The 288,358-nt window shown below is 48.0% G+C and overlaps 2 long non-coding RNA genes across 2 annotated transcripts; one reads left to right on the top strand and one right to left on the bottom strand.

The window, feature by feature from the left end:
- The first annotated feature begins 53,019 nt into the window (after nt 1-53,019).
- Nucleotides 53,020-209,343, top strand: LOC144098943 (uncharacterized). The gene is made up of 3 exons (XR_013307274.1): nt 53,020-53,139; nt 156,843-157,043; nt 209,149-209,343. It is a non-coding gene; the product is annotated as an uncharacterized LOC144098943 (long non-coding RNA).
- LOC144098938 (uncharacterized) lies at nt 164,157-272,638 on the bottom strand. The gene is made up of 3 exons (XR_013307270.1): nt 272,010-272,638; nt 268,402-268,612; nt 164,157-164,442 (listed from the first exon to the last, which is right to left on the bottom strand). It is a non-coding gene; the product is annotated as an uncharacterized LOC144098938 (long non-coding RNA).
- Between the last annotated feature and the right edge of the window lie 15,720 nt (nt 272,639-288,358).

Raw genomic sequence — 288,358 nt, 5'->3', positions numbered from 1 at the left:
AGTGGACAAAGTATGAAAGTAAAGCGCATAGCGTCTGTGAACGTTGAGTGAAAGAAGAACAGAGAAATAGAGAGTGAAACAAAAGCGAAAGAAACCCAGCGTGTCGGTTGGAAGCTGTGAAACCCGCAGACTTCATATTGAGAAGGAGCACTCTGGTGGCTATATGAGCTGATGAAAAGGGAGGCTAACGTTAAATTATTGGCCACCGTGTGGGCACAAAAGTCCAGTCGTCACAGGACTGCCACAAGAGGGACACTCCAGTATCGTAGCGGAGCCACCGGCTGAATAGGTACTCAGGTTTTTCATCATATCGGCACCGGTCGCGCTTTGGCCAGTCAGCCGATCGAGCGCGACCAGAACACACATTTGAGACGGCCACTTCATCCTGTCGCAAACAAGCGACAAGGCTGTCCTAATGGCAGCCTGAGTTTGGAGAAACCTTTCAAGAAAAAGACGTGCTTTGCGGGAGCACACGAAGCGTCCTGGTAGCGTCCCGTCCTTGGGGGAGAATGCAGGTTTTGTTTTGCCCCAAGAGAAATTTATTTACACAAGTACGTACAGAAGGAAAGAAAAATAACTGTAACGTTAAGAGACCGGAAGCAAGCAGAATGGGTGAGGGAACACACGCGTGTTAATGACATCCTAGTCGAAATCAAGAGGAAGAAATGGGCTTGGACAGGGCATGTACTGCGAAGGCCAGATAACCGCTGGTCCTTAAGGATAACGGAGTGGATTCCAAGAGAAGGCAAGCGTAGCAGGGGGCAGCACAAGGTTACGTGGGCGGATGAGATTAAGAAGTTCGCAGGCATAGGGTGGGCGCAGCTGGCAAAGAACAGGGTTAATTGGAGAGAGATGAGAGAGGCTTTTGACCTACAGTGGGTGTATTCAATCTGATGACGATGATGATGATGTACAGCATGCAGCAAAAGTTTTCGGGATGCGTGGGATCGGGCGCATACTGACTGTAGTGTCGCCACGCGACCGAGTGACCTGGCATTGTTACTAGAGGACGGAGCGTGGAGTCTCATACTTACTTGCAGACAGTTTGAGTGATTGTCTTGCGCAACGGCACGGAAACCATTTCTACCGCACACTTGCATGGCGTGAATTTCTGTTGCCGACTGTACAAGAGTGCGTTCTTTGTCAAAAGAGGGAGTGCAGATAAAGAATCGGGTTAATATTCTCATCGCCGTACAAAACCAGGCACAGACGCGGACTTGAAGAAGCGTTCAGGACAAGCCGAACTAGAGAAGGGTATGGAGTTAACAGCGAAGGCCGGCTGGAAATGTTTAGAAAATGTTCACACAACAAATGGTTTAAGGAGATACGAGGAAGGAAAGCGGGTTCTACAGCAGGTCTTCAACCCCCTGCGATGCCGTCCTCAATGGCCGCCCTCTCTCACGGGTGGAACGAGCAGCTGAGTTGATGATGTCCTCGCCGACAGTGCCGCTGTGGCGCGATGAAACTGATTGGTAGCTTTTCTGTGCAAGGGGTAAATTTTGATGAATTCTGATACCGACTGATCGCGAATACTGCAATATCACCGCAATTAAAGTAAACCCACTCACAGCCACGCAGACGCACACAAGCGCCAGTGTCGATTTCAGGCTCTCAGCGTGGGGAGCCTTTTAAGAGAATTTTATTTTTCCGAAAATATCTACAGTGCTAAGGACTCTTTACACAAGTGGTCTGGTTTTCAAGGACACCACAATGAGTCATCATTGTACAGGTGTCACATATATGCAAATGACATTTCACTGGAGAATTCGTGGTTTACACATGAGCTGGCTTAAAGCAGCTTCATTATGAACTTAAGTGGAATACAAGGAAGGAAAAGATGAGCAACACTCGCCAAACTTCCTAATACGGAAGGATGGGCGTGGACACACCTCTATCGCTGACAACAATGAACCTTGTTGACCAGCGGAGGAGGAAGGCATCCTCACCCAACACGACGAGTTCTTCATTCAAGTGTTTCAGCAGCAAAGATCTAAGGCGGTACAGTAAAGGGAACATTGCTTACTGCGGGCATCCCCGCAAGACAGAAAGTCCCCTCCTATTCCAGAGTACATAAGCACCCACACATCTGGCAACCGGGCACGAACACCGGAACCCGCCACCTACATAAGCCGCTGTATTGCTGGGGCCATTTGGGGCACGCCACCGCATCGGAACTCGTCATGCAATCGCCCTTTCTTCACCTACTGCAGGCTATCCTGATATGGCTTCCCGCCACTTCAAGTATCAGCGCCGAAAGCTCAGGCTTTTTCGCGACGCATGACGCTACCGAGTCCTCCTGGCTGCCTGCCGACAACGACTTCTTCGACAACGACCACCCTGACCTGCATCCGCTGCTTGCAGCGGTGGACCAGCCCGTCATCTGGCAACCGGGCACGAACACCGGAACCCGCCACCTACATAAGCCGCTGTATTGCTAGGGCCATTTGGGGCACGCCACAGCATCGGAACTCGTCATGCAATCGCCCTTTCTTCACCTACTGCAGGTTAGTTATCCACCCTGTGCCGCTTCCTGCCGCTCTAGTGACCCGTTCTTGCTAGCGGTGTCGTGCCCCATTGACGCCATTGACTGTTGCAAAAGGTTGCTGTATATTGCTTGCCCCTTCTGCCTCAACGTCCACCTGACTTGTCTTCTGCTCATGTTATCTGGGGACGTCGAATTGAACCCAGGCCCGACCGAAAGCAAAGCTCCGCCGTCTCTAGAATCAATTTCCGAAGCCATATCACGCATTGAATCCTCTCAGAGCACTGTAATTGCAGAGCTTGCCTTGATCCGTTCTGCTCAAACAAACATTGAAGACTCGGTCCGCCGTCTTTCAGCGCGGGTCGAAACACTGGAAAAAACAGTCGAATCTAATCCGGAAAATGTTGCTGCATCTGTAAATAACACCGACTTGGCCAGACTTACTTCAAACGTAAAAGCATTAACAAACAAGTGCGACGACGCTGAAAACCGCTTGCGCCGCTCGAACTTATTGTTTCTCGGTCTTCAGGATGAGCCCAGCGAAAGTTGGGCACAGTCTGAAGCACATATTATTTCTTTCTGCTCCGAACACCTAGACATTACTATTGATAGGCAAGACATCGAACGCGCGCACCGAATGGGCCGTTTCCAAACAGACAAAAACCGCCCAATAATTGTTAAACTGGCACACTTTAAAGATAAATCAAGAATTCTTGTTGCAGGGCATAAACTTAAAGATACCTCATTCTCAGTTCGTGAGGACTACTCCGGAAAAGTTCGACAAGCGAGGAAAAAACTTTTTTCTTACGGCCAACAAAGCAACGCCTCATTTAAGATCCGCTTCGACAAGTTACTTATCGGCAAAAGGCAGTTCACTTTCAACGCTGAAACGGATTCCATTGTAGAACTTAAACCATAGCGATTAGCCAAGGCGCCATGTGTCCCGTTTTTACAGCAGGTTCAACCATCCAAACGCTTGCGTCCTACCACAACTTATCAGAAAGCTTCTGTCCTGATGACCAACATACGCAGTTACCTGCCAAAAAAAGAAATAGTTGAAACCGTCCTTGAAGATCATAACACTGACATTGCGGTATTTACCGAATCTTGGCTAACACCTGATATCCAAGACGCAGAACTGCTGCAAGACAACCGGTCCTTTCATTTCTACAGGCGAGATAGAATAGGTCGCAGGGGAGGGGGCATTCTTGCTCTTGTCAAATCTAACATTCCATCCGCTCTAGTCGAGATTAATTGCCGCAGCGAAATAATATGTCTTAAAATTTGTCTTCCGTCTCGTACCAACCTAGTAATTGCATGCTATCGAGCACCTGACACAGATCAATCTTTCATTACGGACCTTCACTGTGTGCTTCAAGACCTGCATTCTCGACTTCCCCACGCCAATTTTATACTCTGTGGCGATTTCAACTACCCGGATATCGACTGGGAAGCTTTAACAGCATCGTCTCGCCAATCTAAAGACTTCCTTGAACTCGTCCTTACATTCAACCTCTTCCAAGCAGTTCATGAGCCAACACGGGGCTCAAACATCCTTGACCTCATTCTTGTCTCCAGTCCAGAATTAATCCAATCACTTTCGCTATCTAGTGGACTCAGTGATCACAGTGTCTTGTTTTTCGACCTAACCATTGAAATTTCCGCCCACCAACCATCCGTCAAATACATCCGCGATTATCGTAATGCCGACTTAGCGAGTGTGAACTCCGACCTTGATCAATTTTTCGCTGCTTTCCTCCTATCCATGTCTACGAGATCCGTTAATGAAAACTGGTGCCTTTTTAAGCACAAACGTTTGTCGCTCATTGACGCTTACGTACCACTCATATGCATCCGCGGCGACGCCACTAAGCCTTGGTTTTCGAATGCCTTGCGCAAATTATCGCGGAAGAAAAAACGCCTCTTCCGTAATGCCAAAAATTCTACATCATCTGTCAAATGGAACAAATACTTCGCCAGTCTTCGCGAATACACCCAGTTATTACGGTCGTCTAAAAGAAAATTCTACAATCATGATCTCCTAGACATAATGCGCTCTAACCCAAAGAAATTCTGGAATCTGATAACGCCAAACAAAAACAGCTCATACAACATTTCTTTGAGAAGACAAGATGGCACACACGTTCCGCTTTCAGAACGCTCTGATACTATGAATTCCTACTTCACCTCAGTCTTCACCCACGAACCACCGGACAACAGGACTACTTTACCGCAACTTAATTTTGATTCAATGCCACCTGTTACCATCACATCTGAGGGAATTTCTAAGCTCATCGAAAATCTCAAGCCGTCTACTTCCCCAGGACCCGACAACATACCTGCCAAAATCCTCAAAGGAACCAAAGAATTGTCTAGCCAAATCCTACAGCTCATTTTCGACCAATCCCTAAAGACCGGCCAAATTCCGGACGATTGGAAAACAAGCAAAGTTGTGCCCGTTTTTAAGACTGGTGACCGCTCTGACCCCTCGAATTATCGTCCTATTTCATTAACATGCATCTCGTGTAAACTCTTTGAGCATATACTGTACTCCAATATTGCAGATCACCTCGATAAAAACTCTTTTTTCTTTCCCAAACAGCATGGTTTCAGGGCAGGCTTCTCATGTGAAACACAACTCTTCGAATTCACAACTGATCTTCATCTAAGTCTAGATTCTTTATTTCAAACAGACGCCATTTACCTAGATTTCTCTAAAGCATTTGATCGCGTTCCTCACCAACGTCTCATCTGTAAACTCGCATGCCTGTCACTCGACCCTCTAGTCTTTTCCTGGATTCGCTGCTTCTTGACTAATCGCTCGCAGTTCACCGTCATCGCTAATCACGTATCTGCAACTACCGTAGTTATCTCCGGTGTACCCCAGGGTTCCGTCCTTGCTCCGCTGCTCTTCCTAATCTTCATCAACGACCTGCCATCTGGAATCTCGTCATCTGTCCGTCTTTTTGCGGATGATTGCGTCATTTATCGCCGCATATCTGATAACACTGACCAGGAATTATTACAGGACGACCTAAATAAAATACAGAAATGGTGCTCCGACTGGCTCATGCAGCTTAATATTTCGAAATGTAAATGCATGCACATATCACGCAAACGTTCCATTACTAATTTCCAGTACTCCCTGAACTCTGTGGCGCTGTCAGTAACGAATTCTTACAGGTACCTTGGCGTCGAAATAACGAACAAATTAACATGGTCAGATCACATTATCAAACTTTGCGCAAGCACTTCCAGAGCTCTTGGCTTTATCCGAAGATCACTATCAATGTCCCCTGCACCAATCAGACAACAAGCATACGAAACATTCATTCGCGCTAAAATGGAATATGCCTCAGCAATATGGAACCCTCACCAGGTCTACTTAATACAACTGCTCGAAGCTATCCAGAATCGGGCAGCGCGCTTCATAACGTCGCAGTATTCGTCTCGACACAGCGTTACCAACCTAAAATCGTCTCTCCGCCTTGAACCATTAGCATTCCGCAGAAAAGTATCAATTCTTTGTCTTTTCCACAAACTATACTTTAACTTCCCCGCACTACGCCAGACTTTGTTATCCACTCCCTTACGCTCATCTCGCCGCTTATTCAACTCCCTCAGCATTCAGCGGTTGCATGGTTCATCCAACGCTTTCAACAAATCTTTCCTTCCCATCGCCATAGAGGAATGGAACTATCTTCCTGAAACCGTTGTCATCGAAACTAATCCCACCAGATTTAGGCAGCTAATAACAGACCACTTGATCCAACTATAGCTACTTCCCTCGCGATGCTCTGCGTGCAATTTGAACTGCTTGTGTTATTGTGACACCCCCCCCCCCAAGTGTTTTCCCACTTATTTAATTTCCGTACTTTTTAATGTGTAATTTATATACTACTGCTTTGCCATGTATATTCTGTTCTATTTGAATCACCTGACGCTAATTTCACGTCAAACTTGTTATTCTTGTTATGCTTTTTTATGCTTACATGCCTTTGTGTGACCGTTTCACATCACTGTCTTCCCCCCCCCTTATGTAATGTCCCAGACGGGATCTTTAAGGGTTCAATAAATGATGATGATGATGATGATGATGAACAAATAAATCGCGACTGCGACTCTGCCACCGCATGCGTACCTGGAACATGCGCGCTACCAAGCGCCAGAAAGTGCGCGCGACTGGGCATTCAAAAACGGCATGATTCAGAGTTCCAGTTCGACCGCATTGCGGACATGAGGAGGAAGGCGCCACGCCCCAATGAATGAATGAAAAACTTTATTGTATAAGGGTTATTTCTCGCAGCGTAGGTGGAGCCCTCAGTCCAGGGCCCCAGCGGCCTTTGCAGTCTTGCGAGCCCTGTCGATCAGCTTGAGCTGCTCTTCAGGCTTCGAGCTGGACAGCGCAGCCTCCCACTGCTCCGGTGTATGTGTGTTGTTTATCGGCGCTGCCTGCATTTTCTGACAGGCCCATGTAACGTGGTAAAGCGTTGCGTGTTCACCGCATAGCGGGCATTTGTTTTCATAAGTGGATGGATAGATTTTGCTGAGTAAACTCAGATTGGGGTATGTATTAGTCTGTAGTTGTCTCCAGGCAACCGACTGCTGTTTACTAAGGTCTTTGTGGGGAGGCGGGTAGGTCCTCCGGAGGGCTCGTTGGTGTTCTAAGATGGCTCCATACCGTCTAATGACTGCGTCCAGTTCCCCTTCGGTGCGCGCCTCCCGGTTGGCGTATGCTCGGGCATTGGCGTCCGCACATGCCCCAAGCCGCAAGGCGGTCAGCTGTGGGTAAAGCTTCCCATTCGCGAAGCCAGGTAAAATTGGATACATCAGCGGTGAGAGGGAGAGATTCTTTCCTTTCGCCTTTTGCGCACTTTCCTGCGCTGGTCTACATTCAGGGTGCGAAACGCAACATATTCGCAAGTTTCACTCGCGGACAATTCTTTCAAATCAAAATCAGGAAGTGTACCTTCAAGAAAATGTAAGGATCTCACGACATATGCATAGAAAGCTGGCGACTTTTCAGCCGCAGGGCCTTTCCAATTTGATAATTCAAAGAAGCGACGCGATGTTCCCATGAAATATGCGGTGAGTGTTCTTCCTCAGTACGCTGTGTCTGAGATAAGGTCCCACATGGCCCTTAAGGCCAATACGCGACACATAACTTCAAGATCCGGTATGCTGAAGCCACCCGTGTCGGTGGGCAGGCGGACAAAAACTCTTGCCACGCTCTCTGCGTGTCCACCCCAGAAGAAAGATCCACACGCTGTGGCCAGCCTCTGGAGGACGCCACGAGGAGGGCGCGCTATTTTTGCGACGTAGAATAAGGAAGCTATTATGCTTGTTCTGATAAGGTAAGCTCGTTCGGAGAAAGGTAGGTCGATGGAATTTGCGACTTCGATGCGCTGATCAGCTTTGCGTTTTATTTCATTCCAGGTAGCTCGGGCTACGTCACCGGAGGTGAGGAACGTGACACCAAGGACTTTTACCCCACCTACCCTTTGGACACCATCAGGAAATTGATCATTAAAAGGTCAAAAGCGTAATGCCTGGCTTTTAGCTGGATTGAGACGTGCACCTGACAGGCAGCTGTACGTGTGAAAGAGCCTCAGAAATGCTCTATAGCTGTTGATGTTTCTAACAAACAGAGAAAGGTCATCGGCATAAGCTGCTACTTAAACCTCGCCCAAGGCTGGGAGAGGAAAGCCCGGTATCGACTTGCAACTTTGAATTTGTTGCAACTGCGGTTCTATGACAAGGACGAATAGAATTGATGACAGTGGGCAGCCCTGGCATATTCCGCGGCTCACTGGAACGGGGTCGGTTATCTGATCGTTCACTGTGAGGCTTTCTGCTAAGTCGATGTACAACAATCTCAAGACGTCTATCAGACGCCCTGGGAAGCCAAAGCAGTTTAGAACTGTGAAAAGGTAGTCACGATCAAAGGCTTTTTCTTGATCTTGGGAAACAAAAGCTCCTGAAATCTGCGTGCGCGTAGCAAAAGTGAAGAAATCGCGGGTTAAAGCTAGTGACGAAAAAATTGTGCGTCCGGGCACACATGTGTGAGCGTTGCTTATCATGTCAAGAAGAGCTGACGTTATGCGGTGTGTTAATATTGCGGCTAGTATTTCATAATCAGAGTTCAGGAGGGAGATAGGCCTCCATGCTTTTGGGTCGGACGGCACACCACCACTCTTTAGAAGGAGCACTATACGAATCTCGCGAAAAGATTCCGACCGAAACCCGTCTACAAGAAGGTCATTGAGCATGGACAAAAGATGCACAAGAATGTTTTTCAAAAAACAAGTGGCAGCCCGTCTGGACCGGCTGCAGCGGAGGCGTTCATTCCATGGAAAACCAGGCGAAGCTCTTCCAGTGTGACTGGATTACATAGGCTGTCGCGGCGCTCTTCAGGTATGCAGGCTATCTCTGAGAAAAAATTCACGAACAGCTGCTTTTATATCGCTTATGCCTGTGCTTTCAGCTGTAAAGAGGCGAGTAAAATGTTCACTAAAGACAGCCTTGATGTCCTCATTGCTGTCTGACTGTTCACCATGAGGAAGTTCGACAAACGGGATGGTTGCTCGACCCTCTACGGAATCGTAGCGAACGCTGCGGAGTACAGCAGGGTCCGCGACTGGTCTACCTCTAATATAAGTTTGTGCTGCAGTTCGGGCGCTGAGGCGGAGAAGTTTATAGCGCGCTTGTAGCTGGTTGAGGTAATCCTGCATTGTAAAAGTGAGGGGCGTACCACGCTGCACAATGCGTGCCCTTCGAAGGGTGTCGTTAATTTCTGCAGTTAAACGTAACTTTCTATCACGGCCAGCTTTGGTCAGCTTGTCACGCCAACTAGCTTTTAAATCGTCCCAGCTGCGTGGTTGTGCGGTATGACTGCACGTTTCTGCGAGAGCTTCGCGTAGGATGTCCACACTTTCGGGGTCATGCACTAGTGTCATGTCCATTTTACAAAAATTCTTGGATGGGGCGGGCTGATGAAAGTGCAGCCTCACAGATACTGGAAAATGGTCCGTTATGCGCGGAACATCTGGCGGAAAAGCCAGGACTTCGCAACTAGTGAGATGAGTAGCGAGAATTGGCTGAAAGTCGAAACGATCGAGCCTGCTCATGTTCGAGCCGCGTTGCCATGTGGCAGCAAACTCGTTACCATGTAGTTCAAAACATGGGTCTATAAGGTTAAAGTCTATAAGGTTAAAGCTCGCACGCCAGTACACGGCCGGCCTTGTCTGCGACCGCTTGCATCCCTGTAAGACTCCTCGACGCAGTTAAAATACAATACTATAAAAGTTGGATAACTATCTAGCATGAAAGAATCGAGAGAATCAAAGAACTCAGATGTAATAGAATGTTGGGCTGGAGCTTACACTACAAGCGCTCTCACTCGCCTTCCATGAAGGTTAAAATCTACGGCTAGGGTGCGACCATCAAAGCCGTAGGTGCAGTGAGCACCGCGGCGGAAATGTGACTTGAGAAAGAGAACTCTAACGCCAAACATAAAAGAGTCCGTAAGTGTAAAAAAGGCGTCAACACAAAAGCGCGAACAAAAGGACTGAACATCATACGGGGAACTAAAGTTGCATTCTTGTACGAAAAGAATATCCGCGTCGTGGGCTCTGGCAAAGCCCACTATCTCCCTCTGCTTATCCATGTTCCTAAAGCCCCGAGTATTCAGAGAGAGAAAGTGGACCGCCTCCATTGTAAGAATAGCACACACGAATATTCTCGAAACAAGGAAAAAAAGGGAAAACAAAACTAAAGCCATTATTCTAGGGGGATATGTGCCCAGACTGCGTCGGGGCACTAGGGATCTTGCGGGGCTTACTGGTGTTAGGCGAGCTGTCGCTGTCAACAGGACTTGTCGGGCTAGTTGGTTGATCATAATGCAAAAAAGACGAACTGCGCAACAAGAACACGGACGAAAGGGAGGCAGACACACACTAACGCAGACTTACAACTTTACTAAAGGAAGGAATACAAGGCAAATATATATAGCGAACCCAACGCACTTCAAATCTGATCAATATGGCACGTGACAATCTGCCCAGGCGATTTGATTAGTGATCTCAGTTTTGTTTCGGTTCTGTCATGGTTTGAGATGTTTTCCTACGCTTCGGATTTCATTCACCCCTCCCCCTTTTTTAAAACCGTTGTTGTCTTAAACTATTGTCCCGTCTTTCATCTTTTTGTTTTTTAAATGACTTGGTGCCTATTTTCACTGTTTTTGTGACGTAGCTTCTTGAGCTGATTCTTGGTGTTTTTACCCTTTTGACCTGGTGCCTTTTTTCACTGTTTTTTTTATTTTGACGATAACCGATGTGGTTGTTCTTGTTTCCCGTTTTGTTTGCTTTCAAAAGGGGGTGTGCTTCGTCTCTTGGTTTTGGTGTCAGCACCTGCGCTTGTAAGCGCTTCGAGCTTCAGTGGTATCAGATGGCTACAGTGGTGTGGTTTTGTTTTGAATTTTCTTACTTTGGAGAACGCGTAATTCTCAAGAGTGCACTGTCGCTAAGCGTTCCTTTGCTTTTTGTTTTCATAGAAAGGGCCGGACCGGTATAAGATTATCTTGTAAGCGTTGGTTCTTTTGTGGTCTGTTTATCGCCTGGGCAGATTGTCACGTGCCATATTGATCAGATTTGAAGTGCGTTGGGATCGCTATATATATTTGCCTTGTATTCCTTCCTTTAGTAAAGTTGTAAGTCTGCGTTAGTGTGTGTCTGCCTCCCTTTCGTCCGTGTTCTTGTTGCGCAGTTCGTCTTTTTTGCATTATGTCGCTGTCGGTCGTCTCGGGGTGAGCCCGAGTCATGGTTGTACGATCGCAGTCCGTGGCCTCGTTACACGCGGGTGAACCAACGAAGGGGCCGAGTGAATGTTTCGAGTCCGTTTTCCGTGAGTCGGTTAAAAGTCTGCTCATGCGCATGTTCTGTACGATACTACCCGGCATGTCATGCCCGCTGGTCAGGGTGTCGCGTCCTGTTGCCCGGGTGCCACGTTCAGCTGACTGGCGACGTAGCTCGGCGAAGTCCTGACTGCTGTCATCGCTGGAGGTGGCGCTGGCCTCGCTTTTGTCGGCGAAGTTGTAACGGCCGGTTGCGGAGTGCTCCCGCCTGTGTTCTCTCCGCTAGATTCGTCTGATGTGGTTGACTGGAGTGCAGGGAATTCATGTTCTGGTTCATCTGTGTCCTTGGTTGTGTGTGCATCTTCTTCGCCTATCTTCTCATCGATGACCAAATCTTCAGGGCCGGAGGATTTATCTGAATCGCCCCCGGTGGAGTCGCCTGGTGCATGTGTAGCAGGGGTAGATACGACCTGCACTTCAGCAGCCGCGGCTGCCGCGAAAGATCGTGGTCGTACACAGTCAACAGTGGCGTGGGCCCCGGCGCACCTTCCACATGGCTCTTCACACCCCTCGGTGGCGTGCCCGAAAACGCCGCACCTCGAGCAGCGGGGGTTGTGGCAATCTCGTCCGATGTGGCCGGCAAGGCGGCATCTTGAACACAACTTTTGCACACCGCGGTAGTCGCACATAACAGTGTGATCTTGGACGGAGATAAAGTTTGTGATCGGGGTTTTCATTTCAATCTTCGCCACTCTGATGCCTGTGCTGATTCTAGGCCGGCCCTTGAAAACAGGCTGATAGACTTGCTGTACGTTACCGTACTCTGATAAGGCTGCCGCGACTGAAGCGTCAGCCACCCATAAAGGTATTCTAAAGACTGAGACGTGAACAATCTAGGGTCCAACACTTACTACAGGTACCGGAACTCCGTTGAGAAGAATGGCTCTCCTGTTCTTGAACTTTGATGCTGCGCTGTCCGAAGCAGCCGCAACGCCAAACTTTACTCCTCCCGTGTGTTGGAGGGACTTGACCCCTGCTGGGCCGGTAACAACTTCCAAGGCATCGATGATGTCGTCGACAGTCCTGCCTTCAGGTACAGTGAGGAAGAAGCAGTGCGCCTTGGGTGGCGGTTCAGCGAACGCCATCGCGTGGCAGGGCGGAGCCCTGGCTCCCACGGCACGAGGCTGTGGTGCCCGGGCGATTGGAAACTGGGCGGAACTCCTAGACGATCCGGCGGGCGGAATCCGGGGTCCGCCTTGAAGCTGAAGATCGTGGCACAAACGGCAAGAGTAACGGCACTGATCGCCGGCGACCCAACATCAGGTAAGTGCTGGGTCCTTGTTGTTGCTGGGTGCCCCGACCTTGTTGATCGCCGGTGACCCAGCACCAGGTAAGCGGTGCTGGTGACCCACTGGTCACTGGTTACCAGCACCAGTTAAGGCAAGCACCAAGCGTGGGGAGCCGTTTAATCTGGCGTGTTGTTCGTTTTCGAAGTATAAACTTTTTCATGCCTTGCGTAACCAGGCGTATATTGAAGCGCATTCGCGTCAAACACGCCAGAGTCACTTCTTGTAAAATTAGTGGCAGTTGCAGCCAGTACAACACCTTAAAGGGACACCGAGGACAACAAACTCCACCCAATATTTGTGCCTAGTAAAATCTGATTCAAGGACTTTTTCGCGGTATGTTGATATTTGTCCGGCAGGAAAGGAATTTATCGCTGAGTTAACCATATTTTAAAATTTTCCCGCTACTCGATTCAAACTAGTGACGTGTACACAGAAATGGACTCTGTGATCACTGTTTATAAGTGAAAGGCAGTGTATCCTGGCCTCTGGGATGCGCGTCACTCAAAATGTGCCGACGCGCCTGAGTTTACTTGCGCAATCGGCTGTTGGCGGCAAAAAAACCGCGCTCAGTTTGAAGAGTGAACAGCCACAAGATAGCCCTCTCTTTTTCATAAGTTGCATCATCATCAACTTCTTCGGAGGGGATTTTTTTGAGCCCGTGACTGCCATTCTTCCTTGTCATGATCATCCGTACAAAGCTAAACACGTAAACTGTCGTACACTTCTCATTATGCGAGATCATTCATTCCCCGTACGAAAGACGCGGGTTCGATCCCAGCCGCGACGGTCGAATTTCGATGGAGGCGAAATTCTGGAGGCCCGTGTGCTGTGCGATGTCAGTGCACGTTTAAGAACCCCAGAGGGTCGAAGTTTCCGGAGCCCTTCACTACGGCGTCTCTCATAGCCTGAGTCGCTTTGAGACGTTAAGCCCATATAAACCATAAACCATTCCCCGTACTATCAAAGATTGGAACGACTTACATTCACAAATTGCAACCGAAACTAATTTATCTAAATTCCAAGAGCTTTGTCGTTTATTGCCATCTGGGATTTTTATTCTATTTTTTTTCGTCCAAATCATCTTGCCCTGCCTGTAATGCGCCGTACTATTGTTGAGCCATTGATGTATAATATTTCTTCTTGACGTTTTTGATCGCTGCCCTTATTTTGTATTTTTATTTTTGCCCTTTTCGTGTATCATTTCATCCATTTTTTGGTTGTTTCTGCTTATCAGTTTTTTCTTTCGAAAACATCTATTTTATTTCCTTTTTGATTATGCTTCCCCTTTTATTTGTTTTGTGAAATTTTTCCACCATTTCCGTTTGCCTTTTGTATTCCCTATTACGTACTTGTGTTTTACCCCTTATGTAATACCCTCTAACTGTGAACCCTTGAGGGTACCCTAAATAAATAAATAAATAAATAAATAAATAAATAAATAAATAAATAAATGGATAAATAAATAAATAAATAAATAAATAAATAAAATAAATAAATAAATGGATAAATAAATAAATGTCTTTTTTCGTCTTTTCTAGCTGAGTCACTGAGCCTGAGTCGCTTTGGGACTTTAAACACCTATAACCCCATAAACCTATTCTGTTTCCGTCTTTACAGCTGTTTGATGTTTTTGTGCTTGTATGCTTGTGAAAGTTGCCGAACTTTCTGGCTTGAAGCAATGCTTACTGACGAGTAAAGTTGTGTCTGCAAGCACATTTCACGCACGTTTACGTTCATAAAGTAATAGTTCGAAGTTTGCTGGTGGATTTAAGAACTGCACACACGCACTCAACCCGCCCTGCGAAAAAAGCTGGTTCAAATGGGCTCGTGCTGAGCGCGGACGCAGCTCCTTGGCAGAGGAGTTTTTCGGGCGAGATGGCGCAACGGTCCGAGCATTGATCATACTGTCGGCCATTCGTTTTCTATGCCGCGGTTCCTGGAATATCCCCTGTTTGAGACCGAACATGCACTGAATACTCGAAATAAAGAAAAAGTAATAAAAATAAATTAAAGCATTGACACGTTGCACAAGCTCGGAAGGCGCAAGAGGTATACGACCCAGGCTGGTGGGAGCGTTCAGGACGCTTCCTTCTCGAGAGGGGAATATTTTGGAAAAACCAGAAAGCCAGCTGTTTGCTTTTCGGAAACACTTTCGCTAGCCCATGCCCCCCTCGTGATGGTCGTTCATTTGTTTTTATGCATGTCTCTTGTGCATCTTTTAGGCTTCCGCAATGCAACGATATTTATCGCTGTTAAGCCGGCACGACTACGCTGCGTCAAGCGGTATGCATTGTACTGCTTTAAATTCAGAAGCAGAGCAATAACTCTATTCAACTCATACATTGCGCGCAGAGCCCGATTGCATGCTGTTATCTGTTAAAACAGTTGCAGCAAACTTGCAAAGGATGCAGGGCGAAAATACGCGGAGGCGTTTCGAAAGGCACTCATCAGAGGAGGCCCGTGATATTGCACGGCCTGGGTCTTTGAATGCGAAAATACTTTCCTGGAAAAGCTCCATTGTTTTTGAGGCGTGGAGGATGGGACATAGAGCTTTCGCGCGTTTTAGATGGATGGATGCTAAGAGCGTGCCCTTTGAAGCGGGATGGTGGAGAGTTCCACCAGGCTTCTATTTTCTTTCTATCTGCATTTTTTATTTTTAGCTTCAAATATTGCTATTTTTATATTCATCCTTAAACAGATTGAGCTGTCCTCTACGTTATACCGACTTTGAATCTCATATTGCTACATTTAAGCGGGTGCCCTGCTTTTAAGCCATCAATCCTCCAACCGTTTCTCATCAGCTCTTACCGTGAATGCATTCACATTACTTCCGCTGTCCTTGAGCCCTAGGGCCTCGGGCCTGGAAGATAGATATTTAACTACTGGTATCCCCTTTGGATCGGGGCTGTGGCGGGTGCCGGCTTGCCTAATAAATAAAAGTAGCTATTTTATTGTTTTTGTGCTTTTCCTTTCTTCGTTTGCTTTGAATCCCGTTATGTTTATTTTTTCCTCATTTAAAGCTATACCTTACAAGCTACATAGGATGAGTTTGGAAGTATAGTGTCATCTCGCAACGTGCTGTGCCAGTACTCATCGGAAGATCGGAAACACCACCTCATACTCGCTCTTTATATCGCACGTATCTGATTACCACCGGTCCCTTAAGTATGACGATCAGCGTACACTCTGCCAGCGAGACAAGGCCAAATAGATCTTTCAGTCACTGCACGAGAGGTCAATAGAAGTAATTTCACACTAACAATCACTTTAGTGTATCATCGCAAGCGGAAAAGTCCTGAAATCTATGACGTGGGAGCGTACGACAGCTAAGACTTTATTTTATAGCGATAGCTACATTACGCTAGCATTTCGAGCCTTAAGCGTGGCGGCGCCACCACGTAGTCACGTGGTTGGTCACGTGGCTGGTCACGTGGTGCGGAGCAGCTGCCGGCGAAACCGAGTGGGGGGAGTGGAGAGGGGGGAGAGAGTGAATCACGTTCTGGGACGAACATGAAGGAACGCCCAGCGAAAAGCAGCGGCTAAAGACCCGACTCTGCAGTTCGACTGAGCGAGTTCCGCTCGGCCAGCTGTAGCTATCGCGTCACTCCAGGTTTAACCAGAACTAAACCACAGCCATGTTTTCTTGCTTAGGTTGGTCGTTTTTGTACTCGGTAGTCACGGCGTCAACGTCCTACTAGTCCCAGATTCCAGTGCAATCACTTCATAACGCCAAATCAACGTCCTTCAGTGAAACGCACCCTTATGCCCTCCATATCTGTGCCAGGAGACTCGTGCACAATGTTGAGCAGACCGTTACGAATAAGTGAGGTTTATTGATACTTCTCGCTTGGCGTTTGTATTTGCTATTAAAGACGGAAGGAAGTGCTCGTTAATGAATCCTACCAACCCCTTGCCTTGCGTTCTTTACTGCTTCGGATGTCCCTACCCTCTACCCCTCGCCGATTATTTCACCAGCCCTTCACCACACTATGACATTATCTTAGGTGTGAATGCTGCTTAATAAAGGCTGTTAGACTGAGCGCAACTTTCCGCAGTGTTCCTATGAATTTTTTGTCCCTGTATTTGGAGTCCGAATTGAAGTTCTGCTTTTAAGAACAACGCAAACACAGTGGGCGTCGAAACGCCTTCTGTGCCTGTGGCGTCACTAGAGGGTGCGAGGGGGGGGGGGGGGGGGGAGGGGGCTGTTCCGATTTGCACCGAGTGCATACCTCAAGAAGATGCAGCCGCAGTAGAGGAGGAGGAGGGGGTGCGGACGCAGGGGCTTTTTTTTAAAACTCAGAAAGCATTTTTTAACTTGGAATGACCTCTGCGTTTCAACTCCGAAAGTCACAGCGCTATATGACGACTTATCTGAGAGCACAGTTGCCGTCTGAATACTTTGGTTAAGGCGAAACCTCAAAGGAGCAGGCATTGAGCTCGAAGAAGCCAGCACTGATCAGCATTGCATCTCTCCAGACTCATCGCCGAGTGGGATTTTGTTGTCTCATATAACCTATCCACAAGAAATGCAAATTTTCCTGAAAACATCTCAGTCTCTGGGATAATGAGAGCGGGAACGAGGTTCTAATTTGAAGGCGATCAAAAACTCCTTGATAGCTACAGATATTAGATTGGGCAGAAAAAAAAAATAAGGAAAAATAAAGCGCTCGGCCCGCACCGCCAGAAGGCAGAAGGCACCTTGATAGCCACAATGGGATTATCCAGGTTCTCAGCGCTTGCAGTCTCATCGGTTGAAAGCGCATTGGCAGAGAGCGTCGACGATAAGCAGCTTTGCAGCCCGCATGAGCAAATTTTTTTTTTGCTTTATACACACATCGAGTGAGTGAGCACGTCCACAAAGCGCCTACACAGCTCGTACATACGTTAGTTCCCGACGAGAGTAATACGAGGGGGATTCGATAAGTTGTGTACCTGGATATGAAAAGAAAATTTTCGGAGATAATCGGACGTACTACTTCTCAGTGTAATCCTCCTTGACATCGACAGACTAATTCTACTTCGCCTCCTATGGTTGCCTCCACAACAGAGACTTCTTGGTGCTGCAGGAACCCTGGTAGCGCTGGTTGACCGGATTAACATCAGGAAATCACTGCCACGTCGAAATTTTTTTTATCATTAGGAAAGAAAAACTAATCGGCAGTTAGCAGGTGTGAAATCCACGGTGAATTGTTAAGCTCTTTTAAGCCGCGCTCTCAGATAGCAGCATGTGATTTGCGAGACGTGTGAGTTGGCCCATTGTCGTGAAGCAGCAACACACTTGGCGACAACATCCCAGGGCGCCTGGTTTTAATTTCTCACGTAATGCCTTCATTATTGGAGCATAGGCGTCTACTGTAATTGTCTTCTGTGGCATGAATTTTTAGTAATAATACGCCTCCGGCATCATAAAAAAGATGTTGCCGTAGTTCTTCCGCCAAAATTTGCATACGAAATTTTGTTAAAGTTGGTGACGCTGTGGTTACATTGCATGGACCCTTGTTTGAAATCTGGATTGTGGTGATGGGCTCATGTTCCATGACCCGCTACAATTTGAAAAGTCTTCTGGATTTTATAAGCATGTCTAATTTATTTTCGCCTTATTACTGGCGAGTCGCTTTCTGCACAGGCGTCAACATTCCTGGCACCCATCGGGAACATGACCTTTGACACCATCAAAACCTCATGAATGATACTGCAGAATACAACACCGTTGATCTTAAAAAATCATCACCTTCACATTACAGCCGAATTCCTCTACAGATCCACAAACAGCTCAGCCTGAACGAGGGTCGTCTTGAATTGATTCTCTAGCGTGCTTAAACCGCTCGGCCCAAACTTTTACTTAGTAGTAGCAACAAGCTTCATGACCACGTACATACGTCAATGTTTTCATCGATTTTGTTGGTTCATTTTTTGCTTCATAATGTTTGTAATCACGAAATGAACTTCACAATCACTTAATTAATCTTTACCCCAAACTTTACTGCACTTTCCACCCAGTCACTTCCACTGTTTTAACCGGTCTCAACTGCTGCTGTGTGTTGATGTCCACCCAGGTATCAGTCTGCGGGGACAACCTGAGCTGTACAGCGCTTGTAGAACATACTATCGTAAACGACCGACTAGACACCCATCGTATGTGTATCAAGTGATGCTGGGAAAGTGTTCGTTTTACATTACTAAATATTCGTGCCTTGTCAATCTTGCAAGTGCAGTTTAACTGTTCACCGTTATCTGTGTAAAGCTTATTGTTCTCTCTCACTCCTACGACAATAAATAAGTTGTTTTCCGCGTGTACGAGCTGGACTTGTGCTAATCGTCACTTAAGTTGTCCTAGATCATTCCTGCTCACTAGTGCACGCGTTTTCACTTGCTCGGATAGTGATTTTGATGCTCGGATAGTCAATATTCGTTTCTTTCCAGTCATCGCTGCGCATATATAAGTTCAATTTTTCTTTACATTTCCGAATAGTCCTTAACCGGTTGCCGTTCTAACGTCAAAAGTTTGGCGGAAGCCCGTCTGTTTGGGATGGTAAATAAAAAAATAAACGGCACCGTCCAAAAGAAAGATGATATGCTTTTCCGGCTCCCCCACGGGAGCCTTTTTTCACAACAAGGACGAATTGAAGCGGGATCGATTTAAATACGGAGCATGACGTAACCCAGACATATTGCATACACTGGCTGCAAATTTCCGTCACCGCGATTCATTGTATGCGCTGTCGTCTGAATAACCAATAAGATTGAGCTGTGATGCTGCAGTGTGTTCTTTTCATTTGCAAGCCGCGTTTCTGTACCCAGTAGATATTATAACTGGCAGACAACGATCGTTGTACTAACGTGGTGGAATCCACGCGCCGATTCCTCACGTCGTTCTTCCGTCCCCGCAACTTTCTTACAAATTTCCCCGAATTTCCCTGGCACGCGGAGTTGCGTACGCGACCCCTAGGCCCTTAGCTCGCGTGTTGACACATGCGCAGTCTGCAAGCCGTAGCTGACTGCGCATAGCGACATATACAATATCGCCAGAGTTTCACCAGCATATGGAACGTATATATAGGATCTCAGTTCTCTTGTGGGTATACCAGGACTCGGTCGGAGCACCGAATGGGCTAGTCGGTGTTCCACGGAATCAATAAAATGTCCAGGATAGCCGCAAGCTGACGGAGCGCGGCGCATGTGCTTCGGTTCAGCATAATAATAATAATAATAATAATAATAATTGGTTTTTGGGGAAAGGGAATGGCGCAGTATCTGTCTCATATATCTTTGGACACCTGAACCGCGCCGTAAGGGAAGGGATAAAGGAGGGAGTGAAAGAAGAAAGGAAGAATAGGTGCCGTAGTGGAGGGCTCCGGAGTAATTTCGACCACCTGGGGATCTTTAACGTGCACTGACATCGCACAGCACACGGGCGCCTTAGCGTTTTTCCTCCATAAAAACGCAGCCGCCGCGGTCGGGTTCGAACGGTTCAGCATCCCAGTCTTTTCTTTTGGCACGGATTATTGCATTCCGCAGCAGGAGCGATGCAGCCACGGAGCGCTTTTGGGAAGTGCACAGTGAGGGTCGCTGTATTAACTACTCCTATCTATTCGTACCCATATTCTTGAAAACCTCTAAAATGCTGAAGCAAACTTCATAAGTTTTTTATTGTGCTCCACAAGAAAATATATTAGTAAGGCTAGTTTTTCAAGTGTCTGTTTACGGAATTATCTGCCGTGAATGGTATGGGCCGAGCTCAAAATTGAAGCACGATACCGCGATGCAGCCGTGCACTGGAAAGGAAGGGGGGGGGGGGGGGGGGGAGGTGCTGGCCAACGCGCCGGCGGCAGCTGTCGCGTGACACTGTTCTGTGCAATAGAGCGAGGTAGTAGCAACAATCCGCGCCATTTCGCAGCACTGTGTTCATTACATACACGCCGGGGATGCATCTGCGATGATTGATGCGCTAGCTAACGTCACTGAGAAAACCGACGAACAGAAAGTAATAAAAATACGCCCGCGTAGGAGCCGCCTTCTTAGTTTGAGCGATGGCAGGGCTGCAAGGAGCGGTCAGCTGCTGGCTTTCTTTTATATTATATGTGCTCCCGTTCGTCTTTCCGCCTCGGCTCACTTTTTTTGCCCACTTTGAGTGGCATACTATATCTCTTACCGTGATTGGTCCGGCTCTTCGCGCGTAGTTTCGTCTCCTCCTGGTACAAGAATATTTCTGTCTCGCTGTCTGTCTGTCTCTCCTCTCTCTGTTTGTTTGCGTGTGAGTGTCTATCTCTGTGTTTGCGTTGGAGACTGCCGTTTCTTTCCTGGCATTTTCTGGCGCCTTCGTTTGGTCTGCTTTGCGATAAGCTGCGTTTTTTTAGCGACCTCACAGTGTATGCTTAACGATGTTTCCTTTCTTTGGCTGGCCGCCGTCGCGGTGGCTCAGTGGTTATGGCGTTCAGCTGCTGACCCGAAAGACGCGGGTTCGATCCCGGTAGCGGCGGCGGTCGCATTTCGTTGGAAGCGAAATGCTGGAGTACCGTGTGCTGCGCGATGTCAGTGCACGCTAAAGAATCCCAGATGGTCGAAATTTCCGGAACCCCTTCAGTACGGCGTCTCTCACAGCCTGAGTCGCTCTGAGGCGTTAAAGCCCTATAAACCATAAACCAAACCTTCCCATGGCTGCGGTCCTGCATCAGTTATAACTTATCTCATATGAATATGGAATCGAGCATAGACAAAAAAAGGGCAACCGATATTATGAACGCTGGCAGATGGTCTCGTGTTCATTCGCGTTCGGTGAAAAAAGGTGGCCTGTGTGAATAAATAATGCTTGCGTGACTATGATTTTTTAAGCGCATTTAAATACGTGAGTGGTTATTGGGCGTAGACAGCGTTATGTCGGGCGGCGTTTGATTCTCCTCAATAAAGCGCATCATTTAACTATTCGCTGCGCAAAGCGCGAAAGCATCTCTTTTCAATGACTGCCTCCTGCAAGTGATATGTGGTGAACTGCCATCTGTACTATATCCGTTATCCTTATTTCCATCTGCCACGCCTTCGGCTCTATAGTAGCCGTGACACACGATTCATACTAATCAAGAGCTTGCGTACGCGATACAGCCACTTTTCTGTACCTGAAGGAGTAATTTAAACGACGCGCCGCTTACACTGCGGAGTATTGGGACCTCGGTCTTGGCTGTAAACAGCGCTACGTGCATTGGTTGTTTTATTTTTGTCGCCGGCAGATTAGAAAAACGCGCCTACCGGCTTTGGACTCGCTTCGCACCGGATAGACACGCCTGCTCATACGCAAACAGCGACAACGTCTTCTCTCGGAAACTGCACTGCGAGTTTTTACTCACAAAGCAATAACTTTAATCATTTCTTTTTGTCTTCCCATACACTCGACTGTAATAGGCCTGCTGCTTTCTACTTTAACCCTGCATTTTTTCCTTCACCAGTCCTATGTTCTCTCCAGGAGCGTAGCACGGACCAACTAAAGCGTGAACAGATAACGAAAGACCTTTCTCTTTCTTTCTCTCTCTCTCTCTCTCTCTGTTGTGTGCGTGTGTGCTCACGTATCGGACTCTGCGCGTGCTTGCCTTATAGGAGGACGTGATTGATGGAAGACAAACCCAAGTGCTTACTTTGGCTGAGGCCTGCGGCGGCGCTGGCATCCCGGCTTATTGAGCGACACTCGTCGGGAGCTCCAGCTATGACAAGAATGGATTGTCGGTGTAGATCGGCCCTTCACCCTCTCGCCGGGCTTCTGCAAACAGCGTGCGAAGACAACGCTTCTACCTTGCAACACCCCCGCGTTATGCGCCTCTATACGCGGCTTCCCCCCCCCCCCCCTTTTTTTTTTCCAGCTGCCAGCTGTAACGGACCGATACTCGTACTCGACAGTCGAGGGCGTCACTTGGGATGAAGACGGCTCACTCTTCGCGGAAGCAGAGGTGTGGTAAACTTTAGGGACAGTGCATGCATTTAAGGGCTGCTTAAAACAGGATCGATTGTTTCTAAGTGAACCACAGTTGCTGAAAGCGAGCACATTGTCCTTTGACACTGGGTACAAAGAACGACGGAATATGATGAATATGCAAACTATTGGCCGCGTCTGGGGCGAAGAGGTCATAGTGATAAGTGCAATTTATGAGGATCGCTTTTATGGTGATGCTTTTGATATGGAAAGTTCAATGGGGGCGCCTACGCTCCGTCGAAGTACTATACACAGCCATCGCCGCGAAATCCATCTATATAGAAAAACTGCTGCCCTCCCCTAACGCTTTTTAAATCGCTTTTGCGGAGACACATCGGTTTTGTATCAAAGCCATAGCGTGAACTATGCCACTTTTTTACGCGGAAAATACCCAAAATTGTTTCAGTGCACTTGATTTCCTTTGCATCTGTTCATATTTATTTCATTAGATGCGTAATAGCGGCTTTAGTTCGACTGTACAGTTACGTATTATTGCACAACTTGGTTTTTCCAAGCTCTCCCTCTTTAGATAGCTCAAGTAACCGACGAAAAAGAAGTTCTCGTTACATATATTTCTGCATTGTCTGCAGTCATCGGGGAAGTGGGGGAGGTTATTATTGATTTTCTCATCAGTGATTTCCCATCGCGATGCTGCTTTTCAATGGATGGAGGGAGTGTGTGTGTGTGTGTGTGTGTGTGTGGGGGGGGGGGGACTCGTCACGATGTATCTTTTGCAGAATTTTTTACCCTCAGCCTTTTCCATCGCTTTGATGCAAATAAAAGGTAACGTTGCTGCCACTTTCGATTTTCGGGTCGATTTCGATTCGAATCATTGTTTTCGTAAATGCGCTTTACTTTGTAAATTTCATCTGTAGTGCCTATAAACTTTCCGCGGCGCCGCAGAAGCGCAGCTTTCTGAGTCATGCGAAGTGCGGTTTCGGGGAACTTTCTTTTTAAAAGATAATTCCATCATTATGTCTATATAACTTAGGCGGGGCAATATTTTTCATAGTTACTTATAAATGCCTCACTATAAATTGTCTACAACTAGGTAGGCCGGGGTTTCTTATCTTACAATCTTTTTAGAGCAGCTTCAAACTAGAGAATGTGCAACCTATTATTTCAGAAGGTTTGGAGGTAGCAAACCGAGCTCACCGTATTGAAAATGCGCCGGCTTCGAGCTGGAGCTGCTAGGAGCCCTTATATTTAGGAGGGCACGTTCTGGAAAGCTGAACGCTATGGTTGGCGCCAAGGCGGTGGCCCCCTGCTAATGACTTAAGTTCCATGAGCAAAGACCCTGTTCACAAACACGAGTTTTCGAGGATACCTGTGACGTGATAGAAAAGCTCTGCCGCAGCGCTATGTTCAGGCTTTGAAGACACTGGCGCCGTATATTACGCGACGCATTGTGTGACAGTGTACCTGGTGCAGCGCTATAAATATTCAGGAGTGCCCGTTGCAAACGGAAGAAAACACTGTGGTTGCAAGAAGACCTCGAGCACAAGGCTTCCGTCTGCCTGAAGGAATCAGCGTTTACTGAGCGATGGCGTCCCACCGAAATACAAATAGACTCGCCCGGAAGAAGCCTTCTCTTGTAGGATGCACACTGATTGAACTATCACAGCCTATAGTGCCATGTTCGAAAGGAATCCATCGGGTCGTTTGTCGGCTGAGCTCCATTATGTTGGCTGTTGAAGTCCATACTCTGCGAACCTCCCCAGTGTCAGTGTTTGTGCACCGCGTGACTACGTATCGTTTCGTAACTCACCATTAACATCAAGAGTAGTCTTCCAGGCAAATCTCTTCAATGCCCACTAATTTACGCGACCGTTGTGTGGTGCAACTGTCTCTCGGCTAGCGGTTCCGGTTTGTGCAAACAGAATAAATCAAACGAGACAACTGTCGTCAACTGTCGAAAGCACAATGGAACGAAGTTAAAGAGTATACCGTCCTCATGTATGCGAATAGAGAATAGCGTTGAAACCTTCCAATTGTTTACGAAATGATGCCTCCTTTCTAAACTGCAATGAATCAAGCTACGAAAAAAAATCCAGCCGCGATTGTTCTGAACGATATCAAATACTGGCGCTTTAACTTGTCTGTAGACACACGAACAGATAACTTCAGCATAGTTTCTGGTTGTTTTGCTGGCAACTGAGGATGTGTAACAAAGGCAAACATGCAAGTAAGACGCCACTGTGAGCGGTAAGTAACACACAAAAAAAATTCTCCGTCAACACTGCCTCAGTGTTCAACTCAAGAGCGTTAGCTACGGTAGCTTCAAGTGTTTTCATCGGTGTGCTCAGCAAACGTAGAGAAGACCAGATCCAAATATCTGTGGATGTTTTCTTTCCGGAAACATCCCTTCTAAGACACAAGCAGCGCCATCTACCTCATAGATTTTGCAGTAGTTTTGCGATTTACAGCCTCCTTCGCTATATACGGTATGTTACCTTATTGCATCAGTTAATCAATATTATAAACATGTGCATCACAACAGTAAGGATTGTTTGACACCATCCGGAACCACCTGCGACAAACGGTTCGGCCGTAATGGCCGTCTGAAGGTCCTCGAAAGGCATGGTTTGGGGGTGGAAAGATGGTCGGTGAGAATCCCACACATACATTGAGCTTCATCTCAATTAGTAATTTTAACCTCTCAAACATGCAAAGTGATTTGACACTTCTGCGCCATTACGCGCCAAACAGGTGGCCCCCAAATTTTATGCAAATGGTGGTCCCATGGGGGGGGGGGGGTCCACTTCGATGGCCGCTTTACGGGCCCATAAATAACGGATCGAAAGTACGGCCTTTAATTGAGGCGCCCACTGTTGCTATGTGACATAGTGTGGTCTCGTGGTTGCTGTTTTGGTCAATCTGACCATCATTGCAGACGAGCGCGTCCTTGACAAACGTAAGTAGTAAGAGCTAACGCTCTTAAAACGCACCCAATCTTCCGAACTCCGCCGCACTTCAGTCCCTCTCCCAGACTGCCCGGATGACGCTCATAGCACCGCAAGCTGTGCAGTAAGGCGTCTCCCTTCCGCGGACGTGAGCAGCTTGCGTCCAACCTCTAACCGAGGGCGTAGTTGGGCGAGCCACGATCTACTAACAGAAATGAAGCGAGAACGCTCCTAAAAAAACACCAGCTCACGTTCATGAGCGCGTTTTGCGAGCCCCTGATCCTTGGAAGTTGATGTCTCGAGTTTGCTGCACACTTTTTGGTGGCTCTTTCATCGGAGGGAGCACCACATTCGGTTAGAACGGGATGTCTCATGAAATTGTTCGGGAGTTAGTTTGTAGTTAGTGTACCTAAACAAGATAGCAGCTTTGCAAAATCAGCTACGAACTGATTCATAGAGCTCTCTCATAGAGGTTCATGGAGGTTCATAGAGATTTGAACATTTTACGTAGCACTGACTACAGCAGAAAATTTGGAATGTGGATTGTACGGATCACGATTCCCTTTAATTTACAGCATTCCGAGCGAGGCATGTATGCTTCCAACCGTTTTCATCTCTTACAGCAACGTATTGCACGCATGCGGTCCGAAAGCTTTAATTATATTTTTGTTGTGCATTCCCAACGACTCTCTCGGTTCACAGGCGCGCTGTCGTCTCCTGATTTTCAAGAAAGAGCCGAACATCTCAGCAAGGCTAAGCATCTTAGCGACAAAAAAAAAGAAACCTCAGAAACTACATACGCGCTAGCCAACTTGTTAACTTAGCGGGAGTTGATAACGTTTACAAATAAAACGTAAGAACACCTATTTCCATTACGCGTTGTAAATGCGATCTGTTGATGCCTTTGCCGGAAGTGACTGCTGGGGCTTGTGTGACCCACGTTGTTCATTCCGAGCTCTTCCCGTACACCACCTGCCGCCTGCCACGGTTGGCAGGTGGAGGTTTCACAGAGCCTAACCTGGTCTGGTAACGTGACTGCCGGTCTGGTGACGCCACTTCCCCCCAGCCATTCGACATTCTCCTGCCTAGTAACGTCACTGCTGGGCTGGTGACATCACGTACCTCTAGGAAATGGCAATTATCCGCTGTGGAGACGTCACTGATGGTGTCGGTGCCCGCCAGCCAATGAGGATTTTTACGTTGGACGGACGATCGGTGCCGGCTTGTTGCTCCGGCGAGGCTTCTACGCTATCGCGTGATAATCATGATTTCGCCTGGCGCATAACTTCTTTATGAGAGATATGCATTCAGATACTGTATTCTTTGAAGAAATAGTGATTGGGCAAAATGAGTGAACCAAGCTGATTACTGTACATTTTATTCATATCAGGAGAAGGATGCGGAAAATAGTTCTTTTTTTTTTTGCACAGCTGATCCTGCAACTTGAGAGTCCGACGACTACTTTGCTACGTCCGACGGCTACGTCGCTCCAGAAACAGAAGTTTGTATATGCCACTCTGCTTTACTGGCCGTGACGGATGCTGAAAACCTCTTTGGATGGGCGCACGTTTGCGAAGGGGCAAAGCAGTTGACCGAAGGCACCCTCGAAGCTGACATTACTGAGTGCAGTGATGAAGATAGGTACAGCAAATATAGGAGAGTGCATATTGCAACCACGGAAAACGATGTGGGACGAAGAGAAGAATGCACAAGGCACAACGCCCCTCCCCTGTTAACCACCAAGTAGCCCGCCTTTGCCTTTTAAACCGCAAATATAATTGGCGCATGATCGACGCACATTTGTTTCGCCAATCCGCGAGCAGTGCTCTATCGCTCCCGACTCGCGAGCCCCACAGATACACAATTGTCGAACCCACACCTCCTATATTATTCCTTGCAACGGGGGTATTTTTCGACCCGACATCCATTTCAGTAGCCGCGCACTGTCTTCGATTTATTCAGAGATATATGGAATTCCTTGTGTTTGGAAAGACACCGCGATGTTTTCGTGCGACCAATATCTGCCGCGCGACGGCATCTTGCTCGATTCCCACTGCGGTAGACCATTTTTTGCTAATCGAACGTATTTGTTTTCCCCCAGTGCAAATTATTCTCCGCCCGTGGGCGAAGATGTACTATATCCGCTTGTTTTCAAAAGGCCCCTCGAAAAGGTTCCCTTGCAACTAATATCCGCTGTGAATGGGCGCTTTCAGTGGCAATTAACGTGAACAGAAGCATTTTTGCGTCCAAGGCTCTGAAACGCCGTCAGCGGACTGACTAATCTTGGCCATCTGGGGCTCTTCACTGTGCTCCAGAGACGCTGCATGAGGATGATTTAAAATTTCGCCTGGGTCGATTAGTGGTTGCCGCGGCCGTGGAACTCGGCCTGAGTAGACTCAAATCCAGAACGGCCCATCTGCTGAGCGCTCCCAGCGTATGCACATAGTGCTGTTGATCATGCACATTAGGGACCCTTCATTTTCGGCTTTTGCATTTTTCTGAATTGGAGGGGGGGGGTGTAAAATTTATGCGCTGTTTCTTGTTCTGAGAATCCGGAAGGAAACGAGTTTCTCCGTGAAACTGTTTCACAAATCGGGAGTTTACGACTTATGCGTAGAATCAAGTAATGAACAATGGGCTCTCGTTTTGTTGTGAGACATGGAATAATTTAATTTGAGAATCCAGCTGTAAAAGCTGAGTTGCATTAAGGACGGTGTTTACTATTCTACAGTATTTAATTTATCTTCTTTCCGGTAAATTTTACTCGCTTTTATGAATGTCTGCACTCGTAGCACACCCGTACTACTTCCAGACCTACTGGGCTTTTGCCGGTACTCGGAGGGCAAAAACCCCATTTCAATGCCACAGCTGCCACCTGAACGCGCCACAGAATTTAAAACAGCGTAGAATAGCGAGAGGGATTGCATGATGTAACTTTGACAACTTGACTCCTGGGCCCACTGTTCTACGGTACCCACTGTTTGACCATGCACATTGAGACGTACGACCTCGCCTTGAGCGAGAAGGGCTGAAATGGAGTTGAAGGAGAGCGACATGGTAAGCTATATCACTTGATACTAAAGATGAATGCCTTTCCGAAATGGGGTTTTTGGAAAGGGCCAGTTTCAACACGGTACCTACGTTCAGTTCTTTGCAATACCAAAGTACGTTACCGAAATGCAGTTTACCGGCAGATATCGGGCTGAAGCTAATTTCTATGAAACTTGCTCGGGTTGGGGTCATTGAGAAGAACATGGTTTTAGCCGGAAACGAGGGGTGCCATACATGAGGTACGAGGTCTGCACAAAGGGGCAAATTTTTGGTCGGCGCTACACTGCAAACACTAATAGACCTATATGGGAGTAGAAAGGGAGGAAGCTGGCTTCTAGCGCGCTCCCGTTTAGGGGCAGAGTATGCTTCCCGAAGCAAGGGTAGATTTCGATCACTAAACAACTCTTGGAAACGGAGGTGTATTCTCACTGCAATAGAGGAGGCTTTTTTAACGCGTCACCAGGGGTCTTGAGGATAGCAAATGAAGGAGATTGAGATCTCGGTTAAAATCTTCGTAGCTGCCAGAACTGAAATATGGAAATATTCCGAACATTTAGTGATAGAAATCTAATCCAGGGCGTGAGCAGCATACGCTGCCTAAAAGGGATTGCGCTATAGTGGACAGCTTACTCTCTTTTTGCTGCTATATAGACTAATTCGGGTTTATAGTGTAATTGATGCGTGAATACAGGCTGTTTCACCAAAGAGTGTTAGTAATATTTAAAAACAAGTCTCCTAATCTAATAAGGAGTTTTCTTAAGCATCGTATTGCTTCTGGTGGCAAACAACAGAAATCAGCTAGGACGTACTAACTTAGTACAGTGTTTTGGAGAAACCACAATGGTAGAGTAGATTTGAAATAAGGAGCAATTACCCATTAGCACCACACCCAAGCGCAGCCATACGTATACAAAATAAAGCTATACAGCTTTCACACAAACTTCGTAGTTGAGAAAAAAATATTGTGCTCGTCCGCGGAATGAACCGTAGGGATCATCATCGCCTTGGATCATGAGACTAATGCCATTTTCACTTCGAGTTGTTTATCAATTCAGCCTCGCTGTGCGATCTGTTAGCCGTCCTGGTTAGCACAGATGGTATAGCGATGGCCCTGTGTTTGATCCGCGGATGTACCAGAACGTATTTTTTTTTTCAACTACGAAGTTGGACATAATCTGAAAGATCCACTGCATTAATTTTTATTAAGAACAAGAGTTGAACAGGGTTGTCTTCAGGGTCCCGTTAAAGAACAGGAGGTTGTTGTAATTAATCGGGAGCAGCCCTCACCTACGGCGTCTCCGCTCCTTCAGCTTCAGCTCGTAAATATCTGTTAACGCGGACACATTCGTGTACACGGATTGGCATTTGCACGCGAATGAGGTGCCCTGCGAATATACGCGTCCGCTCAGCATCAGACAGCCTGATGTACGCACAACCTTCGTCGAAAGTCTTCAGTCCGCAGCGTTCAGTTGTAGTGGAATGAATGTCCCTTGAATGCTCCATGCAGCGGAGCATCCAAAGTAGACGTCGAGTCGGAGCTTCTCCACTGCGAGAAGAAACTTTCTCTTAGCATTTCAAGGCACTTTGTTCTTTAAAGGGCAACTGCATACGTTTTAGAAATCGACGAGGTCTAATGGGTCGAATCTGTGAAACTTGCAGGCGAAGCATGCAAAGTCGTTTCGGGCTAGCGTGTTTGAAATGGTGGCGTAATCACCCATTGAAATCGCGACGTCCATCAAGCGTCTCCGCAGCGCACAGCTCAAAGTTGGGGGCGGGGGGGGGGGGGCATCATGATGTTATCGAACATACCAGCGCATTTCCAACGCACAAACGCTTGCTTTCAAGGAAAAAAAAAACAACGCCACCGAATGCAAAGGCCTCCGAGTGTTGTTCGGCAGCATCCAACTAGGCACTGCCGAGTTTGGTTGACGGCTGCGGAAATTTGAAATATTACCTTCCGTGACGTCACATCGAGCTTCTCTGCAGTCCTCCGGCGCTGTGAGGAGAATCCTAACATTCAATTGCCGATTACTTCACTCTTTTAAATGCTAGTGCAAAAACACTTAGCATGCTTTACCTGCAGCCTATATAGATTTGAATCCTTCAATAGCGCGGAGTTCTCAAAGTGGTGCAGTTGCCTTTTAATGGTGCCGTGATGGCTCCATTATGCGGCTCAAGTGGAAAGCATTTGGCCTGGAGACTTTTGATCAAGTCTGTCCTTTTGCTTGCCGTTATATATAAGATGGCTAATGTAGGATATTTGCCCTCAAGGGCGTCCGTGCTTGTAAATTAGTAATGGCAATAGCAAAAGAAATTAATGCGACCCCGCGATTTTGTCACATCCAGGCTTAGCCGTAATCCGGCCACCGATAGCCACTGTTTAGCTGGGGATTAAAGCTTTCTCGTACGCAGTGACCCCCGCACGCCGGGAAGTTCGCGGCGATCATGTGGTCGCTGCGCGCAGCGGCAACTTAGCTTAAACCCACTCCTCGGCGTGCCGATCTGGCTGAGCTCGCTAGGCAGCGAAAGACAGCTGTAAAAAAAGAGGCGCACAAACGCGTGACGTACTCGGTTGAGGTCAGCGCGAGAGGGAAAACGTCTAGTCGCGCTGCCCTTCTCGAATGGCATTCGTTCTCGAAGGAGCCGAAAGAAAACAGGCGCTTGACCTGCTCCTACTTTCCGCCCTCCCGGGCTGCTAAGAACAACAAAGAAGAGATTGCTTCCGCTCACGTTCTTTCTTCCTCGAGCGGCCCCGATCAAACAGCGCGCGCGCGTCGGGTGCCAGGCGGCGCTAACGCGGCCCCGCCGGGTTCTTCCTCCCCGAGTTAGCCAACGGGCCGTCAGTTGGGAGCCATGGTCCAGAGCGGGCCTGTTTACTCCCGGATCGATGCGACGGCTTCGCCTCGGAGCCGCCACCCAGCGGCGGGCTTCGGAAGCGTGACCGCGAGGGGGAACAGCAAACGGCGGCTGCGGGCACGTCAGCTCGGAGGGCGTGTGCACCGCGCGCCGGTGTTGGCGGCGGCTGGGGGATGAGAGGAGAGGGCGCGGAGGCTGGGCTCGTGCGTGTGTGTGTGTGTGGACGCCACCCGATGCGGCTGCTTGTCTTGCACGCCAAGAGTGAAGTTTATTTAACGAATGTTCGGGGCTGCTTGGTAGGTCCGTTGATCTAGGACCACTACGAGGTGATCTTGCGTAACTTGCTGAGAGCTGCTGCGGCTGTGCGTGTTATATATTGTTGCAGCTGCATCCCTTTAGGGGCTCGAGATCGGTGCGTTTTGGAAAGTTTGAGCAAATTACGGGAGACCTTCAGGATGCATAATTTACCCGCCCGGAGGACACTATCACCTCCTTCGCTTTTTAACGGCACGTTTTCTGAAGCGGTTGCGTTCGCATCGCTGGTTCTATAATCTCTACACAATAGCTGGAGTCGTGGCAAAAAAAAAAAAAAAAAACAAAAGATATATTAGAGAGGAAATGGACGCCCTTTAAGGTGGAGCGGGGGAGGCTACCCACCCCGCACTTACCTGCGTTAACCCTTTAAGGGGCTATTGCAAAGTTGCAGGTTTTTGTGAGTGTGCTACCCTCAACACTAATTTCTTTCTTGCATTGGAATTTAGAAACATTCACCTGGTAGCTGCGGTGTATTTTACGTTATGTAGTTAGCTCACAATTTTTTTTCTCAGAGAAGTGCCAACCAATAGCTGCACGTGCTTAACTCAGCCTTGAAGGCTGATTTAGGGATTTTATTTAAGGACTAAGTGCACCTTCGGGGAAGAAAAATATCCTTGATTGCACAGACACTGCGCTGCCTGCTCCACAAATCTAAGTGATTAACAGGTAGCGATTATCTCGCACCACCGCTGTTTTGCACATGGCAATTTTATCATCTCACTACCGAAATTTTATACAGCAACGGCCGAAACAACACAACAACGAAACGAGATCAGATGCAGCTACTCTGAGGGGAGGCTTGATTTCTGCCAGATTTCTAGATAGGTTATAAGGACTCGTCTTTACCGGTCTTGGCTTGCAATATTTCAATAAATATAAAAATTTGTTCTTTGCTGTTGTTAAAAAACTATTTAAGTTTATTTCTATTCGTGTAACCGCGCAAAACAACCAATTGTCAGAAGTTCTTGCTTTTTCATCCAATTTTTCGAAACTTCTCCCTGTAATTTGTCGCCATTTTAGCCACTACGAGTGACACGCTGCTTCCTGCTTAGCACCGCATGTCACTCGAGGCGCCGAAGCGCACTCAACTTGCGCTCTTGATTCCCTAAGTGTTATCGTCTAGATTATTTCCTCTGCTACCTTGGTGGTCATTTTGCAAGGATAAAAAAGCTACGTGGTGCGGAAGAGAAGTATGCCCACAAACCAAGACACTTCTTTTTTTTTTGTCTATTAACCGTCGAAGAGCTTTGTAAAACTAATGTTTATCAGCATCTCCGCGAATTCAGACATGAGGGACAAGCGATTCCATGAGCGATATATTTTTTGCTTGTAAATCAACCAGTTACTACGAATTGTTCGGGTCTGGGCAGATTTACTGAAGTGATGAAGAAACGCTTCTAGGTTCTGGTTAAATTGAGCATAGTCGGCTTTGTTATAGCACCGAATGCATTTTAATAATGGCTGGCGGAAGGGATCGCTAAGTACAAATAAAAAAAAGGAGGTTATGATCACTATAGTCACTTGTGCATGAGAATGATTGAAACAACTCGAACTTCGAGACAAATACTAGATCAAGGATGTTGGTACCACGCGTTGGAGACTGAACCAAATTTAAAGTAAGAATTATTTCAAGAAAATTTTTCGACTGAGGAGAAGATGCTGACAACTGCTCCCAGTCGATGTCGGGGTAGTTGAAATCTCCGCAAACGACAAAGTTCGCATGGATAAGGCGAAACTGAAGGTATAGACAGACGTAATACAATTCGCCAACAAAGTAACTGTCAGAACATAACAGGCGATAAGTATATATGGTGCTGCGACTCAGCGGAGGGGTACGAAGTGTGAAAGTATGGTTGAGTTCATCAGAACCAGGTCAGCACCTCCTCTTCGCAAGCTTTGTCAGATCTGTAGGCACTAAACAATTTACTACCCTCGAGCAGTGCTTTGTCTTGAATGTCCGCGGTAAGCCACGACCCGGTAAGGATTGCAACATCCAAGCAGTTTTCTTTGAGAAGGGCTTCCACAGCTTCCTTCTTTGGAGAGGAGCTTCTGACGTTCGTTAATTTAGCAGTCATTTCATAAGAACGGGTTGCATGCAAGCTTTGCAAAGGTTGAGCTGGTTGTTTAAAGACAAGCTTGGAAGCGGGCGGTGATCGTTATGACGAAAGCTCGACTACAGAATCTGTATAGGCCTTATATATATGTGCTGTTTTTTGTCGATGATCAGCTTGTTGTAACGTATTTTAAACATGCCGTCTCTTTCCTTACGAAAATATTTTAACTTTTTTCGGGCTAATTGAACATGCGCCGAATAATCTTCGCGAACACAGAAGTTAGATTCCTTCAGCTTTGGCCCCGCTGCCAGAATTTTTGACTTCACCGTCAAATGTGCCGGTTTCGCAATGATTGGGCGGTTTTTAGATTCATGGAAGCGGCCCATTCGGTGGGCGCGTTCTATATCTCCATTGTTTATCGAGAGCCCAAGGTTCTGTGAGCAGAAAGAGATTACATGCGCCTTTGATTGCTCCCAGGTTTCATCGCTCGCATGCGTGATACCAAAAAAAAAAAGAAAAGAAAGTTTGATCTGCGCAAGCGATCTTCTGTGTCGTCGCACTTTTCCGTGAACATTTTGATTTCACAGAAAAAAACATGGTAATCTCTGCGTTAGAGCTTGGGTCAGAAGTGCGTTCGTTGGCTTGAGCGGCTTGCACAATTTTTTCTAAAGGATGAACTCGCAGGGAGAGGGCGCTGACGCGGTTTTTAGTGCTAGCCGGGCTCCTCGAATAATGGGAAGCTCTGTCAGCACACTACTCCGGGACATTCCAAGACGCAATATCGCCGCAGCGATTGATTCTACGGCTGGCTGAGTGTCGTTATTGTGGGATCCAGGGTTCAATTCAACGTCGCCAGGGAGTATAAGCAAGAGACGAACAAAATAGGCGTTGATGCAATGGAAACATGTTTGGTGCAGTAATTTGCGGCAGGAGCCCTGAACTCAAGTGGGCACGACCCTTCGAATAAGAATGGATCGCTTGTATGGGTGGAGCAAGCATGCGGTAAATAGCTAACCTGCTCAGAGAGCGGTACTGGCATGCTTAAACCTGTACTCGCTTAAAACAACTGGAGGGAGAACACTTCTCCTCATTCCTTCAGTGCCTTGCAGAGCAGCTGCAGACCTCCGCTGCACGGGCCAGCACAAGTCCGATGTACTGAGAACCTGTGAAAAGGACGGGGCGTTGCTTCGGTATACACTTCCCGTTTCAGTGCGCTGGGGTGTCGAGGCTATACCTATAGACAAGCGTCAGGCCGTGACGTCAAGGAGACGCGGCGGCACTGGCGTCAGCAGTGACTGTCGCTGTGTAGTTAAAAGGTGTATACGCCTACAGAGCCTTGGGTATGCCATGTTTGCGTGTTTTTGAACGTTATTCGCGTTATTCCGTCGAGTTGCGAGGCGGTTGGCTGAGCCACAAGGCTGAAGAAATGCAGCGGCAAAAGTTTCCAATAGTTCATCGCAGTCAGATCGGGGCGAAAGTGATGGGCAGCGGGCGTGGGGCGGGACAAGATCATCGACGGATCGGCTGCGCGGCCAGTAGACAGTTTTAGCGCAGCCATACGGCAAATAGGGCAACGCGTTGCCGTTGCTATCGTTGCCAGGCTTGCCTGGGCACATTTGCCGTACGGTAGCAGTTGCCGTAGTTACCATACGGCGGGGCTAAAACTCTCTAGTTTTGCATTTCTGCATCGAGATATGATACTTTGCGTCTGTTAATCCGCAAGGTTGCTCTTCAGTCGCGCAGCGAACAAGAATCAGCGCCTGCAACTCGTTGGCGTTCCGTCTGAGTCTGAATATAAGAAGTTTGGAGGTAATATTTTGTGTGCGTGTGATCAGAAGTTGAACGCAGGGTTGCCCTTTTCAGATGCCAATCACTCGGACCAAGTCCCGGGCATCGCTTCGCACAAAACACACAGTGCTGCAGCCAGTCGCCTTCGGCGTTTATAGCTAGCCGCTAAGCGCGACGTTTGAAGTAGCAATCTGGTAGTAGTACGCACGACGCATAGTTTTATTCATTTTCACTTTCGGGAGCTTGAACGTCTTTTCAACGCCGGTCCTAGATAACGATCAAACGTCGCTCGGATCTCGGCTAAGTCACGCAGTGGTATTTACCAGATTACCTGAATTATCATTGCAGGTTGGTCAGAACCTGGCAAAAACAGCAAATGCTCCACTCTCAAAACCCACTCTCATCAGGCAGAATAAGGCGCGAACTTGAATGCTAATTTTAAAATAAGCAGAATGACTTTAAATATCTTTAGCTCTGCAGAACAAACTTAAATTTAACTGGTAGCTCGAAAAAAACGTGTGTGTATGCGCTTGTGCATCTCTACCTAAGCCAACAATGCCGATGCTCAACAACATTCTACAGCTCTATACAATACCGGTGAAGCGAGACCATGCAGGGAGACCTTGACTCCTGCCATAAATATGTCTATTTCATCAAGCAGAATGAAGCATTTAAACACGCTGTGCTTTCGACGAAGTTCCGAAGAACAGAAAGATCGCATCTGCATGGCTTGCTCAAAGTAATTATATGGCTTAAGTGATATTCAGTGATTCAGTGAGGATGTGCTTGCTGTTTCATCATCATGTGAAAAAAAAAAAATCTTGTAAACACTGCTTCAGTGTTCGACTTCAGAGCGTTGGCTACGGGAGCTTCAAGTGCTTACATCGGTGTGCGCAGCAAACATGGAGCAGACAAAATCCAAACATCCGCGGATGTTTCCTTTTCGGCAACATCCTTTCTAAGACACAAGCAGCGCCATCTACCTCATGGATTTCGCACTACTATTGCGATTTACAGTCATCTTCGCTATGTCCAGTATATTACCTTATTGCATCAGTTAATAAATTTTATAAACGTGCGCATCACAACACTGCGAATCGTTTGACACCATCCGGAACCCCTGCGACAAACGGTTCGGCCGTAATGGCCGTCTGAAGGTCCTCGGGAGGCACGGTTTGGGGCTGAAAGGTTGTCGTTGCGAATCCCACACATATTTTGCGCTTCATCTCAATTAGTAATGTTATCCCCAGGAACATGCCAAATCATTTGACACCACTTCGAACATTCTGCGTGAAACGGGTGGCCCCGAAATTTTATGCAAATGGTGGTCCCGGGGGCGTCCAACTTCGATGGCCGCTAAACTGGCACATATGTAACGGATTCGAAAGAATTGTTATTGGTTGAGGGTCTGCACGCCCACTGTTGATGTGTTATACAGTGTGATCACGCCGTAACTGTTTTGGTCCATTCACCTTCATTGCAGACAGACGCATCCTTGACAGACGTTAGTAGAAAGAGGTAACGCTCTTAAAAGCTGCTTCGCGCCATGAATCTAAAAACCGCCCAATCATTGCGAAACTGGCACATTTGACGGTGAAGTCAAAAATTCTGGCAGCAGGGCCAAAGCGGAAGGAATCTAACTTCTGCGTTCGCGAAGATTATTCGGCGCATGTTCAATTAGCCCGCAAAAAGTTAAAATCTTTTGGTAAGAAAAGAGACGTCATGTTTAAAATACGTTACAACAGGCTGACCATCGACAAAAAACAGCACATATATATATAAGGCCGATACAGATTCTGCAGTCGAGCTTTCGTCATAACGATCACCGCCCGCTTCCAAGGTTCGCTTTAAACAACCAGCTCAACCTTTGCAATGCTTGCATGCAACCCGTTCTTATGAAATGGCTGCTAAGCTAACGAACGTTAGAAGCTTCTTTCCAAAGAAGGAAGCTGTGGAAGCCCTTCTCAAAGAAAACTGCTTGGATGTTGCAGTGCTTACCGGGTCGTGGCTTACCGCGGACATTCAAGACAAAGCTCTGCTCGAGGGTAGTAAATTGTTTAGTGTCTACAGATCTGAAAAAGCTGGCCGAAGAGGAGTTGCTGTCCTGGTTCTGATGAACTCAACCATACTTTCACACTTCGTACCCCTCCGTTGAGTCGCAGCACCATATATAATTATCGCCTGTCACTGTCCGCCAGGTTCTAACAGTTACTTTGTTGGCGAATTGTATTAGGTCGCCCTACTTTCTGCACTTAATAATCGGGTATCCTGTATCAGCCCAGAAGTTGAGACGGTGGACGATTAGTTTCCCTGTATACCCCATACTTTCTATATTTCATTTAATTAGCGCAGTCGCCCGCCGTAGCAGCGCTGTTGCTGGCAACTGGGAGCGGAGAAGGAAGTCGATGCAACGCTCCGCTTGGTAATTCCATCTGAAGAACAGGCTGAAAAGGTGCTGTACTAGTCTACGGGCGTCAGCAACATGTTTCTATTCAGAAGAGACGTGCACGCTTTGCAATATTCGCGTACGTGATTTGATTTCGAAGGCGGCGTCGCTTTGCGCATTGTAGGCATGCTGCTTTTTTGCCGACGCTTTGCCAAGCGACACTGCCTTCGAAACAAACTCGCGTACGCGAATATTTCACGATGTGTGCGTCGCTTGTGCTAGAAACATTTCTGTTGAAGCCTAGAAAGTAGTTCCGCACTTTTTCAACCTGTTCACTAGATGTAATTACCATGCGGAGCGCTGCACCGACATCTTTCTCCGATCCCAGTTGGCAGCAACAGCGTGGCTACATTTACTGATTAAATGAAACAGAGAAAGCTTGAGGTACAGAGAGAAGCTATAGCTGCCCACAGTCCTCAACATATGGGCCAATACAGCATACCCGATTGCTAGTGCAAGAAGTGGGACAATGCGACGAACGACGCGAGGAGGCCTTTTTAATGTGAAACCATTACTAGTCCCATTACGAGAAAACCGGCGGCGTGGGGTAGTTTGTTAGGCTATGTACTCGCAGATCGTGCAGAAAATCCCAGCAATGGCAAGAAAAATAGGCTAACGTCATCAAGCGGCCGTAGGACGCACACAGCAACGCTGGCCCACTGCAAGACGAGCATCGCCATTTCAGACGATCATTTGCATGTTCGTTCCTTTATATGTTCTCCCCACTGGCTGACATCAGTGTGGCGCCAGTTTTGAAGCGAAAAGCTTCACTACGCTAGTCAACACCACGCTTCGCGCGAGCCGGCGTATGTCGGAACACGAGTGACGTCACGCACGGCGCAGGTGGCCGCCGCCGACTCTTTCTCTCTCTCTCTCACACCCCTTAGTGACTATACTGCGCATACGCCACTAGTAGCACCGAGCCACAGGTGTTCCGCCGCTGCGCAGCGCCGCGCCTTTCCTCAAAATCCAACTTTCAATTTTCAGTTTTCGCTTTCCTCTTTCCCTCCCTGCTTTATCCCTTCCTTTACGACGCGCTTCGGGTGTCCACCGAGATATGTGAGACGGTTACTGTGCCATTTCCTTTCCTCAAAAATCAAACAAAACAAGTCAGACGACGGCATTGATAGAGTTCATTGGCGTGGACAACTTTGCAAAGACCATTCATTTTCACGAAACGAAAGGCGCACAACCGGCTCCGTGGGTCAGTGGAGACCTCAATCTCGCTTTCGCTTTGTATATCCTGGATTAGCTGGGCTAATCCACATTAATTTTTTTCCGACTACATTCGTAGCAAAATTGTGAGTAACCGTTTGTCCTACAGAGTTCTGGGTGATGGTATACGATTTCTCGTTTCATATAGCTTACATGTGCTAGTTAAGTTGAGGCTAGCTTGCGACAAGGATTCCATCCGACGGCATATGCACCTTGAATGAAATGCCTTCCCAGACTCTTTACCTCTTTAGTTAAGGTGCGACTTAAGGTGTCCGCTTAGATGTGAGACAGCTACTGCGCCATTTCTTTTCCTAAAAAAAAATCTTCGTATCAAAATTACGACACAACCGTTCGTCGCAGACCGCTGCGGGTGGTGTCATACGATTTGTCGCTGAACATAGCATACGTCTCTTAGCCAGGTTGGAGGCTAGCTGACGAGAGGTACTCGAACGGAGGTAGTGTCCGGGTGTTTCACTCGGAACTTTGTGGATTCAGAGTTTGTGGAATGCGTGCTCGGAGGCGCGTATTCGTTTTATTTCTCAGAGCGCAACCTGCGTCAAGGTCGAACGCTCGCGATGACACATTAATGCTTTCGCCTGCACAGCACGTAAGCAGCCTAAAGTGCCTTCTGGTTTAGTGGTTATGGCGCTCAGCAGCTGACCCGAAAGATGGGGTTCGATCCCGGTCGCAGTGGTTGCATTTCAATGGAGGCGAAATTCTAGAGGCCCGTGTGCTGTGCGATGTCAGTGCACGTTAAAGAACCCCAGGTGGTCGAAAATATCGTGAGCCCTTGACTACGGCATCCCTCATAGCCTGAGTTGCTTTAGGATGTTAAAACCCCATAAACTAAATCAAACCAATCTTTTCGCGCCCTTGGCTTTGGGAGAGCAGCACAAGCGCATACATAGATGTTTTCCTCGAGCTTCAAAAGAAAATTACATTCACCCTGCTGAGCTGAATATTTCAAGTCATTCTGCTTCTCATTTTCAAATTTTAATTAAACTGCGCGTCTTCTACTTGACCAGAGTGGCTTTTGGTGTGGCATTTGCTGTTTTCGCCAGGTTCTGATCGACCTGCAATGGGAAAATTCAGCTAATCTGGGAACTAACACTGCATGACTTTGCCGATATCGACGTTTAATCGCTTCCTAGGACCGGTGTTTAAAAGACGCATGTTGAAGCTTGCGAAAGTGAAAAGAGAGGAAAAAACTACGTGTCATGCGTAGTGGTACCAGAGCCCAATGCTGCTTGAAATGTCGCGTTTTGTGGCTCGCTTTGAAAGCTGAAGGCGACTGGCAGCCGCTGTTTTGTCTTTTTTTTTTCGCGAAGAGAGGGCTGGCACGTAGTGCGGGGGATTGCCATCTGAAAAGGGCTCCCTGCATGCATTTGACTAACGTTCACACGCACACAGATTATCGCGTCTAAACTTTTCATAGTGAGAGGACGACAGAACGCAAACGAGTTGCAGGCATTGATTCTCGCACTGTTCGCCGCGCGGCCGAAGATAAGCTATGCGTATTAAGAGACGCAAACTAATTGATCAGCTTTCGACGCAGAAATGCTATGCCAGCCGCGAAGCCGAGCCGTCGCCGAACTTGACCCGCTGCACGGCCGCTGCCCATTGCTTTTGTTCCTGTGTGACCCTAATAAACCTGTCGAAACTTACGCCGCTTCCTTTATCCTGCATTGCGGTTCAAACAACCGCACCACAAATTGCTCGCGTGTCACGAATTATGTTCAGAAACACGCAAGCGTTTCACACGGAATGCAGAAATGCAGACTGCCCTTTTGCCTACACAGTGAAAGTCACTACCGACGCGAGCGCCACCGCATTTAGGTGACGTCACGGCTTGACGCTTGTATATATCGTCAGTCACAATGCGTGTACGCTGAAACAGATTGCGGCGATTGCAAGACACCCGCCGCGGCGGCTCAGTGGCTAGGGCGCTCGGCTACTGAGCCAGAGTTCCCGGGTTCGAACCCGACCACGGCGGCTGCGTTTTTATGGCGGCAAAACGCTAAGTCGTCCGTGTGCTGTGCGATGTCAGTGCACGTTAAAGATCCCCAGGTGGTCGAAATTATTCCGGAGCCCTCCACTACGGCACCTCTTTCTTCCTTTGTTCTTTCACTTCCTCCTTTATCCGTTCCCTTACGGCCCGGTTCAGGTGTCCGCCGATATATGAGACAGATACTGCGCCATTTCCTTTCCCCAAGAACCAATTATTATTATTATTATTATTATTACTATTATTATTATTATTATTATGACAAGACAAGGAGCGCGCGCGTGTAAAGCGATGCCATGTTCGTTGTTTGATGATGCCGTTTGTGGTAGGTTCGATTGGCTTGCTGGGCGACTGCCTTGTCCCGTCTGGTGCTGAAACAAATTAGGCTGCACAAAATCTCACAAAAGCTGTTTTGCGCGTTCGGTTCATTTCTTAGGAAACTCGGGCTTGCGACAATTGTGCGCAGCGGGCTTGGCGTGCTTACAGATACGCTTCGAGGAACGCCGGACTTTGCCTATAGGCTCCTAACTCGTCGGCATTAGAGTTCAGAACGTGTGCTTAAGTGCTGGGAAACGCGCTAACTCCCTAGATTTCAGGGCCACTCGGCGGGCTAAAAGCATCGAGCTTCATTAGACTGCCAAAGAAAACTGGCGCGTCAATCGTTCAGCCACCACATACTATATGGGAATATTGGGAAGCATGCAATTTGCTTTTGGCTTCGCTATTGTGTCGTTAAGTACGTTGATTTGGTGGTACAATTGTAAAAATTTCCCCGATCGGAATTGTGCATAATTTTTTTTTTGCATTTCCGAAACATAACGAATACTGAATGTTTGCCAGATATATCGAAGAAGGGCAGGAACGTGTTCTTTGCGCGGCATGAGCGTTTAGCTTCTGGCCTTCTTGAATTCATCATCATCATCATCATCATCAGCCTTACTACACCCACTGCAGGGCAAAGGCCTCTCCCATGTCTCTCCAATTAACCCTATCCTTTGCCAGCTGCATCCACCCTTTGCCTGCAAACTTCTTAATCTCATCCGCCCACCTAACCTTCTGCCGCCCCCTGCTACGCTTACTTTCTCTTGGAACCCACTCCGTTACCCTTAAGGACCAGCGGTTATCTTGCCTTCGCATTACATGCCCTGCCCAAGCCCATTTCTTTCTCTTGATTTCGACTAGGATGTCATTAACCCGTGTTTGTTCCCTCACCCACTCTGCCCGCTTCCGATCTCTTAACGTTACACCTATCATTTTTCTTTCCATGGCTCGCTGCGTTGTCCTTAACCTAAGCTGAACTCTTTTCGTTAGCCTCCACGTTTCTGCCCCGTAGGTGAGTACCGGTAAGATTATGCTGTTGTACACTTTCCTCTTGAGGGAAATTGGTAAACTGCCACTCATGATCTGCGAGAATTTGCCATATGCGCTCCAGCCCATTCTTATCCTTCTAGTTATCTCCCTCTCATGATCTGGATCAGCTGTCACTACCTGCCCTAAGTAGACGTATTCCGGCACAATTTCTAGGCTCTCGCTGCCAATTGTGAACTGTTGTTCCCTTGCTAGGCTGTTGAACATTACCTTGGTTTTCTGCATGTTAATTTTTAGACCCATCGATCTGCTCTGCCTGTCTAACTCATTGATCATGATTTGCAGTTCACCTCCTGAGTGACTCAGCAAGGCAATGTCATCAGCAAATCGCAGATTATTTAGGTATTCTCCATTTATTCTTATTCCCAACTGTTCCCAATTCAGGCTTCGAAATACCTCCTGCAAACATGCGGTGAACAGCATTGGCGAGATCGTGTCTCCTTGCCTGACGCCCTTCCTTATTGGAATTTTATTGCTGACTTTATGGAGGACTATAGAAGCTGTGCAGTTGCTATATATATCTTCCAGTATTTTGACATAAGGCTCTTCTACCCCCTGATTACGCAATGCCTGTATGACTGCTGAGGTTTCCACTGAGTCGAATGCTTTCTCGTAATCAATGAAAGCTATATATAGAGGTTGGTTATATTCTGCGCATTTCTCTATCACCTGATTGATAGTGTGAATATGATCTATTGTGGAATATCCTTTACGAAAGCCTGCCTGATCATTTGGTTGATTAAAGTCTAACGTTGCCCTGACTCTATTAGCGATTACCTTAGTAAATACTTTGTAGGCAACGGATAGTAAGCTGATCGGCCTGTAATTTTTCAAGTCCTTGGCGTCTCCCTTCTTATGAATTAAGATAATGTTTGCATTCTTCCAAGCTTCTGGTACAGTTGAGGTCATAAGGCATTGCGTATACAGGGTGGCTAGTTTTTCTAGCACGACGTCCCCTCCATCCTTCAACAGATCTGCTGTTACCTGATCCTCCCCAGCTGCTTTCCCCCTTTTCATTGCTTCTAAGGCTTTCTGTACTTCATCTTTCGTTACTGGTGGGATGACGCATTGCTGTGCACTGCTGTCTTTCTCATTAGCGCTCTGATTACATTGACTACTGTACAGGTCTGTGTAGAACTCTTCGGCTACGTTAACTATCTTATCCATATTGCTAATGACATTGCCCTGCTTGTCTCTTAATGCATACATCTGGTTTTTACCTATGCCTAGTTTCCTCTTCACTGTTTTTAGGCTACCTCCGTTCTTTATAGCATGCTCGATTCTCTCCATATTAAACTTCCTTATATCGGCTACCTTGCGCTTATTTATTAACTTTGATAGCTCCGTTAGTTCTATTCTATCGGTAGTGTTAGATGCCTTCATGTTTTGGCGCTTCTTAATCAGATCTTTCGTCACCTGAGATAGCTTCCCGGTATCTTTTCGAACTGCCCTACCGCCTACTTCTACTGCGCACTCCGTAATTATTGATGTCAGGTTATCGTGCATTGAATGAACATCAAGATCATCTTCTTCAGTTAAAGCCGAATATCTGTTTTGCAGCGCTATCCTAAACTCCTGTGCTTTCCCTCTTACGGCTAACTCGTTAATGGTCTTCTTCTTCGCTAGCTTCTTCCGTTCCCTCTTCAAGTCTAAGCTAATTCTAGACCTTACCATTCTATGGTCGCTGCAACGCACCCTTCCGAGGACGGCCACATCCTGAATGATGCCAGGTTTAGCGCATAGTATGAAGTCGATTTCATTTTTAATCTCACCATTGGGGCTCTTCCAGGTCCACTTCCTGTTTTCTCGTTTGCGGAAGAAGGTATTCATGATCCGTAAATTATTTCTATCCGCGAATTCGACTAATAACTCTCCCCTGCTATTTCTAGAGCCTATCCCATAGTCACCTACCGCGTGGTCGTCTGCCTGCTTCTTGCCCACCTTCGCATTGAAGTCGCCCATCAGTACAGTGTACTGCGATTTTGCTTTATTCATTGCTGATTCTACGTCCTCATAGAAACTTTCAACGGTCTGGTCATCATGGCTGGATGTGGGTGCGTAGGCCTGCACCACTTTCAGCTTGTACCTCCTATTCAGCCTAATTACTATAGCTGCTACCCTCTCGTTAATACTGTAGAACTCCTCTACGTTGCCAGCTATATCCTTATTAATGAGGAAACCCACACCTAGTTCTCGTCTATCCTCTAACCCGCGATAGCACAGTATGTGTCCGTCCTTTAGTACTGTATACGCCTCACCTGTCCTCCTAACTTCGCTAAGCCCTATCACATCCCATTTAATTCCCGCTAGTTCCTCAAACAGCACTGCTAGGCTTGCCTCACTAGCTAAAGTTCTAGCGTTAAACGTTGCCAGGTTCAGATTCCAGTGGCGGCCTGTCCGGCCTGTCTTGAATTCAGAACTGGACCTCGATGGTTCAGAAACTTCGTTGTACCTTTATTTTTGAACTGAAGTTAATTGTACTTAAGGCGACTACACAATACTCGAAGTTCACATGAAATGCCTTACCTGCTATACTGCCCTTTCATTCTAATCATCTGCTACTACCCTGCTTAGTGCTCGGCCAAATGCTCACACAGCTTTGAGTACTCCTCCTTATAACACGTAATGTTGGCTTGCCAACAACACCCAACCTTTCCATTCATATCTCCCCCTTACAGGAGACCTGGGAACGTCTCACAAGACCTTATGTTCCTTTGCCGAAGCCTTTTCGCCCTTAGCCTTTTCTAATTGCCACTCCCTTTTCTCCCTCCCCTTTATATCCCCTTTCCCCCAGTGCGGCATAGCAAACTGGTTTCATCTGACGGTTAACCTCCCCGCCTTTCCTTCTGCTGGGAAGCTGCGCTGCTCAGCTCCGTGAATGTTATCACCACCATCCCACTTCAGCCTTGTCTGTGCTAGTGCTCGCCCTTGCCTCGCGCCGCTGCGAGCGCGTTCCGCAGCCGAAGCCATGCTTTCGGCTCAACGCTAGTCAAAACAAGTGCAAATTTCACATCGGCATTCCTGCTTGGTGGTGGTGGTGGAAAGATTTATTGCCAAATACAGAGGGGGGCAAACCCCCTAACATGGCACGAGGCAACCCTTAGGGAGCTGTCCTTACAGGGCAAAGGACAGCCCTTGAAGGGCTGTCCGTATCACGGCGTTGGAGATTGATGCGCTCGTTCTGAAACTCTCACAGAGAGCGGCGCAACTATTTTCTTCCAGGTAAATGCCGAGAACTCTGTGCTTAAAGGCACAGTGATCATTTGGCGTCTGTTAGGTACGTGACGCACAGTAACGGCAGTATTTAGGCCACCTGCCGCTGTGGCCTCGCATGCAATGCACGGCCGAGTCACGGATTAAGTAAATACAGTGAGAAGCCCCGGCATGAGTTCCTGTTCTTTTCTTGACTCGGCGTGCAAAGAGCCTCCTGTGCTTCGCTGCTGCATTGGTCTGCTTTTCATTCCTCGCAACACTCGCCTGATGAGCCCGAAATGCACACTCAAGAAAAAAAAAAGTACGGTTTTGGGAAGCTGAAGAGAAAGGAAGGAAAATGTATGACGGATGCGGGCGTATGCAAAGGGCCAGCAGAGTGAAGAAATGATACCGAAAGTGAAAATGGACTGAACGAAAAAGAGAGCGACAGACGCAGCGAGCGATCAGGCTACTTGGTCGAGCGTCTCACTCGTGGCGTTAGAGATCGGCGAAGTGCTTTTTCCCCCTTAATATCCATTTGTGACCCACTTGGCCGCCTGTCGTCTGGGCTTATTAAGCTGGGGAATGTCGGCGACAGGCGATGTTGCAGCCGCCGTCACTGCGCACATGCTCAGAGCCCTTGTAGAGAAAAGGCAGTTTCAAATGGGAGCCAAAATGGGGAGTGGTTGTAGGGGGGAATATAAATAGAAAAAAAAGGCATACGCGTGCCGGGTTGTAGGGGAACTTCTCGGAAGTCTTAGCGGGTTTCGTACTCTTGAAAATTTCTTCCCTCCCTCCGTCGCTCTTCGATCGCCTTTCGGAACGCGCAATGCGGAAGAGCCGGCTTGGCCAAAAGCCAGCGCGCGACGGCACCTAAATGCATATCTATAGAGCCCGTCGACACTCCGCGAGGGAGTGTGTTAACAACCCATTAAGGCACGTCTGCGAAAGGCGCCGAGAAAAGATCGTCGCAGTGCAGCGCTTTGCATGGCGTCAACTATTTCATCATACGCAGGGATCACACAGATGATAATGCCGCCGCGTGCAGACGATGGTATATACAGGCAAATTTTTTTTTGGTTGGGAAGGGGGTGAATTGTATTGACGTTTAGGCAGCTTGAATTTTCTGACTCCGGCCGGTCCCGCGTTTCATATGAAGCCCAATTTTGTTTCCATGCTACGGTGGGCTTTGCATTAATTGCGCCGAGTGAAAACCGGGCGGAAGCGGTCGTTTGCGGAAAACTCTCGTCAGGACCTCATTCGCGAAGCGATGGTAACGAGTCCCCTCTGGAATAAGTGCTCGATGTCGCAGATGTTTCCCGCACTGAGGTGGTAACGGAAAGGCGAGTAACTGTCTCACTCGCTGACTGCAGACACCCAAACGACGCCGTGTGGGGAGTGGTGAACGATGGGCCCGAATTGAGGGAGAGAGAAAGAAGTGCTATAGTGTAGGGCTGCGTACTAATTTACACCACCAGGGGTTCTCCAAGGTGAGCTGGCATCGCACAGCTTACGGACACTGTTTGTATTTCACCTCCATCGCAATGCGACTGCAGCGGCTGGTGTTCTATCCTGTGACTTTAAGATCAGGAGACGAACGTCGAAGTCACTGAGCCAGCCCAGCTGCTGCCGCACCGAGGTCGAAGCGTTTGGTAGCAGAAGTGACCTGGAGAGGACTCGGACACTCATGAGGGACTTTCCGATATGTCACCCCGGCACTGGCATTACGCGAATCAAGGCCTTGACCGTGCAGAGCGACCTGAAAAAGTTTCCCAGCCACTTGGAATGCGCCACCGGACGCATTCGATGGAGGGCTTCGACAACCGCTCTTCCCTCCATCCCAAGGAACGCAGCAAGAGCCGCTTACACGGCTCAGCGACTTTTTAGCGAGCACAAAATTTTGAATAACATAGTTAACAGAGCGTCGGTGCGTTACACCATTATTTGTGCGTGCAGCACAAGATGGGTGCAGGGCGCCCTGCATCAAAACTACATAATATTGTGACTCCAAATTCCAGCGACTAAACTTTTTTGCATTGGATGCTACGGCGGAATAATATGCGTGGAAGTTTCCGCCCACATGCATGGATAACAACTGCTGTGCCGCTTTCATAAAAACGTGCTGAACATAAGAAAATAAATAATAAATGCTACATTCTTAAAGGTACCAACAGCTGAGAAAAACGTGTTATGAAGCTTAAGCTGGACGCCCACCGCAGGTTCGCCTGCGCACCGGAAATGATCGTCTTCGGCCCGTTTCACATGCTACGGCTAGAACGAAAGTATTCGGTGCAGTCGGTGACGTCGCAGAGCGATGTTCGGCCAGTGCTTTCACATGCAACGCGCACCCAGCGGATTCGGTCGGAGGCCGAAACTCAAGGTTGCTTGATGTCTTCATAGGCAACTCATAAATAATCGTGACAGAAACGCTACACAGAATGTGTTGATGACGTTTTAACCAGAGTGCATTTAAATGCAAGGCAATATTTCCTATCTCTTGATTAGAATAAACAGTTTTGCTTCTGCCGCAGCAACAGCTCCCAAGAAACCGCACGTCGCACGCCGTCTCGGCGCACCCCATTGGTCAGTCGCAGAGCGAACGCACCGACGCTGCGATTGACTTGCAACCGCACAGAACTCGATCGCAAGCCGTCTGCGGCTAGACCGACGGCCCTCCCCATCCGCAGACGGACAGAATGCGCAGCGTCGCAGGCGAAAATCGCACGCATGTGAAACGGGCCTTCTTCGAGCCAGCATTGCTGCAATGGAAGAGCGTCAGCAATGTACGTTCCCTCTCGGGTACGGCCTCTCAGCAGGGGTCGTGGCGGCGAGACGCACTCGCGTGAGCGAAGCGGTAGCAGCGTTCGGAGAAGGATCATGGCCCGCGCGGCGCTGCACCTGGAGGGCCACCTGCCATGACGCAGCGAAACAATGTGACAAGCACGTGGTGGAGCCGAGGGCTCAGTAGCGCTGTTGCCGCCCGGCCCGGTCACCCTCCGTGTCCCGGGCGGGGGCGCGGATCGAGCTTCATGCGCGAAAGCCGCTGGCTTGGTGGCTGTGCTACTCCCGGGTGGCGACAACAGCACTGACGCCCTTGCGCGGGTGCGATACTCAAAGGTTCGCACCCAACCTTGGAAGGGACGGCAACAGGGCCGACGGCGGGGATGACAGCAGCGGCGGCAAGACGAGCTGTTCCAGGAATCGGAGAACGCACAGATGAGGCCCAGCTGGGCGATGGTGTCACCTGAGTGGCGTGGGTGTGTGTCGAAAGATGATTCGCGGCCATCTCCGATAGGAACAATGCTGGGGGTCGGGCGGTGCCGCCCCGGTGATGAACCTGGGGCCCTATTGGTGGGCATTGTGTATGAATGGTAGCTTACTTACTTGGGGCCCTGTTGGTGGGCATCGGGTCGGAATGGTAGCTTTCTTACTTCGGGCCCAATTGGGGGCATTGCGTGTGAATGGTAACTTACCTACTTCGGGCCCTATTGGTGGGCATTTCGTGTGAATGGTAGCTTACTTACTTCGGGCCCTATTGGTGGGCATTGTGTGGGAATGGTAGCTTACTTGCTTCGGGCCCTATTGGGGGGCATTTCGTGCGAATGGTAGTTTACGTAGCTTACGTCCTAAACTTGATGTGACGAAAGCAATGATGCACACATGTGCAGCTGATATTATTCCTGGCACTGAAACTTGGCTGACAGGAGACGTACCAAATACTGAACTATTGTTCCCAAGTCATTTGTCAATATTTCGCAAAGATAGACTGACTTCGAGAGGAGGGGTCATGATCGCGGTAAGAAGCGACTATCAGCCGTCCCTGCTTCCTCTTGACATGCCTCTTGAACTATTGTTTGTGATGTTACGGTTTAGTGGTAACAGTTAAGTAATTGGTGTTTGCTATCGGCCGCCTGCCTGTGGATCAAATTTTGCTGATTCTTTTCACTGGGCCATTGAGTGCATCTTTAACAGATTCCCGAATTGCATCCTTATTTTAGGAGGAGATTTTAACCACCCTGCTATTGACTGGCGTGCATCATTCGGAGATTCCCAGGGAAGCCTGTCTCACTGTTACAACCTTCGCAGTACTCTTGACTTTTCAATCTTACTCAGCTGGTGCACGAGCCAACACGTGGGAAACATATCTTGGATCTGATCTTCAATAATCAACCTAATAATACAGAAGTGCGCGTGTTAGAATGTGTAAGTGACCATAGCTTTGCACACTGTTTACTCCCGATACAGGGTCACACAAAAACAGCCGCTAAAATATATATATCTTGAACTACGACAGAGTGGACCAAGACAAAATGAGCCGAATGCTGGCGGAGTTCGGAACCGCATTATATCATAACTTCGAGGAACGCAGCACAAATGAAAACTAGATAATGTTTCGCGACAGGATGAAGGAAACTGAAGAAGTCTGCGTACCAAAACTTCAGATCAAGACAAGAGTTGATGCTCCCTGATTCACGAATGAAATCAGGAAGCATCTGAACAGATAGAAAAGGGCACGCAGAGAGGCTACTCATGCTAACGCACCCCGTGATTGGCAAAGGTATAAGGAACTATCATATGTTGCGGAAAAAAGCATAAAAGAAGCAAATGATTACTTTTTAATTATACGCTTCCGTGCCTGTTAAAAAGAGACCTAAAAAATGTGGCGTGTTGTCAATCCTAAAGATTCAAGCGAGTTAATAACACTAAAGGACGTCAATGAAATTCTGGTCCCCATTGAAGCAAGTGCGGAACATCTAAACAATCATTTCAGCAAAGTATTTACAGACGAGGCACCTATTTCCGAGCACATTCAGCTTCCCGTTCCATTCATTGCTTATCATTCTAGTCCTATCACTATCACAATAGATGGGGTTCTTCGTGCGATTGATAGGAATCTATTAAATTCTATCCCCGGTCCTGACGGCATAAGTACTAAACTTCTGAAGCTAACTTCTCATGTGTCCTCATTATTGCTATCACTTTTATTCCAGCAGTCCCTGAGCAGTAGCTGGGTTCCAGACGATTGGCGAACTGCACTCATTATACCAATATTTAAGTCGGGGGATATTACAAATCTCAACAACTATCGACCAATTTCTCTTACTTCAGTGTGCTGCAAGCTACTGGTACACATAATATTTACCCACATTATGGAACACCTTAAAACAAATAACCTGCTACTTGAAAATCAGCATGGTTTTCAGTACCGGCATTCATGTCAAACCCAATTATTTGTTTTAGTAACGGACCTCCATTGTACAATTCACAGCGCCTTGAACAGAGACGCAGTTTTTATAGACTTCTCTAAAGCCTTTGATCGGGTAGCCCACAAGTGCCTCATCAAAAAGGTGTATAATCTGCAACTTGATCATGATATTACAAAGTGGATGGAAGAGTCTTTAGCTAACAGGCAACAATGCGTAGCTGCCAATAATATCATAACTGATACTAAACACGTTAAATCAGGTGTACCGCAAGGATCCGTCTTCGGTCCACTTTTGTTTTCAATTTATATTAATGACATCTCGTCAGACACTAGCTCCTCCATACGTCTTTTCGGTGACGATTGCATAATTTATAGAGAAATAGCTATTCCTAACGACGTTGTTGCCTTGCAAACAGATCTAGATATGTTAAGTACTTGGTGTAATGTTTGGTAGATGGAAATAAACACCGATAAAACCAAACAGATGACCTTCTCTGCACTCCGTAAAACTCCAGTAAACAACTACATTATAAATAATTGTGTCATTGAACGCTCATCAACTTTCAAATATTTAGGCGTTGTTCTTTCTCCGGACGTAAATTGGCATAGCCGCATAGAGTATATCACTAGCAAATCTTTGAAAAAATTAGGCCTTCTTAAACGTCACCTATATCTAGCTAACCTTGATACCAAACTAAAGGACTACACATTTCTAGTTCGCCCCCCCCCCCCCCCCCCAAAAAAAAAAAATAACGAAGTGAAGTGCGTGCTACTTTTCGTAGGGCGTTCTCTCTGTTCGCTTCCTCGCCGAGGATCTGGGTTGCGCTGCAGCTGCGAGAAGCTACACAGAAGAGGGAAAGACTGAACAGTTGTTCCTCAATGTGACCAACTAGCTCCACTTTGGGAATCGCTGTTATCTGCTCTTGCGACAGTCTTTTCATTCAAAAAGACGGCTTTCACCCTCAATAGCTTGTTGCTTGCCCCCTGTAACACATCTCATGGCTAGACTTGGTGAGAGAGGCGCCGTCAAGGTTCTCCGCTGCGCTGATGACATTTCAGTGCTTTATAAAAGGGATCAGGCTGTCACAGACAATTACACTCCTCAGTTCTTGGACAAGTTCCAGTCGGACGCTCCGCATTTGATCAGCGGCGCTTATGTACGACAAAAACAGCGGCAACTGCGTTACAGCATGCCGCCGATACTGTAACATCGCAACGAAATCATATTTTCATCTGAGAAATGTTAAGCGGACCCCCCCCCCCCCCCCCCCTCAGTCCGCCTGAAAAAAAGAAACAAATCTGGAATGTGATTCTGAAACCCGCAATCAATATTTTCTTTGCTAATTTTTTCTTTCAGTGATTTTGAATCGCGAGCGATGGAACTTGGTTGCAAGTCAGCGCTGTGTTTGTCCTTTTCGCTCTGCATCGTCTTTGCGTAACTTTTCTTGCATCGTCTAGAAATCACTCCCGCTACACGAAGAGCATGGTCAGAATGTTCCGAAATAACCTTGCTCTTTTTTTTTTTTTCCCTGGGAGTTCAGGCCTTTACCGTATGGACGCGAAGCCCTTTTTGTCGTCACGATTTGCACTCTCAATGAGCTGCCGGAGCGCTACTCAAATCAAAGTCGAACGGCTGTTGTATGCGAAAGCAGGTCGGCAGCGTGACGCATGCATTCAAGAACTGCGTTATTCAATCGGAGTGACGCGACGAAAAGCTGGCGGCGCCGCGGGGACGCGGTCTGTAATGCCAAACAAAGTTACAGACCGCGACAGAAATAAAACAACGCAGAAAAGAAAAAAAAATGATTTCGTTGCGGCTCGGCGGCGACTGAAATGCGCGTTCTGTGCTTTCGTGCATGACCTCAGCACAGCTCCCAATTCTAGACCACTCTTTCATTCAGGCCGCGAGTGAACTGACTTTCATATTCTTTTTAAGGCTTTACGGCCCGTACACATTTATGCATATACAGCACGCCTGAACGGCCAGGGACATCTACTGGCCGCGAGGTCCTCCGTGTTTTCAAGCAATCGAGGTGGCGCTGCAGTCGCTGGCGGGTTCGCTGCAGGCAAGGAGCTCGGGAGCGACGTGACGACGTAGCGGTGAGTTTTTTGAGTAGTGGTGCATTAAAATAGGTTTCTGGCTTCGAGGAGCAGAAGAGCATGTTTCAATGGGTGATTTGATTCAGATTCCGAGTTCTCATTGGACCGCGACGGGCATCTTGCTTCTTCCCGGTTTCGGAGAGCTGCTCTGAATCGCCGATTGGAATACGCCATAAGGCTTTTGAGGCACTTGCAGTTAGTGAGTCATGCGGTCGGCCGGAGCTTTGAACGTATAGTTTAAAAATTCAGGGGCGCTTTGTGAACATAAAGTGAGGTGAGGCGAAAGACTTTAGCGCGGTGTCTCTGCTTGTGTCACTGATGAGTGGTTAAGGAGTTAATTAAGTAGACAAGTGTTGTGAATCCTAAATGCTGGAGACACAGGAGAACGTTTGGAAGGCATCCGTCTGATTCGACGCCTTTCTGCAAACGCTCTCCAGCGTCCTAGACAAGGAGAACTACACACGCGTTGGCAGGAAGAAGCGTAGTCGTTAGCAAGCTTAGCTGCGGAACGGAAGGATGGTGGATCGAATCCAATCGTGCACATATATTTTTTCTCTTATCGAGTTGGAGCGTAACGGACGGACGGACGGACGGACGGACGCGAGCATGAGCCATTAAAGGCTTTCGCGTTAAAAGAAGTGGGTGCACGTGGGCCAGGTACGAACCGTAGAACTGCGAATATCTCGATGCCGCATGTTGGCTGATGGCGTGCAATGGTGGCCTCGATCACAACTGGAGCCCTCGATTCTGGCGTGGGCGTGTGACGTTCGGTGGTATCCACTCTTTTGGTACGCTGCTTTAGTGTTAGCCGCCTCATTTTGTGGCAGTCAAATGCAGTTAGACTGTTCGGACCACGGCGTGCTGAAGGCGTGATCCTAAGAGAACGGCGCCCTGTGGGACCGCTGGCGTCGGCTCTACAGTTCCGAACTTGGCGCAACACTAGCCGAGCCAAATACGAAATCCCATCTTCTCGGCATTCTCGCTGTGCACGGAGTTCTCTTTGAGATACTTGCACAAGTGGTGGCGCCACTGTTCCATCTCAATACTTTTTAGAAACTCTATGAGAGCCGCACATTGGGGGAGTTGGGTTATTCGCATGAGCAATCGAGAACCGCAGCGTTCCTGCTTGCGACTGGTCCATCGCCGTCTCAGCTTTGTGACATGGAGGAAGCGTACAATTTAGAAGCCCTTATGCTGTTTTTTTGGAAGCCAAAAGTGAGGACTTCACCAAGCTGGTTGGCCACCTCGGCCAGCCCATAAGAAGAGCCGGTCAAGCTTGCTTTGGACCGGGCCGCTTGCATTTTTAAGGAAAATTGTGCTTGTGCTACGAGCTTGCCGAACTCGGTGCCTGTGTGCGTGCCCGCTTAAGAAATCAATCGGGTGCCAAATTATTGCGAAGCCCGCATGTTGTTCGTCTTGGGTACTGGCAGCGCACAGCAGTCAAGGAGCCAGGCGTCACTTTCCATGACCTTATTTGTCAAACACCATAGGTTTTTGCATATATTTCTTGGCACTCGACGCTTTGCTGAGCACATCGGCCAACGTCCTTCTATCGTTAAAAGCGCGGATTGTGTGCTTGTTAAGCTTGCGTTCAACTGTAGTACTGGACAGCGATTTGCGTTGATCGCCGCTTCATGCGAGCGTTGGAAGTGACGGGATGTCGCCGTAAGAGCTGTCAAGATTTTTTTTTTTTTTGACACCAGGTTTGCAGTACTCACGGACACGACCGCACGACGTGAAAAGGGAACCGCGAAGGAACAGAGTTATACTTGATCGAGTTCGCCGAGTCGTTGCCATGACTACGCTCTTACTGGAGCAAGATGTCCCAGTGGCCGTCTCAAATATAAATAAACACGTCACTCCCGCCACACTTTCTCTGACTCCAGCTCGGATATCCGGGAAATTTTCAACTCTCCTTACTCCTTGCTTCGTGATGTCGCGCAGTGTCTGTAGGTGGCACCACCGTCGACCCTCTAGTGGGGAAGTGAAGCTAGTACATGACGGAGGGAAAGGCGAAAGGCAACACCTCGTGCTTCTCGTGTTTTGTAATTCTCAGCAGCGGGCGTATAGAAGATGATCAACCAAATGGCTCCAGTTTTAGTCTTATTAGAAAGCTCGTATGGAGATCACGTTGCAACGCTGCGACACATCTCTACCGAAAAGAAGAAAAGGTGCTGACTGTTGTTGATGAACAGTGTACCGCTGGGAAGTGTTCCTGCTCTGCATAAATAATCGCGGAACCCTCAGGCACTACGTGAAAGAAGTGGAAACAGTAGCATAAACTTGGGATTCGCACGCTGCCACAAAACTTCTATTTCCCCATTTTCTCAGTGTTTTTGCATGTTATTTGCTTGCACATCCTCACTAGACTGATGTTTGTGTGGCGTCCCACTTTCCTAAGTTCACTTCCGCGTTGGTTCGCGTTTTTACCCCAAGTGCATTGAATGCCTTTACTGAAAGTGCATATTCTTTGTCGTCTATTAGCCTGTTGAGGCGTTATTTGAAACACACTGAGAGTTTAGTCATTAGCATATCCTCAGCTGCTTGTTGACCTTTTCTTTATTTTGTAGCACATCTTTGTTTTTATGCTCATTAATGTTTCTCTGTACTTCAAATGAGTTTCATGTCTTGTCTACCGTATCGTGCTGCCAGGTGCGGCGCCCGATAAGTTTTCACGACTTGGGCTGACCCATTCCACCACCTGCATTTCCTTTGTTTAATTATTATTATTATTGAGCAAGTTACTGCCCATCTTCGACGAAGCGATGGTTACACGCCTGTGGTCATGCGCACTTATTTTTAGCGGTTCGTTTATTTAATATTCATTGCATTGAATTCCAGGCTAAATGAGCTACTTTGATGCAAATGACGATGCAAATGACTTTGAAGCACAGAGTTCTTAGAGTACAGATATTTATTTACAGTACTATTATCGACTAGTAACCTAAATAACCCGGTTTTAGTGAAATATGCACGACTGTTTAAACAACTGAAATCTTCATTATCGATCCACCACTAGATACCATTTCAGCTCTCGGTAATCGTGAAACTAATAATACGTAACTATGGTTTCTCGCCCAATTAATGGCGCCACGCAAAGAGCGAACCGACTGGGTTAGACAAGTAAGGTATTAAGCTCTATATATTTTGTCCCGTGTTGACAGACTGACATGTCGCACAGGTTGCAGGATGTCAGAAACAAAGAAATAAGTAGGGGGAAACAGGTACCCGATGACAACGTTACCTGTGAATGAAAGCCCATGTCTGTTTCCGCCGCACAAGATTACCTATGCTCATTCAGGTGCATGCCATAACGAATGCTCAGACGCCATATCGTAATTAGCTCATGCAAAACTTTCCTGCTGAGCCGGCGTCACACATGTGGAAGTCTTCCAGTTTAATAGTGGTGGTGGTAGTGGTTTTTTATTAAAATAATAGTAAAAAAGGAAGGAAAATATTTTTGCTAGCCCCGGCATCTGCCATCGATACTGAAGCACCTGAGCTGGGGCAGCGGAAATAAAGGATAACAGGCAGAATGGAGAAATTAAATGAAAGAGGTGAGAGGACAGGGAGAGAGGATAGGGGGAGAAGTAATATATCCAAACTATTTCCACAATAAGAAATGTGTCCAGGTTGTGCGCGTGACCAGTTTAATAGTAAAAACAAAAAAGAATGTTGTAGACTCAGCTTCGCAAGAGCGGGTCACATTACGACCAGACGACCCTCGCACAACTCGGCCATGCATACCACAGGCCGGATTATAGGCTATTTGATCCCAGTGTTGGATGTGATGGGCGGGAGTTTCAGTACCAATTGAATCTGAATTATTGCGCGCAATAATGGATTGCGAGGGAATCAAGAATACACAGTTGCTTGACGGCTCATTCTGGCAGTGACAAGGTATAGTTCGCAGCGTGAATACCGGTTCACGTTTCATTCGTGGGAAGAGGAGAAGAAACAAATATGCTGAAACCGCGAAATAAACAGCAGCAGTCACCAGGAACGCAGTCATTACTCACACATGTACGCAATGCTGGCCAGTAGACTACGCAAGGAGGGATCTACATACAGAAAACTCATTGCCTCACCCATCACCTCGCGGAAACTCTGCTAGATCTTGCGGACCAGGCCGTACAGAAAGCGTGACCTTGTGACTTGCGTCTGTCCTTTAGTATTTGTGTGCTGATTGGCTCGAGCTTAAACCTACATTATTTGAACAAGACGTGCGCAGGCAGTGATTATCTGAACTATGCGAAAACATATCGTAAAGTGTAGCTTATATATATCAAGGCTGTCTGATGTAACATGAAGGAATTAGTAGCATGCAGTGCCTGGCGACCGGTGGAGTGATCTAGTAATGTCGGGACCAATTTTCGGTCACTGCGAGGGTGGTAATTATTTTAGCGGCGAGCTGAAGGAAACGGATCTCCATCCGTATCAAAGAAACGCTCAAAACTGGTCAGCCACAGTCTGCTGCTAGCTTTCCTACGGGACGGCAAACGTTTCCTTAATAACTAATCTAACAACTTATCTAACAACTTAAAAAGGTTGCTGGTAAGCGTAGATTACAAAAACACAAATAAATTAAAAGGGCAGGAGAATTAAAGAAGTTACGACTGCCTTCGTTGATAGACTTTGTCTGAACTCTGACAGTGACAACCTCAGTTGGCTCTACACGTTTTAACACTGGACTGACGCTTAACTAATTTTCATTGGTAGTAGTTTTAGGCTAGCCATTTATCTATTTTCCCCCCATGTATCGTATAAGTAGGGCCTTTCGTTTTAGGGCAAAACATAGCTTTACCCGATACTTGCACCCCGAGCAAATTTATTAAAAATCAGATTAAACCTGATATCTACAAGAGTTTGCATTCTAGGGAGCACGGTTTTATAGTACGCAAAGCTGACGACACCGCAGGAAAAGTAACGCATATATTGCGCTCACTTCAGAGGACTGTTTGCAGATAAGTGATTATTTTAAACCTCCTTTGACAGTCTTTGATAGTATTGGGGTAGAAAGTCTCCGTGACTGTTCAACGCACGGTGCTTGTTTGTAAAGGGACGTGGAAAGGACAGCAGCCAGCTGGCCGGGGCTGAACCTATCAGCGAAAACATCCGAGGCGGAAAAGATTGGGCTCGCACGGCGATATGGTACGTGCGCAGCGCTCTTGCGGACAACGGAGAGAAGGGGCGCCGCGAAACGCACCGTGCACAGCGTCCGGGCTGCAGTGACCGTGCGGCTGATCCCTGGAGCTGCTGCTGCTGCTGCGGCCATGTGGGCTGCCTTTGATTACCGGCCGTCCATCGCAAATAAAGCGCCGGGATCCCCACCACCCACTGGGACAAGAAAGGAGCGGCCCCTGTCGCATCTCTCCCCGGTAGGCCATCGACGCCTTCCGGTCTTGGCGCGCTTCCGCTATATGCCCGTCAGGCGTTGCGCAGGCTCTTGATCACGGGGCGTATACGCTGCGTCGTCCTTTAATGACGTTCGTTCTGCGTTCGGGACTTGTGTTTTTTGGGCCGCTGTATAGGGCTTCGCCTCCTTTCTTTTTCGGATGGACGATGCTGCTTCCAGGTGGGCACGATTGAAGCCAGCGTGGGAATGCCTCATATATAAGGCGGAATGCTTATTACGCAGGCGCACCAGGGGTCTTCGGCATGCACGAGAAGCTCGCTGCATCATCGCCCAACAAGCGCAAAGTGGGAACGACAAGAAAGTAAACGAGACCAAGGAGGGAGGTCAGAGTAACAAAGGCTTCCGCTTTTATTTTCGGGAAGATTGTTGCTGTCTTTCAGAAAAGGTGCTGATCAAGGTTAGCGTGCACCGCGCGCTACACGGCGGGTAAATCAGCACGCAGGCACGGCGCGCAGCAAGAGTTACGTCAGGAGTAGGAGGAACAGGGACGCGCCCACAGGTGGCGTAAGACGGTCGTGTTACGCCGCAGCAGGTCTTGCACTGAATGACACACTTATGACGTGTTTTATTAATTTATTCGTACACACCTGCGGCACGTGTAGGCATTATTGTAGGGTGAGAGGAATGGGAGACATGGGTAATGCTACGGGCTGGCGCAACACTATTAAACAATGTGGAACAAAAGCACCACGTCGTTGGCGAACGCGAAAGAGGATAACTGTGCATAGCTTTACATGTCTGACAGCAGACCCCGGAGAATTGGTTCAGGTTGGCACGAGAAAACTTGCTGAGGTAATCGATTCCAGTCCTTAACCGTGAGTATAGAAAGAATTCACTTTGAAATGTTTTGTTCCTGAATTCCACTTCTCTAATTTTTCATCCATGATCGCTTCTGTTTGGCATAAAAATCGGCGAAGGCGAATGAGTTCCTTCTTGTATTTTAATTCTTATGACATATTTGATAAAGCATCTGTAACCGAAAGCGCTTTAACTTGAATTTAATTCATCCCATCGCAGAGTACCTTTAGTCTCAGTAGCCCTACTTGTGAGGCTGCAGTCGAGACATACAAATCGAGCAGTACAGGTATGCATTGGTTCTAACATGTCAGATAGCTTTAAAGACGGTTGCAGCCAAATGACCAAGCAGGCTGCAGCATTGCTCGAGAGAAAATGAAATATACAATGTCGTTTACTGTTAACGGAATGTGGTCCTAAAATTGCGATTTACAAATTTCAGCGTTCCAGAAACTTTAGACGCCACATGCTGGGCCAGACTCACGTGAAATTAGATCAAGAACGAACTTTAGCATATTAATATTCATTTTCTTTGTAAAACCGGACCGAACGCTTCACATGTCGTTTGAAAAAATGCGATCTCAATAAGACAAAAGCTGTTCGTTCTTGTGAAGGACTTCTCGCGTGCCCGAGACGAATGTGTTAACGTTATATTACTTGGATCTCTACCCCCGAAGCTTTCAACTAAACAATGTAATAGAGCTTTGGGTCAAGTTCAAAGATATCTGCACTTACTGTGTTCCGGAATTTGTTCCAAACAAGACATTTATTTATTTGTCTGGTTAATCCTTCCAGTCATAGCTAATTTTTGTGTGATGCGAGGAAGCACTCACTTGAAAATAAGATAAAAGAGCATAAAGATACACTCGGGCAACTCCATACAATTTTTATTCTTATCACAAATCTGCTTTATGGCTTTTCCAGGTTACGTCGATGTTCGGCAGCAAGAGACGCGTTTGTAACTGAGGAAATTCGATTTAAAAATCGAACATTGTTTTCCCGCCACTGGATTGAAATTCGTGACGTCAACACCGAAATTCACTCCGTGATCTTCGCCTGGATATGAACGATGACATAGTTTGACCTCATTGATCCACGCGGAACTAAGTCGTAGGAGTTTGCTTGCAGACGCGGCCCATGATGGGGTTACCTGTATTTTATTTCGCGGTATTTTCTGGCTCAGAAAAGCTCCGTTTTCATTTTAAGGTTTCTTTTTTCAACAGAATGCGGTAAAACATCGCCGCGAATCTTTGCAATGTTTGTTCATTCTACAAAGCTGTCGGCACGCGCTTTATAGCTTTGTTTGCGATGCAAGACGCGACCAGATTTATCTTGATTGATTGCATCCAGGCAGAGCTGGTTCTACATTGTTCCAGAACGTTCTAGTAACTTTGTATGCTTTATCTCTAAAGTTCGCTATCAGCTTTAAATCTAGCACGGCCGACAGCGGCGGGAATTCTGTTCGACAACCTCCGATCACGATTGTTGCTACGCCGCCACCGAGTGATTCAGTCCATTGTTGGCTCAAGTCAGCCCAAATAAATAGTTTTGTTTAGGCGCCATTTTTGCTATCGTTCTGCTCCCTGGATGGCAGTCACCACTTCGTGACAATATTGATATAGGCCGACCTTAAATTTTCCTCACTGTTTTATTTATTTATTTATACATGCCGCATCGTCGGCGAGACTTTTGGAGGAGTGGGGTAAAATACAAATTATCAAGCATTCAAAGATATAAGGGAAGCAATGATACAACAATAGCAATTCAGAACGCAGAATATGCATTGAACTCGTCTATTTGGCATGCTAAATGGCAGTGTTTTATTCTTATTTTGGCAATTGTTATTTGTGCCACGCAAAAAAAAAAAAATGGAACATTTCCATAGCAAAAAATTGGAAGTGGCTTAGCTCCGCTATGCCAGGATATACGTAGCGGGAGGTACGTTTCCCTGGCTGAGCTTGTTCTGATAATGCCAAACGCATTTCCATAGCAAAAAATTGGAAGTGGCTTAGCTCCGCTATGCCAGGATATACGTAGCGTGAGGTACGTTTCCCTGGCTGAGCTTGTTCTGGTAATGCCAAACGCAAAGTGTCATACATTGCATTACTCACAGGTGTCAAGTCCTTTTGGTGCCACAGTCTGTCGCACACACGACAAATATGTGCAAACGGATAGTTCATAAAGTCGGCTTCAAAGGTACGGGTCGCAGATGCACTTTCGGAAACTCGAATGGTTTGATCAGTCACACGACGGGCCTTCACATCCTCTTCGGTTGGTTCCCGTTGACTGACGGCTTCCATAGGCTCCATCTCGGCGGCTATGCGGAGTATATTACGCTCGGCAGTCTGGCGTCTCCGTTTGGTAAGCCGTTCCTCTCTCTGTTCGGGCGTCTCCGCTGCTCTCTTCGCCTTCTGACGCTCATTTTCTCTTTGTTGAGTAGCCATCTGCCAGGCGACAACCTCAGGATCAGAAGAGCTAATCTTCTCTTGTCCATACCGCCGTTTAGCAGCGGATGGACTCTCCTTCTGTGCATCCATATTAAGCGTTGCGATAGAGCGTTGCGATTACATCTCCGCATTTATACGCAATGCTCGGTTCGGGTGATAGAGCGGCGTGCGGCGGGGCGGTGGTGACGAACGCGGCGCAAATGTGGGGTTTCTCTAATTACGATAGTATCGGCGCATGAGCACAACAGCTCATCCGCGTGACGTCACATTCACCTTAGACTGTGGAGCGGGCGCGCGGCCGCGGCGACGGCGGCGACGAAACGCGCGGCGCACCCACTGCTCCTCTCCGGTTGCCATGGTAACGGCGCATGCGCACAACTTTCCTCTCCCATGTACCGCGAAATGCTCGACTGATAGCTCGAGTGTAGCTCCCGCTAGAATAAAGTAAAAGCAGTCCCTTCCAGCGCCTCAGAGTTATATTAGCGTTAACACCGCTCACGTTCAGTCCGTTTCGTCAAGCCGGCCAAGTGCAAGAGGGGGAAGCAAGGCCAGCGCATGCTGTTGTTGTTGTTGGTGTCCACATACTATGGCACATGCCCACATAGGAGGATTGGCCAAGAATTGGGAGGCAGAGAGAGTTTTGAGATAAATAATTCCTGGACGAAATTGAAATGAATGGTAAGGACGGAAGAAGTAAACAAAACGGAACAACGAAATGAAACGGGAAATGCAGAACGCACGCAGGAGATCGAGACTGATGTTTATAGCCGAGTAGTTAAATGATAATGATAATTGTAAGAATAAAAATAATATTGAAAAAATTAAAAAAATTAACAAGGTAGCCGTCTTGATTCCATTAAAAAATTTTGCACGGCAGTAAAAAGACTTTTGGCTGTACCCAAGTATGGCAGCTTCAAATGACAGTAAGATTGGGCTGTTCAAGCAAAGGCCAAGCTGTTGTAGAGGTTTCTCTAAAAACCGTCTTCGCATCATGGTGTACCGGCGACAAAACAACAAACAATGGTCTATGGTTTCGTGCTCACCACAAAATACGCAGACGGGATTAAGCGCCAACCCAGAATTGTGCAAATGAAAATTTAAGGGAGGATCCGGCAGCGGAGCCTTGATAGAGATACCTCAACGTTCCGTGAATGGCAAGATTGCCTGCTCCACGAATACCTCAGGTGCATGTAATCATCAGATCTTAAAAGAGATCCAGTTGTCATTCTTAACAAATTTTGTCGCCGGAGCCTCGCTGCTGTAATGTACGCTGTAGTCGGAACGATAGGTAGCACGGGGCCATTGAGGGACGCCTTTTCCAGGCAGTCCGCAACTTCATTGGCTGTCACAGCGCTATGACCTGGCACCCGTATCATGTAAACACGGCTCAAATGCGGAGGGAGTAAGGACTGGAAGGTGTTTAGAATTGGCGAATCCACAGCCGAAGCAAGGGACGAACACAAAGAAACAGATTCTGTAATAACAGCCACCGAAGAGAAAGCTGGCTCTAGTTTGCGAAGAGCAAGCACCACCGCCAGAAACTCCGCTTGGAAGGTGGTGGTGAAAAACATTTATAAGCAATTAAATTTTTTTACAGAAAGGTGATTTGGCTTGGAAAATTGGGGTGTAGTCGGGAAGCCGCACAGAAAAAGACCAATCTAGAAGCGGGCAATATATTCCCTCCTCTGCCTTTTCATCACATTGGGAGGCGTCAGTAACTACCGTTAAGCTTATAGGTAGGCTTTGTAAATGGCCTTCTAATAATCAATTTAAAATGCGGGGTAGTAAATGCTTAGCGTTTTTCGGGAAAATGTCGTCACAGACAATTTCTACAGAGTACCCACTGTTTTTTGTCGGAAGGATGTTATACAAAAGAATATTTAAAGGTTCAAGCAAATTTTGTACCATAACTACCTGCGGGGTGGGAAATCAAGGCCAGCGCACTCCAGAAAAGGAAGTCGGCTGGCAACAAAAAACAGACAAGGAGCGATGTAAGTCTGATTCATATATTTTTAGGTACGTCTGAACAGTTCGGAATTGAAATCTAGATGATAAAGGGGGAATACGGGCTTCAAAATAAAGCACGTTATTGGCCACACATTTGGTAAGGCCTAGGCACAACCGAAGCACTTCCCGCTCCAAATGAACGAGCGGGTGAATTTTGTAAGCAGCCGTATCAGAAAACAGCACAAATCCAAATTCTAAAATTGGTCGGACATAAAAAACATATGTCCGCAAAAGTGCATCTCTCCGCATTCCAGGCCGGGGGTTACTTAAGCTACGCAACATGCCCACAGCACGAGCCCCTTTCGCTGCGGCAGGGTCAATGTGCGAGCGCCATGTGAGGCTGTCGTCATAAATGACACCAAGATATTTTAATGACTAGAGGAATATTTTGTCGCTGGTAACTGGGAGACACATTAACAGGATCTTGCACTTGAAAAACAAGTACAGCGCACTTGTTTACATTTAAGGTGAGGCATAAGTCACACAACTAACTTTCAAGCAAATTCAGGTACGATTGTAGGAGCACATAGAGAGATTGAATGTCAGCTGCAGCAGCGAAAAATGCAATGTCGTCCGCATAGACGAACATGCGAATGTTTTGGTGGCTGGGAATGGAGCTCATTACAATATTAAAGAACACAGGCGACAAGACTGCCCCTTGTGGAACACCTCTGAATTGTTTATATCTTCCAGAATGCACACCATTTAGTATACAAAAAAAACTGTTTTCAAGGAACGCAGCACTCCATCGCTGGTCATTCATAAAAATGAAAGTATATTTTTAGATAAATTTAGAAAGACTTGAGTCACTTTTGTTCCCCCCTCTGTAATAATCTTACCCTCGCACTAGTCATTGACCTGTTGTTTGGTATATTCTTTTGTCCCCTTTCCTCCGCGCCTTCTTCTTGGCTATATATAAGCCATTCTTGACTTGAACAGTTGCAAGTAGCGCCTGTCTCGTGTCCTCCTTTCCTGTGTGCTGTGTTTTTGTGCGCTTCATCTACTCAATCATTCAGGTATGCCTGTAAACACTCGTATAGAGCATGATTATCCTTTGCTGATGCGAAAAAAGATATATCATCTGCGTATACACAAACTGCAATGTTTGGGTGAATGGGTATGTCCCGAACCAATGTGTTGAAGAGCAGTGGAGACAAAACAGATCCTTGCGGCATACCTTTTGATTGAACATAGGTATTAGAACAGAAAGATCCGTCTGCACAGAAGAAAAATCTATCGTTTAAAAATTCGCAAATCCAAGCCTACATGTAGTGCGGTGAATGTATCTGAGCAAGATTGTTAATAAGGACCGTGTGTTCAACGCTGTCATAGGCCTTAGCAACATCAAGTGTCACCAAGGCCGCAACTTCTCTCTTGCGTATTGAGAGACGTATTCTGCTCTAGAGAGCCACGTGCGCGGACCATATGGAACCACCGCGACGAAAGCCAATCTGTGCGGAGCTGAGGCCGTTAACGTGATGAACATGCTCTGTGAGGCGACTGCGTACTACTCTTTCTATTACCTTTATTAAATTTGAGGTTAAAGCAATCGGCCGAATATTGTCTAAATGAAATCCATTTTATGCATTGATGAGGTTCACTGGTCACTGACCAAGGTCAACAAAAAATGACGTTTCGGGAGCGCTACGGCTCCCTTGTTCACAATGAGCAACCAGCTGGACGTCCCGGGCTTTTTGTAGCAGTTACTATCGTTTTGAGGCATTTCGCGTAGATAGGGTGCAACGTGCCGTCATTCTTATTTATTGTGTTGGGCGTAGTCTGGATGATTAATGACTCGAGATTTCGGCGGGCTGATACATTCTTTTCCGTTGTCACTATATCTGCTTCATCCCAGTTAATTTCGTGACCAGTATCTTGCCCATGCTCCGCGATTGCGTTCGTTGTCACTTTTCCTTTTCGTACATCGTACTGATGTTCTTTCAGGCGTCTCTTGAAGTCTTTCGTTTCCCCTATGTAAACTGATGAACAGTCGGCGCAGACAATCTTGTAAACCACGCCGGGAAAACTGGCACGAGGGAGCTGGTCTTTCACGTTTACAAGCTCATTTCTTATCTTGCTTGTTGGGACATGTGCAACATGGACGCCGTGCTTGCGGAACATCCGCGCCAGCGCCTCGCTGATCCCCGGTACATACGGGATAGCGGCTCGTTTCGGTGCGTTAGCTCTTTCGTCTTCCCGGGCAGCAGGCTCACTTGATACAGCCACTCTTTGCGTGTTCCGAATGAAGGAAAGCGGGTAGCCGTTTCTTTTCAAATTTTTTTCCACGGTCTTCATTTCGTGGTTTAGGGCGGCGTCTTCACTGCATACTTCCCTGGCACGGTTGATTAGAGATGCCACCACTGACCGCTTATGACTGACAGGGTGTGCTGAATTGAAATTTAGGTACCTTCCGGAATGCGTCGGTTTCCGGTAGACGCGAAAACTAAGACCTGTTGGAGTACGGGTTCCTCGACACCGTGGTAACCCGTACTCCAACAGGTCTTAGTTTTCGCGTCTACCGGAAACCGACGCATTCCGGAAGGTACCTAAATTTCAATTCAGCACACCCTGTCAGTCATAAGCGGTCAGTGGTGGCATCTCTAATCAACCGTGCCAGGGAAGTATGCAGTGAAGACGCCGCCCTAAACCACGAAATGAAGACCGTGGAAAAAGATTTGAAAAGAAACGGCTACCCGCTTTCCTTCATTCGGAACACGCAAAGAGTGGCTGTATCAAGTGAGCCTGCTGCCCGGGAAGACGAAAGAGCTAACGCACCGAAACGAGCCGCTATCCCGTATGTACCGGGGATCAGCGAGGCGCTGGCGCGGATGTTCCGCAAGCACGGCGTCCATGTTGCACATGTCCCAACAAGCAAGATAAGAAATGAGCTTGTAAACGTGAAAGACCAGCTCCCTCGTGCCAGTTTTCCCGGCGTGGTTTACAAGATTGCCTGCGCCGACTGTTCATCAGTTTACATAGGGGAAACGAAAGACTTCAAGAGACGCCTGAAAGAACATCAGTATGATGTACGAAAAGGAAAAGTGACAACGAACGCAATCGCGGAGCATGGGCAAGATACTGGTCACGAAATTAACTGGGATGAAGCAGATATAGTGACAACAGAAAAGAATGTATCAGCCCGCCGAAATCTCGAGTCATTAATCATCCAGACTACGCCCAACACAATAAATAAGAATGACGGCACGTTGCACCCTATCTACGCGAAATGCCTCAAAACGATAGTAACTGCTACAAAAAGCCCGGGACGTCCAGCTGGTTGCTCATTGTGAACAAGGGAGCCGTAGCGCTCCCGAAACGTCATTTTTTGTTGACCTTGGTCAGTGACCAGTGAACCTCATCAAGCCATGATTCCTGACCAGACGGTATGCCGTCGAACCCTCGACTACATCCATTTTATGCATTTTTCAAAAGTAAAATAATTTTCGCAATTTTTCAACTGTAAGGAATCCAAGTGATTTCCAATGACGCATTTACAATATACAGAAGGTGAGTTGGAAAGTCTTGCGCTAAAATCTTTAACGTGCCCATAGTAACCCCATCAGATCCCGGGGCAGCAGACTGCATCGAGAAAACAATTGGGAGGAGTTCCGACACGTCCACCTCAGGATAGTCCGAGCAGGGGGTGAGAGTGTGCAAAGGTTCCGTTTTCTGCACTTGGAAACGTAAAGCAAGCCCCTGAGCGATACGTTCAAGGTGTTGCTTAGCTTTTTGCAGAGACAATACCAGTGACTTTATGCGGTTGGAGTCCGGAGAGTTGTTATTCTGCGACATGAATCTATACGGAGCCTTCTTATTCTGAAATTTAGAGAGATACGTGTTTAGATTTTGATTGTAATCGTGCTTTGCTTTTTTAACAGTTCTTTGGAAAGATGCAGAGTAGAACTTAAAATTTATCCAATTAGCTGGGCTCTGATTGTGGGTAAGGCTCTTCCATGCTGCTTTTCTAAGGCGGTAAGCTTCCTCACACTCCTTCGTCCATCAAAGAGACGGCTGTCTGGCAGGCAGGGGCAGTAGCGCACACAGAGAATACAGAGCTCTCAGCAGCATCTTGCAGAAAGGAAATTGCCCGCTGAGCTCTTTCTGCTCGACCTGAGCTAACTATGGAGGGAAGCGAGGCAGATATAAATTTTTTATACGTAATGTGATTTACAAATTTTATGATTGCGCCACCTTTTCTGATAGGAGAGGACATAATAGCAAAGGTTACTGAAAAGTGGTCACTAGATGTACCTGAGTCTACTGATGACCATGCAGATACTCCAACCCCACGAGATGCTAATGTTGAATCTATGACTGAACGAGAAACTCCACGCATAAAGGTTACTGCTCCAGAGTTGCAGCAGCGCACTGCATTCATAGACATCCATGACCAGAGAATCTGGCCGCATGAGTCAGAGCGACTACCCCAGACACTGTGGTGCGATTTAAAATCCCCTGCAATGACTGTGTTGATCGCTCCGCTCAGTAAGGTATCCAAACAGTCTGTCCTGTGAACACCTACAGGGAAGTAGACGTTAGCAATAGTTTCTTTGGCGCACTGTGGAAGGGAGATTTCAACCTGCTACAACTCACAGTCAGGGATCATAACTTCCTGCGAGATTGATGCCCGGTGACATATTTTTGTAGAGATCATAGTTATTAAACCACCACCCCTGTCATTAATGCGGTCTACCCTGAAAACACGGAATTTTTTCATTGAAAATGATTTAAGTGAAGAGAGCCACGTTTCTTGCAAAATCACAATGTCTGGATTATGTTTATGAAGAAGTATTTCAAGACCCGTGAGAGAAGAAAGTACGGGACGACAATTCCATTGCAGAACTTTTAGACCCGCCGTTATTATTGACTGATGAAAGAGGCAGCAACAATCTCCTTCAGCACATCAGTCTGTGGGATTACTTTGAGGGGCCCTTGTTTGCTTTGATTTTCGGAACAGCTGACTTCGAGGGTGAGGAAGAAGCTCGACGCTTCTGGGAAGGACAGAGCATTTCAACATCCGTGTTACAGATATCTACGTGAGAGACACTGCCAGGAGCGCTGTAATTGGCAGGCGGGACTTGGGATGTGTCAGGAGGAGATATGGGGTCACTCTTACTAGCAGCACAATTTGGGAGCGATGCAGTCGTCGCCGCCGAAACAGATGATTGATAAGGCAGATACAGGCCTGCAACAAATTGAGATAAAGCCTCGGTGAAGTTGCACAGCATTCGCTCGACCACCACAGAAAGAGCCTGTTCTACTGAGGACACTACCGAAGTAGTCAAACTTGACTCTATACGTGCAACATAGCTTCGCGCACGGCTGGCATATGCATTATTCTTCCGATCCAGAAGTGCATACGCATCTGCTCTCGAGAATCGCTTCGATTAAATTATATCTAGCAGGCTCATTTCGTCAGCTCGCTTCGAGCAGTTGGCATCATCAGCTGAGTGGTTACACTTGCAGAGGCAATACTGGGGCTGATCCCAGGAACAGCTGCCATCCGAATGCCTTTCTCCACAAACACGGCAGCGGGTCGCCGATTTACACGCTTTACCACTGTGACCGAACCGCCAACAGTTCGTGCATTGAAGTGGACGGGGTTGCAAGGATCCACTCGATACACCATTGGGCAGACCTTGAGTTCAGAAGGACAGGAGGAGCCAGCAAAAGTAGTTATAACTGATTCTGTGGCTACACGCACACCATTCAATTCTCTACTGCAGCGGTAGACAGAATGAACCCCCACACCTGCATCCTGAAACTCCTCCAGTATTTCCTGTGGAGAAGATGCTGGGTCCACTCCACGAACATTACCCGTGGAGCATGCGAGATGTTCACGGATGAATGCTTTCACCGCTAATGACTGAAAAATTTTGCACTGGAGCAGGTCAGTGACGCAAGCAATGTCAGAGGTCTTGAAAACAATGCCTCTACGGCCCAACGGTCGCACCTCAGAGATCTGCAGGTAGTGGGTAGTTAGAGACCTTAGCTCCTCCTGAAGAATCTTAGAGGTTTTCATCTTGATCATTCCTTTCCTGATCGGTACAAGCGCCACAGGGATGACGTCAATTCTACTTTTGATAAAAAGGTCCAGCGGCAAGCTTTGGGTGGGCAAGCTTTGGGTGGGCAAGCTGGCAAATGAGGTTGCCGACCCTCCGCCCGGGGAGGTCAGCGACAAACCTGAGCCAAATGCTCCCTCAAGTGCACATTAACCGCGCCTACAGACTTAACCTTAGACCTGGCCATATCCCCGACGCAGAACGGCGGCCTCACCAAAGATGAGCACGCAGGCACCACCAGGAAACCGCAGGCACCACAGGAAACAGCGGTTCAGAACCGTTCAGAAAACCCTTCAGTTCTTCTACTGCACGAAACGTCTCCTTCATTTGGATAACTTCACCGTCCTTTTGTCAAGAAAGGAACTACTCCGGCGGCGCACGCGTGCTCTCATCCCTCCTTGTGCGGAAACGCTCCCCCGCGGTCTTATCCGTGCAGAGGAGGTTGCTCTTAGGAGGATCCTGGTCGGGGTTGCCCTCACACCTGCCGCCACTCGGAAATGGCCTCAGTACCGAGATTTGTTTCCTCGGCTTGGATGTCCGATCTGTAAACACGAGGACATGAAGCCGTACCATCGTTCTCTACTGCACTTCATCAAATCAGCTAACCTTTTTTCTTTAATTTAATTACTACTACCTCTTTCATCACAGCTTCCCCCATCATTTATGCCCTGAAGCAATAAATATCGCTTAAAAAGCATATAATCTGCATTCAGATGACAAAGACGAAAGGCGATCTGCATCGCAGCGCGTGCACGAGGCACGAGTCCCGCAGAACACTGAGCCGACCCGGCCACAGTAGATGACGGCTCCGCAGCGGACCTCGACGGCCTAGGTTCTGGCGGCAGCTGAAATGCCACCCGCAACCTAGGCGGCCACCTCTCACCTGTCTACCTGCTTTGCCGAGCAGCAGCGCGGGGTGGACGAGAGAACGCCTGCTCACAGCTGCGAAGCAACATGGCCCCCGTCGCTGCCATCTTGCCTCTTGCGGCCGCAGCCCGCATGTGGACCTCCCGCGGCGCCCTGCCGTCTCCCGCGGTTCAGCCATTCCCGGGTGAGAACTCTGATATCCTGGCTGTGGACGGAGGCAGCGAAGGACACGCGGCCGTTGCAGCCGTGCTAACGCCCAAGTCCTCGACGCCGGTGACGTCGCGCTACGCCTGTTCCAGCGCCACTGCCTTTGCGATGGCCTCTGACGCTGGCATGACGCCTCTCCCGGTGGCGATCGGCGGGCTCACCTACGACGGCTCCCCGACGACTCCAGCGACGCATTTATTCCCTGCTGAGTGCTCTGGTGACCGTTTCTTGGGCGGAGGATTCGGAAGGGATGCTGCCGCCATGGACATGCGATCTCATCGGCAGAGCGGGCACTGGATTCAGCCTCCATCGAAATCTTCAGCTTCACCCGTCCCCGTAGCGGCTGTGTCTCGACGGAAAATCATCAACCGAGCGTGTGCAGGAACTATTCTCTACACTACGACATCAAGGTCTCTGCGAACATCTGCCGTGAAGCAGGCCGTCCAGAGTATCACTCTTCGTCGCGAACTTACTGCAACGGCATTGGCGGTCCTTCGGTATCGCCGTTCCCCCGTCACCCGGAACTCCGGCCGACATCGCAGATTACCTCGTCGAGAGCACCCTGGACTCGACGACGGATAGCGTAAGGCCTATGGTGCTGTCCAGCCGAGCTGAGCGGCTCCCCTACGCTAGCGGGGCAACAGCCTGGATGGTACGCTGGACAGTCCATAACAGCAACTCAGAGAACCAGAAGCAAGAGAACCAGAAGACTAATTATCTTCGTTTTCACTGCCACGTATTTCTCAACTTGTACCCAGAGTACACAGTCCTTTCAGATGACATAGTATTCACAATTGATGAAGTTGAAATACGTTTTCTGTAGAGAGGCGGCCTGTCTACGACCTTCTTCGGGTCGCTGCATCGTTTCTGGACAAGGTGCCCCTGGTGGCCGACCTCCACATCGACGTCGTCCTCAGCACCCATTCCACCCTAATCGCCGTACAACTTCAGATCGCCTTGTCGCGTTGTGGTGCTGGGCACCCTCATGTCAGCCCACTATCATTCTGCTTTGCTGACCATCACTTTAGCCACGAAGGAGGCTCCTTATGACAACCGCCAACACTACGCCGGATCCACGGACCACGGAATATTTGTTCAAGGCAGCGCAGAAGCGCACTCTCAAGGACACTAAAAACTAAAGCCCAAGCCGTCGCAAGGCGCATTATATCAACCATGGAAATATTCATTTGTTTTGTCTTCATCGGGGTGTCTGTGTGGGTGGGAGGCAATGAGGAAGTGTTCAAAGATCTGCAAGGAATGTGCTGTAAAGGCACACCTGGAAAATAGCTACAAGTCTCAGGTTGAAGGACTGGTAACCCAGAAGAAGCTAAAGCGTTAACTAAAGTAGCCAGTGGACGACAGCGTCTGTTGATCGAGTGTGAGCCCATTTCAAATAAAAGTAGTGGAAAAGAAGTTCCGATGGAACAGAGGTGTATTGCTACTTGCTTCAATGCATTTTCCCACTGTTGTTCTACATGAAGGTTTGTAGTGGCCATTATTTGGAATGATTTGACACAAAAGGTGGGTTCACTTTGGTCGCTTTCCGTGGCGTTGTTTTGTAGCAGTGATCTGGAATGCGCAGAAGTACTCAAATTTATCACAGCGCTTAAATTTCGCGATTCTGAAATTTAGAGAGATACGTGTTTAAATTTTGATTATAATCCTGCTTTGCTTTTTTAACAGTTCTTTTGAAATATGCAGAGTAGAAATTATAATTTATCCAATTAGCTGGGCTCTGATTATAGGGAAGGCTCTTCCATGCTGCTTTTTTAAGGCGATAAGCTTCCTCACACTCCTTCGTCCATCAAAGAGACGGCTGTCTGGCAGGCAGGGGCAGTAGCGCAAACAGAGAATACAGAGCTCTCAGCAGCATCTTACAGAAAGGAACTTGCCCGCTGAGCTCTTTCTGCTCGACTTGAGCTAACTATGGAGGGAAGCGAGGGAGATATAAATTTTTTATACGTAATGTGATTTACAAATTTCATGATTGCGCCACCTTTTCTGATAGGAGAGGACATAATAGCAAAGGTTATTGGAAAGTGGTCACTAGATGTACCTGAGTCGACTGTTGACCATGCAGAAACTCCAACCCCACGAGATGCTAATGTTAAATCTTTGACTGAACGAGAAACTCCACGCATAAAGGTTACTACTCCGGAGTTGCAGCAGCGCACTGCATTCATAGACATCCATGACCAGAGAATCTGGCCGCATGAGTCAGAGCGACTACCCCAGACACTGTGGTGCGAATTAAAATCCCCTGCGATGACTGTGTTGTTCGCTCCGCTCAGTAAGGTATCCAGTCTGTCCTGTGAACACCTACAGGAAAGTAGACGTTAGCAATAGTTTCTTTGGCGCACTGTGGAAGGGAGATTTCAACCTGCTACAACTCACAGTCAGGGATCATAACTTTCTGCGAGATTGATGGCCGGTGACATATTTTTGTAGAGATCATGGTTATTAAACCACCACCACCCCTCTCATTAATGCGGTCTACCCTGAAAACACGGAATTTTTTAATTGAAAATGATTTAAGTGAAGAGAGCCACGTTTCTTGCAAAATCACAATGTCTGGATTATGTTTACGAAGAAGTATTTCAAGATCCGTGAGAGAAGAAAGTACGGGACGACAATTCCATTGCAGAAATTTTTGACCCGCCGTGATTATTGACTGATGAAAGAGGCAGCAACAAACTCCTTCAGCACATCAGTCTGGGGGATTACTTTGAGGGGTCCTTTGTTGGCTTTGATTTTCGGAGCAGCTGACTTCGAGGGTGAGGAAGAAGGTCGACGCTTCTGGTAAAGACAGAGCATTTCAACATCCGTGTTACAGAGTGTGTTACTGTGTGAGCCCATTTCAAATAAAAGTAGTGGAAAAGAAGTTCCGATGGAACAGAGGTGTATTGCTACTTGCCTCAATGCATTTTCCCACTGTTGTTCTACATGAAGGTTTGTAGTGGCCATTATTCGGAATGATTTGACACAAAACGTGGGTTCACTTTGGTCGCTTTCCGTGGCGTTGTTTTGTCGCAGCGATCTGGAATGCGCAAAAGTACACAAATTTATCACAGCGCTTAAATTTCGTGATTTGTTTTTTACTATATCTGAATTCAGCTGACTACTTTTGCGACACCGAGGTTGTGCAAATTATTCACCTTTGAGACCGAGGCTATCGACAACAAGAACAACAACGACCGTAACCTAACGCTGCTAGGTGCTGTTTCCTGGGTGCTGCTTATAAGGGTTGCACTGTAGGCAAGCCGGCTTTCAGTTCTAAAATGGGGCTTTGGCTGTGACAGTTACTTAGCCATTTCGTATTGCCAGAAACCAGTCTTCATATCAAAATTGGGACACAACCGTTCGTCGTACACCGCTTGGGGTAGGATATCAATACAAATGTTTTTTAGGAGGCCGAGAGCGAGTTGAAAATAACAGAAAGTTAGGCGCGTCGGTAATTGTTCATATCTTCTAAGCGCAAAAAGATAAAGGTCAAGAAGCCTGCACAGTCAGCTGAAAGGTATTCAAGAAAAAAAGATTATCTCCTTCTGAGAAGAGCCAGAACACAAATTAAAAACAAATTCGACGCGCGCTGAAGAAGCGTGTTAATTTTCGCGCAAAGATAGCAGTGCACCCTTAAGCAACCTTGTGATAAGTGATTTCGAACTTGTACGGATAGCAATAATGGGTTAACGCTCATTAATGCGGAATCGTACATCCTCGACTTCACATCGATAGACCCCTGGGAGTTCTCATATCACTCCTGGCGCAATGGTGCAGCGGCGAAGCGATGCGCCGCTGTCCTACGATGACTGGTGCGGCCATCGGTGGGGCTTGTGAGGCACAGGTTCCCCTCCCGAGCAAAGTCTTGCGACCGATCATTAACTGAACTGCCATCTGCCATGGTGGCCAAATTGCCAGCTGCACATCGCAAAAGAAAGGGACAGGAAGCCACGGCTCTATTTGGAATCGCTGATTATTCAGACGACAGCGCACACGCTTAATGCAAATGACGAAAACTTGCCCCCAGTCTACGCCAGGGGCCTGGGGTCGCTCATGCGCCGTGTATAAACAAACGATGGAGCTACGTTATGGCTCATTGTGAACTAGGCTCCCGTGGGGGAGCCGAAAAGTCATCCCATCCTTTCTTTTGGTCGGCGCCTGATACTTTCGTCATATACCATCCCGACCAGACGGGTTTCCGTCAGACTCTAGACTTCAAGCATATTCGCCAGGCGTATGGCCAACTCATCATCACTGAGACACGATGCTACGTTTCGTTGACAACCCGGATCATTGCATTCAAAGGGCACCTTCTGTTCAACCTCGCCTGTAAAGCCTAAGGTTTGATTCCCCGTTCCTTACTACTGCATCGTCGGGTTTGCGCAAGGTATGGGTTGATTGTAGTCTCAAAAGCGGAACGACAGCTTCTACAGGCCAGGATCCTGGAATGCAAAGGCAAAATCAGAAAGCTGGAAAATGATGTGTTTTTCGCAAGACGACAGTTAGAATTCAACTGCCTGGAAGAATTCCCTAGCATATAACTGCATGCAAACTTCGAAGCTGGCCTTCGGACGCGACATGCTAAGCTTGCTCACGAGAACAAGTTGGAGAGGCTGAGGCGGAACCGAACCGAGGAGACAGCTCTTCGGATGCCCCGAAAGCGTTTGTGCGTAACCTTTCGTCCTACCAGCCGAACAGGGCGGAGATGTCTGTCTTGAGCCTTGGCCTGGATTTCAACACTGGCCCCGCTCCCGACACCAGGAAGATTATATGTGCTGGAGAGAATGTTTTGAACTAGGTTGACCCGTCGCGCTGAGACGAAGCCCACACACACGTGGTGAGCGTCCTTTCCAAGCTACGTTTGCATTCTTCGGTCTCGCCCCTTACGCGCCAAGAAAAAGAAGCTATTACAAGCCTCTACACCAATCCAGACATTGCGATACTTCCGCCCGACAAGGGGAATGCCACTGTACTTTTAGATAAGCTCGATTACAAAAAGAAAATGTTGACCCTCTTGGAAGACGGTAACACTTACGCTCGTCTCGTTCGTGATCCGACGGTCAAGGTGCAGAGAGAACTACAGAAATTGCTGGCCGACGTCTTTCGAGTAGTGCCCCCGCAGCAGAGGTCGCTGTATTTCTACCTGTTATGCCACAATGGTTCAGTCCCGGCGATCTACGGCCTACCAAAGATTCACAAGCCGGACGTCCCTCTGCGCCTTATAGTGAATTTTCTTCAGAATCTGTCCAAGTTTCTGCACAGAGTTATCTCGCCTCTCGTCGGCAGGAGCCCTGCGCACTTACGCAACACTCAGCACTTCATCGAAAAGGTTCAATACCTTAAAATCAAAGCCGGAGAAATCATGGTTTAATTCGACATAAAGTCACTCTTCACAAGTGTGCCGATTGACCTTGCAGTTGAAGTATGCACCGCCACCCTTGAATCAGACCCATCACTACCAGAAAGAACTCCGATAGATGTGCATGACCTGACCAGCCTTCTAAGATTCTGCCTGTCAAACACGTACTTCACTTTTGAGGATGTCCCGTCCAGGCAGATTCAAGGAGCCGCCATGGGTGCCTCCATTTCCGTGACAGTCGCTAACGTGGCTATGGAGGAAATCGAAGGCCGTGGTCATGAGTCATTCACGCCTGCCCCAAAAGTGTTAATGAGGTGCGTGCATGACTTCTTTTGCATCCTGATGAAAGAAGCATTACATGACTTTACTATTCACCTCAACAGTTTGGAGCCTAGCATACAGTTCACTGTTGAAGAGGATACAGATGAACGATGTGCGCAAAACATTCGACGAACCACATACACGGGATAAATATAAGGACTGGCGCAACGGTGAAATTCAGACGTGAGGACTGTCTGGAAACGAGTATATCTAAAAACCGTGTTTCTCCCCCGTGTTTCTCCCGTGTATGTGGTTCGCCGAATGTTTTGCGCACATCGTTCATCTGTATCACCATGCACCAACTAGGCCCAACTGAAGTTTTGTTGAAGAGGAAATCGACGGCCGCCTCGCGTTTATAGATATACTCGTTTCCAGACAGTCCTCATGTCTGAATTTCACCGTTTACCGAAAACCCAGGCACACCGACCGGTACCTCCATTTTAAGTCTGTTCACCCTGACTGCCAGAAAAGTTCTGTAGTGTCATCGCTCCTCGGAGGAAAAGAGATGCGTTCCAAAGAAGACCGGATTGCTGAAGATGTGCGCGTACGGCGTGACTTGTCCACCTGTGGCTATCCTGTACACGTCATGGACTCTGTACAGCGCCGAATGGAACGTCCAAGGCTGCAAGCTAATCCCGGTACCCAGAAATGATCCGTGATTTCCTATGTTCCTGGCATCAGCCAACCTTTGGCGCGCATATTACGGTCTTACGAAGTTAAGACCACGCATGTGTCAGCTCAGAAACTGAGGAGTCAGCTTGTGCACGTCAAAGACAAGCTGAAGAAGGAAAAGTTCCCAGGTGTTGTGTATTCGATACCATGTGTGGACTGCCAGTGTCTGTATATCGGGGAGTCGAGTGACATTGAGCGAAGAATACGCGATCAACAGGGTGACTTCATGCGAAATGCGCTTGCCGAGCGCTCGGTGTCCGCGGTACACAACATAAACTGGGCAGAGGTACGTGTTATCGCAAAAGAAAGGGACAGGAAGCCACGGCTCTATCTGGAATCGCTGATTACTCAGACGACAGCGCACACGCCTAATGCAAATGACGGAAACTTGCCCCCAATCTACGCCAGGGGCCTGGGTTCACTCATGGGCCGTGTATAAATAAACGACGAAGCTACGTTATGCCTCATTGTGAACAAGGTTCTCGTGGGGGAGCCGAAACGTCATCCCATCCTTTCTTTTGGTCGGCGCCTTCTACTTTCGTCGTGTATATACACCTTGGCAGGGTGGCCACGACCTAGTGGGCAGCCTGCTACAAAGCAGGCTTCAAACAAACAGACCAACAAAGTTGGGTTGTGTTGTGTTTTATAAAACGTAGGCAACTTGTGCCATCATGCGCCAAGCTAACACAAACAAACAAACAAACAAACAAACAAACAAACAAACAAACAAACAAACAAACAAACAAACAAACAAACAAACAAACAAACAAACAAGCAAGCAAGCAAACAAACAAACAAACAAACAAACAAACAAACAAACAAACAAACACACATACAAACAAACAAACAAAAACAAGCAAACAAACAAACAAAGGCTAAATGCGCACCATTCCCACTTTAAGTGCTAGCGCACTAAATAACGCAAATACACCTTCAGAATGCTGCGGTCGGGCGGTTATGGCGTACACTTGCAGCGGCAATCTTCGTCGACGGATTTATTTTTAGAGGGTTAGCTCTTATCACGTTTCCAGATTTTGTGGGCTCTGCTACCGATGGATGTACGGATGGATGGATACTGCTGAACCCTTAAAATCGGGCGGTGGCTCAAGCCACCTAGCCATGACTTATGAAATTTTACTCTTCTTTTAATTTTAGCCACCAATCAGATAACCTTCGGTTGGTTACTTCTACCCCCTTAAAATCTACTGTCCGTTCACTCTCTTTAAACCCCAATGCCTTGGATAAATCAGCCCCGCTGCTTTCCACTGTAGGGTTAAGCCCTTTACAGAAAAGTATCAAGTCTTCAGCCGTTTCCTCCTCCTCTCCGCACGCAACGCACAACGTGTCTATCTCGTGGTACCTGACTCTATATGTCTTAGTCCGCAAAACTCCCGTCCTGGCGTCAAACAACAAAGAGCTCCCGCTACAATTAACATAGATATTTTCATTGGCAATTTCCTGATTAGAAATCCTGTATGTTCCCAGTGCTGATTTCGTCAGCATCCCTGTTTTCCACAGAGCTCTATCTGTTTCTTTAGCCTTTTTCCTAACCGATAACTGCTGATTTGCCCCCTACTGCTGACCATATATTTGCTTGTCAATTTCCTAGTTCGCTTTCTCTATTTCGTTTCTCAATTTCGCTTTCTCTGAGATCACTGCGCCATTGTGGCCGCAGCTAGAAAACAGCACATCTTACATTGATGCTTGTAGCGCCATATACAACAGCATTGTAGAAAACACCACCTGCCGCGTGCCAATGATGACGTCACGGTCCAATATGGTGGATAGAGGTGGAACTATGCGAGTATGACGTCAGGGGACGAAATGGCGGCACAGTTTCGCTTTCTCGAATCAAAGATGGCGGCCATTAAAAATGGTTGTGCCCTCCAATCCCTTTCCCTCCTCACCCTTTCCGCCCATAAAGTATCCTATAACGGGTGGCAAAACTGTCCTGTTATGGGAAGCTCGTTATACTTAGTAGTACGGGCAGGGACACTTTATTTTTCGTTTTTTTATCATTCCTCAAGAATTTTTGTCCTGTTACCGGACCACCATGCATTATTTCCGCTATATATACTCCGACAACAACGTGCAGCACCCATCCGGGCACAGTTGTTTACCTAATTTTGTAGGCAAATAAAACCGTATGGGTTGTGGTATAGAAAAAAAACACAATTAAATAATGGGTAAACATCGTATACATGCAATTACCAATTGAAGCGTTACCATATCACACTGCAAGCCGAATTCTAGGCCCTCCTTGACCCCCCAAACAAATGAAATTGCGAAAGAATGAAACTAAAATATTGCAGAGAGTATTTGTGAGATGACGATTCATATTGGATGTAAAGTTAGGATTACAACATTATTACAGGTAAATAATCACTCATAAACAAGCATCCGGTATGAGATAAGATCTGTGTACAAAAGAGAACCGTGATACGCAACCGTGGGAAGGGCGGACATACACGCTTCCAACTCGGTTGGTCTGAATGGCCCCCCAGTGGCAAACGTGATACGATCATGTTTGTGTTGGTGTTAGGACAGACGTGATAGAGGCTATCGCGACCGAACATACTTCGGAAGCGACTCACTAATGGCATAAACTATTCGCATCAGTAAAGCACATCAGCGGCGGTCGTCCAACCTACGGCGCCACGCCGCCGTGTGCATTTCCTTACGGTGGGTGAACAGCGCAACAAATGCGGGACATAGGCACACCCCGTGCACCCGGTCAGCATCCGAACTGAGGCGGCAATTAAGCCGCGAGTGGCAGTATTGTGCACAGAACGTGCACAAGGGAACGTGAAGGTCCTCCGCAGAAGGATCCGTGGACCAACCGTTGTTCAACCGTCCTCTCGCATTGAGTCGGGAAAGGCGTCCGGCGCCACCGACAGCACGTGCGTCTTTGTGCCGTCTCTGGCCCGGAACGTGTATCGCTACTTATGGTAGAGGGACTTAAATCAATGCTCGTTTTTTTTCTGATTTATCGTCCTCCACGTCCGGATCGAAGCCCCACAAGCGAACGTGGGACTGATGGCGTTCAGCTACGCGTAGTCTGATCATATCGCTTGTGATAGCGTTCTTCTGGACCGCAGAGCGTAAATTGGTAACTGTGTCGCGGTCCTTAACGAAAACCGTTACACCATTAGCTAATGAGTGGATAACGACGGGGCATATGCCGGCGTCCTCCGGGCAATGTTTTCCTTCGGTTTTCTCGTTAACTGGGCATGCGTAGTGTTCGCAAGATGATGTGGACGTAATAAAGCCCACGTAGCTCAGAGTTTGCTGACTTCGGATGATGTTCGTCGACCTAGAGTAAGTTGGCCGAAAGGGATCGCACGCAGAAGTTGTTGTCTCAGTCGTGGGTTCACCGCGGAGAACCTCCGCAAAGATGGGGACCGCAGCCAGCGGAGGTCTCGCCTGCAGCCTGTACTCCACCAAGATTGCCCGACTCCGATTCTCCGCAGAGGAGCACGATCGAACGGGTCGGACGCGTGGGCCCGATAGTCAGCGCAGCGGAGAACGGGCTCGCCGAACATGGTCGCAATATGCAGGCACGTCAGCACGTGAATCTTGCTCTCCGCAGAGCACAGTAAAGCCGTGAGGCGCTCCTGAATTGCGTGACCTCGGCAAAATCAGACATCGCAGCGAACGCCAGGTCCAGCCTGGCGTCGGTGTCCGCAGGCGGAGCGTCAGCGGCGCCTGCACCGAAGTCCGGCGGCACGAGGTCGGCGGCGTCTGCGCTCGGGGCCTCGAAAGGACAAGGGCCGCCGAGGAGCGGTCCGCCGTCAGCATGAGCCCCAGGCTCCTGGCGGCGGCAGCATCGTCAGCGACCGGAGGCAAAGCCCCGTTCGGTCGCAGTTTGTCGTCGGCGATGGCCACAAGGACCGCGTCTCCGCCGTCCGAGAACGGGGAGCGGGCAGAGCGGTTACGAGCGCCCGAATGCGTCGACACCGAGGTCGCGGCCGGGGAGAAGCGGTGTACCGTCTGAAAGCGCAGAGCCGCCTCAGAAGGCGACCTAGAAGATGGCGAGCGCAACCCGTTCATCTGCGCGGCCGCGTGCTACCGCCTGCCCGGCCACAAGCGCTACAGGGGGGGGAAGGCGGGGGGGGGGGGCGCTGTACAAAGCCCTTCTAGGGCCGAGCCTCAGCGCGAGGCTCACAGTCCCTGCGCCGCCCGCAGTGTTGAAAAAATCACCTGCAGGCCGCGAGGACCGCCAGAGAAAACCGCGACCACGACCGGGCGCGGAACAGGAATAGAAAGCCCACCTCTGCCGTATAGCCCAACAGGCCGGGCGAGGTAGCCGATTCCCTCGGAAAGGAAGGTGCCGCTGCAGGCCGCGCAAGGGCAGCCGCCGCCTAAGTCCAGAGCCGCGAGCGTCTCGCGGTGGTCTCAGCGACGCCCGGGACTCGATCCTGCAGCCCAAAAAGCGGCTCAATAAGTGCCAGAATCCGCAGGGAGACCCTGAAACGCAGTAGGAAGAACTCGTGATCTGGCCCGATCCAGAGGAAGCACCGGGAGGCACGACCACCTTCTTTCGAGCACTCGAAAGAGACTTCCACCAACCTGATTGTGGGCAACCTTGTGAGGTGGGCAACCTGCCCACCATGGCAGTCGCACTTGACCAACTTGCCAAACGTTTTACCGTTTATGGGCAGCATCCCTAAGAACGCGGAATGCACTGGAGAGTGTCGGAATGGTTGCCAAGGAATCAAAGAACAAATGCCGATATTTTGGTTAGGGGGCACCCCTGGAAACCTGTGGACAGCCTCAAGGTTCTCTCAGGAAGGTTAGTATGGCCGCTCAGATTCACACTGTCACTTCCTTCGAGTTCACGCAATCAGTAGAGATGCGTATTTTCAGGGTGCCTTCGAATGAGAACATAAATTCGGACAAGAGTGAAATGCACGCACGGCAAGGACTTCATAGGATCTGAGAACCGCTTCGTGGACACCGACAAAGATGCGGAGGGACGGCGGCCAGGGTCAACGCTTTCTTACGCCCATCCTGACGTCTCCTTACAGGACAGGGCGCATGGACTCTCCTGCCAGCTGTCTCAACGGCGATTGAAAATTTGACAACAGCTATTCGCTTCCCTTGCAGGACCAAAATTCGGTGCCTGCAGGGCATCGCTAACATCCTCGCCTGCCTGCGGCTAATTAGAATGTTGATAGTGACCGAGGCTAATAGACACCAGGGTGCGTTTATGTGAATTGGCTCGTACATTCTGTTTGTCACTTCCGAAGAAAACCTCGATATCCAAACTCCGTCAGGACACTCGCGCACTCTCACTGACCATTCCTCCTTGAAACCACTGAAGGCGAAAGCGGACGACGAGTCTTCACTGTGGTCTCCGTCCAGCCCGATATAGTGCCCTACCGAATTCTTTGATCAGGTGCGATAAATGTGGCATGACTAGATCAACTGTTGCCGGCTGTTCACATGTACAGGAATCACATCTCAGCGACGCCATGAAAGAGCCACCGTTGGTCTTAGTCAACGTACGCGCCGTCCTCCGCAATGAGGCTGGCGTACCAAGTCAGCATTCATTACATGTAGAATGTCACCAAGATGGTACGGCGGCGCCTTAGCTCTCCTTATGAGCTCCAGCGAGATTCTGTGGCTCACATTGTTCCTGGCAAGGAGCCTAGCGAAAATCAACCGAAAGCTGCTTACTTGTCGTTAGCTACATTGTCCCCACCCATGATATAAGAGGCTCAAGATGAAAAAAGTCAACTGAGCTCCACCGGTGAGTTCGACGTGATCACCACACACAAATTTTCTGAAATCACTGCGCATGCCTTTATACTTGGGGTGTGCGATTAGTTCTTTTTTTCCAAACTGTATCGAGCCTGTGTTGTGTAGTTAAAAACCGAATTGCATTCGAATCAAGTAATACAAGAACCCAATCGAGTACGAATCGGATATGTGTGTGATTATTCGCTGCTTGAGCGAATGTTCGTTTAAAAGCAATGTTTATTCCAAACAGCGCAACGCTAGCGGCGCGCTATAAGTCATGAGTTAATGCTATAGCTGCCGAAAGACACAACACCGGTCTCCACTACAGGACAAGGAAAAAAGTAACTATGAGACCCTTTTAAACAAACTAACATAAAAAAGCTTGAACGGGTGCAGACAAAGGCGTTTCACTTTGTCTGCAATAATGTCTCCCGCGCGTCAGTCACAAAACTTCTAAAAGGAGCCAACTTGCCGCAACTAACCGAGCGTAATCGAGTTTCCCGTCTAAAATTTATGTATTAGATTGTAAATAGACACTACAACGTTAACAACTCTAATATAATTACATTTTCTTCCGGATATGCCACAAGGCAGAGGCATAAACTTACCATGAGACCATTTTCTGCAAAAAATTATTGTTTTAAATATTCTTTTTCCCCCGGACAGTAAGTGACTAGAATAACCTAAATAATACGACAGTGACTCAGCCTTCCCTTTCTTTGTTTACCGGCAGTCTGTGGTGAAGGTACAAAAGCTCATATACGCCCATTTTGCTTTTTTGCAGGTTTTTTTTGGCTATTGTACAGTGCATTGCATTGAAAAAATACGTTTGCTGTAGTGACCAGGCAGTGTGCTTCGTTCTTCACTTTGTTCTGCTGCCTGGGATTTTTTTTCTACGCTGTTATGTTCACACCCTGCTAAAATCCCTTGTGGATTGCAGTATCTGTGAATATGGATCCATACAGTGTAAACAATCCCTTTTATCTCACAGAGATCCCAGCAACGGTGGCATCAGATGAAGAGCCCCTCTTGGAAACCGCAAATTTCGGCGCCTGTGCTCCGCTGGAAATCGCAAGCCACGACGACATGCCCCAGGATGTTCGATCACTGCCGCAAAAGAGCTTCAAATTTCCAAGCAACCAGATCGGATGGTCCTGTAAATATGCAATGTTTGATAAATTCACGTGGCTGTCGTACGACTACAAACGTGACGTCGTGTTTTGCCACTTCTGCCAAATAGCCTTCAAGGAAAGAGGAGGAAATTGTGCAGCAGTAGAACTGTGCTTTATTCACAACGGGTTCAGTAACTGGAAAAAGGCTATTGAAAAATTTTTCAGTGCCATGAAAAGAGCTACTACGCAAGCCTCCAACTGTCGAGAGAAAACGGAATGCGCGTATTGCAACTGTTATCTCAACACAGCAGTGGACAGCAGGAAGAATCTAGGGAGGCACTGTGCGGAATAGTGAGTTCGGTGCGCTAAATATGCCGCACAGGTCAAGCCTTGCAAGGCCGAACGAAGGATGAAAGAAACCTTCTTGATCTGCTGGATGAACGATTGCAAGACGTGCCTGCTTTGAAGAAATGGCTGAAGCAGCGAGATAGGTGGCTGAGCAGCGATATACAAAACGACCTCATAAAAATTATGCCGCACAGCGTTCAGTGGAGCATCACCAATGGCGTCAGATGCAGTCCATTTTATGGAATAATCGCTGGCGGTACTACCGACGTAACAGGCAATGAGAAATTCACATTTTGTGTGCATTAGGCAGACAGGATAGCACTGGAAGTTCGTGAGGAATTTCCTGGCATGTACAATGCACCAGACAGCAGAGCTGAGACCTTGTATAAAGCCGTGAGGGACATGATTTTGCGCCTGGGCCGGGACATTTACAACCTAAGGGGCATTATTTCTACGGGGCCGCGAACATGACAGGCAGATTCACTGGCGTGCAGAAAAGGATTACAGACTCTGAACCACGGTCAATATTTGTGCACTGCAGTAACCAATGCCTAGACTTGGCACTCCAGGAGGTTGCAGAGAAGTGCAATGTCGTCGGCGACGCTCTGAACATTGTAAAGGATGTTTCGAATGCAATCCTCGAATCGAAGAACATGAAGGTTGTTTATTCGAGCGTTGTAGTTCCTCCTGGTAATGATGCCGGAGAGCAGCATTATCAGCATTATTCCTGGCCGAACACCCTACTGCTACCACTCTGTCCGACGAAGTGGACAGTAAGAGTAAAATGAATGGAAAAGTTTGTTGAAAACTATGAAAGGATTCTGGCGACTTTGCAGGAACTGGTAGCAGTTCAAGGCTATCTTAGTGGCACCAGCGAGGCAGCCATAAAAGAAAATCATGAAGTAATAAAGAAGTTCGAAACTTTATTGGGCATAAACCTTTCTATAGCCCTGTTTGGCCCCTGCAAAAAATTAGCGAGGATGCTTGAACGCCCAGTTTACCGCGCTGCAGGAACAGAAAAGGCATCAGAGGCTCTATGTGACCGCTTACCAAGGCTACGGTCTGACGCCTCATTCGACGTCCTATGGCAGCGGACGAACTCAAGAGGAACAGAGTTAGGTCTAAAGGAACCTTGTGTACCCAGTTTCGCAGCCACCCAGAAGGCTTCAATTCACGGACGAGCCTGAGGAGCATTTGAGGGCAAGTCATCGCAGAGAAAAGAATTTTTTGTCGCTATCGATCGTAACTACGAGATCCGACGGCGATTCGAACAGCCTGGCATGGAGCAGCTGATTGGCCTCGAGGGCATTTTGACTGACGCTGCTGAAGGTCGAAACTTCGCGGCAAATGACCTAAATGAGCTTTTAGGCGCACACGGGGCAGATTTTGACATCAGCAGGCTTTCAGCGCAACTCGTGCTTCTCCCAACGCTACTGCGTGACGAGGGCCCGGCCGCAAGTGAACGCCTTCTGCAGATTCTGCAGGGGAAGTCTGCAGCCATGCGTGAGATGATGGACCAGATTGTCCGGTACTTTTCAACACTTGTTCCCTGTGCCTGCGTCAGCTGCTTCAGGAGAGCGATCTTTCAGACCTCTAAGACGAGTGAAACCATTTCTGAGCAATCGAATTACGCAGAGGAGGCTGACTCACCTTGTCCTCCGCCAAGTTTACAAGAAGAGTGCTTCGGACCTCAACTAGGATGCCGTTATGAAGAAGGCTGAACGAATACCAACCTTCAGGCTCTTTTGAAAACCAGTCCTGCCTAACGCCCTCGTGTCATGCCCGCCATCAAGCTCGTCAATCTGCAATAATAGCTTTGTACCTAGTGCTTACGTGTATATATATATATATATATATATATATATATATATTCATAATGTCTTGTCTGCTTGTATTACCATATCACATCACACTTGCTTCACTGCGGGAGTGAATGCAGAAATATTAAAAATGATTTTTCGCAGCTTTCGAACCCGTTTTGTTATTTGGGCGGTCCGCGCTGGCTCTCACTACTTCTGAGCTTTCCAACCATTTTAAAGTGTGTGCCAGTGCAGAATAAGTGAAGTTGCAAATAAGTAAAATTTAATACGTCTAAAATGAGCCAAACATTATTATTGCTGTCATTCCAATTGCACTGATTAATTTAATAAAAAGTGATGTAAAAAATGAGAATTCACAAATACTAAAAATAACTAATAAACACAGCATACAAAGACAACGATACTTGCCCCCCCCCCCCCCCCCCCCCAGCCCACCCAATCTCAAAATCGTTCCGGGGTTCTGGCGCGTCTCTTCACTGTATCAGAACCACTAGTACGGGCCGAGGTCCAGGATCAGTCTTCCACGTCCCAGCGTCGCAATCCTGCGGGCCAGGCGGGCGTCGGCGTCTCCCAATAGCCCTGGCACGTCACTGCCGCCGGTCAAGACGCTGTGCACTAACGGGGGGCCTCTGGACAGAGTTCTTCCTTGGAGTTGCTGCGACGGGGGGACTTCAGAGATTGGCTGGGCTGACGCGCTCGTAGTCCCTAGCTGGAACTTGTGTCCGACTCCCGAAACGTGAGGGATAACGGGTCGATGCGGATTCTTGCCACTAGGGGCACTGACGTTCTCACGTCGGCGAGGCTTGGTCATACTGGCGTTCGCCGTTGTAGCCACATCAGAGGCACCTCTATGATTCCAGAACGACTGCGTCTGGGCTGTGCGGCTTGCCGTCTTTTGGATACTCATTTTTGTAGTGTCCGATACTATGTTGGTGTTAGCTCCAAACATTTCAGAGGCCTGGTCGACTTGTGCGTCGCCCGATGGTGTACTGAGCATCGGCTTCGGCTGCTCCGGGAAGACTCGGAGATGCTATTGGAGTTCTCCAGCAGGCACAAAGTGCGACGCGGAGACCGGACAGGGCTTGTTAACGGGGTTGATGAGCTGGAATTTGGACATGTGAATACAAAGCCTGCTCATCAATACCTTATGGCGCGGATTGAGTGGCCAGCTCACAATCTCATCCCTGCCTGAGCTGTAGGTCGCCATTGTAGCTGTTTCCTCAAATGCGATGGCACATACACACGGTGGTGGATTAGACAGGTATTGGTGCATATCAAAACCTACCGGCAGGCGCTATCAACGTCTTTGTTTTGCGGCTCACTCAGCAGGTGGGCTCGAGGCTATAGTAGTACTGTATCGATGTTAGTACGTGCAGTGCCGACAAACTCACAAGTCGACAAACCGTAGGTCTCAAACACCTAGAGACGTAAATTATTTACAGTCACGCATAATAGGCAGAACAGGCAGAATATGCTTAAAATGTTGATTGAAGCTTTCCAAGTGAGATAGGCAATTAGAGACGACGAAGAACTGGAAGAAGCGCTAGCTCGCGCGGGTTTCGAACAATACGACTATTATCTGCATAATTTTCATCATTGCGTAAGGAAGACTCCTTTTTTACTTACAATTTACAATTTTAAAGCAAGGAATTCCACCTAGACAACCTGAAATAAGTCAATGTTTCACAACTGTTTGGCTTTAGAGGCACCCTGGCTAATCCCCCACTCCAACAGAGGACAACAACCATGACTACAGACTGATACGGCACTGAGATAGCTTCTTCAGGTGGTGCCATTGGTATGTTGAATTCTGTCACGTATGCGGCGTACAGAGCTCGGTTTTCTTAGTTTGAACGAGTTACGACGTGGAGCAGGACGAGAGCGCCTGAAACGCCACGTTGTCATCTGACCGGTATCGCCATCTGGGGATAGGAAAATTAAGTACATGCGAGCCCCTTTTTTACTTCAGAATAGTAGTTCTCGCAAATCCGAAAGGGGACGACGACATAGAAGCAAGCACGAGACCCGAAGCTAGTGTCTTCAGACACTCGCGCTCAGACAAGTGCCGAAAGCAAGGCTGCACATCTATGTTCAGTACTGGACCATGCAAGGCAAAAGTCTGAATTTTTGGTTAAGAGAACAAAGGGTGCAATCGCGAACAATTGGTGGACTGCTGAGTGCACGCGTGCATATAGACGACGTAAAGCAGCTTGGAAGAAACTTCTCATCAATCAATTCCCAAAAAATTGGCTGGATTATAAGTATGTTGCAGCAACATTTAAGCGCACTGTCGCCCGTGCAAAGGAGGAGTATAATAGAAATCATTATGATTTCCTTTCCCAATCAGGAAATAAACGAGCTTTGTTTAATTTCATGAGGCGCAACAAGGTGATTCCTCCGGCTGCCAACGCTGAATCCCTCGTTCAGTCCCCTGCTGACATCGCAAAGGCCTTAGAGGATATTGCGTGTGGCCTAGAGCTTCGCTTTACATCTGCTTTACCTTCTCCTACTATATTCCCATGCACCTCAAGTGATTTCACTGAGGTCTCTATGCCTGAGCTGTCGCAAATTGTTCTGCGCTTATCCCTAGATGCTCCTGGCCCCGATAAGGTCACTTCATCTATGATCAAAATTTTGTTCAATGAATCTTCTGCAGACCTGTTGGCTCTAATTAACCATTCTATTGAAGGTCCTTGGATACCGCATGAGTGGCCTCTTGCTGAAATAGTTCCATTGCTTAAAAAGCAAGGGGAGGGCTTAACTTTAGACAATATACGCCCTATTTCGTTAACATCGAACCTAGTGAAATTGGTGGAAAGGGTCCTTCTCAGCCGTGTCACGTCATTCATTTCAGAAAATTCTGTATTGAATCCATGTCAAATTGGTTTCAGGCCGGGTTGTTCAATTTGGTGTGCTCATACTGACCTTGAGAGTCGTATTAAATTAGCTCGCAATAGAAAAAAGTTTGCTGCGCTTGTCACCTTGGATGTCAGTAAAGCATACGACAGCGTGGAGAACTCGACTCTATTACTAAGATTACAGGAACTCAACTTCTCAAGCTATTTTGTAGCCTGGATTTCTGTTTTTTTTTGGAAAATAGAGAGTTTTACTGCTTCCAAAGTGGTGTTTTCTCAAGGAGATTTCCACAGACAAGAGGTGTTCCGCAAGGATCAGTTCTCTCACCTGTTCTTTTTAACATTTTTCTAGGCTCAATTCCATGCATTCAAAATGTGAAAACTTATGTGTACGCCGACGATATTGCATTTTTTGCATCAGCAGGTGACATTCACACTCTTTATTGAACCCTGCAAAATTACCTCAATGTTCTTGACAACTGGCTAGGAAGAATTCATCTGTCCCTTAATGTGAAGAAATGCGCAATGTTAGTATTTCCAGTTTCTGTTCCTGCAAATATCTGCCTGGTCTATAGAAATAACATAATACCTCAAGTTCAGACGGTGAAGTATCTCGGTGTAATATACGACTCTACTCTCTCCTGGCGGCCACACATTGAGCAAGTTTCTGCAAAAGGAGTTCGGGCCATTGGCATCTTGCGCAGGCTTTGTAGTGCTAGGTCAGGCATGAGAAGGCATACGCTTCTGATGATTTATAAAATGCACGTCCGCCCAATTTTGGAGTTCGGGTGTGTTTTATTCTCAGGAGCTCCTGCCTATAAACTTCGCCCTCTTGTGCTTTTGGAGCGTGAGGGGTTGCGCCTTTGTCTGGGGCTTCCAGAATATGTCGCCAATGCTGTTCTGCACCTTGAGGCGCGAATGCCTTCGTTATCAGCTAGGTTTCGCCTTTTAACAGTTCAAACATTTTTAAAATTGTGCGACACACCTCTTCACGCTTCCAGTATAATATTTCTTAGTCAGCCTTCCGCCTTTTTTAGTGCTGCCTGGTCTCGATTTCATACCCCGCAGATATGTTACGTGCACTACCTCCTTGATCGTATAAAAATTCATTTCACAGATGTCCGCCAAATATATAACAACTCCTCATCTGTCTCCATTGAATTCGATGACATTTTCCCATCGAATGCTAAGCTGCAGCCCTACCCGCTTCTTCAGGGTCTATTGCAGGACCACCTAAGGTCCTTTCCCTCTCATGTTCTTATTGCTACCGATGCCTCGCAGGATCGCGAAAAGGCAGGTGTGGGAATTTTTTCGCCTTCACTGGACTGGTCTTTTTCTCTCCGTCTTCCTGACTTCACTCCAAGTTTTTTGGCTGAATTATTAGCAGTAATCTTAGCCTTACGAAAATTAGAATCTGCCGTTTCACAGGTCGTGGTTATGACAGACTCTCTGTCCATTTGCTCTTCCTTATCCTCACCCACTGACTCTCGGCCATTACGCCTCTTTAAGTTCCTGATACCGCTCCATCTAAATTCGGTAAGGTTGCTTTGGGTACCAGGTCACATGGGGTTTCACTTATATGAGGTTGCAGATTCCTTAGCAAGAGCCTCTCTCAGCGGCCCAATTGTTGCTGTCCTGCCATTGTGTGCATATACAGCTGCGGTGAGGTTTCGCAGCTACACAATATTTCCGGAATTTGCTGCCTCGGCTCTTACATCATCTCCCGAATATCAGCATCTTCTGCATCCTTGGAGTATCAAAGACTGGCGCTCACGCAGACTAGAGGTCTCTTTCACGCGCTTGCGTTGCCGGGTTCCCCTTCTAAATTTCTACCTTCACAGATCTGGCCTGGAAGCTTCCCCACTGTGCCCTTTTTGTGCCGAACCTGAGACAATAGATCACTTCTTGCTGTTCTGCCTCCGCTTTTCTCATTTGAGGAAGCGTCTTTTGCAAATTTTATTTCATCAACTGGGCTTGCCTGTGTCTTCCGCGGTTGTTCTTTCCATTGGCGCTTCTTTGCTTGGACGAAGCGACAGGAGTGTGCGCTCTGCTGTGCAAAATTTTTTTCAAGAAACGCAGCGCCCCCCATTCTAATTTCTTCTTCCCGCTCTCAGTCAGTACGACATTGAAACATTACAGGCATTGTATACTAATATGCACATTAAGCAATTGTCCCGTCTTCGATCTCCAAGTTAACAGGACCCCTTTCCTTCCCTCTTCCAATCTATCAGACTACATACTATTGCCACTCCTTTTCCCGTCAAAACTTTCCCGTATTCAGTAATTAACCGCCTGTGCCTTGGCCACTCCCCCGTAGTGGGTATGTGCCAGCAACGTCTGAGGCCTTCCTTCCTTCCTTCTTTTGTGCATTGTGCTTGTTATGTGACACCAGCATAATGTGTCGGCTTTTACGTAAAGTATAAAACATGCGCTTTCTGGAATTCTGTGAATTTCTCAAGGACAAGGTTTGTAGCACTACCCTGGATTGGCGCACGAAGACTTTGATCAGCGGGATGTTAGAGCAACCACGCTGGCCTGGAAACTGGCTGATGGCGGAAATGCTTTCTTTTGTTTTTATGAGGATGGCATATACCCAAAATACTGGACAAAAATATTTCTGAATGTAAACAGAGTTTGTGAACGCATTTTGTTTTTCATATATTGCATAATTTCACTATAACGGTTAATATATACGCAGATCTCCCCTCAAGAGGCTTGCATTTTTGTTGCTATTAATGTTTGTGCTATCGTCAAGAACGGTCGCCATTGGTTTTCTATGGCAGTCTTAACCGCTCCATGCAAGCGATTGTAAAATTTAAAAGGAAGATTGCGCTGCGCGTCGGAAGAATGGACAATTATCTTCAATATTTGCATAACAGTACATTACAGTGTTCCAATATTCAAAATCTTTAGTCCCAGAATGATGAACGTGAAGAGCAAAATGTTATCGCACTCCAGCTGATCTCCTGAACCACGCTTGAGGGGAAGGAATGGTTCTGTGTGTGCAAGGAGATAGAAACAGGTGCTGTAGTGTGGGGCTCTGGATTAATTTCGTTTCAGGGGGTTGTTTAGCGTGATCTAACATCGGACAGGGAGCGGGCGTCTTTTGAGTTTTGCCTCCATCGAAACGGGGCCGCTGCGGTCGGGATTGAACCCGGGTACTCCGACTAAGTAGCCGGGCGCCCTAACCACTGAGCCACCGCAAACTCGCGCACACGGCGCAGAAGGGGACTAGTAAATCTTTAAAGGTCGAAAACTTTACTTGCCTGATGAGTCCACCGGAAGTGTCTGTTCGGAGGAAGTGTTTGCCTCACCTGTCAATCAAATTACGTTATCAGAACTATGATAAATGATATAAGAATAAAACAGAATGAAAGCAAAAAGCGTTAAAATTAATCAGAAAAATAGGAACAATAAAATAAAAAGCAACCAAAACTAAAAATAAACAAAATTTAAAAATAGAATAAAAATAAATTAAATATTAAAAAGCTTACAACAGAAAAACTTAAAAAACAACGCGTTCTGTCGTCGCGGAAAAACCCGCGTTCTAGATAGTTCTGTGCTTTCATATTCCGGCACGTAAGCAGACTTAAGTGCCCTCAGAAATTTTGCCTTAAACATGAAAAATGCAGGTGGTGGTGGTAAAAATATTATTTCACTACGAGTGCGGATAAACACTCCTATAGGTCCATGATTTGGTTTACTTTGTTCGTTTAGTAATTCGCTTCAATACCGAATTTAAGAATAAGTTCGTATTCTGTCGACCACTTATTCCAATTCGTCATATCCCTTTTCATCGCGTAGATGCACTAAGCATGCATTTCGTAAAAATACATGAAATACGGTTACTTGATGCTGCAGGAATTTTCTAAGAAAACTAGAAAAAAACTGCTGTAATATGGAGTTTGAACTTTTACCCAGGGCCGAGCTTTATAGAACAGCGTAGTCAAGGGGAAAATTGATAGTTCACCTACGACCGAGCGGAACGAGTCAGGTATTTCAAACTCTGCGTCCCTGACACTATAATATGCACACGTCTCAATCTTTCTCCTTTTGCAGTTTACTTACAACAAAGTCATATATCGTAGTAATATCGATAGTAATGTTGAAGTGAATCGGCAGAAAGTTTGGTGGGCGGATGAGATTAAGTATGCTGGGATACGGTGGCCGCAGCTGGCAAATGACAGGGTTAATATGAAAGACATGAGAGAGGCCTTTGCCCTGCAGTGGGCGTAGTCAGGCTGATGATGATGATGAATCAGCTTCATACATGCTTAGCAAAGGCTGGAGGCAGCCGGTGCGAACCGGGCTTTCGACGGTTGCGCCACCACTGCATCATGAAAAAGGTCGCGTGCTTCCTTCGCCTGTCGACACGCCTAATCATGCTGTTCTGCACCTTGAGGCGCGAATGCCATCGTTATCAGCTAGGTTTCGCCTTTTAACAGTTCAAACATTTTTAAAATTGTGCGACCCACCTCTTCACGCTTCCAGTATAATAATTCTTAGTCAACCTTCCACATTTTTTAATGCTGCCTGGTCTCGTTTTCATACCCCGCAGATATTTTACGTGCAGTCCCTCCTTGATCCCATAAATATTCATTTCACACATGTCCGCCAATTGTATAACAACTCATCATCTGTTAAGATTGAATTCAATGACATTTTCCCATCGAATGCAAAAGCTGCAGCCCTTCCCGCTTCTTCAGGGTCTGTTGCAGGAGCACCTAAGGTGCTTTCCCTCTCATGTTCTTATTGCTACCGATGCCTCGCAGGATCGCGAGAAGGCAGGTGTGAGAATTTTTTCGCCTTCACTGGATTGGTCTTCTTCTCTCCGTCTTCCTGACTTCACTCTCATTTTTCTGGCTGAATTATTAGCAGTAATCTTAGCCTTACGAAAATTAGAAACTACCGTTTCCCAGGTCGTGGTTATGACAGACTCTTTGTCCATTTGCTCTTCCTTATCCTCACCCACAGAGTCTCGGGCATTACGCCTCTTTAAGTTCCTGATTCCGCTCCATCTAAATTCGGTAAGGTTCCTTTGGGTACCAGGTCACATGGGGTTTCACTTAAATGAGGTTGCAGATTCCTTAGCAAGAGCCTCTCTCTGCGGCCCAATTGTTGCTGTCCTGCCAACGTGTGTTATACAGTTGCGGTGAGGTTTCACAGCTACACAATATTTCCGGAATTTGCTGCCTCGGCTCTTACATCATCTCCCGAATATCAGAATCTTCTGCATCCTTGGAGTAGCAAAGACTGGCGCTCAGGCACACTAGAGGTCTCTTTCACGCGCTTGCGTTGCCGGGTTCCCCTTCTAAATTTCTAACTTTACAGATCTGGCCTGGCGGCTTCCCCACTGTGTCCTTTTTGTGCCTAACCTGAGACAATAGATCACTTCCTGCTGTTCTGCCGCCGCTTCTCTCATTTGAGGAAGCGTCTTTGCAAATTTCATTTCATCAACTGGGCTTGCCTATATCCTCCGCGGTTGTTCTTTCCATTGGCGCTTCTTTGCTTGGACGAAGCGACAGGAGTGTGCGCTCTGCTGTGCAAAATTTTCTTCAAGAAACGCAGCGCCTCCCATTCTAATTTCTTCTTCCCGCTCTCAGTCAGTACGACATTGAAACATTACAGGCATTGTATACTATTATGCACATTAAGCCATTGTCCCGTCTTCGGTCTCCAAGTTAACAGGACCCCTATCCTTCCGTCTTCCAATCTATGAGACTACATCTTATTACCACTCCTTTTCCCGTCAAAACTTTCCTGGATCCAGCAATTAACCGCTTGTGTCTTGGCCACTCCCCTGTAGTGGGTATGTGCCAGCAACATCTGAGGCCTTCCTTCCTTCCTTCCTTCCTTCCTTCCTTCCTTCCTTCCTTCCTTCCTTCCTTCCTTCCTTCCTTCCTTCCTTCCTTCCTTCCTTTCTTCCTTCCTTCCTTCCTTCCTTCCTTCCATCCATCCATCCATCCATCCATCCATCCATCCACCCACGCACCCACGCAGACACGATACTTTCGTCTTAAAAGAGCCTTCATTGTAGGACGTGTGGCGGAATGGCCGGAGCAGTCTGCGGCAATTTCTCGCGTCTCTTAGCCGTTTCAGAAGTACTACTTTGGGCCGATGTCCATGATTCGTCTTCCACGTCCCAGCGCCGCAATTCTGCCGGCGAGGTGGGCGTCGGCGTCGCCCGATGACCCTGCAACGTCACTGCCTCCGGCCAAGATGCTGCGCACTACCGGAGGGCACATGGTCCCCGTGCTTTGTTAAAACTCCTGCGACGCGGACACCGCCGGGAGCGGCTGGGCTGACACCCTCGTAATCCCTGGCTTGAACCTGCCTTGTTTAAGGCCCAGTCCAACGACCCAGACGTGTGGGATGCCGGGTCGATGTGGATCCTTGTCACTAGCGGCGCTGATGTCCTCACGTCGGCGCGGCTCGGTCATACTGGCATTCGCCTTTTTGGGCACTTCAGAGGCACCGTTATGGTTCCAGAACGTGTGCGTCTGGGCAGTGCGGCCTGCCGTCTTTTGGATACTTATTTTTTTGTAGTGCAGGATGCTATGCTGGTGATAGCTCCATATGTTTCAGAGGGCTGGGCGACTTGCGCGTCACTCGCTGGGGTAGTCAGCATCGGCTGTAGACGCTCTGGGCGGACGACTAGGCGCTGCTGGAATTCTCTAGCCGGCACAAAATGCTTCGACGAAACCCCATTTTTTTCAACCACATTGAAATTTTTTAAACAGAAAATTCGACTTCGACTACCTGAAATGTCTCACAACTTGAGGATTCATAGCGCACAGAATACACAGGACACAACACAAGCGCTTACTTCCACTGAATGGTCTTTATTTGGCGCTGACAGCCTTATAAAGGTCAGGTATTGCGCACGTACAAACAACTAACAATGATTATCTTGTCAAGGTCATAATGTGTCAAGGAAAGAAAAAACCAATACAATAAAAACATTAAAAAAGTAAAAATAAAAAATACAAAACAATAAAAACCTACCAAACAGTGCACAAGTTTCACACTTTCGCCCTCTGCCTTGCACCTAAGAAAGCTAAGTCTTTCATTGATAAAAACACCGAAGGATCACTGATACAATTTCCCAGTCCCTCTTTTTCCATCTCTGCCGCTTCAATTATTTCCCTCGTTTTTTGATTGCTATTTTTTCCTAATACTGAACACTCCTTGAAGTTAGGCGTGCACTTGTAACTACGGCAGTGACGAGCCAGATTACCTGGTCCCTGATCTCTAACACTTCTGCGGTGCTCGCTGAGTCGCTTGTTCAGGCACCGGCCTGTCTGCCCGATGTACAACTTGCCACATGAAAGTGGCAACCTGTATATAACGTTATCGGCACAAGTTACAAATGGGTTCTGATGCCTTACAGAGCAGGCGTTCTTATCCTGCTTGTCTGGACATGTGTTCTTACACATGCGGGACAGTTTTTCTGGGGCTGACATGCAAATTTTTACACCTATTTTCTCTCCAATCTTTTTGAGGCCGTGGGAAATCCTGTGAATATAAGGTATTACTTCAATTTTGCGGGTACCTTCTTTATCTGTCAACGTTGTGTTTTTCTTTTGTCTGCGCATGCTTTCTGCTACTGCTACTACAAGGTACCTCGGGTAACCCGCTTCCTGAAGGCGATGAACCTGATTATTGAAACTTGTTGTCATTAGGCAGGTGCACGACTTATTGACTGCATTGGACAGGCATGTTTTTACTACTCCTCTCTTGACTAACTTCGTATGTGCGGAGGTAAACGGTAAGAGAGCCTTATTCCCTCTAGGCTCATACATCCAGCAAACCCGACTAACAGAAACTAATTTTAAATCAAGAAAACGGATCATTCCTTCAACAGGAAGCTCGTGAGTAATGGACAGTGGCTCAAGACACTTCGCGAAGGTAGATATAGTGCTTTCTGCTACCTGAAGAAGGCTTCCATTGCTCTTCTGAAGAACAACCAAGTGATCATCTACAAACCGGAACGTTTTTATCACCACTTTACTATCTAGATTACTCTGTATCCTCCTATCTGCGCTCGCAAGAAACAAGTCACTAAGGGCAGGCGCTATGCACGAACCTATACACACTCCCTTTTTTTGTAGATATACTTCCTCATTCCACTTAACGAAGGTTGACGAGAGGTACAGGGACACTAAATTAAAAAAACTATCAACTGAAATACCAGCTTCATTTTGAAACGATACGGCGCCATATTTATGAATGCAGTCTTCAATGCATTCTAAAAGCTGCTGATGAGGCAAAGAGTATTAAAGGTCCTTTATATCTATTGAAAGAAATCCTACATCTACACCCTGAAGCCCTCTTAGGTAGTCAACAACTTGTTCTGAGCTTCTGATCATAAATGAGTCGTCAGGTTTCAACAGCTTCAGCTTAGTCTGCGAAAACAGGCCTACTTCCTTCTGCCAAGAATCACGTTCGGAGACGATGACTCTAAAAGGCGCCTCTGGCTTGTGGGTCTTGACTGAGAAAAACATCTCAAGTGCATATTTTCCTGAATTCGTGATTGCGAGCAAAAGCCTGGACAGATCCAGCTGCTTACACAATTTCTTCGCTTGTGCTTTTGCCTTTTGCACTAAGAAAGGTTGGTGCCGATCAAACACTGAATTAACAGCTTCATGTGCTTTCTTACGATACAAATCTATCGGAAGCACTGCAAAGCCTCCCTCCTTATCTGACTGTAGTATACACAAGCCATTGTCCTTCAAGTACCTGTCTTTCTCACCGAAACACACGTGCTGGACGGCTTCCAATTGTTTAGAAGATGCAGGCCTTCTACGTTGAACCATTCTTTCTCTGCGGACGGGGCACGACTCGAGACTTGTTTGACAAAGGATAAGAGTTCAGGCGCTGATTTCTTCGGTGGCACCGCATACTTCGGTCCCAGCTGAACAGTCCGCTGCACAAAGTCCGGAAACCTGACGTTGCCGAAAACGTGGACCCTTGAACCTTGACCAGGTTTCCTATCCCTCTTCAATAAGCGAAGCCTCCACAAGCTGGATTGCCATAGGTTATCTGCGGTGCTGTCTATCAGGCTGCAGTATTCTTTCCATTTTCGTCGCTTGGACGCTGGCGGTGAACGTTGCCGGAAAACTTCAGCATGCAGGGCATCCTTGTAAAGGCGACCTTGTCTTTGCCATTCAGACACGGTACTTTCGCCTTAAAAGGACCTTCATATTATGATATGCGGCGGAATGGCCGGATTGGTCTACGGCACTTCCTCGCGCGTCCTCATTGTATCAGAACCACTAGCCCGGGACGAGGTCCAGGATCCGTCTTCCACGTCCCAGCGTCGCCGTCCTGCGGGCTAGGTGTACGTCGGCGTCTCCCGATGACCCTGGCACGTAACTGACGCCGGCCATGACGCTGTGCACTAAAGGCGGGCCTCTGGACAGAGTGCTTAATTGGAGATGCTGCGAGAGGGGTACTGCACGGACCGACTGGGCTGACGCGCTCGTAGACTCATGGTCACGGAACACGCCTTGGTTAAGGACAAGTCCGACGCCCGAGACGGGAGGGACGACGGGTCTATGCGGATCCTTGCCGCCAGGGGCACTGACGTTCTCACGTCGGTGAGGCTTGGTCCTACTGGCATTCGCTGTTGGTAGGTCTTCCGAGTGGCCAGGTCTGGATGTGTCTCGGCAGTTGGGGGCGTCCTTGCTGACACGATGTTTTTCTCCAGACATTTCAGAGGGCTGGCTGACTTGCGCGTCGCCCGATGGGGCAGTGAACATCGGCTTCGCCGCTCCGGGCAGACTTGGAGATTCTGGCTCACTTCTCCAGCAGGCACGATGAGAGTTGCCGAGAACGGGCAGGGCTTGTCAACGGGATTGCTGAGCCAGCACTTGGACATGTGAATGCTAATACGGATCATCAATACCTTATGGCGTGGGCTCAGTGGGCAGGTAACCATCTCATCCTTGTCGGAGCGGTATGTTTCCATGGCCTCAGTTATTCTCATCAGGCGTTCGCATCGCCTTCTTTTTGTGGCTCGCTGAGGAGGTTACATCAAGGCTATGGTGGCACGCGTTCGACGTCAGTACGTGTAGTGTCCTAAAATTCACAATTCGACAAACCGTAGGTCTTCAACACCTGGGAACGTAAATTAATTGTTGCACGCGTGTGACAGGCAGAAAAGGAAGAATATGTTTAAAAATTTTAGGACGCCTAAGCTTCGCCTTTTAAGAGTGGGACGCGACAGCTTGTTGCAGCGCTGCTAGAGAGTCCACGGAACACCATCGCCCGTTCGGCGCGATGTCATGCCCGTTAGAAAAATCGCTCTACTGCGCATGGTGAAACAGACGCGCGGAGCTGCACACCACGAAGAAGAGCTGCCAGGCGCTTTGCCGAAACGGGCGGGACTCATATTGCAGTCGTAGTTCGCCGGCATATCGTTCACGACAAACCCGATGCCAAGAAAGCCAGCATAGCTTCAGCGCCGAACGAACGCGCAGCAAGTCGCAAGCTTAGTGGTGAACGCGCTTTGGATGTGCGCTGCGTTGTTTTTGAGTTTTCTTTTTGAGATGTTTCTTTTGAGTTTTATTTTTTCCAAACTGTATCGAGCACGAATAGTGTAGTTAAAAATTGAATTGCATTCGAATCGAAAAACATAAGAACCCCATAGAATACGAATCGGATATGTGTGTGATCATTCGCTGCTTGTGCGAATATTCGTTTAAACGCATTGTTTATGCCAAACAGCGAAACGCTAGCGGCGGCGCTATAAGTCATAAGTTAACACTATAGCTGCCGAAAGACGCAAAAGCGGTCTCCACTACAGGACGCCCAACAACAAATAGTATATCAAATCTATGACCTTTGCTGAAATATCGGGCAGTCAGGCTTCTGCCTCCCCCCCCCCCCCCCCCCCTCACTCCCACTCCGCGGAATCAGCGTTCCCGCTTGCTAACCGCGGAGGGGTTCGTGCTCGAGGGATACAAAGGGAGGGGACGACAAAGGGTTAACACTCATATGCTATTTATTACACTTGCAATCAATAGACAGAGCGGGCCAGCTAGCTACAAAACATCAGCGAGGCATTCCTCGGAAATAGAAGGCTACCTAAGAAGGGCTTTCGACTTACCGGCTGGGGCAGGGGCGCGACTTCGGAAGTATCTGCGGCGAACATTTGTATGCGCCGACAATAGCGGCCGGGTTTCCCCGTGCGCGCCGCATTCTTAGGGCAAGGCCCAGAGAATTTGCCGGGGAAGGCGACCAGAGCGCGCGTTTACTGCGCCGACTTCGATGCCTGGAACCAGAAGTCCAGCGGCAAGGCAGAACGGATCCCCGTGCGCCTGCCGCGGAATGTGACGAGAGCTTGCGGCTGCAACCGCTCGAGACGCTAGCCGGATCCGGAAGAGAACCCTCCCCGCTTCCGTAGAATTCTGCGTAATCTACGAGGTGGCGCTCCTGTCGCTGTTTACGCTTCCCCCATGAGGGAGACTTCCCTCCTTGCCCAACCGGTGCGGTCCTGACGCCCGACGATGGAGATGGTCGGCCGCGTCGAAACAGAGGGGCGAACAGGTTTTCCACACCTTCACGTCACACGAATAGGAAAATTGCCATTAGCTATTCATTACGAGAGCAGACAAACTCCCCAAATGTCATTTGATAGGAAGGACAAGGGTTTGATCCTTGTCCTCCCATATGAAGAATCAAGGCAAGGCTTGCTAATCCTGTCTGAAATGTCCCGCGTCGCTCAATCTTGAAGGTCGTATTTATAAACATTATCTACTACCAAGGAGAAAAGTTTGCGGGAATCGAGTTCAAGGAAAAACGTTTATGGCAGCTGCATCTCGGTACCATTCGCCTGGTATTGTATGAAGGCATTAAAGGCATAAATGCTCCTTCCTCTCTTCGCAATATCAGGAGACTGGGTAGCGAGGTGGAGCTGCAATAAACGATTTTCCTAGAACTAGCTTCCAGGAAACTTCTGTCCCCAGCAGTACAAGCGACACCAATGGACCGCGTTACGCGCTGTGCCCTGTTTCCCACTGCAACACTACTCCCTGCGCCGACTGATTCCGGCAGCAAGTAAACCGCCTTCAGTGCGGGCCATTTTTCAAGCAGTCCTCATGGAGAAAAAAAATAAGATGTGTATATACCGACTTCGCGCTAATTATTCAATAAAATGTTCGAAAACTTCAGCAAAGTTTTTGATTTGTTGTAATCATTTTCAGCGGCAACTATTTATTTTGTTCAGCCTATCGAATTGACGAATATTCGCTAAACAAAAATGTCGTATAAACGACACTCCTACTGTGCGCTCCGAGCATATAATCTGCCTTCAGATGACAAAGACGAAAAGCGATCTGCCTCGCAGCATGTGCACGAGGCACGAGTCTCTCAGAACACAGAGCCGACCCAGCCACATCAGATGACGGCTCCGCAGCGGACCTCGATAGCCACGGTTCTGTCGACGACCGAAATGCCAGCCGCAACTTAGGCGCCCACCTCTCACCTGTTCACCTGGTTTGCCGAGCAGCAGCGCTGGGTGGACAAGAGAACGCCTGCTCACAGCTGCGAAGCAACCATGGCCCCTGTCGCCGCCATCTTGCCTCTTGCGGCCGCAGCCCGCATGTGGACTTCCAGCGGTGCCCCGTCGTATCCCATGCCTCAGACATCCCCGGGTGAGGACTCTCGCGTCCTTGCTGTGCACGGAGGCAGCGAAGGAGACGCGGTCACTGCAGCCGGGCTAACCGCCACGTCCTCGACGCCGCTGACGTCGCGCTTTGCCTGTTCCTGGGCCACTGCCTTTGCGGTGGCCTCTGACGCCGCCATGACGCCTCTCCCGGTGGCGATCGACGGGCTCACCAACGACGGGTCCCCGACGACTCTGGCGACGTATTTATTCCTTGCTGTGGGCTCTGGTGAACGTTTCTTGAGCGGAGGATTCGGAGTGGATGCGGCCGCCACCGACATGCGATCTTATCGGCAGAGCGGGCACTGGATTCAGCCTCCGCCGAAATCTTCAGCCTCACCCGTCGCCGTAGCGGCTGTGTCTCGACGGGAAATCAACAACCGAGCGCAGTGCAGGAAATATTCTCTACACTACGACATCAAGGTCTCTGTCAACATCGGCCGTGAAGCAGGCCGTCCAGAGTATCACTCTTCGTCGCGAACTTACTGCAACGGAATTGGCGGCACTTCGGTATCGCCGTTCCCCCGTCACCCGGAACTCCGGCCGACATCGCAGATTACCTCGTCGAGAGCACCCTGGACTCGACGACACATAGCGTAAGGCCTATGGTGCTGTCCAGCCGAGCTGAGCGGCTCCCCTACGCTAGCGGGGACAACAGCCTGGATGGTATGCTGGACAGTCCAGAACAGCAACTCAAAGAACCAGAAGTCAGAGAACCAGGAGAGTAAATAACTTTGTTTTCACTGCCAGATATTTCTCAAATTGTACCCAGAGTATCCAGTCCTTTCAGAGTAGTCTCACTTGATGAAGTTGCCATACCTTTTGTGTGGAGAAGCGGTCTGCCTACGACCTATTTCCTTCGGGTCGCTGCATCGTTGCTCGACAAGTTGCCCCCTGTGGGCGACCTCCACATCGACGTCGTCCTTACCACCCATTCCCCTCTAATCGCCGTCCAACTTGAGATCGCTCTTTCGCGTGTGGTGCTGGGCACCCTCATGGCAGCCCACTATCGTTCTGCTTTGCTGACCATCACTTTAGCCACGGGCAGGAGGCTCCTTATGACAACCGCCAACACGACGCCGGAGCCATGGACCACGGACTATTGGTCCAAGGAAGCGCAGAAGCGCACTCTCAAGAACACTGAAAACTAAAAACCAAGCCGTCGCGAAGAGTGGTACATCATCCATGGTAACATTTATTTGTTTTGTCTTCATCGAGCTGACTTTGCTTTGGTGGGAGGCACTGGTGAAGTGTTGAAAGAACTGCAAGGAATATTCTGTAAAAGGCTCACCTGGCAAATAGCTACAAGTCTCAGGTTGAAGGACTCGTAACACAGAAGCAGCTAAAGCCTTAAGCAGCCAGTGGATAACAGCGACTGGTGATCGTGTGTGAGTCCATTTGAAAATAAAAAATGAAAAAGAGGTGTATTGCTACGTGCCTCAATGCATTTCCCACCATTGTTTTACATGAAGATTAGCGACCGTTATTTCGAATGATTTGACACAAAATGCGCGTTCACTTTCGTCGCTTTCTGGGACGTTGTTTTATCGCAGCGAACTGGTACGCATGTTCATCATATCGCTGAAATTTAGCATATTTTTACTCTATCTGAATTCAGCTCCCTACCTTTGCGACACGGAGGTTGTGCAACTTATTATTCCCTTTCGAGACCGAGGCTAACGACAACAACAACGACCATAGCCTAACGCTGCTGGGTGCTGTTTATAAGGGTTGGAATGTAGGCAAGTCTGCTATCAATTATAAAATGGGGATTTGATTGTGAGACAGTTACTTAGCGATTTCCTTTCGTCAGAAACCAACCTTAATATCAAAATTGTGACACAACCGTTAGTCGTACACCGCTGTGGCTGGTGTCATACAATTTCTAAGTGCATACAGCATTCGTCTCTTAGTCAGGTTGGTGACTAACGCGCAACAGGTAATCGAACCGAGTGTCTAAACATTTGAACTCGGACCTATGTAAATTCGGCGTTCGGAGGCGCGTCGTTACTTTCCTCAGAGAAAACCTGTGTCGAGGTCGAACACTCACGAGGACACACTAACGCTTTCGCCTTCGCAGCACGTAAGCAGTCTTAAGCGAATTTTTATTTCACTTTTTCATGTTGTTCCTGTCTTGTTTTTTGTTGCAGTGAAACTGAACCGGTTTTTAATAAACTCACTACTGCTAGAGTCACGAAAAGACAATCAGCAGGGTAGGCAGGCTAGGTTTGGAAGTAGCGAATAGAAAACAAATGAAATCGATATCTCTATTTGGAAATGTATGCAACTTCGTGGCAGGCGCTGTTTTTGGCGATAGTAGCGGCACCATTCTATGCCGTAGTCGCTGCGCATCGCGGATATCTGTCTGCCGGTATGCGCGGCCGTAACGATGTGGGCGTTTACCATCCGACAAATTCATTCATTGCGCGAAATCTCACGATCTGGGTGATTTCTTAACAGCCTAGTTTTTTACAAAGGTTAATAAAATGTTACGTGAGTGGCTCTGGGCAGTTTGTTCTAAAGATTCCAAACGGTGAGGCATTGGAGAAGAAGTCCCAGACTTTTTTCTTACTGCACTTTTTGAGAAGATGATCGCAGTAAATTCCTTTGAGCGTGCTCTCTTCGTTACAACAGGTAGCTTTTTAATCCACCCAGTAAAACAAATTTTAGAACAGCACAACAAAATCCTAAGCTCGGCTACGTGACCGGAGGCGGTGCTTCGTCAGTCATTTTTTCTGACAGCTACTGATGGCACCACAATTGTCGTAGAGAAATAGAACTCATATGCTGGTTTAATGGATGAAATGTCGATCCTAAACGATGACTGCGGGCATAAAATATCTTAAATCACCCAGTACAGACCGTTAAAGCGTGCAATACTACTACACTCCACATGCGAACACTAAAGACTCATTCTAATATCAATACAAGTTTGTTTAAGAGGCGCAGATCGAGTTGAAAATTACAAAACTTGGCGCGTCGGTATTTGTTCATATACTCAAAGCACAAAAATATAAAGGTTATGAAGATTGCACAATCAGCTGAAAATTATTCAGGGAAAAAGATAACCTCTTTTTTATAGGAGCCAGAAGACAAATTAAAAACAAATTCGACGCGCGCTGAAGAGTGTTTATTTTCGCGCAAAGATAGCAGCGCACCCTTAAGCAATCTTGTGATAACTGATTTCGAACTTGTACGGATAGCAACAATGGGTCAACACTCATAAATGCGGAATCGTACATCCTCGACTTCACATCGATAGACCCCTGGGAGTTCTCATACCACTCCTGGCGCAATGGTGCAGCGGTGAAGCGATGCGCCACTGTCCTACGATGACTGATGCTGCCATCGGTGGGGCTTGTGAGGCTCAGGTTTCTCCTCCTGAGCAAGGTCTTGCGACCGATCAATAACTGAACTGCCACCGAGATTCCCAGGTGTATATACACGGCAGGGTGGCAAAATATAGTGGGCAGCCTGCTACAAAACAGGCGTCAAACAAACAAACAAACAAACAAACAAACAAACAGAGTTGGGTAGTGTTGCGTTTCATGACACTTAGGCAACGTATGCACTTATGCGCCAACTTCAAACAAACAAACAAACAAACAAACAAACAAACAAACAAACAAACAAGGCCTAAATGCGCGCCAATCCCACTGTAAGTGCTAGCGCACTAAAAAAGGCAAATGCACCTTCACAATGCTGCGGTCGGGCGCTTATGGTGTCCGTTTGCGGCGGAAATCTCCGTCGACCGATTTAGCTTAAGCTTTAGCTCTTACTCATCACGTTTCGAGATTTCAGGGAGTCTGTTACCAGTCTGAGATCATAGCGGGATCTGTGGCAGCAACAAGAAAACAGCACATCTCGCAGGAGACGTGTAGCGCCATCTACAATAGCATTGTAGAAACAACCGCCTGCCATATGCCAACGGTGAGGTCGCGGTCCAATATGGTGGATAGAGGTGTAAGTATGTGAGTATGACAGCAGTGGACGAAATGGCGGTACAGTTTCGGTTTCTCGAATCCAAGATGGCGGCCAATAAAATTGGTTGGGCCTTCCCATTTCTTTCCCTCTCACGCCCTCCAAATAAAAAGTATCCTATAACGGTATTAAGAGAAATTTATTTGGACACAGATCTGATAAGGGAGAGACTACTGTAGCTCGACATACAGGCAGGCACACAAGAAGCAAAAGTAAAAAAATCAGTTCAAGAAGGTCTATATGCGCGAGGGAAGCACGCGGGAGGGAACGGCACACAAACACCGCGCACAAACTGCGCGCATCAGCTGCGCGCACCACTCAATACGGCAGGAGCCGCACCGTCAAACGGCCCCCGCTTGCAATGATAAAGCGAGTGCTCTACCGTCGCAGGAACCCTTCTTCCTGCAGCGTCCCCTTGTCTAAGCATGCCTGCTCAAACAGGCGCGCTCGGACACGTTGCAGCACCGGAAACATGGCCCGTTGTGGTCGTCCCTGTCAGGAAGGGACGCCTCTCTGGCGCCACAAAACAAAAGCACCAACACATAACAACAGCCGCAGAAATGTGGCGGGCGGCCTTGTGCGCAAGTGAATAGACAGACAGAACATACACAGCATAAGTCGCCAAAAAGTGTGCGTCAATGTGCAATCTAATAGCGCGTGCTCAAAAGATCCCGTTCCGTCGCACTGTGGACCGCGCGAAGAAGGAGCGATGCCCCACGCTGCTATGCGGACTCTCGTGGGCAAGAGCGTCCAGCCTCGCAGCAAGCCGAAGTCGCCGACGTCTGGTTGAACGGAGAAAGACGTCGAGTCTCGCCACCTCACCCGCCTGCCCTGCTCTAGCTGTTCTGGTGTAGCCTCCTGGATAGCAAGGACTAGAAAACACGGGAGGCCTGCGTCTGAGTCACGTCGACCCCGGACAGGGTAGCAGTGAGAGACGCGGCCGTCCGACATAGAGACCGAAAGAGCCTCGGCTGCTGTTCCGCTGAAGGACCTACAACGTGACTAAAAAAGAGGCGCCGCGACGTCCTGAGTAGGTAGGTGAGAAATCCCCTCCCCGGGAAGTCGTGGCGAACTAAGTCGTGGACAGCTCAGACAACGAGGACGCTGCACATTGTTCGCAAATCGGGCAGGCTGAACGCACCCATGTGTGTGGGAAGGTGGAGGAGCCCGCGTGCGACGCTTACCGTCTTTCCCGCCCAGAAAAAAGCCTGAAAAGTGTTGCCAAGTGACGCGTGAATGTGCGCAGCGGACAGGCGACGCGAGCGACGTAGTACAGCGACGCGCACACAGATGATCTGATAATAAAGGTGCGCTCAGAGAGCGATAGGCGAAAACGCGCTGCCACTGCCAGACGTTGCTCTGCGGTTGCTCTCAGCTGCGACCACGACTCGCGGGCTGCCTGCCCCAAGGACAGGAACACGACGGCGAACACCTGAACCGCGGAGACCCACTCCACATCGCCTAGTAGGCCTGACGCAAAAGCGCCGAAGCGCAGAGCTTTGCTCTTGCCCCTGTTAAGCAGGGAGGCGGAAAGCTAGCTGTGACTTGCAAAAAGCCGTAAAAACGCTACGTAGCTGTCCTCGTACCGCAAGAACAGGGACACGTCGTCAGCTTACGCGGACACCTTCACCTGACCTTGACCAGGCATAGGTAACTGGTGCACCGATGGACACTCTGCTATGCGACGATGGAGTGGGTCTAACCACAACACGAATAACATAGCTAGGTGATTGGAACAGCCCTGTCTGATGCCGCGCTCTATATCGAAACGGTCGCTCAACAACCCTAAAGGAGCAGCCTAGCTGTAAGGCCGGAATACAGCCGCTCTAAACGCTCCACGAACACCGGCGGAAAGCCGAAAGCCCCGAGAACACCAAAAAGGTGGTGGTGCTCTACTCGATCGAGGGCTTTCGCCTGATCGAGTGAGACGAAAATCCCGGATTTCCCGTTCCCGAGGTGAATGTGAACAAGTCACGCGTTAGTGCGAGATACGAGAACACCGAGGGCGGATGACCACCGATAATACCTTGCTCAACCTTTTCGCCAGCTTTGACGCCACGAGCATGTAATCTGCGTTAAGCAAAGTGATCGGGCGCCACGCCTGCGGGTCAGATGGACACCCGCCAAGCTTCAGGATGAGCACAACGCGGCTCTCTCTAAAGGACTCTCTCTCTAAAGGACAAAAGCGTTCACCATCCTGAGAAGGTGTTCACCAGGACGGTGTAGAACCTAGCTTAAAAGCTGTTGGGAATGCCGTCAGGGCCAGGAGCTGAAGCAGCGTTCATGCTCTTAACGGTTGCGAACAGCCCGTCAGGCTAACTGGGGCGCTAAGCTGTGTGCCAAGATCGCTCGGCACTTGCGACAACTGGCCACAAAAACTACGTAATGGGTCCGTGAAAGAGGCGGAGTCCCACCGTCCGGCCCCAGAAACAAACAGCTGCGAAATGTGACGCGTAAAAGCGTCAGTGATGACAGCCGTGCTGCTGCTCCTGGTACCGTCCGGCAAAACCACTTCCTCCACGCGGACCTGTCGCGTCTCGTCGAGACTGCCTGCCCGCACCTAACGCAATACAGTGGGGTCTGACACCGGTCTACCCTGCATAAGCGTCTGATGTGCTGCCGCGAGGACTGGCTCAATAGCGTGCGGAGAGTGCATTCAACAAGCCGAGAAAATCGCGCATAGCGAAAGTGAGCGGCGCGCTGCGAGGCACGGCGCGAGTACGGTCGAGGGTGGTGTTTATCTCGTCGGAGATACGCTTCCTGCGCCGGCGCCCTTCGCGGACTACAAGCGTGCGCCATGCGCTCGTCCCAAGAGTTGGCACTTTCGACGCCTCGACCCGGGCTTCCCAGCGCGCATTGAATGGCTGTCACGCTCGACCAATCTGTCAGCAGATACGGATCTGTACGCCGAGCGTCTAAACGTGGGGCACCCTCGCCCATGTCCAGTGCTGCTGACAGAGCTCGATGATCGCTAATGCGTGGGGTGTCCGGGGTAAACACGAGCACACTACACGCTACCACAAAACACTCCAGCTGGCGCGGAAAGAGGAACTTGTCGAGACGACTAGCTGATCTGCCCCGTTCCCAGGTACCATCAAAACTCTCATCGTGTAGCTTTACCCACGCGTCGATCAAGAAAATTTGAGTACAAATATCTCGTAGAGACCGGGCCGCGAAGTAGGGTAGCCCCTGGCCTGGACCGCGAACATCTGCTACGGGATCCAAATCCCAATTAAAATCGCCAACAAGAGAACGAGGATAACAATCTAGCAAAGAATCTAACTAATAAAAGAAGCTAGACGAAACAGAACGGTGGGTTGGTGTGAACGCTACCACCGATCTGACGCGCCTGCTGCCCAAATAAATATCGACCGCGAGTGTGCGACCGCCTATGCCGTAAACGCAGTGTGCGCCAGAGCGAGAAGAGCATTTAACAAAAAACAACACCAAGACCGCACGAAACAGAAGAAGCTAACAAGAAAAAAGCATCAACAAAAAAACCTGTACTTAAAATCGGGGACCTCGCGTGGGCAACTTAAGTTTGTTGCCTGTAAAAACTGGATGTCGACGCCCTGTGCTTGGGCTAGGCGCATCGCCTCTCTCTGCTTCTCCGGCGACCTAAATCACTGAACATTCAGGGAGAGGAGGTGCACTAACGCCATGATGGTAATACAGAGCGTCGACGTTATCACTACATGTTTGATGAACCCCACCATGAGCTGATCTTGGGGTAGACGCTTTTACTTGGAACGGGGCAGTGCCGTCTGAATTATCATCCGCGTCCTGCCTCGCGTGCTTCCCCGCAAATTTGCCAGTGTCCATATCATCCGCCGCCTGCGCTCGTAAATCGAGCGGCTGGCTCACCGGCTCACAATGACACGATGTTCCACTCGCCGCCGCCTGTGTAGCGCCGGGTGTTGCCGATAAGCTGCCGCTGGCTTTGCGCTGCTCCTTCTCCTCGTCTGGTTTGCGGCGGGGCGCAGGCTGGGGCAGGCCTTGGGTGTCCCAGGTGGTGAGGGTCTGGCGCTGCGCGCAAGGTCAGGTCGCCCGTCAGGCGCAGTACGGAGCCGCTGTCGGAAGGCCGCCCTCCTCCGTCAGGGACGAGGTGGACTCGAGTCCCAGTACGCCTCGTCCGCAGATCCGAAATGCGGCAGCGGATCGGGGAAGAATGCTCCCGTCGTGCCGGAGACGGCCGGCGACATTGGTGGCCTGAAAGCGGCGGCGGCCGCGTTCTCTCGGTTGGGGGGGGGGGGGGGGGGGAAGGTCAGCCGGTGGGTTGATGGCTTGGTCCTTACTGGGTGTGTCGACCGGGGGCTTAGCGTCTTGGCCCTCCCGGGGAGTGTCGGCCGGGCGGTACTCGGCCGGGGGCTGCGGGTGGTCGTCTCCAGCGCCCAAGGCCGGCTCGGGTCCGGGCGCCTCGGGCTTCTGGCGACGGCCGCATCTGCATACGAGCGCGGACGCAGGCAATCCACCGTTGCGTGCGGCCCCCCGAAACGCCTGCATGCTGCTTGGATTCCGAACGTGTCGTGGCCGAAGGCCTCGCTGCACGGGTACCGCGGCGTGCGGCACGTTGCGCCCACGTGGCCTTCCTGTCCGCTGCGGGAGCACACCTTTCGAACGCCGCGGTAGTCGCACATAGCGCGGCAGCCCATCACGGTGACGAAGTTGGGCACCGCCTTTCGCATCTCCATGCTCACCAGCCGCTGCCTGTTTTCGATGTTCCGGCGCCTTTTCAGGAATGGCCGGGTGACCTCAGCACCTTGCCGTAAGGGCTCCGCGCCGAGGCCAACGAAGCGTCGTCCACGTAGGGGGCCAGCCGAAATACCGTGAGCTTTCCTTTGTGGAGAACTAGATTTAGATGGTGACGAGGAAGCACGGCGCTTCTGCGTAGGCCACGACATTTCGGCAGCTGTTGTGCACATGTCAGTGCGACATGCACTGCTAGGAACATAGATGTTAGCTGGGACCTGGGGATCATCAGGAGGTGATGTTGAGCGGATAGCACTAGCTGCACAAGCTGAAACAGACGCAGACGTTGCTGCCAGAGCGGATGTAGATGGTGACCCAGATTAAACAGCAACAAACTGAGCCAACGCACCAGAAAAAGTGTTTAGCATTCGCTCAACCACATTATTAAGGGCTTTTTCTACTGTGATCACAATTGAGGCAGTCATGTTGGACTCAATGTCCCCAACAGAAGCACGCGCACGACTAGCGTATGAGTTTTTTTTTCCTCTTAAGAACAGCGTAAGCATTGGCTCCTGAGTACCGCTTCTCTTTAATAGTGTCCAGCAAGCTACACTATTCACTATGTTTTGCACAGTCGGCATCATCATCTCACTGAATGTTGCTGCAGAGGCAAGAACGAGTCTGCTATGAGGTGCAGTTATGAGCAGAATGACCTTCTTCACATAAACGGCAGCGGGTCTCTGGCTTGCAAGCTTTGAAGCTATGCCCGAACCGCCAGCAGTTGGTGCATTGAAGAGGGCAGGGTTACAGAATGTCCACATGGTATACAACGTTTAATTCAGCATGGCAAGAAGAAGCAGCAAAAGTTGTTATTACAGACTCAGGAGCAACCTCCGAGCCATTTACCTCTCTACTACAGCGGTAGACTGAAATGACCCCATCTACTGCATCCTCAAATTCTTATAGAATTTATTGCGGGAATGAATCTGGGTCGACACCACGTACGACTCCCTTGACACATGCAAGCTGTGAATGATTTCACCGGCAGTGAGCTGAAAATTTTGCACTGAATCAAGTCTGCAACACAAGCGATGTCTGAGGACTTGCAGACAACGCCTCTACGGCCAAATGGACGCACTTCAGAGATCTGCAGATGGTGGTCTGTCAATGGTCGCTTCTGTTGAATTAGTTTGAGGATTTTCATTCTGATCGCACCCTCACTGATTTCGACGAGAGCTGCGGGAATTGCATGAATGCCATTTTTTTTTGCAAGGATTCAAGCGGCAGGCTTTGGGCTGGCAAGCTTGCAAACCAAGCTTTCAACCCTCCACCTGTGGAGGTCAACGACGTCTCTCAGTAAAACGCACCCTCAGGTTCACATGAACTGCGTCTTAACCTACGCCTTGGCCAAAACCCCCGCAATGTATTACGGGCTCACCAATCATGAACAAGCCGGAACCACCAGAAGCAGAGAAGTGCAGCAGCCAGCAGTTACACGTCATCGAACCCCCACAGCACGCACGCAGCTTTTGTTGTTGGTGGTGTTGTTGTTTTTGTAGTTGTTGTTTGGTTTGTTCTTACCTTCATACGATGGTACATGCCCACATAGGGGGATTATCCATGAATTGGAGGGCACAGGGAGTTTTTCAGGTAAATATTTCCTGCACGAAAATGAAATGAATTATAAGGAAGGAAGAACTAAACAAAAATGAACAACAGAATGAAACGGGAAATGCATAACGCAGGCAGAAGATCGAGACTGATATTTATAGCCGAGTTGTTAAATGATAATGATAATTGTAAGAATAAAAATTATTGAAAAAATATAAAACAAATTACCAAGGTAGCCGATTTTATTCCATAAAAATTTTGGACGGCGATAAAAACAGACTTTTGGCTGTACCCAAGTATGGTGGCTCCAAACGATAATATGATTGGGCTGCTCAAACAGTCAAAGCTGTTGTCGGGGTTTCTCTAAAAACCGTCTTCTCATCATTGTGTATCGGTGACAAAACAACAAAAAATGGTCTATCGTTTCGTGCTCACCACAGAATACACATTCCCAAGTAATATGGTATAGGGTGGGTGCTGCACCACATCATGGGCAGATGTCCCTGTATTGGTTCGGGAACATTTTGCTAAGGACGTGTAAATTGGGAAGGTTCCGGTTTGCAGCTTCCTCCAGTAAGCTGCTTCTTGTTGATTTAAATTGTTGTGGGGAGGAGGATACTTTCGTCTCGTCCCTCTGTAATAATTTAGAATGTCGGAGTACGTAGGGAGTACGTAGGGATTACGCTCAAGAAGTGCTCCGGGTCTTCGTTCAAGAATGCTCGGTTAGTGTACTCGCCGACGAGGTAAACACCTCCCTCGCCCGTACTCGCGGCGTGCAGCACGGGATGCCGCTCACTTTCGCCATGCGCGATTTTCTCGGCTTGTTGAAGGCACGCTCCACACGCTACTGCGCCAGTCCTCGCCGGCAGCAACCTAGACGCTTGTACAGGGTAGACCGGTTTCAGACGCCACCGTATTACGTCAGATGATGTCAGGCAGCCTCGACGAGACGCGACAGGTCCGCGTGGAGGAAGTGGTTTGGCCGGACGGTACCAGGAGCAGCAGCATGGCTGTCATCTCTGACGCTTTTACGCGTTACATTTCGCAGCTGTTTGTTTCTGGGGCCGGACGGTGGGACTCGGCCTCTTTCACGGACCCATTACGTAGTTTTTGTGGCCATTTGCCGCAAATGTCTAGCGATCTAGGCACACAGCTTAGCGCCACGGTTAGGCCGATGGGCTGTTCGCAACCGTTAAGAGCATGAACGCCGCTTCAGCTCCTGGCCCTGACGGCATTCCCAACAGCTTTTAAGCTAGGTTCTACACCGTCCTGGTGAACACCTTCTCAGGATGGTGAACGCTTTTGTCCTTTAGAGAGAGAGTCCTTTAGAGAGAGCCGCGTTGTGCGCATTCTGAAGCTTGGCGGGTGTCCATCTGATCCGCAGGCGTGGCGCCCGACCACTTTGCTTAACGCAGATTACAAGCTCGTGGCGTCAATGCTAGTGAAAAGGTTGAGCAAGGTTTTAGCGGTGCTCATCAGCCCTCGGTGTTCTCGCATCTCGCACTAAGGCGTGACTTGTTCACATTCACCTCGGGAACCGGAATTCCGGGTTTTTCGTCTGACTCGACCAGGCGAAAGCCTTCGATCCAGTTGAGCATCACCACCTTTTTGGCGTTCTCGGGGCTTTTGGCTTTCCGCCGGTGTTCGTGGAGCGTTTACAGCGGCTTTATTCCGGCCGTACAGCTCGGCTGGTCTTTAACGGGTGTTGAGCGACCATTTCGATCAGAGCGCGGCATTAGACAGGGCTGTTCCAATCACCTAGCTATGTTATTCGTGTTGTGGTTAGACCCACTCCTTCGTCGCATAGCAGAGTGTCCATCGGTGCGCCGATTTCCTTTGCCTGGTCAAGGTCAGGTGAAGATGTCCGCGTACGCTGACGACATGTCCCTGTTCTTGCGGGACGAGGACCGCTACGTAGCGTTTTTATGGCTTTTTGCGAGTTACAGCGAGCTCTCCGCCTCCCTGCTTAACAGGGGCAAGAGCAAAGCTCTGCGCTTCGGCGCTTTTGCGTCTAAACCTGCTAGGCGATGTGGAGTGGGTCTCCGCGGTTCAGGTGCTCGGCGTCGTGTTCCTGCCCTTGGGGCAGGCAGCCCGTGAGTCGTGGTCGCAGATTAGAGCAACCGCATAGCAACGTCTGGCAGCGGCAGCGCGTTTTCGTCTATCGCTGTCGAAGCGCACCTTTATCATCAGATCATCTGTGTGCGCGTCGCTGTACTACGTCGCTCGCGTCGCCTGTCCACTGCGCACATTCACGCGGCGCTTGGCCACACTTTGCAGCGCTTTTTTCTGGGTGGGAAAGACGGAGACCGTCGCACGCGGGCTTCTCCACTTTCCCACACACATGGGTGCGTTCAGCCTGCCCGATTTGCGCACAATGTACAGCGTCCTCGTTGTCCGAGGTGTCCACGACCTAGTCAACGCCACGACTGCCCGGGGAGGGGATGTCTCGCCTATCTGCTCGGAACGTCGCGGCTATCTTTTTTAGTCACGTTGTAGGTCCTTCAGCGGAACAGCAGCCGAGGCTCTTTCGGTCTCTATGTCGGACGGACGAGTCTCTCACTGCTACCCTGTCCGGGGTCGACGTGACTCAGACGTAGGCCTCCCGTGTTTTCTAGTCCTTGCTATCCAGGAGGCTACACCAGAACAGCTAGAGCAGGGCAGGCGGGTGAGGTGGCGAGACTCGACGTCTTTCTCCGTTCAACCAGACGTCGCCGACTTCGGCTGGCTACGAGGCTGGAGGGTCTTGCCCACGAGAGTCCGCATCGCAGCGTGGGGCATCGCTCCTTCTTCGCGCGGTCTGCAGTGCGACGGAACGGAATCCTTTGATCACGCGCTACTCGATTGCACATTGAGGCGCACTTTTCGGCGACTGATGTTGCGTATGTTCTGTCTATCGATTCACTCGGACACTAGGCCGCCCGACACATTTCTGCGGCTGTTGTTATGTGTTGGTGCTTTTGTTTTGTGGCGCCAGAGAGGCGTCCCTTCCTGACAGGGACGACCACAACGGGTCATGTTTCCGGTGCTGCAACGTGTCCGAGCGCGCCTGTTTGAGCAGGCGTGCTTAGCCAAGGTGACGCAGCAGAAAGAAGAGTTCCTGCGACGGTGGAGCACTCTCTTTATCATCGCAAGCGGGGGCCGTGTGACGGTGCGGCTCCTGCCGTATTGAATGGTACGCGCAGCTGATGTGCGCGATGTTTGTGCGCGGTGTTTGTGTGCCGTTCCCTCCCGCTTGCTTCCCTCGCTCATGTGGACCTTCTTGAAATGTTTTTTGGACACTTTTGCTCGTTGTGTGCCTGTGTGTGTGTCGTCGGGCGACATTAGTCTGTCCCTTATCAGATCTGTGTCCAATGAACTTCCCTTAATACCGCTATAGGATACTGTTTTGTGCGGAAGGGGTGAGGGGGGAAAGGAATGGGAAGACAACCAATTTTCATTTGAGCCATCTTGGATTGGAGAAACCGAAACTGTTCCGCCATTTCGACCCCTGCCGTCATACTCATACTTGCACTTCTATCCATCATATTTGACCGCGACGTCATCATTGGCACGCGGCAGGTGGTTGTTTGTACAATGCTATTGTAGAGGGTGCTACAAGTATCAATGTGAGATGTGCTGTTTTCTAGTTGCTGCCGCAGATTGCGCTGTGATCAAGGGTGTAGCAGGCCCCCCGAAATCTCGAAACGTGATGAGTGAGAGCTAACGCTCTTAAACTAAATCGGTCGACGAAGATTGCCGCCGCAAGCGAACGCCATAAGCGCCCGACCGCAACATTGTGAAAATGCGTTTGCCTTTTTTAGTGCGCGAGCACTTACATAGGGAATGGCGCGCATTTAGGCTTTGTTTGTTTGTTTGAGCTTGGCACGTAATGGCATAAGTTGCCTAAGTGTCATGAAACCCAAAGCAACCCATCTCTGTTGGTTTGTTTGTTTGAAGCCTGCTTTGTAGCAGGCTGCCCACTGGGTTGTGGCCACCCTGCCGAGGTGTATATACACCTGACATTCTGGCCACCGTGGCAGATGGATGTTCATTTACTGGTCGGTCGCAAGACTTTGCTCGGGAGGAGTAACCTGTGTCTCACAAGCCTCACCGATGGCAGCACCAGTCATCGTAGGACAACGGCGCATCACTTCACGGCTGCACCATTGCGCCAGGAGTGATATGAGAACTCCCAGGGGTCTATCGATGTGAAGTCGAGGATGTACGATTCCCCATTTATGAGCGTTAACCCATTATTGCTATCCGCACAAGTTCGAAATCATTTAGCACAAGATTGTTTAAGTGTGCACTGCTGTCTTTTCCGGAAAATAAACAAGCTCGAAAATAACCCCGTGTCGAATTTGTTTTTAATTTTTCTTCTGGCTTCCCTCAAAAGGAGATTATATTTTTCCCTCAATAATTTCAATCCTTTTGTGCAGGCTTCCTGACCTTCATCTTTTTGAGCTTTGAGTATGTGAACAATTACCGACGCGCCTAGTTTTGTTATTTTCAACTGGCTCTGCTCCTCCTAAAAAAACTTGTATTGACATTAGAATGTATCTTTATTATTCACATGAGGAATGGGGTAGTACGGCATGCTGTAAAGGCCTGTACTCGGTGATTTAAGATATTTTATGCACGGAGTCATCGTATAGGATCGACATTTCATCCATTAAACGAGCGTATGAGTTCTACTTTGCTATTACATTTGTGATGCCATCAGTAGCTGTCAGAAAAAATGAGTGACGAAGCACCGCCTCCGGCCACGTAGCCAAGTTTAGGGTTTTGTTGTGCTGTTTTAGAATTTGCTTCACCGGGTGAATTAAAAAACTACCTGTTCTAACGAAGAAAGCATGCTCAAAGGAATATACTGCGATCATCTGCTGAAATAGTGCAGAAAGAAAAAAAGTCTGGGACTTCTTCTCCAAAGCCTCACCGTTTGAAATCTGTAGAACAAACTGCCCAGAGCCACTCACGTAGCATTTTATTTACCTTTATATAATAATAGGTTGTTAAGAAATCACCCAGATCTCGAGATTTCGCGTAATGGATGAATTTGTGGGATGGTAAAATCCCACTCCGTTACGGCCGCACATGCCGACAGATAGACATCCGCGATGCGCAGGAACTGCGGTTAAGACAAATTGTGCCGCTACTTTCGCCAAAAACAGCGCCTGCCATGAAGTGGCATACGTTTCAAAATCGTGATACCGATTTAATTTGTTTTCTCTTCGTTAATCTCTAACCTAGAATGTCTACTGTGGCGGTTCTCTATTAGTGACTCTGGCTGTAGTGAGTATTTTAAAAACCGGTTGAGTTGCACTGCAATGAAAAAAAAGACAGAAAAAAAACGAATAAGTGAAAGAAAAATTCAAAAGGCGCTTAAGACTGCTTACATGCTGCGAAGGCGAAAGCATTTGTGTGTCATCGTGAGTGTTCGACCTCGACACAGGTTTTTCACTGAGGAATGAAACTACGCGCCTCTGAACGCTCAGTCCATAAAGGTCCGAGTGAAAAATTTAGACACTCGGTTCGAATACCTGTCGCGAGTTAGCCTCTAATCTGACTAAGAGACTAATGCTATATGCACAGAGAAATTTTGTGGCACTACCCCCAGCGATGTACGGATAACGGTTGTGTCACAATTTTAATATGAAGATTGGTTTTTGACGACTCGAAATGGCAAAGTAACTGTCTCACAAAGTTACTGTTCTCGCTCCACATTATTAATGTGGCTTTTATTCCTCTTGTTAGAGCCCTAGAGACCATCCCTTCTATCCGTGTGTTTGCGTATGCCGATAATATAATCCCGTGGTGCTGTCATCCAGAGGCGTCTATCCATTAGTCGGTCCTTCAGCACGCGCTGGATGTATTGACATCTCGCCTCCCACCTCTGTGTCTAACACTCTGTCCTACTAAATCATGTTTCATTCGCATTGGAAATAAAGCCGGCTTACGGAAAGCTCCCCCTTTAAATTTTACGATACATAGATCTCCGATTCCTCAGGTAGAAACTGTTCGTATTCTTGGTCTTCTCCTCCATACATCTGGGGCTGGCACCCGGTGGCTGACAGCCACCCGTAAATCGGCTCACGCTACTCTAGGTCTGATTCGTCGCATAGCTGTGCGCTCTGGTGGCCCACGCGCTCATACGGCCAGCCAGCTTGTGCGCCATATCCTTCAGCCACGGATAGTATATCAGGCACAATTTCAACGTCTCACCCGCAGACAGTGGGACTCTCTTGAAGCTATCTATCGTTAGGCTATGCGCGTCATAACATATCTGTCTCATTTAATACCCATACCTGTGCTACAGAAGTTCGCCCGACTTATTATACTCAGTGAACTCATCGACCAACGGGTGGCAAACAGAGCTCGAAAACAGTCTCTCCAACTTCATCATTTAAAGACACTTCCTCCGCGGTCATATTGCCAGCTCACAGATAATCGCCCCACTGCTTCCCCGTCGGTATCAGCCGCGTACAAGCCTGACGGGTGCACATTGTACACGGATGCATCACATACAGCAGAGAGGCTAGTTACTGCTGTGTATAGTCCATCTCATCCGCATCTCAACTTTTGCGCGACGTATACCACGGATACGTGCACTCCTATGGAATTGGAGCTTCAAGCCATTTATAATCCCATTGCTTCTCTTCCGCTCGTTCCAACATTCAATACAGTCCATATTTACAATGACTGCTGCGCCGCCCTTAATCAGCTTAAGGCTGTTCGACGCGCATTCCAAATTTCACAATCAATTCACGTGCCCTGCGCAAAGTATCCATGTCCTATGCGCATACACTGGATTCGCGGCCATGCCCAGGATCCACATAAAATTCAAGCGGATGCTATGACTCATTTTCACAAATCAGAAGACCCGCCACCTTCCCCTCTTCCCCCAGATCCGTTCCTGTCCCATGTTTCCGATTCCGAAGTTCTGCGCCAGCGAACACGCGCTCTAATACCTCCGTGTTCGCACCCTCTCCCCCATATTCTTACTCGGCAGGAGGAGGTATCCGTGCGCCGGATTCGGGCAGGGGCGACTCTGACACCATCTGTCCGTCATCGGTGGCGTGCAAAAGATCTGCCAGCAACTGACTAGTGCCCTCACTGTAGCGCTGCACCGGACATTTTTGATTTGCGGCCCTGGTTGTGGACGTGCCCAGCGACGGCTGCTATGAGAAAACGGCTCCTCAGGGAGGTGGGCCTGCGGTGGAACCGCGAACGTGACTATGTAAAGTGGACTATCAACAATCATTTCATCAGCAACTTCTGCGACTACCTCAACGCAACGGCTCTTCACTCCTCCTTTTAACTTTCTATGTCCCACATTCCTTCCCCTTTTTGCAACTTATGCCTCATGGCACACTTTTCGAATAAAAGAAAAAACTGTCTCACAGCCAAAGCCCCATTTTAGAATTGGCAGCCGGCTTGCCTATAGTGCAACCCTTAAAAGCAGCACCCAGGAATCAGCACCGAGCAGCGTTAGGCTACGGTCATTGTAGTTGTGGTCGTGAGCCTCGGTCTCCAAGGTGAATAATAATTTGCACCTCGGTGTCGCAAAAGTAGTGACCTGAATACACATATAGTAAAAATACGCGAAATGTCACCGCTGTGATGAATTTGTGTACTTTTGTGCAAACACGTTCGCTGCGATAAAACAACCGCGCGGAAAGCGACTAAAGTGAACCCGCATTTTTGTCAAATTATTCGAAATAATGACCACTACAAACCTTCATGTAGAACAAAGCGGGAAAATGCGTTGAGGCAAATAGCAATACACCTCTATTCCATTGGAACTTCTTTTCACTACTTTTTATTTGAAATGGACTCGCACTCCATCACCAGACGCTGTCGTGCACTGGCCACTTGAGTTAAGGTTTTATCTGCTTCTGCGTTAACAGACCTTAAACCTGAGACTTCTGCCTGTTTGCCAGGTGAGCCTTTTACGGCACATTCCTTGAAGATCTTTGAACACTTCACCAGTGCCTCCCACAAACAGAATGTCAGCTTGATGAAAATAAAACAACTGAATATTCCCATGATTGGTATAATACACCTTGCGACGGCTGGGTTTTGTTTTCAGTGTTCTTGAGAGTGCGCTTCTGTGCTGCCTTGGACAAATAGTTCGTGGTCCGTGAATCCGGCGGCGTGTTGGCGGTTGTCATAAGGAGCATCCTGCCCGGGGCTAAAGTGATGGTCTGTAAAGCAGAATGATATTGGGCTGCCATCAAGGCGCCCATCACCACACGCGAAAGGGCGATTTCAAGTTGGACGGCGATTAGGTGGGAATGGGTGGTGAGGACGAAGTCATGTGGAGGCCGGCCACCAGGGGCACCTTGTCGAGCAACAATGCAGCGCCCCGTAGAAGGCAGGTAGTAGAAAAACCGCCTCTCCACTGAAAAGGTCTGTCAACTTCATCAATTGAGGCTACCATGTCATCTGAAAGGACTGTGTACTATGGGTACAATTTTGAGAAATATCTGGCAGTGAAAATGAAGATATTTGCTCTTTTGGTTCGCTGGCTTCTGGTTTTCAGAGTTGCTGGTCTGGACTGTCCAGCATACCTTCCAGGCTGTTGTCCCCGCTAGCGTAAGGGAGCCGCTCAGCTCGGATGGACAGCACCATAGGCCTTACGCTATGTGTCGTCGAGTCCAGGGGTCTCTCAACGAGGTAATCTGCGATGTCGGCCGGAGTGTCGGGTGACGGGGGGAACGGCGACACCGAAGGGCTGCCACTGGCGTTGCGGTATGGTTGCGACGAAGACTCATACTCTGGACGGCCTGCTTCACAGCAGATGAGGACGGCGACCTTGAAGTCGTGCTTTTGAAAACAGTGCCTGAACTGCGCTCGGTTGTTAATTTTCCGCCGAGGCACAGTCGCTACGGTGACAGAGGAGGCTGAAGATTTCGGCGGAGGCTGAATCAAGTTCCCGCACTGCCGATTAGATCGCATGCTGGTGGCGGCAGCATCCACTCCGAATCCTCCGCCCAGGAAACGATCACCAGAGTCCTCAGCAGAGAATGAATGCGTCGCCGCAGTCGTTGGGGAGCCGTGGTAGGTGAGCCCGTCGATCGCCACCGTTGGAGGCGTCATGGCGGCGTCAGAAGCCACTGCAAAGGCAGTGGCCCAGGAACAGGCATAGCGCGACGTCACCGGCGTCGAGGACGTGGCCGTTAGCCCGGCTGCAGTGACCGCGTCTCCTTCGCTGGCTCCGTGCACAGCCAGGACACGAGAGTCCTCACCCGGGGATGTCTGAGGCACGGGATACGACGGGGCACCGCTGGAAGTCCACATGCGGGCTGCGGCCGCAAGAGGCAAGATGGCGGTGACAGTGGCCATGGTTGCTTCGCAGCTGTGAGCAGGCGTTCTCTCGTCCACCCCACGCTGCTGCTCGGCAAAGCAGGTAGACAGGTGAGAAGGGGGCGCCTAGGTTGCGGCTGGCATTTGGGCCCCTTCCAGAACCGTGGCCATCGAGGTCCGCTGCGGAGCCGTCATCTGATGCGGCTGTGTCGGCTAAGTGTTCTGCGAGACTCGTGTCTCGTGCACATGCTGCCAGGCAGATCGCTTTTCGTCTTTGTCATCTGAATGCTGATTATATGCTCGGAGCATAGAGTAGTAGTGTCGATTATTAAAACTTTTTGATAGCGAATATCCGTCAATTGAATAGGCTGAACGGATTAAATAGTGTGCGCTGAAAAGGAGTACAAACAAATCAAATATGCTGCTGAAGTTTTCAAACATATTCTCGAATAAATAGCGCGAAGTTGGTATAGGGGACATTATTTTTTTTGTCGATCAGGAGTGCTTGGAAAATGGCCCACACCGAAGCCGGATTACGTGCGGCCGGGATCAGTCTGCGCAGGGAGCTCTGTTGCAGTGGGAAAGAGAGCACAGCACCGCGACGCGGTCCATGGGTGTCGCTTGTACATAATATGCATAAATATGTCCTCTAATATTGAGCGACACGAGAGATTTCAGATAGAATTAACAACCCTTGCCTTCATTCTTGATATGGGAGGATATGGATCAAACTCTTGACCTGATTATGAAATGAGATGTGCGGAGTTTGTTCGCTGTCCTAACGAGTAGCTAATGGCAATTTTCCTGTTCGTGTGACTTGAAGGTCATCGAGTTGATATACTTACTTGTTGTTGCGTGTCGTGCAGTGGAGATCACTGTTGCGTCTTTCGGCAGCTATAGCGTCAACCATGACGTTTAGCGCCGCTGATAGCTTTTCTCTGTTTGGTATAAACATTGATTTTAGACGATCATTCGCACAAGCAGCGAATAATCACGCACATATCCGATCCGAATTCGATAGGGTTCTTCTACTATTCGGTTCGAAAGCAATTCGGTTTGTGACTACACAATTCCTGTTCGACACATTTTGGAAAAGAAAAACGACCAATCGCACACCCCAAGTATAAAGGCGTGCGCAGTTACTTTAGCAATTGTGTGTGTTGTGATCACGTGGAACTCACGGATGGAGCTCAGTTCCCTTTTTTCATCTTGAGCCTCTCATATGTTGGGTGGCGGCAGTGTAGCTGACGATACGTAAGCAGCTTGCGGCTGATTTTCGTTAGGGTTCTTGCCAGGAGCAGTGTGAGCTACGAGATCTCGCTGGAGCTCTTGAGAAGAGCTGTGGCGCCGCCATACCATCTTGGCGACATTGTACATGCAATGAAAGCTGGCTTTGTACGCCAACCTGGTTGCGGAGGACGGCCCGGACGTTGACTAAGACGCTTGATGATTCTTTCGTGGCGACGCTGAGCTGTGATGCCTGTACATGTGACCAGCCGGGAACAGTTGCTCTAGTCATGTTACATTTAGCGCATCCGCTCAAAGAATTAAGAAGTGCACTATTTTGGGCTGGACGGAGACCACAGAGACGACTCGTTGTCCACTTTCGCCCTCAGTTGTTTCAAGGACGGAGAGTGCGCGACTGTCCTGATGGAGGGATTTCGATGTTTTCTTCGGAAGTGAGAAACAGAATGTATGAGCTAATTTACATAAACGCACCCTGGCGACTATTAGCCTCGGTCACTATCAACATTATAATGAGCCACAGGCTGACGAAGATGATAGCGGTACCCAAGAGCAGCTGAATCTTGGTCTTGCAGGGAAGCGAATAGGTGTCGTCAAATTTTCGGTCGCTCTTCAGACCCCTGGCAGCACAACATGCTCCCTGTCCTGGAAGGAGAGGTCAGGATGTGCGTAAGAAAGCGTTCCCTCTGGACTCCATCCCACCGCACCTTTAACTTCACGAAGAGGTTCTGAGATCCTACGAAGTCCTTTCCGTTCGTGCATTCCGCTTTTACTCGAATTTATGCTCTCATTCGATGGCACCACGTACATACGCCTCTCTAGCGATTGCTTGAACTCGAAGAAAATGACAGTCTGAATCACGGCAGCCATAGGAATCTCCCTGAGAGAGACTTGAGGTTGTGCAGGGTTTTCATGAGTACCTCTTCCCAAATTATTGGCTTTTTTTCTTTGAATCCTTGGCAACCAACCTCGACGCTCTGTAGTGCGTTCAAAATTCTTAGGCACGCTGCCTATGAACGACCTGATGTTTGGCAAGTTGGTCAAGTGAGACTGCCATGGTGGGCAGGTTTCCCATCTCAAAAGGTTGCTCACAATCAGGTGTGTGGCAGTCTCTTCCGAGCGCTCAGAAGAGTCTGGTCGTCCCTGCCGCTGCTCCCGCTGGCTCGGATTCCGGGACCTCTTGAGCCGCCCGTTGAGCTGCGGGATCGAGTCGCGGGACACTCCGACCATCGCACAACTGGGCGACAAAAAAGCGCCGCTCGGCTGCTGACCATGCTTGAGTGAAATCGTCGACGCCGGCGCGGGCGTCGGGGCGCGACACGATTTCGCGAGTAATACACGCTTCATGCGGGCCAGGCTTAAGAGGCTCGCTAGCGGTTTCTGGCGCCTTTTTTCTGCCCGGGATTTATAAGCTGCGGCTTTCCTTTGAGTTCCTGCTATATTGCGGAGCTTGCTTGGCTGACGTGTTTTTTGCTGACTCGTTCTCCTGGTGGTTCCGGCTTGTTCTTCATTGGTGAGCCTGTACTACGCTGGAGGGTTTTGGCCGAGGCGTAGGTTAAGACGCAGGTGATGTGAACATGAGGGTGCGTTTTGCTCAGAGATGTCGTGGACCTCCCCAGTTGAATGTTTGTCAGCTTGATTTGCCAGCTTGCCGCTTGAGTCGTTCCAAAAAATGGCATTGATGCAATTCACGTGGCTATCGTGCCAGTCGGTGAGGGTGCGATCAAAATGAAAACCCCCAAACTTATTCAACAGGAGCTAAGATCATTGACAGCCTATTATCTCAAGATCTATGAAGTGCGTCCATTTGGCCGTCGAGGCATTGTGTGCAAGTCCTCAGACATTGCTTGTGTTGCTGACTTGCTTCAGTGCAAAATTTTCAGCTCACTGCCAGTGAGAACATTAATTCCCAAACAACTCGCATATGTCAAGGGTATCTTACGGGGTGTCGCCCCAGCATCGTCCCGACAAGAAATTCTAGAAGAATTTCAGGAAGCCAGACTTGGGGTCCTTCCAGTATACTGCTGCAGTAGAGAGGTAAACGGCTCGTGTGTTGCTACTGAGTTTGTAATAACAAATTTTGCTGGCTCTTCCTGCCCTGATGAACTAAACATTCGGCCGTTTGCTTACCGTGTGCACCCTCTAGCACCCCGCCGTCTTCAATGCACCAAGTGCTGGCGGTTCGGGCTTAGCTGCGAAGCATGCTGCCGTTTGTTTATGTGATGACCCGCTGCCGCTGCCGTGGAGAAGGTCATTGTGCTGATAACTGCACCTCATAGCAGCCTCGTTGTTGCCTCTGCAGCAACATTCAGTCAGCTGATGATGCCGAGTGTGCAAAATGTAGTGGAGAGCGTAGCTTGCTGGACATTATTATAGAGAAGCGGGGCTCAAGAGCCGATGCTTACGCTGCTCTTAATAGGAAAAAAAAACTCATACGCTAGTCGTGCGTGTGCTTCTGTTGGGGACATTGAGTCCAACTTGACTGCCTCAGTTGTGACCGCAGTAGGAAAAGCCCTTAATAATATGGTTGAGCGAATGCTAAACACTTTTTCTGAGGCGTTGGTTCAGTTTGTTGCAATTCAATCTGTGTCACCATCAACATCTGTCCTGGCAGCAACGCCTGCGTCTGTTTCAACTTGTGCAGCTAGTGCTGGCAGCTCTACATCACCTCCTGATGCTCCTCAGGTTCAAGCTAACATCTTTGTTCCTAGTATTGCATGTCGCACTCACATCTGCACAACAGATGTCAAAATGCCTTGCCCTACGCAGAAATGCCGTGCTTCCTCGTCACCGCCTAAATCTAGTTCTCCACGGATCAAAGCTGAAAAAGAACCACCGAAAATTCTTCCCCATGTTGATATCCTTAAAGAGGCGGTTTCTGCCTCTACAATTGGTCAATAATCATGGCTGGTCCCAAAGTGTTACAATGAATTGTCGATCCGTATTGTCTTCTGATCCAGATATAGAAATACTCATTGAGAAACATAAACCTGATATTGTGCTTTTACAAGAAACTAGGTTATCGCCTTATAAATCCTTTTCAAAGAGAAACTTTCGAGTTTTCAGGTCAGATCGCAATGTTGGTAGGGGAGGTAGTTTGGTAACCATGTCATCTCAACATTTATGTCATCAGGCATCTGTCTCTAAGAAAATCCTTCTCCCTGAGTGTGAGGTTTTAGCAATGGAAATTTCATTTCCGTATTGTGCCGATATTACAATTGCTAATGTCTATTCTCCTTTAGGTGTACACAGGACAGTCTGTTTAGACACCTTGGTGACTGGAAGAAGCAGTGGAGTCATCGCAGGAGATTTAACTCTCACCATAGTGGCTGGGAAAGTCGTAGTGATTCATGCGGTCACCTTGTCTGGTGGTGGCTGTCTGCAAATGCTGTACGCTGCAGCATTTCCAGAGAAATCACCTTTATGCGAGGGGTTGCTCGCTCAGCCATTGTTTTAACATTATCAGCAGGTAGGCTTGAGGTGAGAGATTGGTCGACAGAAGATTCGGGTACATGTAGTGACCCCTTTCCTATAACTTTCTCTATCTGGTTATCTCCGCTCAAAACTAGTTGTGTAACTCTTAAATTTGTCAACCACAATATTTATAAAAATCTGATGTCCACCTCACTTGCGTCTATAGTTAGTACAAGCCCGGTTGACAGAGCTCAGCAGACAGTTTCATTTTTGCAAAATGCAGTACACCACTCAATATTCACACTACCTGCAGCAGCCTCTAAGAAACAGCCGTCTCCTTCGTGGAGAGAAGAATGTGAGAAAGCCCATCGTCGCAAAAAATCGGCCTGGAAGAGGATATCCTGCAACCAGAGTTCAGCTAAATGGTTAAATTACATATTCTTCTCTGCATCTGTCAAAAGAACAAGTGCAAAAGCCAAGGAGGAGTATAAATAAACTTTAAACACATATCTTTAAAATCCTCGGAATCGGTAGGCCCTGTATAGATTCATGGAACCTAACCAGCGGTCTGCAATCAATATTCTCACTTGTTCAAAAGTGTTATCAGTCTCAACGGTCTAACGGTAAGTGTCAACTGTCTAACGGCTTTCGTCGCGGATGCTGTATATGGTCCGCGCATGTGGATCTCCAAGAACATCCAAATGTACTTGCAGAATCTGCTAAACAGAATTCATATCCCTGGCCGAGGCGTAAAAAGCTATGTCATCTGCATACACAAAAACTTATATCAGGACGAATGGGGATGCCACTGACGAAAATGTTAAAAAGCATCGGAGCTCACTTCAAATTGCGCTAACTTAAAATTTAGTCCAATTAATAGAAATAATAGTGCACAGTCGCCTCACAACACATGTTCATGATGTCAACGGTCTACTGGCTTTTGTCGCGGATGCTCTATATGGTCTGTGCAAGTGGATCTCCAAGCGCATGTGGAGAGCAGAATCCGGCTCTCGCTACGCAGAAGGAAAGTTTCAGCTTTGACCACTCTTCATGTAGCAAATGCCTATAACAGTGTAGAACATACTATATTACTTAACAAATTTGCTCAGTTACATCCTCCAACCTATATTTATGTGTGGATATACGAATTTCGGAAGGAAAGACTCTTTTACTGTACATAGGAAACGCTATGTTCTAATACATATTATCAATCAAGAGGTGTGCCTCAAGGATCACTGCAATCCCCGATGCTTTTTAATATTTTGGTCAGTGGCATCCCCATTCGTCCTGATATAACAGTTTTTGTGTATGCAGACGACACAGCTTTTTTTCGCCACGGCCAGGGATATGAATTCTGTTTACCGAATTCTGCAGGGATATTTGGATGTTCTTGGAGTATGGTTGCACGGTAATAATTTACCTCGTAATGTTGACAAATGCGGAGTTTTGGTATTTCCTCCAGACATGCCTTTGCACATGCCATTAGTCGATCGCAGGCTTCGATGGGTAGGGAACTATCAGTGTTTGCTCAGGCTCAAGTCTGCAACATTTTTTATTTGCAAAACTTGCCTATGTGTTGCAGGTTCTCCACTATGCGAGGAAGAAAGTGCAGGTGATTCACAGAATATTTGCTACATTCGTATGGCGTTCCCAATAGGAACCCATGCGTCGCGATAACCTATTTCGTTCTCTAGAGTCTGGTGGATTCGGCCTTTATCACTTACTCGTGCATCAGCTTGTCTCGCGTTTTTTTCTTTTTCAAATCGCCAAACCGTCCTTTCTTTAGTAGCTGTGCTTATTAGGCACCTCAGTGCTCATTTTCCTTTTATATTCGCACCGACGGAACACACTTTTGGGGGGCCTTAATGGGGATTCCTTAAGGAAGTTGCCGACACCTTCAATTTCCTCACTGTGCGCTTTTCTTTAGACTACCTGTATAGCCTCTCTAGAAGTCAGATGACACAGGCACTTAAATAGTATTTGTTCCCTGTACCGTTGCATCGGCAATCATTTCTGGAGTTCCTTGACGCCAGTGTTTTAAAACGTGTTAGGCGAATGTGCATTTCTTCTGCCGCGAAAACATCCTTTTTTATGCTGCACACGTCAACGGTTCGTGTGAAGGTATGGATTCATGCTAAGGAGATGCTTCCCCATGGACGGTGAATTGACGTCTGTGCAATGCACCTTAAGCAACTGACCATTGTTTAATTCAGTGCATTGATGCTCTATCATTCTGGGATATTTTACAACGAATAATTAAGAAGGACGTTGACATCACATCATACAGTATTAGTTTTTTGCCTGTGGAGAAAAACAGTGCTGTGCCATATGATCTATTTATGTTGCAGGGACTACTTAGCCCCTGGAAGAGCCGCATGATGGTCCGCCACGCCGGGTCACCACGGTCGTCGAAATCTTTGTTTCGTGCGCAATGCGCTTTGACGCGGGGTGTATACGCTGCCCTGCAAGAGCCGCCTATAGCTGGCTTCCCTATATCTGGATGCATGTGTGTGCCTCCCATACTTATGATGTTTTGGAAGGAGGGGTCATGCAGGGGTAAGGTAGCCTGCTGTTTTGTGGAGTAAGCGTGCTTAGACTTTTTTTTTCGGCACTATTCCCTTGCAATAAAAAAAGCCGCCGTGGCGGAGTAGTAGCGCCTCCGCCTCAAACGCCAAAGGCCCTGGTTCTATTCCCTGCTTCGACACAGGGTTTTTTTTTTTATTCACTTTTGTGACGTCACTGCTCCTCGCGCATGCGCAGCACGGCTCTCCAGGATGCACGCGAAACTGGTCAACCTCGGACAGTGTAACCTACGCTACAAAACCGAATTGCTTTCGAATCGAATATTATAGGAACACAATCGAATCCCAATCGGATATGTGTTTCATTATTCGCTGCTTGTGAGAATCGTCTAAAGCCAGTGTTTACGCCAAACAGCGAAACGCTAGCGGCGGCGCTATAATTCATGAATTAAGGCTATAGCTGCCGAAAGACGCAACAGCGTTCTTTACTACAGGAGACGCAACAACAAGTAGGTATATCCACTCTATGACCTTCACGTTACATGAATAGGAAAATTGCCATTAGCTACTCATTACGACGGCGAACAGACTCCCCAAATCTCATTTGTTAGGGAGGACAAGGGTTTGATCTATATCCTCCCATATGAAGAATCAAGGGAAGGCTTGGTAATTCTATCTGAACTCTCTCGGGTCGCTCAATCTTGAAGGTCGTATTTATGAACATCATGAACTAGTGGGGACAAAAGTATTTGGGACGCGAGTTCTAGGAAAGATGTTTATTGTAGCTCTACTTCGCTACCCAGTCCCCTGATATTGTCTGAAGGCATTAAAGGCATAAATGCTGCTTCCTCTCTTTGCATCACCAGGCGGCTGGGTTGTGAGGTGGAGCTGCAATAAATGTTTTGTCCTAGAACTCGCATCCCGGAAACTTCTGTCCCCAGTAGTACAAGCGACACCAATGGACCGCGGGGCGACGCTGTGCTCTCTTTCCCACTGAAACACTACTCTCTGCGCAGACTGATTCCGGCAGCAAGTAATCCGGCTTCAGAGTGGGCCATTTTCTAAGCAATCCTGATAGAGAAAAAAAAAATGATGTGCCCTATACCAACTTCGCGCTAAATATTTGAGAACATATACGAAAATTTTAGCAGCGTAATTGATATGTTTGTAATCTTTTTCAGCGCCAACTATTTAATCCGTTCAGCTTATCGAATGGACGGATATTCGCTGTCCAAAAATTTCTAATAATCGGAACTCCTAGTCTATGCTCCAAGCGTATGGATGAAGTGTGTCCCTGCTAAGGTGGCTGCACATCGTTCTTCAGAAAAAAACCCGCCATCCACTTAAATCGGCGGCCTATTTGAAGAGAATTGCATCCTCGCCTTCTGAAGAAGCTCCAGACGTCCTCTCAGCGTCTGAGGCGTCCTGGGAATCATGCATAATTGCAGCTGAGCTGGGCACTGACGCTAGGCTTAGTGCCTCCGCTGCCACGCTGGCGGAGGTAGCTCTCTCCGTGTCTCTCGTGGCAGCAGCTGCCACGCAGTCGACACCTGATCCATGGCGCCAGGTCGAACTTTCTGCCAATGGCCATCCATTCTACACTTCCGGATGGGCCTCAAACCGCACGACATGATGAACCGAGCATACCAATGGACTTATCGGCACCTCTACCCGTGCAAAAGTGCCCTCGTGCATCTCACAAGCGTCGTTCAAAGGACAGTGAAGCGATTCTACCTTCGGCAAGTGATGGCGCCCAAGGCAGGCGCACTTGTCTTACGATGGAGAACTCGGTAGAGCCGACACACGGATCGTCTTCTTACAAAGTGACCATTAAATCACTGGCGAACAACAGCTTTATGGATATACCGAACAAGATTTTACAAGCTAACTTGGACGCGTGGCTCGGAACCAAAGGTTTTCGGGGCTTCACAGCCAGGACAAAGTCCAACACGTTTGCAGTGTGACTTCCGACTCTGACTGCCGTAGAACGGTTGCAAACGCTCACCAGTATTTCACTGACAAGCGAAATCTCAGTGCCAGTACAAGTGTATTTAGTTGAAGGCTCTCACTCTCAGCGCTGCGTCGTCTACAACGTCGATATCACTAAGGATCAAACTGCACTCCACCGTGAGCTGTACTGTCCCACGCACCGTGTCATCCAGGCCCGAAGCATGGGAAAAGGGCGCTCTTGCATAGTCACCTTGCAAGGCCCTCTGACACTACCAGCCCGTCTGTACTATTACGTGTGTATTTTACCGCCTCGGCCATATAAACCGAGTGCGGTATATTGCTATAAGTGCTTCCGTACGGGGAATATGCGCAAATTGGACCCCTTTACTGCGGCCAGTGAAGGTACATCGTAAGGGAAAGTGACTTATCGATGCGGCCTTTGTAAATCCAACGACCACGAGAGAATATCTCCAAGCTGTCCGTCAAAAGAAAAGGCAACACAAAAGGCTCTTCGTCGAATGACTAAGCATTGGCCAATACATGACAGTATAACTTCATAGCAGATATCAAACCGGTTCGCTGCTCAACAGTGGGATAACGACGAGTGGCCGTAGCTTCCTGAGCCCACCTCGCATGGTCCTTCAGCTCAGCAGCCTTCTAATGATACTGTGCGAAAAAAACGCCTCTGAAAACAGCCGATAAAACAGCGCAGTATGCCTGAACTACCGCAGGACGATATGGCCGCAGTCGACGAACAAGTCGCACGTCTTTTAGCGGAGGTCACGATGCTCCAGCAAAACCGTGAACTGCTCGCTTGACGTAGACGGGCAGCGGAATCATCCGCCGCATCTCTCATTGGCGCAGCAACATCGCCTTCCTGCCACCAACCAGTGTCATTTCCTGCCGCCTCTTCCCAGATTACCGCAATGCCACTGGACAACTCTGCGATTTCTTTGCCCCGGTTTATGGTCAAACAGTTGTCGAACCTGACGTCCGTGATACTACAGCGCTTGGGCTAGTAACTGGAAATGGCAAGTTCCAGTCGTGCTGGTGTGCTGCAGTGGAACTGCAGAGGCATTTCCACGAAGGTGGGAGAGCTCAAGGCCCGACTACAAATTCACAAGCTCCAGGTATGGGCCATGTTGCGACGGGAAAAATAACGCGTTGCCATCGATTCCAGGCTTCAGTGCCTACATGTCAACTTCAATGATAGACCGCCGTGTACAAACTGCTGCTCCCCCGGGAAAGGAGGCGGTGTACGTGAACTCACGTTTTCCCCATGTACGCCTAGCTCTCGAAAACTGGTGCACGTGGTATCAAGAGGTAGTGGCAGTGGCTGGGAATTTTAAGAAGAGAACCGTTGTGGTCGTTTCACTTTACGTTAGACCAGCCGGTGGCGCTTCCTCCCGTATTAATCTTGGCTGGTTAATACGTGTCTGTCGGCAATATCCTGGGTGTCCGAGTTTAGCCGGAGGCGACTTTAACGCCCCTCACCAGGATTGGAGGCACCCCACTTCGAGCCCTCGTGGCAGGCGTGGGCGGGACGCCTTCACGGATGCCCAGTTTGTGCTGCTCAACTATCCCATTACAGCAACACGGCCAGTGCGTCAAACTCGCAGTGCTTGCTGTGCTCCTGACTTGACGTGGTGGTCGTGTCCAGATACTCCATCTTGGCACATGGATCCACGCTGCTGGGAAAGTGATCATTACCCTATCATCATCGGTCTTCACACTTCACATTTGCGACCTTTACGCTACAAATGTTCTGTGATCAACTGGGACAGTTTTCGCTCCGGTCTGGACAATCTCTCTTCAGATTCTTCGCCAAACGTTGTTGAGCGCATATAAAGAGCGCTCAACAGTGCTGCAACTACCACCTGGACTGATGTTCGTCGACCGGCAGCAGACCTCGGCCTTCTTGCCTTGTGGGCGGCACGCCGTCAAGCCGAGCTGGATGCTACGAGAGACCCTACTGCGTCGCAGGCACGTATGCGATTGCACTATCTTACAGCCAAGGCACGGGTATATGAACACGACCTCTCTCGACGGCCGTGGCATGCGTGGTGCGAACAACTTTCTGCAAAATCCTCGAAATCCTCTCTCTGGCGGACGTTCCGTACAATAAACACGGTCGCCATTTTACTATCGGAGCAGCAACCACAAGCTCCGCGCCTAATTTGTCGCCAGATGATTTCGCCAAAGAAGCAGCGCCGATGTTTTAAGCGAAATACGATGTTGTGCCTTCTTCAGCCGCTAGTTTGAATATGGCAGGTATCCCAGCGGAAGTATATCAAATGCCGTCTGATGTCGACGGAGATAGAATTGCGTGTACGTTCTCTGCTGCAATAGATGATGCGAAACGGAAAACAGCGCCCGGCCCGGACAATATTCAGTACGAGGTGTACAAGAACCTGAGTAGCGCTGCACTCTCTCAACAACTAGACACCATAAACAATGCATGGCTGGATGGCGTCGTGCCTGAGAGCTGGAAAGTAGCTGTCGTGATTTATATCCCGAAACCATGAAGAGAGGTCGCGTTCATATACCCGTGCCTTGGCTGTAAGATAGTGCAATCGCATACGTGCCTGCGATGCAGTAGGGTCTCTCGTAGCAGCCAGCTCGGCTTGACGGCGTGCCGCCCTCAAGGCAAGAAGGCCGAGGTCTGCTGCCGGTCGACCAACATCAGTCCAGGTGGTAGTTGTAGCACTGTCGAGCGCTGTTTGTATGCGCTCAACAAGGATTGGCGAAGAATCTGAGGAGAGATGGTCCATACAGGACCGGAAACTGTCCCAGTTGATCAAATAACATTTGTAGCGTAAAGGTCGCAAATGTGAAGTGTGAAGACCGATGATGATAGGGTGATGATCACTTTCCCAGCAGCCTGGATCCATGTGCCAAGATGGATTATCTGGACACGACCACCACGTCAAGTCAGGAGCACAGCAAGCACTGCGAGTTTGACGCACTGGCCGTGTTGCTGTAATGGGATAGTTGAGCAGCACAAACTGGGCATCCGTGAAGGCGTCCCGCCCACGCCTGCCACGAGTGCTCGAAGTGGGGTGCCTCCAATCCTGGTGAGGGGCGTTAAAGTCGCCTCCGGCTAAACTCGGACACCCCGGTTATTGCCGGCGGACACGTATTAACCAGCCAAGATTAATACGGGAGGAAGCGCCACCGGCTGGTCTAATGTAAAGTGAAACGACCACAACGGTTCTCTTAAATTTCGCAGCAACTACCACTACCTCTTGATACGAAGTGCACCAGTTTTCGAGAGCAAGGCGTACATGGGGAAAACGTGAGTCCACATACACCACCGCCTTTCCCGGGGGAGCAGCAGTTTGTACACGGCGGTCTATCTTTGAAGGTGACATGTAGGCACTGAAGCCTGGAATCGATGGCAAGGCGTTTCTTTCCTGTCGCAACATGGCCCATACCTGGAGCTTGTGAATTTAATTCGGGCCTTGAGCTCTCCCACCTTCGTGGAAATGCCTCTGCAGTTCCACAGCAGCACACCAGTACGACTGGAACTTGCCATTTCCAGTTACTAGCCCTAGCGCTGTAGTATCACGGACGTCAGGTTGGACAACTGGTTGACCATAAACCGGAGCATAGAAGTCGCAGAGTTGTCCAGTGGCATTGCGGTAATCTGGAAAGAGGCGGCAGGAAATGACACTGGTGGGCGGCAGGAAGGCTGTGTTGCTGCGCCATTGATAGATGCGGAGGATGATTACGCGGGCCGTCTACGTCGAGCGAGCAGTTCACGGTGTTGCCGGAGCTTGGTGACCTCCGCTAGAAGACTTGCGATTTATTCGTCGACTGCGGCCATATCGTCCTGTGGCAGTTCAGGCACATTGCGCTGCTTTTCTGGCTGTTTTCGGATCCATTCTTTTCACACAGTACCGTTAGAAGACTGCTGAGCTGAAGGACCATGCGAGGTGTGCTCAAATAGCTCCGGGCACTCGTCGTCATCCCACTGGAGAGCTGCGAACCGATTGGATGTCTCCAATGAAGTTATACTGTCTTCTATTGGCCAATGCTTAGTCACTCGACGACGAGCATGTTGTGTGGCTTTTGTTTTGTCGGACAACTTGGAGATGTTATCTCGTGGTCATCGGATTTGCAAAGGCCGCATCGATAAGCCACTTTCCCTTCCGATGTACTTTCCCCGGCAGCAGTGAAGGGGCAGGATTTGCGCATACCTCCAGTACGGAAGCAGTTATAGCAATATACTGCCCTCGGTTTATATGGCCCAGGCTGTAAAATACAGCCATAATTGTACAGACGGGCTTGTAGTGTCAGAGGGCCTTGAAAAGTGACTATGCAAGAGCGCCCCTTACCCATGCGTCGGGCCAGGATGACACGGTGCGTGGGACAGTACAGCTCACGCTGGAGGACGGCGCGTGTCCGTGTTTCTTCTCTTTCTTGTCCTTCGTGTTAGTTGCGCTGTTTCGTACCTTAAGAGGGCAGTTTGATCCTCAGTGATATCGACGTTGTAGACGACGCAGCGCTGCAAGTCGGAGCCTTCAACTGAATACACTCGTACTGGCACTGAAATTTCGCTTGTCAGTGAAATACTGGTGAGTGTTTGCAGTCGTTCTACGGCAGTCAGAGTCAGAAGTCACACTGCAATGACGTTGGACTTTGTCCTGGCTGTGAAGCCCTGAAAAACTTTGATTCCGAGGCACACGTCCAAGTTACCTTGTAAAATCTTGTTCGGTATATCCGTGAGGCTTTTGTTGGCCAGTGATTTAATGGTCACTTTGTAAGAAGACGATCCGTGTGTCGGCTCTACCGAGTTCTCGATCGTAAGACAAGTGCGCCTGCTTTGAGCACCATCACTTGCCGAAGGTAGAATCGCTTCACTGTCGTTTGAACGACGCTTGTGAGATGCACGAGGGCACTTTTGCACGAGTAGAGGTGCCGATAAGTCCATTGGAATGCCCTGTTCATCATGCCGTGCGGTTTGAGGCCCATCCGGTGGTGTAGAGTTGATGGCCATGTGCCCTGTTGGCAGATCACTCACGAGCAGTCTGGCATTTCGGGAAAGCAGGAGGGGTGCATCTGCCAATGAACCAGGAGCACAAAGCTGGACCTGGCGCCGCGGATCAGGTGTCGACTGCGTGGCACGTGATGCCGCGAGAGATGCCGACAGAGCTACCCCCGCCAGCGTGACAGCGGAGGCACTAAGCCTAGCGTCAGTGCCCAGCTCAGCTGCACTCATGCATGGTTCCCAGGAGGCCGCAGACGGTGGGAGGACGTCCGGAGCTTCTTCAGAAGACGAGGATGCAGTTCTCTTCAAATAGGGCACATATTTACGTGGATGGCGAGGTTTTTCTGAAGAGCGCTGTCCAAACACTTTAGCAGATACACACTTCTTCTTCTCCCGAAAAAGTAATTATATTAAGAATTTGAACGTTGTAGTGTGTATGTACAATCAGGTACATAAAGTTGATTCGAGAAACTCGATTACGCTGGGTTAGTTTCAGCAAGTTGACTCGTTTTAAAAGTTCTGCGACTGGCGTGCGGGAGAGATAATTGCATATAAAATGAAACGTCTTTGTGTGCACCCGTTCAGGCTTTTTTATGTTTGTTTGTTTGAAAGGGTCTTATACTTGCTTTTTGTTGCGTGTCTTGTAGTAGAGACCGTTCTTGTGTCTTTCCGCAGCTATAGCGTTAACTCATGACGTATAGCGCCGCCGCTAGCGTTTCGCTGCTTGGAATAAACATTGCTTTTAAACGACGAACATTCGCACAAGCAGCGAATAATCACACGCATATCAGGTTCGTATTCGATTGGGTTATTATATTATCCGATTCGAATGCAATTCGGTTTTTAACTACACTACTTGTGCTCGATACAGTTTGGAAAAAAGAAACGAACTAATCACACACCCCAAGTATAAAGACATGCACAGTTACCTGAGCAGATGTGTGTGTCGTGATCACGTGGAACTCGTGGGTGTAGCTCAGTTCGCTTTGTTTCATCTTCAGCCTCTTATATCATGGGTGGGGACAATGTACCTGACAACACGTAAGCAGCTTGCGGCTGATTTTCATTACGGTCTTTGCCAGGAGCAGTGCGAGCCACGAAATCTCGCTAGAGCTCTTCAGAAGACCTGAGGAGGCGCTGTACCTTCTAGGCTGCCTTGGTGCTCCAACCTCATTGCGGAGGACGCCGCGGACGTTGACTAAGACCGATGGTGACTCTTTCGTGGCGTCGCTGAGATGCGATCCCTGTATTTGTGACCAGGCGGGAACAGTTGCGCTAATCACGCCACATTTATCGCACCCGCTCCAAGAATTCGGCAGGGCGCTTTTTCCGGCTGTACTGACACCATGCAGATGACTATCCGTCCACTTCCGCCATCAGTGGTTTCAAGGACGAAGGGTGAGCGAGGGTGCGCGAGCGTCCTGACGGAGTTTGTATTTCGATGTTTTTTTTTCGAATGTGACAAAACCAAGTTATATAAAGCCACCCTGGCGACTATTAGCCTCGGTCACGATCAATATAACAATCAGCCACAGGCTGGCAAGGATGTTAGCGGTGCCCTTCAGGCACCCAATTTTGGTAACGCAGCGAAGCGAATCGCTGGTTTCAAATTTCCGGCCGCCGTTGATACCCCTGGCAGGAGAATCCGTGCGCCCTGGCCAGGAAGGAGACGTCATGATGGGCGTAAGAAAGCGTTGACTCTGAACGCCATCCCGACGCAAGTTTAAGTCCACGAAGCGGTTCTCAGATTTATCCGAAGTCTTTGCCGCGCGTACATTCCGTTCTTGGCCAAATTTATGCTCTCATTCGATGGCACCATGAATGTACTGCTCTCTACTGATTGCGTGAACTCGAAGAAAATGAGGGTGTGGATCTGTGTGGCCATACTAATCTCCCTGATAGAGACTTGAGGCTGTCCAGGGTTTCCAGCTGTGCCCCCCTCCCAAAATATTGGCATTTGTTGTTTGGTTCCTTGGCAACCATTTCGACGCTCTCCAGGGCGTTCCACGTTTTTAGGGACGCCGCCTATTAACGGTCAAATGTTTCGCAAGTTGGTCAAATGCGACAGCCATAGAGGGCAGGTTGCCCACCTCACAAGGTTGCTCACAATCAGCTTGGTGGGAGTCTCTTTCGAGCGCAAGAAAGAGACTGGTCGTACATCTCGCTGCTCCATCTGGCTCGACCCAGAGCACGAGCTGTTCCTGGTGCGTTTCATTGTCTGTCTGCGGATTCCGGGACCTCTTGAGTCGCCTTTGGAGCTGCAGGATCGAGTCCTATAGGCATCGCTGTGACCACCGGTTCCTACCTGAGAGGTTCACTAGCGGTTTCTGGCCGATTTCTCCTTCCCGATACTTAGGCGGCGGCTTTCCTTTTCGCGGCGGGCCGCACGCGGGGACGAAGTTCCTGCTGTATTCTGGGGCCTGTCTGGGGCTTCTTGGACTTCACAGGCCGCTTTTTGGGCTGCAGGATCGAGTCTCGGGCATCGCTGCGACCACAGCGAGACGCTCGCGGCTCTTGACGTTTTCGGACGGCGGAGACGCAGTGCTTGCGGGCATCCCCAACGACAAACTGCGACCGAACGGGGCTCGCCTCTGGTCACTGAGGACGCCGCCGCCACTCAGGAGTCTGGGGCTCGCGCTGACGGCGGACCGCTCCCCGGCGGCCCTTGTCCTTTCGAGGCCCCGAGCGCAGACGCCGCCGACCTCGTGCCGCAGGACTTCGGTGCCGGCGCCGCTGACGTTCCGCCTGCGGACACCGAGGCCAGGCTGGACCCGGCGTTCGCTGCGATGCCTGATTTTGCCGAGGTCACGCTAATTCAGGAGCGCCTCACGGCTTTACTCTGCTCTGCGGAGAGCAAGATTCACGTGCTGACGTGCCTGAATATTGCGGCCATGTTCAGCGAGCCCGTTCTCCGCTGCGCTGACTACCGGGCCCACGCGTCCGACCCGTTCGATTGTGCTCCTCTGCGGAGATTCGGAGTCGGGCAATCTTGGTGGAGTCCAGGCTTCAGGCAAGACCTCCGCTGGCTGCGGTCCCCATCTTTGCGGAGGTTCTCCGCGGTGAACCCACGACTGAGACAACACCTTCTGCGTGCGATCCCTCTCGGCCAACTTACTCTAGGTCGACGAATATCATCCAAAGCCAGCAAACTGTGAGCCACGTGGGTTTTATTACGTCCACATCTCCTTGCGAACACTACGCCTGCGCAGTTAACGCAAACACCGAAAGCAAACGTTGTCCCGGAGGACACCGGCATAGGCCCCGTCGTTATCCACTCAACAACAAATGGTGTAACGGTCATCGCTAAGGACCCCGACACGTTTACCAATTTACGCTCTGCGGTCCAGAGTAACGCTGTCACAAGCAATATCATATATCATAAGAGTACGCGTAGCTGAACGCCGTCGGCCCCACGTTCGCGTGCGGGCTTCGATCCCGATGTGGCGGACGATAAATCAGCAATAAAAAACGGGCATTGATTTAAGTCCCTTTACCATAAGTAGCGATACACGTTCCGGGCCAGAGGCGGCACAAAGACGCACATGCTGTCGGTGGCGCCGGACGCCTTTCCCGATTCAATGTGAGAGGACGGTTGAACAACGGTTGGTCCACGGATCCTTCTGCGGAGGACCTTCACGTGCCCTTGTGCACGTTCTGCGCACAATACGGCCACTCGCGGCGTAATTGCCGCCTCAGTTCCGATGCTGACCGGGTGCACGGGGTGTGCCTATGTCCCGCCTTTGTTGCCCTGTTCACCCACCGTAAGGAAACGCACACGGCGGCGTGGCGCCTTTTGGTTGGACGAGCGCCACTGTTGTGCTTTACTCGTGCGAACAGTCTATGCCATCAGTGAGTCGCTTCCGAACTATGTTCGGTCGCGATAGCCTATATCACTTCTGTCCTAACACAAACACAAATATGACCGTGTCACGTTTGCCGCTGGGGGCCATTCAGACCAACAGAGGTGGAAGCGTGTATGTCCGCCCTTCCCACGGTTGCGTATCACGGTTCTCTTTTGTACACAGATCTCCTCTCATACCGGATGCTTGTGTATGAATGATAATTCACCTGTAAGAATGTTGTAATCCTCACTTTACTTTCAACATTAGTCGTGATCTCACAAATACTCTTTGCAATATTATTCATTCATTATTTCGCAATTTCATTCCTTTTGGAGGGTCAAGGAGGGCCTAGAATTCGGCTTGCGGTGCGATATGGTAACGCTGCAATTAGTGATTGCATGATTAAACTTTTTGCCTATTATTTAATTGTGGTTGCATTTTTATACCACAATCCATACGGTTTTTTTTTTGCCCCGGATTGGTGCTGCCCCTTGTTGTCGGAGTATATGTAGCAGAACGAATTTATAGCGGTCCCGTAACAGGACAAAAATGCCTGTGGGACAATAAAAAGAACTAAAAATAAAGTATCTCTTCCCGTACCAGTTCTAACAGCGCTTGTAACATGCGCTGCTCCATTCGCCTTTCTCGTCAATCGTTTCTCTCGTGCTGTGTAGATGAAACGTGGCTGTGCTATAAAGTTAGATAAAAAGCACGTCTGGAAGTTAAATGACACACTAAAGCGATAAACATCACCTGCCACTGATGAGGAGCGACATCGTCCGCCAAAAACCGAAACTGAAGCAGCGGTAGCTGTATAACGAATCGAGTGTCAGGATTTCCGCGCCATTGCCTTTTTTAAGATGACCTAGACTCATCGTCATTTCACTACTTGTCCTAATTACGCTCGGAACACAAGAAACAGATCAGAAAATAGTGTTCAATGTATGTACCCCTTTGCCGCGGCATGGTGAGACCTGCATGCCTGTTTTTTCGGTTTCTCTAAAATTACAGGGTTTCCCAAACAATGCACACATTTCTCGCGTTGAGCTCGCTTATTACTTTGATATTACAGTAGAAGTTACACAAAAACAAAGCGAAAAACTGAGAACGGAAGGGCGAAAGATGCGACTTTTTGCATCGAATTGCGCAGCAGACGCCGAACTTCCGGGACATGCCTCCGAACTTCCGGTGGCTTCACTTGCGCCCACTTCGGAAAGTGGGAATGCGGCATCCAGCCACCTAGTAGAGATCAGTGTGGGTAACATGATGGTATCCTAGGAGTACGCCGCTAGAACGCGTGCTGGAGTACGAAGATGAAGAATCTGTGCCATACCTGAGTATGCCACGACAGCACCGCTGATAAATCTGTTCTATGCCGCATACCATACCTCATGCTGTCGCAGTCAGCGCAACAACATTTGAAGGCTGAGTTCCCACTCTAGTTATTTTATTTTAGCCTGGCTGCAAGAAAATCATTTTTGGCCCATCGGCAGCACTGCACTTCATGTCTTGCATCAAGCTGTTAAGAATTCGCCAACAGCAGACGGGCGCCTTAGCGTTTCGCCTCCATCGGCGCAAACGCTAAGGCGCCCGTGTGCCGTGTGATGTCAGCCCTCCACTAGGACACCTCTTTCTACCTTTCTTCTTTCACTCCCTCCTTTATCCCTTCCCTTACGGCGCCATTCAGGAGTCGGCCGATATGTGAGACAGATACTGTGCTGTTTATTTTGGTTGGCTGGTTTTTGGGGAAAGGAAATGGCGCAGTATCTGTCCCATATATTGTTGGACACATGAACCGCGCCGCAAGGTAAGGGATAAAGGAGGGAGTGAAAGAAAAAAGGGAGAAAGAGGTGCCGTAGTGAAGGGCTCCGGCATAATTTAGAATACCTGGGGATCTTTAACGTGCACTGACATCTATTTACTTTCCTCAAAAGCCAATTTTCAACACGAAACCCTGACCCACGTGGTGGCTTAGTGGTTAGGGCGCTCGACTACTGATCCGGAGTTCCCGGGTTCGAACCCGACCGTGGCGGCTGCGTTTTTATGGAGGAAAAACGCTAAGGCGCCCGTGTGCTGTGCGATGTCAGTGCACGTTAAAGATCCCCAGGTGGTCGAAATTATTCCGGAGCCCTCCACTACGGCACCTATTCCTTTCTTCTTTCACTCCCTCCTTTATTCCTTCCCTTACGGCGCGGTTCAGGTGTCCAACGATATATGAGACAGATACTGCGCCATTTCCTTTCCCCCCAAAAAAACCAGTTATTAATTATTATTAGTTCCCGGGTTCGAACACGACCGCGGCGGCCGCGTTTCTATGGAGGCGAAACGCAAAGGCGCCCGTGTGCTGTGCGATGTCAATGCCTGTTCAAGATCACTAGGTGGTCAAAATTATTCCGTAAGCCTTCACTAGGGCACCTCTTTCTCTCTTCTTTCACTCCCTCTTTCCTCCCTTTTCTTACGGCGCGGTTCGGGTGTCCGCCAATATATGAGACAGATATTGCGCCCTTTCTTTTCCTTCAAAAACCAACCAACCACCCAACCTCTTGTTATGAGGAAAGTGGCAGTAGCGGTCTCACTTCTCGATGGACGCCTCAACCGCGCCGTAAAAGGAAGGGATGGAGGAGAGAATGAAAGAAGGAAGAGGTGCTGTAGTGGAGGTCGCCGAAAAATTGCTGATGGCCTAGCTCTTTTAGGCAAGGATATACATAGCGAAAGCACGGAGACTTCTGCATCGGAAGTGTGCATTCACTAGATGCGCCTTTATTAAGGTTTAAAGCTTGAGCCGTCGTGGCGGAGTGGTAGCGTCTCTGCCTCAGACGCCAAATGCCCTGGTTCGATTGCGAGCCTTGGCACAGGTTTTTTTTATTCAGTGAGTGTGCAGGGGGCTTCCGTAGCTCCCTTAGATGCCGCCACCGAATACGTTGGTTAGGGGTTAAGCGCTGGCTCTGTTAAGGTGCGCTTGTACTCTGGCGTAACGCGCGCCCGCGCGCGCGCGCGCTGCACGGCGTCGTCACGTCGGCCAAAGCGAGATACTTTATACTCCAACCACACTTGACCGCCGACGCGTTCGGCGGCTTCGGCGCACTCTGACCGCACTGGCGGGGACTTCGAGCACGTCTCTATTTCGCGCCGAGTGCGCCAGCCGCTGCCGGCCCGGCCAGACCGGTTCGGCTCCGCGGCGAGGCAAGCGTTGTGACCTCATGTGCCTCCTCGGAGCACCGCCTCGGCGAAATCGCAGGTTCGCGGCCAGTAAAGGTTTCCCTTTAAAAGAGATTTGGAACCAGCAGGCACCGTGACTCCACTCTCTTCCAACTCGTTTGTTTGCGGCTCAATTCAATAGCTTCGGTAGTTGGTCGGAGCTGTTCTCTTCGAGCTCTCGGCTAATTTAATCCATTCACAGTACACATCTGAAGGTACATGCAAGTGGGCGAGAGAACCCGATCCAGTGAACCCCGTAACTTCGGAAACGCGGAGCCCGTTGAACCGTCGCGCGTCGGTTTTACTTTCAAGCCGCCAACTTTAAACGCGAGCGCCCTTGAGCGCCCATCCGTTTTTTTGTGGCAAAAAATAACCTGGACCTTTCAACCGTGAGAAACTTCCTCGACGCCGCCTGTTGCACCGTGCAACAGCGCCTTTCAAGGAATCACAATCCATTGGCCCCAAAGCCTCGGCGAGCCTCCGATGGGCGCGACGTGCCGACCTTGTCGGGCCTAACCTAGCCGTGCTCCCTCAAAAGCATCGCACTCTCTGTGGGGCTGAGGTCACTGAAATGCAGGCCGGAGTTTTTGCGAGAACTTTGTTGGCGGGTTCGGGAATGGGATTCATCGTAGCGCTGGCAAGACGCCGGTTCAAACGTGAACGAAGCGGCGATAGCGACCCCCGATAGATGTCTTCAACGTGCGGCGGCGGTGACTTTCATTTGGGCTGCTGCTAGACCACACCGTTAGCCGCCGAAATCACGGCGTCTGCGTTTACGTCACGTTCACGTCACTCCATGTTGTGACGTCATAAGAGGACGCCGGGACGTCATTAGTGTGGTCGAGTTTAAATCGGAGGGCGGGAAAAACTATTTCAACTTCGAATTCAAATTTCTTTGAAATAAATGCATCTTTTGCTCCCGGACAAGCGGCAACAAAGCCATGAAACGCCGAACTATCAGTTTTGCTAACAGAAAAAAAAATTGATCAAGTTCTCCTCACTGTACCTTTAACTCTCCTACTATCAGCACGCGGCAAAGAGCGTGGCTCGGCTTGAGCAAGTAGGCAGGCCCGTGCACTTTCTTTTTCTTTCTTCCTATCAGCAACAGCAGCAGTAGCAATGCGGAAGCGCAACGTTCAGTGCTAGCAGACGACGCTTGCTTAACAGTCGACCGCAGCGCCGTGGTGGCAGGAAGAGCGGCAGGCCGGATCCTCCCCATGGACGCGACGAGGAGTTTCGAAACTGGAGTATATCTATAAACGTTGGCTGCTGCAGTTGGAATTGCACGCAGTTGAAATCGAGCACGCAGCCGAAATCGCCCAACATCACAACGTTTCGTCCTGCAAGAAAATACACACCTAGATTTTTAAAGAATGAGTTTACCAAATTAGAATGCGCAGGTGCATAGATGCAAAGAAGTCTCGGGCGGGTGCGCTAAACATGCAGTCGAACTCCAGCACGCGTCCAAGCGCATCGTTGGTAACCACTGATCTCCACGGGGGCCTGGATGCCGCAACGGGCGCCCGAAAGGGAAGCCACCAGAAGTTGGGCGGCATGTCCCGGACGTCAGCCCTTGGCAGTGCACGAAATCGAACCCCACCACGATTTTTGTGTTTTAGTTTTCTTTTTCCACTTAGCACCTTGTATTTTCGACATTCTCTTCTTTTTTCTTGACAATGCCAACCTTTGCTGCTCTACTGCATGAGGAGAGCAGCAAAGTCCTCGGGAAAGACGTTTCGAAAATAAGGATCCATTGCATCGCTATGGGACGACACTAGCAGACGACAGAACGTCTCTACACACAGTACGTACGGAGCCTCGTCTGCTCAGCTCTGTGTCGTCCCGTTGCTCTAGCGTCGTCAACTCTGCTCTTTGTTGTGATGAGCGTTGTCGCGCTCTAAGCCCAAGTTGTACCATCAATGCAGGATAAATTTACGAAAGAATAGATGGAAACCTTCATTAGGCAGCCAAATTTGCACTGGCCATTTTACCGAATTGTGTTTAGACCGAACCGGAGAGAGGACGAGGCCACAATCTGGTGAGGTGCCGCCAGAGTTCTGGTGATTCACATTAGCGCGCCCAAAAAGTATATAGGTACTGGTTTTCCCACAGAGTGCATCAAGTACTGTTTTGTACTGTAGCAAATTATGCCTGAATGGGCTTTAATTCGGGATGCTTGGTGCAGTTGACTTCTAAGTTACCACTAAATATAATGGGCTTCCCGTAACGGGACAGTTTCCCTACCCGCTATAGGATACATTCTGGGCGGAGGGAGCGAGGGGGAAAAGGGATGGGAGGGCACAAGCAATTTTATTGGCCGCCCACTTGGATTGGAGAAAACGAAACTATGCCGCAAGTTCGTCCCCTGACGTCATACACACATAGTTCCACACATATACACCATACTGGACCGTGTAGCCTTCATTGGCACGCGGCAGGTGGTTGTTTCTACAATGCTATTGTAGAGGGTGCCACAAGTATCAATGTGAGATGTGCTGTTTTCTAGTTCCTGCCGCAGATTGCGCTGTGATCAAGGGTGTAGCAGGCCCCCCGAAATCTCGAAACGTGATGAGTGAGAGCTAACGCTCTTAAACTAAATCGGTCGACGAAGATTGCCGCCGCAAGCGAACGCCATAAGCGCCCGACCGCAACATTGTGAAAATGCGTTTGCCTTTTTTAGTGCGCGAGCACTTACATAGGGAATGGCGCGCATTTAGGCTTTGTTTGTTTGTTTGAGCTTGGCACGTAATGGCATAACTTGCCTAAGCGTCATGAAACCCAAAGCAACCCATCTCTGTTGGTTTGTTTGTTTGAAGCCTGCTTTGTACACTCTAAGAAAAAAGGGTGTGAGAAAGGGGTAAAAAGGACTTTTACCCCCTTTAGAGGACTCTAGGAATAACTTTGCACCCGTTAAAAGCACGCTACTGATCACTTACCCCCTTTTAGAAAACTTACACCCTACTTACGCTCTCTACCAGTGTTGATGACTGCGCGTCCTTTCTTGCCCCCAAAACAGCGGGGTGATTATACTTTGCTCGCATGCCGCGATGGGGCGCTCGTGGAGAATTTTGTGTGAAGTGCCTCGATGCGCATGCTTCATAGAGGGGCGGGAAAGAATTTATATAATGGTTGATTTCTCTTGTGTGGCAAATACATCAAGTAAAAAGATTAAGCTTAGCAGCCTACGCTCAAAACGGAATTCAAATGCTTACATCTTTTTTCCATATAGACTGTTTCTAGTACGACTAAAAACATTCCATGCTTTAATTTGACATGATGCGGCGATCAGCTCCAACGGTCACGTTCTATGCGCATTTAATCTGTGTCCGTTTCAAGCAGTGCATATTTCCTCCTCGCGCTCAGCTGCACGTAATGGCAACATCGGCGGGCCCTGATGTAGTGTCATGATTAAACTTGCACCATATGCTCACGCTCGTCTGTAGGACATTCGTGCTTTACATAATACTTCAGTTTATGTTACGAGCGATAACGCAAATGCAATTTGCCCTTGACAGCCTTGCCGTTAACAGGGCTGGGGGTGAGCCCAAGGTAATCTTTTACAAATGAGCAGAAAGAAATAGGGAAATGCTGAGTGGCGCACACGCGGATGAACCTACTGATTTGTGGCAAGGAGTCTTGGGTCCTCTGACGCTTTTTCCTCCTCCCTGGCAATTGATTTTTTTTGTTTATTTCTGCATTAAATTTGAAAATGACTTCTGAATGTTCTACGCCAAGTTAAAAACAGAAAGCAGAAAACGTGCTTGTCATAAATATTTATGGTGTAATCAATAAAAGAGTGCTCAAACTTTGTTATAGCTCACATTTCTCATGGCACACTCGCAAATTCATGTAGCAAGGGCGGGGCAGGAAAGGGGAAAAGGAAGGCGCCTTTGGCCACGTGTCACTGCAGCAATTAGTCCAAAAAGTGTTTGTCGCGAGTCCGCTTCTCCAGATTTTTAATCCACTTTGTGCTGCTTCATTCTTTCGGCGAAGTTCCTGGTCTCGCCGATGTACGACGCCGAGCACTATTGTGCTCCTGCGCAGAAAGCTCTGACTTGAATCATCATTCAGACGCGGGGCAATGTTAACACTTCCTAGGAATACTTGTCCCCTCAGGGTCTACGTTCAGTGACCCGGCGGATGACTAACCGAAGGCGGGCTAGAGAAGCGGACGCGCAGCTCGGAAGCCACGCTAACCCCTCACCATGCTGTCCTTGCTGTCTATGCACAGCGCTGACTTCCTGCTCACAGGAGTACACTCAAGGGTTTGAAGTTACCCCGCATTAGAAGCTTTTCGACTGATTTGCTAATGCGAGCGCAAGTGAGCGTGAATCCTAGACACAGGTGTGAACACTGCAAGAGCGTTGTGAAACTTATTTTTTATTAAGTATGCTTTTTGACTGAGCAAATTTTACTACGTTAAGGTCAGCGCACAAATCTGTGTCCCACATCTTGTGGACCATCTCTACATGCACATTTTATTGATTATATATGTGTGTGTGTGCCTAAGTATTTTTAGTATACATTGGCTTGATTTGCTCTCCTGTGACAACTACAAGCTGACATTTGCTTGATTTTGATATCTGGCACATATTCTTGGCCGTTATTTAATAATAACGCTTGGAAGATCTTTCAAAGTATGGATGGTTCATGGTTTATGAGGGTTTAGCATCCCGAAGCGACTCAGGCTGTGAAGGATGCCGTAGTGAAGTGCTCCGGAAATTTCGACCACCTGGGGATCCTAAAGTCCACTGACAGCGCACAGTACATGGGCCTCTGGAACTTCGCATCCACACAAATTCGACCGCCGCGGCCGGGATCGAACCCGCGTCTTTCGGGTCATCAGCTGAGCGCCATAACGACTGAGCCACCGCGGCGGCTTCAAAGTATAGAAGATATGACGATACGTACCAGAGTTGTACGTAACGCATTACATGTAATTGATTACTTGTAATCAGCTGCACTTTCTTGCAATTTTGTGATTAATTTATTACTTTTTTTTCAAACGGCAAAGTTCCAGGCAATTCAATTACTTTTTCTGTAGTTGATAACAGGTAACCAGTTCCTTCTTTCCAAAAAAAAAAAGCTGGAACCAAAGGTACAGCTTTCCTGACGGCAAGCAGTTTTCTTTGTGACCGAGCGACAACAGACCGGTTGCCGAGAAGCATCGCGCACGATCATGTCCGCACCACAACCGGGTGAACGCCGTCTTCTATGGGAGTTCTCCTCCCGAGAGGTATCACGTGACCGCTCTGTAGCGCCCCCCCCCCCCCCCCCCGCGGTCTTGTCAGATGGCGCCGCAGCTCACCTCTCATTACACCCAAAATCGACGCAAGGTGTTCTAAAAATGATCAGTGCAGCCGCTGATCGCTTCGCGAGTAAACGTAGGAATGTTTTTGACCGCAGCTTCGAAAAACAATTGCCCTCGGAAATTAATAGCGTAAAACAAATCAGTGCAAACTAAACATTTTGACAGATTTGTCTGTCTGGTTGGGTTTGAAGACTTGTAATAAACTGCACTTCTCCAAACAAAAATTTTAATTTTTGGTTGGAACATTCCGAGGACTCTGACCATAGAAACAACTTCGAGGGAACGCGCATCCTGGGAACCGAAACAAATTACCACAAAAGGCTCCTTCTGGAATCCTGGCACATTCAAACCACCCCGAACAACATCAACCGCACAAAAGGAAAACTGCCCCCAGTATATGCCCAGGGACTTCGCTCTTCAACTCAAAAAAAAAAAAACGTCGCCATTGACCGCATCCCCACAGTGCGACAACGTGACTAACAGCCTTAACGCCCTCTCTCCCTCCACCATGCCTTTCGCATCACAGCTGTCATTCCTTTGACCCCCTCCTCCCCTCTATACTTAAAAGACACTAGCTACAACCCTCAGTCACCCCTGATGAAGGAGCCGAGTCAGCCAGGAAACGTTGGGTTAAAATTAAAAATTTTGGTTGGAGATGTGCAGTTTATTAAAAGAACAAATCATCAAGCAAGCTGCTGCAGTTCACTGCAGTCTGAGTAAATTTGTGTCATGGAGCTATAATTGTTGGGAGGAAAGTAACGAAAGAGTAACAGCCTAGTTTTCTGTAATTGTTACGTTACTTTCCTGAGACTGTAATTCACCCCGGTATTCATATACATTTCTGATGGAGTCATTTCAATTGTACTCGGTTACTTATTTTCGGTAAGGTGTTGAAGAATGATATATAACGGAGCTTTGTCAACTTTTAGTTTTCTTTCTAGCAATAGTAGTAGCAATTTGTCATACATGTAAGAATTAGCAGGAACAGAATCCGAAAACAGGCTTTTTCCGCACAAGTGCGTGCACTTGCTCATTTCCTAACTTATACGCAATATTTCAAATAACTTATATTAAAGCACGCTTGCACCACCTTCATAGTGGCTGCCATTTTAGAGGCGAGAAGCGCAGAGCTTATGTACATTCGGCATATCTCCTACCGCACACTTTTTTTTTTCAGTATTCAGCCGTCAAGAAAACAGGCGACTTTTTATGCCGACAGTTAACCAAGGAATTTTTTTTTACATATGCGCAGAAGCAAGCACCCGGCCGGGAAGGGCCACCGCACGTGCACAACAGGCGTACCTAAAACCGGTAGTATGTCTCCGGTATGCTAAATCCCAACACCAAGAAAGCACACGCGGGGGACACGCGGAATCCGGAACGAAAAGAGGAAAAGAAATATCTGCCCACAAAAGGAGGAAAGGGTGAGGGGCGGGAAAGAAAGGGTGCAGAGGACGGGTGGGTTCGCTCATTCGCCCTTCCGCGAATACAGCGCTACCGGTCGTGTCACTGCCTAGTACTGGAAGCTGCGGCAGGGCGCAGTTTGCACTTTGCGTCTCTGGACAGTGCCTGTCTAGCTATCTGTACCTGTGGTGTGCAGTCGCCGAGCGAATAACGCGTCTCGATAGCCTGCCAACAGGCTAACTTTGCGATGACGCCATATCAGTCCTGGTAAGTACGGTCGAATGTTTATCTGCTTGTATTTTGCAGAGGGCGGGTGGTGGTGGGGAATTACTTACGCTCATGTTCACTTTTAGTAAAACAACTCAATTGCGCCCTCGCCAGTTCATGGATCTTAGAATAGATATTAATTGTCATGGTACAAATTGTGCAATTCACCGTTGAATCTCCATTAATAAGTTTTAGATACGAAGCAATTAGCTGTTTTCGACACAGTCGCCTTTCTTGAACTCTTGGCGGCGGGTGTACGTTGCAAAATGCATGCAACCTCAAGCATGAGTGCAGCTAATGTGGTTTTTAGCTTCAGAGGGTGAGTCCTACTTTCTTTCAGAACCTTGATGATTGCTCTGAGTGGTTGAAGTTTAAACATTGATTAAACTGGAGTACAAACGTTTTTTATGATGAGGCACAAAGCCATATTTCATCTTTTTTTCCAGATGCAGCTGAGTGGCGCGGTCAGGATTTTCTCTTCTTTTTAATGCAGAAAAAGGGCCTGTTTTTTCCCCCCGAACTCGAGCATTAGCTCCCTGCTGCTATGGCCCTGCTTAACCTTCACCCGCAAACATTTTTCTATCGCTATTTCAAGTCACTTAATCCTCACGAGAGTTGACAACTTGCAAAATAGACATTTGCAGAAATGTGTAAGTCAGCTTCTCCGCAAGGCTTGTTTTCCAACCAAAAGGTCTCGTTCCCGGACGACACTCTCGCATTTTTTTGTGGAAACGAGAAGAGTGAAGTTTCCTCTTCTTAGTAAACTCAGGAATGTCGCCAGTTTACTTCAAAGTGGCCTGGAGAGAGCCATCAAGAGTACAATTGTACTCATGCAGTCAACCTTCGGTAGCACTGCAGTAGAGGATAGGCAGGGAATAGAAGGCAATGGGCCTTTGTTCCTGTGCGCCGGAAGTAGTGAGCTACTTCACGCTTAACTTTCTAAAACTTTTCTACTGAACAACACCGTCGCGCTAACTTCCTTCCCTTCGCCCCTCCCCCGCGCACTCCTAGCCAGAACAAGGAACAACCCACTCACCACTGCTCTGTGAAGAAAGACGGTATCCCTCTTTTTTTCTGCCTACACTCTGCTGCAGGCAGTGGGCGGCCATCCGGAGTTTTCATTCGCTCGAAGAATGTGAGTGTCCTCTGGGTTCGAGACATTTACCACCGTCTTCGTTATCACTCCCTGTTCTTGCCACGAAAGGGGAGATGGGTTAGTCGGTCCCGAAATAAATTAAGGGGAATCCACCCTTTTTCTGAAAATGCGAGACTGCTGTCTGTAAGCGAGTACTTTTGGTCGGAAGACATCCTTTTGAAGAAGCTGACTTATATAATATTGCAAGTTGTTGCAGAAAGAAACGCACTATCTCAGTGCACATACGCTTTTGTTGCGCGCAGGCGGCAAAAATTCAGCCACAATTTTGCTAGCTAGCGCCAAAAGCATAACTGGACAACAGCTGAACAAGAGCTCACTTCAGGTCATTTTTGTTTGTAAAAAATGTTCCATGGTCATACACTGACTCTAACTAGATGGTAGCACCACTGCATGCACGATAGCAACGGGGTGAGTGAAGACGCCCTGCTTATCATTTTACAAGCGTCAAATATACTGCGGTATGGTTTCTTATGTCTTGCAGATTTCAGCTGCAAAATTGGGCCCCTTTGAATCAACGCCGAAAGAACGCTGTAATTAAAAAAAAACTAGGCCATTTACGGAAGTGGGAGCTGCGCTCTATACTTCCACTGCATGTGAGATATGTGTACTGCACACCAAATGTAGGAGCCTTCTTGTTTGGTCTAGCTGGTGGGGCATGCATGTTCTTCAATCAGTATCATGATTTGGTATCCAGAGCTCGTGTTGTTCATTCTTTTACTTATTTCTTGGCCTGTACAGCATGCTCGCTTGGAAAACACCACACATACGCCTTCGCGCTTCAGACCAAATTGTCGCAGATTAAATTTTGATCTTATAATTACAATTTATGCGTTAAATGTGTGTACTGCCCGTCATGTTTCAAGGATTTCTTTTTGTCACACAGGTTCGCTTGGAGAATGGATGCCATCATGACGTTGACAGAAGACTGCTGAGTTATGTTGCCATTTTAAATTCAGTAAGAAATAAACCCTGTCGTGCATACTGGTGTACAATCACTGGAGTCCGAAACTGCACTCTGAAGTGCAGCACGGCACGCCACAATCTTATCACACTAACACGAACATAACTAGGAATGTGGAAGAGAAAAACATCTGTGAACTTGATGGCAGTGAGGTGCTTATCATGCCTTTTCAGCAAGCAGCTTTGTTCTGAAGGTGTATTGTAATGCTGCGTTTGGTTTCGATGTGTGCAATACATTAAAGTAAATGCACCATTACCGACACCTACAAAGTGAAGTGGTTTGCTTTACAGGCCCAAAAACGATCTTACTTTAATAACAATGGATGCATAGTATCACAGCGAAAGTGCCTGTGCCCTACATTCGAGGTAACAATACACTGCAATATGGGATACATTCCTCTGGACGGTGACGTTACCCGTCCAAAAGAGACGTAAGGATGCACCTAAAAGAGCAAAACACACACTTTCAGAGCAATGTTATGCCCACTGACGTGGTGCAAAGTTGCACCATAGAAGCGTTGTAAAAAACTCATTAGGTAACTATAGCCCCTGCGAGGGTAAGCTTACGCTTACGTTACCCTTCCTAACATGGCGTAAAGGTGCACCTAAAAGAGGAACCCATATGCTCTTGCAGAGCAATTTTACGCCCATTGATAAGGTGCAAAGTTGCTCTGTAGGAGGGTTGTAGTAAGCTCATTAGACAGGATTAACTGTAGCCCTTGCAAATATAAGTTTGCACCCTGGGATTGAGCATAAGCTTATTCCGAGTGGGCGCAAACATGCACCAGAAAGTGAAGCATATGTTTACACTTTCATGGCCTAAGCGTTAGTCTTTCTGAGGAGGGGTAAAGTTAGTCATCAAGGGGTTATACTTACACTTGGCCAGACGGAATAACATTACCCCGATAAGAGCCTAAACGTTACACTGTGCGCACTTAGTCCCCCGACGAAGGTGTAACGTTACACCAAAAGGGGGTCGCCACAGCGTCAGTGGATTTACCCCCTCAAAGGACTAAGACCACTCCTTTTTTTCTTAGAGTGTAGCAGGCTGCCCACTGGGTTGTGGCCACCCTGCCGAGGTGTATATACACCTGACATTCTGGCCACCATGGCAGATGGATGTTCAGTTACTGGTCGGTCGCAAGACTTTGCTCGGGAGGAGTAACCTGTGTCTCACAAGCCTCACCGATGGCAGCACCAGTCATCGTAGGACAACGGCGCATCACTTCACGGCTGCACCATTGCGCCACGAGTGATATGAGAACTCCCAGGGGTCTATCGATGTGAAGTCGAGGATGTACGATTCCCCATTTATGAGCGTTAACCCATTATTGCTATCCGCACAAGTTCAAAATCATTTAGCACAAGATTGCATAAGTGTGCACTGCTCTGTTTACCGGAAAATAAACAAGCTCGAAAATAACCCCGCGTCGAATTTGTTTTTAATTTTTATTCTGGCTTCTCTCAAAAGGAGATTATATTTTTCCCTCAATAATTTTAATCTGATTGTGCAGGGTTCTTGACCTTCATCTTTTTGAGCTTTGAGTATGTGAACAATTACCGACGTGCCTAGTTTTATTATTTTCAACTCGCTATGCGCCTCCTAAAAAAACATGTATTGATATTAGATTGAGTCTTTAGTATTGGCATGTGGAATGGAGTAGTACGGCTTGCTGTAAATGCCTGTAATCGGTGATTTAAGATATTTTATGCACGCAGCCATCGTATAGGATCGACATTTCATCCATTAAACGAGCGTATGAGTTCTGCTTTGCTATTACATTTGTGATGCCATCAGTAGCTGTCAGAAAAAATGAGTGACGAAGCACCGCCTCCGGCCACGTAGCCAAGTTTAGGGTTTTGTTGTGCTGTTTTAGAATTTGCTTCACCGTGTGATTTAAAAAACTACCTGTTCTAACGTAGAAAGCATGCTCAAAGGAATTTACTGCGATCATCTGCTGAAATAGTGCAGAAAGAAAAAAGTCTGGGACTTCTTCTCCAAAGCCGCACCGTTTGAAATCTTTAGAACAAACTGCCCGGAACCAGCCCGGAACCACGATGCATTTTATGAACGTTTATAAAAAAAGGCTGTTAAGAACTCACCCACATCGCGAAATTTCGCGTAATGGATGAATTGGTCGGATGGTAAACACCCACTCCATTACGGCCGCAATACAGACAGATAGACATCAGCGATGCGCCGCGTCTATGGTATAGATGAATTGTGCCACTACATTTACCAAAAACAGCGCCTGCCACGAAGTGGGATACATTTCCAAATCGAGATATCAATTTCATTTGTTTTCTATTCGTTAATCTCTAACCTAGCCTGCCTACCCTGGCGGCTCCCTTTCCGTGACTCTGGCAGTAGTGAGTGTATTAAAAACTGGTTGTTTCACTGCAATGAAAAATAAGACCGGAATAACATGAAAAATTGAAATAAAAAAATCGCTTAAGACTGCTTACGTGCTGCGAAGGCGAACGCATTAGTGTGTCATCGTGAGTGTTCGACCTCGACACAGGTTTTGCCTGAGAAATGAAACAATGCGCCTCCGAACGCCGAGTGCATAAAGGTCCGAGTGAAACATTTCGACACTCGGTTCGATTACCTGTCGCTAGTAAGCCTCCAACCTGACTAAGAGACAAATGCTATATGCACAGATGAATTGCATGACACCACCCCCAGAAGTGTACGACCCTTATTTTCGAAACGTCTTTCCCGAGGACTTTGCTGCTCTCCTCATACAGTAGAGCAGCAAAGGTTGGCATTGTCAAGAAAAAAGACGAGAATGTCGAAAATATAAGGTGCTAAGTGGAAAAAGAAAACTAAAACAGAAAAACCGTGGTGGGGTCCGATTTCGTGCACTGCCAAGGGCTGACGTCCGGGACATGCCGCCCAACTTCTGGTGGCTTCCCTTTCGGGCGCCCGTTGCGGCATCCAGGCCCCCGTGGAGATGAGTGGTTACCAACGATGCGCTTGGACGCGTGCTGGAGTTCGACTGCATGTTTAGCGCACCCGCCCGAGACTTCTTTGCATCTATGCACCTGCGCATTCTAATTTGGTAAACTCATTCTTTAAAGATCTAGATGTGTATTTTCTTGCAGGACGAAACGTTGTGATGTTGGGCGATTTCGGAAGCGTGCTCGATTTCAACTGCGTGCAATTCCAACTGCGGCAGCCAACGTTTATAGATATACTTCAGTTTCGAAACTCCTCGTCGCGTCCATGGGGAGGAGCCGGCCTGCCGCTCTTCCTGCCACCACGGCGCTGCGGTCGACGGTTAAGCAAGCGTCGTCTGCTAGCACTGAACGTTGCGCTTGCGCATTGCTACTGCTGCTGTTGCTGATAGGAAGAAAGAAAAGGAAAGTGCACGGGCCTGCCTACTTGCTCAAGCCGAGCCACGCTCGTTGCCGCGTGCTGATAGTAGGAGAGTTAAAGGTACAGTGAGGAGAACTTGATCAATTTTTTTTCTGTTTTCAAAACTGATATTTCGGTGTTTCATGGCTTTGTTGCCGCTTGTCCGGGAGCAAAAGATGCATTTATTTCAAAGAAATTTTGATTCGAAGTCGAAAACGTTTTTCCCGCTCTCTGATTCAAACTCGGCCACTGCAAAACATGTGGCGTGCTAGGGAATATAGAATATGTTTTAGAGGCGTGTCCAGCATATGCACGTGAAAGACTCATGCTCGCATCTGCTTTGAAGTCTATAGACGCAAGGCCCCTCATCTGAACCGCATAAAAGCACTTGCGCTAGAGCTGGCTAAAGTTATCCTATCCTATCCTGCTTATCATCGGTGCTTGGCCAGATAGTTTGGAAACTGTACAGGTAACGCGAGTGCTCTCACGCTTTTTAAGCGACACGGACCTTGCCTCGCGTTTGCGATGTTAGAAAGTGTGCCTTGTTTTTTATATATTTTTTCATCTGCCACCTCCCATCATCATCATCCCCCGTCGTGACCCTGTTTTTTTCTCCTCTTCGCATTCCCCAGGGCAGTGTAGAAGACCAGATATTTATTTTTCAGGCCACCCTCTTTGCCTTTCCCGTCAATAACCCCCCTCTCTCTCTTATGCGTGTTGATGATGATGACGATGGCCTCTGGTTGAATGGCACGTACCCATGGTGGGGGATTGGCCAGGGTACATTGTTGATACAAATACACACATTAAGCGCCCGCACTTCTTTCTCTTCTCTAATACGCCTTTCCTCTCCTCCTAACCTCATTCTCGTGAACAGAACTGGCGCCGCGCTGCTTTGGGCGCTTTCACTTGTCTTTTCTGTCCTAGTGCCCAGATCAGACATTGTTTCTAGCTTAATAAGTAATTTCCGAAGAATGCTGAAGACGACCACGAGTAGAAAAAGCGCTTCCAAAAAGGACACCGGCGTAGAATTGAATTGCAGCGATGAAACATCTCGCTAGCGTGAAAAGCAGGTTTTCTTAACGATGAGTCTTCGGGAGCAGTAATGTTAGTAACTTTTTTTTCTAATCTAATCAGGCGTTGTTAGAACTGGTCTCATTCTTCTGATACCTAAAATCAGTGCTTCCTCTTGATTGCCTGGAGATTGCCTCCCCATCACTTTGTGATATTGTGATTACAAGGCTCGGTTTTCATGAAATCAACGCTATGATTCGGCAGCGCCACTAAATTTTTTAGTGTATTTATACAGCGGTGTCGTCATCGGTCACGCATGCATTGCGTAATCAGGACGAGAAAGAGGCATTTTTATAGAAGCTAGAAAATGTCGGCGGAGACCCCACAGAATGATCATAGCCCTGAAGAGGAAACGTTATAAAATTATAATCAGGAGGGGTGTCACGCACGGTGGCACGGGCTCTTGATTATTAGCCGTCGCATAATTACGGCAGGTATTCAGGCGGTTCAATTGGAAGGTTTGGGGTGAAAGTTAGGAATTGATACCTCTGTTATTTCCTATTTGTTCGTTCCAGTGCCCTGCCAAACAATTTAGCGGAATAGTGGCAGCGCGGCTACAGTTAAAACTTGACGAAGCATCAATGATTTAGAATTCTAGATAAACTAGAACAATCCAGAGGAGGAAGACGAGGGATTGGCTAAGTATTGGGTGGCTGGTACTGTTTTTCTTTTCCCCGTGTGCCTTTGCACCCTTTTTGTGTGGATAACGCACGCGGTGAGTTTCTAAATCACAGGTAATGTCTACGCAGTCTCCTGGCCAGGGGAGGTCCACTTGGTCGGCTTCCCTACCACCTCATGAGATGCCTCTGGAAGCTTTTCAACGCTCCGGCGTGCGCAGCATTCCTGTGGCGCTGGTGCCAAAGGATGGTGGTTCTATCAAACTTAACAATCCAGGGCCTGTTCGAGCTGCTCTCCAGGCAGCCACTTCCCTTTATGAGGCAACCTCTGAGGTAAGGCAGTTTGGACGTGGCGGGATTCTGTGCCGTTCACCAGACCTTTAGTGCGTAAAGGATCTTCTAAACTGCTCATATTTTGGGTATCTTTCTGTAAAGTTTCATTCCGTCTCATCTGGCCTGTACAAAAGGTTCTGTTCGCGGTGTGGACTCTTGCTTTTCTCCAGTTGAGACCCTCGACCTTCTCTCTGCAGCGCTTGTTGTTGCTGTGTATCGCTGTAGCCGGGAGGTGAACAATAAGCGGCTGCCAGCGGAAACGGTTATCGCCACATTTGCGGGTACTGCCTGCCCCTCAGAAATAAAAGCATGGCCTCTAATCTTCTGTGTAGATCCCCTTCCGTCTAAGCCACTGCACTGCAGCAATTGCTGGCGATATGGCCATAGTGCTCGTGGGTGCAAGTCCACCTTGCGCTGTTGCAAATGCGGCAATGACCATCCAGCAAATTTATGCTCTGATCAAAACGAGAAGTGTTCATTTTGTGGTGGATCTCACGCTGCAAATTCTATGGATTGTCCTTCTCGGGATCATGAATTGGAAATTCTAGACATCACGGACCGCAAACCCTGTTCGCGGCGCGAGGCAATATCAGAAATTAAAGAGAGAGCTCACGGCTATGCAGGTGTGTCAGCCCGTTCAGGAGAGACACTAGATTCGTCTATCTCTCAGGCAATAGCGACTGCTGTGGAAGCCTCTATGGCTAAGATGGTTGACAGGATAGTGTTCACTGTCACAGTGTGCATATCTAATGCTCTGACAACACAGATTACCCAGGCCATGCAAATTGGAATGACTTCTGCTATGTCAACCATGCCTTCGTTAATGACCCAAAACTCCTTGCCTGAGCAGTCTCAGCCCCAAGAACGAGTAACTGCTGTTTCTCCACTTCATCTGTCCATTAATTCAGATAATGCTCAAATTATTCATGATGAAGAGATGGTGGATTCGGATACGCGAATCCTCCAACGCAGAGGATGCCCCATGCCTAACTCTTCTTCTTCACACCCTCAGCCGAAATCAAAGAAGCAACAGATTGGCTCTAAGCCGAAAGAAACTATTTTAGGGCAGGCAGTTGCTGCTACCCGGATTTCTCAACCGTAGGGGTGTTAAGTGTTCTCCAGTGGAAATGTCGGTTCTTCTTTCAGCTTCAACAGATTAGCTGTACCTTATATCTCAACATTATCCAGACATAAATATTTTACAAGAAACTTGGCTCACATCAGAAAAACATTTCCATTTGCGAAATTATTCTTCATTTCGACAAGATCGTCAGTCAAGAGGAGGAGGCTTACTCATACTAGTTTCTTCTAAATTTTGTCACAGGGCTAAGGTTACTTTTCATTCCTCTACTATAGACTGTGAGTTATTGGCGTTAGACTTTGAAATTCCAGGGTGTTATTCGGTTTCATTAGTAAATGCTTCTTTTCTTGCGGTGTGCAGGATACCAGGCAGCTAGATATCCTGCTCCTTAATTGTCAGAAGTCAATTCTCTTGGCCGGTGACTTTAATTCTCATCATGTGCCGTGGGGCTTTAGGACAGATTTCTGTGGTAAGCGCCTTTGGGATTGGGTTACTGATAACAACCGTTCCTGTATGAATTCAGGTTCAGCCACATTTGTCCGCGCAAAAATACGATCTGTGCTGAGATTTCACTTTCACCAGCCCTAGCGTTCCTGTGCTCAATTGGTCGACTGTGGATTTTAAAACAGCTACCGATCACATACCTATCGTTTATGATGTTAATTGCCTCGTCAACTCCGGCGTGCTCTCAGCTGAGGTCACATATAAAATATGACCAGTTTCAGTCCCGTTTGCGCTCCACTCTTGCTTCAGCGGTTAATTCTGCTGAAGAACATACAGCAAAAGGCATATGCTTGGCCATTGAGGAATGCCGAGAGAAGTCCGTATTTTTGGTATGTACATTAAGAGGAAACACTTCAGCTAGATGGTGGAATGCAGATTGCTCGCGGGATTTCAGATGCAGAAAGGCTGCATGGAAGAAGCTCCTAGACAATCAGTGCCCAAAAAAATGGCATGATTATAAGTTAATTGCGGCTAGTTTTAAACGCACAGTCTCACAAGGGAAAGAAAATTATGAGTCCAAGCATTTTGATTTCCTATCAAAATCAGGAAATCGTTGCGCACGTTTCGTTTCCTTAAGATCACGGAAAAAGATTCCGGTTTCAGAAAATGCATCCTCATGTGTTTTGACCCCGCAGGAAGCAATAGAAACAGTTGAGACAATTGCCAAAGGATTAGAGCAGCGTTTCGCCTCGTACTTCCTTTGCGCTCCGCGTTTGTGGCGTCAGTGGACCAGTTTCAGCATTTCCCCCTATTGCCCTTCCCGAGCTTTCCCCGATATTGTTGAGGTTACCAACTGCTGCTCCTGGCCCTGGTAGGGTAACATCAAAAATGTTAAGGATCCACTTTGAGGAGTCCCCTACATCCTTATTGCAGCTGGTTAATTTTTCAAACAAACATGCATGGATTCCTCCTGAGTGGAAAATCGCAAAAGTGATCCCTTTACCTAAAAACAATGGTGGTGACTCTTCTCTGAATAGTATTAGACCCATTTCATTGACATCAAACGTGGTTAAGTTAATTGAAAGGGTCATACTGCTACGTGTTCCGGAGTTTGTGAACCATAATAATATCCTTAGTCCCTGTCAAATTGGTTTCCGTCAAAAATGTTCCATATGGAATGCTCACACCAATCTTGAGAGTCGTATTCGTCTTGAGCGGCACCAAAAATGCACGCTGCGTTGGTCACATTAGATGTATCCAAAGCTTATGACAGCGTAGAACACTACATATTATTGCAAAGATTATATACTCTGCATTTGCGAATTACCTGCGTGGATATCTGCGTTCCTTGAAAACAGGTTTTTTTTGTATACTAAATGGTGTGAATTCTGGGAGTTATAAACAATCCAAAGGTGTTCCACAAGGGGCAGTCTTGTCGCCTGTGTTTTTTAATATTCTAATTAGCTCCATTCCCAGCCACCAAAACATTCGCACGTTCGTCTATGCGGACGACATTGCATTTTTCGCTGCTGCAGCTTACATTCAATCTCTCTATGTGCACCTACAATCGTACCTGAATTTGCTTGAAAGTTGGTTGGGTGACTTAAGTCTCACCTTAAATGTAAGCAAGTGCGCGGTACTTGTGTTTCAAATGATAGATCATGTTTATCTGGCTCTCAGTTACCAGCGACAAAATATTCCTCAAATTAAGTCATTAGAATATCTTGGCGTCATTTATGACGACAGCCTCACATGACGCTCCCACATTGACCATGCCGCAGGGAAAGGGGCTTGTGCTCTGGACATGTTGCGTAGATTAAGTAATCCCCGGTCTGGAATGTGGAGAGATGCACTTTTGCTGGTATATGTTTTGTATGTCCGACCAATTTTAGAATTTGGATCTGTGCTGTTTTCTAGTACGACTGCTTACAAAATTCGCCCGCTCGTTCTTTTGGAAGGGGAAGCGCTTCGGTTGTGCCTTGGCCTCCCCAACTGTGTGGCCAATAACGTGCTTTATCTTGAAGCCCGTATTCCTGCTTTATCATCTAGATTTCAATTCCTAACTGTTGAGACCTACTTAAGGATATATGAATCAGATTTACACCGCTCCTTGTCTGTTTTTTGTTGCCAACCGACTTCCTTTTATGGAGTCCACTGGCCAAGATTTCATACTCCGCAGGTAGTTATGGTACAAAATTTGCTTGAACCTTTAAATGTTTTTTTGTCTAACATCCTTCCGACAAAAAACAGTAGATACTGTGTAGAAATTGTCTTTGATGACATTTTCCCGAAAAACGCTTAACATTTACCACCTCGCATTATAAATGGATTATAAGAAGACCATTTACAAAGCCTACCTGTTAGCTTAACGATAGCTACTGACGCCTCCCAGTGTGATGAAAAGGCAGGGGCGGGAATATATTGCCCGCTTCTAGATCGGTCTTTTTCTGTGCGGCTTCCCGACTACACCTTAATTTTCCAAGCAGAGTTTCTGGCGGTGGTGCTTGCTCTTCGCAAACTAGAGCCAGCTTTCTCTTCAGTGGCTGTTATTACAGAATCTCTTTCTTTGTGTTCGTCCCTTGCTTCAGCTGTAGATTCGCCAATTCTAAACACCTTCCAGTCCTTACTCCCTCCGCATTTGAGCCGTGTTCACATATGGGTGCCAGGTCATAGCGGCGTGACAGCCATTGAAGTTGCGGACTGTCTGGCAAAGGCGTCCCTCAATGGCCCCGTGCTACCTATCGTTCCGGCTGCAGCGTACATTACAGCAGCGAGGTTCCGGTGACAAAATTTGTTAAGAGTGACTACTGAATCTCTTTTAAGATCTGATGATTACCAGCACCTGAGGTATTCGTGGAGCAGGCAATCATGCCATTCACGGCAGGTTAAGGTATCTCTATCAAGGTTCCGCTGCCGGATCCCTCCCTTAAATTTTTATTTGCACAGGTCTAAGTAGGCGCTTAATCCCGTCTGCGTATTTTGTGGTGAGAACGAAACCATAGACCATTTTTTGTTGTTTTGCCGCCGGTACACCATGATGCGAAGATGGTTTTTAGAGAAACCTCTACAACAGCTTGGCCTCTGTTTGAACAGCCCAGTCTTATTGTTGTTTGGAGCCACCATACTTGGGTACAGCCACAAGTGTTTTTGCTGCCGTGCAAATTTTTTTAATGGAATCAAGACGGCTACCTTGTAATTTTTTTAAATTTCTTCAATAATATTTTTATTCTTACAATTATCATTATCATTTAACTACTCCGCTATAAACATCAGTCTCGATCTCCTGCGTGCGTGATGTATTTCCCGTTTCATTTCGTTGTTTCTTTTTGTTTACTTCTTCCGTCCTTACCATTCATTTTAAATTCTTCTAGGCAATATTTATCTCAAAAAGCCTCTCTGTGCCCCCCAATTCTTGGCCAATCCCCCGATGTGGGCATGTGCCATATTATGTGGGCAACAACAACAACTACGATCACTTTCCAAAAAGGGTTTCGCCGCCCATTCACGGCAACAGCCAAGTTGGTCGCAACGAAGACGTTCTTTTTTTTCCACACGTACTTAATAATTTCGGACACGTGCTTTAGGAATTGTCCCTTTGTCAGTGTCTAACTATCAGCAGTCGCTGTTCCAACTGGCGCCGTTGTCCCAGCGCTTATCCTGTGGGCCCTACCATGGTTCCTTCATGCAAAGCCAGTCTTTGCGGACGGAAAATTGTCACTAATTTCGCGAATTTTTAGCAGCCAATCAATAATTAAACATGTCAACATTCACAATGTCATGGAATCTAAAGAGTGCCTCTTCATTGGTAGCGTGCGAAGCTTGCTGGCACTGCTGGTGCAATGCCGTTACAGTGGTAACATCCAGATATTGCGTTACAATGTGGACATGTGCTCACTGTTCGAACATTGTACGACCATACCTCCGCATTCCTCTCAGGTGCAGTGAAAAGGAAAGATCGGCTCAAATGCAGCGCAGTCTTGGAAAACAAAGAGTCTATAGGAGATTCATTTTGAGATGCAACGCAAATAAAGACGATATTCAACACAAAATAACAGCATGAATGTTGTTAGAATTACGGGCCTGTTGAACGCTCGGAGCGTAAACTAAAGGCCGCAACCCGTCATGGATGCTCATGCAGTGAGGAGCGATCGGAGTACTTCATGGCTTTGACAAATTCTACTCCGTGAGCTGTTGATCGGAGCCCTTCGACAGCCGGTCCCGTATCTCGCGCTAACCGAAGCGATTTCTTGTGGTAAAACATCCGCCTCGCATTCAGGTGTGAGTTCGATCCCCTGTGCCGCCGGCTACCCATTGGCTTTACAGTGGGTACAAGATTTCCCCCGGCATGGTTCTCGGCTTTTGGAAAAGGGTCTTGGACCAAACCGTCGCGTTGACGGGCTAGTGATTCGTTCCGCTGTCAAGTAACGCTGAAACCCGCTCATGCGGTTAAACACCACTTGTTGTGGGTTGGGTGGGGCACAGTGTAAAAAAGATGCACTGAAAAAACTCGAAAAGTGATCACGTGACTATGCTGTGCGTATAGCCTTTCCCTCGCGGACTTCGTCAAAAAAGCAAAAAAAGGTTTGACAAGGTTCTCATGAAAACATGCTGCAGCAAAGGCGGCCGCGTTTTGGTGAAAGCAAAACAGGCGCGTTAGAGTGCGCGTCAAAGTGCCCCAAGTGGCCGAAAAAAATCCGGAGCCCCCCACTGTGGAACCTTTCTTCTTTCACTCCCACCTTCCCGACTTCCCTCACGGCGAAGTTCAGATGTCGACCATTAAGTGAGATACTTACTGTGCCTTTTGCTTTCCTAAAAGCAAATTTCAAATTTGTTTCAATTAATGGAAGTGGCGACATCCTGCACGCCTGAGTTGTAGCAGCCACCGCATTTATAAAAGAGCCGCCAGCGAAGATGCGGAATGTAATTGGCTTTAAGGAAAGGAAAGGAGCAGTTCATGTCTCAGTGTCGTTGCATGCCTCACCTCTGCTGTAAGGGAAGAGATGAACGAAGGACTCAAAGAAGGCAGAGAGCTGGAATGTGAATCAGTGGAGACGGGTTCATAGATGCAGCAGAGGCGGATTGCTGTACATTCTTTACGTTGTCCGGTGTTCTAGGAAAAAAAAAAAAAGCCAACGAGCCCTTACAAAAATTGGTGTGTTGTTTTAGTGATCGTTTCGTGGACTTCCGTCAACACAGTGAATAAAATGGCAACAAAATGGCCATACACCTAATTGTTGCCGAATTCTTAAATAGTGGCGCACTTTTTTGTTGACGACCTGTTGAAATCTGTTGAGCGGAGAAGTTGTACTTTTGATGAGGCAAGCAGAAAGATAATCTTGTTGATCCCCTGTTCAACCATTGTTGAGTTGAGAAGTTGTAGTCATTTTGTTTACACACACATAGAGTCAATCAATCCTGCTGAAGGACATATATGCAAATGCACTTTGTGGCACACGTACCTGCATGTACTTCAAGACGCACAGGAAAAAAATGTTAAAATTTGTTTTATTCGCAAAACATCACAGGTGCGTGACTAGAGCCGACAAAAGTGAAAATTAAAAAAATAAACTAATTAACATATATATTTTCCAGCAGGTGAATGTTGCTGCCGGCCCATTACAGTAGAACCCCGTTGTTACGTTACTTACTGCTGCATTTTCCCGGCTGTTACGTTTTTCTTTCCCGGTCCGGTGAAAAACGTGTGAACGGGGTTCCATGTAATAACACGTGTCAGGTAGGGTAGGAGGCTATTTTTCACATGGCCCGCTCTGGCGTTGCTGGGGCCGGCCTATTGTTGAGGGCGAGCCAGGTAGCTCGCCAGGTTAATCTTGATGGGGCCTGCACTAGAATCCAGAAACTTCCTGCATGTAAAGCCTGAAAACAAATATCGCAAATTAATGTTGAACATGTAAAAAATGTGCGAAAGCACTTTACGTGTGGTATCACTGTCACATTTCTGCAACATTCATATATGCCTTTGCCAAATCGACTCGTCCTTTCCTTATCTTAAGTACAGTAACTCTAGTTTGCTCCATAAAACTATTAGCAAAGATATAATGAATCCAGGCATATCCCTCTCAACTGTGCAATGTGAAGCTATTGCTAATAAGTGCAGATAAAAATAAGTTACCTCAGGCAGTCTTAATTGATATGTGTCACAATAGTGGGAGCAGTATTTTCGTATGCGTACATGCAATCTGCAATTTCAAGGCATTCAGCAGCTGCTTTGTTTCAGCATGCATGACATTTCTCATTCTTTCGTATTCTTTTCTCTTTTTACATACCATTTGGTTTGCGGGAGTTTAACGTCCCAAAGCGAGAGAGGCAATGAAAGACGCCGCAGTGAAGGAATCCGGAAATTTCGACCACCTGAAGTTATTTAATGTGCATTGACATCGCACAGTTTATGTGCACGGGGTTTTAGAATTTCGTCTCCACCGAAATTCTACCGCTGCGGCCAGGATCAAATCATCGTCTTTCAGGCCAGCAGCCGAGCGCCGTAACCAGTCAGCCACCGCGGCGGCCACATACCATTTGGAGAGGTCTTGGTATAAGGTTTGTGTTAGGTGTGCACGAATGTTAGAAAATTGGTTTGATTTGGTTTATGGGGTTTAATGTCCCAAAGGGAGTAAGGCTATGAGAGAGGACGCATTGAAGGTATCCGAAAATTTCGACCACATGGGGTTGTTTAAAATGCATTGACATCGCACTGTACACGGTCGTCAAGAATTTGAGCTCCATCAAAATTAGACCGCCACAGCCAGGATCGAGCCCGCGTCTTTCGGATCAGCAGCCGACCACCATAACCACTGAGCCGTTGCCGTGAACCTATGAGAAAATCTCGAACGAGTCAAATAGTGTGTTTTAGAAATTATTCGAACCAAATCGAATTGGTTATGAACTTTTGAACACTTATCGAACAATTGGCATAATGTTCAAATAAGGCTAGGCATGGTATATTTCTTCGATGACTGTTCTTTCAAAGAACAGGGCACACACTGGTGCTGCATGCCATCCTGCGATGATCAACACCTGCACAGTGAAGGGTGCAGTGCCACTACATGGTCGCTTCGTGCGGCAGCATTTGTAATATTCATACATGGCCTCCAAGACGCGAAAACGCAGCAAGGCTTCGGCAACTTAAGCAGCCATGGAGGCCATGGCTCATATATGTTTTCGCCGCTCTCATGCCCTTAGCTGTGGCTCTAATTGATTCTGTATCGTTTCCACTAAGAAAATAATTTCTGTACATGCATAACTTGATGTTCACACAGTTAACATAATGAATTCGTGTTTCGGCCTCTTAGTGGCGATCAGTGTTACGTAATTTAACAGCTATAGCTTTTACTCCGTTAGTTAGCATCGTACAGCAGCGCCGCCACTATCACATCAATGTTTAACGCCATTCTTCCATTTTGTGTGATTATTTGCAACAGTAGCAAATATTGGCACAAATATTCTTTTTGCATTCAACTCAGTACACCAGTTACACTACTCATGTTCAATTAAAGAAGTACTATCCGTACACCTCTAGTTTGCATTCCCGTCTTATTTGCAAAAAAAATCTCAAGCGCTTTCAACCTGACACTGATTTTTTTTACTCTCAGCAATAGGAGTTCTAAATTCTAAATGAGCAGTTTGGATTTGTAGAAAGTATTTTAGATGGCTAGCTACATAAAGATATGTCTAAAAAAGGACACTTACCAATTACTGCCTAGACGTTTTCTTGGTCCAGAGCCCCGCGTATAGAGTGTGTACATGTGTTCTGCTGCCCGAAAAGAGAGCTGCCCTGCAGCTCCTCAGGAGAAAACAGATGGCAGAGCAGTGCACAGGCATATTTCCCTGGCCCTCTGTTCGAATGATTGAACAGCTCCAGCACCGATTTGTCAACCAGCACACCACCACCAATATAAGCCTGAAAAGACAAAGTATGTTACACCTTTGTAACAAAAGCATTCTGAAGACAGCAAAGAGAAGAGAACAATGTTTTATAGAAGGTCATCTTTTACAGTGACCACACAAACTGCTACCTAACGAAACATGCTCCTGCTTTGGGGTAGTGCCATAAGAGACAGTATAATTGATTTATTTACTAAAAATACTGCTAGTCTCAATACGAGACCGTAGGAGGTGAGCAATCAGTACAATACAAAGTTCAAAACAATAACAAGAAATTACTTCCTGCGGATCAACAGAGTGGAAAATTTGAAAATAAATGTTATATAACTACCAGTATTGGAAGCACAAGAAACATACACTCGCCAAAGAAAAAATATTTTACACATGACGTTTCGAGACCCGTACAGGTCCCTTGTTCACAATGAGGATGGGCGGAATGGGCCGCTACTTATAAGCGGACTTGACTGCACAGTGAGTGGGCGTAGATATCGGGGAGATTCCCTCTCGTCCTGTTGATAGCATTCTTGGTCGTCTGTATGTAAAATGATTCGAGAAGTAATCGTGAAGATAAAGGTTACTTCGTGTCCAAGATTGTGGCGTTCTCCCAGTCAGTGGAGTGCTGCATCATTTGTGCATGCTCTGCAAATGCGTTGGAGGAAGTGCGACATTTCTTGACGTCATTCTTGTGTTCTTTTATTCTTCTTTTAAAATCGCCTAACTCGCAAATGTATGATGCATCGCAATCCATGCAGGGGATCTTGTATACAACGCCGGGGTAACATGTGCGCTCTAGGCGGTCCTTCAGGTGACACAGCTGCTGTTTCAGCTTGCTGGACGGTACGTGCGCAATTCGAACGCCGTATTTGGCAAATATTCGCGCCAGAGCCTCACTTGTACCCCGGGAATACGGGACAGTCACGCGTTTCTGTTGCCCAACAAACTGGGGCTGAGCAGGTTCCTTACAGCGGCGTTCTTGATTGTTTAGCATCTGACGGGTGTAGCCATTATTTTCTTCTTCCATTGTGAACTGATGACGAAGAAGCCGCTGGAAGTATTGCTTTTCTCTATGTTCTTGTTCTCCGCACTCCCGATGGGCTCACCACTCCCGTATACCGAAAGCCCACACATACCGGCAAGTACCTCGGTTTTAAATCTGCCCATCCCATAGGCCACAAACGCTCCGTCGCGTCCGCTCTGTTCAAGCGAGCTGGTCGTCTATGTTCTAGTCCTCGACTTCTCTCTTCCGAGCAGCAGAAAGTTCGCACGACAATCTGCTCGTGAGACTGCATACAGCGACCTCCGAGCAGCGAACGCGCGGCTCGCTATACGACGCGGCAAGAGGCATTTACAAATGACGGCTCTACCTCTGATTGAGCTTGAGGCTCTGCACCGTCGATGCTGTTCTGAGCAGGTGGGTCACTCACATCTCAACCGTGTTCCTGAGAGATATTCATGGAAGTATTGACAACAAGTATTCTGAAGGGAGTTTCATTATACCACGCACACGAGCGACCGGACGGCACATCACATGGCCATGCAAAAAGAAAAGCTTCGAAGGCCACTGAATTCCAAACCATTACTGTCGCTGCACTGAATGAGTTTACGGCCCGTTTCGATCAAGGAACCCTTTGCTAATCCGCAAGAACTGAACGGACGAAAGGAGCCTCAAATATATGGTATGCTCGTTTAATTTAATGCGCGGCACCATTTAAACAGGTGCCGCGCAACAGCTGCACACAGCCGACTATGCCGTGTCTTACTGGAGTGGTAACGCTGTCGCCTTTCTCGGGGACTGTTTCGAGGATTTTCCCACACACAGATGGTATCTCTAAACCGAGTTCAAGGGAAATTACATTTATGCCTACGCAAGGAAAAACGCGAAGAGGTTAGGCAGACAGCAACGCAATGACAGGACAAGTATTCTACTCGCCGCCAGCCTGCAGAAGCAATCAGTGATATCGCCCCTCTATCGAATGCATCGCAGTGAACTTGTACGGGAGTAGTAGTACAATGTCCGCAAAACACTGGATGAAAGACCAAAATGGCAGGGTGCCGTGCCTGGTATTTTTTTGGTCTTGCAAGTGTGGCTGATCGGGCTAGTTAGCAATTCATGACAGCTAAAAAACACAGCGCAAATCTGTGACAGGCACATAGAAAAGACGGACACAACAGCCTGTGTCATAGTTTTACCTGTCACTTTTTTTATCCTTCTTTAGCGCTGTTTGCTCATAACGCAAACGCACAGTCTCCACCCAAAAGCCCCACTTGAACGATCGCTATAAATAACGAAGTGAGGCAATAGTGAAGTAGGCATCCTTAGAGTATTGGTAGCGCCTTGACTAACGCCCAAGTAGATAAAAATGCCGCCGCATAGGAGATCCCTACGCCTCGTACGAGGTACGTAAAAGACATATCTGTGCCGATCGTGATGCCACTCAAGGCCAAAAAGAAAGCTGCACTGCAGTCGCATGCAAGCACGGTTATATTTCTGCACCGACAATTAGATACGGCCCCCATTGAAACGTAGTGCAAATGAGATAAATGGTCACACGAATGCATAACAGTCGTGCGTCGCGCGACGCGCAGCAGTGATACTTAACGTGTCAGCGCACTTGAAGCCATGCAAGCTATACTAGGCGCCTGAAATCACCCCTCCAGGTATGCCAGACGTTGCGCCTCGAGACCTACTCAGATAAACCTCTACCGCCTAATAATTGCGCCATGCCACTTCAAGGAGGACTCCTTCGCAAAGCGTTCAACTCAGAAACTCACAACACGAACGCAACCGCGCTGGGTCAAACAAATTTGCGAAAAATCGTGGTCAAGAGACGCCAACGTCGCTAATATCAGTGTCCCTATTAAAACACACACAGATTCAAATGCATGCTCACACGCACACACGAAAGTTCTCATCTGTGATATCTTCGCAGGTCCATTCATTACGGACCGCACCAAGAATGTCGCGAGCCTATGTAGAAGCGTCCCACGAACAGAGCCCGCGGCGAGGCCATGTTTACAAATGGTCGGCGCGGAGATGCGTGGGCGAGGCACGCGCGCACACTCCGGTCATGTGGGACGTGCGCGCAAGCCCTTTCAGTTTCTACAAAAATGAAAGCGCGCGTGCCTCAACCTCCTCCGTCGATACCACAGGCTTTCGAAACACGACCAAATTTCGCACGCCGAAATGAAGCAGAGCGAAACCGGGAACTCGTTTCTGAAAGCCGTATACCTTGCTAGAGGGAAATCGTGCATCCCTCAAACAATGGAGACAAACACAATCTTCGGTTCGCTTCAGCTTCCAAACCTTGTTTTCAACCTTCATAATATAGATTTACACCTCTGCGTTAAAACCTGCTGCGGCTGGTTCGCAAATGCGGAGAGGGGAAATAGGCGGACTTACATTTCGCGAACTTAAACGCCGAACAACATCTTCCCTCTCAAAACCGTGCCCTCCACGACGTCGATGTTAGAACCCTTCAGCATCCATTTGCGCGACGTTACCCCGCAAAATGCTTCCATTTGGGGCCCTGAAATTTAAATGAAGGCGAGGAATTATTTTGAGGGATGTCGGATAGTCAGCTATATATAGCGGGGCTGCAGTGACCTCTCAATAGTACGTCTTTCTGGGACCCACGGGGGAGCGCGGGGGCAGGGAGGGCGAAGCAATCCTGCACGTCGGGCTGTCGGTCCTGATGATGCTCGAGCCCAAGGGGCTCATAGGCCTCAGGCTGAGGCTACGCATTCGGCGCCGCTCAGCGTCGAAGAGCTCTTGGAGGCTCTTGCGTGTGCGCACTGCGTTCATGCTCGCTGGTCGGAACTCTCAACGGCGACAGACGAGAAGTGGTCTTCTGGAGGTGTCTTCCGCACTCCTGCTCCACCCTAGAAGAGTTAGGAATAGGAACGTCAGGATCGCAATGCAAATATGCGCAATGGGCAAGGGTCAGCACAAGGCACCCTAATCTTGCAGACAACCTCCCAATGGACCGCGGCCTTGTAGCACAAGTGAATCCAGGGAGAACCAAAAACCCCCAAAGCAGAAGTGGTGCTCACGCCGAGGCTAGGTAGTTAAATTTTCTTCCCAAGGGCAGTGACAGCTGACGGCGCAGTTCTTACATCACGCGTCCCTAGACAGGTTCCAGAGGACAAGGAGCACGAGTCAAGTATCAGTATCGGCCGCTGCTGCAGGGGGGATACCAGGAGCAACCACTGAAGACTCGTGCACGTCTCAGCAAAGCGCACATTCACCAGGACCTTCCGGGACCGATACCGGGACAAAGCACACTCGTATACATCAACAACTGCCGTCTCCCGTACGTGTGGGGAACGCCCTGAGCGCCGACACTCTAGTGGCACGTCTCACGTCGGCCGTTCATGGTGCCACTGCTTCCACGACCGCCAGCAAGCGGGCAGAGGTGGTACTCCTTGTTGACCGTCTTTGAGCACGCTGCGTCACTCGAGGACAGCACGAGTGGGGGACCGGCGTTGGCGGCGGCGGCGAAGGCATGCACGTACACAGTGTCAGCGGGCCGCGCGAAACGGATCCTGGAAAGGAGCGCTCAAGGACTGCTGCTGCTGCCACCGTCACTACGAACGCGTTTCGCAATCAGCTACGCGCACGCACACCTTTTTGCAGCACCGCAGAGAAAAAAAGTCGTTCGAGGCGGCCGCGCGCTCACAGACAAAAGATGCAGGGCGGCACTCAGCTGAGCGTTCTTCGAGGCACGCTCGCCACGTCCTTGCCTTGCGCAGGTCTCCACCGCCAACGACGTCGCGCTGAGAGGCCCGGCCGCGTCGCTTGACGATGCCGTTTCTTGTTCGCTTTTGCTGCCGATGATGCTACCTGCGTTCGAAACAAGCAATAAAAAATGCAGAAAAAGAGACTGGAAGGAGGGAGGAGGAGCGCGACAGGAAGTATCAAGAGCCAGTCTCTGAGCAATTCTGAAATCCCGGCGGTGTGTCAAGTTTCTCGTGACTCACACTCAAGATTCCGAACTAGGCGTGCCCGCGTTAAAAGCAGCCAGCCCGGCTGGCGTTCTGGTCGCCGCGTCTATGTCAGCAGCAGGATGCACCGTCTCCGCAGGCATAACGCCAGGCTCTTTAGGACTTCGGTCTTCAGAAGAAACTCACTCCACCAATGACCGTAGTCTAATGGCCACGCGGTAGAGGCCGCGAGCAATTCCTGGCGTCGTAAACGACGGCGAACAAAGCGTACGTACAAAATAGCGGGAGCCTTTTGGCAGGAAAAAGGCTACGCGACTTATGTATGCTGCACACATGATCTATGTAATAGTGACGTTTGGAAATGAAGCGCCCCTCAGGAGAAACAAGGAAGAAAGGGAACGGCAAAATAAATATAGATGAAGACGCGAGTCGAACGCGGGAACGTGCTACGCGTTAATAACGTCAAAAACCAAGCAGACTTCGCCGACTACAGCGAAGCCTAACCACTTCGGCTGCCAGAAAAGCGAGCGTTAAAAAAAAAAAAACGGGGGAAAAGCCAACGACTCGGGCGTCAATGAAGTGGACGCCATCGTATCGACAGGGCGAGAAGTCGCGGGCCTGTGGTGCGAAAAGAAGACGCTCGGCCTACTCGCACACGAAAAACCAAGACGGCGACAATGTGCTGCAAAACGGTGGTATACATCGTCTATAAATCTATGCGTGAACGCGCGGTGCGAGATGTCTGTCACTGTGTCGCTGCCGCCTTGCTCAGCGTTCGCACGAGCCCGCGCGGAATATCGGCTGGGCTGGGCTGATATTTAAGCAATATCAACGCCACAAGCCACCACCCATGACCGCCCCTACATGCATACTTCGTGGGCGCCTGAGATGCTGCAGTGCACACCCTTCCCACACGGCCGGCTCCACAAGGTACGATAGTCAGATTGGTTGTATGAGCCGAGAAGCAATCTGCAGTTTCTTGGTTGTGACAGGAAGCTACAGAAAGTTGGAAAGACAAAACTGCTTGGGTAAAGGGAAACTCGGATAGCGCGGAGAAGAGCTGAAAGGCATGCAATAAAAATGTCCCATGAAATCCCGAGGCCATGCACCAAGTTGGACACAGCGTGCACGCGCACATCAACAGTGCTTTGGACGAATTCGTTCCTTTCTTGGTGGTTCCGATTGTCCCACAACAGCTCTTTCTTTTTTCTTCGCCGATAGTTAAGTACGAGCCAAGTGGTTTGGGGACATGAGGACGCGCGGTGCAACATGTGGAAAACGAAAGGTGGGCTGTGCTTGAACAATAAAAACGAATCACTTTTGAGGCGTAGCGATGGCAAGCTTTTCCATGGCTTGAACTGCCCCGTAAAACAAATATATTTATCGCGTATACGCTGCACGGCAGGTACCGTCTAAAAGAAATCATTGCTACACAGGGGTGTGCGAATAGCACTTTTAGCAAAACCGTATCGAATACGAATGTCTTTACGAATATTCGTTACATGCATGAACGGTCGTGCAAAGAGAATAATCGCGCCAAGCCGCTAAGTGCTAGCGGAAGGTGCTGCGGTAAGAAGCTACAACTTCTGTAATTATAGCAATGAATGTCAAAAGACGCAATACTGATCTTCACTGATGGGTACGCAACACAAAGTCAGTGTGTTCTCTCTGTGACCCTCATGTCATACGTATGAGAAAGTGACCTTTTTTGCTACTGGTGACGGTAGCGAATAAACTACAGCACCACATCTCAGTAGATAAGAGGGGGCGAGAGCTATATGTATGGGTAATGCATGTCGAGATGGGGCATCAAGGCAGGGTTTGCTCAATCTGCCCCAGCTCTGCCGCACCGCCAAATATCGGATGCCATGCTTGAGTGTATGAGCATCATGAACGACACCACATGAATGGACCGTGCATGTGATGCCGAACCTTCCCCTTGCCGCGAAGCCGATCTGGGAAGCATGCTGTGTGGCGTCGGAATAGGCCTGCTTTTTGGGACAGTCGGAGAAGAAAACTAAACGTCGTGACTTATCCAACTTTCTTTTCAATTATTCGAAGGAACTTGAGGCCATGTTCGATTCGTTTCAAATAATTTTGAAATTTCGAATGTTTGCAGTTTTGCATACAAGAGTCGCAAAACGAAATCACAATTTGTGTGAGCGCCAAAGCGTTCCCCGCGTCAAATTATACAAGAGTATGAAGAAAACGACCCGCTTCAGAGTGATTTATTTCGAAATCAAAAGGAAGCAAAGAAGCTTTGTTCCAGGATCGAGTGCCACTGAACTAAAATTGCGTAGTTGCGCTGAATGAACAAGACTGGAAGCTTAAGTTTAATGTACAGGGAGAGCCACAATGAGCACGAAAAGTGACGACAGTGAGGTTATACAGTACTGTATATCGTTACATAAATCAGCCGTTCAAAAGCGTACCGATCCACTTACCACCGCCAATAACTACAGCGCTGCCACATTTGTGCATTGAAGATAAATGTATACGGAAGCAAACATAAGGAGACCCGTGCGGTCGAAGCTCGACCACCGAAGTCCCCAATTATTCTGTCTCTGAGCACCTCGTTATTATGGGCACATTGGCTATTCTGCCATGCGTCAATAGGACCGACCACAGATAAGCCCACGATGGTCATTTTTAAGGACGACAGATTCCTACCAAATCGATTTCTTCCAAAGGGCAACAAAACGATTTGTCCACTGATTTGTCCCGAGCACTGCCACTATATACACTGCCGGCAAGTGCAGTCTGTTTCAGCGGATGCTTAGCAACACTTACGGCTGGACGGGATAAATAAAGAGCTCGAGACACAACTGCAAACCTCCGGGAAAGGCAACTCTGTCGATGACCTTCCGTTTCATTTGGTTTAGCAAAGTACAACACAATGGTCAGATTTTCTAAGGGTATAACAGTTCGGAATATCTTACAACGCACGCGGCTCAAATTCGGCCCTTGTTAAAAGGTTTTCACATATCTAAGCATGTTTAGTGGTGAATCAGCGATGAATATACATAGCCCGGTTTCCACGCGGTCTATCACAGTCTCCGCACGAGCGGCGAATGCGCAGCGAATGTGGTGAAGTTGGATCTATTCTCGAAACTGGCAGCTTCATGTAACAGCCTCCTGACGTCAATTTCTCAGCTTGCCCAGCCGGAGCTGCATGCGCAGTGTCTCGACGCCAATCTCGAGCCGTGTGACAAGAAACGAGGGACGTTCACTCCTCGAACATCAGAAAGTGCCACCTCCACGCGCGCTGACGAAAACACCGCTTCGCATATGCGTTTCCCGTCCGTGGCACGAAGACCGCACCGTTGCTGCGCATACGCTTTGCCCCGTGCGACACAGCGCCGAGTCATCACGGCTGCGAGAGCTATGGGGGTCTAGAAGAAGCCATAGCATCGGATACGCATGCAACGTATATGTTGGCGGCCAACATTTCCCACATTGGAAGGCCCTCGGGAAACGGGCAAGCATGTGGCGCATGTAGCTAATAATGCGGAGACAACTAATGCGCCTTGCACATTCTTCCCATTCTACGGCACAGAAGAAGCCCTTGCTCCGTGAATGTTTCCACGCGTGAGGGGCGCCCGCTCTGAGCGCGAAAGACAAGGCCTGCCAGACACGCGCAGCGTGCGTGCATTAATTCTTGGGGCGACAAGAAAAACCTCATCACGATGTAGACCTAGCATGATGATGAGAGAGAGAGAGAGAGACGCAATGGTACCCAATCCACATGGTGCGACAGAATTTACATATCCACTTTTCTGCCCCCAAAGGCTGTGTGAATTATGCGTTGACGCTGCAGTGCCCGTGCGTTCTCAGCCACTAACGATTGATCGATCAGAAGGACAGCGATGTCTTTGGAGCACGAAAGCGCAATATCGGAGCTCTACAGGAAAAAGTGCAAAAAAGTAAAAAAAAAGACGGCGAAATTTTTCAAAATTAAACTGAGTTGCGTACATGGCTAAGAGATGAAGGCTTTAGACATTAGATCAGCCGGCTGCAGTGTGGAACGAGGTCTTGCTGCCGCATCCAATCTACACAAGAAGCTGCCCATATACGGCCGTAGGAGCAAACACGAGCCAGGCAAAAAAGAAAAAAAAAACTTACGCACGAGTCGAGGAAGATATCCAAAAAGCTAAAATCACAGCAAATTGTGAAGAAGAAATGAATAGCTTATTTTTTTTCCGTAACAGATCTGAATTACAAACGAATGCTGCATTGCCCAATTTTCAACAGACACAAGCAATCGACCGTAGCTGCTTTAATGGGACTTCGAAGCTGGTGATACACACAAACAAACGCCACTGTTATTCCTTCCCTTCACGCCTCCACGCAGCAAGCAGGCTCACGGCGCCGCACACGTCACGGGCATGCGAAATAAACACACGCAAAAGCGCTGTTCCTTCGCAAAAAGCATCCCGTAGTAGATTCCAGCGCCAGCCATGCTCACGCTTCGCTAGAGTACACCACGAAATCGAAAAACCCGAACCATCGTCGGTCGCACAATTTTGGGGACGCAGCGAGGCGTACAGCCCGCGGATTGCTCGCGTGGCGACTACTCGTGCAGTCAGTCACCCGTCAGTGCCAAGGCATGCTCCGGTCTCAACAGAACACGCTCCCTTCGCACTCGAGACTAAGGAAAGAGAGAGAGATGATGAAGACAGGCCTAAGAAGGTGTTCCAAGCGGGCATGAATGTGCGATGACAGGTGAGGAGAGCAGAAACGATTGATTCTAATACATTTACATTTACATTTAGAATTTTATTTACATCACCATACATGATGTAGGAGGCCTGCAGAAAAATCTGCCAGTAGCCAGCTTGACAGGGCCGCAGGCCCCTTTGCATTGGCAGTACTCAGTGGAGATAAATAGCACCTATGTCATAACAAAAGAAATCGCGGGAACAGTGCATGAAAGAATATGAGGTGCATACATGATTACTGAAAAGTGGCATTACATACAACTACATTTCTCATGCAAAAAAAAAAGAAAAGTGTACTACAATTTGAAAAACTCGTGCAATGTCTTGAACGTAATTTTCTCAATTTGTATATTTCGAGCTTCTACACTGTTCAGTATACTTGGAAGTTTGTTCTGCAACATTTGAAGGCCATATGTTGTTCTGCTTGTTTTAAGCTTCCATGGCTCGAAATGGCGTGTATTGTAAGTCTCTAGATTTCTTTGTAGTTTAGCTATTTCCTGAATAAAACCATTATTATATTTAGTATCTTGTTTGAAGAGTTTGCAAAGCCGGTATTCGTAATAGTTTGCAGCTGAAATAACGTTATACTTTGTGAATAACGCACGCATATGAGAGTGCACTGGAACATTTTCTACAGCTCTTAAAAATTTCTTTTTCAAAATGAGTAAGCTTTCAATGTTAGATTTAGTAGTTGATGCCTATACCAAATGACAATAGTTCAGTCTAGAGGAGAAAAGGCTATTGTAAATTAACATTAAAATGTGGCGAGGGAATACATAAAAATTTCGAGAAACTATACCGACTATTTGTGACAAATTTTTTTTGCAATGGAATCAACGTGCACATCCCATGACATTGTGTCTTGAAAAATGACGCCCAAAGTCTTAAAGCTAGGCACAATCTCTATGACAGTTGAGCGTAGTAAAATTTCATTTTTTGTATCGATGATTTTTTTATTATGAAACAGAACCGCTTTTGTTTTATCAGCGTTTATCCTCAGGATATTTTTGTTGTCCATTCATCAAGCTTCATTAGCACTACATTGGCTGCAGCTGTTATCTGATTGCTCGATTCTCCTGTAAAAAATATACTTGTGTCATCTGCATAGTTTATAAATACAGCGGATGGGGCTATGTTGTCCACATTGTTTACATACAAGTTAAAAAGAAAGGGGCCCAGAATGCTCCTTTGTGGTACGCCGTAGAAAACTTGAAGTGGGTCGGACAAAGAATCATCTATGGCTACTGTTTGGGTAGGATGTTTTAGGTAACAATACATAAGGGCACTGGCTTTTCCACGAAAGCCGAATTGTTCCAGCTTCCTTATCAGCACTGCATGATTGATAGTGTTGGAAGATTTAGAGAAGTCGACATACAAGCCCAAAACTAGCTTTCTTTCTTCCAGCCTGCTTAAGATGTATTCTTTTTGGGTCACAAGTGCAAGTTCTGTGCTGAATCCTTTGCGAAAACCGAACTGGGAGTTGGCTAGCAGCTTATGTTTTCCTTCAAAAGTTGTCATTCGGTTTCAAATGGCCTTTTCTAAAGCTTTGGAAAAGATGGGAAGTATTGATATGGGAAGGTAATTTCCCGTATCACTCTTGTCACCTTTTTTATACAGTACACTTACTCGAGCAACCTGCATTCTATGCTGAAATATGGCCTGCTCAAAACATGGATTAAATATATGCACTAGACATGGAGCAAGAAGGTGGGCAACGAATTTTATTGGTTTTATTTGAAAACCCTAAACGTCTTTGGCACCACTATTTCATAGGTTTAAAATTATAATTGTAATCTTTGTTTCATTGACCGGAGTCAGAAACACAGAACTTGAATTGCGCGGACAATTCAGAAGCTCATTATAAGTCGCGGTTCTGTTGACGTTTGTAAAATATTTATTGAAAGCATCTGCAAGAGGTTTTCCGGTGAGCTCTGTGTCATTTACCTTTATTTTACAGAATTTATCAGGTGCTATTTTGTTGTTCAGTATCGAGTTAAGCCTGCGCCAAGTTACCGCCATCCGACCTGCTGCAGGGCAAAATATGCTGTCTAAATATTCACGTCTCGCTTTCTTTATATCTTTATCTAAGCGATTACAATAGGCTTTAAACTCTAGCAGTACTTTTTATCTTTGCTGTGGATAAACTGGTGATATAAATTATTTTTTTTCGGTAATTCTCGCGGAAAGCTCTGCAGTAACCCATGGTTTTCGAATCTTCCTACCCTTTTTTAATGCGACTAGAGGAAAACTCTGCTCATAAATTGGCTTGAATATTTCCAGAAAAATATCATATGCAGTGTTTACATTTTTGCTAAAATACATTCGGAAAGCGCCTCCCCTCGTCGCGCGGATGCACACATGACCGCACGCTGAAGTACCGCGATACTCCGCAAACTGGCAGCGGTCTTTCGGGCGCGAAAACGCTTTTCCGATGGGTAAACCCAGAGCAAGATCTTGCGATGTGTGTGAGTTTGCCTCCAATGTTAGTGTGTTTGTGCCAAGCGACAGAAAGAAATCAAATAAATACTCACGACTGGGATTGCAACCCCCGGCGACGCGAAGAGCTCAGCTTCGCTGGCCACGGCGCGAGAACACTAGGCTATATCGCCGCAGCCGAACACGCCTCGTGTTTAAACTGCGACACACTGTCATTCTGTGCATTGCACAGCGTCTTCTTCATCAACTAATGCTACTATCAAACTAGTATTCGCGCTCTGAGTGACAGAGAGATGTGCGCTGCATGCGTTGGCGAGGGAGGAACAACGAAGACACGAGAGCGCAACAAAGAGAGAGAGAGAACGACAGGAGGAGAGGGAAAGAAAGAAAACAGCGCGAAAATAGGGAACCGAAAACGGCAGGCGGAGAAAACAAGCGACCTAGGGTGCCTCGATGCCCGCTCGCCTCGCCTTCGCTTTCAGGGTTAGGGCACCCTTTGTATCAGGGTCACCGAATGCTGTTGGATTATGCTACATTTGCTGTTCTAACGTAAAAACTGTCTACTAGATCCCAAGTTTCTCAGGTACGCCAGCAGCGCGGAGGATGATCTGCCGAACATAACTATTTTTTGCGTGGTTAACACCCGCTTGTCCCACATTAACTGGGATGACTTTGTCTAACTATTCCACCATATGTAAAGGATTCCAAGCAGTAATAGAAAATTTCTTTTCCAAACGGTCTGTCGCCACACCCTTCTGCGTCGGACTACTGAGGGCATGTCTGAAACAATACGTTCATATTTTCTCGTTTGCTAAAGGCTTGTTCCGCAAAAAAATTATGCACATGGTCGGAGTTTCCATCTGAATAGTGTTGAATAGACGTTGATTGATAGTACGATGCGACACCTTGCTGATTATTCAGCAAGACATCTGTCGTTTTTATTGGTTTTTCTTGAAAAGAATTAAAAATTAAAAACTCTTTCAGCCGAAAGAATTTGTACAAGGTGGGAAAAATTTAACTTACGCAAGCCAAGAAGTTCTGCAAATTGTTGGGCAGTGCAAAAGGAAATTTAATTTTTTTCTGAAACAAGGGATATTAGTCGTGTCAGAAGCCAATGAAGACACCAAGACAAATGATTATCAGTAGTGTGGCCCTCCAACAAGTTTCGTGCACACAGCACACAGAAATTTTTTCCAGAAACTTGTTGACCGTTTTGTCCCTTAGGCTTCATATTTTCGCACGATGACTGAACACACCTGAACTTCCTGATCGATCCTATGGAAGCAAAACAGTAGCAAGCGCAGGCCTTCAGTGAATACAAGTTGCCTTTTGTTTTAGAACGGAATGTGTACCTTCAGTATCATGTATATTGTAAATAAATGGATTATTCTTTGCTGTTCTGATTTTAACTTGCTGTGTTTCACTCAGGAACACCGACTCCTATAGTCCGTGCATTTCATGTCCTCCGTATTCCAATGGCGAAAAGTGCAGAAGCTTGGAGTAGCGACACACAAAATATATCTTTTAATTTGGTTTTGTTGAAGTGGACAGGCTGGTCATTACGAGCTGGCATTGCCTTGAACCTACCCAAAACTGAAGTCAAAATTTCATGGCGAATAAGCAGTGGTTATGGCTATTATGCTGTTGTGCAAAGTGAATCATACACATGAACAAGTTACTTGTAGACTACGAAAGAAAACCACGCAGTAGCAGATTCAACAAAGGTGACCGTTTGACACATTTCTTGAAAGCAAGACAAATTATAAAATTATGTGAGTCAATTTTGTGCTACCATTAAACAGTGAGCCTCCTGCACAATTCACTGGTCTGTTTCAACACCCCAAACACGAGGTGAGCAGTGTATGTCAAAATCTTCAGACAGTTCTTATCCTTTCATATATTTATCTCTAATATACTGCCACTGCTTTGTCGCAGAGCAACAGAGGAGCAAGTCAATGACAAACATCCTCAAAACTGTCGTTGACAGGAAAGCTTGATATTCTCATTAGAACTGCCCAAGTGGCAGTGTTTCGAGATTATGAAACTGCAGCTCTAAATAAGCAATTCTGACTGTTGGAAAAGCAATCGAGATGTACAGTATACAGGTGTGCAGGTAGCGCTGGAAATGTTACAACCGCTGTGAGAATGTAACGAATGTTCGCAAGGCGCCCAATTTCGCAGCAGATGAGCTGCGAAACATCACATATTTTAGTTTAACTAACTCAAGTTCGCTGTTTGAAACATATCTGGTACCACCCTTTCTTGTTAGAACACCAGGTTTACGGATTTTCACGCGGTGGTGGCAGTTTTGTCTTCCAAACAGACCGCCGCCGCATTGCGCTCTATGCCGCTGAACGAGAGAGTGTGACCCAACATGTTGCCGTCGCGGGCAGTGTTCTCACCCTGAAAGCGGAGGCGAGCAGTCATCGAGGCACCCTACCGTGGCAGCACTACACAAGGGGGAATGAAGAAGGGGAGCTCGCGCCCTCACACCATGGTCAGTTCAGAACTGGCCGCACAGCTGCAAGGCTACAAAACAACAATGAGCACTTTGGTAGAGCGAGGAGGCAGTTTGTTTCAGGTCTCTGACATAAACTGAGCAAACTACGACCTTTAAAGATCACTTCTCATCTTTTTAAATACCATATGTAAAACAGGCCAGAAGTTGCTATCTCTCTCTCCCTTTCCACCTGTGCTCAGATCACTCGAGGCCCCTTCAACGCAGCTGGACTTTAAACACTACTTATGATGAAAGCAACTTTTGGCCCCAACTTCTGAATATGTTAGACAACGGTGCCGATGTGAAGGCTGCACATTTAAAAGCCACGAAATACCGAATTTTCCTCCGCCTGTCGTCACAGAATGACTGCTTTTATCTGTTTTATAAGTCATGAACTACAGAATAATTCCCAGAAGCGTATATTCTGACAGCTAAACATTTATTCATGTCTAACGATCAGTTAGAAAAGGCAAGCAAATGTAGCAGTGTTTACGTTCATGGATCAGGTTTAATGCGCTATGTCGACAAATGTGGACGTGAATAAAATGTGCTTAAATATGAATATTTTTGCATAATTGCACATCACTTTTGCTTAGTCAACTTATGGTCATCTATACAAAAGATGATTTTTCCTTTCACCAGATTTAATTAGCGCCTGAAAGGAATATCTTGCACTCTGCTGCGCCAGAACACCAGCAACTACGTGACTGCGTGCAAGGCAGGCTGGGGAAGATCGGCGCGGCCGAGTCACTATGTGCAGTTTGCAAAAGGTGCGAGCGGTGAGGGCACGAATTATGCGCCATTTATCCGGCTCATTTGAGCTGGCAGTCGCTTTCCCGAAACTACCGAGCCATTTGCTTTTCGGTTTGCCGCTAGTCAGCCAGGCCGCACACGAGGGCGCAGTTTTATCATCCATTATCTCCTTTGCCTCCCACTGCTGGCTCCGCAATTGTATCGCTGCGCATTTGTTGCTTTGAAAAACGCAGGCGCCGGCATGCCGCCCTGCAGGGAGCTACATAACGTGGGGCGGGTGAGAGGGGAGTGGGTCCTATATTTGGAGTGAACTTTTTTTGGGGCAAGCAAGAATTTTTTGGGCGAGCGAGACATTTCTTGGGCCAGTGTGGAATTTCTTGGGCCAGCGAGGTCTACGTATAGGCAGCAATACACAGTATTATTGCGCTCTATGAAAATTGTAGAGGTTTTTAGGACATGTTCAAAATATTTTCGCATAATCTGCCCACCCCCTTTTGGAAGCCGTAACTTTTTTTTAAATTAGTGCCCAAATTATGCGAGTAAATAAGATACGGTACATCGCCTTTGAAATGACGTTTCACTCTTTTACAACCTGTTCTAGCATGAACTTGGTTTTGATTCACGAAGAGACGACATTATAGGTGCAATGTAAAATCACAAAACTGGCTTGAAAACATTTGCTTTCTTTATCTGTATTGGCGCTGAGCTCACTTTTCACCCCAGTCAAATCCGGCTGCTGTGAGCCGCCCCTCTGTTTGTAAAGACTGTGTGGGTCTTTCAATTTAAATTTATGTGGTGGTCTTTAAGATTTATTTTAAATAAATTTATGTGGTGGTTCTCAGTCCTCCGTCTGTTTGCGCTGTTTCTACACAAAATGGAGTTTACAACATCTCAAATTTGCACACGGGCCATGAGAGAAGCCATAATGGAGAGGGCTCCAGATTAATTAGAACCATCTAGAGGTCTTTGAGGCACATTGACACTGTGCAGCACGTGCGTGTTTGTGCACTTCGCTTCCAGTGAAATGCAGCCACCATGGCCAGAATTCCATCCCACATCATTGAGCTCAACTCAAAAAACAAACACAATGGCCCAAGAGCCACTGCAGCAGGTCAGTGCACGTATTTAAAAAGCAAATAAAAGTAGTCATGTATAGCCATAATTACTTCAAACTGTTTCCCTTGAAAAAAAATGCTCCAACAACTTTGTAAAAATGTACTAATGCTTCATTAAGCCCTGATATGATGGTTCACAGAACATACCTTGGGAATTTAAGCACCGAATGCCAGGCAGAAAAAAAGGGTATCTTAGCTATCGTAGGGTATCGTAGGTAAATATATACATGCGAGCAGGGGCAACATATTCTTGACTTGGCAATCAATGCTGCCAGTCTCAGCCACAGAATGTGTTAGCCGCAATTGTTGCAAACAGTGCTTTTAAGTATAAATATACCACATTTTTTTTTGCACAGCTTGATTTTTCACACTATCATTACAGGCTAAAATTTTCGGAATAATCAATGAACACAACATTCCGTGACTTGTCCAAATTTCAAAACACAACAGTAGCTCCTGCAGAATCTGGCCACCAGCAACCAAGTATTGATCTGATGGGACTCACAATTGACACATGACCACAGCATCAAAAGCACGCTCCCAAACAACATGATGAAACTTTTTTTAACCGACACAATGCATGTATGGCAAGAGGGAATAGAGAAGTGGAGCAGAGCCATTGTGAAGGTGGACTTATAATGCAATGAAGCGTGTGCATACAACACACCTTACAGAGGTGTACATGGGTCTAGAGGCTTGTAATGAAGCAATTAAAATGGGCTACACTTCATAAGGTATCATACGAATATGACCAAGAAGGCCTCGACGTAAAAATTAATTATAAATTTTGCAGTAATTTCTGCGTGTTGATGACAGGCCAGTTTTCCACACTGCAAGAAACTTCACTTACATGTTTTACAGAATTCAGACTGATGCCAAAAAAGGCCCGTAAGTTACATATTCACAATATTCACAATTCACACCCTTATCAATCCTATGGAATAACCAAATTAGAAGCACTGCAAAACAAAGCTGCACACTTTATTTCATGTAACCATTTCCTGTATTCCATCATTTCAATGATTAAGCGCGTCTTAAATCATCAGCTGTTGGAAACAAGGTGCAAATTTTATCGCTTTATGTTTTTCCACAAGCTTTTTCCACCCTTCTGTCTATACCACTGAGAAAATTAAACCTGCCACTCGTATTTTTTTACCATAATTATAAAGTGGAGCCTCTATATGCTAGAACAGATTTATTACGATTATCATTTCTTCATCTTGGGAATAATTACTGGAAGGACCTTCCAGAAGACATTGTCTACATCACGAGCAACGAAAAATTTGGAGACAGTTTGTTAACGCAACTATGTGATTAGGCAGAATTACTGACCCGAATGTGAGCTGTTTTACCTCTGTTTTATTGTTGTCTGTTTGTATTCTTTTTCACCTATTTTTGCGCCCTAAAATCTCATGCATATGATCCTTATGTATGCAAACATGAGAATGTGCACCGCACCTACTGTATTTTTTTAGACTGTTCATCTGTTAGCGTGTGATGACACAATGTAATGCTTTGATGTTGTGATGATGCCTCCCCCCTATGTAATGTCCCCCTTGGGGCCTTTACGGTAGTAAAACGAAATGAAATTTACTCATGCGTTTAGACATGATAAAATTGCATGAAAAAACACACACAAGACAGGGTATGTAGGATGAGCTCGTTGAGTTCACCCTGTACCATGTTTCTGTGTCTTTTTCACGCAACTTTACCATGTCTGGAGAATTACGCCAACTAACACGACATGTCTTACTCAAGTATATTAGTCAAGCTTGGCAGTGTAAACTCTTCACAAGGCCAACAATCACAAACTGCAGGCCACTCTTAAGAACCACAAATATAAAAAAACACAGTGAGGACAATTCCATCCGATTTTTGTTATATGTAAAAATCAATTCTGCAGCTCTTTCTAGCTGTGCTGGTGTTTGTCTAGAAACAAAAGAGCTTTCTTGCTGAACCAACTGGATTAAAAATATTCCCACTCCCTCAATTCAAATTAGTGACATCAAAGTCGAAACGAACTCCCCGAACACTGCCTTGAACTAAATAGATGGCGGTGTAGCCTGGCCTCAGGGACCTGCCATGAAAAATTGTCTCTGCATCATCACAGTTTGTTTATGAAAACAAGCAATAGAGGCATTACATGCATATCATTTCTTGATCTTTGCTAGCTTAAACAAACTCTGTTTTCAGTGTTAGTTGTCTTCTTTATAATTAAAAAATTGTAATCTATAAATAAAGGCCAACTTCAACTCGTCGTCACAGTCCCTATAAGTCCTTTAAAAGTACTTAAAACAAAGCTCTCTGTCCATGCTCAAAAACTTCCTTTGAACTGCCACTGCACCACATGGTTTATGGTATATGGGGTTTAAAATCCCAACGTGACATAGACTATGGGGGATGCCGTAGTGGAGGGCTCCGGAAAATTTCTATCACCTGGAGTTCTTTACCGTGCACTGACATCGCACAGCACACAGGCCTCTAGCACTTTGCCTCCATCAAAATGCAACCGCTGTGGCAGCGATCGAACTTAAAGCCTCTGCACAGTCATCAAGCAACTCATTATTTCAGGGCTGTTCAGAATTATACATGCTTAAGTGGTTCTTCAACACACCAGAAAGACAGTATTCATGGCTAGGCAATAGCTCTGAAGCTCAGTTAATTTTAAAAGCACTTCAGCTTCATTTCAATCACACCAGCTAACCTTTATCCTGCACCATGAACACTCTGCGGTGTCAACGGTTTACATTATTTTCAGCTACTCAATGCAGGTGCAGAAGAATATGAAGTACGAAGTATAATTTTTCTGGATACTTGATGGCAAAAAGACATACCTCTCTAAAGCAGTTGATTCGGGCATTGCTGGGATTCCAGTGTTTCTAATTAAGATGATCACACAGCAGGGGAAAAGTCAGCAGCAGGCACAGCTGGTTGTAGTGTTCACGAGACGCGCCGCATTGCTCCAGGGCTCCAAGGCAGGCCACCTAGCTCCACACCTAGCTCCGCACTCTGCACCAGCCCAGCCTCCGACCGGATGCAAAGGAGTTCCAGGAACTTGTGTTTCAGCACAGAGAACCTGTAGGGCATAGAAAAATGCAGGTGGGCTTGCTTAGGCAGTGACCCTAGCCCTGTTAGCAGATGTGGCATAGACAAACTATTTCAAGACATCACAGACACTGACAAGCCTGCATAGAGCCCTTACACAGCTTCATAAAAACACACGTTTAGCAGTTCGCCTGCACGAGTGCAACAGCCCAATTTCAGATAAGACAGGGGCATGAGAACATTGTCCATTTTGTCCGATGAATTACCTTCTTACATCCTGCACCCTTTAAACACAGGCACTTCATGTGTGTCAAATACGAATGGGCTAACATAACGAAGGCTGTGCACAATGCCAGCACAAAATTATATCAGCTAGGTGCAGCGTTGCCAGCACTGTCAGGCATCACTGCTGTTCACAATGCAAAAAGCTTAGGGCAATAATCTGAGCCAAGTACGAGATATCTGGCCACTTTGACAGGTGACAGCTATCGCCATCCTGCTTACCCTTTGATATATATCGTGATAGCCAGCCTCACTGGAAACCATCATAAAAGAATTTTAAAGCACTTTTTGACGTAAAAAAGTGATGACAAGTCAAACACTTGTCCCAAAAGACATTCATTTTTGCCTGTATCCACTCCGGCAGTGCAGAAAGATACAGAGCATCAAAAGCCCAGCATGTTTTTGCTTACAGACCCATGGTTGCAGAATTTAGGAATGTGAGTTAGCATGCTAACATATGAAGCCGTGAGGAAATATTGCAGTTAACCCACCATCATGCAACTTCAAAGCAATGCCAGTGTGAAACAAAAAAAAGAAAATGTTGAATACTGACTTGAAGCGCTTGGGGTCGAAGGCTTCCATGCCCTCAAGAGGCTGGACGACATCTGACACATTATCCCACTTCCCATCCAGAATGAGCGGGCGCAGGAAGAGCAGATCATCGGAGAGGGCATCGTTGATGACACCTGACTCCCGCTCCAGGGCCAGCTGGCTGATGCTCAGCTCCCAGTTGGCCAGAAACTCAAGCACCAGCCGCACCACCTCCGCTTCTTCCAGGCATAAATGTGCGGCCATTTCAGTTTCCGTTGGCTTTGGCTGCTCCCCAAACAGGAATACAACACACCTATGATTAGAGCCAGATCCCCTACAGGCCTGCGCATTGCATCTAAAACTGTTAGCATGTGCAAGAGCTAAATGCTTATCAATCACTTTCCATAGATGTCATTTTCAGTACTGCCCTCAAGCCGATGTTCTGTAATTGTGCATGGCAAAGAAAGTTTTTGCCAGCTGTCTATACTTGATAATGATGCATTCCAGGTCACCTAATGTGATAATGAAAGACCATGAAAAGGCAAGCTACCCAAAAGGTCATGCAACTGAACAGTTGCCTGTATGAGAATAGACTTCCTACTGCTCTCAGTGATGATGATTTATTCATTCACTGCTAGCATTCTATATCACAGCCTTGCTAAAGGCAAATAGTAAAGGCCATATTTTAATTGGTGCACTTGTCAACAATTGAAAGAACGAATCATGGCATTCAGGCTATCTGCCAATTATTCAACTGGAAATCTGTCGGTCAGAAGATAACTGTGACACTGCTTCACAATTTTCTGTTTCGTCTCCAAACTGGTGGACAAAACGTTTTTAACCAAATGTTAATGAAAACTGACCTTTAAGCCTCATGTTCCTCCCCACCAAAGCGCACAATAACCTTTCCATAACACCTCCCACAATAACCCATCCATATTTGCTAATGTGAGCATATGATGGGAGAAGTTCTGTTTAACATTAGCACAACCCTCAACCTGCATTCAGCCTCACCTTTTCAGCCTATCATTTCTTTGTTTTCTTTATAAATACAGCTGGCCCTATGAGGGCTGATACAGGTCAGATATCTTATTGGATGCAAAGAACTAGAGTAGAAAATTTTCACAATTTCTCAAAATCGTAATTTGTCAGCATGCCACAATGAAGTGCTGAATTTGCACCACCATAGGAAAAACCTACAGGTAAAAGATCCCACAGCCACAATATATACTTGCAACTAGTGAGTGAGGGCAAAAAGAAAGCGAAAATAAAGACCTGCACAATTAAGACAGATGGTAATTATGCAGAAAAGGGTGTTCTGAAGCCTTTCTGGATATTGTTTTCAAACTGAGTTACTGAGACTGATGAGGTAATTACATGAGATAGAAAAAAATACCCCATTCTTCAAATGTTATTAGGTACAAAGAAAAATTTACCACAACTGTCAGGGCCAGCAGGACAACCAATGTGTCGTGTATTGGTTTGTATTCAGAGTAAATAGATACTGGTGCAATAAACTCATAACACAAAATCTGGCTACCTCAAGGAATAAAAACAGTGAAAGTAAATTCAGGTAAACTACCATTTTATTGACCGATTCAGTTGTGCCATATTTCAAGGCCATAAACTAAACTACTATTCTTTTAAATTTTGTACATTATCATTTTTATATCTTTAACAATGCTGGCACACAATGCTGGTGTAGTGTAACACTGATCATGCTAAGGTTAAAACTATAGTATTGCTACTGTAGTGTTTATATGCAAGTGTCAGTTTGTGCCTGAAGAACAATAATTTCTTTGATGATTAATTTGGGCTTTGCAATTCAAATCATTATACACTGGAAACCTCTGATACTTAAAATCAGATCCACCTCAAATGCTGTCCATCAAACTCATAGGTATGTTTTCAATTTATTCTGGCACACAATTTTTGTCGTTCATTTTTGTGTTATGCTTGGCAAAATAATCATTAAATTCTGTCAGTAAAGAATGCTGAGCAACCTCTCCTTCAAAACTTCAAATCTTTAGTGTAAACATCACAGTAATCAGAAAAATAATTTTCAAGTTTAAAGCCAACGGCTCATGACATATTGCTGATGTTGCTAAGAAAAAGAACAGATCCCAGCATGCATCCTTGAAGGTCGCCTGAGGTTTTTTGTCCCTGCTTCAGTCCCTTTTGCCTCCACGAATTGCACTCTATTTGTAAGGTAGGTTTTGATGTATTTCACAACAGTAGTGCTAACCTCAAAGTTGATTAGTTTTGTCAGAAGTTCTTTGTGTGAAACCTGCCCAAAAGGCTTTTATCAGTCAAAACCCTTGACAGATCTAAGCAAGCCACACATGAAAAAAGCCATACTATGTTTCTATATGCAGTGTTAGTGTCAATAAATTCTGCTTGAAACCATGCTAGCTGGGGTTAAAATATTCAGGTTTCTCTAAATCGATGGAAAGTGACTTTAATAATACACTTTAATTTCTCTAATGTCTTGCACGACGGACATATTACGCGAAAAAGGCTTGTAAACTTTAGTAATGTGTTTGCCTCCACATTTGCAAGTAGACATGACTTTTGGCAATAAGACGGCAAAAGTCTACATTATTGTGTTTTAGTGGCATGGAGAAGATAATTCGCAAATATTTGGACTCCCATTTTGCCTAATGGCATGGTTCTTTGACCATGTCCACTGGTCATAAAAGTTCTGTCTAACACTGCAAGAGCTCATGTGTTCACTATAATTATACCGTATTCAAACACAGACTTGCAAGAGCAATATGAGCCAGGTGCCGGATACGGTCCTTTCTAAGCAAGCAACAAACTGACTGTGATGTCTTTTAGTGCAACTCTAGGGAACATGAAAGTTCATATTCACTTTTGACAAAGTTTTTGTGGTTCCTCATGAACCAAAGAACAAAAAAACATGATCAATGCATGCATACAAAAATAGCCACTGCCTTCATTCTTCTTTCCCACGTTGCTAGCAATGCAGGCTTTTAATTTTCATCATGCAAATTCTTCAGTAACCTACAAAAATATCGCCGCACACAATTTTTTTTAAAAAGTGCATGGCCTTTGCAACCTGAATGAAAAAAAAACCTGGATTTACTCGTCACCATACAAAACAAAGAATTATGTATCTGCTTAATTACACAGCAAAACAGTATGCAACCACTACTGTGGTCATGCAACATGAGCAACAAAATGAAATTCATAAATGACACGACTAGAAACTAAAATAGCATGGGCAGTAAAACCTCATTAACTTGGACTTGGGACCATAGGGAAAATGAACCAATAACCCGGAAGTAGAGTTATTATGTACCTCCATCCGAAAATTCGTAAATGAAGTGAAGCCTTGCCAAAAGGCTCCATCGCACAAATGGCGCGCGGAAAACATGCGACGAGCGCGCAGTTTCGGCGTGCTGGAAGAACAGCGCGGGCGTAATTTGCGAGGGGAACGCTCTTTGGTGCCGGAACGGAACGGAACGGCACGGGGGAACGACCCGTTTGGAGCATGCGAAAGGCCGACGATTGTGGTCTAGTAAGTGCAGGATGCGGTAGCGGATACGCCCGTCGAGCAAGCTGATAATGTTCCAAGAATTCATGGACCGTGAGAAGCAAATCCCTGCACAGTCCTAAGTCGCGGCCCGTAAGTCCACCGGAACCGCCGCGGTGTGTAAGACCTCGAGCACAGTCATGGTCCAACTCATTGGCGTTAACAACTTCAGAGTGCACATTGATTCCCATATGGACCGGGAACCATTTGATATGAAAAGCAGCAGCCCCTTCGCTGCCGAGGATGGCCGCCGCCTCCTTGGAAACCGAGCCGGAGGCGAACGCTCGGGCTGCAGACCTGTAGTCTGTAAAGATATTGGGACCTAGAGGGTCCTTCAGTGCTGGAGCTATAGCAACCTGCTCGGTTACTGTTGCAGAAACCTTCCGCACGGATGCTGAGTTAATGAGAGTGCCATTGCAGTCAACTGAAACTACGGCATAGTGATCAGAGCCCCCGTTCTGGGCGGCATAAACGAAACATGCAAGATTCAGGGTGGCCGCAGCCATTTTTAACAGGGAACGAGCCCGGGCTACCCGGCGCTCTACATTGTATTTAGGGTGGTCGTTACGTGGTATGGGTTCTACATGGAACGCATCTCGGACCATGGGTGATAGGGTCGCATTGCGCTCCATGATTTCCTGGTGACCACATCCAATGGATTCGACGATGCGTCTTCCGGCTCGCGAAGATGAGAGTCGTATTATTTGGGCCAGTCGTTCTGCCTCGATCACCTCTGACAGGGTGTTGTGCATGCCTAGTTGCATGAGACGTGCGGTGCTGGTAGTGAGGGGTAAACCCAGCACGCGCCTTATGCTTTTGCGCATGAGGGCGTCGATTTTGGCCTCATCCCATTTAGACCAGCGCAACGCGGAGGCTACATAGTTAACGTGGCTCATAAGAAACGCGTGGTAGAGTATGAGGAGATTGTTCTCACTTAAACCCCCCCTGCGGTTCGAGACCCGGAGGATAAGCCGAAGCATATTCTGCGTCTTGGAGGTAATGCGGGCAAAAGTCTGTGAGTTGCCCCCGCGAGATTCTAGCAAGAGTCCGAGGACCTTGATGGTATCCACTCTGTGAATTTGTTGTCCGTCCCTCGTATAGGGGGCTATGGGAATTTGATCTAAGGGTGTGCAATACCGAACCCCCCGTAGGTTGGGCCTATACAATAGTAGTTCGGACTTGGTTGGTGACAGACTCAGACCCGTGTCTAGGAGGAAATGTTCTGTGACGTCGAGCGCCTCTTGGAGCGCACTCTCAACCACAGCGTCAGACCCTCCCATGCACCACACGGCAATATCATCCGCGTAGACGGCGTGACCCGTTCCGCTTACTGCGGCTAGTCTGTCCGAGAGGCCCTTCATGGCGATGTTAAACAGTAGGGGAGAGAGGACCGCCCCTTGCGGAGTGCCTCTCGCTCCCAATGTCAATTCTTGGGATTTGACTTCGCCTATTTTGACAGTGGCCTTGCGATCCCTGACAAAGGAGCTAACGTACGCATGGTATCCTGGCCCAAGGCCCAGGTCCGAGATGGCGTCTAGCACGAACCGGTGCGATATGTTATCAAACGCCTTGGCCAAGTCTAGGGCGAGGATGCCCCGAGTATCCCTAGTATCGTCATCGATTATCTGCCTCTTTATAAGTAGCATGACGTCCTGTGTGGAGAGTGCCGGCCGAAAGCCAACCATGTTGCGAGAGAATAGCTCATTGGTTTCTGTGTGCCTAGACATACAGTTGTGAATGGCATGTTCGGCCACCTTGCCCACGCAGGACGTGAGCGAGATGGGCCGCATGTTCTCCGGTGCAAGAGGTTTGCCTGGCTTCGGGTTGAGCACCACTGAGGCTGTCTTCCAGGAGTCGGGGACGAGGCCCGTTTCCCAGATTTTGTTGACTTCCTCGGTGAGCAGCGCAACCGAGTGTGCGTCCAAGTAGCGGAGGAGCTTATTGGAGATGCCATCCGGGCCCGGAGCAGAGCGACCGTTGAGCGTCTGGAGCACCTCCCAGATTTCGGATTTCGTGAAGGGGGCGTCGAGCTCCCTCACCGCTCCGCCCCCCCCCCCCCTCGGTAAGGAGAATAATCCCCGTCATCGGAGGGGCCCAGCGGGAGATACTTTTCGGCCAACTCTTGCAAGAGGACGTTTTTCAGATACGCCCGCCACCTTTCGATTATGAACTATGCGATGAATGGCTAGACTCTGATTGCTTTTGCTTTGCGAATCGTCGAGTAAGTGTTTGAACAGGTTCCATTTGGCCCCCGCTCTCATCTGCCCATCAACCGAGGAACATACTTCGTTCAATTGCTGTTTGGACAGTTGAATGGAATTAGTTTCTATTGCACGATTGAGCTCCGATATTTTCTTTCGCAGTTGACGGCGGAGTTTGTGCGTTCTCCAGCGGCTCAAGATGGATTTTTTGGCTTCTAGGAAGTGCGCCAGGCGCGCGTCCATTCGATCTACTTTTAGGTCGGTTTTAACGACCTTGGTCACAGCTTGTACGTCCTGCTGTAGTCTTGTAAACCGACTATCGAGATTATCGTAGTAGGTCTGGTCTGCCTTTCGCATTTCCCGGAAGGCATCCCAGTCCGTCACTTTAAATACCCTCGTAGGGGCTGTGCTAATTGGTAGGGTAATATCCACAATTAAGTGGTCGTGACCCAGGTTCTCTTTCAAATTTCGCCATCCTGCTCCGGGGGCGTTCTTGACGAACGCCAGGTCCGGAGTAGTGTCTCGGACAACCGACGTGCCGGTTCGCGTGGGGTATTGAGGTTCCGTAATGAACTCTAGTGAGCAGTCAGAAACTGCCTGGAGAAGAAGATTGCCCTTGGTGGATTAGTGGGGGTATCCCCAGGCGTCGTGGGGTGCATTGAAGTCACCCGCTATGACTATGGAGGCCGCCTTGGTCAGGGCCACCGCCTTTATCATGATCGTGGCGAATGCTTGCCGTTGATCCGACGGCGAGCTGTATATGTTTAAAAGGAAGACTCTGCTTTTAAGCCAACTGTTAGGGATAATTTCGACGATAATGATCTCCGCCCTGGTTTTACCAAGTGGTAATTTGTGTACATGAAAGGAGCACTTCCGCGCGACCAAGGTTGCTACACCACACCTTTCCGATGACCTCCTCATCCTGCACTTGCCAATGGAAGCGCACATTAGGAAATCTATTAGATTTTTAGTGTCACCATTGAGACCCTTCCACTTCTTGTTGTCCTGTTTGCGAAAGAAGGTATTCATGATCCGCCAATTATTTATCTCTGCGAACACTAATTACAGTATGTGTCGTCAAATGTGATGCCATTAGAAGCTGTTGGTGTCTTTACATTGAGCGCGTCCACCTATACAAGGTTGGGCAGTTATGCGGCTCTCCTTTTCTGAAGATGAACGGAAGGTTTAGACTGCGTTCATTTTGAGGAAAGGAAAGGCGCATAACTGGCTCCCAGGATCAAGCCTATATAATCCCCCAGGCGAAGACAAGTCCTGTTCTCGAAATTTTGACTTGTGAGCTGAGGCTTCCTCTCCTCCCATGGTGGTGGTAGTGGTTTTATTAAAAATAATAGTAAAAAGGAAGTAAAAGATTTTTACTAGCCCCGGCATTTGCCATCGATACTGAAGCACCTGACCTGGGGCAGCGGAAATAAAGGATAGCAGGCAGAATGGAGAAATGAAAAAAAAGAGGTGAGGGGACAGGAAGAGAGGATAGGGGGAGAAGTAATATGTACAAAATATTTACACAATAAGAAATGTGTCCAGGTTGTGTGCCTGATTAGTTCAGTTTAAAGGAATTAAATCACACACGCGCACAGCACTGTGTTGGTTACAACTGGAGTGGGGCGTCCAGTTATTAATCGTTCAAGGTAGAACTCGCGGAGCGTTCGGTCACTACGTGTAACTACCTGACGGAGAACAGACGGGACGTCAAGCCCGTGTGTTCGAGGAATGCACAGAGGCTCACCAAAGTTCGCTCACGAATGCGCGCACTGCTCTGCGGCCACAGTAGCGTCTTGATGGAGTCTGGTAGTATGCCCTGCGCTTTATAGGCCGCGAGCATATCGCGACGAGCATCGGCGAACGCGGCACAGTGAAGGAGCAGGTGTTCTAGTGTTTCCACTGCACCGCATCCGTCACACACATCACTCGTCGCGATTCTGTGACGCACCCGTCGTTCCCCGGGCCACACGAAGCCAATGCGCGCGCGGAGGATCATTGCACGTTGTGACCGTGTAAGTGCGCGACAGCCGGTGACACTGTCGATGTGCTCACCTCCCGCGATGCGTCGGTCGGGGTGCTGCTTTCGGAGATTGTCATGGATGGCTGCACGCACGTCCTCCAGCGCAAGGGGCAGGTCGCTGGCAGGTAGTTGATGTGCAGCGGTCGCGAGGTCGTCAGCTTCTTCGTTGCCTGCGATGCCGCAGTGACCGGGCACCCACTGTGCACGCACGGCACAACCTCTCTGAGCGAGGCGCTCGATGCACGAGCGAACTTCCCGCACTAGTGGGGTACCGCGGCCGTTAGATTGCAGGCGGCTGAGGGCGTCGCGGGAGTCGCACAGCAGAGCACTCCTGGGCGGCGGTGGGCCGAGGGTGAGCAGCAAGTCCAGCCCGAGCCGGATCCCCATCAACTCCGGCGTGGTGGAGGAGCCCAGGAAGGCTGCGTGTTGCTGGCTGTGCAGTCGCAGGGCGGGGATGGTGGCCGCCGCAGCAAGGGAGCAGCTGTCGCGGGCCACTGAGCTGTCGGTGCACACGAAAAGGAGGTCCTGGAGCTCCTCGTGTATGACGGCTCTAGCCAGCTGCTGCACAGCACAGAGGGGTGTGCTTCGCTTTCCCGCAATGCCGACGATCTCTCGCTGTACCTGCGAGGCGGCAGACCAGGGCGCGCAGGAGCCGTAGGGGGATGGGCCTTGTGTCAATTGCTCATACTCGAGCAGCGCCGCGCCCATTCGTGGGCGCGGGTGCGAGCGCATACGCTGCAGCAGCGAGCCGCTGTCCGATGCGCGGTGAAGCCGGTCGATGTGACTCAATGCCCTGCGCGCTGCTTGGAGCTCAATTGGCCACGCTCGTGCCTCGGCCAACGTTGCGGCGCACTGCGAGTTTTTGGGCAGGCCTAGGCACACGCGCAGGGACTTGCGGTGCTGAAGCTCGAGTTTTTTCCAGAACGGCTTGCGCATCGTGACGAGTGGCAGCGCATAGAGTACCGCCCCCAAAGCTGCGGCATTGTATAGACGCAGCGCGGCATGAGGGGAGATGCCCTGGCCTCGAGCGGTGAGCTTGTGCACGGCGGCGGTGATCCTCTTCATCTCCAGACAGGTTTTGGTTGCCGCGGGGCGGAAGGAAAGTCGCCAGTCGATGTCAAGGCCAAGCTAGCACACCGATTTACGCCAAGGAATTGGAGTCCCGTCCAGTGACAGTGGCGCAAGGTGCGCGCGCGAGCGCGAAGCGCAGGCCATGGCCACCGGTTTGTCCGCGCTCAGCGACAGACTAAGGCCGCGCAAGCTGGCATCGATTGCGGTCAGGGCTCCCTGAAAGCACCCCCGCACTCGGAACGCCTCGCCCGGTGGTCCCCGGCACCACAGAGCTATGTCGTCTGCATGTATGGACGTGTACACATTGTGTCGGCCGCTCGTGGGGAGGGAGGCCGGCACCACCGACATGGCCACATTAAACAGAAATGGTGATAGGACAGAGCCCTGCGACACGCCCATGTCCACCGGGCGAGGCTTGGAGAGCTCACCCCCTACTAGTACGCGCATGGTGCGCCCGCTCAAGATGCCATGAACGTATCGAAAAAGGCCCCCGCACACACCAGCCCCCTCAAGCACCGCGAGAATTGGTGCACGGAGAACTTTGTCAAAAGCGCCCGAGACGTCCAATAGTAGAAGCAGCGCGACCTGGCCTGCCGCCCTGGCATGCTCCAGCGCTGTAACAACGTCCGATATAGAATCAGCCGTGCACCGCATCCCACGGAAACCCGTCTGCCGCTCGTCAAACAAATCAACCTCCGCAGCCCGCTCGTTCAGACACTGCAACTCCATATGCTCCATGAGCTCACCTGCCGCCGATGGTAATGCCACTGGCCGGTATCCGCTCAGCTCCGTAGATGGGCGCCTTGCCTTTCGGATGGGACAAACGACCGCGGTTCGCCAATCATCCGGTAGCTCCCCGCGTTCCCACACCAGGTTGAGCTGCTGCAGGAGGATCTGTAGCTGCTCCGCATTCAGGTTTCGCAGCATCTGGTATGTCAGCCCGTCCGGTCCGGGCGCCGAGCGGCGGCGGCAGCGCTGCAGCGCATTGCTCAGTTCCGCCGTGGTGAACGGCGCATCACATGGACCTTCCGAGGCGACGGGCGAGGGACTGGCGTCGATTCTGGGGCTCTCAGGAGCAGCTATGTTAGCGGCGTTTGCGGGGCTGGGCGGCGCGAATCGTTCGGCAAACCGCTCTGCCAACTCTACAAAGCTGAGCCCGCTGGAGATTGTGAGGGCGACCAGCGGTTGACGGTTTGCCTTTGGTTCGGTGATGCGCCGCAGGGTGTCACACAGCCTCCGCGAGCTGACATCTTCCTCCATCCTTTGGCATAGTGAATCCCACTGCCGGCGGTATAGCTTGTTGGCATGGCGGCGCGCTGCTGCGTCCAAGCTGTTGTAGACAGTCCAGTCGGCCGTTCTGTCAGTCCGTCGCGCCCGTCGCTCTGCGCGATCTCTCTTCTCGCGCAGATTGAGCAGCTTCATATCAGGTGTGGGCTGCCCTGCCCTTACCTCTGCTCGTTGGGTGGCTGCGAGAGCGCTTCGGACTAGACTTGAAAAGAAATCTGCGCCAGTGGCCTCCGCCTCGTCGCCCGCCCGCCTGAACGCACTCCAGTTGGTAATGGAGTAGGCACGTTTGGGGCGCGCCTCCAACGCAGTGGGTTCGATTAGGATGGAGTAATGATCCGAGCCCCAGAGAGATGTCATCGGCGCCATGTCGCCTCGATGGCTCTGGATGTGAAGGCAACATCGATGCAGAAGGCGGTTGTTCCGCGTCGTCGAAAGGTGGGCTCGCCGGTGTTCAAGGGGGTGAGTCCCAGCTGCGTTGCTGCGTCGTGCAGGTAGTCTCCAGGCGCGGAGTGGTGCGGACTGCCCCACGCACTATGGCGGGCGTTAAAATCACTGCAGGTGATTTGGCGCGGGGCACAGCACGAAGACACAGCACGAAAACGCAGCGCGTTCCAGGCGACAGCTGGACGCACACAAACTCTGGCCACCGACGTGTCAACACCACCGACGCGCACTGCCACCACCACGCACTCCTGGGCGTCAGATGTCGCCGCCGCCGAGCCGACCAGGGTGTGCTGGACGTCCTGCCGCACGCATATCGCGCACCTTGATTTCCCGGGGCGATGAGATGTGTCACAACAGTGCACTGCGGCACAAGTGGGTTCCACGCACGTGATGACTTAGTGGTAGCCAATGTAGCCAGGTAGCCGCATCTGGGGCTCCCTGTCATGTGAACGTACGTACCTCTCCTAAAGCGCGATAACTTCCGGCGAATCCTGTGCGATGTGAACTCGCATTTCAGCGTACCGCGCGCCGCAAGTGAGCGCACGTTCCACTGCAGGATGGATGGTATGCGGGAGGGAGTGCGGCGGCTAGCCATCATGCTGGATTATCTGTGCGGGAGCACCCGCTGCTTCTAAGCAAGCCCGGTGTCCATCGGTGCCCTCCGGGAAAAGTGCGCTGAGGACGCGCAACGCCAGCTTTAGGAGCGCGACCTCCGCGTCCCGTGCGTCAGGGGGCTGGCCATGGGAAGCGGCCGCAGGCTCGGGCCGCGCTGTACGTGACGCCGGGCAACCGGTTCGCCGCTGCAGCTGCCGGCGCTGCCGTTGCTTCGGTGGCTGCTGCTGCTGGGGTGTTCCCCTGACGGCCTGCGCATAAGAAAGCGCGCGCGGCGTCTGCTGATGTTGCTGGGCTGGGGCCGCTGTTTCAGCCTGGAAGACAGCTCGGACAACCCACCTGGACATCGGTGCCATGGATGTGGCCATTAAAGTGGCCAAGTGACGCTCTCGCTGCCAGTGCGGGCACGCTGGGTCAATGGATGCGTGCCGCCCCCCGCAGTTAATGCAGCGGGGCTTGCCCGCGTAGGTATCAGGCTCGTGCGGCCCGCCGCAGGGCGTGCATCGGGCAGGAGCACTACACACCTCAGTGGCATGCCTCAGGTTGGCACACTGGAACGGCCGGGGACGGCAGGGGCGGACCGCGAGCCTGCGCTTGAATATGGTGATGAACGTCGAAGGTGTCGGCGCTGCAAAACGGAGCGAGTGTGCTGCCCGACAGAGACGCCGACACCATCGGGACTGTTGACTCCGCCGCCGCTAGCAGCTCCACCGCCGTCCTGCGCCCGTCCACACCGAAGACCAGGCCGGAGCTTTGATTCCGAGGAGGAGGCTCCTTGGCGCAGACCGGCAGGCCACGGATTACGGCTGTGGCTAGCAGGGTCTGGAGAGCATCGCTGCTCCCCGCATCCACTGCCACCACATTCCGCCGCATGTTTACCCGGACGGCGAGGACGCCCGTGCGGGATCTGATCTCCTCGGCCAACTCCCAGCCCTGTTCCCTGATGAAGGCGGTGCCCCGGTTCGCCGGCCGAAACAGCACCGTACCCACCAGGCTGTACGGGACCTCCACGGCAGCCGCGGCTCGCTCCAGAGCAGCTCTCCGACGCCGCTGCGCCTTGGTAGTGATAATGCGCCACGGGACCAGGCTGGCCCCAGCATCAGCGTCGCCGCTGTCTGCGGCGCGCCGCGAAGTTGGGCGCGCTCGCTGCCAGCAGACGAATTCCCAGCCGCAGCCTGGTCTCGTGCGTAGGGAGTTGGTGAGGCCGCACCCGGTTTTTTTCCGGACGCCGTCGCCCCAGCAGCAACAGCAGCATCAGCAGCAGGCTGGAGGTGGGCTCCGTGGGGCTCATGCTGGGAAGGGCCTGCTCCTTCGAGTGTGGAGGGAGAGAGAACAGTGACGGGGGGGGGGGGGGGCTTCGAGCTTCCCGCTTGGCCACCGGGATGCCCCTTTTGGTTTTCGAGTCCCTCTCCTCCTCGGACCCCGTTGAGCGCCGCCGTTTCCGGAGAGCAGACTCGTCGATTGGTGTGCACATGCTCTCCTCGGCTGCGGATGTCCGCGGTGAGCCCGCAGCAGCAGCATTAGGGGAAGATGGCATCACAGCCGGTTCCCCAGGCTTAGCAATGGCGGCAGGAAGCGCAGGGGTGGCCAGAAATGGCGGGGAGGGAGTCGCCATGGAGTTCTGCGTCTGGTGAGCGAGCGCCATGGCGTCCCCCTAAGGCTAGAACGCGTGGGTCCGCCGGCGACACGTCCAAGATCCCGATGACGGACTCGAGGTTCTCCGAGGTGGTGATGAGCGCCGCCGTCAGGCACCTCACCGTGCCCCGCAGATCAGCGATCTCGGCCTGCATTCGCCGAATGGTGCTGGGCGGCCTTGCTCTGATTGGCGTTCGTCTATGTGATCGTGAGCGTGAGCGGCCTGCCCTGCGTTGCTCATTGTCACCGCCGAACACAGGCCTTCGCTCGTTCACGGTGTCTGTGGTCTCCATGGGGAGACCCCGCAGCGCCGCGAAGCCTTATGCCCAGCGTCCGAAGGAGCAGAGAGCTAAAAAACACGTCCGTTCGCTTCGAACGCCCGTCGAAAAATCTCGTTAAAGATCCCCAGGTGGTCGAAATTATTCCGGAGACCTTCACTACGGCACCTATTTCTTCTTTCCTTCTTTCACTCCCTCTTTTATCCCTTCCCTTTCGGCGCGGCTCAGGTGTCCAACGATATATGAGACAGATACTGCGCAAATTCCTTTCCCCAAAAATCCAATTATATATATATCTCCTCTTCCCATTCCCAGTGCAGACTACCAGGTCAGATATTTATTTTTCAGGCCAACCTCTCTGCCCTTCCCGTGAATAAACCCTCTCTCCCTCTCTTACGCGTGTTACGCACCCGCACTTCTTTCTCTCCTCTAATACAACTTACTTTCCTCCTAACCTCATTCTCGTGAACTGAACTGGCACCGTGCTGCTTTCGGCGCTTTCTCTTGTCCTTTCTATCCTAGTCTTCAGACCAGACATTGTATCTAGCTAAGTAATTTTCCGAAGAAAGCTGAAGACGAGCACGAGCCGAAAAAGCGCTTCCCGGAAGAAGAAAACCGACGTAGATTTCCAGTGCAGCGGTGAAGACACTTGATCCACTCATGAGTGTCGGAATGAATGACGCCGCCTCTCGCTAGCGTGAATAGCAGGTTTTCTTATCTCTCAGCTCCTCCCGCACCTGCAACGCATTAGTTTCGGCGGAATAACGCCGTTTCCCGCTAGCGTGAACAAGCGGGTTTTCTTAAGAATAATTCATATGGAGCCGTATTGTCAGTAACTTGTCTTCTAATCTAATCAGGGGTTGCCAAAAGTGGTCTCATTCTTCTGATACCAAAAAAAATCAGTGCTTCCGCTTGTCTTCCTGGAGATTTCCGCTCCATCACTTTTTGAAATTCTGATTACAAGGTGCGGTTTTCACGAAGTCAACGCTACGATTCGGGAGCGCCGCGAACGATAGTGTATAGAGGGATCGGCAGTACGTGGAGACATACGTTTGCTCCTTTGACAGCGCTTCGCCGGCGCTTTCGCTGTCGTGTTTCCTATAAAAATTATCGATTTTCATGACATAGCAGCAACGCGTCGATTCCGTATTTGGAGAACTCGTCTTACAGATGCACGATGTCTTCTGCTGGTAGGCACTTTCGGATGTCGTACACGGAGCGTCGTGGCAAAAAGAAAGCTCGGCCACACTGCTGCGTGCCTTTTGGTATGTCGACGAGATGGCAAAGCTAGGGGCTATCGTTCTATTTCTTAGCCACTGCTCGACGCCGTAAAAGGAGGCAACTTTGGGTGCAGAAACTACGGATTGGTAAGCCAGTAACAGCGTCGACGGTGGTTGGTTGCGCGCATTGTCAGTGACGACTTTCTTCTTACAGGTAAGGACTCGGTGCAAGTATAGCTTTCTTTGGTTTAACTGAACGACTACGATGATAATCGTGGCAGGTCTTTCTAACTGTAGCCGCGACGCAACCGTAACCCACGAAATATAGCACCTCTTACCCGAGCTCTCAAGCTGCAATTAATGCTCCGGTATTATATTTTTTCTTCTCTGCATTCTATATGTTCGCATTTGTGCCTGTTCATTCTAAACGCTCGTGTTTCACATTCCGCAAAATAAAACCTTACACCGAACAGACCGAGTGGCGAGAGATGAGCGCATTTGAGAAAGCATGAGCCAGCGGGCAAGACAAAAATAAAGCTGCGAGGCAGGACGAGTTAACTGGCCGGCAATGGGTAGCTTTGCACTTTAGGCCAAATCAGTAAATTCCACTTCATTCGATGGACGTCTAGGAATAGCATTACCGGCATGTGAAAATAAGGACAGGAACCTGCGCTACGGCCTCCTCCGTCGCGCCTCCAAGGGCGCGCTCCGACCCGATGGTATCGAGACCACGACTCAACGTACAGATGTGAGCAGGTTTTGTATCAGGTCGCAGGAGTGGTCCTCTGCAGTGCAAACGAAGGAAGATTTACCAGCACGTTAAATAATTTAACTAATTAGACTTCAGTAATTTTCCTATGATATATGGCAACTGTTTGCGATACACTGAAAATAGTTATATTTTTTAAAAACAGGAAGAACAAACACATTCACAGATCTGATTTAATTACAAAATCTTTCGCAGCACATTGCTGCAGCGCTTTAAAAAATCTTCTCACGAACACATGTTGCATACAAGAACGTTGCTTCTCGACTGAAGCGATGGCCTCACTTAAAGGCTTCTGTACTTCAGTTCTCTTAATTGAAACCGAAGCATATGACGGCGGAAAGCTAAACCATAGCAAACCGTTTAAGTTTTCATCTTTATGCAATGAATAAGGAAAACCTTGCTTACCCGTAATAACGAAGCAGTAAACTGGAGGCACCCTTACTTTTAAACTCTTAGAGCTATCTACCTAGCTTCCATTAGAGATTTGTGCGTGGAATTATGCAGACCTATATCAGTTTTTATAGTTTCGAAGACTCGATTGCCTCAGGTTTTCCGGCTCAAACAAATCCAGACCATCTCTTGCACCATTCGAAAGGCGCGCGTCTGTGTAGCGCGCAGCAACGATCACTTGTGCACGTCGCTCCGTGGCGCACGTGCCGGGTGAAGTCCTCCATCCCGCCTGTGCTGGAGCAAATATATGTTGCCAAGCATGCCCGTGACTGTAGCAGCTAAACATCTAACTATTTGAACTAAGTTAAGCACTTTACTAATTAACATGATTAACTTTTTTTCTTATCACAAAACCACCGTTTTTAAGCCTCAAAAAGACTACTTTTAAAAGTTAGTGGCAGTTTTCGCTCACAGGCCCGGTATAAAGCGATTACGGTGTTGTGCGCTGTAACTGAAGCTCAGTCTCTAGAATAATAAAAACACAGCATCGACGAACTTCGGTGGTAGAAAATGAATTGCGGCTTGATAATAAAAGAAAAAAGCCGTAATACCGGATTCCGAGATATCTTGCGCAAGTGCGCCTTTATATAAATGTAGGATCAACGCATATACCAGCCGTGGGGCCCGTTGGTCTGGGGGTATGATTTTCGCATTTGGTGTCTCTCAGGTTCAAATCCTGGACCGGCCATTTAGTTTAAAAAATTATTCCGTTCATGCCAGCGTCAGCCTTATGAAACCGAACGAAGAAATATTTTTGCACCCAGAAACAGCTTTTGCGTCCATTGATTCGGACCACTAACATATGACAGCGAACGCAGTCCCGTTTGATTAAAATAATTATAATTGGTTTTTGGGGAAAGGAAATGACGCAGTATCTGTCCTATATATCGTTGGACACCTGAACCGCCGTTGATTTTAAAAAAAATTTTCCGTTACAAGCTGATTAATTATGTCTCGCAATATTCTTGTATTACACTTTCATCGTTTTGACAAACTGAAATGGTCGGGCTCGAGCCCGACCGCGACGGATGCGTTTTAATGGCGGAAAATCTTTAAGACGCCCGTGTGCTGTGCGATGTCAGTTCGCGTTAAAAATTCCCAGGTGGTCGAAATTATTCCGGAGCCCTCCACTAAGGCACCTCTTTCTTCCTTTATTCCTTCACTTCCTCCTTCATCCCTTCCGTTACGGCGCGGTTCAGGTGTCCAACGATATATGACACATATACTGAGCCATTTCCTTTCCCCAAAAACCAATTATTATTATTAATATTACTAAATTGAAACGCGGATTTTATATATCTTTCGGAAACCAAAAAAGCCTGTGTAAAAATAGATACGTAGGAAGAGGTATTACGATGAAACTGCTGAAAAATCTCTGATAATAAAAAGTGCAAAGGGTGTTCGCAGTCGTCAATAGAAAAGATGTTAAAGGTTATGGGGGAACAAGCTAAAGACAACTTCACATGCTGCACACGAGGACCATTACTTTGAAGAGTTAAAAACGTTGCAGAGACTTCAAGTAGAACCACGTAATAAAAAAACATACACAGTTTTGTAAACCACTAATAAATACAAGTTTTGCCTTGTATCGGTGCCTGAAGGTCACCTAAGATGCATTGCGACAGTGTGAATAGAAATCAGTGTTTATTCATATTTATGAACAATCAGAGGCTTCCTTCCCGAAAGTAGACGCTAATCAACATAAATCTGGTGTAATGCGAAGAGCGGCGGTAAAGCTGCCAAAATTAAAACTTGTTTTTAGGGAAAGGAGATGGCGCAGTATCTGTCTCAGATATCGGCGGACACCTGAACCGTGGCGTAAGGGAAGGGATAAAGGAGGGAGCGAAAAAAGAAAGGAAGACAGAGGTGCCGTAGTGGAGGTCTGCGTATTAATTTCGACCATATAGGGATCTTAAACGTGCACTGACATCGCACCGCACACGAGCGACTGGTAAAACGCTGAGAATAATAATAATAATTGGTTTTGAGGGAAAGTAAAAGGCGCAGTATCTGTCTCATAGAAAGTTGGACACCTGAACCGCGAAGTAAGAGAAGGGATATAAAGGAGGGAGTGAAAGAAGAAAGGAAGAAAAAGATGCTGTGGTGGAGAGCTCCGGTATAATTTAGACCACCTGGGGATCTTTAACGTGCACTGGCCCGCCGTGGTGGCTCAGTGGTTAGGGCGCTCGACTACTGATCCGGAGTTCCCGGGTTCGAACCCGACCGCGGCGGCTGCGTTTTTATGGAGGAAAAACGCTAAGGAGCCCGTGTGCTGTGCGATGTCAGTTCACGTTAAAGATCCCCAGGTGGTCGAAAGTATTCCGGAGCCCTACACTACGGAACCTATTCTTTCTTTCGTCTTTCACTCCCTCTTTTATCCCTTCCCTTACGGCGCGGTTCAGATGTCCAAAGATAGATGAGACAGATACTGCGCCATTTCCTTTCCCCAAAAACCAATTATTATTATTATTGTAACGTGCACTGGCATCGCACAGCATACGCGCACCTTAGCGTTTTGCCTCCATAAAAACGCAGCCGCCGCGGTCGGGTTCGAACCCGGGAACACCGGATCCGTAGCCGAGCGCCCTATAACCACTGAGCCACCGCGGCGGGTAAAAAAAAACGCTGAGATAATAATAATATTAATTGGTTTTTGGTGGAAAGGAAATGGCGCAGTATCTGTCTCATATATCGTTGGGCACCTGAACCGCGCCGTAAGGGAAGGGATGAAGGAGGGAGTGAAAGAAGAGAGGAACAAATAGGTCCGTAGTGGAGGGCTCCGGAATAATTTCGACCACCTGGGGATCTTTAACGTGCACTGACATCGCACAGCACACGGGCGCCTTAGCGTTTTTCCTCCATAAAAACGCAGCCGCCGCGGTCGAGTTCGAACCCGCGAACTCCGGATCAGTAATCGAGCGCCCTAACCACTGAGCCACCGCGGCGTGGAAAAAAAAAAACGCTGAGAAAAATTCAGTTTTTGAGATAAGGAGGTGGCGCAGTAACTGTATCGCATGGCAATAGACACCATAACCGCGGCGTAAGAGAAGGGATAAAGGAGAGCGTGAATGAAGAATGGGAGAAAGAGCTGGAAAATTTTAATGCTGCGGAAAAATTGCGACCACTTAGGCATCATTAACGCCCACAGACATCCGACAGCACTCGGGCGCCTTTTGTGTTTTGCCTCGATCGAAACACGGCCACTGCGACCGGGTTCGAATTCGGATACTCCGGCTCAATAGCTGAGTGCCCCCAGGCTGAGAGAAGTCGAAATTTACAAGGAAGAGAACTGCTTGTGTCTAGGACATGTTTTTTTCGTTTTAATTATTCCAAAAAATCTGTAAGCGCGTCGTGAACTCAAACCGATTGATAACGAAAGAATCTGGCGCTTGACGCTTAAGTATTCGAAGTGAAACTTATGATGCTGGAGATATTTTTAACCCAGCCAACACAGAATTGGTTCGACTTGTGGGAGTGCTTTGTTGCCAAAAACTTTGTCAAATGTACATGGATAAGGCGGTTAGATTTTGTCATGGCAACTAGAATAAAACACGTCAAATTTTTGCGAACATGCGATGAACAGCCGTGCCCTTGACGTGCTTTGCTGGACACCCCGATCTCTACAAAACTAGCGAAGAGTAGTGGAGCGCGCAAAAAGGCACTGTCATAGAGAAAACACAAGGTTGGTACAGTCACAATCTCTCCATGTTTGCCCGGGAAACGGTCTTTATTGCGTTTATATTGGCTAAAGCGTTGTATAATTTGCAATGCTCTTTTAAAGAGCACACTAACATGCGCACCAGTGTTCATTTGGGGTGCGAAGTGGGAACGGACTTGACGCTCAAATTTGTTTCATGCAGTTGGCAACTGCGCATTAGGCCTCCTTCACCTTATTGTTAAACAAATAGTGTCATAATCTCGCTGAAAAAGGTCCCTAACCGGCAGGACCATCTGCGCTGTGGAGGCTGTAGATGCGGCGCCTAGGCCCTGGGAACAACGGGAGTGTACCACCGGCGCTTAACTTTTTGCCGTGCTGCGGAAGCCCACGAGCGAGGTGTGTACGGAACCTAATCCGGCTATCAATTACAGAGAAATTATTCAAATATATCAAATACAGCATAGCCGCTTTCATCCCCCTGCGAAAAGGCTAACCGAAAGCGAGCAGCTTTGGGTCCTTTGCTTTTATACCAACAGGGTACTGTGTCCGGCAGCGTTGTATATATTTTAATCCGTCTTTTCACGGGGAGTGCCCTCATTGTGGGTGCGCCTTCTCGGACGTGTACCGCACGGTGTGGGCATGCCCTCTAACCCTGCTTACCCCCCTTTCTTCTTACCTACCGGAGAGAGCTGGCAGGCTGTCCTGTTCGGCTGCTGTACGTTAGAGAGCGAAATAGCCCTCGTCGCTATGGCCCGAGATGCCGCGGAAGCCACAAGGGTCCCGGGCTAGGGACGCCTACTATTATTAGTAAGTGGCTGGCCCTTAAGGCCAGTTCTCACTCTCTCTTGCAAAATAATAATAAAATGTTTTTCACCACCACCGGCTTCTACGAATGTAGGCGCGCTCACGATACAGCCGCATGCGCCTGTAAATATTTGCCTAACGCTCGCTATAGGCCTCATATAGTAAGCTTCGACAAGTTACACAGATTCATTTTAGGACACAAGTCTACTTCAACCACTGCAGAGCTTACGGGCCTTCGGGAAGCGATTCGCCACATCTGCGGAGAACCGCCTCAGGAGTGGTGCATTTTCACTGACTGTAAACCTGCGCTACAAATTTTGGGATGCTTCCTACGCCGCAATGCCTACCAATCTCATGCTCTTGATACCATTAGTCTCATGTCATTTGCTCAGAAAAAAGGCCACCCTATAGTGTTCTACTGGATCGCTGGACACTGCGCACTCGATGGAAATGAGAACGCCGACGCTGAAGCAAGAAGCCCCTTCAGCAGGGGCCAGCGTAAAGCGGTGCCGTTCTCTCGAGCGGACACCCCTTGCCTCCTTTCGGCATCAATGAGGAGTGCGACGGCCAAATACTGGGCCCTGCCAGACACTCGACACATCCTTCTTAAACGCCAAATCAGGCGATGACCTTTTCTGTTCCTCGCTGAATACCACGCCCTATTGCATGCATAATCCATAGAACACGTCTAAACGTCGATTTCATGCTCAAATATTTGCACTTGATAGTACAAGCGAACTCCCCGGACTGCAAAACATGTGGCGTGCTAGGGAATATAGAATATGTTTTAGAGGCGTGTCCAGCATATGCACGTGAAAGACTCATGATCGCATCTGCTTTGATGTCTATAAACACAAGGCCTCTCATCTTAACCGCATAACATCACTTGCGCTAGAGCTGGCTAAAGTTACCCTATCCTATCCTGCTTATCATCGGCGCTTGGCCAGTTAGTTTGGAAACTGTACAGGTAACGCGAGCGCTCTCACGCTTTTTAAGCGACACGGACCTTGCCTCGCGTTTGCGATGTTATAAAGTGTGCCTTGTTTTTTATGTATTTTTTCATCTGCCACCTCTCATCATCATCATCCCTCATCGTGATCCTGTTTTTTTCTCCTCTTCGCATTCCCCAGGGCAGTGTAGAAGACCAGATATATATTTTTCAGGCCACCCTCTCTGCCTTTCCCGTCAATAACCGCCCTCTCTCTCTTATGCGTGTTGATGATGATGACGATGGCCTCTGGTTGAATGGCACGTACCCATGGTGGGGGATTGGCCAGGGTACATTGTTGATACAAATACACACATTAAGCGCCCGCACTTCTTTCTCTTCTCTAATACGCCTTTCCTCTCCTCCTAACCTCATTCTCGTGAACAGAACTGGCGCCGCGCTGCTTTGGGCGCTTTCACTTGTCTTTTCTGTCCTAGTCCCCAGATCAGACATTGTTTCTAGCTTAATAAGTAATTTCCGAAGAATGCTGAAGACGACCACGAGTAGAAAAAGCGCTTCCAAAAAGGACACCGACGTAGAATTGAATTGCAGCGATGAAACATCTTGATCCAATCAGATTTTCGGCGGAATGACGCCGTCTCTCGCTAGCGTGAAAAGCAGGTTTTCTTAACGATAAGTCTTCCGGAGCCGTAATGTTAACTAATCTAATCTAATCAGGCGTTGTCAGAACTGGTCTCATTCTTCTGATACCTAAAATCAGTGCTTCCTCTTGATTGCCTGGAGATTGGCTCCCCATCACTTTGTGAAATTGTGATTACAAGGCTCGGTTTTCATGAAATCAACGCTATGATTCGGCAGCACCACGAAATTTTTTAGTGTATTTATACAGCGGTGTCGTCATCGGTCACGCATGCATTGCGTAATCAGGACGAGAAAGAGGCATTTTTATAGAAGCTAGAAAATGTCGGCGGAGACCCCACAGAGTGATCATAGCCCTGAAGAGGAAACGTTATAAAATTATAATCAGGAGGGGTGTCACGCACGGTGGCACGGGCTCTTGATTATTAGCCGTCGCATAATTACGGCAGGTATTCAGGCGGTTCAATTGGAAGGTTTGGGGTGAAAGTTAGGAATTGATACCTCTGTTATTTCCTATTTGTTCGTTCCAGTGCCCTGCCAAACAATTTAGCGGAATAGTGGCAGCGCGGCTACAGTTAAAACTTGACGAAGCATCAATGATTTAGAATTCTAGATAAACTAGAACAATCCAGAGGAGGAAGACGAGGGATTGGCTAAGTATTGGGTGGCTGGTACTGTTTTCCTTTTCCCCGTGTGCCTTTGCACCCTTTTTGTGTGGATAACGCACGCGGTGAGTTTCTAAATCACAGGTAATGTCTACGCAGTCTCCTGGCCAGGGGAGGTCCACTTGGTCGGCTTCCCTACCACCTCATGAGATGCCTCTGGAAGCTTTTCAACGCTCCGGCGTGCGCAGCATTCCTGTGGCGCTGGTGCCAAAGGATGGTGGTTCTATCAAACTTAACAATCCAGGGCCTGTTCGAGCTGCTCTCCAGGCAGCCACTTCCCTTTATGAGGCAACCTCTGAGGTAAGGCAGTTTGGACGTGGCGGGATTCTGTGCCGTTCACCAGACCTTTAGTGCGTAAAGGATCTTCTAAACTGCTCATATTTTGGGTATCTTTCTGTAAAGTTTCATTCCGTCTCATCTGGCCTGTACACAAGGTTCTGTTCGCGGTGTGGACTCTTGCTTTTCTCCAGTTGAGACCCTCGACCTTCTCTCTGCAGCGCTTGTTGTTGCTGTGTATCGCTGTAGCCGGGAGGTGAACAATAAGCGGCTGCCAGCGGAAACGGTTATCGCCACATTTGCGGGTACTGCCTGCCCCTCAGAAATAAAAGCATGGCCTCTAATCTTCTGTGTAGATCCCCTTCCGTCTAAGCCACTGCACTGCAGCAATTGCTGGCGATATGGCCATAGTGCTCGTGGGTGCAAGTCCACCTTGCGCTGTTGCAAATGCGGCAATGACCATCCAGCAAATTTATGCTCTGATCAAAACGAGAAGTGTTCATTTTGTGGTGGATCTCACGCTGCAAATTCTATGGATTGTCCTTCTCGGGATCATGAATTGGAAATTCTAGACATCACGGACCGCAAACCCTGTTCGCGGCGCGAGGCAATATCAGAAATTAAAGAGAGAGCTCACGGCTATGCAGGTGTGTCAGCCCGTTCAGGAGAGACACTAGATTCGTCTATCTCTCAGGCAATAGCGACTGCTGTGGAAGCCTCTATGGCTAAGATGGTTGACAGGATAGTGTTCACTGTCACAGTGTGCATATCTAATGCTCTGACAACACAGATTACCCAGGCCATGCAAATTGGAATGACTTCTGCTATGTCAACCATGCCTTCGTTAATGACCCAAAACTCCTTGCCTGAGCAGTCTCAGCCCCAAGAACGAGTAACTGCTGTTTCTCCACTTCATCTGTCCATTAATTCAGATAATGCTCAAATTATTCATGATGAAGAGATGGTGGATTCGGATACGCGAATCCTCCAACGCAGAGGATGCCCCATGCCTAACTCTTCTTCTTCACACCCTCAGCCGAAATCAAAGAAGCAACAGATTGGCTCTAAGCCGAAAGAAACTATTTTAGGGCAGGCAGTTGCTGCTACCCGGATTTCTCAACCGTAGGGGTGTTAAGTGTTCTCCAGTGGAAATGTCGGTTCTTCTTTCAGCTTCAACAGATTAGCTGTACCTTATATCTCAACATAATCCAGACATAATTATTTTACAAGAAACTTGGCTCACATCAGAAAAACATTTCCATTTGCGAAATTATTCTTCATTTCGACAAAGATCGTCAGTCAAGAGGAGGAGGCTTACTCATACTAGTTTCTTCTAAATTTTGTCACAGGGCTAAGGTTACTTTTCATTCCTCTACTATAGACTGTGAGTTATTGGCGTTAGACTTTGAAATTCCAGGGTGTTATTCGGTTTCATTAGTAAATGCTTCTTTTCTTGCGGTGTGCAGGATACCAGGCAGCTAGATATCCTGCTCCTTAATTGTCAGAAGTCAATTCTCTTGGCCGGTGACTTTAATTCCCATCATGTGCCGTGGGGCTTTAGGACAGATTTCTGTGGTAAGCGCCTTTGGGATTGGGTTACTGATAACAACCATTCCTGTATGAATTCAGGTTCAGCCACATTTGCCCGCGCAAAAATACGATCTGTGCTGAGATTTCACTTTCACCAGCCCTAGCGTTCCTGCGCTCAATTGGTCGACTGTGGATTTTAAAACAGCTACCGATCACATACCTATCGTTTATGATGTTAATTGCCTCGTCAACTCCGGCGTGCTCTCAGCTGAGGTCACATATAAAATATGACCAGTTTCAGTCCCGTTTGCGCTCCACTCTTGCTTCAGCGGTTAATGCTGCTGAAGAACATACAGCAAAAGGCATATGCTCGCCTGTGTTCTTTAATATTCTAATGAGCTCCATTCCCAGCCACCAAAACATTCGCACGTTCATCTATGCGGACGACATTGCATTTTTCGCTGCTGCAGCTGACATTCAATCTCTCTATGTGCACCTACAGTCGTACCTGAATTTGCTTGAAAGTTGGTTGGGTGACTTAAGTCTCACCTTAAATGTAAGCAAGTGCGCTGTACTTGTTTTTCAAATGAAAGATCATGTTCATCTTGCTCTCAGTTACCAGCGACAAAATATTCCTCAAATTAAGTCATTAAAATATCTTGGCGTCATTTATGACGAGAGCCTCATATGGCGCTCCCACATTGACCATGCCGCAGGGAAAGGGCTCGTGCTCTGGGCATGTTGCGTAGATTAAGTAATTCCTGGTCTGGAATGTGGAGAGATGCACTTTTGCTGGTATATGTTTTGTATGTCCGACCAATTTTAGAATTTGGATCTGTGCTGTTTTCTAGTACGACTGCTTACAAAATTCGCCCGCTCGTTCTTTTGGAAGGGGAAGCGCTTCGGTTGTGCCTTGGCCTCCCCAACTGTGTGGCCAATAACGTGCTTTATCTTGAAGCCCGTATTCCTGCTTTATCATCTAGATTTCAATTCCTAACTGTTGAGACCTACTTAAGGATATATGAATCAGATTTACACCGCTCCTTGTCTGTTTTTTGTTGCCAACCGACTTCCTTTTATGGAGTCCACTGGCCAAGATTTCATACTCCGCAGGTAGTTATGGTACAAAATTTGCTTGAACCTTTAAATGTTTTTTTGTCTAACATCCTTCCGACAAAAAACAGTAGATACTGTGTAGAAATTGTCTTTGATGACATTTTCCCGAAAAACGCTTAACATTTACCACCTCGCATTATAAATGGATTATAAGAAGACCATTTACAAAGCCTACCTGTTAGCTTAACGATAGCTACTGACGCCTCCCAATGTGATGAAAAGGCAGGGGCGGGAATATATTGCCCGCTTCTAGATCGGTCTTTTTCTGTGCGGCTTCCCGACTACACCTTAATTTTCCAAGCAGAGTTTCTGGCGGTGGTGCTTGCTCTTCGCAAACTAGAGCCAGCTTTCTCTTCAGTGGCGGTTATTACAGAATCTCTTTCTTTGTGTTCGTCCCTTGCTTCAGCTGTAGATTCGCCAATTCTAAACACCTTCCAGTCCTTACTCCCTCCGCATTTGAGCCGTGTTCACATATGGGTGCCAGGTCATAGCGGCGTGACAGCCATTGAAGTTGCGGACTGTCTGGCAAAGGCGTCCCTCAATGGCCCCGTGCTACCTATCGTTCCGGCTGCAGCGTACATTACAGCAGCGAGGTTCCGGTGACAAAATTTGTTAAGAGTGACTACTGAATCTCTTTTAAGATCTGATGATTACCAGCACCTGAGGTATTCGTGGAGCAGGCAATCATGCCATTCACGGCAGGTTAAGGTATCTCTATCAAGGTTCCGCTGCCGGATCCCTCCCTTAAATTTTTATTTGCACAGGTCTAAGTAGGCGCTTAATCCCGTCTGCGTATTTTGTGGTGAGAACGAAACCATAGACCATTTTTTGTTGTATTGCCGCCGGGACACCATGATGCGAAGATGGTTTTTAGAGAAACCTCTACAACAGCTTGGCCTCTGTTTGAACAGCCCAGTCTTATTGTTGTTTGGAGCCACCATACTTGGGTACAGCCACAAATGTTTTTGCTGCCGTCCAAATTTTTTTAATGGAATCAAGACGGCTACCTTGTCAATTTTTTAATTTCTTCAATATTATTTTTATTATTACTATTATCATTATAATTTAACTACTCAGCTATAAACATCAGCCTCGATCGCCTGCGTGCGTTACGTATTTTCCGTTTCATTTCGTTGTTTCTTTTTGTTTACTTCTTCCGTCCTTACCATTCATTTTAATTTCGTCCAGGTATTATTTACCTCAAAAAGCCTCTCTGTGCCCCCCCCCCCAATTCTTGGCCAATCCCCCGATGTGGGCATGTGCCATATTATGTGGGCAACAACAACAACTACGATCACTTTACAAAAAGGGTTTCTCCGCCCATTCACGGCAACAGCCAAGTTGGTCGCAACGAAGACGTTTTTTTTTCCACACGTACTTAATAATTTCGGGCACGTGCTTTAGGAATTGTCCCTTTGTCAGTGTCAGCAGTCGGTGTTCGAACTGGCGCCGTTGTCCCAGCGCTTATCCTGTGGGCCCTACCCTGGTACCTTCATGCAAAGACAGTCTTTGCGGATAGAAAATTGTCACTAATTTCGCGAAGTTTTTAGCAGCCAATCAATAATTAAACATGTCAACATTCACAATGTCATGGAATCCAAAGTGTGCCTCTTCATTGGTAGCGTGCGAAGCTCGCAGGCACTGCTGGTGCAATGTCGTTACAGTGGTGACATCCAGATATTGCGTTACAATGTGGACATGTGCTCACTGCTCGAACATTGTACGACCATACCTCCGCATTCCTCTCAGTTGCAGTGAAAAGGAAAGAACGGCTCAAATTAAGCGCAGTCTTGGAAAACAAAGAGTCTATAGGAGATTCATTTTGAGACGCAACGCAAATAAAGACGATATTCAACACAAAATGACAGCATGAATGCTGATAGAATTACGGGCCTGTTGAACGCTCGGAGCGTAAACTAAAAACCGCAACCCGTCATGGATGCTCATGCAGTGAGGAGCGATCGGAGTACTTCATGGCTTTTACAAATTCTACTCCGTGAGCTGTTGATCGGAGCCCTTTGACAGCCGGTCTCGTATCTCGCGCTAACCGAAGCGATTTCTTGTGGCAAAGCATCCGCCTCGCATTCAGGTGTGGGTTCGATCCCCTGTGCCGCCGGCTACCCATTGGATTTCCAGTGGGTACAAGATTTGCCCCGGTATGGTGCTCGGATTTTGGAAAAGGGTCTTGGACCAAACTGTCGCGTTGACGGGCTAGTGATTAGTTCCGCTGTCAAGTAACGCTGAATCCGGCTCATGCGGTAAAACACCACTTGTTGTGGGTTGGGTGGGGCACGGTGTAAAAAAAGATGCACTGAAAAACCCCGAAAAGTGATCGCGTGACTATGCTGTGCATATAGCCTTTCCCTCGCGGACTTCGTCAAATAAGCAAAAAAGGTTTGACAAGGTTGTCGTGAAAACATGCTGCAGCAAAGGCGGCCGCCTTTCGGTGAAAGCAAAACAGGCACGTTAGAGTGCGCATCACAGTGCCCCAAGTGGCCGAAAAAAATCCGGAGCCCCCCACTGTGGAACCTTTCTTCTTTCACTCCCACCTTCCCGACTTCCCTCACGGCGAAGTTCAGATGTCGACCATTAAGTGAGAGACTTACTGTGCCATTTGCTTTCCTAGAAGCAAATTTCAAATTTGTTTCAATTAATGGAAGTGGCGACATCCTGCACGGCTGAGTTGTAGCAGCCACCGCATTTATAAAAGAGCCGCCAGCGAAGATGCGGAATGTAATTGGCTATAAGGAAAGGAAAGGAGCAGTACATGTCTCAGTGTCGTTGCATGCCTCACCTCTGCTGTAAGGGAAGAGATGAACGAAGGACTCAAAGAAGGCAGAGAGCTGGAATGTGAATCAGTGGAGACGGGTTCATGGATGCAGCAGAGGCGGATTGCTGTACATGCTTTACGTTGTCCTGTGTTCTAGGAAAAAAAAAGCCAACGAGCCCTTACAAAAATTGGTGTGTTGTTTTAGTGATCGTTTCGTGGACTTCCGTCAACACAGTGAATAACTTGGCAACAAAATGGCCATACACCTTATTGTTGCCGAATTCTTACATCGTGGCGCACTTTTTTGTTGACGACCTGTTGAAATCTGTTGAGTTGAGAAGTTGTACTTTTGATGAGGCAAGCAGAAAGATAATCTTGTTGTCCCCTGTTCAACCATTGTTGAGTTGAGAAGTTGTAGTTATTTTGTTTACACACACATAGAGGCAATCAATCCTGCTGGAAGGACATATATGCAAATGCAGTTTGTGGCACACGTACCTGCATGTACTTCAAGACGCACAGGAAAAAAATGTTAAAATTTGTTTTATTCGCAAAACATCACAGGTGCGTGACTAGAGCCGACAAAAGTAAAAATTAAAAAAATAAACTAATTAACATATATATTTTCCAGCAGGTGAATGTTGCTGCCGGCCCATTACAGTAGAACCCCGTTGTTACGTTACTTACTGCTGCATTTTCCGTGCTGTTACGTTTTTCTTTCCCGGTCCGGTGAAAAACGTGTGAACGGGGTTCCATGTAATAATGCGTGTCAGGTAGGGTAGCAGGCTATTTTTCACATGGCCCGCTCTGGCGTTGCTGGGGCCGGCCTATTGTTGAGGGCGAGCCAGGTAGCTCGCCAGGCTAATCTTGATGGGGCCTGCACTAGAATCCAGAAACTTCCTGCATGTAAAGCTTGAAAACAAATATCGCAAATTAATGATGAACATGTAAAAAAATGTGCGAAAGCACTTTACGTGTGGTATCACTCTCACATTTCTGCAACATTCATATATGCTTTTGCCAAATCGACTCGTCCTTTCCTTATCTTAAGTACAGTAACTCTAGTTTGCTCCATAAAACTATTAGCAAAGATATAATGAATCCAGGCATATCCCTCTCAACTGTGCAATGTGAAGCTATTGCTAATAAGTGCAGATAAAAATAAGTTACCTCAGGCAGTCTTAATTGATATGTGTCACAATAGTGGGAGCAGTATTTTTGTATGCGTACATGCAATCTGCAATTTCAAGGTATTCAGCAGCTGCTTTGTTTCAGCATGCATGACATTTCTCATTCTTTCGTATTCTTTTCTCTTTTTACATACCATTTGGTTTGCGGGAGTTTAACGTCCCAAAGCGAGAGAGGCTATGAAAGACGCCGCAGTGAAGGAATCCGGAAATTTCGACCACCTGAAGTTATTTAATGTGCATTGACATCGCACAGTTTATGTGCACGGGGTTTTAGAATTTCGTCTCCACCGAAATTCGACCGCTGCGGCCAGGATCAAATCATCGTCTTTCAGGCCAGCAGCCGAGCGCCGTAACCAGTCAGCCACCGCGGCGGCCACATACCATTTGGAGAGGTCTTGGTATAAGGTTTGTGTTAGGTGTGTACGAATATTAGAAAATTGGTTTGATTTGGTTTATGGGGTTTAATGTCCCAAAGGGAGTAAGGCTATGAGAGAGGACGCATTGAAGGTATCCGAAAATTTCGACCACATGGGGTTGTTTAAAATGCACTGACATCGCACTGTACATGGTCGTCAAGAATTTGAGCTCCATCAAAATTAGACCGCCACAGCCAGGATCGAGCCCGCGTCTTTCGGATCAGCAGCCGACCACCATAACCACTGAGCCGTTGCCGTGAACCTATGAGAAAATCTCGAACGAGTCAAATAGTGTGTTTTAGAAATTATTCGAACCAAATCGAATTGGTTATGAACTTTTGAACACTTATCGAACAATTGGCATAATGTTCAAATAAGGCTAGGCATGGTATATTTCTTCGATGACTGTTCTTTCAAAGAACAGGGCACACACTGGTGCTGCATGCCATCCTGCGATGATCAACACCTGCACAGTGAAGGGTGCAGTGCCACTACATGGTCGCTTCGTGCGGCAGCATTTGTAATATTCATACATGGCCTCCAAGACGCGAAAACGCAGCAAGGCTTCGGCAACTTAAGCAGCCATGGAGGCCATGGCTCATATATGTTTTCGCCGCTCTCATGCCCTTAGCTGTGGCTTTAATTGATTCTGTATCGTTTCCAATAAGAAAATAATTTCTGTACATGCATAACTTGATGTTCACACAGTTAACATAATGAATTCGTGTTTCGGCCCCTTAGTGGCGATCAGTGTTGCGTAATTTAACAGCTATAGCTTTTACTCCGTTAGTTAGCATCGTACAGCAGCGCCGCCACTATCACATCAATGTTTAACGCCATTCTTTCATTTTGTGTGATTATTTGCAACAGTAGCAAATATTGGCACAAATATTCTTTTTGCATTCAACTCAGTACACCAGTTACACTACTCATGTTCAATTAAAGAAGTACTATCCGTACACCTCTAGTTTGCATTCCCGTCTTATTTGCAAAAAAAATCTCAAGCGCTTTCAACCTGACACTGATTTTTTTTACTCTCAGCAATAGGAGTTCTAAATTCTAAATGAGCAGTTTAGATTTGTAGAAAGTATTTTAGATGGCTAGCTACATAAAGATATGTCTAAAAAAGGACACTTACCAATTACTGCCTAGATGTTTTCTTGGTCCAGAGCCCCGCGTATAGAGTGTGTACATGTGTTCTGCTGCCCGAAAAGAGAGCTGCCCTGCAGCTCCTCAGGAGAAAACAGATGGCAGAGCAGTGCACAGGCATATTTCCCTGGCCCGCTGTTCGAATGATTGAACAGCTCCAGCACCGATTTGTCAACCAGCACACCACCACCAATATAAGCCTGAAAAGACAAAGTATGTTACACCTTTGTAATAAAAGCATTCTGAAGACAGCAAAGAGAAGAGAACAATGTTTTATAGAAGGCCATCTTTTACAGTGACCACACAAACTGCTACCTAACGAAACATGCTCCTGCTTTGGGGTAGTGCCATAAGAGACAGTATAATTGATTTATTTACTAAAAATACTGCTAGTCTCAATACGAGACCGTAGGAGGTGAGCAATCAGTACAATACAAAGTTCAAAACAATAACAAGAAATTACTTCCTGCGGATCAACAGAGTGGAAAATTTGAAAATAAATGTTATATAACTACCAGTATTGGAAGCACAAGAAACATACACTCGCCAAAGAAAAAATATTTTACACATGACGTTTCGAGACCCGTACAGGTCCCTTGTTCACAATGAGGATGGGCGGAATGGGCCGCTACTTATAAGCGGACTTGACTGCACAGTGAGTGGGCGTAGATATCGGGGAGATTCCCTCTCGTCCTGTTGATAGCATTCTTGGTCGTCTGTATGTAAAATGATTCGAGAAGTAATCGTGAAGATAAAGGTTACTTCGTGTCCAAGATTGTGGCGTTCTCCCAGTCAGTGGAGTGCTGCATCATTTGTGCATGCTCTGCAAATGCGTTGGAGGAAGTGCGACATTTCTTGACGTCATTCTTGTGTTCTTTTATTCTTCTTTTAAAATCGCCTAACTCGCAAATGTATGATGCATCGCAATCCATGCAGGGGATCTTGTATACAACGCCGGGGTAACATGTGCGCTCTAGGCGGTCCTTCAGGTGACACAGCTGCTGTTTCAGCTTGCTGGACGGTACGTGCGCAATTCGAACGCCGTATTTGGCAAATATTCGCGCCAGAGCCTCACTTGTACCCCGGGAATACGGGACAGTCACGCGTTTCTGTTGCCCAACAAACTGGGGCTGAGCAGGTTCCTTACAGCGGCGTTCTTGATTGTTTAGCATCTGACGGGTGTAGCCATTATTTTCTTCTTCCATTGTGAACTGATGACGAAGAAGCCGCTGGAAGTATTGCTTTTCTCTATGTTCTTGTTCTCCGCACTCCCGATGGGCTCACCACTCCCGTATACCGAAAGCCCACACATACCGGCAAGTACCTCGGTTTTAAATCTGCCCATCCCATAGGCCACAAACGCTCCGTCGCGTCCGCTCTGTTCAAGCGAGCTGGTCGTCTATGTTCTAGTCCTGGACTTTTCTCTTCCGAGCAGCAGAAAGTTCCCACGACAATCTGCTCGTGAGACTGCATACAGCGACCTCCGAGCAGCGAACGCGCGGCTCGCTATACGACGCGGCAAGAGGCATTTACAAATGACGGCTCTACCTCTGATTGAGCTTGAGGCTCTGCACCGTCGATGCTGTTCTGAGCAGGTGGGTCACTCACATCTCAACCGTGTTCCTGAGAGATATTCATGGAAGTATTGACAACAAGTATTCCGAAGGGAGTTTTATTATACCACGCACACGAGCGACCGGACGGCACATCACATGGCCATGCAAAAAGAAAAGCTTCGAAGGCCACTGAATTCCAAACCATTACTCTCGCTGCACTGAATGAGTTTACGGCCCGTTTCGATCAAGGAACCCTTTGCTAAACCGCAAGAACTGAACGGACGAAAGGAGCCTCAAATATATGGTATGCTCGTTTAATTTAGTCGCCCCCTCCTTCCCCCATTTAAACAGGCGCCGCGCAACAGCTGCACACAGCCGACTATGCCGTGTCTTACTGGAGTGGTAACGCTGTCGCCTTTCTCGGTGACTGTTTCGAGGATTTTCCCACACACAGATGGTATCTCTAAACCGAGTTCAAGGGAAATTACATTTATGCCTACGCAAGGAAAAACGCGAAGAGGTTAGGCAGACAGCAACGCAATGACAGGACAAGTATTCTACTCGCCGCCAGCCTGCAGAAGCAATCAGTGATATCGCCCCTCTATCGAATGCATCGCAGTGAACTTGTACGGGAGTAGTAGGTACAATGTCCGCAAAACACTGGATGAAAGACCAAAATGGCAGGGTGCCGTGCCTGGTATTTTTTTGGTCTTGCAAGTGTGGCTGATCGGGCTAGTTGGCAATTCATGACAGCTAAAAAACACAGCGCAAATCTGTGACAGGCACATAGAAAAGACGGACACCACAGCCTGTCTCAACGTTGTGCTGTGTTTTTTACCTGTCACTTTTTTTTGTCCTTCTTTAGCGCTGTTTGCTCATAACGCAAACGCACAGTCTCCACCCAAAAGCCCCACTTGAACGATCGCTATAAAAAACGAAGTGAGACAATAGTGAAGTAGGCATCCTTAGAATATTGGTAGCGCCTTGACTAACGCCCAAGTAGATAAAAATGCCGCCGCATAGGAGATCCCTACGCCTCGTACGAGGTACGTAAAAGACATATCTGTGCCGATCGTGATGCCACTCAAGGCCAAAAAGAAAGCTGCACTGCAGTCGCATGCAAGCACGGTTATATTTCTGCACCGACAATTAGATACGGCCCCCATTGAAACGTAGTGCAAATGAGATAAATGGTCACACGAATGCATAACAGTCGTGCGTCGCGCGACGCGCAGCAGTGATACTTAACGTGTCAGCGCACTTGAAGCCATGCAAGCTATACTAGGCGCCTGAAATCACCCCTCCAGGTATGCCAGACGTTGCGCCTCGAGACCTACTCAGATAAACCTCTACCGCCTATATAATTGCGCCATGCCACTTCAAGGAGGACTCCTTCGCAAAGCGTTCAACTCAGAAACTCACAACACGAACGCAACCGCGGTGGGTCAAACAAATTTGCGAAAAATCGTGGTCAAGAGACGCCAACGTCGCTAATATCAGTGTCCCTATTAAAACACACACAGATTCAAATGCATGCTCACACGCACACACGAAAGTTCTCATCTGTGATATCTTCGCAGGTCCATTCATTACGGACCGCACCAAGAATGTCGCGAGCCTATGTAGAAGCGTCCCACGAACAGAGCCCGCGGCGAGGCCATGTTTACAAATGGTCGGCGCGGAGATGCGTGGGCGAGGCACGCGCGCACACTCCGGTCATGTGGGACGTGCGCGCAAGCCCTTTCAGTTTCTACAAAAATGAAAGCGCGCGTGCCTCAACCTCCTCCGTCGATACCACAGGCTTTCGAAACACGACCAAATTTCGCACGCCGAAATGAAGCAGAGCGAAACCGGCAACTCGTTTCTGAAAGCCGTATACCTTGCTAGAGGGAAATCGTGCATCCCTCAAACAATGGAGACAAACACAATCTTCGGTTCGCTTCAGCTTCCAAACCTTGTTTTCAACCTTCATAATATAGATTTACACCTCTGCGTTAAAACCTGCTGCGGCTGGTTCGCAAATGCGGAGAGGGGAAATAGGCGGACTTACATTTCGCGAACTTAAACGCCGAACAACATCTTCCCTCTCAAAACCGTGCCCTCCACGACGTCGATGTTAGAACCCTTCAGCATCCATTTGCGCGACGTTACCCCGCAAAATGCTTCCATTTGGGGCCCTGAAATTTAAATGAAGGCGAGGAATTATTTTGAGGGATGTCGGATAGTCAGCTATATATAGCGGGGCTGCAGTGACCTCTCAATAGTACGTCTTTCTGGGACCCACGGGGGAGCGCGGGGGCAGGGAGGGCGAAGCAATCCTGCACGTCGGGCTGTCGGTCCTGATGATGCTCGAGCCCAAGGGGCTCATAGGCCTCGGGCTGAGGCTACGCATTCGGCGCCGCTCAGCGTCGAAGAGCTCTTGGAGGCTCTTGCGTGTGCGCACTGCGTTCATGCTCGCTGGTCGGAACTCTCAACGGCGACAGACGAGAAGTGGTCTTCTGGAGGTGTCTTCCGCACTCCTGCTCCACCCTAGAAGAGTTAGGAATAGGAACGTCAGGATCGCAATGCAAATATGCGCAATGGGCAAGGGTCAGCACAAGGCACCCTAATCTTGCAGACAACCTCCCAATGGACCGCGGCCTTGTAGCACAAGTGAATCCAGGGAGAACCAAAAACCCCCAAAGCAGAAGTGGTGCTCACGCCGAGGCTAGGTAGTTAAATTTTCTTCCCAAGGGCAGTGACAGCTGACGGCGCAGTTCTTACATCACGCGTCCCTAGACAGGTTCCAGAGGACAAGGAGCACGAGTCAAGTATCAGTATCGGCCGCTGCTGCAGGGGGGATACCAGGAGCAACCACTGAAGACTCGTACACGTCTCAGCAAAGCGCACATTCACCAGGACCTTCCGGGACCGATACCGGGACAAAGCACACTCGTATACATCAACAACTGCCGTCTCCCGTACGTGTGGGGAACGCCCTAGGCGCCGACACTCTAGTGGCACGTCTCACGTCGGCCGTTCATGGTGCCACTGCTTCCACGACCGCCAGCAAGCGGGCAGAGGTGGTACTCCTTGTTGACCGTCTTTGAGCACGCTGCGTCACTCGAGGACAGCACGAGTGGGGGACCGGCGTTGGCGGCGGCGGCGAAGGCATGCACGTACACAGTGTCAGCGGGCCGCGCGAAACGGATCCTGGAAAGGAGCGCTCAAGGACTGCTGCTGCTGCCACCGTCACTACGAACGCGTTTCGCAATCAGCTACGCGCACGCACACCTTTTTGCAGCACCGCAGAGAAAAAAAGTCGTTCGAGGCGGCCGCGCGCTCACAGACAAAAGATGCAGGGCGGCACTCAGCTGAGCGTTCTTCGAGGCACGCTCGCCACGTCCTTGCCTTGCACAGGTCTCCACCGCCAACGACGTCGCGCTGAGAGGCCCGGCCGCGTCGCTTGGCGATGCCGTTTCTTGTTCGCTTTTGCTGCCGATGATGCTACCTGCGTTCGAAACAAGCAATAAAAATGCAGAAAAAGAGACTGGAAGGAGGGAGGAGGAGCGCGACAGGAAGTATCAAGAGCCAGTCTCTGTGCAATTCTGAAATCCCGGCGGTGTGTCAAGTTTCTCGTGACTCACACTCAAGATTCCGAACTAGGCGTGCCCGCGTTAAAAGCAGCCAGCCCGGCTGGCGTTCTGGTCGCCGCGTCTATGTCAGCAGCAGGATGCACCGTCTCCGCAGGCATAACGCCAGGCTCTTTAGGACTTCGGTCTTCAGAAGAAACTCACTCCACCAATGACCGTAGTCTAATGGCCACGCGGTAGAGGCCGCGAGCAATTCCTGGCGTCGTAAACGACGGCGAACAAAGCGTACGTACAAAATAGCGGGAGCCTTTTGGCAGGAAAAAGGCTACGCGACTTATGTATGCTGCACACATGATCTATGTAATAGTGACGTTTGGAAATGAAGCGCCCCTCAGGAGAAACAAGGAAGAAAGGGAACGGCAAAATAAATATAGATGAAGACGCGAGTCGAACGCGGGAACGTGCTACGCGTTAATAACGTCAAAAACCAAGCAGACTTCGCCGACTACAGCGAAGCCTAACCACTTCGGCTGCCAGAAAAGCGAGCGTTAAAAAAAAAACGGGGGAAAAGCCAACGACTCGGGCGTCAATGAAGTGGACGCCATCGTATCGACAGGGCGAGAAGTCGCGGGCCTGTGGTGCGAAAAGAAGACGCTCGGCCTACTCGCGCACGAAAAACCAAGACGGCGACAATGTGCTGCAAAACGGTGGTATACATCGTCTATAAATCTATACGTGAACGCGCGGTGCGAGATGTCTGTCACTGTGTCGCTGCCGCCTTGCTCAGCGTTCGCACGAGCCCGCGCGGAATATCGGCTGGGCTGGGCTGATATTTAAGCAATATCAACGCCACAAGCCACCACCCATGACCGCCCCTACATGCATACTTCGTGGGCGCCTGAGATGCTGCAGTGTACACCCTTCCCACACGGCCGGCTCCACAAGGTACGATAGTCAGATTGGTTGTATGAGCCAAGAAGCAATCTGCAGTTTCTTGGTTGTGACAGGAAGCTACAGAAAGTTGGAAAGACAAAACTGCTTGGGTAAAGGGAAACTCGGATAGCGCGGAGAAGAGCTGAAAGGCATGTAATAAAAATGTCCCATGAAATCCCGAGGCCATGCACCAAGTTGGACACAGCGTGCACGCGCACATCAACAGTGCTTTGGACGAATTCGTTCCTTTCTTGGTGGTTCCGATTGTCCCACAACAGCTCTTTCTTTTTTCTTCGCCGATAGTTAAGTACGAGCCAAGTGGTTTGGGGACATGAGGACGCGCGGTGCAACATGTGGAAAACGAAAGGTGGGCTGTGCTTGAACAATAAAAACGAATCACTTTTGAGGCGTAGCGACGGCAAGCTTTTCCATGGCTTGAACTACCCCGTAAAACAAATATATTTATCGCGTATACGCTGCACGGCAGGTACCGTCTAAAAGAAATCATTGCTACACAGGGGTGTGCGAATAGCACTTTTAGCAAAACCGTATCGAATACGAATGTCTTTACGAATATTCGTTACATGCATGAACGGTCGTGCAAAGAGAATAATCGCGCCAAGCCGCTAAGTGCTAGCGGAAGGTGCTGCGGTACGAAACTACAACTTCTGTAATTATAGCAATGGATGTAGAAAGACGCAATATTGATCTCCACTGATGGGTACGCAACACAAAGTCAGTGTGTTCTCTCTGTGACCCTCATGTCATACGTATGAGAAAATGACCTTTTTTGCTACTGGTGACGGTAGCGAATAAACTACAGCACCACATCTCAGTAGATAAGAGGGGGCGAGAGCTATATGTATGGGTAATGCATGTCGAGATGGGGCATCAAGGCAGGGTTTGCTCAATCTGCCCCAGCTCTGCCGCACCGCCAAATATCGGATGCCATGCTTGAGTGTATGAGCATCATGAACGACACCACATGAATGGACCGTGCATGTGATGCCGAACCTTCCCCTTGCCGCGAAGCCGATCTGGGCAGCATGCTGTGTGGCGTCGGAATAGGCCTGCTTTTTGAGACAGTCGGAGAAGAAAACTAAACGTCGTGACTTATCCAACTTTCGTTTCAATTATTCGAAGGAACTTGAGGCCATGTTCGATTCGTTTCAAAAAATTTTGAAATTTCGAATGTTTGCAGTTTTGCATACAAGAGTCGCAAAACGAAATCACAATTTGTGTGAGCGCCAAAGCGTTCCCCGCGTCAAATTATACAAGAGTATGAAGAAAACGACCCGCTTCAGAGTGATTTAATTCGAAATCAAAAGGAAGCAAAGAAGCTTTGTTCCAGGATCGAGTGCCACTGAACTAAAATTGTGTAGTTGCGCTGAATGAACAAGACTGGAAGCTTAAGTTTAATGTACAGGGAGAGCCACAATGAGCACGAAAAGTGACGACAGTGAGGTTATACAGTACTGTATATCGTTACATAAATCAGCCGTTCAAAAGCGTACCGATCCACTTACCCCCGCCAATAACTACAGCGCTGCCACATTTGTGCACTGAAGATAAATGTATACGGAAGCAAACATAAGGAGACCCGTGCGGTCGAAGCTCGACCACCGAAGTCCCCAATTATTCTGTCTCTGAGCACCTCGTTATTATGGGCACATTGGCTATTCTGCCATGCGTCAATAGGACCGACCACAGATAAACCCACGATGGTCATTTTTAAGGACGACAGATTCCTTCCAAATCGATTTCTTCCAAAGGGCAACGAAACGATTTGTCCACTGATTTGTCCCGACCACTGCCACTACATACAGTGCCGGCAAGTGCAGTCTGTTTCAGCGGATGCTTAGCAACACTTACGGCTGGACGGGATAAATAAAGAGCTCGAGACACAACTGCAAACCTCCGGGAAAGGCAACTCGGTCGATGACCTTCCGTTTCATTTGGTTTAGCAAAGTACAACACAATGGTCAGATTTTCTAAGGGTATAACAGTTCGGAATATCTTACAACGCACGCGGCTCAAATTCGGCCCTTGTTAAAAGGTGTGCACATATCTAAGCATGTTTAGTGGTGAATCAGCGATGAATATACATAGCCCGGTTTCCACGTGGTCTATCACAGTCTCCGCACGAGCGGCGAATGCGCAGCGAATGTGGTGAAGTTGGATCTATTCTCGAAACTGGCAGCTTCATGTAACAGCCTCCTGACGTCAATTTCTCAGCTTGCCCAGCCGGAGCTGCATGCGCAGTGTCTCGACGCCAATCTCGAGCCGTGTGACAAGAAACGAGGGACGTTCACTCCTCGAACATCAGAAAGTGCCACCTCCACGCGCGCTGACGAAAACACCGCTTCGCATATGCGTTTCCCGTCCGTGGCACGAAGACCGCACCGTTGCTGCGCATACGCTTTGCCCCGTGCGACACAGCGCCGAGTCATCACGGCTGCGAGAGCTATGGGGGTCTAGAAGAAGCCATAGCATCGGATACGCATGCAACGTATATGTTGGCGGCCAACATTTCCCACATTGGAAGGCCCTCGGGAAACGGGCAAGCATGTGGCGCATGTAGCTAATAATGCGGAGACAACTAATGCGCCTTGCACATTCTTCCCATTCTACGGCACAGAAGAAGCCCTTGCTCCGCGAATGTTTCCACGCGTGAGGGGCGCCCGCTCTGAGCGCGAAAGACCAGGCCTGCCAGACACGCGGCGCGTGCGTGCATTAATTCTTGGGGCGACAAGAAAAACCTCATCACGATGTAGACCTAGCATGATGATGAGAGAGAGAGAGAGACGCAATGGTACCCAATCCACATGGTGCGACAGAATTTACATATCCACTTTTCTGCCCCCAAAGGCTGTGTGAATTATGCGTTGACGCTGCAGTGCCCGTGCGTTCTCAGCCACGAACGATTGATCGATCAGAAGGACAGCGATGTCTTTGGAGCACGAAAGCGCAATATCGGAGCTCTACAGGAAAAAGTGCAAAAAAGTAAAAAAAAAGACGGCCAAATTTTTCAAAATTAAACTGAGTTGCGTACATGGCTAAGAGATGAAGGCTTTAGACATTAGATCAGCCGGCTGCAGTGTGGAACGAGGTCTTTCTGCCGCATCCAATCTACACAAGAATCTGCCCATAAACGGCCGTAGGAGCAAACACGAGCCAGGCAAAAAAGAAAAAAAAAACTTACGCACGAGTCGAGGAAGATATCCAAAAAGCTAAAATCACAGCAAATTGTGAAGAAGAAATGAATAGCTTATTTTTTTTCCGTAACAGATCTGAATTACAAACGAATGCTGCATTGCCCAATTTTCAACAGACACAAGCAATCGACCGTAGCTACTTTAATGGGACTTCGAAGCTGGTGATACACACAAACAAACGCCACTGTTATTCCTTCCCTTCACGCCTCCACGCAGCAAGCAGGCTCACGGCGCCGCACACGTCACGGGCATGCGAAATAAACACACGCAAAAGCGCTCTTCCTTCGCAAAAAGCATCCCGTAGTAGATTCCAGCGCCAGCCACGCTCACGCTTCGCTAGAGTACACCACGAAATCGAAAAACCCGAACCATCGTCGGTCGCACAATTTTGGGGACGCAGCGAGGCGTACAGCCCGCGAATTGCTCGCGTGGCGACTACTCGTGCAGTCAGTCACCCGTCAGTGCCAAGGCATGCTCCGGTCTCAACAGAACACGCTCCCTTCGCACTCGAGACTAAGGAAAGAGAGAGAGATGGGGCAGACAGGCCTGAGAAGGTGTTCCAAGCGGGCATGCCTGTGCGATGACAGGTGAGGAGAGCAGAAACGATTGATTCTAATACATTTACATTTACATTTAGAATTTTATTTACATCACCATACATGATGTAGGAGGCCTGCAGAAAAATCTGCCAGTAGCCAGCTTGACAGGGCCGCAGGCCCCTTTGCATTGGCAGTACTCAGTGGAGATAAATAGCACCTATGTCATAACAAAAGAAATCGCGGGAACAGTGCATGAAAGAATATGAGGTGCATACATGATTACTGAAAAGTGGCATTACATACAACTACATTTCTCATGCAAAAAAAAAAAAGAAAAGTGTACTACAATTTGAAAAACTCGTGCAATGTCTTGAACGTAATTTTCTCAATTTGTATATTTCGAGCTTCTACACTGTTCAGTATACTTGGAAGTTTGTTCTGCAACATTTGAAGGCCGTATGTTGTTCTGCTTGTTTTAAGCTTCCATGGCTCGAAATGGCGTGTATTGTAAGTCTCTAGATTTCTTTGTAGTTTAGCTATTTCCTGAATAAAACCATTATTATATTTAGTATCTTCTTTGAAGAGTTTGCAAAGCCGGTATTCGTAATAGTTTGTAGCTGGAATAACGTAATACTTTGTGAATAACGCACGCATATGAGAGTGCACTGGAACATTTTCTACAGCTCTTAAAAATTTCTTTTTCGAAATGAGTAAGCTTTCAATGTTAGATTTAGTAGTTGATGCCTATACCAAATGACAATAGTTCAGTCTAGAGGAGAAAAGGTTATTGTAAATTAACATTAAAATGTGGCGAGGGAATACATAAAAATTTCGAGAAACTATGCCGACTATTTGTGACAAATTTTTTTTGCAATGGAATCAACGTGCACATCCCATGACATTGTGTCTTGAAAAATGACGCCCAAAGTCTTAAAGCTAGGCACAATCTCTATGACAGTTGAGCGTAGTAAAATTTCATTTTTTGTATCGATGATTTTTTATTATGAAACAGAACCGCTTTTGTTTTATCAGCGTTTATCCTGAGGATATTTCTGTTGTCCATTCATCAAGCTTCATTACCACTACATTGGCTGCAGCTGTTATCTGATTGCTCGATTCTCCTGTAAAAAATATACTTGTGTCATCTGCATAGTTTATAAATACAGCGGATGGAGCTATGTTGTCCACATTGTTTACATACAAGTTAAAAAGAAAGGGGCCCAGAATGCTCCTTTGTGGTACGCCGTAGAAAACTTGAAGTGGGTCGGACAAAGAATCATCTATGGCTACTGTTTGGGTAGGATGTTTTAGGTAAGAATACAGAAGGGCACTGGCTTTTCCACGAAAGCCGAATTGTTCCAGCTTCCTTATCAGCACTGCATGATTGATAGTGTTGGAAGATTTAGAGAAGTCGACATACAAGCCCAAAACTAGCTTTCTTTCTTCCAGCCTGCTTAAGATGTATTCTTTTTGGGTCACAAGTGCAAGTTCTGTGCTGAATCCTTTGCGAAAACCGAACTGGGAGTTGGCAGCAGCTTATGTTTTCCTTCAAAAGTTGTCATTCGGTTTCAAATGGCCTTTTCTAAAGCTTTGGAAAAGATGGGAAGTATTGATATGGGAAGGTAATTTCCCGTATCACTCTTGTCACCTTTTTTATACAGTACACTTACTCGAGCAACCTGCATTCTATGCTGAAATATGGCCTGCTCAAAACATAGATTAAATATATGCACTAGACATGGAGCAAGAAGGTGGGCAACGAATTTTATTGGTTTTATTTGAAAACCCTAAACGTCTTTGGCACCACTATTTCATAGGTTTAAAATTATAATTGTAATCTTTGTTTCATTGACCGGAGTCAGAAACACAGAACTTGAATTGCGCGGACAATTCAGAAGCTCATTATAAGTCGCGGTTCTGTTGACGTTTGTAAAATATTTATTGAAAGCATCTGCAAGAGGTTTTCCGGTGAGCTCTGTGTCATTTACCTTTATTTTACAGAATTTATCAGGTGCTATTTTGTTGTTCAGTATCGAGTTAAGCCTGCGCCAAGTTACCGCCATCCGACCTGCTGCAGGGCAAAATATGCTGTCTAAATATTCACGTCTCGCTTTCTTTATATCTTTATCTAAGCGATTACAATAGGCTTTAAACTCTAGCAGTACTTTTTATCTTTGCTGTGGATAAAGTGGTGATATAACTTATTTTTTTCGGTAATTCTCGCGGAAAGCTCTGCAGTAACCCATGGTTTTCTAATCTTGCTACCCTTTTTTAATGCGACTAGAGGAAAACTCTGCTCATAAATTGGCTTGAATATTTCCAGAAAAATATCATATGCAGTGTTTACATTTTTGCTAAAATACATTCGGAAAGCGCCTCCCCTCGTCGCGCGGATGCACACATGACCGCATGCTGAAGTACCGCGATACTCCGCAAACTGGCAGCGGTCTTTCGGGTGCGAAAACGCTTTTCCGATGGGTAAACCCAGAGCAAGATCTTGCGATGTGTGTGAGCTTGCATCCAATGTTAGTGTGTTTGTGCCAAGCGACAGAAAGAAATCAAATAAATACTCACGACTGGGATTGCAACCCCCGGCGACGCGAAGAGCTCAGCTTCGCTGGCCACGGCGCGAGAACACTAGGCTATATCGCCGCAGCCGAACACGCCTCGTGTTTAAACTGCGACACACTGTCATTCTGTGCATTGCACAGCGTCTTCTTCATCAACTAATGCTACTATCAAACTAGTATTCGCGCTCTGAGTGACAGAGAGATGTGCGCTGCATGCGTTGGCGAGGGAGGAACAACGAAGACACGAGAGCGCAACAAAGAGAGAGAGAGAAGGACAGGAGGAGACGGAAAGAAAGAAAACAGCGCGAAAATAGGGAACCGAAAACGGCAGGCGGAGAAAACAAGCGACCTAGGGTGCCTCGATGCCCGCTCGCCTCGCCTTCGCTTTCAGGGTTAGGGCACCCTTTGTATCAGGGTCACCGAATGCTGTTGGATTATGCTACATTTGCTGTTCTAACGTAAAAACTGTTTACTAGATCCCAAGTTTCTCAGGTACGCCAGCAGCGCGGAGGATGATCTGCCGAACATAACTATTTTTTGCGTGGTTAACACCCGCTTGTCCCACATTAACTGGGATGACTTTGTCTAACTATTCACCATATGTAAAGGATTCCAAGCAGTAATAGGAAATTTCTTTTCCAAACGATCTGTCGCCACACCCTTCTGCGTCGGACTACTGAGGGCATGTCTGAAACAATACGTTCATATTTTCTCGTTTGCTAAAGGCTTGTTCCGCAAAAAAATTATGCACATGGTCACAGTTTGCCTCTGAATAGTGTTGAATAGACGTTGATTGATAGTACGATGCGACACCTTGCTGATTATTAAGCAAGACATCTGTCGTTTTTATTGGTTTTTCTTGAAAAAAATATAAAATTAAAAACTCTTTCAGCTGAAAGAATTTGTACAAGGTGGGAAAAATTTAACTTACGCAAGCCAAGAAGTTCTGCAAATTGTTGGGCAGTGCAAAAGGAAATTTAATTTTTTTCTGAAACAAGGGATATTAGTCGTGTCAGAAGCCAATGAAGACACCAAGACAAATGATTATCAGTAGTGTGGCCCTCCAACAAGTTTCGTGCACACAGCACTCAGAAATGTTTTCCAGAAACTTGACCGTTTTGTCCCTTAGGCTTCATATTTTCGCACGATGACTGAACACACCTGAACTTCCTGATCGATCCTATGGAAGCAAAACAGTAGCAAGCGCAGGCCTTCAGTGAATACAAGTTGCCTTTTGTTTTAGAACGGAATGTGTACGTTCAATATCATGTATATTGTAAATAAATGGATTATTCTTTGCTGTTCTGATTTTAACGTGCTGTGTTTCACTCATGAACACCGACTCCTATAGTCCGTGCATTTCATGTCCTCCGTATTCCAATGGCGAAAAGTGCAGAAGCTTGGAGTAGCGACACACAAAATATATCTTTTAATTTGGTTTTGTTGAAGTGGACAGGCTGGTCATTACGAGCTGGCATTGCCTTGAACCTACCCAAAACTGAAGTCAAAATTTCATGGCGAATAAGCAGTGGTTATCGCTATCATGCTGTTGTGCAAAGTGAATCATACACATGAACAAGTTACTTGTAGACTACGAAAGAAAACCACGCAGTAGCAGATTCAACAAAGGTGACCGTTTGACACAATTCTTGAAAGCAAGACAAATTATAAAATTATGTGAGTCAATTTTGTGCTACTATTAAACAGTGAGCCTCCTGCACAATTCACTGGTCTGTTTCAACACCCCAAACACGAGGTGAGCAGTGTATGTCAAAATCTTCAGACAGTTCTTATCCTTTCATATATTTATCTCTAATATACTGCCACTGCTTTGTCGCAGAGCAACAGAGGAGCAAGTTAATGACAAACATCCTCAAAACTGTCGTTGACAGGAAAGCTTGATATTCTCATTAGAACTGCCCAAGTGGCAGTGTTTCGCGATTATGAAACTGCAGCTCTAAATAAGCAATTCTGACTGTTGGAAAAGCAATCGAGATGTACAGTATACAGGTGTGCAGGTAGCGCTGGAAATGTTACAACCGCTGTGAGAATGTAACGAATGTTCGCAAGGCGCCCAATTTCTCAGCAGATGAGCTGCGAAACATCACATATTTTAGTTTAACTAACTCAGGTTCGCTGTTTGAAACATATCTGGTACCACCCTTTCTTGTTAGAACACCAGGTTTACGGATTTTCACGCGGTGGTGGCAGTTTTGTCTTCCAAACAGACCGCCGCCGCATTGCGCTCTATGCCGCTGAACGAGAGAGTGTGACCCAACATGTTGCCGTCGCGGGCAGTGTTCTCACCCTGAAAGCGGAGGCGAGCAGTCATCGAGGCACCCTACCGTGGCAGCACTACACAAGGGGGAATGAAGAAGGGGAGCTCGCGCCCTCACACCATGGTCAGTTCAGAACTGGCCGCACAGCTGCAAGGCTACAAAACAACAATGAGCACTTTGGTAGAGCGAGGAGGCAGTTTGTTTCAGGTCTCTGACATAAACTGAGCAAACTACGACCTTTAAAGATCACTTCTCATCTTTTTAAATACCATATGTAAAACAGGCCAGAAGTTGCTATCTCTCTCTCCCTTTCCACCTGTGCTCAGATCACTCGAGGCCCCTTCAACGCAGCTGGACTTTAAACACTACTTATGATGAAAGCAACTTTTGGCCCCAACTTCTGAATATGTTAGACAACGGTGCCGATGTGAAGGCTGCACATTTAAAAGCCACGAAATACCGAATTTTTCTCCGCCTGTCGTCACAGAATGACTGCTTTTATCTGTTTTATAAGTCATGAACTACAGAATAATTCCCAGAAGCGTATATTCATACAGCTAAACATTTATTCATGTCTAACGATCAGTTAGAAAAGGCAAGCAAATGTAGCAGTGTTTACGTTCATGGATCAGGTTTAATGCGCTATGTCCACAAATGTGGACGTGAATAAAATGTGCTTAAATATGAATATTTTTGCATAATTGCACATCACTTTTGCTTAGTCAACTTATGGTCATCTATACAAAAGATGATTTTTCCTTTCACCAGATTTAATTAGCGCCTGAAAGGAATATCTTGCACTCTGCTGCGCCAGAACACCAGCAACTACGTGACTGCGTGCAAGGCAGGCTGGGGAAGATCGGCGCGGCCGAGTCACTATGTGCAGTTGCAAAAGGTGCGAGCGGTGAGGGCACGAATTATGCGCCATTTATCCGGCTCATTTGAGCTGGTAGTCGCTTTCCCGAAACTACCGAGCCATTTGCTTTTCGGTTTGCCGCTAGTCAGCCAGGCCGCACACGAGGGCGCAGTTTTATCATCCATTATCTCCTTTGCCTCCCACTGCTGGCTCCGCAATTGTATCGCTGCGAATTTGTTGCTTTGAAAAACGCAGGCGCCGGCATGCCGCCCTGCAGGGAGCTACATAACGTGGGGCGGGTGAGAGGGGAGCGGGTCCTATATTTGGAGTGAACTTTTTTTGGGGCCAGCAAGAATTTTTTGGGCGAGCGAGACATTTCTTGGGCCCGTGTGGAATTTCTTGGGCCAGCGAGGTCTACGTATAGGCAGCAATACACAGTATTATTGCGCTCTATGAAAATTGTAGAGGTTTTTAGGACATGTTCAAAATATTTTCGCGTAATCTGCCCACCCCCTTTTGGAAGCCGTAACTTTTTTTTTAAATTAGTGCACAAATTATGCGAGTAAATAAGATACGGTACATCGCCTTTGAAATGACGTTTCACACTTTTACAACCTGTTCTAGCATGAACTTGGTTTTGATTCACGAAGAGACGACATTATAGGTGCAATGTGAAATCACAAAACTGGCTTGAAAACATTTGCTTTCTTTATCTGTATTGGCGCTGAGCTCACTTTTCACCCCAGTCAAATCCGGCTGCTGTGAGCCGCCCCTCTGTTTGTAAAGACTGTGTGGGTCTTTCAATTTAAATATATGTGGTGGTCTTTAAAATTTATTTTAAATAAATTTATGTGGTGGTTCTCAGTCCTCCGTCTGTTTGCGCTGTTTCTACACAAAATGGAGTTTACAACATCTCAAATTTGCACACGGGCCATGAGAGAAGCCATAATGGAGAGGGCTCCAGATCAATTAGAACCATCTAGAGGTCTCTGATGCACATTGACACTGTGCAGCACGTGCGTGTTTGTGCACTTCGCTTCCAGTGAAATGCAGCCACCATGGCCAGAATTCCAACCCACATCATTGAGCTCAACTCAAAAAACAAACACAATAGCCCAAGAGCCACTGCAGCAGGTCAGTGCACGTATTTAAGAAGCAAATAAAAGTAGTCATGTATAGCCATAATTACTTCAAACTGCTTCCCTTGAAAAAAAAGGCTCCAACAACTTTGTAAAAATGTACTAATGCTTCATTAAGCCCTGATATGATGGTTCACAGAACATACCTTGGGAATTTAAGCACCGAATGCCAGGCAGAAAAAAAGGGTATCTTAGCTATCGTAGGGTATCGCAGGTAAATATATACATGCGAGCAGGGGCAAGATATTCTTGACTTGGCAATCAATGCTGCCAGTCTCAGCCACAGAATGTGTTAGCCGCAATTGTTGCAAACAGTGCTTTTAAGTATAAATATACCACATTTTTTTTGCACAGCTTGATTTTTCACACTTTTATTACAGGCTAAAATTTTCGGAATAATATATGAACACAACATTCCGTGACTTGTCCAAATTTCAAAACACAACAGTAGCTCCTGCAGAATCTGGCCACCAGCAACCAAGTATTGATCTGATGGGACTCACAATAGACACATGACCACAGCATCAAAAGCACGCTCCCAAACAACATGATGAAACTTTTTTTAACCGACACAATGCATGTATGGCAAGAGGGAATAGAGAAGTGGTGGAGCAGAGCCATTGTGAAGGTGGACTTATAATGCAATGAAGCGTGTGCATACAACACACCTTACTGAGGTGTACATGGGTCTAGAGGCTTGTAATGAAGCAATTAAAATGGGCTACACTTTATAAGGTATCATACGAATATGACCAAGAAGGCCTCGACGTAAAAATTAATTCTAAATTTTGCAGTAATTTCTGCGTGTTGATGACAGGCCAGTTTTCCACACTGCAAGAAACTTCACTTACATGTTTTACAGAATTCAGACTGATGCCAAAAAAGGCCCGTAAGTTACATATTCACAATATTCACAATTCACACCCTTATCAATCCTATGGAATAACCAAATTAGAAGCACTGCAAAACAAAGCTGCACACTTTATTTCATGTAACCATTCCCTGTATTCCATCATTTCAATGATTAAGCGCGACTTAAATCATCAGCTGTGGAAACAAGGCGCAAATTTCATCGCTTTATGTTTTTCCACAAGCTTTACCATAACCCTTCTGTCTATACCACTGAGAAAATTAAACCTGCCACTCGTATTTTTTTACCATAATTATAAAGTTGAGCCTCTATTTGCTAGAACAGATTTATTACGATTATCATTTCTTCATCTTGGGAATAATTACTGGAAGGACCTTCCAGAAGACATTGTCTACATCACGAGCAACGAAAAATTTGGAGACAGTTTGTTAACGCAACTATGTGATTAGGCAGAATTACTGACCCGAATGTGAGCTGTTTTACCTCTGTTTTATTGTTGTCTGTTTGTATTCTTTTTCACCTATTTTTGCGCCCTAAAATCTCATGCATATGATCCGTATGTATGCAAACATGAGAATGTGCACCGCACCTACTGTATTTTTTTAGACTGTTCATCTGTTAGCGTGTGATGACACAATGTAATGCTTTGATGTTGTGATGATGCCTCCCCCCTATGTAATGTCCCCCTCGGGGCCTTTACGGTAGTAAAACGAAATGAAATGAAATTTACTCATGCGTTTAAACATGATAAAATTGCATGAAAAAACACACACAAGACAGGGTATGTAGGATGAGCTCGTTGAGTTCACCCTGTACCATGTTTCTGTGTCTTTTTCACGCAACTTTACCATGTCTGGAGAATTACGCCAACTAACACGACATGTCATACTCAAGTATATTAGTCAAGCTTGGCAGTGTAAACTGTTCACAAGGCCAACAATCACAAACTGCAGGCCACTCTTAAGAACCACAAATATAAAAAAACACAGTGAGGACAATTCCATCCGATTTTTGTTATATGTAAAAATCAATTCTGCAGCTCTTTCTAGCTGTGCTGGTGTTTGTCTAGAAACAAAAGAGCTTTCTTGCTGAACCAACTGGATTAAAAATATTCCCACTCCCTCAATTCAAATTAGTGACATCAAAGTCGAAACGAACTCCCCGAACACTGCCTTGAACTAAATAGATGGCGGTGTAGCCTGGCCTCAGGGACCTGCCATGAAAAATTGTCTCTGCATCATCACAGTTTTTTTATGAAAACAAGCAATGGAGGCATTACATGCATATCATTTCTTGATCTTTGCTAGCTTAAACAAACTCTGTTTTCAGTGTTAGTTGTCTTCTTTATAATTAAAAAATTGTAATCTATAAATAAAGGCCAACTTCAACTCGTCGTCACTGTCCCTATAAGTCCTTTAAAAGTACTTAAAACAAAGCTCTCTGTCCATGCTCAAAAACTTCCTTTGAACTGCCACTGCACCACATGGTTTATGGTATATGGGATTTAACATCCCAACGTGACATAGACTATGGGAGATGCCGTAGTGGAGGGCTCCGGAAAATTTCTATCACCTGGAGTTCTTTACCGTGCACTGACATCGCACAGCACACAGGCCTCTAGCACTTTGCCTCCATCAAAATGCAACCGCTGTGGCAGCGATCGAACTTAAAGCCTCTGCACAGTCATCAAGCAACTCATTATTTCAGGACTGTTCAGAATTATACATGCTTAAGTGGTTCTTCAACACACCAGAAAGACAGTATTCATGGCTAGGCAATAGCTCTGAAGCTCAGTTAATTTTAAAAGCACTTCAGCTTCATTTCAATCACACCAGCTAACCTTTATCCTGCACCATGAACACTCTGCGGTGTCAACGGTTTACATTATTTTCAGCTACTCAATGCAGGTGCAGAAGAATATGAAGTACGAAGTATAATTTTTCTGGATACTTGATGGCAAAAAGACATACCTCTCTAAAGCAGTTGATTCGGGCATTGCTGGGATTCCAGTGTTTCTAATTAAGATGATCACACAGCCGGGGAAAAGTCAGCAGCAGGCACAGCTGGTTGTAGTGTTCACGAGACGCGCCGCATTGCTCCAGGGCTCCAAGGCAGGCCACCTAGCTCCACACCTAGCTCCGCACTCTGCACCAGCCCAGCCTCCGACCGGATGCAAAGGAGTTCCAGGAACTTGTGTTTCAGCACAGAGAACCTGTAGGGCATAGAAAAACGCAGGTGGGCTTGCTTAGGCAGTGACCCTAGCCCAGTTAGCAGATGTGGCATAGACAAACTATTTCAAGACATCACAGACACTGACAAGCCTGCATAGAGCCCTTACCCAGCTTCATAAAAACACACGTTTAGCAGTTCGCCTGCACGAGTGCAACAGCCCAATTTCAGATAAGACAGGGGAATGAGAACATTGTCCATTTTGTCCGATGAATTACCTTCTTACATCCTGCACCCTTTAAACACAGGCACTTCATGTGGGTCAAATACGAATGGGCTAACATAACGAAGGCTGTGCACAATGCCAGCACAAAATTATATCAGCTAGGTGCAGCGTTGCCAGCACTGTCAGGCATCACTGCTGTTCACAATGCAAAAAGCTTAGGGCAATAATCTGAGCCAAGTACGAGACATCTGGCCACTTTGACAGGTGACAGCTATCGCCATCCTGCTTACCCTTTGATATATATCGTGATAGCCAGCCTCACTGGAAACCATCATAAAAGAATTTTAAAGCACTTTTTGACGTAAAAAAGTGATGACAAGTCAAACACTTGTCCCAAAAGACATTCATTTTTGCCTGTATCCACTCCGGCAGTGCAGAAAGATACAGAGCATCAAAAGCCCAGCATGTTTTTGCTTACAGACCCATGGTTGCGGAATTTAGGAATGTGAGTTAGCATGCTAACATATGAAGCCGTGAGGAAATATTGCAGTTAACCCATAATCATGCAACTTCAAAGCAATGCCAGTGTGAAACAAAAAAAAAGAAAATGTTGAATACTGACTTGAAGCGCTTGGGGTCGAAGGCTTCCATGCCCTCAAGAGGCTGGACGACATCTGACACATTATCCCACTTCCCATCCAGAATGAGCGGGCGCAGGAAGAGCAGATCATCGGAGAGGGCATCGTTGATGACACCGGACTCCCGCTCCAGGGCCAGCTGGCTGATGCTCAGCTCCCAGTTGGCCAGAAACTCAAGCACCAGCCGCACCACCTCCGCTTCTTCCAGGCATAAATGTGCGGCCATTTCAGTTTCCGTTGGCTTTGGCTGCTCCCCAAACAGGAATACAACACACCTATGATTAGAGCCAGATCCCCTACAGGCCTGCGCATTGCATCTAAAACTGTTAGCATGTGCATGAGCTAAATGCTTATCAATCACTTTCCATAGATGTCATTTTCAGTACTGCCCTCAAGCCGATGTTCTGTATTTGTGCATGGCAAAGAAAGTTTTTGCCAGCTGTCTATACTTGATAATGATGCATTCCAAGTCACCTAATGTGATAATGAAAGACCATGAAAAGGCAAGCTACCCAAAAGGTCATGCAACTGAACAGTTGCCTGTATGAGAATAGACTTCCTACTGCTCTCAGTGATGATGATTTATTCATTCACTGCTAGCATTCTATATCACAGCCTTGTTAAAGGCAAATAGTAGAGGCCATATTTTAATTGGTGCACTTGTCAACAATTGAAAGAACGAATCATGGCATTCAGGCTATCTGCCAATTATTCAACTGGAAATCTGTCGGTCAGAAGATAACTGTGACACTGCTTCACAATTTTCTGTTTCGTCTCCAAACTGGTGGACAAAACGTTTTTAACCAAATGTTAATGAAAACTGACCTTTAAGCCTCATGTTCCTCCCCACCAAAGCGCACAATAACCTTTCCATAACACCTCCCACAATAACCCATCCATATTTGCTAATGTGAGCATATGATGGGAGAAGTTCTGTTTAACATTAGCACAACCCTCAACCTGCATTCAGCCTCACCTTTTCAGCCTATCATTTCTTTCTTTTCTTTATAAATACAGCTGGCCCTATGAGGGCTGATACAGGTCAGATATCTTATTGGATGCAAAGAACTAGAGTAGAAAATTTTCACAATTTCTCAAAATCGTAATTTGTCAGCATGCCACAATGAAGTGCTGAATTTGCACCACCATTGGAAAAACCTACAGGTAAAAGATCCCACAGCCACAATATATACTTGCAACTAGTGGGTGAGGGCAAAAAGAAAGCGAAAATAAAGACCTGCACAATTAAGACAGATGGGAATTATGCAGAAAAGGGTGTTCTGAAGCCTTTCTGGATATTGTTTTCAAACTGAGTTACTGAGACTGATGAGGTAATTACATGAGATAGAAAAAAAATACCCCATTCTTCAAATGTTATTAGGTACAAAGAAAAATTTACCACAACTGTCAGGGCCAGCAGGACAACCAATGTGTCATGTATTGGTTTGTATTCAGAGTAAATAGATACTGGTGCAATAAACTCATAACACAAAATCTGGCTACCGCAAGGAATAAAAACAGTGAAAGTAAATTCAGGTAAACTACCATTTTATTGACCGATTCAGTTGTGCCATATTTCAAGGCCATAAACTAAACTACTATTCTTTTAAATTTTGTACATTATCATTTTTATATCTTTAACAATGCTGGCACACAATGCTGGTGTAGTGTAACACTGAACATGCTAAGGTTAAAACTATAGTATTGCTACTGTAGTGTTTATATGCAAGTGTCAGTTTGTGCCTGAAGAACAATAATTTCTTTGATGATTAATTTGGGCTTTGCAATTCAAATCATTATACACTGGAAACCTCTGATACTTAAAATCAGATCCACCTAAAATGCTGTCCATCAAACTCATAAGTATGTTTTCAATTTATTCTGGCACACAATTTTTGTCGTTCATTTTTGTGTTATGCTTGGCAAAATAATCATTAAATTCTGTCAGTAAAGAATGCTGAGCAACCTCTCCTTCAAAACTTCAAATCTTTAGTGTAAACATCACAGTAATCAGAAAAATAATTTTCAAGTTTAAAGCCAACGGCTCATGACATATTGCTGATGTTGCTAAGAAGAAGAACAGATCCCAGCATGCATCCTTGAAGGTCGCCTGAGGTTTTTTGTCCCTGCTTCAGTCCCTTTTGCCTCCACGAATTGCACTCTATTTGTAAGGTAGGTTTTGATGTATTTCACAACAGTAGTGCTAACCTCAAAGTTGATTAGTTTTGTCAGAAGTTCTTTGTGTGAAACCTGCCCAAAAGGCTTTTATCAGTCAAAACCCTTGACAGATCTAAGCAAGCCACACATGAAAAAAGCCATACTATGTTTCTATATGCAGTGTTAGTGTCAATAAATTCTGCTTGAAACCATGCTAGCTGGGGTTAAAATATTCAGGTTTCTCTAAATCGATGGAAAGTGACTTTAATAATACACTTTAATTTCTCTAATGTCTTGCACGACGGACATATTACGCGAAAAAGGCTTGTAAACTTTAGTAATGTGTTTGCTTCCACATTTGCATGTAGACATGACTTTTGGCAATAAGACGGCAAAAGTCTACATTATTGTGTTTTAGTGGCATGGAGAAGATAATTCGCAAATATTTGGACTCCCATTTTGCCTAATGGCATGGTTCTTTGACCATGTCCACTGGTCATAAAAGTTCTGTCTAACACTGCAAGAGCTCATGTGTTCACTATAATTATACCGTATTCAAACACAGACTTGCAAGAGCAATATTAGCCAGGTGCCGGATACGGTCCTTTCTAAGCAAGCAACAAACTGACTGTGATGTCTTTTAGTGCAACTCTAGGGAACATGAAAGTTCATATTCACTTTTGACAAAGTTTTTGTGGTTCCTCATGAACCAAAGAACAAAAAAACATGATCAATGCATGCATACAAAAATAGCCACTGCCTTCATTCTTCTTTCCCACGTTGCTAGCAATGCAGGCTTTTAATTTTCATCATGCCAATTTTTCAGTAACCTACAAAAATATCGCCGCACACAATTTTTTTAAAAAGTGCATGGCCTTTGCAACCTGAATGAAAAAAAAACCTGGATTTACTCGTCACCATACCAAACAAAAGAATTATGTATCTGCTTAATTACACAGCAAAACAGTATGCAACCACTACTGTGGTCATGCAACATGAGCAACAAAATGAAATTCATAAATGACACGACTAGAAACTAAAATAGCATGGGCAGTAAAACCTCATTAACTTGGACTTGGGACCATAGGGAAAATGAACCAATAACCCGGAAGTAGTGTTATTCTGTACCTCCATCCGAAAATTCGTAAATGAAGTGAAGCCTTGCCAAAAGGCTCCATCGCACAAATGGCGCGCGGAAAACATGCGACGAGCGCGCAGTTTCGGCGTGCTGGAAGAACAGCGCGGGCGTAATTTGCGAGGGGAACGCTCTTTGGTGCCGGAACGGAACGGAACGGCGCGGGGGAACGACCCGTTTGGAGCATGCGAAAGGCCGACGATTGTGGTCTAGTAAGTGCAGGATGCCGTAGCGGATACGCCCGTCGAGCAAGCTGATAATGTTCCAAGAATTCATGGACCGTGAGAAGCAAATCCCTGCACAGTCCTAAGTCGCGGCCCGTAAGTCCACCGGAACCGCCGCGGTGTGTAAGACCTCGAGCACAGTCATGGTCCAACTCATTGGCGTTAACAACTTCAGAGTGCACATTGATTCCCATATGGACCGGGAACCATTTGATATGAAAAGCAGCAGCCCCTTCGCTGCCGAGGATGGCCGCCGCCTCCTTGGAAACCGAGCCGGAGGCGAACGCTCGGGCTGCAGACCTGTAGTCTGTAAAGATATTGGGACCTAGAGGGTCCTTCAGTGCTGGAGCTATAGCAACCTGCTCGGTTACTGTTGCAGAAACCTTCCGCACGGATGCTGAGTTAATGAGAGTGCCATTGCAGTCAACTGAAACTACGGCATAGTGATCAGAGCCCCCGTTCTGGGCGGCATAAACGAAACATGCAAGATTCAGGGTGGCCGCAGCCATTTTTAACAGGGAACGAGCCCGGGCTACCCGGCGCTCTACATTGTATTTAGGGTGGTCGTTACGTGGTATGGGTTCTACATGGAACGCATCTCGGACCATGGGTGATAGGGTCGCATTGCGCTCCATGATTTCCTGGTGACCACATCCAATGGATTCGACGATGCGTCTTCCGGCTCGCGAAGATGAGAGTCGTATTATTTGGGCCAGTCGTTCTGCCTCGATCACCTCTGACAGGGTGTTGTGCATGCCTAGTTGCATGAGACGTGCGGTGCTGGTAGTGAGGGGTAAACCCAGCACGCGCCTGATGCTTTTGCGCATGAGGGCGTCGATTTTGGCCTCATCCCATTTAGACCAGCGCAACGCGGAGGCTACATAGTTAACGTGGCTCATAAGAAACGCGTTGTAGAGTATGAGGAGATTGTTCTCACTTAAACCCCCCCTGCGGTTCGAGACCCGGAGGATAAGCCGAAGCATATTCTGCGTCTTGGAGGTAATGCGGGCAAAAGTCTGTGAGTTGCCCCCGCGAGATTCTAGCAAGAGTCCGAGGACCTTGATGGTATCCACTCTGTGAATTTGTTGTCCGTCCCTCGTATAGGGGGCTATGGGAATTTGATCTAAGGGTGTGCAATACCGAACCCCCCGTAGGTTGGGCCTATACAATAGTAGTTCGGACTTGGTTGGTGACAGACTCAGGCCCGTGTCTAGGAGGAAATGTTCTGTGACGTCGAGCGCCTCTTGGAGCGCACTCTCAACCACAGCGTCAGACCCTCCCATGCACCACACGGCAATATCATCCGCGTAGAGGGCGTGACCCGTTCCGCTTACTGCGGCTAGTCTGTCCGAGAGGCCCTTCATGGCGATGTTAAACAGTAGGGGAGAGAGGACCGCCCCTTGCGGAGTGCCTCTCGCTCCCAATGCCAATTCTTGGGATTTGACTTGGCCTATTTTGACAGTGGCCTTGCGATCCCTGAGAAAGGAGCTAACGTACGCATGGTATCCTGGCCCAAGGCCCAGGTCCGAGATGGCGTCTTGCACGAACCGGTGCGATATGTTATCAAACGCCTTGGCCAAGTCTAGGGCGAGGATGCCCCGAGTATCCCTAGTATCGTCATCGATTATCTGCCTCTTTATAAGTAGCATGACGTCCTGTGTGGAGAGTGCCGGCCGAAAGCCAACCATGTTGTGAGAGAATAGCTCATTGGTTTCTGTGTGCCTAGACATACAGTTGTGAATGGCATGTTCGGCCACCTTGCCCACGCAGGACGTGAGCGAGATGGGCCGCATGTTCTCCGGTGCAAGAGGTTTGCCTGGCTTCGGGTTGAGCACCACTGAGGCTGTCTTCCAGGAGTCGGGGACGAGGCCCGTTTCCCAGATTTTGTTGACTTCCTCGGTGAGCAGCGCAACCGAGTGTGCGTCCAAGTAGCGGAGGAGCTTATTGGAGATGCCATCCGGGCCCGGAGCAGAGCGACCGTTGAGCGTCTGGAGCACCTCCCAGATTTCGGATTTCGTGAAGGGGGCGTCGAGCTCCCTCACCGCTCCGCCCCCCCCCCCTCGGTAAGGAGAATAATCCCCGTCATCGGAGGGGCCCAGCGGGAGATACTTTTCGGCCAACTCTTGCAAGAGGACGTGTTCAGATACGCCCGCCACCTTTCGATTATGAACTATGCGATGAATGGCTAGACTCTGATTGCTTTTGCTTTGCGAATCGTCGAGTAAGTGTTTGAACAGGTTCCATTTGGCCCCCGCTCTCATCTGCCCATCAACCGAGGAACATACTTCGTTCAATTGCTGTTTGGACAGTTGAATGGAATTAGTTTCTATTGCACGATTGAGCTCAGATATTTTCTTTCGCAGTTGACGGCGGAGTTTGTGCGTTCTCCAGCGGCTCAAGATGGAGTTTTTGGCTTCTAGGAGGTGCACCAGGCGCGCGTTCATTCGATCTACTTTTAGGTCGGTTTTAACGACCTTGGTCACAGCTTGTACGTCCTGCTGTAGTCTTGTGAACAGACTATCGAGATTATCGTAGTAGGTCTGGTCTGCCTTCCACATTTCCCGGAAGGCATCCCAGTCCGTCACTTTAAATACCCTTGTAGGGGCTGTGCTAATTGGTAGGGTAATATCCACAATTAAGTGGTCGTTACCCAGGTTCTCTTTCAAATTTCGCCATCCTGCTCCGGGGGCGTTCTTGACGAACGCCAGGTCCGGAGTAGTGTCTCGGACAACCGACGTGCCGGTTCGCGTGGGGTATTGAGGTTCCGTAATGAACTCTAGTGAGCAGTCAGAAACTGCCTGGAGAAGAAGATTGCCCTTGGTGGATTAGCGGGGGTATCCCCAGGCGTCGTGGGGTGCATTGAAGTCACCCGCTATGACTATGGAGGCCGCCTTGGTCAGGGCCACCGCCTTTATCATGATCGTGGCGAATGCTTGCCGTTGATCCGATGGCGAGCTGTATATGTTTAAAAGGAAGACTCTGCTTTTAAGCCAACTGTTAGGGATAATTTCGACGATAATGATCTCCGCCCTGGTTTTACCAAGTGGTAATTTGTGTACATGAAAGGAGCACTTCCGTGCGACCAAGGTTGCTACACCACACCTTTCCGATGACCTCCTCATCCTGCACTTGCCAATGGAAGCGCACATTAGGAAATCTATTAGATTTTTAGTCTCACCATTGAGACCCTTCCACTTCTTGTTTTCCTGTTTTCGAAAGAAGGTATTCATGATCCGCCAATTATTTATCTCTGCGAACACTAATTACAGTATGTGTCGTCAAATGTGATGCCATTAGAAGCTGTTGGTGTCTTTACATTCAGCGCGTCCACCTATACAAGGTTGGGCAGTTATGCGGCTCTCCTTTTCTGAAGATGAACGCAAGGTTTAGACTGCGTTTATTTTGAGGAAAGGAAAGGCGCATAACTGGCTCCCAGGATCAAGCCTATATAAACCCCCAGGCGAAGACAAGTCCTGTTCTCGAAATTTTGACTTGTGAGCTGAGGCTTCCTCTCCTCCCATGGTGGTGGTAGTGGTTTTATTAAAAATAATAGTAAAAAGGAAGTAAAAGATTTTTACTAGCCCCGGCATTTACCATCGATACTGAAGCACCTGACATGGGGCAGCGGAAATAAAGGATAGCAGGCAGAATGGAGAAATGAAAAAAAAGAGGTGAGGGGACAGGAAGAGAGGATAGGGGGAGAAGTAATATGTACAAAATATTTACACAATAAGAAATGTGTCCAGGCTGTGTGCCTGATTAGTTCATTTTAAAGGAATTAAATCACACACGCGCACAGCACTGTGTTGGTTACAACTGGAGTGGGGCGTCCAGTTATTAATCGTTCAAGGTAGAACTCGCGGAGCGTTCGGTCACTACGTGTAACTACCTGACGGAGAACAGACGGGACGTCAAGCCCGTGTGTTCGAGGAATGCACAGAGGCTCACCAAAGTTCGCTCACGAATGCGCGCACTGCTCTGCGGCCACAGTAGCGTCTTGATGGAGTCTGGTAGTATGCCCTGCGCTTTATAGGCCGCGAGCATATCGCGACGAGCATCGGCGAACGCGGCACAGTGAAGGAGCAGGTGTTCTAGTGTTTCCACTGCAACGCATCCGTCACACACATCACTCGTCGCGATTCTGTGACGCACCCGTCGTTCCCCGGGCCACACGCAGCCAATGCGCGCGCGGAGGATCATTGCACGTTGTGACCGTGTAAGTGCGCGACAGCCGGTGACACTGTCGATGTGCTCACCTCCCGCGATGCGTCGGTCGGGGTGCTGCTTTCGGAGATTGTCATGGATGGCTGCACGCACGTCCTCCAGCGCAAGGGGCAGGTCGCTGGCAGGTAGTTGGTGTGCAGCGGTCGCGAGTTCGTCAGCTTCTTCGTTGCCTGCGATGCCGCAGTGACCGGGCACCCACTGTGCACGCACGGCACAACCTCTCTGAGCGAGGCGCTCGATGCACGAGCGAATTTCCCGCACTAGTGGGGTACCGCGGCCGTTAGATTGCAGGCGGCTGAGGGCGTCGCGGGAGTCGCACAGCAGAGCACTCCTGGGCGGCGGTGGGCCGAGGGTGAGCAGCAAGTCCAGCCCGAGCCGGATCCCCATCAACTCTGGCGTGGTGGAGGAGCCCAGGAAGGCTGCGTGTTGCTGGCTGTGCAGTCGCAGGGCGGGGATGGTGGCCGCCGCAGCAAGGGAGCAGCTGTCGCGGGCCACTGAGCTGTCGGTGCACACGAAAAGATGGTCCTGGAGCTCCTCGTGTAAGACGGCTCTGGCCAGCTGCTGCACAGCACAGAGGGGTGTGCTTCGCTTTCCCGCAATGCCGATGATCTCTCGCTGTACCTGCGAGGCGGCAGACCAGGGCGCGCAGGAGCCGTAGGGGGATGGGCCTTGTGTCAATTGCTCATACTCGAGCAGCGCCGCGCCCATTCGTGGGCGCGGGTGCGAGCGCATACGCTGCAGCAGCGAGCCGCTGTCCGGTGCGCGGTGAAGCCGGTCGACGTGACTCAATGCCCTGCGCGCTGCTTGGAGCTCAATTGGCCACGCTCGTGCCTCGGCCAACGTTGCGGCGCACTGCGAGTTTTTGGGCAGGTTAGGCACACGCGCAGGGACTTGCGGTGCTGAAGCTCGAGTTTTTTCCAGAACGGCTTGCGCATCGTGACGAGTGGCAGCGCATAGAGTACCGCCCCCAAAGCTGCGGCATTGTATAGACGCAGCGCGGCATGAGGGGAGATGCCCTGGCCTCGAGCGGTGAGCTTGTGCACGGCGGCGGTGATCCTCTTCATCTCCAGACAGGTCTTGGTTGCCGCGGGGCGGAAGGAAAGTCGCCAGTCGATGTCAAGGCCAAGCTACCACACCGATTTACGCCAAGGAATTGGAGTCCCGTCCAGTGACAGTGGCGCAAGGTGCGCGCGCGAGCGCGAAGCGCCGGCCATGGCCACCGGTTTGTCCGCGCTCAGCGACAGACTAAGGCCGCGCAAGCTGGCATCGATTGCGGTCAGGGCTCCCTGAAAGCACCCCCGCACTCGGAACGCCTCGCCCGGTGGTCCCCGGCACCACAGAGCTATGTCGTCTGCATGTATGGACGTGTACACATGGTGTCGGCAGCTCGTGGGGAGGGAGGCCGGCACCACCGACATGGCCACATTAAACAGAAATGGTGATAGGACAGAGCCCTGCGACACGCCCATGTCCACCGGGCGAGGCTTGGAGAGCTCACCCCCTACTAGTACTCGCATGGTGCGCCCGCTCAAGATGCCATGAACGTATCGAAAAAGGCGCCCGCACACACCAGCCAATTCAAGCACCGCGAGAATTGGTGCACGGAGAACTTTGTCAAAAGCGCCCGAGACGTCCAATAGTAGAAGCAGCGCGACCTGGCCTGCCGCCCTGGCATGCTCCAGCGCTGTAACAATGTCCGATATAGAATCAGCCGTGCACCGCATCCCACGGAAACCCGTCTGCCGCTCGTCAAACAAATCAACCTCCGCAGCCCGCTCGTTCAGACACTGCAACTCCATATGCTCCATGAGCTCACCTGCCGCCGATGGTAATGCCACTGGCCGGTATTTGCTCAGCTCCGTGGATGGGCGCCTTGCCTTTCGGATGGGACAAACGACCGCGGTTCGCCAATCATCCGGTAGCTCCCCGCGTTCCCACACCAGGTTGAGCTGCTGCAGGAGGATCTGTAGCTGCTCCGCATTCAGGTTTCGCAGCATCTGGTATGTCACCCCGTTCGGTCCGGGCGCCGAGCGGCGGCGGCAGCGCTGCAGCGCATTGCTCAGTTCCGCCGCGGTGAACGGCGCATCACATGGACCTTCCGAGGCGACGGGCGAGGGACTGGCGTCGATTCTGGGGCTCTCAGGAGCAGCTATGTTAGCGGCGTTTGCGGGGCTGGGCGGCGCGAATCGTTCGGCAAACCGCTCTGCCAACTCTACAAAGCTGATCCCGCTGGAGATTGTGAGGGCGGCCAGCGGTTGACGGTTTGCCTTTGGTTCGGTGATGCGCCGCAGGGTGTCACACAGCCTCCGCGAGCTGACATCTTCCTCCATCCTTTGGCATAGTGAATCCCACTGCCGGCGGTATAGCTTGTTGGCATGGCGGCGCGCTGCTGCGTCCAAGCTGTTGTAGACAGTCCAGTCGGCCGTTCTGTCAGTTCGTCGCGCCCATCGCTCTGCGCGATCTCTCTTCTCGCGCAGATTGAGCAGCTTCATATCAGGTGTGGGCTGCCCTGCCCTTACCTCTGCTCGTTGGGTGGCTGCGAGAGCGCTTCGGACTAGACTTGAAAAGAAATCTGCGCCAGTGGCCTCCGCCTCGTCGCCCGCCCGCCTGAACGCACTCCAGTTGGTAATGGAGTAGGCACGTTTGGGGCGCGCCTCCAACGCAGTGGGTTCGATTAGGATGGAGTAATGATCCGAGCCCCAGAGAGATGTCATCGGCGCCATGTCGCCTCGATGGCTCTGGATGTGAAGGCAACATCGATGCAGAAGGCGGTTGTTCCGCGTCGTCGAAAGGTGGGCTCGCCGGTGTTCAAGGGGGTGAGTCCCAGCTGCGTTGCTGCGTCGTGCAGGTAGTCTCCAGGCGCGGAGTGGTTCGGACTGCCCCACGCACTATGGCGGGCGTTAAAATCACTGCAGGTGATTTGGCGCGGGGCACAGCACGAAGACACAGCACGAAAACGCAGCGCGTTCCAGGCGACAGCTGGACGCACACAAACTCTGGCCACCGACGTGTCAACCCCACCGACGCGCACTGCCACCACCACGCACTCCTGGGCGTCAGATGTCGCCGCCGCCGAGCCCACCAGGGTGTGCTGGACGTCCTGCCGCACGCATATCGCGCACCTTGATTTCCCGGGGCGATGAGATGTGTCACAACAGGGCACTGCGGCACAAGTGGGTTCCTCGCACGTGATGACTGAGTGGTAGCGAATGTAGCCAGGTAGCCGCATCTGGGGCTCCCTGTCATGTGAACGTACGTACCTCTCCTAAAGCGCGATAACTTCCGGCGAATCCTGTGCGATGTGAACTCGCATTTCAGCGTACCGCGCGCCGCAAGTGGGCGCACGTTCCACTGCAGGATGGATGGTATGCGGGAGGGAGTGCGGCGGCTAGCCATCATGCTGGATTATCTGTGCGGGAGCACCCGCTGCTTCTAAGCAAGCCCGGTGTCCATCGGTGCCTTCCGGGAAAAGTGCGCTGAGGACGCGCAATGCCAGCTTCAGGAGCGCGACCTCCGCGTCCCGTGCGTCAGGGGGCTGGCCATGGGAAGCGGCCGCAGGCTCGGGCCGCGCTGTACGTGACGCCGGGCAACCGGTTCGCCGCTGCAGCTGCCGGGGCTGTCGTTGCTTTGGTGGCTGCTGCTGCTGGGGTGTTCCCCTGACGGCCTGCGCATAAGAAAGCGCGCGCGGCATCTGCTGATGTTGCTGGGCTGGGGCCGCTGTTTCAGCCTGGAAGACAGCTCGGACAACCCGCCTGGACATCGGTGCCATGGATGTGGCCATTAAAGTGGCCAAGTGACGCTCTCGCTGCCAGTGCGGGCACGCTGGGTCAATGGATGCGTGCCGCCCCCCACAGTTAATGCAGCGGGGCTTGCCCGCGTAGGTATCAGGCTCGTGCGGCCCGCCGCAGGGCGTGCATCGGGCAGGAGCACTACACACCTCAGTGGCATGCCTCAGGTTGGCACACTTGGCACACTGGAACGGCCGGGGACGGCAGGGGCGGACCGCGAGCCTGCGCTTGAATATGGTGATGAACGTCGAAGGTGTCGGCGCTGCAAAACGGAGCGAGTGTGCTGCCCGACAGAGACGCCGACACCATCGGGACTGTTGACTCCGCCGCCGCTAGCAGCTCCACCGCCGTCCTGCGCCCGTCCACACCGAAGACCAGGCCGGAGCTTTGATTCCGAGGAGGAGGCTCCTTGGCGCAGACCGGCAGGCCACGGATGACGGCTGTGGCTAGCAGGGTCTGGAGAGCATCGCTGCTCCCCGCGTCCACTGCCACCACATTCCGCCGCATGTTTACCCGGACGGCGAGGACGCCCGTGCGGGATCTGATCTCCTCGGCCAACTCCCAGCCCTGTTCCCTGATGAGGGCGGTGCCCCGGTTCGCCGGCCGAAACAGCACCGTACCCACCAGGCTGGACGGGACCTCCACGGCAGCCGCGGCTCGCTCCAGAGCAGCTCTCCGACGCCGCTGCGCCTTGGTTGTGATAATGCGCCACGGGACCAGGCTGGCCCCAGCATCAGCGTCGCCGCTGTCTGCGGCGCATAGCTGCGGCGCGCCGCGAAGTTGGGCGCGCTCGCAGACGAAGCCCCAGCCGCAGCCTGGTCTCGTGCGTAGGGAGTTGGTGAGGCCGCACCCGGTTTTTTTCCGGACGCCGTCGCCCCAGCAGCAACAGCAGCATCAGCAGCAGGCTGGAGGTGGGCTCCGTGGGGCTCATGCTGGGAAGGGCCTGCTCCTTCGAGTGTGGAGGGAGAGGGAACAGTGACGGGGGGGGGGGGGGGGCTTCGAGCTTCCCGCTTGGCCACCGCGATGCCCCTTTTGGTTTTCGAGTCCCTCTCCTCCTCGGACCCCGTTGAGCGCCGCCGTTTCCGGAGAGCAGACTCGTCGATTGGTGTGCACATGCTCTCCTCGGCTGCGGATATCCGCGGTGAGCCCGCAGCAGCAGCATTAGGGGAAGATGGCATCACAGCCGGTTCCCCAGGCTTAGCAATGGCGGCAGGAAGCGCAGGGGTGGCCAGAAATGGCGGGGAGGGAGTCGCCATGGAGTTCTGCGTCTGGTGAGCGAGCGCCATGGCGTCCCCCAAGGCTTGAACGCGTGGGTCCGCCGGCGACACGTCCAAGATCCCGATGACGGACTCGAGGTTCTCCGAGGTGGTGATGAGCGCCGCCGTCAGGCACCTCACCGTGCCCCGCAGATCAGCGATCTCGGCCTGCATTCGCCGAATGGTGCTGGGCGGCCTTGCTCTGATTGGCGTTCGTCTCTGTGATCGTGAGCGTGAGCGGCCTGCCCTGCGTTGCTCATTGTCACCGCCGAACACAGGCCTTCGCTCGTTCACGGTGTCTGTGGTCTCCATGGGGAGACCCCGCAGCGCCGCGAAGCCTTATGCCCAGCGTCCGAAGGAGCAGAGAGCTAAAAAACACGTCCGTTCGCTTCGAACGCCCGTCGAAAAATCTCGTTAAAGATCCCCAGGTGGTCGAAATTATTCCGGAGACCTTCACTACGGCACCTATTTCTTCTTTCCTTCTTTCACTCCCTCTTTTATCCCTTCCCTTTCGGCGCGGCTCAGGTGTCCAACGATATATGAGACAGATACTGCGCAAATTCCTTTCCCCAAAAATCCAATTATATATATCTCCTCTTCCCATTCCCAGTGCAGACTACCAGGTCAGATATTTATTTTTCAGGCCAAACTCTCTGCCCTTCCCGTGAATAAACCCTCTCTCCCTCTCTTACGCGTGTTACGCACCCGCACTTCTTCCTCTCCTCTAATACAACTTACTTTCCTCCCAACCTCATTCTCGTGAACTGAACTGGCACCGTGCTGCTTTCGGCGCTTTCTCTTGTCCTTTCTATCCTAGTCTTCAGACCAGACATTGTATCTAGCTAAGTAATTTTCCGAAGAAAGCTGAAGACGACCACGAGCCGAAAAAGCGCTTCCCGGAAGAAGAAAACCGGCGTAGATTTCCAGTGCAGCGGTGAAGACACTTGATCCACTCATGAGTGTCGGAATGAATGACGCCGCCTCTCGCTAGCGTGAATAGCAGGTTTTCTTATCTCTCAGCTCCTCCCGTACCTGCAACGCATTAGTTTTGGCGGAATAACGCCGTTTCCCGCTAGCGTGAACAAGCGGGTTTTCTTAAGAATAATTCATATGGAGCCGTATTGTCAGTAACTTGTCTTCTAATCTAATCAGGGGTTGCCAAAAGTGGTCTCATTCTTCTGATACCAAAAAAAATCAGTGCTTCCGCTTGTCTTCCTGGAGATTTCCGCTCCATCACTTTTTGAAATTCTGATTACAAGGTGCGGTTTTCACGAAGTCAACGCTACGATTCGGGAGCGCCGCGAACGATAGTGTATAGAGGGATCGGCAGTACGTGGAGACATACGTTTGCTCCTTTGACAGCGCTTCGCCGGCGCTTTCGCTGTCGTGTTTCCTATAAAAATTATCGATTTTCATGACATAGCAGCAACGCGTCGATTCCGTATTTGGAGAACTCGTCTTACAGATGCACGATGTCTTCTGCTGGTAGGCACTTTCGGATGTCGTACACGGAGCGTCGTGGCAAAAAGAAAGCTCGGCCGCACTGCTGCGTGCCTTTTGGTATGTCGACGAGATGGCAAAGCTAGGGGCTATCGTTCTATTTCTTAACCACTGCTCGACACCGTAAAAGGAGGCAACTTTGGGTGCAGAAACTACGGATTGGTAAGCCAGTAACAGCGTCGACGGTGGTTGGTTGCGCGCATTGTCAGTGACGACTTTCTTCTTACAGGTAAGGACTCGGTGCAAGTATAGCTTTCTTTGGTTTAACTGAACGACTACGATGATAATCGTGGCAGGTCTTTCTAACTGTAGCCGCGACGCAACCGTAACCCACGAAATATAGCACCTCTTACCCGAGCTCTCAAGGTGCAATTAATGCTCCGGTATTATATTTTTTCTTCTCTGCATTCTATATGTTCGCATTTGTGCCTGTTCATTCTAAACGCTCGTGTTTCACATTCCGCAAAATAAAACCTTACACCGAACAGACCGAGTGGCGAGAGATGAGCGCATTTGAGAAAGCATGAGCCAGCGGGCAAGACAAAAATAAAGCTGCGAGGCAGGACGAGTTAACTGGCCGGCAATGGGTAGCTTTGCACTTTAGGCCAAATCAGTAAATTCCACTTCATTCGATGGACGTCTAGGAATAGCATTACCGGCATGTGAAAATAAGGACAGGAACCTGCGCTACGGCCTCCTCCGTCGCGCCTCCAAGGGCGCGCTCCGACCCGATGGTATCGAGACCACGACTCAACGTACAGATGTGAGCAGGTTTTGTATCAGGTCGCAGGAGTGGTCCTCTGCAGTGCAAACGAAGGAAGATTTACCAGCACGTTAAATAATTTAACTAATTAGACTTCAGTAATTTTCCTATGATATATGGCAACTGTTTGCGATACACTGAAAATAGTTATATTTTTTAAAAACAGGAAGAACAAACACATTCACAGATCTGATTTAATTACAAAATCTTTCGCAGCACATTGCTGCAGCGCTTTAAAAAATCTTCTCACGAACACATGTTGCATACAAGAACGTTGCTTCTCGACTGAAGCGATGGCCTCACTTAAAGGCTTCTGTACTTCAGTTCTCTTAATTGAAACCGAAGCATATGACGGCGGAAAGCTAAACCATAGCAAACCGTTTAAGTTTTCATCTTTATGCAATGAATAAGGAAAACCTTGCTTACCCGTAATAACGAAGCAGTAAACTGGAGGCACCCTTACTTTTAAACTCTTAGAGCTATCTACCTAGCTTCCATTAGAGATTTGTGCGTGGAATTATGCAGACCTATATCAGTTTTTATAGTTTCGAAGACTCGATTGCCTCAGGTTTTCCGGCTCAAACAAATCCAGACCATCTCTTGCACCATTCGAAAGGCGCGCGTCTGTGTAGCGCGCAGCAACGATCACTTGTGCACGTCGCTCCGTGGCGCACGTGCCGGGTGAAGTCCTCCATCCCGCCTGTGCTGGAGCAAATATATGTTGCCAAGCATGCCCGTGACTGTAGCAGCTAAACATCTAACTATTTGAACTAAGTTAAGCACTTTACTAATTAACATGATTAACTTTTTTTCTTATCACAAAACCACCGTTTTTAAGCCTCAAAAAGACTACTTTTAAAAGTTAGTGGCAGTTTTCGCTCACAGGCCCGGTATAAAGCGATTACGGTGTTGTGCGCTGTAACTGAAGCTCAGTCTCTAGAATAATAAAAACACAGCATCGACGAACTTCGGTGGTAGAAAATGAATTGCGGCTTGATAATAAAAGAAAAAAGCCGTAATACCGGATTCCGAGATATCTTGCGCAAGTGCGCCTTTATATAAATGTAGGATCAACGCATATACCAGCCGTGGGGCCCGTTGGTCTGGGGGTATGATTTTCGCATTTGGTGTCTCTCAGGTTCAAATCCTGGACCGGCCATTTAGTTTAAAAAATTATTCCGTTCATGCCAGCGTCAGCCTTATGAAACCGAACGAAGAAATATTTTTGCACCCAGAAACAGCTTTTGCGTCCATTGATTCGGACCACTAACATATGACAGCGAACGCAGTCCCGTTTGATTAAAATAATTATAATTGGTTTTTGGGGAAAGGAAATGACGCAGTATCTGTCCTATATATCGTTGGACACCTGAACCGCCGTTGATTTTAAAAAAAATTTTCCGTTACAAGCTGATTAATTATGTCTCGCAATATTCTTGTATTACACTTTCATCGTTTTGACAAACTGAAATGGTCGGGCTCGAGCCCGACCGCGACGGATGCGTTTTAATGGCGGAAAATCTTTAAGACGCCCGTGTGCTGTGCGATGTCAGTTCGCGTTAAAAATTCCCAGGTGGTCGAAATTATTCCGGAGCCCTCCACTAAGGCACCTCTTTCTTCCTTTATTCCTTCACTTCCTCCTTCATCCCTTCCGTTACGGCGCGGTTCAGGTGTCCAACGATATATGACACATATACTGAGCCATTTCCTTTCCCCAAAAACCAATTATTATTATTATTATTACTAAATTGAAACGCGGATTTTATATATCTTTCGGAAACCAAAAAAGCCTGTGTAAATATAGATACGTAGAAAGAGGTATTACGATGAAACTGCTGAAAAATCTCTGATAATAAAAAGTGCAAAGGGTGTTCGCAGTCGTCAATAGAAAAGATGTTAAAGGTTATGGGGGAACAAGCTAAAGACAACTTCACATGCTGCACACGAGGACCATTACTTTGAAGAGTTAAAAACGTTGCAGAGACTTCAAGTAGAACCACGTAATAAAAAAACATACACAGTTTTGTAAACCACTAATAAATACAAGTTTTGCCTTGTATCGGTGCCTGAAGGTCACCTAAGATGCATTGCGACAGTGTGAATAGAAATCAGTGTTTATTCATATTTATGAACAATCAGAGGCTTCCTTCCCGAAAGTAGACGCTAATCAACATAAATCTGGTGTAATGCGAAGAGCGGCGGTAAAGCTGCCAAAATTAAAACTTGTTTTTAGGGAAAGGAGATGGCGCAGTATCTGTCTCAGATATCGGCGGACACCTGAACCGTGGCGTAAGGGAAGGGATAAAGGAGGGAGCGAAAAAAGAAAGGAAGACAGAGGTGCCGTAGTGGAGGTCTGCGTATTAATTTCGACCATATAGGGATCTTAAACGTGCACTGACATCGCACCGCACACGAGCGACTGGTAAAACGCTGAGAATAATAATAATAATTGGTTTTGAGGGAAAGTAAAAGGCGCAGTATCTGTCTCATAGAAAGTTGGACACCTGAAACGCGAAGTAAGAGAAGGGATATAAAGGAGGGAGTGAAAGAAGAAAGGAAGAAAAAGATGCTGTGGTGGAGAGCTCCGGTATAATTTAGACCACCTGGGGATCTTTAACGTGCACTGGCCCGCCGTGGTGGCTCAGTGGTTAGGGCGCTCGACTACTGATCCGGAGTTCCCGGGTTCGAACCCGACCGCGGCGGCTGCGTTTTTATGGAGGAAAAACGCTAAGGAGCCCGTGTGCTGTGCGATGTCAGTTCACGTTAAAGATCCCCAGGTGGTCGAAAGTATTCCGGAGCCCTACACTACGGAACCTATTCTTTCTTTCGTCTTTCACTCCCTCTTTTATCCCTTCCCTTACGGCGCGGTTCAGATGTCCAAAGATAGATGAGACAGATACTGCGCCATTTCCTTTCCCCAAAAACCAATTATTATTATTATTGTAACGTGCACTGGCATCGCACAGCATACGCGCACCTTAGCGTTTTGCCTCCATAAAAACGCAGCCGCCGCGGTCGGGTTCGAACCCGGGAACACCGGATCCGTAGCCGAGCGCCCTATAACCACTGAGCCACCGCGGCGGGTAAAAAAAAAACGCTGAGATAATAATAATAATAATTGGTTTTTGGTGGAAAGGAAATTGCGCAGTATCTGTCTCATATATCGTTGGACACCTGAACCGCGCCGTAAGGGAAGGGATGAAGGAGGGAGTGAAAGAAGAGAGGAACAAATAGGTCCGTAGTGGAGGGCTCCGGAATAATTTCGACCACCTGGGGATCTTTAACGTGCACTGACAGCACTCGGGCGCCTTTTGTGTTTTGCCTCGATCGAAACACGGCCACTGCGACCGGGTTCGAATTCGGATACTCCGGCTCAATAGCTGAGTGCCCCCAGGCTGAGAGAAGTCGAAATTTACAAGGAAGAGAACTGCTTGTGTCTAGGACATGTTTTTTTCGTTTTAATTATTCCAAAAAATCTGTAAGCGCGTCGTGAACTCAAACCGATTGATAACGAAAGAATCTGGCGCTTGACGCTTAAGTATTCGAAGTGAAACTTATGATGCTGGAGATATTTTTAACCCAGCCAACACAGAATTGGTTCGACTTGTGGGAGTGCTTTGTTGCCAAAAACTTTGTCAAATGTACATGGATAAGGCGGTTAGATTTTGTCATGGCAACTAGAATAAAACACGTCAAATTTTTGCGAACATGCGATGAACAGCCGTGCCCTTGACGTGCTTTGCTGGACACCCCGATCTCTACAAAACTAGCGAAGAGTAGTGGAGCGCGCAAAAAGGCACTGTCATAGAGAAAACACAAGGTTGGTACAGTCACAATCTCTCCATGTTTGCCCGGGAAACGGTCTTTATTGCGTTTATATTGGCTAAAGCGTTGTATAATTTGCAATGCTCTTTTAAAGAGCACACTAACATGCGCACCAGTGTTCATTTGGGGTGCGAAGTGGGAACGGACTTGACGCTCAAATTTGTTTCATGCAGTTGGCAACTGCGCATTAGGCCTCCTTCACCTTATTGTTAAACAAATAGTGTCATAATCTCGCTGAAAAAGGTCCCTAACCGGCAGGACCATCTGCGCTGTGGAGGCTGTAGATGCGGCGCCTAGGCCCTGGGAACAACGGGAGTGTACCACCGGCGCTTAACTTTTTGCCGTGCTGCGGAAGCCCACGAGCGAGGTGTGTACGGAACCTAATCCGGCTATCAATTACAGAGAAATTATTCAAATATATCAAATACAGCATAGCCGCTTTCATCCCCCTGCGAAAAGGCTAACCGAAAGCGAGCAGCTTTGGGTCCTTTGCTTTTATACCAACACGGTACTGTGTCCGGCAGCGTTGTATATATTTTAATCCGTCTTTTCACGGGGAGTGCCCTCATTGTGGGTGCGCCTTCTCGGACGTGTACCGCACGGTGTGGGCATGCCCTCTAACCCTGCTTACCCCCCTTTCTTCTTACCTACCGGAGAGAGCTGGCAGGCTGTCCTGTTCGGCTGCTGTACGTTAGAGAGCGAAATAGCCCTCGTCGCTATGGCCCGAGATGCCGCGGAAGCCACAAGGGTCCCGGGCTAGGGACGCCTACTATTATTAGTAAGTGGCTGGCCCTTAAGGCCAGTTCTCACTCTCTCTTGCAAAATAATAATAAAATGTTTTTCACCACCACCGGCTTCTACGAATGTAGGCGCGCTCACGATACAGCCGCATGCGCCTGTAAATATTTGCCTAACGCTCGCTATAGGCCTCATATAGTAAGCTTCGACAAGTTACACAGATTCATTTTAGGACACAAGTCTACTTCAACCACTGCAGAGCTTACGGGCCTTCGGGAAGCGATTCGCCACATCTGCGGAGAACCGCCTCAGGAGTGGTGCATTTTCACTGACTGTAAACCTGCGCTACAAATTTTGGGATGCTTCCTACGCCGCAATGCCTACCAATCTCATGCTCTTGATACCATTAGTCTCATGTCATTTGCTCAGAAAAAAGGCCACCCTATAGTGTTCTACTGGATCGCTGGACACTGCGCACTCGATGGAAATGAGAACGCCGACACTGAAGCAAGAAGCCCCTTCAGCAGGGGCCAGCGTAAAGCGGTGCCGTTCTCTCGAGCGGACACCCCTTGCCTCCTTTCGGCATCAATGAGGAGTGCGACGGCCAAATACTGGGCCCTGCCAGACACTCGACACATCCTTCTTAAACGCCAAATCAGGCGATGACCTTTTCTGTTCCTCGCTGAATACCACGCCCTATTGCATGCATAATCCATAGAACACGTCTAAACGTCGATTTCATGCTCAAATATTTGCACTTGATAGTACAAGCGAACTCCCCGGACTGCAAAACATGTGGCGTGCTAGGGAATATAGAATATGTTTTAGAGGCGTGTCCAGCATATGCACGTGAAAGACTCATGATCGCATCTGCTTTGATGTCTATAAACACAAGGCCTCTCATCTTAACCGCATAACATCACTTGCGCTAGAGCTGGCTAAAGTTATCCTATCCTATCCTGCTTATCATCGGCGCTTGGCCAGTTAGTTTGGAAACTGTACAGGTAACGCGAGTGCTCTCACGCTTTTTAAGCGACACGGACCTTGCCTCGCGTTTGCGATGTTAGAAAGTGTGCCTTGTTTTTTATATATTTTTTCATCTGCCACCTCCCATCATCATCATCCCCCATCGTGACCCTGTTTTTTTCTCCTCTTCGCATTCCCCAGGGCAGTGTAGAAGACCAGATATTTATTTTTCAGGCCACCCTCTTTGCCTTTCCCGTCAATAACCCCCCTCTCTCTCTTATGCGTGTTGATGATGATGACGATGGCCTCTGGTTGAATGGCACGTACCCATGGTGGGGGATTGGCCAGGGTACATTGTTGATACAAATACACACATTAAGCGCCCGCACTTCTTTCTCTTCTCTAATACGCCTTTCCTCTCCTCCTAACCTCATTCTCGTGAACAGAACTGGCGCCGCGCTGCTTTGGGCGCTTTCACTTGTCTTTTCTGTCCTAGTCCCCAGATCAGACATTGTTTCTAGCTTAATAAGTAATTTCCGAAGAATGCTGAAGACGACCACGAGTAGAAAAAGCGCTTCCAAAAAGGACACCGACGTAGAATTGAATTGCAGCGATGAAACATCTTGATCCAATCAGATTTTCGGCGGAATGACGCCGTCTCTCGCTAGCGTGAAAAGCAGGTTTTCTTAACGATAAGTCTTCCGGAGCCGTAATGTTAACTAATATAATCTAATCAGGCGTTGTCAGAACTGGTCTCATTCTTCTGATACCTAAAATCAGTGCTTCCTCTTGATTGCCTGGAGATTGGCTCCCCATCACTTTGTGAAATTGTGATTACAAGGCTCGGTTTTCATGAAATCAACGCTATGATTCGGCAGCGCCACGAAATTTTTTAGTGTATTTATACAGCGGTGTCCTCATCGGTCACGCATGCATTGCGTAATCAGGACGAGAAAGAGGCATTTTTATAGAAGCTAGAAAATGTCGGCGGAGACCCCACAGAATGATCATAGCCCTGAAGAGGAAACGTTATAAAATTATAATCAGGAGGGGTGTCACGCACGGTGGCACGGGCTCTTGATTATTAGCCGTCGCATAATTACGGCAGGTATTCAGGCGGTTCAATTGGAAGGTTTGGGGTGAAAGTTAGGAATTGATACCTCTGTTATTTCCTATTTGTTCGTTCCAGTGCCCTGCCAAACAATTTAGCGGAATAGTGGCAGCGCGGCTACAGTTAAAACTTGACGAAGCATCAATGATTTAGAATTCTAGATAAACTAGAACAATCCAGAGGAGGAAGACGAGGGATTGGCTAAGTATTGGGTGGCTGGTACTGTTTTTCTTTTCCCCGTGTGCCTTTGCACCCTTTTTGTGTGGATAATGCACGCGGTGAGTTTCTAAATCACAGGTAATGTCTACGCAGTCTCCTGGCCAGGGGAGGTCCACTTGGTCGGCTTCCCTACCACCTCATGAGATGCCTCTGGAAGCTTTTCAACGCTCCGGCGTGCGCAGCATTCCTGTGGCGCTGGTGCCAAAGGATGGTGGTTCTATCAAACTTAACAATCCAGGGCCTGTTCGAGCTGCTCTCCAGGCAGCCACTTCCCTTTATGAGGCAACCTCTGAGGTAAGGCAGTTTGGACGTGGCGGGATTCTGTGCCGTTCGCCAGACCTTTAGTGCGTAAAGGATCTTCTAAACTGCTCATATTTTGGGTATCTTTCTGTAAAGTTTCATTCCGTCTCATCTGGCCTGTACAAAAGGTTCTGTTCGCGGTGTGGACTCTTGCTTTTCTCCAGTTGAGACCCTCGACCTTCTCTCTGCAGCGCTTGTTGTTGCTGTGTATCGCTGTAGCCGGGAGGTGAACAATAAGCGGCTGCCAGCGGAAACGGTTATCGCCACATTTGCGGGTACTGCCTGCCCCTCAGAAATAAAAGCATGGCCTCTAATCTTCTGTGTAGATCCCCTTCCGTCTAAGCCACTGCACTGCAGCAATTGCTGGCGATATGGCCATAGTGCTCGTGGGTGCAAGTCCACCTTGCGCTGTTGCAAATGCGGCAATGACCATCCAGCAAATTTATGCTCTGATCAAAACGAGAAGTGTTCATTTTGTGGTGGATCTCACGCTGCAAATTCTATGGATTGTCCTTCTCGGGATCATGAATTGGAAATTCTAGACATCACGGACCGCAAACCCTGTTCGCGGCGCGAGGCAATATCAGAAATTAAAGAGAGAGCTCACGGCTATGCAGGTGTGTCAGCCCGTTCAGGAGAGACACTAGATTCGTCTATCTCTCAGGCAATAGCGACTGCTGTGGAAGCCTCTATGGCTAAGATGGTTGACAGGATAGTGTTCACTGTCACAGTGTGCATATCTAATGCTCTGACAACACAGATTACCCAGGCCATGCAAATTGGAATGACTTCTGCTATGTCAACCATGCCTTCGTTAATGACCCAAAACTCCTTGCCTGAGCAGCCTCAGCCCCAAGAACGAGTAACTGCTGTTTCTCCACTTCATCTGTCCATTAATTCAGATAATGCTCAAATTATTCATGATGAAGAGATGGTGGATTCGGATACGCGAATCCTCCAACGCAGAGGATGCCCCATGCCTAACTCTTCTTCTTCACACCCTCAGCCGAAATCAAAGAAGCAACAGATTGGCTCTAAGCCGAAAGAAACTATTTTAGGGCAGGCAGTTGCTGCTACCCGGATTTCTCAACCGTAGGGGTGTTAAGTGTTCTCCAGTGGAAATGTCGGTCCTTCTTTCAGCTTCAACAGATTAGCTGTACCTTATATCTCAACATTATCCAGACATAAATATTTTACAAGAAACTTGGCTCACATCAGAAAAACATTTCCATTTGCGAAATTATTCTTCATTTCGACAAGATCGTCAGTTAAGAGGAGGAGGCTTACTCATACTAGTTTCTTCTAAATTTTGTCACAGGGCTAAGGTTACTTTTCATTCCTCTACTATAGACTGTGAGTTATTGGCGTTAGACTTTGAAATTCCAGGGTGTTATTCGGTTTCATTAGTAAATGCTTCTTTTCTTGCGGTGTGCAGGATACCAGGCAGCTAGATATCCTGCTCCTTAATTGTCAGAAGTCAATTCTCTTGGCCGGTGACTTTAATTCTCATCATGTGCCGTGGGGCTTTAGGACAGATTTCTGTGGTAAGCGCCTTTGGGATTGGGTTACTGATAACAACCGTTCCTGTATGAATTCAGGTTCAGCCACATTTGTCCGCGCAAAAATACGATCTGTGCTGAGATTTCACTTTCACCAGCCCTAGCGTTCCTGTGCTCAATTGGTCGACTGTGGATTTTAAAACAGCTACCGATCACATACCTATCGTTTATGATGTTAATTGCCTCGTCAACTCCGGCGTGCTCTCAGCTGAGGTCACATATAAAATATGACCAGTTTCAGTCCCGTTTGCGCTCCACTCTTGCTTCAGCGGTTAATGCTACTGAAGAACATACAGCAAAAGGCATATGCTCGCCTGTGTTCTTTAATATTCTAATGAGCTCCATTCAAAGCCACCAAAACATTCGCACGTTCGTCTATGCGGACGACATTGCATTTTTCGCTGCTGCAGCTGACATTCAATCTCTCTATGTGCACCTACAATCGTACCTGAATTTGCTTGAAAGTTGGTTGGGTGACTTAAGTCTCACCTTAAATGTAAGCAAGTGCGCTGTACTTGTTTTTCAAATGAAAGATCATGTTCATCTTGCTCTCAGTTACCAGCGACAAAATATTCCTCAAATTAGGTCATTAAAATATCTTGGCGTCATTTATGACGAGAGCCTCATATGGCGCTCCCACATTGACCATGCCGCAGGGAAAGGGCTCGTGCTCTGGGCATGTTGCGTAGATTAAGTAATTCCTGGTCTGGAATGTGGAGAGATGCACTTTTGCTGGTATATGTTTTGTATGTCCGACCAATTTTAGAATTTGGATCTGTGCTGTTTTCTAGTACGACTGCTTACAAAATTCGCCCGCTCGTTCTTTTGGAAGGGGAAGCGCTTCGGTTGTGCCTTGGCCTCCCCAACTGTGTGGCCAATAACGTGCTTTATCTTGAAGCCCGTATTCCTGCTTTATCATCTAGATTTCAATTCCTAACTGTTGAGACCTACTTAAGGATATATGAATCAGATTTACACCGCTCCTTGTCTGTTTTTTGTTGCCAACCGACTTCTTTTTATGGAGTCCACTGGCCAAGATTTCATACTCCGCAGGTAGTTATGGTACAAAATTTGCTTGAACCTTTAAATGTTTTTTTGTCTAACATCCTTCCGACAAAAAACAGTAGATACTGTGTAGAAATTGTCTTTGATGACATTTTCCCGAAAAACGCTTAACATTTACCACCTCGCATTATAAATGGATTATAAGAAGACCATTTACAAAGCCTACCTGTTAGCTTAACGATAGCTACTGACGCCTCCCAATGTGATGAAAAGGCAGGGGCGGGAATATATTGCCCGCTTCTAGATCGGTCTTTTTCTGTGCGGCTTCCCGACTACACCTTAATTTTCCAAGCAGAGTTTCTGGCGGTGGTGCTTGCTCTTCGCAAACTAGAGCCAGCTTTCTCTTCAGTGGTGGTATTACAGAATCTCTTTCTTTGTGTTCGTCCCTTGCTTCAGCTGTAGATTCGCCAATTCTAAACACCTTCCAGTCCTTACTCCCTCCGCATTTGAGCCGTGTTCACATATGGGTGCCAGGTCATAGCGGCGTGACAGCCATTGAAGTTGCGGACTGTCTGGCAAAGGCGTCCCTCAATGGCCCCGTGCTACCTATCGTTCCGGCTGCAGCGTACATTACAGCAGCGAGGTTCCGGTGACAAAATTTGTTAAGAGTGACTACTGAATCTCTTTTAAGATCTGATGATTACCAGCACCTGAGGTATTCGTGGAGCAGGCAATCATGCCATTCACGGCAGGTTAAGGTATCTCTATCAAGGTTCCGCTGCCGGATCCCTCCCTTAAATTTTTATTTGCACAGGTCTAAGTAGGCGCTTAATCCCGTCTGCGTATTTTGTGGTGAGAACGAAACCATAGACCATTTTTTGTTGTATTGCCGCCGGGACACCATGATGCGAAGATGGTTTTTAGAGAAACCTCTACAACAGCTTGGCCTCTGTTTGAACAGCCCAGTCTTATTGTTGTTTGGAGCCACCATACTTGGGTACAGCCACAAATGTTTTTGCTGCCGTCCAAATTTTTTTAATGGAATCAAGACGGCTACCTTGTCAATTTTTTTAATTTCTTCAATATTATTTTTATTATTACTATTATCATTATAATTTAACTACTCAGCTATAAACATCAGCCTCGATCGCCTGCGTGCGTTACGTATTTTCCGTTTCATTTCGTTGTTTCTTTTTGTTTACTTCTTCCGTCCTTACCATTCATTTTAATTTCGTCCAGGTATTATTTACCTCAAAAAGCCTCTCTGTGCCCCCCCCAATTCTTGGCCAATCCCCCGATGTGGGCATGTACCATATTATGTGGGCAACAACAACAACTACGATCACTTTACAAAAAGGGTTTCTCCGCCCATTCACGGCAACAGCCAAGTTGGTCGCAACGAAGACGTTTTTTTTTCCACACGTACTTAATAATTTCGGGCACGTGCTTTAGGAATTGTCCCTTTGTCAGTGTCTAACTATCAGCAGTCGGTGTTCGAACTGGCGCCGTTGTCCCAGCGCTTATCCTGTGGGCCCTACCCTGGTACCTTCATGCAAAGACAGTCTTTGCGGATAGAAAATTGTCACTAATTTCGCGAAGTTTTTAGCAGCCAATCAATAATTAAACATGTCAACATTCACAATGTCATGGAATCCAAAGTGTGCCTCTTCATTGGTAGCGTGCGAAGCTCGCAGGCACTGCTGGCGCAATGTCGTTACAGTGGTGACATCCAGATATTGCGTTACAATGTGGACATGTGCTCACTGTTCGAACATTGTACGACCATACCTCCGCATTCCTCTCAGTTGCAGTGAAAAGGAAAGAACGGCTCAAATTAGGCGCAGTCTTGGAAAACAAAGAGTCTATAGGAGATTCATTTTGAGACGCAACGCAAATAAAGACGATATTCAACACAAAATGACAGCATGAATGCTGATAGAATTACGGGCCTGTTGAACGCTCGGAGCGTAAAATAAAAACCGCAACCCGTCATGGATGCTCATGCAGTGATGAGCGATCGGAGTACTTCATGGCTTTTACAAATTCTACTCCGTGAGCTGTTGATCGGAGCCCTTCGACAGCCGGTCTCGTATCTCGCGCTAACCGAAGCGATTTCTTGTGGCAAAGCATCCGCCTCGCATTCAGGTGTGGGTTCGATCCCCTGTGCCGCCGGCTACCCATTGGATTTCCAGTGGGTACAAGATTTGCCCCGGCATGGTGCTCGGCTTTTGGAAAAGGGTCTTGGACCAAAACCGTCGCGTTGACGGGCTAGTGATTAGTTCCGCTGTCAAGTAACGCTGAATCCGGCTCATGCGGTAAAACACCACTTGTTGTGGGTTGGGTGGGGCACGGTGTAAAAAAAGATGCACTGAAAAACCCCGAAAAGTGATCGCGTGACTATGCTGTGCATATAGCCTTTCCCTCGCGGACTTCGTCAAATAAGCAAAAAAGGTTTGACAAGGTTGTCGTGAAAACATGCTGCAGCAAAGGCGGCCGCCTTTCGGTGAAAGCAAAACAGGCACGTTAGAGTGCGCATCACAGTGCCCCAAGTGGCCGAAAAAAATCCGGAGCCCCCCACTGTGGAACCTTTCTTCTTTCACTCCCACCTTCCCGACTTCCTTCACGGCGAAGTTCAGATGTCGACCATTAAGTGAGAGACTTACTGTGCCATTTGCTTTCCTAGAAGCAAATTTCAAATTTGTTTCAATTAATGGAAGTGGCGACATCCTGCACGGCTGAGTTGTAGCAGCCACCGCATTTATAAAAGAGCCGCCAGCGAAGATGCGGAATGTAATTGGCTATAAGGAAAGGAAAGGAGCAGTACATGTCTCAGTGTCGTTGCATGCCTCACCTCTGCTGTAAGGGAAGAGATGAACGAAGGACTCAAAGAAGGCAGAGAGCTGGAATGTGAATCAGTGGAGACGGGTTCATGGATGCAGCAGAGGCGGATTGCTGTACATGCTTTACGTTGTCCTGTGTTCTAGGAAAAAAAAAGCCAACGAGCCCTTACAAAAATTGGTGTGTTGTTTTAGTGATCGTTTCGTGGACTTCCGTCAACACAGTGAATAACTTGGCAACAAAATGGCCATACACCTTATTGTTGCCGAATTCTTACATCGTGGCGCACTTTCTTGTTGACGACCTGTTGAAATCTGTTGAGTTGAGAAGTTGTACTTTTGATGAGGCAAGCAGAAAGATAATCTTGTTGTCCCCTGTTCAACCATTGTTGAGTTGAGAAGTTGTAGTTATTTTGTTTACACACACATAGAGGCAATCAATCCTGCTGGAAGGACATATATGCAAATGCAGTTTGTGGCACACGTACCTGCATGTACTTCAAGACGCACAGGAAAAAAATGTTAAAATTTGTTTTATTCGCAAAACATCACAGGTGCGTGACTAGAGCCGACAAAAGTAAAAATTAAAAAAATAAACTAATTAACATATATATTTTCCAGCAGGTGAATGTTGCTGCCGGCCCATTACAGTAGAACCCCGTTGTTACGTTACTTACTGCTGCATTTTCCCGGCTGTTACGTTTTTCTTTCCCGGTCCGGTGAAAAACGTGTGAACGGGGTTCCATGTAATAATGCGTGTCAGGTAGGGTAGGAGGCTATTTTTCACATGGCCCGCTCTGGCGTTGCTGGGGCCGGCATATTGTTGAGGGCGAGCCAGGTAGCTCGCCAGGCTAATCTTGATGGGGCCTGCACTAGAATCCAGAAACTTCCTGCATGTAAAGCTTGAAAACAAATATCGCAAATTAATGTTGAACATGTAAAAAAATGTGCGAAAGCACTTTACGTGTGGTATCACTCTCACATTTCTGCAACATTCATATATGCTTTTGCCAAATCGACTCGTCCTTTCCTTATCTTAAGTACAGTAACTCTAGTTTGCTCCATAAAACTATTAGCAAAGATATAATGAATCCAGGCATATCCCTCTCAACTGTGCAATGTGAAGCTATTGCTAATAAGTGCAGATAAAAATAAGTTACCTCAGGCAGTCCTAATTGATATGTGTCACAATAGTGGGAGCAGTATTTTTGTATGCGTACATGCAATCTGCAATTTCAAGGCATTCAGCAGCTGCTTTGTTTCAGCATGCATGACATTTTTCATTCTTTCGTATTCTTTTCTCTTTTTACATACCATTTGGTTTGCGGGAGTTTAACGTCCCAAAGCGAGAGAGGCTATGAGAGACGCCGCAGTGAAGGAATCCGGAAATTTTGACCACCTGAAGTTCTTTAATGTGCATTGACATCGCACAGTTCATGTGCACGGGCCTGTAGAATTTCGTCTGCATCGAAATTCGACCGCTGCGGCCACGATCGAACCAGCGTCTTTCGGGCCAGCAGCCGAACACCGTAACCACTCAGCCACCGCGGCGGCCCCATACCATTTGGTGAGGTCTTGGTATAAGGTTTGTGTTAGGTGTGCACGAATGTTAGAAAATTGGTTTGATTTGGTTTATGGGGTTTAATGTCCCAAAGGGAGTAAGGCTATGAGAGAGGACGCATTGAAGGTATCCGAAAATTTCGACCACATGGGGTTGTTTAAAATGCACTGACATCGCACTGTACACGGTCGTCAAGAATTTGAGCTCCATCAAAATTAGACCGCCACAGCCAGGATCGAGCCCGCGTCTTTCGGATCAGCAGCCGACCACCATAACCACTGAGCCGTTGCCGTGAACCTATGAGAAAATCTCGAACGAGTCAAATAGTGTGTTTTAGAAATTATTCGAACCAAATCGAATTGGTTATGAACTTTTGAACACTTATAGAACAATTGGCATAATGTTCAAATAAGGCTAGGCATGGTATATTTCTTCGATGACTGTTCTTTCAAAGAACAGGGCACACACTGGTGCTGCATGCCATCCTGCGATGATCAACACCTGCACAGTGAAGGGTGCAGTGCCACTACATGGTCGCTTCGTGCGGCAGCATTTGTAATATTCATACATGGCCTCCATGACGCGAAAACGCAGCAAGGCTTCGGCAACTTAAGCAGCCATGGAGGCCATGGCTCATATATGTTTTCGCCGCTCTCATGCCCTTAGCAGTGGCTCTAATTGATTCTGTATCGTTTCCAATAAGAAAATAATTTCTGTACATGCATAACTTGATGTTCACACAGTTAACATAATGAATTCGTGTTTCGGCCCCTTAGTGGCGATCAGTGTTACGTAATTTAACAGCTATAGCTTTTACTCCGTTAGTTAGCATCGTACAGCAGCGCCGCCACTATCACATCAATGTTTAACGCCATTCTTCCGTTTTGTGCGATTATTTGCAACAGTAGCAAATATTGGCACAAATATTCTTTCTGCATTCAACTTAGTACACCAGTTACACTACTCATGTTCAATTAAAGAAGTACTATCCGTACACCTCTAGTTTGCATTCCCGTCTTATATGCAAAAAAATCTCAAGCGCTTTCAACCTAAGACGCTGAATTTTTTTACTGTCAGCAATAGGAGTTCTAAATTCTAAATGAGTAGTTTGGATTTGTAGAAAGTATTTTAGATGGCTAGCTACATAAAGATATGTCTATAAAAGGACACTTACCAATTACTGCCTAGACGTTCTCTTGGTACAGAGCCCCGCGTTTAAAGTGTGTACATGTGTTCTGCTGCCCGAAAAGAGAGCTGCCCTGCATCTCCTCAGGCGAAAACAGATGGCAGAGCAGTGCACAGGCATATTTCCCTGGCCCGCTGTTCGAATGATTGAACAGCTCGAGCACCGATTTGTCAACCAGCACACCACCACCAATATAAGCCTGAAAAGACAAAGTATGTTACACCTTTGTAACAAAGGCATTCAGAAGACAGCAAAGAGAAGAGAACAATGTTTTATAGAAGGCCTTGTTTTACAGTGACCACAGAAACTGCTACCTAACGAAACATGCTCCTGCTTTGGGGTAGTGCCATAAGAGACAGTATAATTGATTTATTCACTAAATATACTGCTAGTCTCAATACAAGACCGTAGGAGGTGCGCAATCAGTACAATCCAAAGTTCAAAACAATAACAAGAAATTACTTCCTGCGGATCAACAGAGTGGAAAATTTGAAAATAAATGTTATATAACTACCAGTATTGGAAGCACAAGAAACATACACTCGCCAAAGAAAAAATATTTAACACATGACGTTTCGAGACCCGTACAGGTCCCTTGTTCACAATGAGGATGGGCGGAATGGGCCGCTACTTATAAGCGGACTTGACTGCACAGTGAGTGGGCGTAGATATCGGGGAGATTCCCTCTCGTCCTGTTGATAGCATTCTTGGTCGTCTGTATGTAAAATGATTCGAGAAGGAATCGTGAAGATAAAGGTTTCTTCGTGTCCAAGATTGTGGCGTTCTCCCAGTCAATGGAGTGCTGCATCATTTGGGCATGCTCTGAAAATGCGTTGGAGGAAGTGCGACCTTTCTTGACGTCATTCTTGTGTTCTTTTATTCTTCTTTTAAAATCGCCTGACTCGCAAATGTATGATGCATCGCAATCCATGCAGGGGATCTTGTATACAACGCCGGGGTAACATGTGCGCTCTAGGTGGTCCTTCACGTGACACAGCTGCTGTTTCAGCTTGCTGGATGGTACGTGCGCAATTCGAACGCCGTATTTGGCAAATATTCGTGCCAGAGCCTCACTTGTACCCCGGGAATACGGGACAGTCACTCGTTTCTGTTGCCCAACAAACTGGCGCTGAGCAGGTTCCTTACAGCGGCGTTCTTGATTGTTTAGCATCTGACAGGGGTAGCCATTATGTTTTTCTTCTTCTTCCATTGTGAACTGATGAAGAAGAAGCCGCTGGAAGTATTGCTTTTCTCTATGTTCTTGTTCTCCGCACTCCCGATGGGCTCACCACTCCCGTATACCGAAAGCCCACACATACCGGCAAGTACCTCGGTTTTAAATCTTCCCATCCCATAGGCCACAAACGCTCCGTCGCGTCCGCTCTGTTCAAGCGAGCTGGTCATCTATGTTCTAGTCCTGGCCTTCTCTCTTCCGAGCAGCAGAAAGTTCGCACGACAATCTCCTCGTGAGACTGCATACAGAGACCTCCGAGCAGCGAACGCGCGGCTCGCTATACGACGCGGCAAGAGGCATTTACAAATGACGGCTCTGCCTCTGATTGAGCTTAAGGCTGTGCACCGTCGATGCTGTTCTGAGCAGGTCGGTCACTCGCACGTAAACCGTGTGCCTGAGAAATATTCAGGGAAGTAATGACAATAAGTATTCTGCAGGGAGTTTCATTATACCACGCACGCGAGTGACCGGACGGCACATCACATGGCCATGCAAAAAGAAAAGCTTCGAAGGCCGCTGAATTCCAAACCATTACTCTCGCTGCACTGAATGAGTTTACGGCCCGTTTCGATCAAGGAACCCTTTATTAATCCGCAAGAACTGAACGGACGAAAGGAGCCTCAAATATTGGTATGCTCGTTTAATTTAGTCGCCCCCTCCTTCCCCCATTTAAACAGGCGCCGCGCAACAGCTGCACACAGCCGACTATGCCGTGTCTTACTGGAGTGGTAACGCTGTCGCCTTTCTCGGGGACTGTTTCGAGGATTTTCCCACACACAGGTGGTATCTCTAAAACGAGTTCAAGGGAAATTACATTTATGTCTACGCAAGGAAAAACGCAAAGAGGTTAGGCAGACAGCAACGCAATGGCAAGACAATTATTCTCCTCTCCGCCAGCCTGCAGAAGCAATCAGTGATATGGCCCCTCTATCGAATGCATCGCAGTGATCTTGTACGGGAGTAGTAGGTACAATGTCTGCAAAACACTGAAAGAAAGACCAAAATGGCAGGGCGCCGTGCCCGGTATTTTTTTGGTCTTGCAAGTGTGGCTGATCGGGCTAGTTGGCAATTCATGACAGCTAAAAAACACAGCGCAAATCTGTGACAGGCACATAGAAAAGACGGACACCACAGCCTGTCTCATAGTTTTACCTGTCACTTTTTTATCCTTCTTTAGCGCTGTTTGCTCATCACGCAAACGCACAGTCTCCACCCAAAAGCCCCACTTGAACGATCGCTATAAATAACGAAGTGAGGCAATAGTGAAGTAGGCATCCTTAGAGTATTGGTAGCGCCTTGACTAACGCCCAAGTAGATAAAAATGTCGCCGCATAGGAGATCCCTACGCCTCGTACAAGGTACGTAAAAGACATATCTGTGCCGATCGCGATGCCACTCAAGGCCAAAAAGAAAGCTGCACTCCAGTCGCATGCAAGCACGGTTATATTTCTGCACCGACAATTAGATACGGCCCCCATTGAAAAGGAGTGCAAAGGAGATAAAGGGTCACACGAATGCATAACAGTCGTGCGTCGCGCGACGCGCAGCAGTGATACTTAACGTGTCAGCACACTTGAAGCAATCCAAGCTATACTAGGCGCCTGAAATCACCCCTCCAGGTATGCCAGACGTTGCGCCTCGAGACCTACTCAGATAAACCTCTACCGCCTATATAATTGCGCCATGCCACTTCAAGGAGGACTCCTTCGCAAAGCGTTCAACTCAGAAACTCACAACACGAACGCAACCGCGGTGGGTCAAACAAATTTGCGAAAAATCGTGGTCAAGAGACGCCAACGTCGCTAATATCAGTGTCCCTATTAAAACACACACAGATTCAAATGCATGCTCACACGCACACACGAAAGTTCTCATCTGTGATATCTTCGCAGGTCCATTCATTACGGACCGCACCAAGAATGTCGCGAGCCTATGTAGAAGCGTCCCACGAACAGAGCCCGCGGCGAGGCCATGTTTACAAATGGTCGGCGCGGAGATGCGTGGGCGAGGCACGCGCGCACACTCCGGTCATGTGGGACGTGCGCGCAAGCCCTTTCAGTTTCTACAAAAATGAAAGCGCGCGTGCCTCAACCTCCTCCGTCGATACCACAGGCTTTCGAAACACGACCAAATTTCGCACGCCGAAATGAAGCAGAGCGAAACCGGGAACTCGTTTCTGAAAGCCGTATACCTTGCTAGAGGGAAATCGTGCATCCCTCAAACAATGGAGACAAACACAATCTTCGGTTCGCTTCAGCTTCCAAACCTTGTTTTCAACCTTCATAATATAGATTTACACCTCTGCGTTAAAACCTGCTGCGGCTGGTTCGCAAATGCGGAGAGGGGAAATAGGCGGACTTACATTTCGCGAACTTAAACGCCGAACAACATCTTCCCTCTCAAAACCGTGCCCTCCACGACGTCGATGTTAGAACCCTTCAGCATCCATTTGCGCGACGTTACCCCGCAAAATGCTTCCATTTGGGGCCCTGAAATTTAAATGAAGGCGAGGAATTATTTTGAGGGATGTCGGATAGTCAGCTATATATAGCGGGGCTGCAGTGACCTCTCAATAGTACGTCTTTCTGGGACCCACGGGGGAGCGCGGGGGCAGGGAGGGCGAAGCAATCCTGCACGTCGGGCTGTCGGTCCTGATGATGCTCGAGCCCAAGGGGCTCATAGGCCTCAGGCTGAGGCTACGCATTCGGCGCCGCTCAGCGTCGAAGAGCTCTTGGAGGCTCTTGCGTGTGCGCACTGCGTTCATGCTCGCTGGTCGGAACTCTCAACGGCGACAGACGAGAAGTGGTCTTCTGGAGGTGTCTTCCGCACTCCTGCTCCACCCTAGAAGAGTTAGGAATAGGAACGTCAGGATCGCAATGCAAATATGCGCAATGGGCAAGGGTCAGCACAAGGCACCCTAATCTTGCAGACAACCTCCCAATGGACCGCGGCCTTGTAGCACGAGTGAATCCAGGGAGAACCAAAAACCCCCAAAGCAGAAGTGGTGCTCACGCCGAGGCTAGGTAGTTAAATTTTCTTCCCAAGGGCAGTGACAGCTGACGGCGCAGTTCTTACATCACGCGTCCCTAGACAGGTTCCAGAGGACAAGGAGCACGAGTCAAGTATCAGTATCGGCCGCTGCTGCAGGGGGGAAACCAGGAGCAACCACTGAAGACTCGTACACGTCTCAGCAAAGCGCACATTCACCAGGACCTTCCGGGACCGATACCGGGACAAAGCACACTCGTATACATCAACAACTGCCGTCTCCCGTACGTGTGGGGAACGCCCTAGGCGCCGACACTCTAGTGGCACGTCTCACGTCGGCCGTTCATGGTGCCACTGCTTCCACGACCGCCAGCAAGCGGGCAGAGGTGGTACTCCTTGTTGACCGTCTTTGAGCACGCTGCGTCACTCAAGGACAGCACGAGTGGGGGACCGGCGTTGGCGGCGGCGGCGAAGGCATGCACGTACACAGTGTCAGCGGGCCGCGCGAAACGGATCCTGGAAAGGAGCGCTCAAGGACTGCTGCTGCTGCCACCGTCACTACGAACGCGTTTCGCAATCAGCTACGCGCACGCACACCTTTTTGCAGCACCGCAGAGAAAAAAAGTCGTTCGAGGCGGCCGCGCGCTCACAGACAAAAGATGCAGGGCGGCACTCAGCTGAGCGTTCTTCGAGGCACGCTCGCCACGTCCTTGCCTTGCACAGGTCTACACCGCCAACGACGTCGCGCTGAGAGGCCCGGCCGCGTCGCTTGGCGATGCCGTTTCTTGTTCGCTTTTGCTGCCGATGATGCTACCTGCGTTCGAAACAAGCAATAAAAAATGCAGAAAAAGAGACTGGAAGGAGGGAGGAGGAGCGCGACAGGAAGTATCAAGAGCCAGTCTCTGTGCAATTCTGAAATCCCGGCGGTGTGTCAAGTTTCTCGTGACTCACACTCAAGATTCCGAACTAGGCGTGCCCGCGTTAAAAGCAGCCAGCCCGGCTGGCGTTCTGGTCGCCGCGTCTATGTCAGCAGCAGGATGCACCGTCTCCGCAAGCATAACGCCAGGCTCTTTAGGACTTCGGTCTTCAGAAGAAACTCACTCCACCAATGACCGTAGTCTAATGGCCACGCGGTAGAGGCCGCGAGCAATTCCTGGCGTCGTAAACGACGGCGAACAAAGCGTACGTACAAAATAGCGGGAGCCTTTTGGCAGGAAAAAGGCTACGCGACTTATGTATGCTGCACACATGATCTATGTAATAGTGACGTTTGGAAATGAAGCGCCCCTCAGGAGAAACAAGGAAGAAAGGGAACGGCAAAATAAATATAGATGAAGACGCGAGTCGAACGCGGGAACGTGCTACGCGTTAATAACGTCAAAAACCAAGCAGACTTCGCCGACTACAGCGAAGCCTAACCACTTCGGCTGCCAGAAAAGCGAGCGTTAAAAAAAAAAAACGGGGGAAAAGCCAACGACTCGGGCGTCAATGAAGTGGACGCCATCGTATCGACAGGGCGAGAAGTCGCGGGCCTGTGGTGCGAAAAGAAGACGCTCGGCCTACTCGCGCACGAAAAACCAAGACGGCGACAATGTGCTGCAAAACGGTGGTATACATCGTCTATAAATCTATACGTGAACACGCGGTGCGAGATGTCTGTCACTGTGTCGCTGCCGCCTTGCTCAGCGTTCGCACGAGCCCGCGCGGAATATCGGCTGGGCTGGGCTGATATTTAAGCAATATCAACGCCACAAGCCACCACCCATGACCGCCCCTACATGCATACTTCGTGGGCGCCTGAGATGCTGCAGTGCACACCCTTCCCACACGGCCGGCTCCACAAGGTACGATAGTCAGATTGGTTGCATGAGCCGAGAAGCAATCTGCAGTTTCTTGGTTGTGACAGGAAGCTACAGAAAGTTGGAAAGACAAAACTGCTTGGGTAAAGGGAAACTCGGATAGCGCGGAGAAGAGCTGAAAGGCATGCAATAAAAATGTCCCATGAAATCCCGAGGCCATGCACCAAGTTGGACACAGCGTGCACGCGCACATCAACAGTGCTTTGGACGAATGCGTTCCTTTCTTGGTGGTTCCGATTGTCCCACAACAGCTCTTTTTTTTTTCTTCGCCGATAGTTAAGTACGAGCCAAGTGGTTTGGGGACATGAGGACGCGCGGTGCAACATGTGGAAAACGAAAGGTGGGCTGTGCTTGAACAATAAAAACGAATCACTTTTGAGGCGTAGCGAGGGCAAGCTTTTCCATGGCTTGAACTGCCCCGTAAAACAAATATATTTATCGCGTATACGCTGCACGGCAGGTACCGTTTAAAAGAAATCATTGCTACACAGGGGTGTGCGAATAGCACTTTTAGCAAAACCGTATCGAATACGAATGTCTTTACGAATATTCGTTACATGCATGAACGGTCGTGCAAAGAGAATAATCGCGCCAAGCCGCTAAGTGCTAGCGGAAGGTGCTGCGGTAAGAAGCTACAACTTCTGTAATTATAGCAATGAATGTCAAAAGACGCAATACTGATCTTCACTGATGGGTACGCAACACAAAGTCAGTGTGTTCTCTCTGTGACCCTCATGTCATACGTATGAGAAAATGACCTTTTTTGCTACTGGTGACGGTAGCGAATAAACTACAGCACCACATCTCAGTAGATAAGAGGGGGCGAGAGCTATATGTATGGGTAATGCATGTCGAGATGGGGCATCAAGGCAGGGTTTGCTCAATCTGCCCCAGCTCTGCCGCACCGCCAAATATCGGATGCCATGCTTGAGTGTATGAGCATCATGAACGACACCACATGAATGGACCGTGCATGTGATGCCGAACCTTCCCCTTGCCGCGAAGCCGATCTGGGCAGCATGCTGTGTGGCGTCGGAATAGGCCTGCTTTTTGAGACAGTCGGAGAAGAAAAATAAACGTCGTGACTTATCCAACTTTCGTTTCAATTATTCGAAGGAACTTGAGGCCATGTTCGATTCGTTTCAAAGAATTTTGAAATTTCGAATGTTTGCAGTTTTGCATACAAGAGTCGCAAAACGAAATCACAATTTGTGTGAGCGCCAAAGCGTTCCCCGCGTCAAATTATACAAGAGTATGAAGAAAACCACCCGCTTCAGAGTGATTTAATTCGAAATCAAAAGGAAGCAAAGAAGCTTTGTTCCAGGATCGAGTGCCACTGAACTAAAATTGTGTAGTTGCGCTGAATGAACAAGACTGGAAGCTTAAGTTTAATGTACAGGGAGAGCCACAATGAGCACGAAAAGTGACGACAGTGAGGTTATACAGTACTGTATATCGTTACATAAATCAGCCGTTCAAAAGCGTACCGATCAACTTACCACCGCCAATAACTATAGCGCTGCCACATTTGTGCACTGAAGATAAATGTATACGGAAGCAAACACAAGGAGACCCGTGCGTTCGAAGCTCGACCACCGAAGTTCCCAATTATTCTGTCTCTGAGCACCTCGTTATTATGGGCACATTGGCTATTCTGCCATGCGTCAATAGGACCGACCACAGATAAACCCACGATGGTCATTTTTAAGGACGACAGATTCCTTCCAAATCGATTTCTTCCAAAGGGCAACAAAACGATTTGTCCACTGATTTGTCCGGACCACTGCCACTATATACACTGCCGGCAAGTGCAGTCTGTTTCAACGGATGCTTAGCAACACTTACGGCTGGACGGGATAAATAAAGAGCTCGAGACACAACTGCAAACCTCCGGGAAAGGCAACTCGGTCGATGACCTTCCGTTTCATTTGGTTTAGCAAAGTACAACACAATGGTCAGATTTTCTAAGGGTATAACAGTTCGGAATATCTTACAACGCACGCGGCTCAAATTCGGCCCTTGTTAAAAGGTTTGCACATATCTAAGCATGTTTAGTGGTGAATCAGCGATGAATATACATAGCCCGATTTCCACGTGGTCTATCACAGTCTCCGCACGAGCGGCGAATGCGCAGCGAATGTGGTGAAGTTGGATCTATTCTCGAAACTGGCAGCTTCATGTAACAGCCTCCTGCCGTCAATTTCTCAGCTTGCCCAGCCGGAGCTGCATGCGCAGTGTCTTGACGCCCATCTCGAGCCGTATGACAAGAAACGAGGGACGTTCACTCCTCGAACATCAGAAAGTGCCACCTCCACGCGCGCTGACGAAAACACCGCTTCGCATATGCGTTTCCCGTCCGTGGCACGAAGACCGCACCGTTGCTGCGCATACGCTTTGCCCCGTACGACACAGCGCCGAGTCATCACGGCTGCGAGAGCTATGGGGGTCTAGAAGAAGCCATAGCATCGGATACGCATGCAACGTATATGTTGGCGGCCAACATTTCCCACATTGGAAGGCCCTCGGGAAACGGGCAAGCATGTGGCGCATGTAGCTAATAATGCGGAGACAACTAATGCGCCTTGCACATTCTTCCCATTCTACGGCACAGAAGAAGCCCTTGCTCCGCGAATGTTTCCACGCGTGAGGGGCGCCCGCTCTGAGCGCGAAAGACAAGACCTGCCAGACACGCGCAGCGTGCGTGCATTAATTCTTGGGGCGACAAGAAAAACCTCATCACGATGTAGACCTAGCATGATGATGAGAGAGAGAGAGAGACGCAATGGTACCCAATCCACATGGTGTGACAGAATTTACATATCCACTTTTCTGCCCCCAAAGGCTGTGTGAATTATGCGTTGACGCTGCAGTGCCCGTGCGTTCTCAGCCACGAACGATTGATCGATCAGAAGGACAGCGATGTCTTTGGAGCACGAAAGCGCAATATCGGAGCTCTACAGGAAAAAGTGCAAAAAAGTAAAAAAAAAGACGGCCAAATTTTTCAAAATTAAACTGAGTTGCGTACATGGATAAGAGATGAAGGCTTTAGACATTAGATCAGCCGGCTGCAGTGTGGAACGAGGTCTTGCTGCCGCATCCAGTCTACACAAGAAGCTGCCCATATACGGCCGTAGGAGCAAACACGAGCCAGGCAAAAAAGAAAAAAAAACTTACGCACGAGTCGAGGAAGATATCCAAAAAGCTAAAATCACAGCAAATTGTGAAGAAGAAATGAATAGCTTATTTTTTTTCCGTAACAGATCTGAATTACAAACGAATGCTGCATTGCCCAATTTTCAACAGACACAAGCAATCGACCGTAGCTGCTTTAATGGGACTTCGAAGCTGGTGATACACACAAACAAACGCCACTGTTATTCCTTCCCTTCACGCCTCCACGCAGCAAGCAGGCTCACGGCGCCGCACACGTCACGGGCATGCGAAATAAACACACGCAAAAGCGCTGTTCCTTCGCAAAAAGCATACCGTAGTAGATTCCAGCGCCAGCCACGCTCACGCTTCGCTAGAGTACACCACGAAATCGAAAAACCCGAACCATCGTCGGTCGCACAATTTTGGGGACGCAGCGAGGCGTACAGCCCGCGAATTGCTCGCGTGGCGACTACTCGTGCAGTCAGTCACCCGTCAGTGCCAAGGCATGCTCCGGTCTCAACAGAACACGCTCCCTTCGCACTCGAGACTAAGGAAAGAGAGAGAGATGGGGCAGACAGGCCTAAGAAGGTGTTCCAAGCGGGCATGCCTGTGCGATGACAGGTGAGGAGAGCAGAAACGATTGATTCTAATACATTTACATTTACATTTAGAATTTTATTTACATCACCATACATGATGTAGGAGGCCTGCAGAAAAATCTGCCAGTAGCCAGCTTGACAGGGCCGCAGGCCCCTTTGCATTGGCAGTACTCAGTGGAGATAAATAGCACCTATGTCATAACAAAAGAAATCGCGGGAACAGTGCATGAAAGAATATGAGGTGCATACATGATTACTGGAAAGTGGCATTACATACAACTACATTTCTCATGCAAAAAAAAAAGAAAAGTGTACTACAATTTGAACAACTCGTGCAATGTCTTGAACGTAATTTTCTCAATTTGTATATTTCGAGCTTCTACACTGTTCAGTATACTTGGAAGTTTGTTCTGCAACATTTGAAGGCCGTATGTTGTTCTGCTTGTTTTAAGCTTCCATGGCTCGAAATGGCGTGTATTGTAAGTCTCTAGATTTTTTTGTAGTTTAGCTATTTCCTGAATAAAACCATTATTATATTTAGTATCTTGTTTGAAGAGTTTGCAAAGCCGGTATTCGTAATAGTTTGTAGCTGGAATAACGTTATACTTTGTGAATAACGCACGCATATGAGAGTGCACTGGAACATTTTCTACAGCTCTTAAAAATTTCTTTTTCAAAATGAGTAAGCTTTCAATGTTAGATTTAGTAGTTGATGCCTATACCAAATGACAATAGTTCAGTCTAGAGGAGAAAAGGCTATTGTAAATTAACATTAAAATGTGGCGAAGGAATACATAAAAATTTCGAGAAACTATACCGACTATTTGTGACAAATTTTTTTTGCAATGGAATCAACGAGCACATCCCATGACATTGTGTCTTGAAAAATGACGCCCAAAGTCTTAAAGCTAGGCACAATCTCTATGGTAGTTGAGCGTAGTAAAATTTCATTTTTTGTATCGATGATATTTTTATTATGAAACAGAACCGCTTTTGTTTTATCAGCGTTTATCCTCAGGATATTTTTGTTGTCCATTCATCAAGCTTCATTAGCACTACATTGGCTGCAGCTGTTATCTGATTGCTCGATTCTCCTGTAAAAAATATACTTGTGTCATCTGCATAGTTTATAAATACAGCGGATGGGGCTATGTTGTCCACATTGTTTACATACAAGTTAAAAAGAAAGGGGCCCAGAATGCTCCTTTGTGGTACGCCGTAGAAAACTTGAAGTGGGTCGGACAAAGAATCATCTATGGCTACTGTTTGGGTAGGATGTTTTAGGTAAGAATACTTAAGGGCACTGGCTTTTCCACGAAAGCCGAATTGTTCCAGCTTCCTTATCAGCACTGCATGATTGATAGTGTCGAAAGCTTTAGAGAAGTCGACATACAAGCCCAAAACTAGCTTTCTTTCTTCCAGCCTGCTTAAGATGTATTCTTTTTGGGTCACAAGTGCAAGTTCTGTGCTGAATCCTTTGCGAAAACCGAACTGGGAGTTGGCTAGCAGCTTATGTTTTCCTTCAAAAGTTGTCATTCGGTTTAAAATGGCCTTTTCTAAAGCTTTGGAAAAGATGAGAAGTCTTGATATAGAACGGTAATTTCCCGTATCACTCTTGTCACCTTTTTTATGCAGTACACTTACTCGAGCAACCTGCATTCTATGCGGAAATATGGCCTGCTCAAAACATAGATTAAATATATGCACAAGACATGGAGCAAGAAGGTGGGCAACGAATTTTATTGGTTTTATTTGAAAACCCTAAACGTCTTTGGCACCACTATTTCATAGGTTTAAAATTATAATTGTAATCTTTGTTTCATTGACCGGAGTCAGAAACACAGAACTTGAATTGCGCGGACAATTCAGAAGCTCATTATAAGTCGCGGTTCTGTTGACGTTTGTAAAATATTTATTGAAAGCATCTGCAAGAGGTTTTCCGGTGAGGTCTGTGTCATTTACCTTTATGTTACAGAATTTATCAGGTGCTATTTTGTTGTTCAGTATCGAGTTAAGCCTGCGCCAAGTTACCGCCATCCGACCTGCTGCAGGGCAAAATATGCTGTCTAAATATTCACGTCTCGCTTTCTTTATATCTTTATCTAAGCGATTACAATAGGCTTTAAACTCTAGCAGTACTTTTTATCTTTGCTGTGGATAAACTGGTGATATAACTTATTTTTTTCGGTAATTCTCGCGGAAAGCTCTGCAGTAACCCATGGTTTTCGAATCTTGCTACCCTTTTTAATGCGACTAGAGGAAAACTCTGCTCATAAATTGGCTTGAATATTTCCAGAAAAATATCATATGCAGTGTTTACATTTTTGCTAAAATACATTCGGAAAGCGCCTCACCTCGTCGCGCGGATGCACACATGACCGCACGCTGAAGTACCGCGATGCTCCGCAAACTGGCAGCGGTCTTTCGGGCGCGAAAACGCTTTTCCGATGGGTAAACCCAGAGCAAAATCTTGCGATGTGTGTGAGCTTGCCTCCAATGTTAGTGTGTTTGTGCCAAGCGACAGAAAGAAATCAAATAAATACTCACGACTGGGATTGCAACCCCCGGCGACGCGAAGAGCTCAGCTTCGCTGGCCACGGCGCGAGAACACTAGGCTATATCGCCGCAGCCGAACACGCCTCGTGTTTAAACTGCGGCACACTGTCATTCTGTGCATTGCACAGCGTCTTCTTCATCAACTAATGCTGCTATCAAACTAGTATTCGCGCTCTGAGTGACAGAGAGATGTGCGCTGCATGCGTTGGCGAGGGAGGAACAACGAAGACACGAGAGCGCAACAAAGAGAGAGAGAACGACAGGAGGAGAGGGAAAGAAAGAAAAGAGCGCGAAAATTGGGAACCGAAAACGGCAGGCGGAGAAAACAAGCGACCTAGGGTGCCTCGATGCCCGCTCGCCTCGCCTTCGCTTTCAGGGTTAGGGCACCCTTTGTATCAGGGTCACCGAATGCTGTTGGATTATGCTACATTTGCTGTTCTAACGTAAAAACTGTTTACTAGATCCCAAGTTTCTCAGGTACGCCAGCAGCGCGGAGGATGATCTGCCGAACATAACTATTTTTTGCGTGGTTAACACCCGCTTGTCCCACATTAACTGGGATGACTTTCTCTAACTATTCCACCATATGTAAAGGATTCCAAGCAGTAATAGGAAATTTCTTTTCCAAACGATCTGTCGCCACACCCTTCTGCGTCGGACTACTGAGGGCATGTCTGAAACAATACGTTCATATTTTCTCGTTTGCTAAAGGCTTGTTCCGCAAAAAAATTATGCACATGGTCACAGTTTGCCTCTGAATAGTGTTGAATAGACGTTAATTGATAGTACGATGCGACGCCTTGCTGTATATTCAGCAATACATCTGTCGTTTTTATTGGTTTTTCTTGAAAAGAATTAAAAATTAAAAACTCTTTCAGCTGAAAGAATTTGTACAAGGTGGGAAAAATTTAACTTACGCAAGCCAAGAAGTTCTGCAAATTGTTGGGCAGTGCAAAAGGAAATTTAATTTTTTTCTGAAACAAGGGATATTAGTCGTGTCAGAAGCCAATGAAGACACCAAGACAAATGATTATCAGTAGTGTGGCCCTCCAACAAGTTTCGTGCACACAGCACTCAGAAATTTTTTCCAGAAACTTGTTGACCGTTTTGTCCCTTAGGCTTCATATTTTCGCACGATGACTGAACACACCTGAACTTCCTGATCGATCCTATGGAAGCAAAACAGTAGCAAGCGCAGGCCTTCAGTGAATACAAGTTGCCTTTTGTTTTAGAACGGAATGTGTACCTTCAGTATCATGTATATTGTAAATAAATGGATTATTCTTTGCTGTTCTGATTTTAACGTGCTGTGTTTCACTCAGGAACACCGACTCCTATAGTCCGTGCATTTCATGTCCTCCGTATTCCAATGGCGAAAAGTGCAGAAGCTTGGAGTAGCGACACACAAAATATATCTTTTAATTTGGTTTTGTTGAAGTGGACAGGCAGGTCATTACGAGCTGGCATTGCCTTGAACCTACCCAAAACTGAAGTCAAAATTTCATGGCGAATAAGCAGTGGTTATGGCTATTATGCTGTTGTGCAAAGTGAATCATACACATGAACAAGTTACTTGTAGACTACGAAAGAAAACCACGCAGTAGCAGATTCAACAAAGGTGACCGTTTGACACATTTCTTGAAAGCAAGACAAATTATAAAATTATGTGAGTCAATTTTGTGCTACCATTAAACAGTGAGCCTCCTGCACAATTCACTGGTCTGTTTCAACACCCCAAACACGAGGTGAGCAGTGTATGTCAAAATCTTCAGACAGTTCTTATCCTTTCATATATTTATCTCTAATATACTGCCACTGCTTTGTCGCAGAGCAACAGAGGAGCAAGTCAATGACAAACATCCTCAAAACTGTCGTTGACAGGAAAGCTTGATATTCTCATTAGAACTGCCCAAGTGGCAGTGTTTCGAGATTATGAAACTGCAGCTCTAAATAAGCAATTCTGACTGTTGGAAAAGCAATCGAGATGTACAGTATACAGGTGTGCAGGTAGCGCTGGAAATGTTACAACCGCTGTGAGAATGTAACGAATGTTCGCAAGGCGCCCAATTTCGCAGCAGATGAGCTGCGAAACATCACATATTTTAGTTTAACTAACTCAGGTTCGCTGTTTGAAACATATCTGGTACCACCCTTTCTTGTTAGAACACCAGGTTTACGGATTTTCACGCGGTGGTGGCAGTTTTGTCTTCCAAACAGACCGCCGCCGCATTGCGCTCTATGCCGCTGAACGAGAGAGTGTGACCCAACATGTTGCCGTCGCGGGCAGTGTTCTCACCCTGAAAGCGGAGGCGAGCAGTCATCGAGGCACCCTACCGTGGCAGCACTACACAAGGGGGAATGAAGAAGGGGAGCTCGCGCCCTCACACCATGGTCAGTTCAGAACTGGCCGCACAGCTGCAAGGCTACAAAACAACAATGAGCACTTTGGTAGAGCGAGGAGGCAGATTGTTTCAGGTCTCTGACATAAACTGAGCAAACTACGACCTTTAAAGATCACTTCTCATCTTTTTAAATACCATATGTAAAACAGGCCAGAAGTTGCTATCTCTCTCTCCCTTTCCACCTGTGCTCAGATCACTCGAGGCCCCTTCAACGCAGCTGGACTTTAAACACTACTTATGATGAAAGCAACTTTTGGCCCCAACTTCTGAATATGTTAGACAACGGTGCCGATGTGAAGGCTGCACATTTAAAAGCCACGAAATACCGAATTTTCCTCCGCCTGTCGTCACAGAATGACTGCTTTTATCTGTTTTATAAGTCATGAACTACAGAATAATTCCCAGAAGCGTATATTCTGACAGCTAAACATTTATTCATGTCTAACGATCAGTTAGAAAAGGCAAGCAAATGTAGCAGTGTTTACGTTCATGGATCAGGTTTAATGCGCTATGTCCACAAATGTGGACGTGAATAAAATGTGCTTAAATATGAATATTTTTGCATAATTGCACATCACTTTTGCTTAGTCAACTTATGGTCATCTATACAAAAGATGATTTTTCCTTTCACCAGATTTAATTAGCGCCTGAAAGGAATATCTTGCACTCTGCTGCGCCAGAACACCAGCAACTACGTGACTGCGTGCAAGGCAGGCTGGGGAAGATCGGCGCGGCCGAGTCACTATGTGCAGTTGCAAAAGGTGCGAGCGGTGAGGGCACGAATTATGCGCCATTTATCCGGCTCATTTGAGCTGGCAGTCCCTTTCCCGAAACTACCGAGCCATTTGCTTTTCGGTTTGCCGCTAGTCAGCCAGGCCGCACACGAGGGCGCAGTTTTATCATCCATTATCTCCTTTGCCTCGCACTGCTGGCTCCGCATTGTATCGCTGCGCATTTGTTGCTTTGAAAAACGCAGGCGCCGGCATGCCGCCCTGCTGGGAGCTACATAACGTGGGGCGGGTGAGAGGGGAGTGGGTCCTATATTTGGAGTGAACTTTTTTTGGGGCCAGCAAGAATTTTTCGGGCGAGCGAGACATTTCTTGGGCCAGTGTGGAATTTCTTGGGCCAGCGAGGTCTACGTATAGGCAGCAATACACAGTATTATTGCGCTCTATGAAAATTGTAGAGGTTTTTAGGACATGTTCAAAATATTTTCGCATAATCTGCCCACCCCCTTTTGGAAGCCGTAACTTTTTTTTTAAATTAGTGCCCAAATTATGCGAGTAAATAAGATACGGTACATCGCCTTTGAAATGACGTTTCACACTTTTACAACCTGTTCTAGCATGAACTTGGTTTTGATTCACGAAGAGACGACATTATAGGTGCAATGTGAAATCACAAAACTGGCTTGAAAACTTTTGCTTTTTTTATCTGTATTGGCGCTGAGCTCACTTTTCACCCCAGTCAAATCCGGCTGCTGTGAGCCGCCCCTCTGTTTGTAAAGACTGTGTGGGTCTTTCAATTTAAATTTATGTGGTGGTCTTTAAAATTTATTTTAAATAAATTTATGTGGTGGTTCTCAGTCCTCCGTCTGTTTGCGCTGTTTCTACACAAAATGGAGTTTACAACATCTCAAATTTGCACACGGGCCATGAGAGAAGCCATAATGGAGAGGGCTCCAGATTAATTAGAACCATCTAGAGGTGTCTGATGCACATTGACACTGTGCAGCACGTGCGTGTTTGTGCACTTCGCTTCCAGTGAAATGCAGCCACCATGGCCAGAATTCCATCCCACATCATTGAGCTCAACTCAAAAAACAAACACAATGGCCCAAGAGCCACTGCAGCAGGTCAGTGCACGTATTTAAGAAGCAAATAAAAGTAGTCATGTATAGCTATAATTACTTCAAACTGTTTCCATTGAAAAAAAAGGCTCCAACAACTTTGTAAAAATGTACTAATGCTTCATTAAGCCCTGATATGATGGTTCACAGAACATACCTTGGGAATTTAAGCACCGAATGCCAGGCAGAAAAAAAGGGTATCTTAGCTATCGTAGGGTATCGTAGGTAAATATATACATGCGAGCAGGGGCAACATATTCTTGACTTGGCAATCAATGCTGCCAGTCTCAGCCACAGAATGTGTTAGCCGCAATTGTTGCAAACAGTGCTTTTAAGTATAAATATACCACATTTTTTTTTGCACAGCTTGATTTTTCACACTTTCATTACAGGCTAAAATTTTCGGAATAATCAATGAACACAACATTCCGTGACTTGTCCAAATTTCAAAACACAACAGTAGCTCCTGCAGAATCTGGCCACCAGCAACCAAGTATTGATCTGATGGGACTCACAATAGACACATGACCACAGCATCAAAAGCACGCTCCCAAACAACATGATGAAACTTTTTTTAACCGACACAATGCATGTATGGCAAGAGGGAATAGAGAAGTGGAGCAGAGCCATTGTGAAGGTGGACTTATAATGCAATGAAGCGTGTGCATACAACACACCTTACTGAGGTGTACATGGGTCTAGAGGCTTGTAATGAAGCAATTAAAATGGGCTACACTTCATAAGGTATCATACGAATATGACCAAGAAGGCCTCGACGTAAAAATTAATTTTAAATTTTGCAGTAATTTCTGCGTGTTGATGACAGGCCAGTTTTCCACACTGCAAGAAACTTCACTTACATGTTTTACAGAATTCAGACTGATGCCAAAAAAGGCCCGTAAGTTACATATTCACAATATTCACAATTCACACCCTTATCAATCCTATGGAATAACCAAATTAGAAGCACTGCAAAACAAAGCTGCACACTTTAGTTCATGTAACCATTTCCTGTATTCCATCATTTCAATGATTAAGCGCGACTTAAATCATCAGCTGTTGGAAACAAGGCGCAAATTTTATCGCTTTATGTTTTTCCACAAGCTTTACCATAACCCTTCTGTCTATACCACTGAGAAAATTAAACCTGCCACTCGTATTTTTTTACCATAATTATAAAGTGGAGCCTCTATTTGCTAGAACAGATTTATTACGATTATCATTTCTTCATCTTGGGAATAATTACTGGAAGGACCTTCCAGAAGACATTGTCTACATCACGAGCAACGAAAAATTTGGAGACAGTTTGTTAACGCAACTATGTGATTAGGCAGAATTACTGACCCGAATGTGAGCTGTTTTACCTCTGTTTTATTGTTGTCTGTTTGTATTCTTTTTCACCTATTTTTGCGCCCTAAAATCTCATGCATATGATCCTTATGTATGCAAACATGAGAATGTGCACCGCACCTACTGTATTTTTTTAGACTGTTCATCTGTTAGCGTGTGATGACACAATGTAATGCTTTGATGTTGTGATGATGCCTCCCCCCTATGTAATGTCCCCCTTGGGGCCTTTACGGTAGTAAAACGAAATGAAATGAAATTTACTCATGCGTTTAGACATGATAAAATTGCATGAAAAAACACACACAAGACAGGGTATGTAGGATGAGCTCGTTGAGTTCACCCTGTACCATGTTTCTGTGTCTTTGTCACGCAACTTTACCATGTCTGGAGAATTACGCCAACTAACACGACATGTCTTACTCAAGTATATTAGTCAAGCTTGGCAGTGTAAACTCTTCACAAGGCCAACAATCACAAACTGCAGGCCACTCTTAAGAACCACAAATATAAAAAAACACAGTGAGGACAATTCCATCCGATTTTTGTTATATGTAAAAATCAATTCTGCAGCTCTTTCTAGCTGTGCTGGTGTTTGTCTAGAAACAAAAGAGCTTTCTTGCTGAAACACCTGGATTAAAAATATTCCCACTCCCTCAATTCAAATTAGTGACATCAAAGTCGAAACGAACTCCCCGAACACTGCCTTGAACTAAATAGATGGCGGTGTAGCCTGGCCTCAGGGACCTGCCATGAAAAATTGTCTCTGCATCATCACAGTTTGTTTATGAAAACAAGCAATGGAGGCATTACATGCATATCATTTCTTGATCTTTGCTAGCTTAAACAAACTCTGTTTTCTGTGTTAGTTGTCTTCTTTATAATTAAAAAATTGTAATCTATAAATAAAGGCCAACTTCAACTCGTCGTCACTGTCCCTATAAGTCCTTTAAAAGTACTTAAAACAAAGCTCTCTGTCCATGCTCAAAAACTTCCTTTGAACTGCCACTGCACCACATGGTTTATGGTATATGGGGTTTAACATCCCAACGTGACATAGACTATGGGGGATGCCGTAGTGGAGGGCTCCGGAAAATTTCTATCACCTGGAGTTCTTTACCGTGCACTGACATCGCACAGCACACAGGCCTCTAGCACTTTGCCTCCATAAAAATGCAACCGTTGTGGCAGCGATCGAACTTAAAGCCTCTGCACAGTCATCAAGCAACTCATTATTTCAGGACTGTTCAGAATTATACATGCTTAAGTGGTTCTTCAACACACCAGAAAGACAGTATTCATGGCTAGGCAATAGCTCTGAAGCTCAGTTAATTTTAAAAGCACTTCAGCTTCATTTCAATCCCACCAGCTAACCTTTATCCTGCACCTTGAACACTCTGCGGTGTCAACGGTTTACATTATTTTCAGCTACTCAATGCAGGTGCAGAAGAATATGAAGTACGAAGTATAATTTTTCTGGATACTTGATGGCAAAAAGACATACCTCTCTAAAGCAGTTGATTCGGGCATTGCTGGGATTCCAGTGTTTCTAATTAAGATGATCACACAGCCGGGGAAAAGTCAGCAGCAGGCACAGCTGGTTGTAGTGTTCACGAGACGCGCCGCATTGCTCCAGGGCTCCAAGGCAGGCCACCTAGCTCCACACCTAGCTCCGCACTCTGCACCAGCCCAGCCTCCGACCGGATGCAAAGGAGTTCCAGGAACTTGTGTTTCAGCACAGAGAACCTGTAGGGCATAGAAAAATGCAGGTGGGCTTGCTTAGGCAGTGACCCTAGCCCAGTTAGCAGATGTGGCATAGACAAACTATTTCAAGACATCACAGACACTGACAAGCCTGCATAGAGCCCTTACCCAGCTTCATAAAAACACACGTTTAGCAGTTCGCCTGCACGAGTGCAACAGCCCAATTTCAGATAAGACAGGGGCATGAGAACATT

This window comes from Amblyomma americanum, chromosome 1 (assembly GCF_052857255.1).
Source record: "Amblyomma americanum isolate KBUSLIRL-KWMA chromosome 1, ASM5285725v1, whole genome shotgun sequence".
NCBI classification, from domain to species: Eukaryota; Metazoa; Arthropoda; class Arachnida; order Ixodida; family Ixodidae; genus Amblyomma; species Amblyomma americanum.
Note: the sequence above shows the minus strand (reverse complement) of the source record. Positions and strands in the feature narration are given on the sequence as shown.